We start from the raw sequence: 288,358 nt of genomic DNA on the forward strand, positions 1-288,358 counted from the left end.
CTAGAAAGGCCACTGAAGGCAGCCAAGTGACGGGGCCAGGCAGCCGGCCAGCTGCTCTGCAGGCTCGGGGCCGGGATGAGTCAAGAGCTCGGCCTTCAGCCTTCAGCGCTGAGCTGTAGAGGCTGTGACGCGGGCCTGGTGGTCCCTCTGGGCAGCGGCTCGCAGCAGAGACGCACGAACAGACGCACGGGAGCCCTGGGCTGAAGCGAGCTGGCCAGAAGGAGAGCAGGACGGTTATGTAAGAGACAGGAGACGGAGGGAGGCGGGGGTCTGAGGTTTGCTACACCGAGCCCTACTCCTGGGCTGCTTTTCTTCCTGCAACCCCAGAGGGTGTGATGAAAAGGAGGGGAAAAACCTTGCGGCTGAAACAGCTACATTCACTGAGCTTGGGAGACAAACTCTCACTTAGCTCAAGCGCCCCAGGCACTGAAAGGGACCCCAACTCCACCCAGCCGGGCTGACGGACCCTAACGCTGCTGAGTGTCCTTGGAGACGCCCTTCGCATGGGGTCGATCCCATCCCGGCCCCTCCTGCGCTGCCCTGTTTGCCAAGCCTGGTATCAATCATCCTTGCTAGTGTTTGGGGTCTGGGGATGGAGTTCCTAACTGCAGCCCCTCTCGGCTTCCTCCCCGCTGCTTCTCCCGTGGTCTCTATGCTTAGAAAGGGCCTCCCCTTGGCAATCAACTGTCCAGGGCTAGGAGAGCAGTCGTCAAAGTTGCCCCCCTGCCTGCTTGGCCCAGCATGGCTCCTCTGGGCCAGTCAAGGAGGCTCACTGCACCCCAAACTCACTCTTGAGCCCCGCTTAGGTGGTCTCTTTGTCCCCCTCTACCTGTGCGCACCAGGGCACAGTAAGGAAAAGGGTCCAGAGTAGGACTCTGAAGCCAGCCACCTGGGTCACAGTCCTGGCTCTGCGGCTTGTGAGTTCTCACCAGAGAACCTCCAGAAAGCGCCCTAGGTTCTGCGGGCCTTACTGTCCTCATCTGTAAATTGGGCGTAGTCACAGCTCCCACCACAAAGGCCCGTTGTGTGGATTCACTGGATGAGCAGTGAATCCTGGAACAACTCCTGGCACCGGCAACTGCTTGATAGATATTTATAATTATTATCAGCCCTGTCCTAAGCCCGCCTACCCTCCAGGGCCTAACTGGGTGTCTCAGGGGGTCTTTTTCTTCTCCAGACTCCTGCAGTACGTCTCATCTGAATCACTCAATATACAGCTTTATATCACATATCATCAATAGGTTTTGTTCAGGTTACTCATCCACATGGTTCTCTCTGCCCCTCTGGGAGATGGTGAGTGCCCAGCTCAGCGGAAGACCTCTTGTGGTTGCCGGTTACACCTAACATCTGCCCATGGTCTCCATGAACTTGGACATTATAGGGGGGGATGATTTCCTACAAACTGATTTTAAAACTCTCTTTACGTTTTTCATATTTAAGTTCAACGACCAAGGAACATTTTTCACACGTCTATGACATGTTAGGTACCATGGAGACCAAGAACTTCATCAACGCATCTGCCGGGTTTGAGCCACAAACTCTGAGTCAGTGACACCTCCCTCTGCCCGAGTCCTATCCAGGGCCATCACTCCATTCTGCGGCTTTCTCTGCCTTCACGCCCTCCTGCACCTCCTCACGGCATTGCCCTAATCTGGGCCCCTCTGTCTCTTGCCTAGTCTGCTGCAAAAACACCTTGCTAGTCTCCCTGCCTCCAAGCTCTACTCCTAAAACCCTAGAGGTATCTTACCCAAACACAGATGAGATCCTGTCACTGCAAGAGTCAAAAACTCTCAGGGAGGGCTTCCCTGGTGGCGCAGTGGTTGAGAGTCCACCTGACGATGCAGGGGACACGGGTTCGTGCCCCGGTCCGGGAAGATCCCACGTGCCGCAGAGCGGCTGGGCCCGTGAGCCACGGCTGCTGAGCCTGTGCGTCTGGAGCCTGTGCTCCGCAACGGGAGAGGCCACAACAGTGAGAGGCCCACGAACCGCAAAAAAAACACAAAAAAACCCCAAAAAACTCTCAGGGTTCCCTGTTGCCTAGGGAATACAAGTTCAAATTCCACACCAGGTGGTTACCAAGGCAGGTTACCTCCTTCACAGACTCAGCCCCCAACACCCGTGCTGCACACACTCCAGGCACCCCATACTCAACGTCTTGACAACACTCTTCCTTCTGCTGTGAAGAACTTCCTTCCCTGACTCTATGGGACACCAACACCACTGTTCCTTCAAGAACATGGGACACTGCTTCCCTGAACTTCCCCACAGTTTGTCCCTGGCTTTTTCTGTACCCGTAGCACTTGGTAAAATCCCGTTAGTAGAATGCTGTCACTGTTTGTGGCTGAGTTTCCTCTGCTGGGTGGTGGCTCCCAGGGAGAGGCGTGGCTCTAGCTTTGTTCATTTCAAACCCATCCCTAACATGTGGTAGATGATCAAGAAATATGGGATTGGCCTAATGCAAACAGCACCCTAAAGGGACTTACCTCCCATCGTTCTCCGGCCCTATTCAGTAATGTTGATTGGAAGAGGGGTTTATACTCACGTCTCCAGTTGTGCTCATCTGGTTCTCTCTTGAAGCCACTCCAACCAACCGCTTGCCTGCCCTACTTCTCATCAAAGGCCGCAGTGACCTCCATGCTTTTAAACCCAGGGGTCATATCTCTGTCCTCATCGTCACAGCTGGTCAACCCTCCATCTCACTGGTGGCTCCTTCTCAGAAGTCTGTGCTAATTCTTCCCGGCCCCTCTGATCTCTTCATGTTGGAGGGTCTTAGAGCTCGGTCCTGGGACCTCTTGTCTTTTCTATCTACTTTCTATCTTGCTTTCCGGGGTTCCTCGTCCAGAGTCATGTCTTTAAGCACCATCTCTGTGTCAATTACTCCCAAATGTATGACTCTTGCTTAACCTTCTCTCTGGAACATAAGGCTCTGAGATCCAACTGTGTACACCACATCGCCTCTTCACCATTCAGACTTGATAAACTGAAATCCTGATCTACCCACCCGCCCCCAACACCTTCTTCTCCTCCCCTCTTCCCCACCTCAGTGAACTGCAACTCCAGCCTTCTGGTTGCTCAGTCCAAACAGCTTAAGTCAACGTTGAGTTCTTTCTTCCTCACCCACCCCACCTCCAATCCATCACCACGGCCAGCTGCTCTGCCTTCAATGTACGTGCAGAATGTGACCACTTCTCACTACCCTGGCCAGTCTCACCTGGACTATTTCATGGATCCTTAACTGGTCTCCTTGCTTTGGTTTTTGTCCCCATCAATCTATTCTCCACAAGGTGACCTGATTGATCCCATGAAACCCTAAGCCAGATCATGTCACTCTTCCGTGCGAAACTCTCCATGGCTCCCATCTCACTTACAATGGCCTGCAAGGCTCCACGGGATCTGACTCTATGACCTTCCTGGCACCATCCCCCCCTCCTTGGTCACTTACTATTCCTTCAGCCTAGAAGGCTTCCCAGAGCATGCTTGGGTCACTCCTCCACCACCTTCAAGTCTTTTGAGATGTCCCTTTCCCAGTGAGGTCTTCCCTGGACACCTGTTACAATATTTGTAATTTACTTTAAAATTCAGTATAGTCAGTGGGGTATTATGTACGTGCCACTTCATTTCAGTTTTAATTCCAGAGACAGTTAACACGCCATCAGGAATGTGCAGTTCAGGGTGGGGGAGGGGCAAGATGGGGAAGGGGAGTCAAAGGTACAAACTACTGGGTATAAAATAAATAAGCTACAAGAGTGTAATGTACAGCACAGGGAATATAGACAATATTTTATAGTACTATGAAATGGAGAATAATCTATAAAAATCTCGAATCACTGTGTTGTATACCTAAAATGAATATAACATTGTAAATCAACTATCCTTCAACTAAAAAAAAAAAAAGAATGCACAGTCCAGGAATACTCAGCTGGTATTCTCCCAGCAAAGGCCATGCTCTAAGGATGCTGCTCCCAGAGTTTCTGTTACCCCCATCTCAAGCCACAACCAACACTCTGCTGATTAGCACACTAAATTCAAAAATAAGTCTTTGTCGGTGAAACTAGCAACAAGTGGAGAACCACAACAAAAGTGAAGGATTGCTTTCTTAGTAAAATTAAAATTTTTGGGGGGTGGGATTGGCTCCAGTAATTGGCTGCAATCATTTAGGGACTTAGGCACTCCCCATGCTTACCTAAAAGGGTAAGAATCCAACAAGGCTTGTAACCTGTACCCATCACGAGACACTTGATCCCTACTCTGTCCCATATCCAGATGTTGGTCTGGAGGGATTCATGGTACATGATCCTGGCTAGAGGCACAGAACCTGGGAAATATGAAAGGTCGATGGGAATTCAGAACAGGTTTTATGAACAATTTTAGGCCTGCTTTGCTAATAAGTATTTGGTTAATAAAAGTCATAAGCAGAATCTGGTTTGAGCTGTACTTTGATTATTTCCTGACAGTGACATTATGGGGGAGTGGCTAACACCCACCTACCTCTAACTTCTCAGCGGCTACCACCGTCTACCAAAAAAAAAAACCCTTAGAATTGAGCACATCCAAAATGGCTTAGGTCAAGTTTATAAGACCTCTTATTTAAAATTTTTACCATCCTCCAACGTTTTGTATCTCTATCCTTGTTTTATTTTTCTCCATGACTTACCAATGTCTAACATATTATATATGTTACTTTTGGGTGTTTATTGTCTTTATCTGTAGATGATGTAAGTTCCATGAGATCCTTGTCTGTTTTGTTCATTACCGTAACCCAGTGCAAATAACAGTGCCTGGTATAATAATAATGCCTGGGTGTCTGTTAAATGAAAGAATGAAAGAAGATAAGGGCATGCTTCACGAGAACAGACAAAATGCTGAAGGAGTTGGAAAGACAAGAGGATGACTTTTGGCTGGAAAATCAAAAAAACATTGACTAGGGTCTTATGATAGAACAAAGACAAGCAGGGTAGTCTAAATGTACAGACGTGAATTTATTGTTTGCCAGGCACGGAGCACCACATCCTTGAAGAGAGCTCAGTGAGTCTCCCTGAACTGAAAGTGAAAGGGACAGACATCATGTAGAAAAGTTTTGTCCAAATTTCCAATTGATTCAAAAGTGAAGTTCAAGGTCTCTCTTGAGATGTGTTATGACTCTGCTTTTGCGTCACTCAGGGGTGGGGCAATTCTCAAACAGGTCCAGGGTGGGTTGCCTAAGTCTCTGGTGGGAGTAGGGTGGGGACCAATCACACCCACAGCAGATTCGGGATGTTTGCGCCTAAAGATCAAAGGCCGGGTCTTAAAGTGTCTCAAGAGACCCAGGAGAAGGGCATTTGGGGTACAGGGAAGAGTGTGAACCAAAGCACTCAGGAAAGAAACAACAGAGCACGTCCAGGAATGACGGGGAGCAAAGGGGGATTCCAGCCAAAGGGTTGACATTGGGAAAGGAGGTGGAGGGTCCACTGCAGACTCCCTGAATGTGGTTGGCAATAGAGAATCATAAACATTTGTCATCAGGAAGTAAGATCAGAGCAGCAGTGTGTAGGGTTCACGGAAGCAGGGAGAGACGGGGCGGGGAGGGGTGGACAAGTTAGGAGGCCGGGGCAGCATCCCAGGCGAGAGGTGGTCAAAGTAGGAAGACTCGGAAACAGTGAGACAGCTGAGCAAGCTGCAGGGATGCGCTCCGAGAAGAGAGTGGGAGCAGTGCAGACGGCTCTGGGAGCGCCCACTGTTGATCTACACCCACTGCCCTGGACACCTCCCATGTGGACACTCTCCCAGACCCCAGGGCTTGTGGGCCCAGCCAGGAGGCACCCTTGCCACCACAGTGGCAGGCTGGTGGCCTGGAGGGATCAACCTGCTTTGGTTTCGCCGGCTGCTGGGTGTGGGAAGAGGGGAGGGCTGGAAACGCGGACCCCTGCGGTCAGCGGATGGTGGTCGGCTCCAACACGCCGCAGCTGTCGCTCGCGTGAAAAGGGGGGTCACTCTGGGGGTGCAGGTCCTTTCAGGAAGTAGGGGTTCAACGGCCAGCATCTAGCCCCACTTGGGAAAGGCCTGACCCGCAGGCCCAGCTAAGGGAAATGAGGATCGGGCAGCAAGACCCCAGGCCCAGGAGAGATGTGGAACAGAGATCAGGAAATCATGGTGAAAGGCCAGGCCCGGGCCACCCCACCAACCCCGGGGCTGCCAGCTGGCGGAGGAAGGGCTCTGGACGCACAGCCAGACTTGGCGGAGGGACAGTGGGGCTAAGAGACATCTGTTTCTTCGTGGATAAGTTGGGGGAGGCTGGGACCCTCTTCCCATCCAATATTTCCTTCTCCACCCGGACAAAACTTCAGGAAGATGCTCGGGCTGGGGAATGGCCAGCACTTGCTTAACCTTTGTCTATTTTCTGTTGCACTGGGCAGAAAGGGGGTGCCTCCAAGCACAAAATACCCACATAACCCTCACACAGCTCTCCCGCCAACAGACTTGCTTCCCTATGACCCCTTCCCCTCTATGCACTTTCTGGAGAAGATGGGAATTAGCAGCGCAGGGCAGGAAAAGGCAACAGGGAGACAGGAGAGAACGGGGCCCCCAGCGGGGCAGCTTGTCCCCATGCAAAGCCCTTCACAGGGCTGGCCTCTCCCCTCTCTCATCATTTCTCTGCCAGAGGGTGCTGCCCCCAGGACCCCCGCCTCAGCGGAGCCGCCTGGCAAGCATGGGAGCTGCACTTGGAAGGGATTGATACCAACTGCCCTGCGACGCTCCTTCTGGCTGAGAACCGTCTTCCCTGAATTCAGGGCCGTCCTCCACGTGCTGCCTTCTCTCCCAGCGAGCCTGGCCGCCTCCCCACCTTCTTCCTCTCCTCCACTGCCCTGAGTAGTACCTTCCGGCCCTCTGACAAGCCACAGGTCACCTTCCCCGGCCTGGGAAACGCTCATCACTGGAATCTAACAACGGGGGCTTTTGCTCTGGCCCCGGTCCAAGCCTGGAGCCTTCTGATTTCCGTCTGTGGCCACTCTGGCATCTACGCCCTGCCCCCTGCTTGTGTGGGACAAGCGCCCTTGGAGATGAGGCTCCCTAGCCCGTCCCTACCCCTGAACCCAGCCCAGGAGCACAGAGCAGGCTCAGGAAGAGATGAGGGTCCCGGGAGACAGAGAACCTTCCCTGGAGGTTCCAGGATGTACTGGGGTGGGCGTGGAGAGTGGCCCAGCTGGTAACTGCTGACCCGATCAGAAATAAACGCATCTGTCTGCTGTCTGGATGCGATGTCCTTAGCGACCTCAGACAAGGGAATGAGTCAAAAGGAAAGAAAGGTAGGGCATGTGGGTACTGAGTCAGATACCAAGTCAGGCTCTTCTACATCATCTCACTGAATCCATAGGCTTACCCTGAGGTGTGTGTATTTTGTCCCCGTTTCCCAGCAGAGGAAACCAGAGCTCAGAGATATTAAGTAACCCACCTAAGGTCACACAGCTGGAAAGGATCCAGCTGGGGTCCAAGTCCACCTTCGCCTGATTCCAGAGCCTACACGGAGCTACCTCCTGCGGAGACAGGGTCAGGAAGATCAAGTTGAGGGGTTCAGGCCTCTTCCTGGGAAGAGTTAACAACAGTTCTGTTACATCACCAAAATTCCTATGTTAACCGCCTAACTCCCAGTACCTCAGAATATGATACATTTGGAGATAAGGGCTTTAATGAGGTAATTAAGTTAAAATGAGGGCATTATAGCGGGTCCTATTCCAGTATGACTGGTGCCCTTATAAGAAGGGGAGATTAGGACACAGACACACAGAGGAAAGGCCATGTGAGGACACAGGGAGAAGGCTGCCATCTGCCCACCAGGGAGAGAGGCCTCAAAGGAAACCATCCCTGCCCACACCCTGATCTCGACTTCTGGCCTCCAGAACTGTGTGGAAATAAATATGCGTTGTTTAAGCCACTCAGTCTGTGGTCCTTTGTTACGGCAGCCCTAGCAGACTAAGATGGTCCCCAGGTACTGAGTGTTTGTTTCCTGGCCCCCACGCAGGGTATTTGACATTGAGTTCTCTTCAGAGTGGAGTCCCACCCAGGAGGTAGGCAGGGAGCTTGGGGAATTTCAGGTGTCCACAGGACTCCTTAGCTAATGGGGTACTTTGGCTACAAAACTCAGCACACGGCCGATGCCTCTGTCAACCATCTTTTCATTTTAATTATCCTGACAGCAGCTATCTCCTCTCAAAACAGGACTTGAAGGAGTACAGGAGGGAGGCAGACAGACAGACCCAAGCTGACCCTGAAGTGCTGGCTCGGGGCTGGGGGTGATGCCTGGCACTGATCCCGAGCCTAATGGGAGCAAACACTCTCCTCCTTTGCCAAGATGCCTGGCTCCTGGGCGCCCCCTGACCCTCTCCGTTCCAGCCTGTCAGTCAACACCCAGTGAGTGCAGCTGACCTTCCAAAGTGAAGAGCTGACTGAAGATGCATCGGCAAGTCAGAAAACCCAGACTGGGGGTGGAAGAAACTCGGTCTCTGAATTTTCTAAGCATTTAATTTGAATACATCCTGTCACGAGTGTATATGAGTGAACACGCACACAGAGGGGGAAGAAGAAAACCCTTTTGCATTGCAAGGGGCTGGGAAGGAAAATGAGGGGAAGGTTGGAAATGGATGTTTCAAGAGGAAAAAATAAATGTTATAAAACATGTGTATATGTATATGTATACAAGCATATATGTATGTGTGTATGTACACACACACACCTCACCTCTGCAGTGCAAGGTCTTAGGGAATTTAAAATGGGAAAAGACCTTTGCCAGGGTCGCCCTACAGGGAAAGTTCAAGCAAAATATTCTTCTTGATTCTTCAGTCAGTTGGAGAGATGGCACAGAAACAGGAAACCTCATAAGACAAAAAAGAACCTCTATTTTCAGCAGTCTGCAATTTGATAGACTTCAAACTTGATAACTTCTCAGTGGAAATCCTGATCATGTTTAGATAATTATTTAGATATTACATCACATTTAGATATTTCTGTGTTTTTCCCAACCCAAAGATTGAAGCTACTGTGAAAGGCACAGAGTCTAATCTCTCGCCTTTCCCTTTAAATCACCAACAAATACCCCAGAAAAGAAGTCTGCTCTAGAACTGCATCTACTGACATGTGTGTAAAATATTTAATGACATGCTTTGCTGACTCCCTTTTTTATTCACATGTATAGAGCAGAAGGAAAAGCCTCTGGCTGACGTAAAATATTCTAGAAGAGAATATGTTCTGACCACACTTCATTACAAGCATGAAAAATATCCCTTCTGAAAGGAAAAAATACATATGCGGTGTTTATGCCTGGGGCCAGGAAGTGCGTGTGTACCCTCCAGCCGGGGTTCTGCTCTGAACAGCCATCCACACACGTAAGCGCATTTCAGCGTGACTGGGTTTGTGAGCCTCGGTTGAGCAGAAGCAGCTCAACTGGTCAGAAGTTCCTGCAGAGAACGTGAGAGGATTAAATCTGCCTGTTCAGGGGAGGATTGGAAAGTGCCTGATGCTCTTGGGCTGTTGGCACCAAGGGGCCCCAGTGGCAGCTGGTTGGGTGGACCAGTCTGAGGCTGAGGGTCTGGATGGGTCTCTCCAGAGGAGCAAGCGACAGCCCTGGGAACCCCCTGGCAGCAAACATCAAAACCACATCAAAGGAGCAGGAAGTGGTGGCCAGAGAAGCCAGCCACAGTGACGGTGTGCAGAGCAGGTAAACCCTACAAAGTGTGTGAAAGAACGTAGAGGGCACAAGTGGCGCAGAGAGGGTGTGGGAGTGTGGAGCAGGGGGATGGAGGGCTCTTGGCTTTTTTCTGAGCTCAGTCATAGCAATCCATAAGTTAATAAATCTCTGGTCCAGGTATTCTGTGCATAGCTCTGACCTGAGGATTGTAGAAGTTTTGTCAAGGTCCATGATCAGGTCTGACCGTGTTGCTTGGCAGATAATACAGACAGGGGTTGTAATGTGAATCAGCTGCAATACCTAAGATGACTCAGTTCTGCTACAGAAAATGAGGAAAACTAAGTAGAGAAGTGTGCTGCGGACTGAATGTTTGTGTCCCCTCAAAATTCATAGGCTGGAGTCCTAACCCCCAAGGTGATGGTATGAGAAGTGGGGTCTTTAGGAGGTGATTGGCTCATGAGGGTGAAGCCCTCAGGAATGGGATTCGTGCCCTTATAAAAGAGACCTCAGGTAGCTCCCTTGTCCCTTGTGCCATGTGAGGTTACAATAAGTTACCAACAAGGAAACAGGTCCTCACCAGACAGCAGATCTGCTGGAACCTTGGTCTTGGACTTCCCAGCTTCCACAACTGTGAGAAAAAAATGTTTGTTGTTTAAGCTGCTTGGTCTATGGTAATTTGTTATAATAGCCCGAATGGACTAAGACAAAGCTTATGAGACATGTGAGCTACAGAAAAATAAATAGAGCATATATGAGTATTGAGCAGATAAAAAAGGATGAGCCTCAACGAGTTAAACAAAGAATTACCATATGATCTAGCGATTGCACTTGTAGGTATATACCTGAGAAAATTGAGAGCAGGGATTTAACAGACGCTGGTACACCAATGGGCACAGCAATAGCTAGAAATGACCCAGATGTCTGTCAGCAGATTATGGATAAAAAAAATGTGGTCTATACATACAATGGAATATTATTCAGTCTTAAAAACGAATGAAATTGTGATACAGGCTACAACATGGATGAGTCTTGAAAACGCTATGCTGAGTGAAATAAGCCAGACATAAAAGGACAACTATTGTATGATTCCACTTATATGGAGTATTCAGAATAGGCAAATTCATGGAGACATGAACAGAGGAAAGTAGAATAGAGGTTGCCAGTGGCTGGAGGGAGGTGGGCAATCAGGGGTTAACATTTAATGGATACAGAGTTTGGGTGGTGTGGAAGTTCTGGAGATGGACGGTGGTAATGGTTGCACAACATGGTGAATATACTTAATGCCACTGAACTGTGTGCTTGAAAATGGTTAAAATGGTAAGTTTTATGTATATTTGCCACATTAAAAAAAAAAGAATGAGACAAGGATGCTACTTATAGACAGAAAAGGATGGAAGGAACAAGTCGTAAGGTATGGATTATGCCACCTCTAGGGTGACAGCTATCATTCCTAAATCCACCACCATTGGTGACATCATTTTGGTCTCATTCTGGCTCCACATATGTTTTGCCTAGAAACATAGATAAAACCCATGGCTGTTCAGCAAGCTACTTATTGGCCAGGCACACTCGTCCCTTTCATCTCTCATAGAGCAAGTATGTGTTGGGTCAGACATTTTCCTCTGCTGAGCCTCCTTGTTCAAACTTCAACTCTGGGCTGCATAACCACACCATGAACAGGGAAGGCTGTTGTGGCAGAGAACACAGGACATGTGAACTCTGCATTAACTGAGGAAACAAGTAGCGTGGTCCTTTGACTCACTTGCACCCTAACCTGAGTGGGTTAACTTACCTCATCCTTTTTTTTTAAAATTAATTATTTTATTTTATTTATTTATTTTTGGCTGCGTTGGTTCTTCATTGCTGCGTGCGAGCTTTCTCTAGTTGTGGCAAGCGGGGGTTACTCTTCGTTGCGGTGCGTGGACTTCTCATTGCGGTGGCTTCTCTTGTTGCAGAGCACGGGCTCTAGGCACACAGGCTTCAGTAGTTGTGGCACCTGGGCTCAGTAGTTGTGGCTCACGGGCTTCGTTGCTCCGTGGCATGTGGGATCTTCCCAGACCAGCGCTTGAACCCGTGTCCCCTGCATTGGCAGGTGGATTCTTAACCACTGCACCACCAGGGAAGCCATAACCTACCTCATCTTTTCCTCCCTGTTTCTCACTGGGTGTTTTCAACTGATTCAGTAAACCGTGTGGTTCAAGCCTGAGAGTCTTTTTGTCCCAAGACCTCTGGGATTGCGTTATGGACTGAATGTGTCCCCACTAAATTCATATGTTGAAACCCTAAACCCCAATGGGATGTTATTTGGAGGTGGAGCCTTTGGAGGGGATAAGGTCATGAGGGTGGAGCCATTATGAATGGGATTAGTGCCTTTATAAGAAGAGAGAGCTTGCTTCCCCTCTCTCTCCCTCTGCTCTGTGCATGTAATGATGTAATGAAAAGATGGCCATTTACAAACCAGGACCAGATCTGCCAGCACCTTAACCTTGGATGGAATTCCCAACCTCCAGAACCGAGAGAAGTAAATGTCTGTTGTTTAAGCCACCCAGTCTATGGTACTTTTGTTATAGCACCTGATAGGACTAAGACAGATAGTTTGCCCAGTAGTGGAACTGGAAGCTACCATTGCATTGAGGAAATTTCTCACATAACGCTGGTGAAAAGACAAGCACTGTGCAGGAAACAGTAAGAGATAAATGACAGAAAGGCAGTAAGGACTGGAGAAAACTGGAAGCGGGAAGGATTGCCTTTCTCTATGAAGGGGTCACAGAAAGTTTCAGCGACACAGTGAGATTTGTGCTTGGATAAATGGAGGGAGGTATGGAGACACACCAAAGGGACTGGGAGGACGGGGGATGGAGCGGTCCAGGATAGTGGGAGCAGCAGAAAGGATCCAGGAGCCTTTCAAGTTATGCTGGCTGATAGGAAAACAACTGGGCAAACACCTGGGTTAACAGCTGGGCTCACTGAGCAGCCTGGCCTAAGGACACAAGACCCCACCTGTGCTTCCCTGTGTGCCTGGAGGTTTGCCAACAGCACCTCCATGGAGAGGATGATGTATTGTACAGTGATGTACAATGTAAATCAGAAATGCTGCCTCACAGACATCTCTTAGCTTCTTTAAAAAATATTCTTTAAGAGAAAGGGAGTAAGATTTTGTTGAATAACATTCCCAATAATTAGTCTGTGTGTTAGTAACATTCCCATTGAAAAGATGAGGAAACGGAAAATCAGGACTTACCTAAAGTTCCCCAGCCTCTAAATGGCCAAGCTAACATTGAAACCCACATTTGTCTGGCTCCAAAGCCTGCGTCTTTGGTCATTGCACCAAAAGAAACCTAGGACTAGAGAGGATACAGCTCAGACTCAAGGCAGAGGCAGCCAGATGGGCCTTGAAAAAGGGGCCTGGGTCACCTAGAAGAGAAGACAGACTCTTAGCTTGTTACCTGGTTCAGGACTGTGTTACACAGAGGACACTGGGAGTCTGGGGGGAAAGAGGAATTATACATTAGATTAAAAATGGAGCTGGCTGGGTGCTAATTAGTTAACCTCTAATAAATGGGATAAATAGCAGGATGTAATTAACCACTGCTTAAAGAGGACCCTGGTGTTTCCCTCAGTGAGTAAACCCCTGTGGATTGTTATGCTAATTCCAGCTGTAAAAGTAGAGTGAGAACAAAATTCTTATCTGGGAAAGAATGAAGCGCATTTAGCTGTATTCCTTTTGCATGTTGATTCTGGATAGCCCAAATAATTTTTTTTTAAAGACAAAAACTGGGGACTTCCCTGGTGGCACAGTGTTTTAAGAATCTGCCTGCCAATGCAGGGACACGGGTTCAATCCTTGGTCCCAGATGATCCCATAGCCGCAGAGCAACTAAGCCCGTGCGCCACAACTACTAAAGGCCGCGCACCTAGAGCCCGTGCTCCGCAACAAGAGAAGCCACTGCAATGAGAAGCCCGCGCACCGCAACAAAGAGTAGCCCCCGCTGGCCGCAACTAGAGAAAGCCTGCGCGCAGCAATGAAGACCCAATGCAGCCAAAAAAGAAATAAACGAAAAGAAAATAAGTAATAAATAAGTGAGTAATATAAAGACAAAAACTGGATAGCATAGACAAGGGATAGCATACAGAGGGAAATGTACACAATCTGAGGAGTGGCTTCATGGTGCAGGGTGATGGGGGCAGATGTGGGGATGGGGCCCCCTGACAGGAGGGGCTGTCGTTCTGCAGGAGTCATGGCAGCCCACTGAGAAGCGTGAGGTGGAGCCCTTTTGCTCCCCCTCTCCTCTGCTTCTCCTTTTGTTCCTTTGGAGGGCTGATAATCTGAGTATCCCATCCAGCTGGGAGAGTCTGTTCATACCCTGATTTCGGAAACCATTATTTCAACCGATGTGAATTGATCAATCTCATGAAGTATCAAAGGCATTTTTCTTTTTGCTAAAATAGTTCATTAAATGTGGACATTTTTCATTTCGGAATTGTTGGTTCTTGGCCCCTTCCATCTGCCTGAAAACTCAGAAGTAAGGACTTTAGTTTCTAAAGGACTACAGGGTTTCTAAAGCGACTGATGGACTGAATGGGACCCACTCATTATTCAAGGAAGGCTCAAGCTGAGACTCTGGCGCCTCTCTTTGCCCTGCCCAGCATTTGATCAAGCTTCAAGATGGTTATGAAGGGGATCAGAATATGCCACCCCCAACTATGCCACGTTGGCAGAAGGATTATTGTCAGTTAAAGGCAACTGAGAAACAGATGTGAAAAGAGCTCTCTGCCCCCCCCCCCCATCTGCCTAAAAGCAGGGCATAAATTTCCCCTGTGCAGGTGCCTCCTTCTCCCTTACCAGGAAGAGGAGAATGACCCTTATCACCAGGGGCAGAAATGGCACCCAGATGAGTCTGCACAAATAAGTCCTCACTAAATAACCCCTATCTACCATTAGTTTCCCCCATATATTTCCTAGTCACTTTCTCATCATTTATCAGCCCTAGACGCCCAAACCCCCTTTTCTTTGTCTAATTGCTTCTCTACAATTTATTGCTCTTTATTAAAATGGCATATAAGCCTCCAAGTCTATCCACTTCTTTGGGTTTCTCTTTTTTCTGTGAAGCCCCTGTACATGTAAAAAAAAAAAAGATATTAACATCAATTAAAATTGTATGCTTTTTCTCCTGTTAACCTGGCTTTGTCCGTTTAATTTTCAGGCCCCAACTAACAAACCTAAGAGGATAGAGGGAAGATTTTTGTCCTCTCCTGTACAGTTATGATGAGAATTAACCAACCATTACACAAAAAGACCTCGGTAAGGCCAAGATGTGGAAGCAAAGTATAGTTAAACCATCTGAAAGGCAGGACACACACTCTATATTATATTATTGGGCAGGAAGGACTGTGTCCAGGACCCTCTGCAGAATGTATACGGAGACATCAGGGATAAGATGACCTGGGGTTGTGGTATCAAACAGGCGGAATGACGGGGGTCTTCTATAACTTTGTTTCCTTTACTGTTTCACCAATGAAGAAATAATGCCACCAAGTCCCAGATTTCCTGTGATAGTCTTAATTTCTGGTTGTTTTATTGCTTTCTATAAAAAAAGATTTAGAAAATACATAAATAAATGTGATTTAATGTTTACTTCTAGGTAAGAATTTAAAAATTAAATATATTTATATGTAAATATAAATAATCTCACAATTCCCAAAATCTTTTCTGACCACTTATGCCAATGCTTGCTTTGGACAAGAATTTCACAGCAGGATCCTTGGAAAGGTGATTTAGGTATTTTGTTGTCCTGAGAAAAGAAAATAAGTACATTATTTTCCCTACTTTTTTTTTTTTTCTTTTGCGGTGCACGGGCCTCTCACTGTTGTGGCCTCTCCCGTTGCGGAGCACAGGCTCCAGACGCGCAGGCTCAGCGGCCATGGCTCACGGGCCCAGCCGCTCCGCTGCATGTGGGATCTTCCCGGACCGGGGCACGAACCCGCGTCCCCTGCATCGGCAGGCAGACTCTCAACCACTGCGCCACCAGGGAAGCCCTCCCTACTTTTACAGATGGTAAAATTAAGGTATAGAAAACTGATTTGATGAAGATGACAATGAAAGTTAGAGTCAGGCGCACACTTGGGTCATCTCACATCTAGGTCGGCTCACTGTCCACGGCATAGATTTTCTTTTTCTTTTTAAGATAGTATATTTTATTATGTTTATTTATTTATTTTATTTACTTTTGGCTGCGTCAGGTCTTAGTTGTGGCACGCGGGATCTTCTTTGAGGCATGTGGGATCTTTCGTTGCAGTTCACGGGCTTCTCTCTAGTTGTGGCGTGCAGGCTCCAGGGGCACGTGGGCTCTGTAGTTGTGGTGCGGGCTCTAGTTGAGGCGCGCACTCAGTAGCCCACGACACGTGGGATCCTAGTATCGTGACCAGGGACCAAAGCCGCGTCCCCTGCATTGCAAGGTGGATTCTTTACCACTGGACCACCAGGGAAGTCCCATTGCATAGATTTTCAACAGAGTCTTTGCATCATCTTGGCTCCCTTGCAGCTTCAGACCAAGTGCTCATCTATTTTTAGCAGGGAAACCCACTGGGGAAGAGTGAAGTTAACAAATGAAAGGAAAAGATACAAGGCACAAGGACAGAATGAATGTCAGAGGTGGGATGAAAGCTAAGAAAAAAAAAGGACCAAGAGAAATCAAGGATAACATTTAAGTAGATGAAATTCATCTTATTCACAATGGCCTTTTCCTTCCCTAAGGATCCCACAACGCATTTCAATCCCTTACTTGTCCGAATCCCCCCCCCCCCCCCCCCCCCGGGCATTTTGTTTGTTCTTCCCTAAAGACATTGATTAGACTCTGCCCTGCAGTAACCTACAGTGACAATCACGCCCTAACTAGACCAACCAGATTATACACTCTTTGAAGGCACAGTGTTTCAGACAAGTTTCCCCCAGAGTTTAACATGTTTGTTGAATATATGAATACGAAAATATTCACAGCTAGAATGACCCCCCCCCAAAAAAAAACTCTGAGCTGATTTTTATCTCCTATTTGGAGTATTTGTTTCCAAATTTTGATTTTAAAAACTTGAAGAAGTTTTGTCAAGAGGCTTGGGACATTAGTACTAGACTAGACATAAAGCTACGAACTCTGCTCTCCATGAGCAAAAGAGGGACAGAAAGGAAGCAGTGACTGTTCTGCACACATTGTGGCATCTCAGTGTGCCTAGCCTTGAGGAGGGAGGGGTGGTGGCTGTTTCAGGCTGGCAGAGACCTCTCCTGCTTAGAATCACACAGGGCTGGAAATGAACTAGATCTGACAAATCAACCTGCCCAAACTCTTCATTTTGCACGTGAAGAAACAGACCCAGGGAGACTGTCTTGCCCAGGATCACTAAGCTAGATGCTGGTATAGCCTAGACTGAATCGTTTTCAAAATAAAGTACTGAATGAAGCAACAAATTAAACCTTTCTGCAGAGTCCCTGGGTTAGAAACCTAGCACTTTAAATCATCAGCAAATACTACAGTATCGTGGATAGAAAAATAAATGGAGGCTATGGAACAAATCTATGGCAAAGTCAGGACTAAAAAAGCCTTCAGGTTATGTTTCTGAGGTTGGTTGGTGATGTTCATTCTCACCATTGAAAACTTTCCATTGCTTTTGAGTCCTGACTTGATGAGCAGCGGTGGGCAGGGAAGGACAGACGTTCCTCATTTCCATCTATACCTGTTGCCAAAACCACACAGTATATACAGACTTCTTACCTTGAGGAGCATGAGAGAGCCTCTCAGTTCTTTTAAGCATTCCCACTATGGGGGGAAGCTCCCCAATCAGCTGATCTAAGAAACCTAGCCAACAGCTCCATGCAAAAAGGACCATTCTTGTTCCAGTTGAGAGCAATAAGCAAGGTACCCTCTCTACTCAGGAAAGAGGAATCCACAGAACCTTTCTTTCCATCACCACCTCGATTAATTCATTAATGATTTTTCAGGCAAGTTTTATTCAGGCCCTTGGGAACAGGGCAGTGAGTCAGAGGTTGGCATCAAAACAAGAATAGAAGCCATAGTCCTCTCTGGGGATCCTTACTCTGGGCTTTAAATTCCCAGATCACACAACTTCCTAGTTGGAAATAAGTGTTCTTAAACAAGAACAAGGGTTTTGCCAGGCCTGACAGTGACTAATAAGATCTGTCTGAGGACCGTCTGATGAACAGAGAAGCTGGATTTGCATGTCACAGTGAATGTTTAAAGTAGGTTTCCTGCTGAATATAAATAAAATCTCTCTCCTTGGGCAATCCCATCTCAACTCCTGCAGCTATGCCTTCCTTAATTAAATTAACTTTGAAATAACATTCAATGTTTTCCTTCTAAATGCCTTTGTTTTCTCCAAGATCTACTTATTGACAAGCTGTTTCACGAGGTTCCTGTGTAAACTGATTAAGGTCCTTTCCCCCCCCACCCCCGCCCCGCTGCATACTCAATGGAGACAAGTTTTATCACCTCTATAGCCGTTATCGGGTAGCCCTCACATTGTATTCATTTAACTGTGTAGCAAATGGCCCCCATACTTACAATACCAAAAATTAAAATTAAAACAATTATCTAGGGTGCTTACAGAGGACCCGGATAAATACGAAATTTAAATCTCGTTGGCTGAAATTCACACAACTGAAAGCTAATTCCTAACTTGAAGGGGGAGGATTTTTTTTCCGCAGTCTTCTTCAAAAATGAGGCATTCGCGTTCGTAACGCAAGCGGCTCTCGGCTTAGCTACGTGAAGTGGGAGCTCCGGCTCCCCTCCAGAGAGCGGGAGCGCAGGCGCGGGCGCGCACACGTGGACACACGCTCACACGCGCCCGCCCACGCCCCCTTCCTTGTGCATTGCCTGAGGGATTTACGGGCTTCGACCGCGGATTACTGTCAGGTGCAGAAAGCAAGTCTTTGTTTGGTGGGCATTTTCCTCCCCCCCACCCCGGATTTGACTGTTATTTACGGGCCACGTGAGCGCCGGGCGGGGGTCAGGCGGGCGGGGAGGCGCCCCCAGCGCTGGGGAGACAAAAGGCTAGCAGAGCCCGGCGGGTGCGGCAGGGGGACGTCTCCCAGCTCCTGCGACACGTGCGCAGTTGGCCCGGACCTGTCTCTGACTGAGAGGCTCTTCCACGAGATGTCCAGTTCAAGCCCTTGGAAAGGCAACGGCGTTTTCCTGGAAGCGGGCCTGGCTGCCCAAGAGCGGCCCGGGAAAGCCGGGGACGGTCGGGGCGTGGGAGCCCCTTGGGAAGGGCGCGCTCCTGGTGTACCAGGGAGAGTGAGTCTTTACACGGAGCCTCAGGGCCACCTCAGCACGTGAGAAACCAGACAGAGGCCCCCATTGCCCTTGGAGGGAGTACAGACCCCTTCCCAGCGGAGAAGCCAAGCAGCGAGCCTTTGACCGCTGACCGCTCCTCCGCAGCGACCCGCGGCCTCGGTCTGTCCGCAGTGGTGGCCTCCTCCAGGCCCGGGGCTAGAGTGAGCACGCGCCTCGTGTGCAAAATGTCAGGGGGAGCCCGAAAGTCAGTGGTCAAAATAAATATCCTAATGTAGTACCTTAAACAAAGTTAGTGCCCCCCCCACGAAAAGAATCCACGATGAACAAAGTAGTAAATTTTAAACAGAGACGGGATCAGTGCATTGCAGAGCCATTTTGGAGCCCGAGGTAAAAAGGAGTATCCCCACGGGTGAGCGGCGCTCCTCGCGGCGCACTCAGCTTGGGCTGGGGGTCCGGGAGCGCGGGCGCAGCGGGAGGGGAGCGCGGGTCGTAGATTTCGGAAGTGGAGGCCGCCGCCGAGGCCGGGCTGGGGAGTGGAGGGGTGGCCCTGGAGGCCGGAGGTGACATCTCCGGAGAGCCGCTCCGCGGGGAACAAAGGCGGAGCGGAAGGCCGACTCAGGGGAGGGAGGGACCCCGCGGGTTGCGGCCCTTGTTGCCTCTGCAGAGCCAGAGTGGAAGACTCGACCCCGCTGCCACCAAGGCCCGGAGCGAGTCCTGTAATTCCCAGCTCGCTGGTTAATTCTCACTAACAAGACTTGGCAAGATGGGCGAATACTTTTTGGCTTCTGTCGTGACCCCACCGAGGCGCGCACACACCCCCTGGCAAAAGCGGCCTCTGGGAAACGAAATGCATAAGTAAAAACGGGGGCGGGAAAAAAAATGCGAATTGACCTGGAAAAAGCAAGGCAAAGAAACCTGAATCGGCCGTGGAGCGTATTAAATCCTTTACGCGTCAATTTCCGTGGTTCTAGCTTCGCACCAAGTGTGGACCCTAATTGTCATTTCCTGAGAAGACAATTCACACGAGTACAAGATGGGGTGAGGACTTTTCCAAAAGCCGAAAACGTCGGGTTTTTTTTTTCCCGCATCAGGGTTAAATAAACATCTTTAGGAAGCGTGGAAGGGAGTGGCACTCCCGCCTTCCTTCTTGGGAACAACATTCCGGATTCAATTAATGCCTCCCTCCGGGTCGTAAAGCAGCAGACTCCACACCTCACTCCTATTAACTGGGCTTTGGGGCGGGAGGGTTTTCTCTTTCATCGTCTGGGTTGGGGTTTGCCCACGTTCCTCGGGAAGCTATAAAGCTGATTTAACGGTTTAAGATGAAAATCGATCAGGCTAAGGCAGAAGCTCATGGCTGAGGAATCGCAAGAGAAAAAACGGCTGGCGGGCCGAACGCACTCCGTGAGCCTGGGGCGAGGAGGGCCGGGCCGGCTGGGATGCGGTGCAGGGTTCCCCAGTCCACTTGGGTACGTGGGGGACACCTGCGAGGCTGGTAAGGGGCAAGCACGGAGGTGAAGAGGAATGAAACCTCGAAACCGAGCCCAGGCCTCCGCTAGGCCGGCTTCTCGGCTGGCGACTTTGTTTTCCGCCCGTCGCCGCCGCCACCACCGCGGCGGGGTCCGATGGCTGCACGGCGACTCGGGTCGGGCTGGACGCGGGCCGCGGAGGCCGGGGAGAGGCGCCGCCAAGCTCCATTCACGAAGTCCGGGCGCTGCGGCTCGCCCGCGGGTCGGAGGCCTCCTCCCTCATCCTCTAGGTCTTGGTTTTATGAATGGGCCTGGCGGCGAGAGCCGCGCGCCCTGTTTACTCCGCTCTTTGTGACGTCGCGTCCCCGTGACTGGGCGCTAGCGGCCGGTACTCCATTCACGCGCCCGGGCGGGCGGAGGGGGTGGGACCAGCGGGGCGAGGGGAGTCGCGAGGGGGCGGGGAGCGAGCGCGGGGGGCGGAGCAGGGCTCGCGACCTAGAATGGAAAGAGGCGGGGCCTCGCGAGGTAGTAATGAATCTGCCCCCTCCCGGGGGAGAGCAGAGGAGCATTAATAAATCCATAAGCCGAGGAGAGGAAACTCTGGCTGGGGCAGACCGCGGAGCTCCGGCAGTTCGTGGGGAACGGCGGCCAGAGCAGCACAACGGGCAAAATACAATAGAGGCGACAACGGAAAGAAGCCCTTGGTCCTCTCCCGTAAACACACTCCCCTCACCGCCACCTCCCCCTTGGCACCGTGCTGCCTGGCGCCGAGGCCGCTCGGACTGCTATGTAACTGCGAGTCTCTGGGAGGAAGGGGACCGGGAGAAGAGGTTCGGCCGTGGGAGCCCCTAAGGGCCAAGTTTGCGGCCACTTCTGCCCGCGCTCTCCCTTAGCCCCCGCTCGCCCCTTCCTGCAGACTAGCTGGCCCGGGCGTCCTTCGCCTCCTCGCGTGCCCAGCAGCCGCGGTTCCTGGCGACCATGGTGACGGTGGAGGAGCTGCGGGAGATGGACTGCAGCGTGCTCAAAAGGCTGATGAACCGGGACGAGAACGGTGGCGGCGCGGGCGGCAGCGGCAGCGGCAGCCACGGCGCCCTGGGTCTGCTGAGCGGCGGCAAGTGCCTGCTACTGGACTGCCGACCGTTCCTGGCGCACAGCGCCGGCTACATTCGAGGCTCAGTCAACGTGCGCTGCAACACCATCGTGCGGCGGCGGGCCAAGGGCTCGGTGAGCCTGGAGCAGATCCTGCCCGCGGAGGAGGAGGTCCGCGCCCGCCTGCGCTCCGGCCTCTACTCAGCCGTCATCGTCTACGACGAGCGCAGCCCGCGCGCCGAGAGCCTCCGCGAGGACAGCACCGTGTCACTGGTGGTGCAGGCGCTGCGACGCAACGCCGAGCGCACCGACATCTGCCTGCTCAAAGGTAAACGCCGGCGCCGGGCGCGAGCTGGAGGGTCGGTGCGGCGGGGCTCCGCTGCCTGAGCCTTAGTGGGCAGGAGAAGAAGTGCCTGGAGGGACTCGTGGCTGCGGGATCCCCCCCGCGCACTCCTTTGTGCGTACTGGTGTGTGCGCGTGGTGTGCAAGGATTCTGTGTGTTTGTGTGCAAGCGCGAGGTCCTGAGGTCCTCAGAGACGGTGAGGGCTCCGTCACCTGAAATTCCGGACTCTTCCTGGCGATTCTGCGATTGTTTACAGCCACTAACGGTCTGGTCTTGCGGGCGAAGCGACTCAGCTGCGTTGCCCACCTTCGAGTCCAGGGAAGTGCTCCCAAGTGCCACGGTGCGGGAGGTGGGGGAGAGATTAGGCCTGTTGGTTTGGCGTGTCTGGGCCCCGCCCTGAGTCCGACCCAGAGATCCCGAGACATGGGGCAGGGGGTGAAGGAGGGTGAGCGCGGGGATGGGATGGGCCCTGCGGGTCCGGCTGGAAACCAGCCCTTCCTAAACGCAAAAACGAAGATCGGCTTGCGGGCCTGATGTGGAGCGATCTGTTCTCTCCTCCCCTGCTGCCCAACTCCGAGCTCCAGCTGGAGGGTCGCCAACCCCTCCCGCCATCCCCAGGCTCCGGAGCGGGAGGCGGGAGGTCCGAGTATCTGGGGAACGCAAGGCGGGACGGGGCCTCAAACTGCGACAAGTGCGACCTTTTGTTCAGACTCGACTCTCAGATGGCGGCGCGCGCTTAAGTGCGAAACTCTTGGGGAGGGGAGGTCTTGTCAAATGTGCAAGTCGGAAACTCCGAAAGGGCTGAGGGCTACCCAAGTACCTGGAGGGACGGGGGCGCCGACCGCACCTGCCGGGCGTCGGGCGGCGGGGAGCTGGCGGGTTGCTTGGGGCCCCTGCCGCGCAGTGCCCCTTCCTCCCGCGCCGCATTCCGCGAGTTCCTTCGCCCGCGGCGGGTCTTGGCCTCCGAAGTCCAGAGGCGTTTCGGACCCGGGCTATCAAAGAGCCGCCCCTTTCCCTGTCGGCGCCCCTGGCCCCCCTCCCTCCTGCCCTGCCCTCTCCAGACCCGCTCACTGGAGAGGAAGGGAGATGGGGCGGGAGGCGCGGCGGAAACCTCTCCCCGCCGCCCCTGCCAAAAAGCACAACACTGCCCAGTGCCGGCGGGCCAGGCTTGCCCCCGTGAACAGCGGGGGACTTTGTTCTCGGCAGTTGTTTCCTGGCCATTTGACCTGTCAGCTGCTGGGGAAATGCTGCTGTTGACCTTTGGTTGAACTACTAAGGCGATTTTGCTGATTTTTCTTTCTCTACGAGGGCGGCCTTTGGCACCTCAGATTAAACCAAACGCTCCTCCCTTCTCCTCCCAGCGCTTTAAGAGAAAGTGCCAGGAAGAGCCTTGCACCGGAAGGACCGCTAAGCCTGGCGAGCTGGGCGCAGGGGGCCCGGGGCCCCCGCCTGCCCTGGCGCCGAGCTGTGCCGGGAGCCACGCGGCCCCGGACCGGGTAGAGCGCCGGGCTGGGGTCCGGGCTGTTGACGCACGCCTCCTGCACTCCCTTGCATGATGCCGGCGTGCCGGCGCTCGTGGGGACGAGGAGAGAAACGTCTCTGGGACCAAAGTCCCTTCGAGTGGCAGGGGCTGGCCGGGGTGTTCTCCGTGCCGCGCTGACCTCGATCGCTCCTGATTTGGAGCCCGATCGCGCGCCTGCCTGCGCGGGCCCTGAACACAGGACCCTTCTCGAGGTAGGGCAGACGCACGTGGGGTCTGGGTTCGTTCTGTTTTGTTTTTCTTCCTGGAAGAAATCCGGAGAGGACCGCCCTAGGGTTTCCGGGCGCGCAGACACTTAGGCCCCGCTCCCGGGGAGAGAGACAGATTTTTAAGGCTTCCGCCTCGGGCTCGTGGCACCTCCCTGGTTCCCGCGAATCCCGCCGGGAGAGCCCGGAGCCAGACCTGTACCGAGAGCCGCCCTGCGGACCGGCCGCCCGGCGCAAGGCAGATGCTAATGTGAAGGCTGCGTTGGACGGGCAGCCTCTGGGTAAAACGACAGTCCCCTGGCGGTTGGCGAGGTGCCTGGCCCACGGAAAAGGCGTGTTTTAAGGGCTGTTTCCTCCCGAGGCCTGCACTGCCTCCTGTTGTCTGACCTGGTGCGGGCAGGGAGGACGGCCCGCTGCCTCTCAAAGTCCGCATCCTCTGAGCCGGAAAGTGTCTAGGCCTGGACCGAACTTCTCTCTCTCCAGGAATAGGCCCCCCGGGAGGAGCCAGGAGAGGTTCAGCTGGGTTTTTCTGAGCAAAGGGAGCCTGCCTTTGGAAGCAGCCGCCTAAAATTCACAGTTTGGGCTGGGGGGGGTGCTCCTTCCAGCTTGTTCTGCAGTGGTGGTAGAACATCTTTGAGGTTAACTGGGTCCTAGTCTATTCAACTTGCGTATTTTCATTTATGTGCTAAGCAGAGGCGCTCTCCACACAGGTCCTGTTTCTTCTTGACTTCTACTGGAAAGGCATCCCTAATGAGGGCAGAAGGAAATGGGCGTGGTCTGCTCCCCCAGCGCTGCGGGAACGTGCCTCTGGGGGAGGACAGCCATGCCTCCTGCACTCTCATTCCTTGGAGAAGTGGAATGGCAGGAAATGTGGGCTCATGGGCAGGGGGGAGCTGGGGACGGGGAACTAAAGGGAAACAGGGGGAGACAAGCCCCTTAGATTATCTTTAGTAAATGCCTTAATTGATTAGGGGTTGGGTAATTTTTTTCCCACCGGAGTTGTTCCTTTATTTTGCAGCCAATGGGCCTTCCTGGGAGTCTCATTTCATGTGCAGTGGTGGGTGTGGAATAAAAGTGGTCAGACATTAAGCCAGTGGAAGACTGATTGTTGGTGTCTGCCGTCCTGGAGGGAGAGTAAAAACAGCTGGGCATTTTCAGAAGCTCTATTACCCTTCCTGGCCACAGGCTATATAATTCTACCAATTAATTGCATTTTTAAAGGCCGATTTTCCCATTTCTGCCACTTTGAAGGGCAGGAAGTTGGCTACTCATTGCAGGCAGTTAATAACTAATACTACAGGCAAGAATTCATAGTTAAGAGTAAACTTTACTTTCTATCAATGAAATACTATCTGGCCTTTACATTTCCTAATATTACCCAAGGTTTGCTAAAAGCAGTAACCCAAATCACTACATTTTCTGGTCTTTTGGCTAGTAAAAGCTTCCCATTGGGGTAAACTTTTTTTTAAGCTCATTTTATTTAAAATCCTGTAAGACATTTTTAGGGACAGTTTAGAAAGTTTAGCTTTTCAGATTTTATTACAGTACACGTCTCCTTTGAAATCCCTTTCTCACTCCTCATAGATCCTTGGAATAGGGTTTTAGACAACCACTCCCACCCCATCCACCCTGGGTCAATAGAGAAAGACAAAAAGAGCATTTTGTTACCCTAACAGAAGTCTTCCTTTACCTCCCACAGTCTCCAAATAAATCAGTCTGTTTTGCAGAAGATGTCAGGTATAAAAACATTATCTTACTTTTCCTTCTATCTAAAATTCGTCTCAGCCCATGACCTTTGTCAGTCTTATTCAAGTTCTGATTTAAAAGCTGTCCTGGAGCTGTTTTGAGAAACTGGGAAGATCAACTAAATACTCCAACTTCTCCTTCCAGGTTGGAAGTCACCTACCCAGCAGTCCCCAGGCCTGATCATACAGACCTGACATTATGCTTCCTGTGAAAACAGCCACTAAGGCCCGTAATGAATGCTATGGGTGGGGTTCGGGTGACTGTCTTCTGTCTTTTCTTTCTCTGTGTCCATTTGCCCTGTCCATCCTCGTTTCCAGGAGGTCAGTGGCATCAAACAGCAGAGTCCTGGGGGACGCTAAGGTTGAACACCTCTTTCACCCAAAGGCAAAAGGACTGGCTTTTCTCCTTGCAAACAGGACACAATGCCCATGACAGCCAAGAATTGTTAGAATTACCAAAAAAAAAAAAAAAAAAATTAGGCCTTAAAGGTAATTCCTAACCCCTAGTCGAAAGCCTTAAAGAATTGTAAGGAATGAAGCAAACTCACTACTCTTTGCATCATTTGAACTGGATGTTTCCAACCAACAAAAGCAACTAAAGACAGGGTGTAGGTGTAAATTGAGAGTGGCAACCTGATTGTCCGTAAACCTATCGCAGCTCCCTTGGGCTTCTCCTGGATGCTTACAGGAAAGGTGGCTGTCCCCAACAAGGTGGCCTGCACAGAGAACTCAGGGAGGAGAAAGGGTGGCCTTTTTAAAGGGCCAAGAAATTCCTTGAAAAAAATCAGAACATCTGAAAGCAGATAGCTGGTTTTCTTGCTGGGAGGCAGTTCCCATCTAACAAAGAGGAAGTTTGAGAGGAAGAAATGTAGACTCTCAGCAGAAGGCGGCTTGCTGAACGGAGCAGATAGCACAGAAGGACTCTGGGAGGGGCTGCAAACAAGGTCCAGCCCGAGTGTGGCATCAGGTGTCAGCCCAGCTGGCCCGGGACTGAGGTCTTGACACCGAGCCCCAAGGTGAGAAGCCCATTTAGCTAAACTGGAAATGCTGCTCAGCATTTAGAGGGGCGCTTCCTAGGTCAACACCCGCATCAAGGGAAGTTCTCAAAGCCAAGGGACCTTCGAATGTCCCCAGACTTGCCTGCTGGGCAACATTTGCCTCGTATTGATAAGCTGTCCCAAGAGAGCGAGGCCATGAGCCCTGTCTGTGAACCGGTGATATTCTGAGCGTGGAGAGGGTCACAGGAAAAACCTGGCAGCCACGTTAAGATCCGTGACCATCGTCACCACCAAGAGACAGTCTTTCCCATCACAGACCCCATTAAGAGTCCTATTATGGTGAGACGACCAGCACTACGCCAGCCTGCCCTTTCCCAAGGACTTTCTCCCACATTCACTCCCACCCCTGCATAAGCAGGAGGCCAGCCAGTTTTCAAAGCTACAGTTTCTGTGAGAAGATGAAAGGAACACAGAATGGAACTTAGATGTAGTTATTCCTCAGGGGAATCAAGTGGAAAATTATAGTCCTGTTTCCCCCGAGCCCCCCAAGACTCTCAAATTTTAAAATGAAGTTGAGAAAATGAGAGCTTTAAGACTAGAAGGTATATTGTTAAATGAGAACATGAGAAAAACGGGTCAAAATTAGTCAGCATGTCTGTTACAGAATTACATGCAATAGGACGTAGGAGAAAACCAGGTGGGAATTCATTGGCGTTTGTGCTGTGAAAATGTGTTCAGAAGATGGAAATACAGGTCTTGACGCACCTGCTGTCAGTGTGTAGTTTGCAAATGAGTGGTTTGTGAACGTTCAGGATCACAGAATGTTGGAACTTACAGATGATATCGTCTGGAATCCTTACATTTGGAGGGTGGAAAACAGGACTTAGAGGGAATGTGTTAGCTGGGCTTCCACAGTCGGAGCTGGGATGCGTCCACACCTGTCTGCTGTGTCTACCCTGCACATCTGCAGGGGTCACGGGGTAGAGCGCTCCCCTCCGGGTCTACAGTGACAATAAGCTTTCCCTCTCATGAGTTTTGGATAAAACTTGGAGATCTAAATCTAGCACTTACTGGAAGGGCCGAGGCTCTGGTACCTGCACAGATGTGGGCTGGGAAGGGAGGCACGGAGGAGAGGGGGCTGGGGGCAGCCTTCTTCAATCCCACCCACCCTAAGAAATTCAGTTTCATTTCTGCCATGACCCAGTATAGAGCTACTCTATATTCTTCGGGATGATTTGAATTTTTTTTAAGTGAAATGATCCGTGTGCTTATTACATAATTTGAGCTCTTAAAATACATGTTTTCCCAAGAGATGTAAGACGTGAGTGGTACCCTCCAGTAAGCTCATCACCTGGCCAGGTGTCTGTAGCCCCACACCGACGGGGCTAATGCCACACTCGGGCTGGAGTCAAGGCGGTGTGTGGGGGAAGAAGAGCTAGCAAGTGGCTTTAGCTGAAGTCCCTGTGACGGGGACCGTCACCCTGAAAGCACAGTGCCATGAAATTACACGCTCTGTAAATGCAGCGCATTCAAGCAGCTTCTATTCTATTTCATTAAATAGAAAAACGCTGGTCACGACTCCTCCATGACTACCTGGAAAAGCACCGGAAAGAAGCAGTTTGGTGAAGTGTCAGCAGTGCTCTGTTCACATCCCTTCTGTTTCTGCGTGAAAACTCTTTCTTCGCGTGATGAAACCAGCAGGCAAGGCCCCTAGAGAAGGCCCACCGGGGAGGCAGCAGTGGGCAAGCAGCAGGGTGGGCTCCTGATGGCCAGCTTCAAAGGGGCTTTCAGGCCCCTTCTGTGGGCTGAATGCCGGTCCCGCCCTTACCTGCGGGCTGCCCTGCACCTCCGCTTCCTCTTCTGTAAAACTGGGGCTTGTCATGCCTTCCTCTAGGGCTACTGGTTGGATACCTGTGTGGGAAGAGCCTGACATATAATGAACACTTCCTTTTAAGAGGGTCTGTCATTTTTATGAACACGCATGGGATACCTGGAGGTGGCTTCCTGGCGTGTGGCCAGGGTGGGGTGTGGACTGAATGGCCCCTGACCTGCACTCCTGTGTCTGCACTGCCTCGCCTGCGAGCTCCAGGCCCACCAGGGCATGTTCAGCTCATCCGAGGGCCTGGCCTGAGTGCAGCACCTCGGCCCCAGAAGGAGATCCTTTGGTGATGCTCCTTGTAACTACCAGCCACAGACTGCCCCCAAAGCTAGCAACGGCTCAGGAGGGAAAACCTTTCCACTGCTGCCACCGAGGGACGCGGCCCTCACCTTGTTCCTGTCCCTTGAACAGATCTGCTTCTTCACTTGGTTCCTTTCTGCCTGTTCTCTGAAAACCCCCCAGAGGGAACAGACTCTTCAGTAATCGTGTTTCTCCACTTTGTTGTAATGGTGCCTTTCCTGACAGTTGCTATCTCTCTGTCCTGCTATGAGCAGCCTGGGGGTGACGACAGACAGCCCCCCTCAGGCCGGGTCTGGCCTCTGGGCCGCCTGCACCCTCCCCTGCACAGGTGCGATTGGCCTCGGAGCCCTCCGAGGGTTCTGCTGGGCCCTCCCCGCCCCGGATTGATTGACGGTTGACCCTGGGAGGTAGCAGATGTCCCTGACTGCGCAGGGCACTCAGGGCTCAGGAAGTGCCCAGCACCTGTTCTTTTGCTGTCTTAATTACCAGCTCTCAAGATGCCTACTGGAAAAAATAAGTAAAGCCCAGGAGGAGAAGGCTGTCCAGGGTCTGAGAAGTTGCCAGTAAAGCCGAAGTCACCTGTAGGTACCAAAAAAGAAAACCTTCATTGAGCTTCTCCCCGAGGCCCGGTGCAGTGCACTGGCCGTTCCAGTCAGTCCTCACAGGAGACTCCTGGCCTGGAAGCTTCATCACATTGTACAGATGAGGAAGAGGCTCAGAGAGGTTCAGTGACGGCCCCAAGGCTGCACAGCCGATGATTGAACCCAGACCTGTGAGTCCGACTGCAGAGGCGAGGCTCTTCAGGACTTCGGTCGGGTGCCCTGTCGTGTACCTTCTCAGCAGCGAGAACATTCTTCCCACCACTCTGAGCTTCCTTAGCTCCTGCTGCCCTCAGGCCTGCTCTTCCTCCGTGACCTTGGAGCCGGGCCCTGGCCCTCCTGTGACTGTTGGCCTGCCTGTCTAGCCGATGAGCTTTTGGAGGGCACCACTCATGCCTTGCATCTCTTTGAAAAAAATGTATTTTACTAGCTCAAAGTTTGTAATAAAGACACAGATCATCTTACTTAAAAAATTTCAAATCCTGGGCTTCCCTGGTAGCACAGTGGTTGAGAGTCTGCCTGCCGATGCAGGGGACACGGGTTCGTGTCCCGGTCCGGGAAGATCCCACATGCCGCGGAGCGGCTGGGCCCGTGAGCCATGGCCGCTGCGCCTGCGCGTCTGGAGCCTGTGCTCCGCAACGGGAGAGGCCGCGACAGTGAGAGGCCCGCGTACCGCAAAAAAAAAAAAAAAAAAAAAAAATTCAAATCCTGTAGAAGTCTCTAGAATAACAAGTGATGGCTTTTCATATAGATGATCAACCTCCGTTGGCTGAGTGACCCATTTCTCCTTCCGCTTTCTCCAAAGGGCAGCGTCTCCCGAAGTCTCCCATCCCAGGGCCTTCAGCTAGAGGCACTTGCTGGCTTTTCTTCCCACACACACCGCACTTGGGGCAGCGGTGTTTACAGCTTTATAGGGAAAGGGGACAGATGGGGGTGATAACGGGAGGGAGGCCGCTCCTGCGACGAGAAGTCCACTGAGGCCACCAGCACATCTGAAGCGGGCAGTACTGGCCCCTCAGCAGGTTTTCCCTCCAGGGAGGCTGGTCATTATGACTCAGCAGGAGCCAGGGCCTGGGACCAGAGAAATATCCATTTATAGCCTGAGGGAGGGAGTGGGGGAAACAGGAGGCCTCCAGTCAGAGAGGAAAAAATGTCTGCCCTGTTTCTGGAAGCCTTAATGACGTGGCGAACATAATTTTCTTTCCTCTCCAAAGCGGAAGTTTCTAGGGTTGGGATTCAGGGCAAGTAATTGACTAACCGTCACATGTTGGAAAATTGCTTTGCACAGTGGTGATCGGGAACAGTGGCACCCACCCTATCACTTAGTCATAAAGACGTAACGGGCTAGCTGCCTATGTGACCATCAGTTGAGTGGTTGTTCCAGAACCCGCAGACCCTACTGAATTCATTTATAATCCATTTTTGGTCCAACAGAAACTGCAAAAATAAAAATACAAGCAGGGCCAAACCTTGACAATAGATGGTAAGTGTCCCGCAAAGGGAAGTCCCAGAGATCACAAGAAAATCAGATATACAGGCTGAATGTCTCTCTTCTTGGTGTGTTTCACTGCCTGCGTCTGCCTGCATCTCTGCCCGCATCTCTGCCCACGTCCGCCCAGCCGGCCCTTTCCTGAATGGCACTGACACTATTGCAGAGAAGTTGGCCGTTTATCTCTTTTTACTTAAACGACCTTCCTTCCCCGGAAGACGACCCCACAGAGAACCATTCCAGGGCTTAGCAACTCTCAGGTCAGGAAATCCTCCCTTGCCCCAAACCTGTATGTAGCAAGAGGGATTTATTTAGATTTAAGCCCGTTTGCTCTCATTTTGGCCCCATGTCCATGGAACAGCTGTTCATGGGGCCGTGCGATTGGTATCTGTTCTGTTGCTGAGATCCGGAAGGGCCGGTGCCAGGGTAATAGTTTTTTATTCTCTCCCACATTGGAGAACCTCTCTAAAAGAAGGGCTGTAGTGGGGGGATGACAGACATTTTTGTAGGGCGCAGGGGCCAGCTGAAGTGCTCATGGAAACCCCCAGTGGCTATTCCCTCTTTCTTTGTCATCACTGTAAAGAAATTATCCCTTCTTCATCTCCCCTGCACATCCTCCTCTGTGTATCTGCATCCCAATCCGAAGTCTTGTCCCTAAAGCTTTCATTCCCGCTTTCGGGATGCAGTCTTGGCCGAATGTAATCTCTGCATCCCAGGGAAAAAGGTCTCCATAGCCATTATCTCTGGGCCCACAGTGCCACCCAGTGTCAAATGTAGGTACAACTAGCCCCAGCTTCCCACAGCTCTCCTCCATCAGGTAGGATTCAAGTTCTTTGTGGTTTCCTGCTGGCTCAGCGACCCCATTAACCTGAATATCTTTCTACTTTACAGGTGGCTATGAGAGGTTTTCCTCCGAGTACCCGGAATTCTGTTCTAAAACCAAGGCCCTGGCAGCCATCCCACCTGCTGTGCCCCCAAGCACGGCTGAGTCCTTGGACCTGGGCTGCAGCTCCTGTGGCACCCCACTGCACGACCAGGTGCGAAGAGGACTGCTTGTCAAAGGCTTTGGACGCAGTGCCTCAATGTGGGGAGAATGTGTTGAGTATCGGGGTGTGATGTTAGGTGGAGTCCACTATTCCTTGGAAGTCTTCCCCTTCCCTCTCTTATTACCCTCACCTAAGAAAAGAATATAAACACATACGTCCCTGACTTAGCCTCTAGAGTTATGTGCGGACAAGCAAGGAAGGAGGCCAGAAGCATGTGGACTGCCCGATTCAAAACAGTTCGGCTGTCCGCCCCCCATACAAGTTAATTGTAAATGCTAAATGGACATAAATGATCAACCAACCCTTCTCCCAAGAAAAGCAGCTTATGCCACTACGGTTCGTACAAGCCCACCTCTTCCAGCCCTTTCCTTTAGATGGAAATGGAGTAAATGTATGGGGTCCAGCAACTCTGCTCCCCAAATCCGAGATCACTTGTGTTGATCTGACTCAGAGGATTGTCGTTAGTGAAGCCAGCGTTACCTCATTTTGCCAGGATGCCTCCTCTTGTGTGTGAGGTGGACATGGCGTCTGCCTTTCATCTGCCAAGTGAAGGCGTATCCAGCCGAATAAGCGCCTAGGCCGCGTAGCTCAGCGGTAGCGGGTGTAAGCTCTTCGCGTCACAGTGGGGCACAGCCAGCTTCATCTGTCACGGGGGAAGTGGTCTGCCTGAACCAGCAGGTGGGGCCCATAGCAGAGCAGAGCAGAAAGGCCAGAGCCCATCGCTCCCTGCCGGGGCCCGAGCGGCACACGGGAAACCTGGAGGGGCCGGGTCCACGGGCAGTGTCCCCGGGGCCCATGAAAGCCCACCTGAGACTGGCTTCCCTCTCCCCGCCCCCACACGTCCCAGCCCCCTGCCCAGTTGCCTTTCACTTAACGACGTTTGCCGGTGGGGGGGTGGGGGGCGCTTTGTTTTCCCTCTCTGGTGCAGGGGGGTCCCGTGGAGATCCTTCCCTTCCTCTACCTCGGCAGCGCCTATCACGCAGCCCGGCGAGACATGCTGGACGCCCTGGGGATCACAGCCTTGCTAAACGTCTCCTCTGACTGCCCGAACCACTTTGAAGGACATTACCAGTACAAGTGCATCCCGGTGGAGGACAGCCACAAGGCCGACATCAGCTCCTGGTTCATGGTGGCCATCGAGTACATCGGTAGGCTGGCTCTGGCCAGGGTGCTGGGTCCTCCCAGGCCCGGGTGCTGGGCCCAGGTCTGGCGGAGGGAGGATGGGAGGGAAGAGGGAACCACGTGTAGCTGGTGTGTGGAAGGAGGGACTTAGGAAGGGCCATATCCGGGGGGGCTGCCTGTTTCCCCTCTTCCTCAGTAGGAAGGCTTGCCCGTGGGGTGTTGTGCAGGCCCTGGATGGTCTGACGGACCTAGGCAAACAGCAGGTGCTGTTAGCTTACAGAGCCAAGGACCTTTTCCTTGGACGTCCCCAGGTGCCGAGAGGATAAGACTCTGGGGATGGGGAGGGAGACAAAAGAAGGATTGGGTCATTGTTTTTGTTCCTGCAAATGAAAACCCTGCCGTGTGTGCGGGGATTGCGCCAGCTTCAGCTGGCGTATTTCCTAAGCGTAGTACATTTGTTTGCGTAGGTACATTTGTTTGCGTAATTCTCCGAAATACGCTAGCGGGGGTGGAACTCTAGAGGCCCTCCCCCCGTGGGTTCCTCCCTGCGCGGCCTCAGTCTGGGAGGCGCTGTTCCTTCAGGGGTTCAGCCGCAGGGCCCCCTCTTCTCCAGTCCTCCCCGCACCCTCGTCCCGGCTGAGGCCGCCTGCAGCCGCCTTCCGGGAAGGATGGGGACCTGGGCGCCGCTAACGGCGCGCCGCTCTCTGCCCCAGATGCGGTGAAGGACTGCCGCGGGCGCGTGCTGGTGCACTGCCAGGCCGGCATCTCGCGCTCGGCCACCATCTGCCTGGCCTACCTGATGATGAAGAAGCGCGTGAGGCTCGAGGAGGCCTTCGAGTTCGTGAAGCAGCGGCGGAGCATCATCTCGCCCAACTTCAGCTTCATGGGGCAGCTGCTGCAGTTCGAGTCGCAGGTGCTGGCCACGTCCTGCGCGGTGGAGGCCGCCAGCCCGTCGGGGCCGCTGCGCGAGCGGGGCAAGGCCACTCCCACCCCTACGTCGCAGTTCGTCTTCAGCTTCCCGGTCTCCGTCGGGGGGCACCCGGCGCCCAGCAGCCTGCCCTATCTGCACAGCCCCATCACCACCTCCCCCAGCTGTTAGAGCCTCTCGAATCCTCCCTCCCCTACACCTGTCGGCTCTCAGCCCGGGTTGGGTGGCGCCCTGTGCGGGCAGCAGGTCGGGACTGGCCCACAGGGGGCGACAGAGCTCCTTCCATCCATCTCTCTTTGGCCAACCGGGGGGCCAGCTAGAATGGCAATAAGGACTCCGAATACATATTTAACGCAAACAAACACAACACTCCAACTTAGAGCAATAATGTCTTCCTCGGCAGGCAGGGAAGACCTGGGTTTTGGTTTGTGCGTCAGTTTTACTTTTCAGATAGGAATTTCTTACCTCATTTTTTTCAGCAGTAAGGCTTGAAGTTAGGAAACCCGCAGATCCTGGCAAATGTGCCCACCCAGTTCTGTTGAGGGGGAGGGGAAGGGAGGGAGGGGAGGGAAAGGGACAAGATAAAAACAAGTTTGCCAGAAGTGCCTGGTTCTGTGTGCTCGGTCCTTTTGTTGTTGTTGTAGTTACAGGATTTTTTTTTTTTTAAAGAAATCTTTTAGGACATGGTTTTCCTTTCTAAGTCACCACCAACAGGTGAATAATTATGCTTAATAATAAATAAAAGTATTTATTAAGAATTTCCTCAGAGTATGTAAGTACAAAGAGTCTAGTGATGGTGAATTTAGAATATATTTATGTTAATGTGGATCAGCAGAGCACAACAGCATGCAGACGTCAAAGCAGTTAGGAAGTAAGTGGTGTGTTCAAGTTAGCATGATGATCAGCTTGCGTTTGTTACCGCTGAGAAGGGGGCAGGGTGGGGTGGGAGGAGGAAGAAAGGAAGGGACTACTTTTTCATTACAGCCTCCCTCGGTATCTGCCGGGGATTGGTTGCAGCACCTCTTCCCTCCATCGCAGATACCCAAATCCGTGGATGCGTAAATCCGCTGATTCTTGCATCCGCGGATACTGCGTCCGCGCATACTGCATCCGCGAATACGGAGCGTGGAGCGCACTTGGTTCTTGGGCACATGGGCCACTGAAGCGATTTGAAACCACAACAATACAACCGTTTCTGGTGATCAATAACTCACTGTGGCGGTGGAAGCATTTTTCTCATAGACCTGCCTGAGAACTTGTATATCATCTGTGATAAATGCCATATCATATAAGGTGCTCGTAAAAAAAATTGGGCGCAATTCAGCTTTTCCTGCAGTGAATCATTTGGCAAGGCCGTTGGGGAACCCAGCTAAGAGAGATAGACCCGAAATGGATCCTTTTGGAAGTGGAAGCACCATCTTTTTTCTCTCTTGCATAAATCAGAGTTTTTAATTTTAGGGGGTTTGCTTGGAATGAAGTACACCAACAAATTCTTGGGTTCTTAAAATTCGTGGTGTCGGTGAATATTTTTAAAGTGAATAGGTGAATAAAAAGAAGGGAGTGGACACCCCATTTCAGGTCCCTTGGAAGTCTAGGACAGCAAGAGAGAGTGAGTGAAGAGTCGGGCAGACTCTGTGGGGGGGCTGGCTGCTTGGTTTCTGTGACAGGCATCCAGGGCACTTGTGTGCCGTCTTAGAATCCTTTCTTGGGATACTGCCATTTTCAGGGCCCTTTCCAGATGGAGGAATGGCTTTTGGAGAAAGAAGGAGATGGGTTGGGCTTGGGGGGAGGGAGGACGGGACAAACCACGTGTTATTTAATTTGTAGTATTGTGGAACAGTGTTGTTACCCAGTACCAGGTTAGAGGTAATTCCAAACTTGTCTAGAAGCGAGAGCATGCTTTTTGGTTTTGTTTTTTGGGTTTTTTTAGCCTTCTGAGGATCTAAGTGATGCACATTCCTGCTCACCCATAAATAACGTCAAGCCTCAAGGTTGGAATAGTGTTGGAATGCTCCTTCTCAGCCCCACATCCCAGACAGGACCAGGTTCCTTACATTTCCTTCCATAAACATGAGCCTGTGTTGGCATCATTTGTCCTGCCTTTCCCAAGCCCTGTCTGAAAAAGTGTGGGTTCCCACAAGCAGATAGGCCCGCAGGAGGGACTGCTTGAGAGAGGAGGGAAGGTAGCTTTTTACAGAATGAGTGTACATTGGCCAAAACTTGTGTATCCTGCTTTCCCAGACTGGATGCCAACCACACGGTCGGAGCCCAGGACCTGCGCCAGACAGGTCTTTTCCCTGCTTTCCAATTCAAGTCTTCTGTCACAGCGTCAAACCACTATTTATAAAGCCATTTTCTTTGTACCCAATAGCAGCCCCAAAACTCTTAGAAATCAAATAGGAAATTGGCTTGATTGGAAACAGGGACTTGGGTCACTATTTCCCCATCAGAAGCCTCTTTGATGACTTGGAATAGCTGTAATGAAGACAGCACCGCAGGGTCTGTCCAAATGGCCAGTGGGTTTCAACAGGTGTCTCTCCCATGGAGTGATTTCTGGTGACGTGAAATATGTGTCATGGCTGGAAGGCATTGCCACTTACACCGAAGATCAACTGTGCTGTTGACAAAGGCAGTAGGCACTCTGGATCTTCCGTAGAGACTGGAGAATGCTGCCGGTTCCCTCCCGGCATCTCTGTGTGACCCAAGTGTGTTCGTGGAGCTTCCCCCGAGCAGTATTCGGCTGAAGCCGCCTGTGAGCCGGTGGCCGGGAGCTCCCAGCCTCAGTCGTGGCCTCCTGAGACCATTTTCCTCAGGTACCCATCCTAGCCCGATTCCAGAGAGTTACCCAAAAGGTTGGGAAGCCACGAGAAAAAACGTAGAATCCGCGGGAAGATGGGCAGAGGGAGGTGGGACGGGTGATTCAAATGTGAGGGGAAGGGGCTGTGAGATTGGAGGGGCTGCCAGGTCTCTAGTCGGTAAAGTGGTGGTTCGCCCTGGCTGCCCGTCAGCCTCAGCTGGGGAGCTTTGAAACCCTGCTACCAGGCGATCCCAGACCAAGTACAGCAGGATTTCTGGAGGAGGGACCCAGGCATCAGTAGGTTTCAAAGCTCCCCAGGTGCTCTCCGTGTGTAACCAAGTTTGGGAAGCTACTTTCTGGATGGCAAGGTGCTCTTGGAAGCTGGGTCTTGATAACACAGAGCTGGCTTGTCTGGCAGAAGCCACAGCCAGGGGTTTGTCACTAGTTCAGTGTGGTCTCATGGTCAGTCCCCTCAGCTCTGCTGAGGGACGAGATGGTTTCTGTCAGGAGCTCAGGGGCCACGTGACCTCCTGAATGAGGGGCCCTTTCAGGCCCCTTGAAAGCCAGCTGATCTGCGGAGCGTTGTTAGGAAACCGAATACAGTGTCTGGATGTCGATGTTCTTCCCTGAAAGTTTCCCTGTCTATCGAGAAGGATGGAGAGTGCCACCTCTTTGAAGAGGACCCTGCCCTTCCTTAGAGTTTATGAGTCATAGGAGAAAGAGGCTTCTTCAAGACAGAGCAATGCAATACTTGTAACTTCTGTAAATAGCCCCATGTTTCAGAGTGATGTCATTTCTACATTTGATATGCTTGTATTTCTGTAGGATGTATATAGTCTAGGGGATTTTTTGTTTGGTTTTGTTTTTTAGAAAAGTCAAACATGTCAGTTTTTATTTATTGCTTGAAAAAAAGATCATTTGAAGAGAAATAAATACATTTTCAACCACCTCTGGCTTGGTTTATCCTTTCCTGAAAAACTGCGCTGATATGACTTGGAAGATCTGGGTCATTTGATAATCTTGTGCACTGCGTACCATCTCCCGTGGAGACGGGCTGGTCAGATCTGTGAGCTCCCTAAACACCACTCAAGGAAGGTGACAGGAGAAGGCGGATAGGAATCTCAAGAACCTGATTTCTCTAGTCAGAGAGACAGGACGAAGTGAAGGATAAGAGACAGATGTCCTTCATCTGAGAGTCTCCTTTGTGCCAAGTACAAGATGGAGTGATAAGGATGGTTCCCAGGTGGGAGAAGTCAATCTTAAACAGCCTAAAGCACAAGTGACTAGGGCTGTAACCAAAGACTATACAAGGAGTTACCACACCCTTCCCCATCAGTAACGAGGGGGTCCATCCTGGCTCACAGAATCTTAGGAAGTTTTACGGACCTCATGTTCTCTCATATCCTGTAGCATGGAAATAGCAATATGCTTCCAGACAGAAAAAATAAACAGATGAAGATGATATGTCAGTGGTTCCCCAATGCTGATCTGGGCATTGCTTCTATCAGATTCCATTGGTACAAATTTCCCAAATTGTAAACCAAAATCATATTAGTAAACATGTATGTCCACTGTGTCGTTGTTATTTAACATTATTTTAGAAGCACTGACCACTGCAATTAGCAAGGGAAAGAAATGATGTATACAGTTTGGAAAGTGTGAGCCCAAATTATCTGCAGATGATAAGTATCTGAAAAACACCAGGGAATCAACTGAAAAACTATCAGAAATGAGAGAATTCAGCTAGTGGTTGATTGCAAAATGAACATGAAAAAATCAATAGCTTTCCTATATGAAAATATCAATTAAAAATAAAATAGAAGTAGTAGATCCCATTTACAATATCAGCTTAAAGACAAACTGCCTACAGTAAACTTTACCAGAGATGGGCAAGACCTGGCTGATGGACATGGTAAAGCGCTACCAAGGGACATAGAAGAACATCTGAAAAAATCTGAAAGACATACTGCGTTCTTGGCTGAAAAGACTCAGTATTGAAAAGATTTTATTTCTCCATAAATTAACCTATGCATTTAATATCATCTCAATCAAAACACCAACAGGATTTGGGAGGAACATGGCAAAATGATCCTGATTTCACCTGAAGAAACAAATATGCAGGAAAATTAGAAAAAAGAAAAGAGTCACAAGGTTGGGGGGTAAGATTTATATCCTTTTGTACTGGGCATCTATCACTATTGTGATAAAAATAGTTCTAATTTTTTTATAGGAGATTATTTTAAAAATAGAGATTCTTGGGCTCATCTAAGACATTGAGTCAGAGACTGCACAAACTCCCACCAAGAGATTCTGACTTACAGCTGGTTTCAGGACTGCCTGATACAGGCTTGGCCTCTAGCGTCTCCCTTCCCTTCAATCCCCTGCCGTTATAACAACCCGCAGCCCATAATTATTCTGATCACATCACTATTACTGTAGCAACTTACCCAAGGACTTAGTTGTGTATACCAACAACCATTTTCCTTTGCTCAGGAATTTGGAGATTAGAAAGCTGGGAAAGGCTCTGCTGGGTGGTTCTCACTGGGGTCTCTCCTGCGGCCACTGTTGGCTGGGCTGCTGTCATCTGGGGGTTCGGCCAGGCTGACCATCCAAACGGCTCATTCACAGGACTGGCAGCTGATCTGGCTGTCGACTCACAGACTCACAATTCAGTTGTGACTGTCTCTTTGAGCGCCTACATGCACCCTCTCCAGTCGAGCAGTCAGAGTCCATACAAGACGGATGAGAACTCCAGCGAGTATTCCAGCCACCAAGGTGGATGCTCCACCCCCTTCTAGGGTCTGGTTTCAGAAGTCACAGAGCATCACTTCCTCTCGACTCTTATCAGTTGTAGCAGTTTCAAGCCTGCTCAGGTTCAAGGGGAGGCGAGCCAAACCCTGCCTCTGGATGGAAGGAATGTCAAAAATTCATCGTAGTGGGCTTCCCTGGTGGCGCAGCGGTTGAGAGTCTGCCTGCTGATGCAGGGGACATGGGTTCGTGTCCCGGTCCGGGAAGATGCCACATGCCGCGGAGCGGCTGGGCCCGTGAGCCATGGCCGCTGAGCCTGCGCGTCCAGAGCCTGTGCTCCGCAACGGGAGAGGCCACAGCAGTGAGAGGCCCGCGTACAGCGGAAAAAAAAAAAAAAAAAAAATTCATGGCAGCCATTTTTCAAACCACCACACCAATAAACAGAGAGTTAACTAGGAAACCTGAAAATGCAAATTTCACCCCTAATCCAGAGACATTGGTCATCCAAGACCTCGTCCAAGGACCAAAACACAGCTTTTAACCACTATGCATACTGTCTGCTTATGCTGTGTTGGCCCCATGTGATCCAGAAAGCATCACAAGATAAACCTAACCTTAGGTAAAAAAATGCTGGAAAGTAGAAAGCTGAAAAAGCACATTCGGAGGAGGAAATAAAGGCAGGAGCATTTGACGTCACCACCGATTTCAACTCCCCGCCTCTCCCCATTAGCACTTACGTCAGGTTTGTTCAGGTCCACCTGAGGTGTCTTTCCTGCTGCACAGTGAGTGGCACAGGGACCAACTGAGCGCACAATATGAACAGTTAGAATTGGATCCTCCACGACCAGTGGACAGAGCTACTGAAACCCTGTGTCTGGCGGCCAGGCTGGGACAGGCAAAGGTCTTACCCAGGATCTCTGGGTAAGACAGACGCATCCCCACAAGCCCCTGCTAAGATTCTTTTCCCTGGATCTCTGGAGGCACATAGAGCTACAGGGCTGGGGAGGTTTAGACTGGGATTTTCATCCAAGGATGTTAGAAGCAAGTAACATCTGTCATGTGGGCACACGTCTGCTACCTCCCAACAGTGGGTCTTAGATAAGAGCTGAGTTTGACAAGCCAGCTTAGACCTTGTCACCCAATGAACACAAAAGAGCTCTGTCTACAGAGCAAGCCCCACACTGTTAGCTTCTTAGCTGCAGGTGAAGAGGGGAAGGTGCAGACTTTGTAGCAGGAGAAAGAATAAGATGAATGTGCTAATCTTGAGGTGTGAGGACCTTACCCAATGGGGAAAATGTAGTCCAGTGGGTGTCCTGAGATCTGACCAGTTCTCTTCCTGGAAGAGAGAGGCTGGATGGACAAGTTAAAAACAAGGTGAAAGGGACAGTTTCTCCAACACGTACTTTCCTTTAGAGAAAAGTCGTCTCTTACCCTAGAGATTGCGGATTTCATGACTTGTTCCGTAAAGATTTGGTCCAGCCCAAGGACCCAGCGGTTGAAGAAGTGTGCACTTCATTGTGCAGGAACTAGCAAAGAACCCATAGGAGTTCCAGGGAGCTCACTGCTGACAGCACAGACAGAAGAGGGAGCCCTGAAGATCTTCTGGAAATGGTGCTGAAGTCTCTTGTGAAAGCAGGGAATCTATTCTTAACCAGAGCAGTAGCTGAGGAAACTGGCTCCCCACTAGTTGCCATGGGGAAGTTCAGTGGAAAAGCTCTGGAACTTGACCTTGGAGTTCCAGGCGTCTCCATCATAGTGTTCCCAAGCTGACTCTGCATCACCACTTTGGGTGGTTGTACAACTCTTAAATTTAGTAAATTTACTAAACAAACAAACAAAACCTGACTTTTACACTTAAAATGGGTAAATTGTACACCAGTAAATTTGTTTAATGATAAATACACGAAAATACACGAATATGAATACATATGTTCACTGTCCCAAACTTCAAAGAACACAAATACATACAAGGAAAAATGGAAGTTCCTCCGTCTCCATATCCCTGCCCTACACCCCACTTTCCTTTACTTTTAGTAACCAAAATGAGCCATTTGGTGTAATTACTTCAAGACTTTTATTTATGCATTTTATAAATGTATGTGTTTGACAGTACAGGTAGCAAAGTTTGCCACCCCTAAATGTCTTTTTGCCATGCAGATTATTTCGAATTGGAAGTAATCAAGGAACAAAAGACTCAGGAAGAAACTTTGAGCTTCCCCTAAAGAATGCAGATAGAGGACCTGTTCCAGGAAGGGAGCATCACCATAGATAACCTAGTAGACAAAGAGGAACCCAGCAAAGTCTGCTTGTTAAAGTTCCTGGGTCCCACTGTCTCTGCAGGCCCAGCAAACGTTTATTTACCAAACATTTGCTTTTCCATCTCCACGTAAATTGCCTTCCTCCCCTCTGAAGTCCCAAATCAGTACCCCCAACATCCTCTTTTATCTTTAGCTGCAGATGGTCTTTAAGGTGAAGGTTTCAGCCATTTTGGGGAGTTACTCAGTTTTCCTGGGTCTCTCCCATGGATACGTGTCATTCAACGTTTGTGTGATTTTTCTCCTGTTAATCTATCTCATGTCAATTTAATTCTTAGACCAGCCAGAATAACGTAGAAAGGTAGAGGAAATTTTCTTCCTCCCTGATAACAGGATAATATTTGAGATGTTAGCTAAGTCAATTATTTTAAATGTTTCAAAGACATTCAAAAAGAATGTACAGTCTCTGCTTTTGGGTACAAAGTTCAAGTTAGTTAAATATGATATTCGACTCCCTGATATTTTCATTTTTATTTTGTGAGTTTCTTAGAGGAATGAATTAAAAATACGAGGAGGATTTGATGAAATCAGAATCATAGTGGAAGATTTTAACAGTTTGTGTTTTCTGTGTTCCGATGTTGCCTTGCATGCATGAAGTCGTGCTTGATACAGCATCTTGTGGCTTGTAGGTGATGTTTCTTATTTTCCAGGTAATGTTCCATCCCACTTTGTCTGGAATCAATAATACCATGTCTACATTCGTTTGGTTACCGCTTGTCTGGTATGTCTGTATATGTCTCCTTTTTATTTTAAGTAACAGTTGGGGATTTATCTTTCAATCATAGAGAACACCTGACCATTAAGTAATAGAAATGTGACGGTAGATTTATAGGTTGAATTCTGTAATTAGGCTGAATGCCGATTCTGGATATTTGTTTACAACAATGTAACCCCATTTAAAATATAATCCATGGGCTTCCCTAGTGGCGCAGTGGTTGAGAGTCCGCCTGCCGATGCAGGGTACCCGGGTTCGTGCCCCGGTCCGGGAGGATCCCACATGCCGCGGAGCGGCTGGGCCCGTGAGCCATGGCCGCTGAGCCTGCGCGTCCGGAGCCTGTGCTCCGCAACGGGAGAGGCCACAACAGTGAGAGGCCCGCGTACTGCAAAAAAAAAAAAAATTCAAACAATCTAAATATTAGAAAGCAAAAAATCTTCTGAAATCCTGTATCTCTGTTACAATCACCCTCAACGTTCCATGACCATCTTTCTATATATATGTGGGTGCATGTATATATACATAGGTACATACATACATATATACATACACATGCTTTCATGTTCTATACTTCTTTGTGGCTTGCAGGTGATGTTTCTTTCTTTGTTCTATGTTCTAGACAGAAAGACATAAAAAAATATATATATACGCACACAGACCCACACAGAGTTATTTCTTTCAAAAATGTCAGCCATATTGTTAAAGAATACTTTCTTTTTACTTAGCTCCCTCCCTCCCTCCACCAGATTCTGCAGACAACCACTGTTAACGATCACGTGTCCTTCCTTATCTTTCCACGCTCATAGAGTTGTATACAATATAATGTATTGTATTATATGGTATAAAGCACATATACCATGTATCTACATGTATAACTACATATAGGGATTTTATTTGGTATTGTTTGCTTTATAAAAACAAGATCCTACGATACACAATTTTCTGCATCTTGCTTCCCTCAATGTATTGTGGAAATCCCCTCAAGTCAAATGATAAATGATTTGACTCACTCCTAATTTCTTTATGAAGCTAATTTATTCACACAGATCAGACGTTTTAAAAATATAGACGTGTATATGATAAAACGCCTCCTTCTCAACTATCTCTCAACACCCAGGTTACCCGTGTTTACCAGTGTTACCAGATTTTGACATACTCACCCAGAAGATATTCTGGGAGAATCATTTATGAGTAAGCACATGAAGGTATAGTGTGTTTATATTTATGTAACTTCTCCCCCACCCACTGCTTTTTTACCCAAACACTCACCACCACTTTGTTATAAAAATTCCTGAGTTTTGTCAATCTGAGAGGTAACTTGTGTTAACTTCTTATTATTTTAACTTACATTTCTTTTATTATGAGATTGCACAATTTCTACATATTCAAGAACCATTTGTATTTTTTCTAGCAACCGTGTGTTCATAACTTTTACCTGATTTGTTTTATCTTACAGATTTTCAGGAACTCTTTCTCTATGAAAGAGATTAGCCCCCTTGTCTATAGTCTGAATTGCAAATATTTCCCCCAGTTTGTCATTTGTCTTTTGACTATTGCTTATAATAGTTTAAAACATATATATCTTTTTGAGTCCCTGCTTTCAATTCTTTTTGTAAACACTCTCCTGTCTTATTTTAAAGAATACTTAGATAGAGAACACAGTTGCTCACCTTGTAGCTTGGTCCCCAGTGCCAAGCAAGGGAACATCAGTTCTATTCCAATGTCATACACTGAGTGAGTGCCTGGGAGAAGATTTATCTGGCTAACTGTTCTCTTTTCCTCACGCTTCTCCAGGGTCTGAACTTTGGAGCACTGGTCTACAAAACCGGGTTCTGAGCTCAAAGTGGAGGAAACATAGAGAATATTTGCTTTTTCCCTCTGTCCTCCCCAGTTATGTATTTATTTATTCTTTATTTATTTATTTTTGGCTGCGTTGGGTCTTCGTTGCGGTGCGCGGGCTTCTCATTTGTGGTGGCTTCCCTTGTTGCGGAGCACAGGCTCTAGGCGTGCGGGCTTCAGTAGTTGTGGCACACAGGCTTAGTTGCTCCGCGGCATGTGGGATCTTCCCGGACCAGGGCTCGAACCTGTGTCCCCTGCATTGGCAGGCGGATTCTTAATCACTGCGCCACCAGGAAAGTCCCTCGCCCCAGTTTTAAACTAATTAGAAATACCAGGTTTCTTTAATATATGTTTACACTATTCACCTCCTTGAAGTCAAAGGAGGAATTAGGTCAAAATTAATTAACTATTTTTCTTTATTTAATATTTATTTCTTCATGTGCATCTCTATGTCTCCTCTCTCAACGAAAAGAGAAAGTATGTATGTATACACTTTGACTGTACATGTTTCTATCCTTCTCTCTCTTTACAAAATGGACTTAAATTTTTTAGAGCAGTTTTGGTTTCACAGTGGAATTGAGCAGAAAGTTCAGAGAGTTCTCATACACGCCTGCCCCACACGTGCACAGCCTCCCACTTAACCAGTATCCTCCACCAGAGTGGTCCATTTGTTAGAACTGATGGATCTATGCTGACACGTCACAATCACTCAAAGCCCACAGTTTACATTAGGGTTCACTCTTGGTGTAGTACATTCTGTTGGTTTTGATAACTGTCTAATGACGTGTATTCACTATTACAGTATCACCAAGGTATTTTCACTGCTCCGAAAACCCTCTGCGCTCACCTACTCATCTCTCTCCCTTCCAAACCCCTGGCAGCCACTTTTCTAATTGTCTCCATAGTTTTGCCTCTTCCAGAATGTCATACAGGTGGAATCATACAGACTGTAGCCTTTTCAGATTGGCTTCTTTCACTTAACTTTCAAGTTTCCTTCATGTCTTTTCATGGCTTGATAGCTCATTTCTTTTTAGCGATGAATAAATATTCCACTGTCTGGATATGCCACAGTTTATTTATCCATTCACCTACTGGAGGGCATTTGGTTGCTTTCAAGTTTTGGCAATTGTGAATTAAGCTGCCATAAACATCTGTGTGCAGGTTTCGGTATGGATATAAGTTTTCCACACCTTTGAGTAAATATCAAAGAGCACTTTTGCTGAAGCTTATGGTAAGAGTATGTTTAGTTTTGTAAGAAACAGCCTAACTGTCTTCGAAAGTGACTGTACCATCTTGTGTGCCCACCAGCAATGAATGAGCGTTCCTGTTGCTCTACATCCTCCCCAGCAATTGGTGTCATCAGTGTTGCAAATTCTGGCCATTCTGATAGGTGTGTAATGGTATGTCATTTTTAAAATTTGCATTTACCTAATGCCACAAGTTAAGCATCTTTTCATATGCTTATTTGTCATCTGTTTATCTTTTTTGGCGAGGTGTCTGTTCAGGTCTTCGGCCTATTTTTTACTCAGGTTGTTCATTTTCTTAATATTGAGTTTTACAAGTTCTTTGTATAGTTTGGATAGCAATGCTTTATCTTTTGCAAATATTTTCTCCCAGTCTGTGGCTTATCTTCTCATTTTCTACCCAGTATGTTTTGCAGAACAGTTTTTAATTTTAATAAAAATTTAGCGTATCAGTTTCCTTCTGTCATAGATCATGCCTTTAGCGTTATATTTTAAGAAGTCATGGTGGTCTGGGGGTCCCAGTTCTGATGTAAGGAGCTTGGAAGGTGCTACTCCTAACAACACATCAAAACCCAGGCTGAAAAACCCACTTTTCTAGGATACGTAAGAGTGGTAAGGACACAGGGGAAACTGCTGTCCCCAGGATTGGAGAATTTGACAGGCGAATACAGAGAATAACAATTTACTGGAGCAGAGACTCATGAGCAGAAACTTCTCTGGGAACCAGTACTGGAAGGAAAACAAGAACTGTAAGTGATGAATTGCTGGAGGCTGAATGTGGACAACTCTAAGTTCAAAACTCCAGGGGGGCACAGTCATCAGGGTCCACTACAATTGTGTGAGATTTATTTCCAGGAGCTCGAATAGTAAATATTGGAGAAAAATCTCCTTGTGCTTTGGGCAGTGGGAGAGAGAAAGGAACCATTTTGAAATACACCAGAGCATTCTGTTTTTAGAGAGAACTAGTTAACCACAACCTAAATCAGCAGCTGCTCATTGTGTGTCTTGGAGGTCCAGGTCTACTCTCTAGTACCTGGGTTCCAGTCCAGCAGAAAACACTATTTAATTCTTACAGCAACTCTCTGAACTAGTAGTAGGAGGAGACTCATTTTGAAGATGGGGAGACTGAGGCACCTTGGGAGCTTCCCAAGGTCACATGGTGTGTAAGTGGCAGAGCCAGGCCATGAACTTAGGCAGTCTGAGGGCAGAGGTGGTGTCTTCATCCTACACGGTCTTTCAGCAAACTTGTTGCACTAACAGACTACCTGGTCGCCTAAGCCTCTCATGGTTAAACTTGTTTTCTCCTAGGACCCCAAGAGCACTTGATTTGTGTTATCTTGTATATCTTCCAAATATTCCTATTAAATAACTATTTGGCAGAAAGTGTTCCTACTTGGTAGATAGAAAAGTAGAGAACCAGAGTCCCCATAGAATTTCCTGGGAGCTGTGAAGCACTTTAGTGGCCCAGGGCAGCCATGGCTTCTTGACAACTCTAGCCTCTTCATACGGCCGCAGATTTGCATCCATGGCGTGGTTATCTTTTTTTTTTTAAACCATTAAAAAAAAAAGTGAAATATAGTTAATTCACAATGTTGTGTTAGTTTCAGGTATACAGCAAAGTGATTCAGATATATATTCTTTTTCAGATTATTTTCCATTCTAGGTTATTACAAGATATTGAATATAGCTCCCTGTGCTACACAGTAGGTCCTTGTTTATCTATTTTATATATAGTAGTGTGTATCTGTTAATCCCAAACACCGAATTTATCTTATGCTTTGTACCACGTACTCCTGATTTGTGAGCAGAATTATGAAAGTGGAGATGAACAGACTTACTTTTCTAATCAGTCCTTGGCTACGTAAAGTATGCCAAGAATCGTACTAACAAAATGAACATGTCACCTACACATTATCTTACATAAAGACGTTTTACTAGCCCTATAGGGCAGGTGGGGATTGGTCAAATGAAGTCACACACCACCCCCTTCCACTTCTGCTCGTTCTAGGTCCAGGTCTTCGGAGTAGATGCCAAGCAGCACATCTGGCAGCCAGGTCCCAACAATGGGAACAGATGACCTCTTATTATTCCCAATATAATGCCAGGTCCTCCTTCAGCTTGGAGGCCCGCTGTAACTGTCTTATGATTATAAAGTAATAGGAAAGTGAACCGTGCCCAGTGATAAAGGTTTACAAGTGTTGTTAATAGGGTGTGCTGCCTCTAACCTGAGGCCCAGCAACCAAGGCAGTATCATCACAGGCAGGTAGTCCGCTCCCCGCCCCCTCCCCCAGTATAATAGGAGGAGGGGGGCAGGGATAGGAGTTTGCTGCCCCTCAAGCTGCCCTGGGAGTCGGTGTGATTCGTTGCGGAGATGTTTCTAAAAGGCAGCTGTGCTTCTCCTGCTAGCGCTGTATTTCAGTGACTCCCATGTGGGCTCAGAGGTGAGGTTAAGGCCCTTCACACAGGTCTCACTAGGAAGATGAGAGGGAGCTGTTATCCGTATTTTCCGACAGTTTTAGGTCAGTTGCGTTAAGGTTGGTCAGGTTGAAAGGAACAAACAGGCAAATGAAAACGCTTCAGAGCTAACTGCTACCCACATACAGTAAACTTTAAAAATGTTTTTATTGAATATTAAACAATTACAAGTACTGTAAGTTAGACATTTAGCCAAAGCACAATTACTGGTTAAATATAATCATAAAGATGCCTTAAATAGAAACCCACCATGCAGGCAGGTTGAATTCCTTGATGCCCTCTTTTGGAAAGTAGAGGGTGGGGGGAAAAGGTGCCATTCCACGTGAAAGATGGTGAAATCTAGAAGAATGTACGTGCTGAAAGCAATTTTCCACAACCAAATCGATAGGGTTGCCAGATTCAGTAAAACAAAACAAAGCAAAGCCAAAACCCCTAGGATGTTCAGTTAAGTTTCCATTTCAGATAAATAATATTTTTTTACAGTAAATATATGCCAAATAATGCATGAACCATACTTAAGAGACACAATTATTTGTTTGAAATTCAAATTTAACTGGGTGTCTTGTATTTTATCTGGCAATTCTACAAAAAGACAAATGCAAAAAGGAAAGGAAAGGGGCTTGGAACCCCCTGCCACTGGTGGGTCACACAGAGACTACAAATGAAAACAACACCAATGATGAACCAAAGAGTCACTACATTGGTTACGTACACAGACCAACATCACAATGAGAAAATACAGTTACTACTCCAAATGCTGTTGCCAGGAAACACTCTAGATTTCCTCAAAGCTGGTTTTGTAATGTGTTTGAGAAACCTTGTTGGTAAAAGTACCTTTTTAGTTTGTAGGTATCAGACAAATACTACTACCACATAGACAGGGTGAGCTTGACACAGTGAAAGCAGAGGCAGGTATTCTATGCACATGAAGAGTTTAAATATTCTGTGTAATGAATACACTGGTTATATAGTCAAGGTCATCTTCTAGGTCTAGGCTATTAGCCTTAAAGATTTTGGTTCTTTTCTAATTTTTACTGTTGCGTCCTCTAGCTTTTCATCCTGAACCTTGGGAGGGGCCTGGGAGTGTGGGAGAGACACCCCCCCACCAGGGTTTAACTACATTTCTCTGCAAATGCTAGGAATCAACAAGGGGCTTCAAGGGCTGCCTGCAACAAAGGGCAGACAGATGAAAAATAACCGAACACTCTGCATTCTAGAGCATGAGAAATCTGTTTGAAAAGATGGGTGGTGGGCTGCGTGTGGAGATGTGAAAGTGTAAATCGCAAAAGAAAACACGAAAGAATGAAGAGTCAAAATGCAATCATCTCTACTGTGTGAACGTTATTTCAAAGGAGCCACAACCCTCTGGCAGATGTTTAAAACTGGTCACATCGTGAGCACGTTTGGTCTTAGTATATAAAATCTTTAGTTTCCTACTGCTTTTCACTTATCACCGTGGTTTATATTTTAAAATGATTAAAAATCAGCTTGTGCAACACCCAAATTCTACATGGTATCACTTTATGAGTTGTTGCTAATCCCCACATGCACAAAACTTAATGGGTTTCAAAACCTTTCTAGCATTTCTCTGAACCAGAAGATTTGCTAGCTGAGGAAGTTCAGATGTAGAGAAACTGGGATGGATCAATTCTCTCAGCTCCTTTGCACGTACAGGAGGCTTACTTATGAAACAGACTCTCATTAAGTACGCTTACCAGGTGTGAGATACATGGAGATGCACCCAACTCGGTGACACCTTTCACACACTGAGAAATGGAATTACAACTCTGTATTTATTAGGATATAAAAGGTTAAAAAGTTTCTGCCATAGTTAAGGCTTTCTTAAGAAGAAAGAGTGTCTATTAATTTCAGAACTCACAAAGTATCTGAAGAAGCCTCAACTTTTTAGGGTGGTTTTTTTTTTTTTTAAATGCATTTCCTTTTCATGTGCTAGACGTGTCCAGCCAAAGCGCAAATATTATCTTCACAATCACTGTCTTTTCATTTCTCTGTCACTGATTTGACAACAAAGAAGTTTAGCTTCAGTCTTTAAGTAAATTTCTGACACATGAAACCCTATCTTTATGTCAGTTTTGAGTGTTGCCTGAATGACTAAAATCTATAGCTCTATGCAAGATAACTGCCCAACAGAAAACACAGAAAAAAGGCTGTTTATCACAGATTATCATACAAATGGGATCTGGACACACCGGGGGAAAGGTGCTTAAAAATACATACCATCTCTGTTTGAAAGCAATTACAGAAATCCAGAAGGTGCACACGTTTTAAAAGGGAGGGCAAGCTGGGATAAAGTGAGAGAGAGGCATGGACATATATACACTACCAAACGTAAAATAGATAGCTAGTGGGAAGCAGCCGCACAGCACAGGGAGATCAGCTCGGTGCTGTGTGACCACCTAGAGGGGTGGGATAGAGAGGGTGGGAGGGAGACGCAAGAGGGAGGGGATATGGGGATATATGTATATGTATAGCTGATTCACTTTGTTATAAAGCAGAAACTAATACAACATTGTAAAGCAATTATACTCCAATAAACATGTTAAAAAAAAAAAGGGAGGGTAAGCAGTGGCCAATAACCTTTGTGCAGGTGGGAGACTTACTGAAATAGAGAAAAACATAGACAACTCATTGTATTCTAATGCTGTCTTCCAGCATACACCAAAAGTTTATTTTTTTGTACAAAGGCTATAATAATAGAATATTCATCTATATTACTTAATTTGCCACATTCAGGCATTTCTCTGCATATATCAATGCACTTCGCTATTTTGAGAGCAAAGGGAAATTACTGTAGCCACTAACATCAAGTTCAAACGAGCACAAGGGTGCCATTTCACAAAAACATCCTAATACTGTTTATTCTACTTATGTTACCGAAAAGCTAGAGATTCCAAATTCCAAGAAGGAAAAGGTAAGGAAGAATCCTGGTTGTACTGCTATTATTTTGCATAGAATTAAAACTCTGGGTTCCATGCTGTCATTTGTTGACAAAGTGGCAGAATCTTCTGAGCAGAGCACATGAGGCTTAATACCCAGTTCTAGTTGCGAAGTGGATACAGAGGTACGGTCGCCATACGCAAGACTCAAGATGGAGAAAGGAGGAAAATGAGAGGGGTCAAAGGTAATTGCTGGAGCTAATTATAATTCCAGACTAGCAATCTGGGGAGAAGGGAAGGAGGCCAAGTACAAGGAGAAAGTGTCCAGTCCAGAGCACTTAACTGATGCCAATAGCTAGCAAACTGGGCCATCAGGTCTAGAAGCCCTTTGATGTCAGACCTGTGGTGGAACCGGTGGAGGCGTCTGGATTCTCTCTTCTATATGGTTTGGGAAACAGAGGGGCCACTCAGGGGAGGCCACACTGGAAGTCCTCACTTGCTAGTGTTTCTATACAGTGTGTATACAAGAAATTAAGTGCATTTTAGCCGAACTTAAAGCCATGCTTTTGAGTTCCAAAGGGTTTTTCACACTGCTACGGGTGGAAATTCCAAACGCAATCAACTTTTGCTAACTTGAATGCACGCATGATGACCTTTGGTTTTCAAGTTTTGAAAAAATGTATTTGGCTCCTGTGAGACATCAATGAACTCATTCTCTTCAGCAGATGAATAATATGTACACATTCTTTCAAGAACTACTATATACTTGAATCATTACGAGACAAGAAGTACAGCAAATGTCCTCCTCACACACAGTACCCTTACTTGGCACACGGGACATCAGAAGCGTAACACTGGCGGTTTAAATACTGAGCCACAGTTTACCTTCCCAAGTGTAGGGCCGAGGGAAAGCTGGTACATCCGTGAGTCTAGTTAGTAGGATGGAAATAACAATAACCACAGTTGGGTAGTGGCTTATCTTTTTAACGAAGCTATGAAGCTTTTGGGATCTATACCATATTAACCCTTTTATTTAACTAAAAATCACAGCTGTGTTTACCATTTTAAACTATATCTAATTGGGGAGGCAAGTAATATACACTTTCACAGCTACTGAAAACTACACAGATGCCAATTCCTTCAACCCACTGTTACACACAGCAAAAAAGAAGGAAGGGAGGAAAAAAGCCCTCAATGGGTATCAAACTTGAGAGCTTCATGTGGAATTCTAGTGCTATTAAACAAGTAGCCAAGACACAAACACCCAGCTTGGGTCACTAAAACTTCAATAGAAGCAACAACTGAGGCTAATTCTTGATTTAATTTTGAGGACCCATGCAAGATTCAGCTATAAAACTCAAGACTAGTTCCCGATGTCTAGTTCTAGCATTGGACTCAAGCCAAAAGGAAAGCAAAATGTATATTTTAAGAGCCTATTCTAGAATCTTTGCATGTAACCATTTTATTTTTCCTCAGGAGATTAAATGAGGTCACAGCTTAATCAGCCTGTATCAAAGAACAAACAAGCAAGTTAGTTTTCAGGACTTTAAGTTGAAATGGCAAGTTTGCGTCACACTGTTTTTCCTTTTTTCCATCACATTTATATTACTTTTGCTTCGAAGCTGAGTAGACGCATAGCATGTCAAAGTAAGTAAGTTAATGCACTTAATTCAATATTCAGTTAAGGTGAAAAGGGCAAGCGTGAGAACTGTAATGGATAATTTTTTACAAGTAACAATGTGCACTTGACAAATGTTGAGAAAAAAAGCAAAACAAAGTAGTGATTTCAGGAAGAAACAGTATGGTTATTTCTCCACTTCCATTTAAAAAATAACTGAAAGAGCTTTGGTTTCCATTTTTGTTCTCCTTGTCTACTAAGAAGTTTGAGAAAATGGTTCAAAAATTTAGTGCAGGGACCTACACAAACTATCGGAAGCACCTCACTCAAAATAAACCCCAAATCTGGAGTAAACAAAAAAGTTCTTGCATCTGTGCCTATCTAGTGACTACACAGGATTTGAATCCCATCTTTCTAAACTAGAGAAACAATAAAGTAATTGTTTTGAGACTCTAATGCAGCACAATAATTCCACTGAATTTGGAAATAAGGCAGCTAATTTTGGGGGCGACAATTCTGGTGGTGCGGGTTAAGTGGAGAGAAGTCGTGTTTTCTGTGACGAGCCCTCGTTGTCCTTTTCTGCGGTCCTATTATCGCACCACAGGCCCCTCATGTGTCGTAATGCTGCTTCTCCTGGATTCACGGGCCTCCCTGGCGGTCTCCCCTCTGAACGTCACAACAGCATCACTCAAGCCTCTCGCTGGCTGGGCTCTTCCTGGCCCTCCAGCACCGTCCTGAACACGTCGGAGGAAGGCCTGAGTTGGAAAGTGCGAGTGGCTCTCGTTGGCTTCGACTGCTCTGAACTTGGGAGCTCCTAAATCAGGTTGATGTTTGTGCCTTTCCCTTGTAAGACTGGCCAATCAATAAAAGGAAACTGAAACGTGGTGTTTTTCCTTTCCATCTCAGTTTACGTTGATAAGAAGTACAGATACAAGATAAATCAGTGGGGAAAAAAAAAAAAGTGGAAACTAAGCCTTGCTCAGCCAGAAGCTTGGGTTACATCACTAGTGATTTTAGTCAGTGTGACTTTGTGCAAAATATCCTCAAGAAGGCTCGGCTCATTTTCAAAGTAACAACAACAACGATAGCAACAAAAAGTGAATGATGAATGTTCAGAAAAAACGAAAAATGAACCTGTCGTATGTGTATATTTACTATATACATGTGCCATATATAGCGAAGCAAATGTAGTGTGTGAACTGTGAACATTTGGGAAAGTACTGGTTATGTTTTCTTTTTTTCCAAGTCTAGATTGAAGCAATCCTGTCTTAGCAATGGATAACTACAATGAAAATGAGCCTGAGATATGTTAAAAGGCCGCCCCTGTAAACATTTCCTCAAAGGGAACAGTAGCAGTTGAGTATGTATCAGTTACTCATACTATATTCATCACTATCGCAATGCTTTATAAAAGACAAACAGCTTATTTCTAGGCTGTCAGGGATTTATAGAATATTGATTTTGTTGAAAACAATCCACTGTCATCCAGTCCCAGGTTTAAATCCAATCTGGCCTTTACCAGTGGACATTCACTAGGTCTTCTGCTCTGCAGCTGCCGTGGTCTGTGAAGGAGCTTCCGGCTTCATGATCTGGTAGGTGATGAGATACTCTGGGTATGCCTGGAAAGGACAGGAAGCAAAACACGTCACCCTCTGGGCAGCTAAAATACTAAAGCCCGACTTAACGTGGAAGCCTCAGAGTCTGTTGATCATAACCCGTACTCTATGTACACCCAAGAGCCTACGAAGGTCAGCTAATACACAGGTGCCTGGACAGTTAGGAGGTCCGCCTCCATATCTGTATGTACACCTGTGTAAATCCTATAATCCTAGAATTGTTATAATGTTATTTCTACTTTTGGATACTGTAAAATGGTCACACTATATTTATCCCTCACTAGACAGCCACATGCCATAAACAGGAAAACTCAGGCAAGAAAAAAATCTCTTTCTCACAGCACCTAGCATAGTGCCGTCACATAGCATGTTTCAAGAAAAGTCTGTTACATGACAGAATAATTCACTGAACTGATTTCAAATTAATCATAGATGATGATGTAACCCACTGAGTGAGGAGGAAGAAAGGCAACGTGTGCTGAGTCACCAGTAACTCAGAGGCAACAGTTTGGAGGTGATTTTTACAAGTTGACTAGTTAAAGGCAATTTTTACAGGAAAGAAAATGACTCTGATGAAGAGCCTCCACCCCCTGTACTCCCTCGTCTTCTGTGTCTTCTTTCTTGTAGTAAAACTGAAGGCTCGGTGCTTACAGTGGGAAGAGCACTTTTTGGTGGGAAGACGAAGCCTGACCAGGAAGTGGTTACAAACCAGAAGTCCCTACAAAGGCAGCTGGAAGGGGGGCAGGGTGAAGCCATGTACACTACCTAGGAACCTGTCACCCCTAACTCTAACATAATGATAAGACTCGACTCAATATTTCAGAGTGGTCTGTGGGTGAAAAATAGTACTCTTTGGTGAGGTAAGTGTTTTGGGGCCCCCAAATAATTTGTTGAATGCTGACCTAGAGAGAGTAAGATAATGGAAAGAATGAAGGATTAAAAAAACTGGACTGTTTATTAGTTAAAATGCAGAAATGAACATGTGATAGATTTATTGAATTATTTCTTTATAATTTTACACCTCTGCAGAAACTGTTATATGTCAGGTGCCTCCGCTTTCCTCATTTATAAATGGGAACAGTAACGACACCAAGATTTTTGTGAGGATTAAACACAAAGATCCTAGAATAGGTTTGGCATAGTAAAAATCTAGTTTGTGTTAGTTATTACTATTAACATTATTATTCTCATTCATCAAAGACTAGTTCTTCTTGAAGAGGTTTCAGTAAGGATTAAAAAAACAAAAACTGTACATATGTTTTGAAAAGTTATAACTGTTTCTATTCATGTAAGGAACCATTATCACTCATAATATTCTTTTCCAAAATTCCAGTCTGTTTTGGTTTGACTTAAGAACAGCAACGGTTTCCATCTTTAGTACACGTAGTTGGAATAACTAAAACAGCAACGGTCTCCATATTTAGTACACGTAGTTGGAATAACTAAGACTGACAATCCTCATTACTCCTGACTTTCCAATCCGGAGCGCAATAACTAAATAGTTTGTAGTTTTATTTTATTATAATGTGAACACTGCTTAATTGTTGAAATGGTTTTAAACGGTATTTTAGTTTTTAGTTACAAGGTAGGTTAGCTATCTATTGCTAATTCTAGAGTTGGGTATAAAGAATCTAGGAAGGCTCAAAAACTGGTGGAAAAATGGAAAAAAACTGGTTAATCAACCAGATAGTTTAATGGTCAAGAAAATTATCTATTCATCACCAATACACATATATTGAGCATCTAGTGCATACAAAGCACTCTAGGGTAAGATATTGAACCTGCTGTCAAGAAGTTTCCCATTTGTTTGGGAAGATAAGCCAGACAGAAAAAGAAGAATTTAAAACTAACCCCAGTGAGCATGTGCTAAGTGTCAAAAATGAGTGTGGGGCTTCCCTGGTGGCACAGTGGTTGAGAGTCCGCCTGCCGATGCAGGGGACACGGGTTCGGGACACGGGTTCGGGACACGGGTTCGTGCCCCGGTCCGGGAAGATTCCACATGTCGCGGAGCAGCTGGGCCCGTGAGCCATGGCCGCTGAGCCTGCGCGTCCGGAGCCTGTGCTCCGCAACGGGAGAGGCCACAACAGTGAGAGGCCTGCGTACCACCAAAAAAAAAAAAAAAAAAAAAAAATGAGTGTGAAGCTCACTCCTACTTCCTTTTGTCCCAATGAAATTTAATATCTATGATACTTTGTATGATACATCCTTTTGCTTGCAGAAAAGTTGCTTAAGCAAAGGGATCGGTAATGCAAGCATGTGAATTTTGGTAGTACACTATCTTAGGAGATTCCTAACACATGTAAATTTTAGGCAGATTCTAAGATGCTAATGGTATGAATGACTTACAGGTCCTTATCTCTTGGTTCCTACTGATTAGGCTACTGAATTGCTTCTGTGTACAGACTGAGATAGGAATTAATCACATCAAAGTCCAGAGGGATTTAAGGCAAGGGAATTACTAAACTGCAGGACTAGAAGGGCCCAGGATAGACCAACAAACATGATTTCCTGTCAAGTCTTACTTTAAACCCATGCTGGTTATAAAAGCATAGAGCATATTTTTAAAGTACCTACAAGAAAAGATTCAACAGCCACTTTTAGTAACTGAATTTCAGAAAATTCTTCTTAACCCAAATCCTCAATGCTACAACTTAAACTCAAATGCTTTCAGTTAATTCTCCACAGAGGTGAAGAAACATGCTCCCTTGAATGATTTTGTGTATTTGAAAATCATCCTACAAATCACTGTGTAGTCTTCTATTCTCCAAGTTACGTAACTCTGCATTGTTCGTATCATTTCAGTAAAACTGGCCACATGTCTGAAGCGGCCAATGACCAGAGAATACCTCTTCTATTGTCTAATTTAATGTGAAGCTTATAGTACAACGCACAAAAAAATTCCTGATACTCTAAGTCCAGTCATACACTAAAATCAGAACTACTTTTCTTTCAAGCACAGTGTAGTTAATTTTCAACACATCTTTTCAATTCCAAAGAAACAAATAATCCCACCAATAATAAATAATACTCCTCGGGGCTTCCCTGGTGGCACAGTGGTTGAGAATCTGCCTGCCAATGCAGGCGACACCGGTTCGAGCCCTGTCCTGGGAAGATCCCACATGCCGCAGAGCAACTGGGCCCGTGAGCCACAACTACTGAGCCTGCGCATCTGGAGCTTACGCTCCACAACAAGAGAGGCCGCGACAGTGAGAGGCCCGCGCACCGTGATGAAGAGTGGCCCCTGCTCGCTGCAACTAGAGAAAGCCCACGCACAGAAACGAAGACCCAACACAACCAAAAATAAATAAATAATTTAAAAATAAATAAATAAATAAATAATACTCCTCGAACCAACCCTCTGAATTTACGTATTCTTGAAAGTGTTGATACTAAGGGTGAAAGATGATTTAAGGTATCACTAAGGGGAATGAAAGAAAAGTTACCAAAGGAAAAGTCCACCATAAATCAGGAGAAATTGCTCATAATTAGTAGACATTAGAGTAAACACTGTCCATGTGGGAAGCACCTGGATATGGAAGCACCTGGATATGGAAGCACAGGTATGCTCCCCTGAAACAAAACAGCTACTACACACATTTCAGTTTTCAAGGTACTTTTTTCTTTCAAATATGATTTGGACCACATCATTCTCTAAAATTCTTTTAGCAAGGGAATCTAAACAAGTTATCAAGTCAAACTACTTAGGAAATGGTTGAAAGATGAGCAAACACTACAAATGTAAACCTATTATTAGTATCCCTTATTATTTCTTTCCACCCAAACGTGAAAGAAATTCTATTTCCCATAGCTAACTTACAAAATCTTGAAAAGTATATGGTAGAGAAAACTGAAATCACCTATAATCTCAATACTCAGAGATAACTGCTCTTATGTTTTGGTTGATTCTGTGTTTAGCATATACCATGTAAATATACTTTTTAAATCACAGGCACATAAATATACTAACATTCATTTAAATCATTCTTTCTGTTGAATATTTAGGTTGTTTAAAATTTTCATTATGATAATCAACATAGCGATGAACCTTCTTGTAGGGTTTTTTTTGGGTGTGATCATCACTGATTATATCTAAAACAAATTTCTAAAAGTGGAATTACTGAGTCAAAGTGAAAGTGTTTTCTCTAGAAGTAGGGAGTTTCTGATTTAAACAGAAAAATTTGACAAATTTATTCTTCGGTAGTTTTTAAACTTTTATTTGGAAACAACTGCAAAACGTATTAAGTTGCAAAAATTAAGCTAGTACCTAAAATACCTGTATACCCTTTACCTACATCCAAATATTGTAAAGGTTTTACTTATCCCATTTGCTTTATCATGTGTACTTCTCCCACCTCTATATATACTAGGCAGACAGACAGACAGACAGACAGACAGATTCAGTTACGTTTTTCCCTGAGCCATTTGAGAGTAAGTAATATACCTCATCATGGTTCTTTATCCCTAAATATGCCAGTATTTACTTCCTAAGAATAGGGATATTCTCTTACATAAATTTTATACTGACATAATACTTTTATCTACCTACTGTTCATATTTCAATTTTATCAGTTGATCTAATAATGTCCTTTCTCTTCTAGTACCAGATCCAATTTGGGGGCAGAATCTGAAGTTAGTTGTCCTGTCTCTTGGGTTTCATTTAATCTGAAAGTTTGCAAAGCCTTTCTCTTTTATAACATTGACATATTTGAAGAATCCAGTCTTCCCCTCCATTTTTTTTAATAGAGCATTCTTCATTTTGATTAGACTGAGGTCATAATCTTGGCTGGAACACTGCGTAGATGATTTTGGCTCTTCTCAGAATATGACATCTGGAGGCACACTCTGTGTGTATCTGTCCCTCATTGGTGATGTTAATTCTGATCATCCGGGCAAGGTACTGCCCCCTTTCTCCAAAGTATAATTACTGTGGGTTTCTCCCCGTCCTTTGTAACTAATAAGAAGACCATGCACAATCCTCCTCTCCGTATCAAAATTATCCCCTACATTTAGCATCCATTGATCTAATCTTTACCATGATGGCTGCAAATCTAGTACTCCCTCCTTATCTACCACCTGCCCTTGGCTTTCTACTGTAAGCAAAGCCTTCCTTTCCCCTTCATTTATTTATTTATCTATCTGTTATCAGTATAGAAACATAAATTCGTATTCTTTCCAATGTTTTAAAATTTATTACTGTACTTATTCTGATGTTCAAACTATCCCAGATTTGGCCAGTGGGAGCCACTTCAAGCCAGCTCTGAGTCCTTGTGACATGCTCCCATCATTGCTTTTGAGCACTTCATTACTTTCTGTTATAACAAGATGTTGTTCTGGGCTCATCTTGTTCCTATTCTGCTCCAGCCCTGAAATTAGCTGTTTCTCCAAAGTTCCTTTTAGTGGGGGTTGGTATTGGAGACCAAGATCTGGGCTTTAGGTGTGCTTATTGCTACTGGGGTTTCTTTGCTTTCAGCAGACAGTGCTAAGAAATACATGCACATATATACTCATGCTTACATATATCTCTTATATACCTCTTACACATATACCTATACATACATATTATTTACATGTGTACAAACATACAAATACTAGAAAGCATCAGTTCATATCGATATGTCCAATTTCAGTCCGTCCCTAGCATCATTCTTACCTTCCCCCATTCCACATTTATATGTCTCTTCTTCCACAGTGAGAACCCAGCTCCCAAAATTAACACATCAACACATTTACTCATTTGCTCAATCCTAGAATACAGCTAAAAGAGTTTCAATGCTTTGCCCAAACCACCACAATCAACAGATCTACTAAATGAAACCCAGGATTTGTTTGCAATTCTTCCCCCTACTCCACACCTGACCCGGCCCAAGATTGTTGGCATATAAGAAAATCGTTTTCATAGTTTACTTGTATATAGTTAATTTCTTCTTTCTCCTTTTTTAGTTTTCTCTAACAGTGTAGTTAAAGTATCCATTTGAAATTTAATTAAGTTCAGACAAATTGGTTTTTGTTTCTAGACAAATTAGTAGGCATTTAGCAGTATTGTGAGAGTTAAGGCCTGGATTGAAAATGATAGAAAGTTTTCCTGTTTGTTGACAATTTTATCTTGGAGCCTCAAGCATTTGGCAGAATTCAATGTACTGTAGCTTTAAGACTCAGAAAGCTATTCTTCTGTGTAAGTGCCCTGATCAACTCATGTGACCAGCCTGTGGCAAGTACCTCACGAAGATCTTTGAATGGCAGCTACTCTTAGCTCTCCATGCCACGCGGAGGCATTAGTTCAGAACAGCAGGCCACAGGAGCTGCACGAGACGCCACACCTTTATTTCTCAGCCACCATCTTGTTTACACTGTATTACCTGGCTGACAGGTGAATGATGGGATCTACGTATAAAGATGATATCAAAGAATTTTGGTATGCTCATTTTGAACTGAATCAACTAATGCTATCAAACTATGTGGTGGATATTTCATTAAATGGCTTTCTTTAACTCTTACGTGGTCTCTGCATTCTGAATCAACTGTTTATGGTAGCTTGGTCATGCTTATTCCACGAGCACCATACCTGCTCTCCTCTGTAGATGACATATTCAGCATAGGCCAGCCCATTCACACTCGGCCTCCCAATGACAGAGTGATGGCCTGGGGGAGCGTGAGCCATTTTCATGGTGCTGAACTGCAGAAAGGACTTGCCAAGGGTCACTCTACAGAAAAGCATTTGTCTGAAGAAAAAAGGAAAGCAATCTTAGAATGACATAACTGTTAGCTTTACTGAGTTTTTCAAAAGCAGTTAATATAAGGCAAGCTAATGTAAATGTCACTTTTGATTTTATGAGTAGGAATAGGATAAGATTTGATATACTGATTTACTATAAGCTGTTAGCAGGCTCAATAGTTATACTTAACATTTAAAATTTTGGTGTGGTTTAAAAATCAATCATAGAAAACACTTGGCAAGTTTTTGACTAGTGGAAAAAGGACAAATACTAGCAAAAACTGTCTTCTGGAAGGATGCATGTGGCTGGATAGGAAGAAAGTGAAGAAAATAAGCAGATAGCAGCAGCATCTGAAATTAAGATTAGGCTTATTACTCATTATGAAGAAGCAAAAACTGGGATGAGATACATAATAATAAAAGGGGGTTATATATAAAAATACTTAGCTTAACTGTATGTCTGGAAATTATACTACCTGAGTGAAACATGAATTGGGGCAGCTGTTAAATATTATAGAGGAGAAGAAAGATTGATTGGAAAGAAAGTGTATTATATAAACTAGGGGTTGGCAAAGTATGGGCCAAAATCTAGTCTGCCACCTGCTTTTGTAAATAAAACTTTACTGGAACACATACTGCAACACATTCCCACACACTGCCACACATTCATTTACATGTCGACCATGGCTGCTTTTGTACTACAAGGGCAGAGCTGAGTCACTGTGACAGGGATCATACAGCCTGCAAAGCCTAAAAAACTTACTTTGTAGTTCTTTAAAATAAAAGTTTGCAAACCCTTAACAAACATTTTAATAAATATTTTAACTACGCTATAAGATTGGTCACACTGTTAACTGTAAATACCTGTTATTCAATCAAATAGTTTATTTTTAGTAATGGAGTATGATATTCGCATTGTGACTCATCAGATACTACTCTGAGTAAAACCTGTGCCAGACCCAGTTTCATTGAGTCCTGCCTGGGCTGGCTTTTTTAGTGTGATGCTACTGATGACCCTCTGGGATGCTGGCTTGGCAGCAACTGTATCCTCTTGTAGGTCCCATAGGAAAACATTTGGATCTGCATTAGAAGGAAGCTTTTTGAGCTCTATCTCCACACTGTGGTGGCGCTCAGTGTCACTGGACTCTGCCCGCTCAGCCCGCTGGGCCCACTGCCATGGCTACTCCCAGTGTCCATATGTCACTCAAAGCTTGACCTGACAGGCCCTCGCTTTCTGCCTTTTGCTTCCTGCCCCAGGGTGCCCCTGTTGCTGTGGAGACAAAAGAAGATGCAGGACCTGCCCGGCTGGCCCGCGAGGCTGGTACTAGCTCGCGTCCGCTCACCGGCTTGCCTTGTGCCTTGTGTGTGCATTCTGCAGATGCAGCGGCCCCAAGGGGGGACACCAACGCCCTGTGGGGCAAACGCTGACCAGCGCAAGACAGGCGCCAGCACATAGATTCAGCTCTCTTTCCCCATGATGTACTGCTCTGAGATGTAACAGTTCAGACCGTATGAGTCCAGGTCTCATGGACTGAGCAACCGACTGCACTGGTTATGAAACCGTGGCCAGCTCACCGGTGCACCTCCCGGTCTTTGCTCTGCCTCTTTCTCCGCCTCACTTCCTTGCCCTCACTCCTGCTTCCCTGAGGTTGCACTTGCCAGGAAAGTGCTAGTTCATAAGCTTTTGCTTCAGGCTCTGTTTTCTAGGAAATCCTGGCCAAGACATAAACATGTGTGTCTAATTTTAATAAGCAACTGTTAATCCACATCTACGTTCACTTTTACTGTTATTTAGGAGTTAGGTTTGAAGCAACAAAGGAAAATTTCTGCAATTATATATCCCTGGGAATTTTTATGTGTTATTAACCACAGCGACCTTAATAGAAAGAAGTTTTCTTCTGGACATAGTGCATCTGTCCTAGAACTGCTGATGGCTACAATTTTTTTCACAACGAAACAGAGAGAGAAGTTTTAAGATGAACAACTATAATGAATTTCATGGTTATATGGGTCTTTCTGAGGTTTCAACTGGATTACAAGGTATCTTACTAACTTGACTTTGCAAAAATAATGCAGCTGGTTAATCTAAAGAGAAATGCAATAAGTTGCAATCTTTGTACAGCACAATTCTTTTTGTACCTTTTCCAATGACAGGAAAGGGAATGGTATTTTTTTCACTGACTTCTGAGAGTTTATAACATTCTCTCAAATTTCTGAGTTTTAAAATCCCATTTAAAAAGCTAATATTCATTTGTTTACTATTAATTCCAAAGTTATATTCTGAGGTTGGACTTCTAACTAATTATATACCCTGCCTTAAAATATCACTAGCCAAGTCAGCAAATTAAAGGCTCTACTTGTTTATAGAAGTTATGTGCTTTAGTTCAAATGTGACTTTAGTTCAAATGTGACTGAAGTTAGAGGTTCTTTGTTCTCCAGAAATAATTCTCAACCTTGTTCTGAATCTGAAGCAAGGAAATTGGAACCCAGGGAGAAAGCCAAAATGGAGGGAGCTTCACTGTAACCTATGACTAGCTTTTGCCGCTGCTGTCAGCTCTGTTGTCACTACTCCTATTGGGGCAGGGGCTGATCAGCTATTCCTACCCAACCCCAAAACAGTCTGACTCATTAGGAGTAAGACTGAGGATGACCTGTGACTTCTGCAGAGCCTGAGAAACCAATCTGGTTCATGACTTGAGGACAGCAACCATTACACAGAAGGCAAGATGCTCACCTGTGACATATGTAACACGACCGGTCTTTGTGCGTAGGGCAGCCTGTTCCTCCCCCAATTCCGTAAACGTACTGGTTGCTTTTAGAAGAGTTTTCAGCAAAATAAATCCCGGCACCAAACATTCCTCCTATATATGCATGTCGCTCATCAAACCCTTTATGAATAATGGCATTAATGAAAGGAGAACCTAAAAATATAAAGACAGAAAGATCAGTTTCGAGCACTTTTCTAGAATCTCAATTAGCTGCATACTAGTTGCACTTGGCAGATTAATACTAATTAATAACGCCTAAATGAAAAGTTTATTTTGTAAGATGGTCTACTTACATAAATTATCATGTACTAGAATCTTATCAGGGACCCATAGCAAGGGTGTTATATGGATTTTGCAGACGGCATGAGATTTTAGATAGCAAGGTACAACGTGGCTTTGAAGATACAGATTATTTTACACCCAGTCCTACTTTAAGCAAAAACAGATAATCTAATAAACTAAAACAATTATGCTAAACTACAACAAAAAGAGTATTTCACTATCTAGATGGCTCAGTGTGCAATTTAAGTTCTGAGACAATTTCAGATAAATTATTTTCACTGTACATGCCTTGGAAAGCCTGTACTAACATGTAATGCATTAGAAAGCTGGTACCAACATGTAGTTAAAAAAAAAAATCAGAACAAACCATTTTTAACACAACACTAATATAGTCAGTAACACAGGCTTTTCACCCTACTGGAGTTTGCAAACGCCCAGAGAGATAATGACTGTCGGGACACTCACCGTGAAATAACATGCGCTCGTTATGGTGGTTGTGATTCTCCTCAGACACTTCCTTCTGTCTGTGACAGAATCGCTCTCTCAACTTCTTGTTGACAACTTTTTGAATCTTTAAGGACGAGGAAGAAAGAAGTGAATTAGTGAAATGTTTATTAATTGGTAGTTTATGATTTAAAATAAGAAGTATGTTTTCCTTTAGGGAGGTTCAACTTGTTTTATGTTTTGTTTGCTTAAAACATTATTTAAAAACGATAAAGTTGCCAGGCCAGTGTAATTCAGTTAATACTCTGGCTTTTAGTGACATAAGTTTCAGCTACAGTTTTTGTTTGTTATTCTGCACCATACCTAGCTATACCTCAAAATCAACTGAGGACTTATTGAATTTCAGGATACAGGGGCTTATAAATCTGTACTTTCAAAAAGCTCCCCAGGTAATTCTGATGTGCACTGGTGTAATTTCAATAGGTCCATTAACCCAAAGGGTTAACCCAGTTCTCAATTGATTTTATTCATCTTCATGACATCCCTCTGAAAAAAAGCATATGGCAGTCATTTATTCCATGTTATAAATAAGATACTGAGATTAAGAGATACATGCATACTGATATAAACACTGACTCAATTAAATTGATTGAAAATCCAGGCCTTTAATGCTACTTTGAAATAGTGATAACGGAAATTACTGTCAGCTATGGTCCAAATTAGTGGCTGAGCTGGGAGTCTTATCGCCATGTTTGCCTCACTAACGCCAGCTGCCCCAGCCTATGTTTGATATTCAGGCAAGCTGTGCAATCCAATTTTCACCCTGAAATTTTAAAAACTTACTCGAATGACATTGTATCTGTTGAAGATGCCACCAGCATTACCACCATCTCTGTGTTCGCGAATTGTACTTTGCATCTATAGAACAAAAGAGAGTAACTTTCTGAAAATACGCCAGTGTGTAATTCTGAAGACATTCCTCCTGTTGTTTTCAAAAGTTCAATTCTATTATATTGTGTCACTGATGAGTCTAAGACTCAGCACAGATTTCAGGAAAAGATAATTAAAAATTTTCATGTACAATTACCTCTTCTTCTACTGACTGATATTCTTTATCTTCTGGAGCAAGATCCAGCAAAATAGTTCCCTGATTAACACAGTGAAAAGTCAAATAAGGATTGGTGCCTGCAGGAGAGAAAAATTAGCATATTAAACAAAGGTCCACACTCTTCAGGCTCTATTTTGGGGAACACTTGTCATAAATAATAGATATTTTGGAACAAGTCTAATGTATGTGCAATTTGAACCTAATATATAAGGTTGTATTAAGCAAGTACACCCAAAGACAAGAGAAGAAATGGAGATGTGTTTGGTGATCAATTTGATCTGTTCTTACAGAGGTCCTTGTACATACACACAGCAGGCTCAACAATTATTTGTTGAACTGAACTCAATCATGAACATACATGATGCTGATACAAAAGAAAACACAGTGTGATTACAATGTAGTATGGTCTAAAATATAAGAATTATCCTCTAAAAGAATTATTATCTGTGAGATGACTTGAAATGGTCACTTATAATAAGTTTAAAATACATTGTTCTTGTTAATTTCATTACCCGTGTTGATTTAGTACAAATAAGCAAGACTCAAGCTCAACATCTGTTAACGTTTAGTTTCATGTCACTCTTGCAATTTTATTACCTCTGCAGACTAAATGACTAATTCAAGTTGTTTTCTTTCTCTCCCTTTGCTTTCCTATAGTGAAAGCATTTCTAACAAACAGAGAACAGGGAGGCACACAAAGGAGAAAGATAGGCGTGTAACAGCAAAGTACAATGGAAAAAGACCGAGCTGACAGTTGTGAGGGAGGGGAAAAGACACAAGATAAGGTAAGAGAGAAAGGTCAGATTATGAAAAGCCATGCTATGAACATCTGATTTTATCCTAAAAGCAACAGTGTTCTATTGAAGGGTTTTAAGCCCTGGAATGATATGATCATATAGTCATTTTGAAAAGTGTCTTCTGGTTACAGTGTAGGGAAGGTACCAGAGGGGTGGCAAAGGTGACTGTCAGAGATAAGCTGGAAGGTGGTTGTGAGAGTCCAGGAGAGAGATGACAGTGATAGGGATTAGGTGACAGCAGTGGGAAAGGACAGAAGCACAGATTCCAGAGATATTTAGGATAAGTGTTGGGAAAGAGGGAAGAGTGACTCTGATTTCTAGCTAAAGCAACTAGAGGGAGAGCGAGGTCAAGGATGGAGACGGGGAGGCAGGAGGTGCCACCCCAGCTGAGTGCACGAGCTCTGGGGTCAGGCCACCCAGCAAATGCCAGCCTGGACACTTACCTTGTACCACTAATTTCTGAAATCTATTTATTTTTTAATAGCTTACCTTGCTGTCCACCTAAGAGTCTTTCTACTCCCTTGATTAATTTATGGCGGTGTCCGTATGCATTGATGCCTATTTCTTTCAACTCTTCATGGCCCATATCGGCCAACACATCTAGTGTAATCTGAAAAACGAGTCAAAATTAATTGCTACATCTTTAACAGTTCCTCAGACGATGAAAACTTTTCCATTTGCTTCAATGCTATAGCATCCAGTCAAATTAAGAAAATTCTTCTGTTTCCTTTATAAGCATGAACTGATAATCTTCTTAAAGTTGCCCCCATAAACTTATCAGCTTTTTGCTCACTTGAAATACTCCCTAATTTGCTTTCAGTCAGTGGAGAATTAAGATGGGAGAAATAATGCTATAGAAGTAGAAAATGGTCATTGCTATTTTTCCTTTTGATTATTTAACTCTGCCACATTTTGCTTGCCTCAAGATATAAGAGGGAACAACCAGTAGCCTGAAAATGGGGAAATACCAGATCCCAACATTCAGAAGGTAGCAGAGGTGAATGGTAGGGAACGGGAGAGGTGTTCAGCATAATGAAACAGGAGAAGCTTTAGGGAAGTAGCATTTATATAAAAATAAGAAGGAACTTCCTAGTGCTAAGAAGTATCCGAGCATGGAAAAGGCTGCTTTAGAAAGTAGTAAGATTTATATCACAAGCATTTAGTTAGATTACAGACCATTTTATATAGAAACTATATAAAGAATTCCGATTTGGAGAAGAAAAAAGAGAGTAGATAGATGGTTTTTAAGGTCTCTTCTAAATTCTCAGATCTAACAATCCCTGAAGCCTAACATACATTCTATTTTTGTACAGAACAATGGTTTTAAATTTTTGGTTATTCGTCCCTGTAGATGGAGATGGTTAGCTGCCACGACTCAAAATTACCAGATTCCTTTGCTGACTAAAAGGAACTGTGACTCTAGCGTCACCCAGTGGCAGTGCTCTGAAGGCACAGGGTGAAGTCCTGGGCGGCCACATTTCTTGAGGGATGAACTGCAATTTTCAGCTCAGAAGAAGCTGGCCCCTCTGACAGCCCAAATACTACTCCACAAGATTAGCCATTGATTTTCTCTTTCCTCTGGAAATGGAGAAATCCTTTGAGAGACACTCTTTTTCCCACTCAAACAAGATATTTTTATCTATCCATAGCTCTCTCTACCTTTATCCTTGCACATAGCATTTAAAAAAACTAACATATTAGGCCTGGAGCTCTGATGGTTTTTATTGTCAAAATGAAATACTATATAATGAGTCCGATCTCCTCAGTGCAAAAAGCATACATCATTCATTCTTGGAAATAATTTACTTTATTGCTCCTAAGTGGCCATTTAAGAAATAATCGCTCCATTGCACAAAATGGGCAGTTCACTTCCAATCACCCAAAGGAAGTTTTCAGCAGAGCTTTTAAAAAGCAACAGTTTTGAAATATGCATCTTTGAGATGGAATAGATCACAACATAATAGGAGTCTTTACATTTTTAGCTAGATGTGATTTTAATATAATTTGGAAACCATGCACAAGGTTTACTACTTTACTGATATTCCATTCTTTTTTCCTTCTAAACTTCATATAAGGTCGACATAAAAACAGGATCTCATATCTATGTGGTAGCTTCAATTTAAAGAGTCCTTAGCTTTTCTGAATTGATACATATAGTGTATGTCTGAAAGAAGCAGAAACCAGGCCAGTAAAACATAGTATTAGCTTCTAGAGAAGAAATGGAGAACATTTGATACATTTGTTCATTATATATAGCTCCAATCGTGAATGAAATGAATACCTCATTTAATACTCACAATGACTCATGAAATACTATTACCGTCCTTATGAGAAAATTAGGGCACAGTGAAGCCATGAAAATACTACACAGAAGAGCTAAAATGTATTGCCATACTTGTCTTTCCTCTTACTTATTTTTCTTAAAAAGGATGACTAAAAAGCTAAAATAACTAAACATTAAATTTAGTTGCTTTGAGTTACGTGCTACCCTATTTGTCCTCATATTTATTGGAATTGGCAACTGGAAAACCTTAAATGACAAGCTAAAGAATTTAGATTTATGTTCACTAATCATTCATTCATACATAATATATTTAATGAGTACCTTCTGTATGCTAGATATTTCCAAAAAAGTAACTAATTAAACATTTCATTTAATTCTAAAACAACCCACTTCAGCTCAGAAAGGTAAATAACTGGTCCAAATTGGTAGTAAAAGAGTGGAGCCAGGGAACAAACAGAATCCTACCACTACAGATCATGCTATTTCCTCTACCAAGGAGATAAAAGGTAAACACAAATATTTGGTAAAGGTTGGTAAATGTTTTGGAGGAACCCCTATGGGAACTCTTGGGAAGATTACTTACTGGCTTGAGGCTACAAGTAGGGGAGGGAACAAAGAAAGGACTAGGAAGGGGATCAGGAAAGGTTCTTAGAAGAAAGTAATAATTCAGCTAAGGAAGAGGACTTAGGCAGAGGAAGAAGGGAAGGGTGTTTAAGACAAATGGAAGACCATGTGCAAAAGGAAAATCAAGTGAGAGACTACAGAACATTTGAGAGACTCTAGCAATAAAGTTCATAATGATTAGCGTATAATGTATATACAGGAATAAAAGAAGGGATGGACAGAGCAGCAGGCTAAAAGCAGATCTAATGGGCTTTACACACCAAGTTAAGACAGTGTCCAAAATGTCCAAGAACACCTTTTCAGCAGAGCAACACAAAGGTGTCTTTCAGGAGGATGGCAGTATGAAGGGCAGATCTGGAAGGGAAAGTGACTGTGAACAAGATGACGACAGGGTGGAGCGGACTGGAAGGGATGAATCGGAGAGCAATTTCAAAGGGACAGGTGACAGGGCCTGGTAAATAGAAACGGTTAGAGAAAAAAAAAAGAATGGGGGTAAAGATTATTCCAAAATTCTGAAGCTGAGTGAATATGAGATTATTGTGTTAATAAAAGAAATGGAAATAATTGGAAGTAAAACAGGCTAGTTGGATTTTAGGTATGTTTCTCCAAGATTCAAGGCTTTTATACTGCTAGAAATATTTTTCTGGAAATTATCTTTAAATTAACTCACTTTAAAAAAACACAAAACCTTAACTTAGTTACATCCAGGAAATTACAAGTTTGTTGGGCCAGTTATTTATAGTTAGCACACGTTAAAACCAAATTATAACCTTTAAAATAAATATTATCCATGTATCAGCTAAGTCATCTTGCACATAAAGCAAATGTCACTTCAAGAGTGTTACTTTAAGAAGGGCTGCCTCTTGTTTCTAAGATTTATTCATTTTCTCTGGGGTGGAGTGAGAAGAATTGGAGTTTTAATGAAAAAGGCCTTTCTTTTACTTGGGCTTAAAAGATTGCAGGCTAGAGTAACAGTAATTAGAACTAACTTTACAATCATGTTCATAATGAATTTCTTGAGTCCATTCCTTTGTCTTTAGATTCTGAAGTAAAAATTTATATGGTCACTTTTCATGAAAATATATATGTGGACCATAAATATGTTCACAAGGAATCTTCCAAGTCACGGCATTTATGTTTCAGGAATTGCAATGTAAATCAAATCAGTCTTTCCCACAGAAAAAGTATTCTAGTCAGGAAGCTATGTTATAGAGGAAGGGCCAAAGTGACACTGGTACTATACTTAACTAACTATAAAGGACATAGGTATATATTATTTAATATAGAACTAGCAAAGTATATACGACAAACAAGTCAAGTTAGTTAAGAGACTTCAGAGAGAATAACTGTGAAGGTAAGAGGTGAGGCTATGATGCTCTGAAGGAAGTTTCCCTGGAACCAGAAATAAAAGAACTATGTTCCCCACTCCACTGAGAGAGAAGAATCTATCAGTAGGAACAGAGGCAATAAGATATTACGTGTCAAAGCATCTCAGGAAAACAGGACGACTCTGCCTTCAGCTCAATAGACATGAACTAAATGGCTACAATACATACACCCTAACACTTTGCCTCACCTCACAAATACCTGGCCCTCATCATATATTACCGGACTGACATAGAATGTTAATGGCAGAAAATCCTCTGGGTAAGTTATGGAAAGGGTTACAGAAGGTATTACTCTATAACTAAAGGCTAGTCAAGTAACAATTGTAGTCAAAATAAAACTTTAACTGCTTGAAGACTGGGCCAAAAGACAGTCACACAGAGTTCAACACAATGAATGGTGATATCATTTGTCTGGAGGAAAGAGCTATGCTAGGTAATAGACATTAAATGGAAGAGTCAACATATTGATAAAAAAAAAGATACGGAAATTATTCTGGCAAAAGGAAGATCAATGGAACCATTTACTCAGAACAAAACTGAAGTGAAAAAGATAACAATGAAACTGATGAAACCAGGATAAGCTGTCAAAAGGACCAACTGTTAAGACTAAACTATTAAACTATTAAAATCAATAAAGTGAGATAACCAGGCCACAGGAAATCAGTTACTATAAAAGAGAATATATAAAGTAAAACAGAAAAAAGAAAACATAAAATTATGATGCGAACTGACTAAAACAGTAGAAACTGAACCCTTGAAAAACGGTTAACTGGAATTATTTGAATTAGCGTCTGTTTTTATTAAGCAAAGATATGTGAAATTTCACAGTTATTGTGGATATGATTTGGGAAGAAGGGAGATGGCTGGAATATGGCTTTAGCAGAGGATACTACTTCTAAAACAGCTTTAATACCTTCAAGGGAAGGATAAAGGAAAAAGAGTCTTACTGTTTAGGCTATTCTCATAAGAAATCTCCAAACCAGAGGGTGAATCAATGGCAGGTGCAGCTTAAAGGAAAAGGAAATTATTATAGCAGTTTATGAAGTCCTCCCCACCAGACAGAAGATACAACTGATGTTTCATTAAAGTATATTTTAAAAACTGGCACTGAAGCATCTGACTGGGAATTTTAACTATCTGGACTTTTGAAAGTATTATTATATTTTACAGGTAAGGCAAGTGATAGGTTAAATGCCTTAATCAGAATCAAGGTCTTCTTTTAGTCCAGTGCTATTTCTACCCAACTGTTTTGATCATCAAGAGCATTAAAGATCAACTACAATATATAATATGAAGAAATTCAGCTAAAAAAAAAAAGACATTAGAAAATCTTAACATCATAATTGATATGAAAAAGACCTGGAGCTTTTAATTAACTCTAAACTGACTATATGCCTAACAAAGAAATCAGATGGGGCAAAGAGGCCAGTGAAGAATTTGGACACTATATCCATATAAAGAATAACTGAAAAAGAAGGTGAATTTATGCTAAATTAGGAGAAACTCTGTAAGGGTGGGTGGGTGGTTGGTTGGAAGGGTAAATCCACGATAAGTTGACTAGGTCTTAGAAATATAAGAAGGGCTATATTATGTTGTAGTGAGCTGAATGGTGGCCCTCAAAAAGATATGTCCATGTTCTAATCCCCAGAACTTGCAAAGAATCTTTTTTGAAAAACTTTTTTTACATCTTTGCAAATGTAAATTCAGTTAAGGATCTTGAGATAAGGAGATCATCTAGGACTATATGGGGAGGCCTTAAACTCAATGCAAGTGTCCTTACAAAAGACACACAGAAGAGAAGACAGACACAGAGAAGGCACGGTGAAGATAGAAGCAGAGACTGGAAGGATGTGGCCAGAAGCCAAAGGGCCTAGAAGCTGGCAGAGGCATGGGGCAGATTCTCCCCTAGAGCCTCTGTAGGGAGTGCAGCCCTGCTGACACTTGATTTTGAACTTCAGGCCTCCAGAACTGTGAGGGAATAAATTTCTGTTGTTTAAGCCACAGATTTGTGGGAAATTGTTATGGCAGCCCTATGAAACTAATGCTGTCTAATATGTAGACCAGAGGTTAGATTTTTGTGCAAAATAGGGTAAAATGTAAACATAAGATTAATAGATTATACATGGGGCAGATTTGGGTGTACTTTAAATTACAAGCATTTTATCATACCTGCCCAAATTGTAACAAGTTATTGTCCCACATGGATATAAAAAGGGTAATTCCTACATCTGGGAGAATGACTTAGTGACCTCTAGAGATCTTCCCCACTCTAAGATGCTATGTGTATTAGTAATAGTCAAGTCAAACTCAGGAATTTATTATTTGATAGTTAATGGTAATAAAATCATACAGTGATAAGTTAAAAACTCATTATCCTGTATAAAAACAGAATGACAAACAGAAGGATCTTAATTCATAAACACCCTAATGATGACTTCATACTAAGACCTTCACAGCCATTTCAGATATATCTGAAAATAGGCTAAGTCTATAAGCATATGGCCAAGTTTCGGTTCAGCATTATTTTAGGCTCCAACTAGACAATGGAAACTTCATAAAGAAGCAATTTTTAAAACGTACACTTGCCCAAGAATTATTTTGCTATCCAGTAATGGATAACTGCTTCATGAAGATTTTGCTAAATAGTTAACATAAAAATTTCTCACTAGTTTTAAGTGGAGTCTAGTCACATTAGTAATAAAATGAGATGAATAATGGCTAACACTTTTTGGAAACAAAATAATGAGGAAAGATTTTGAAAACATTCTTTTGCAGGGGTTTCATGGCCTAAGTTTTGATATGTAATAAAACATATTGAGCCAGACTGCTTATAAAGATACAACAAAATAACAGACTCTAATCATCTGTTAGACAATTTTGGAAAGAAGCATAAAATACTAGATTCCTCTAGCTTTTTCAGAAATTTGTTTTGAGTTTTAAAAGAGCAGCGAAGAAGCAGAAAAAGAAAGAACAACTGGCAATTAATAACTCTTAATATTAAATTAAAAAGACTCAACTATATATGAGAGCTTACCTGTTCTGTTTCAAAGATGTCCCGAAGGTGTTCAAGACCAAGGCTTTTCAGGAATTGGCTAATATTCATGTCAAGACCAGCAACTAAAACAGACATACATTAAAGTTTTTCAGAAAGAAGTTTATCAATCTAAAGGAAGTTCCAGTATTTATTTAAAGCCGCGGCTCTTTGACACCCTTGGCTGTGCAGATGATTTTACTTCAAGTTATCTCTGAATTTGATGGGGAAATAAAAGCAGAGTTTATCTTATCAGTAGTACTTATATTAATATTATAAAGCATAATATAATGCTTTTAGTGAAATATTTAACAGTGGAATTAAAAAATCCAAATTTATCAGCTATTGTTTCAGCTTTCATTTATCAGCTATTGTTTCAGTTTTTATTTCTTACATAATTTCTCAGTATTTTTCTGATATAATTTCAGTAATAAGACTCAGTCAGTTCAATAAGATACTATGGTTGGAAAAGGATATACTGGGATATACATAAGTAAGAACAAAGTAGATGCCAAAGAATTTATTCTACGAAGACATATTTCTTATAAGCGGTTGTGTACATGAAAACTTACAGACAGGATGTCTTTAAGTGAGGTGTTCAATAATTACCAATAGAAAAGTGAATCTGTTCACTTAAAACCGCAAAACCAACATGCGTTCACAGGTGTACTTGCCTTCTCCTTCCTTCCTTTCTGTGCCTGCTGCGCCATCCCCAGCGTTAGACGCTCCTCCTACTGCCAATTCTGCTAAGGGGCCGGCGAGGTTGTCTATGCTGCTAGCAGCAGACAGGCAGGAGGGGGTGGATGCTGGTGAGATCAGAGAGGCACTCACTACAGTAGCCTGAGGTTTAAAACAGGTAGGTAAGGCCTCTGGGGGCATGGCGTCTATCAGCAAAGCTCTGATATCGTCAGCCTAAAAAAATAAATAAATAAAATAAAATAACACAAAAAAATTACGTTTTAAAACAATAAGTTTCTCACTAAGGACAAAATGCTTAGTGAATTCTTTCTTTAATGAATGCTCCATTATTCCCTATTGGTTTTTTTTTTTTTTTTTTTTGGTGGTACGCAGGCCTCTCACTGTTGTGGCCTCTCCCATTGCGGAGCAACAGGCTCCGGATGCACAGGCTCAGCGGCCACGGCTCACCGGCCCAGCCGCTCCGCGGCATGCGGGATCTTCCCGGACCGGGGCACGAACCCGTGTCCCCTGCATTGGCAGGCGGACTCTCAACCACTGCGCCACCAGGGAAGCCCCCCTATTGGGTTTTGATCATTCCTTCCTCCTTCCTTCTCTGATCCACAGCTCCAAAGAGTCCCAGTAGTTTCAATAGGTAGAATGGAGAAACTACACAATTTAAAAAAAATATTTCATCTTTTGAACATCTAATGTGCAGCTTGGTGACTATAGTTAATAAGTACTGTAAGTACTTATATAAGTACTGTACTATATTCTTGAAATTTGCTGAGAGTAGATCTTAAGTATTCTCACCACACACACAGAAAAAAGTTAACTGTGAAAAAAATCCAAGAATGTGAACTATGTTGACTCCTAGAAATACTTTTTAACACTAAATGAAAAGTGTGCACACAATTGTTCATACTTATTACACATGTATTCAAAGGACATGTAAATTAACAAAGATTTGAATAGAGTTAAAAAAATAAAATATTTCATCTTTCATCTAAAAAGGAGCACATTTTAGAATGCTGATTCTCAATCATCTCTTCTTTAGAAGGAGTTTCCATACATAGTATGTGTTGTTTATGCTTAACAACTACAATAATTTTTGTTCAGTTATTTAGTGCATACTTAATAATTTAATGTACAATCAAAATCTGGTGAAACTTTAAAGGGACAGCACTTATTTTGGCTAGCTTATTCACGAACTCTACAGTCTGCTAGGCACAACTGTTGTTAGAGTATGTGGGAGATTGTCCCCAAAGAGAGCCAGCTATCAATTCTTACTTCCATGTACATCTGTGCCCCTCCTTCCATCAGAGGTGGCACCTCCCTTCCCTGGAATCTGGGTTGCCTATGAGTTTCTGTGACCAATAGAATGTAGAGGAAGTGATGTTCTGAGGCTTTTGAGCCAGGCTTTAAAAGGATTGGCAGTTTCTACTTTTTTTCTCTTAGAAGTCATCCTCCCATGCTGTAAAGAAATTCGAACTAGACCACTGAGTGTGAAATACTACGCAGAGAGAGGTACTGTAGGATTTAAGGCCATCCGAGATGCTGCAGCCTCAGCTGAGCTCCCAGCTAAAGGGAGCTGGCAGAACAGCAGAACTGCCTAGCTGAGCCCAGTCAACCCAGAGGACTGTGAGGAATTATAACTGTGAGTGGCACTGTACTAGCCACTCACTTGGTTTTGGTTAAGTTACTAAGTGTTTTGAAAATTGTTACTCAGCAACAGATCTATAAAACAGAATGTGGCTTAGAAAGTTTTTTGGTTAAAAAATTCTAAATTATGTGACCATATAGTAACTCCCTGATTTCCAGAAAATTCAGGAAAGATGTTTCTTTACTGTGTTTAATTCTGTAGTTAAATATCATTTAACCACAAAAATTTAATTCTTGATTTTGAAACTATTTCTACAGTATATTAGTTTACTTTTCCATCTTCAGAAGAACGATATACTGCTTAGAAGATAATTTTTTCTTTGACTATCTCACCCCCCTCAGGTAAATTAGCATGAACATCAGATGCTCTAGAATAATAAGCCAAAGTAGAAGGTGCTAAGATACTTTACGAATACAATCTATATACAAGTTTTTCTATGATTCATGTTTTCCCTCCAAGTTAAGTATGGCAAAAAAAAAATTAACTTACTGCTTAGTTTGCCTTAATAGTTTTAAATTATATAAAAATGAGAACTTAAAAAAATTCATAAGGAAGGAAATTTGTTCTTCTTCCAAGAGATATATGCACCACTAGAGGTAAACCTGTTAAGCCCTGGAATTTACTGTCATTTCTGAAAGTATAACAAGCAAGTCTAAATATTTTGAAATGAGGACTTACCGTTGCCAGATCTAAAGGTGTCTGGCCTTCTTGGTTCTTCATAGTTGGATCTGCACCATGTGCCAGGAGTAGGGCACAGAGCTGTGTCCTGCCTTTTTGGGCTGCTTCGTGAAGAGGAGTAAATGCCCACTTGTCTGTTGCATTTACACATGTGTTGTATTTTATCAGTAATGCTGCAATGTCCACATGCTGAAGAAAAACAAAAGGATGCCAAGAGGTAAGAATGAGATTATTTGGTAAAGCTCCTTCAGGTACACTTGTTTTTATTTAACATTTCATTCCCTCTATATCTCTATTCTCATCCTTAACAGAAGTTTCTTCTATAAAAAAAGAATATTCATTGCACCCCTCCACCTGTATTTTGGACTTCATCTTTTCTTGCTTCCTCTAAAATATCAATTCCACAATTATTCTGTTACCCTGTAATTCTTCATGGGAAACTTAAAAAATTTTTTATTCAGCCTTATATTCAGATCTATCTTAAAAATAAACATATAAGATGAAACTATTACCTGACTCCAAGTTTCCTAATAATGGGCTAACCTGTCTGTCAAACTTTTCAAACCAGCAACCTATAACCATTGCTTCTCTTTATCTTCCCATTTCTCTTTCTAACCTATTGCAACCTGATCTATTTATTGAAAACACTCATCTCAAAGATTCTCAATGTTCTTTCTTCAGCCGTTGGGAAAGTAACATAACAAAACATTTTACAAAAATTAGTCTGTCGAGCCAAAATGACTTAGGGGGTGGAGGAAATGTCAGCTGCAGACGCATTAACTAATAACCTGGGCATGAGGTGATAAGATCCTCAACTGTGATGGTTAGAGAAGAACGGAAAAGAAGAGCTAAATTTGAGAAATTTTGAAGGCAAAAAAATCAGGTTTTAGAAAGACAAATTAACCACAGAGGAAGAAAGATGAAAAAAAAAGTTAAAGGTGACTGCCTTTTTTCTTTTTTAATTTGGTCTAGAAGATTAAGAAAAAAAAAAGGTAGATGGAAGCATTAACAGAAATTGAGTAGCAGAAGTTTAATTAGGAATGAAACTATAAGGAAGGTCCACTTGGGGTATGTGGTTTCTGAGGTACAATATCTAAGTAATGATGTCCTGTAAATGGTTTCACACAAAAGGTCAGAGCACAGATAAGGGGGTCATTGACTTATTCACTTACTCTCTCTTACCGACTCACCCACCAACCAAACATTTGCTGAATACCTATCTGAAGCTGAATTTCATGAGAATGGGAAGAGATGGGGAAAGTAAGGACAGAAGTATCCCAGGATAGAATTTAGGGCATGTTTCTTCAAATTTTCCTTTAAAATTCCTTAATATTTTCTTTGCTCTCTTGAAGACACTCACTTCAAAAAGAATAGGTACTTCTTCTGAGGTAGTATTAAAGTATTTTTTGGTGTTTTTTTTAATATAATACAAATACTTGTTAATTTTAGGAAAAGTGATTTCAGAAAAGAGAGGAAAATACAAATCAGACAACTTCTAAGAAAGCTTCCATATTTGCTCTGACAATATAAAGACAACAACAACAACAAAAAAGAGCATAACCAGACGAGGGCTTCTGAGAACAGGCCATGTTTTGTGATCTTTTGGGGATTATGAATGAGGTATATCATGATTATAAAATTGATTCTAACACAAATGATAAAAATAGGTAACATTTGTAGCACTATCAAAATCACTTAAAACAAAACAGACCCCAGTGATTTATCTCCCTTATTCAAAGGATATACGTTGAAAAGAATAGCTATTTTTGTTCAATTAACCCAAAAGCACGGAGTAATTTCAAGCTTCTCCCCAGTAAGGTTATGGGGTGTTTAAACTAGGTTCCTGATGATTAGTTTTATTCTACTCCATTTGTGTTGGCAGTATAATATAATTTGGTAGACTAATTTGTATAGGCTTCCAAAATTAGATAGTCCAAGGAAAATTATGTATGTGTGTATAAAATGAATCATATATATGGTATATATTATTAAACTTTCTTTATATTAAATTTATAGTTTATGCTTAGAGAAACCAATTACGTGCTTATTAAATTTGCTGACAAACATCTGAAACAGCAATAAACAGGAAATATGCTGCTACCCAAGTAGACTAAAAACACAATTCTTAAATCTTTTAAACAGCCACACCACTGGGGCAAAAAAAGTAACTGAAATTTAAGGGTGACAAATGCAATAAATAAGCTACAGCTCAGTCCTATACAATACATAAGAGCAAAGCATTGAACTAGAAGGTCTACAAAAGGAATTGAACTCTGCTGGAACGTTTCCAGGAGTCAACTTAATATGGTTTCAAAATTCAGCTGCAACACAAAATGCTTTAAATGACAAATGCAACATAAAAACACTGCAAGGGCCCTAATTTAATTTTAGAAAATTGGGAAGTAGGGAGAAGAGAAACGTGTTTGGGTTCCAGTTAGAGCAATTTAATTGTACGATAATGTCATGAAATCCCCCTAACATTATACATTTTAGAGAAAGCATTAAAAAATGAAAAATTTGAGAGAGAAAACTCAGCAAATTGATTTACTCTTATGAGATAATAGAAAACTACATGCTGTGTGGTAAATAAATATCAATGCTTTATATCTACTGAAGAGCAAAAAAATTAGTTGTCTTGTGTAAATGTATATTAAAAAATAATATAAGGCATTATAATACAAAAACACTAAACAGGATAATGCACATTACCATTACCACTCTCATGAAATCTGTAACTTTTATTTAAACTTCTTAAACTATGTCTTTGTTTCTCCTTTTGGAAAAACTGAAGTGGTAAGTTCTTTCTATATAAAAAGGCCCAAAGACACACAGAGAGCTGACTGAGCTCTCCAGAGGAAAAAACGTAAAATATGTATCAAAGAATGATGACCAATAAATAACAGCTTAAGTAACTTTATGTAATTTCAGATATCTCACACAATTATTTTATCTGCAGCTACCAGTCATTATCCATTACTGAAGTCAATTAATCTATTTAATACTGATATTGAGCTGGTCAAACATACAGCTAATTCCTAAGGCTGTGAGATATAAAAGTGACACACAGACCTTATGGCCCAGTATGAGGGCTGTGTGGACCGAGTTATCTCATAATAACTGTATTCCCTTGGATTTGGACAGAATGCACTTTCCACATGCATGGTCTTATCTAATTATCACAATAACCCTGTAAAGACGGTCTCAGCATCTAAGTTTTACTAGTGAGGACAGTGAAGATTAGAAAGATTAAGGCACTTGCTGAAGACTTGTGGGTTATGGAGGAAAAGAGTAAAGACTAGATCCCAGAGGTTCAGACTCCAAATTCAGGTCTCCATTTCGCCACATCTGCCTGCATGGTCTTGCTAGACTAAAACACAAGCGCCATTTCCTGACAGGTTGAAAATGGCAGAGAGTATGATGTCAGGGAAAAGCTATTTAAGCAGAGATCACTGGGTAACCCTACACCTAAAACTACTCTACCAATCGCCTTATCTTAAATATAGAAGCCTCTATTCCATACAAAGTGCCACCAAAATCTCCTTCACCAAACTATCACTTCAGGGCAGTACATCATACACACCACGCAGCCAGGCCGGTCCAAGCATCATTGATATTAATACTATGTAACCAGTGTTCTGCCACCCTAACAGAGCCCTATAATTTCATTAAAATATCCAGCCAAGGCTTATGTGCTGTATGAATAAAAAGGGGCTTTGGAAAGACATATGGATTTATATGTCTAGAGATAATGAAAATATAACTATATCTACCCCTTAGCTAAAGTAAGATAAAGTAGCTTAAACATTTTTTATATCATGGTTAACCTTGGTCCTTATTTTAAGTCTACTAATTGAGACTGAGATAAATACAGATTTGATGTGGTTACTGACAACAGGTTATATGATATACAAACTGCATTAGATAAAATTATTTCATAGAGCAGAGATTCTCAATGGAGGGAATGACCTTACCTACTGCCAACTGAAAATCACTATGAGATGTTACTGGGGGTGGGAGGGTGGGTATATGTTGTACATGGTAAAAACATGGTAACCAAAAAAAGTCAAGAAACCATCAAAGTAAAGGTTTTAGTGAATAAGAGTACATAGTCATTAGCTCACAGATATTTGATTTTTAAGTTTCCAAGTTTAATACAAGAAGGATTTTTAGAGTGAGTCAAAAAATCCACCCACACACTGAGGCAAAAGTACTTGCTACAAACATACTGTCTAGCTCATTAGCATTCTTTAGTAGAAGGATGGGAAGAACCAGGTTGACTGAAACCTCTACCAAATGCCCTCTACACAGCCTGGAGAACTTTCTCTTCATTTTTACCCCCATAAGCTACATTCATTTACAAAGAGCTCAGCAGTAGGGATGTGATAAAAAGCAGGATAACATAAAAAGAGAGAATGAAACTAAAAATGCTCATGATCTTTCTCACTTGGAGTTAGAAGAGGAGAGCAGGAGTTGTGGATAATGGTGAAATAAGTTTATGAAAACGGGACAGCGGGCCTCTGGTCAGGAGGCGGACTGCATTACACTCCCTCAGCTAACGGCAAGATAGCTGCAAGGGAATATGAACAAAGACAAGGCCGTCCTGCACTCTACCTTATTATATTTAGCCACAAAAGAGAACCACTATAAATTTTCTTTCTTTCACACTGGTCACAAATTGACACATATGTGTAATAAGTAGAATCTCAACACCTTTCCCATCAGAAGAATGGGAATTAAAAGGTAAAATACTTAAACCTTAAAAATTTAGTTTTACTTTCTTCATCCTCAGTGACAACTATGAAAGCTATGAAAGGAAAAGACTGACAGGACTGAACTTTTCCACATCCACAAAGTGTGGGATATACTGGAAACACAGTACATAGATCAACATAGTCTACACAGTTGACAGTATATGTTTTACTAGATCAAGTCAAGAAGTATAATTCTACTGCCTACACCTATCCTCACTCATTAGTAGATTTATACAGAAGTTAAAAGACACTGATCCCATCAGCTTTATAAACTCTTAACTGATAAACTTTTAACTGAGGCTTAGAGATATGGAGAGAAGGATCATGCTAAGAAAAATATTGGACATTATTCTCCAAATGATACATATTTATACTTATAACTCAAAGGTAAAAGGATTATACACACATGTATATGTAGTATATTAGCAGTAAATATTTAGCATGCCTGGTCTTCAGTAGAAATACATGTAGTACAGTGAAATTGAGAATTTTATATGAAAGAAGGCTAAAAGAAAATTCTAATGATTTTAATAAAGGATTAATTATCTTTGGAAAGATAACTTCAAATACAGAAGTTTCAAGAGGATTTCAGTACTAATAATATATTTATTAAATCTGATAACTTTCAATTAGCATATATCACACTTGGAAGTAAAATTTTCTTTCCTTTCTGTCCAACTTGAAACTAGATTGTTTGCTTTCCTTGATTATTCCCACTCAGACATGTCATCTCCCTGAAATACTGGTCTTTGAGAGGGGGCATGAGAAGATGCAGATATTCTCATTATGAAGGGCAAGGGAGAAGAGAGTAAGAGAATACGGAAATCATGGTGATTAGTTTTTACTTATAGTCTGTCAGGCTTCTGCAGATCTAGAAACTGTCCTCACCAATAATGATTCCATCTATGAGAGCCCCTAGTATGTACATTCTGGCACGTGTGCATCTTTACAGTCAAATAGGGATTCTGACAAGCACAAAGCATTCATCTTCTTCCTGTGTGATTCATCAGACCTAAAGTGGGCCTTGGTGACTTCCAGGCAGTCAGTCCAACAAATGTCAAGGCACTGGAATACAACCCTCTTCCTCTTTCAGCTGATGATTACAGACTACAGTTACAGGGCTTTGCAAGAATCAGTTGTGACTTTCACTGTGGGGTTTCAGCTAGTCATCTGAACTCTATGAAACCATATACACCAACAGCTCAACCATTTTCTTGAATCTTTCTAAGATGCTGAGGATAAAAATAAGCAAGCATAATTTCCATGCCTACAGAGGAACCTCCTGGCTTTCATAGTTTCTAAAATCTACTTAAGGTAGAGTTAAGATTTATTATCTACATCAATAAATATTAACTGAGCAGCCACTACATACCAATTATTGTGCTAGATAATGTGAAGAGACCAAAAAGCTATAAAAAGTATGGTCCTTGGCCAAAAGATGGTTATGCCTGAGAAGGCTAGAAACACTCTGAATAGTAAGATTAAAACTGTGCTAAATTACGCTGTTGGTTAGATATCTACTTATTGCATGCATGGTATGCATTTAACAAAGTAGTAAATATCAGTGAAGTTTTCTAGACTTTAACTTTAGCATGCTCACCCCATAGGATGCTGCATTGTGAAGAGGAATTAAACCGCCTTTGTCTTGGGCATTAACATCTGCTCCGTGCTCTAGAAGATATTCAGCTACTTCCAGGTTATTGTAGCCTGCTGTTAGAATGAGAAAAGGCAAATGTCAGCTTAAAAGAAAAAGGAAAATATGTATATAAATGATAAGGACCAGAAAACATTAATACTTTTTGCTTTACACTACTATCACATAATTAAGTATAAGACATTTACAATAAGAAATTTATATAATTTATAATAAGAAATTATTTAAAATAACATCAATCAAGCATTTTCTGAGTAGCACTCTTCATGCTCAGCATTTCTTTCATCTTCTGGCGAGCTGTATTAGGCATCTAAGAAAGCTCGTGAGCCTTGCAAGTGCTGGTGATGCGTACCTGCCAAGTGCAGAGGGGTTGAGTTCCTGCCTTGGGTGTCTCGGCAGTTGATATTCTCTGGGGTACAGAGCTTCTGCACTCTTGCCAGGCAGCCCTTCTTGGCAGCATCCAACAAAGCAGCGTCTCCTCTCAGTAAGTCCTGAATATCTGTGTCTCCTTCTTTTACCAAATCTAAAGGTGTATTTCCATCTCTGTTCTTTTTAGTTGGATCTGCTCCATGCTACAAAATAACCAAATGGGGTATGTGTTTTCTGTAGTATCTTTGTTTTGTTTCTTTATTTTTAACTTCACCTTCACTCATCCAAAGAAAGATTATCGATTCTATACACATTGTGAAAAACAGAGGCAATATTTGGTCTTTCTTGCAAAATTCCTACTTAGCAATATACTGAATCAGCTTTCTAACTATCAATACTTCCCAACCAAAGCCCCAAGCCTCAGGATCAACAGTGATGGTGAGTGGGAAAGGTGTCGAGTGTCTTTTACTTTTCGTATCATATACTTTCTCAGACTCCAAGCTGTCTTCAGAAACCACTTTTCCTTTTAATCATGGCCTGGATATTAATGTTGACCAGATTTCAATTATATAGAGATATTCAGTGTTGATGAAGTGAGAAGAGGAAGACACACAGGTGGAAAAAGTACTTAATTCCAAATGGAATCAATAAAAAGAAAGTTTGGTAATTTAAAAATATTTCCATTGTAAGTCTTAGAACCTATCATGAAATTAGGTAGAAATGTATTAACAGTTAATTTGATTTTAAAAGTTTAATCATCTATACCTATGAAATAAGGTCAATAAAAGTCAAGAATCTTTATTACAGGCCTGACACAGACTGCTATAGGCCCAATGGAGAAATCTTGAATAACCAACCTAGACAATGAATTCACATTGTCCTAGAAGTTATTTCTTACTAACCAGTGATAATAAAAATGAGTATCAAATACAGTGTTATTCTCAAAACTCATAAGAACATACTTGATCCCATGAAAGTTGCAGGAGAAGAATTTTATATTTAACCAGGACAAGTTTTTCTCTAGTTTAAAAAAAAAAAAAAAAAAAAAAGAAAATGACATAAATACATGTCCAGTCATTTTTCACATCTTTTAATTAATTTCACATCTTTTAATTTAACTTCATATCCTTTAATGTTTAAATAATGCTTAATAATTAGAAATGAGCTTGTTAACAATAATAAAATAGCTAGTAAGAAGAAAAATCAAACTTGATGGAAAAACTTGGTTCTTCTCGTACAAATGTTTTCTGATATTAATACTGTAAGTATCAGATAAGCAATGCAAACTAATTCAACTCTTTCCAAAACCTACCTTGTTGAACTGTGATGGACTCAACATAATCAAGTCAGTTCAGAAAGGCACTTCAGACATTACTCAAAGCTACGTGAATATCATGATATCACACTTAAACATCCCCCTAAAATAGAGAATGGAAGCAGTCTCTACAGCACTTACTGTACTGTATTATAGAATAATTTACTCTGATGTAATTTTATGTCCTAACCAAATAATAAATATAATTACTTTATAATTTTAAAAATTACATACTTTTAAAAGGAGCTTGCAGATTTCATATTTTCCTTTAGCTGCTGCTTCATGTAGAGGGGTAAATTTCCATAAGTCTGCCACATTGACAGAAGCCCCATGCCTTACCAAGAGCTCAGCTACTTCATAGTGTCCATATGAACAAGCATTATGAAGAGGCACCAAGCCACTAAACAAAAGAAAATTATTTTAAAGACGTACAACAAATCTTTGCATTAAAATGATATGTATAATAAAAATAATTCTCTATGGCATTGATTATACTGAATACTCACTTAAAAAAAAAAATTCTCCTCTGATCTTGAAGACAGCATCATCCATTTCCAAATAAGGATTACCAATTTCAAAAATTTCAAAAATGTCCCTTTCAATATAAGGACTTGCTTAGTTTCTTGGTGATGGCTATAAATTTCACAGCAATCTTTATTCTTAAAATATATATAGATATACCCATAAAAAAGGTTCTATTATAATACTTTTAATTCAGGTTTCATCCTGGCAATATAAAGAGCAACACTACAAAGTGATTTCAGGAATAACTAATTAATAATCTGGTTTTATCATCTCTCAGATTTTCTTCCATTTGGGTCTTCCTAGTGAAAACTGTATGCTTGCTTACTTATAAAATACACAATGCAATCTAACTTATTTACTTAGGCAAGTTCAACCTTTTGTTTTTGGCTTTTTTTTTTATTGTTAATAATCTGGTAGTGGTTTCTGTGCATAGATTTAAATATTTAGGTGCCAAGCAATGAAAACTCAAAATCCAAGTGATAGAGAAACTTCAGTATTCTGTAAAGAAAATAATGAAATCAACCATAAACTCTAGTCAGATGAGCAAACTATCCTGTGATGACTCTAAGTTCTGATTGGAAGGCAGCTGGCATTCTAAAAGGACAAAGATGTCCCCATAAAAAAGGGTGCATCAAAAGGATAAGTTTAAGTTGCACTTAGTACACAGCAAACACAAGGTATCAAGTTAGTACCTTTTTACTTAGAGAGATCAGGTTTTTCTGTTTTTGTTTTTAATGTTTTGAGACCAAAAATACTGACTGCTAAAATGGGGCAATAGAGGGACTTCCCTGGCGGTCCGGTGGTGACTCTGCACTTCCAATGCAGGGGGTGCAGATTCAATCCCTGGTCGGGGAACTAAGATCCCACGCGGCGTGGCCAAGAATAAAGTGGGGGGCGCTGATGGCAAAAAAACAAATGTTGGTTCCTCTCTAATGCACCATAATACTTTGAAAGAGCTAGTGATAATATTATTAAATATTCATGTCTGATGTATCCCTTTTAAAAGATAAATAAGCCCAAAATCGTTAACTGAGGTCTAAGTTGTGTGGTTTAATTCTACAGCAGTCTGGTATGTAATTACACAGAAAGGTGCTTATTTATATTTTGAGATGATATGAAATTAACTCAGGATATGGAAGCTCATTTCAGTTAAAACTTCCTTCTTGCTTTTCTAAATAGCTTCCACGGCTGCTTTAAACTCTGTCTAGATAAATTAAAACAGTTCAGTAAACTAATAAAAAATAGAGAATATCTGAATGAGTAAAAATAAAATTATGTTTCTATTAATATGACTTTGGGATGGGTGGCTTCTTTTAGGAGGAGATTAAACATTTTTAATAGCAAAAAAAGGGATGAACAATAAATTACAAACTATATAAACACATGTACATAATGCAGTAAAATACTATATATAGGCATTAAAAGGATGAAATGAACTATTAAGTACTGACATGGAAAGACATTCAGCATATACTACTGGGTGAAAAAGGCAAATTGCAAAGCAGACCGTGTGCAGTGACATCATCATTTACATTAAAAATAAGCTCCACCACAACAGCACACACACTGCAACAGGTCCTTCAAAACTCCAGACGGTTACAACAAAATTTTGATGCTGTAATCTCTAGGAGGTGGAGTGAGAGGGACTTTTCACTTTCTATACTATACATTTCCATAATGTTTTAATTTATGCTTTAAACTTAAAAAAAACATGCATTACTTTCTTAATAGGGAAAAAATACCTAAAACTTCAAAAATATAAAGAAAAGAAATTTTAAGTATCAAGAAAATGAATCCCAAACAGTGAAATTCTAATGCATACCCTTTGTCTTTGGCATGGACATCGGCACCATGGTGTAGGAGGTACTCTACGACAGACACACGGTTATAGCCTGCCGCAAAGTGTAGGGGTGTAGAATGCCGGCCCTCTAAATCTCTGCAATTCACATTCTGAGGGCTGCAGAGTTGCTTTTATGGCACACACACACAGACAAACACAAGAAGAACGTTAGTATTTATTCATAGAACTCGCTCCAAAATACTGCAGACATCTTGGATAAATTGTATTTTTCTAATGAATATTTCTTTCCAAAGATTAGATAATACAAGTGATGTTTTAAAATCAGCACGATGTTTGGCTTTACAGTGTCTATGTTTGCAGAGCTATTTAATCTTTTTCAACATTTCCTGGCCAAAATCTTAATCAAAAAGAAAAACCCATAATAAGGCAAGCATTTCCAAGGCAAATGGTGCCTTCCTTCTTCATAGTTATAAGGCTTTCCTCCCCGAGACTGCCTGTAACAGCCTGTATGCTTGTACCAGCACGCTCTTAGCCACTCTTTGCTCAAATACGACCAACCCTGGTTGACTGCAGAATTACCCAGAATTCTTGCCTCCTTTGACGTGGCAAGAAGGCGCTGGGAAAATTACATTAATTCTGTCTGGGCCATCCACTTGGCCCTTTGATCCATCTCAGCAAAGCCATGCAGTCAACAATGTTTTACTTGATCTTTGAGGGGATATTTGTCTAAGTCTACACGTCAGATTGATTCTGATCATATTGTAGTTTCTGGCCTTTTATCTCCTTCAGCTGTATCCTCCAAATCTCTTCTATTTCACCTATTCTCCTTTTGAATATTATCATTTCAGCACAAGCTCAACTGTTTGCTTACAAAGCAGTAGAAGCAAAGTTAGGCCAGAGCGGTTGCATCGCTGATGGTGACAGATGGACTACAATAAAAATATTTGAGGAACAATTTATAAAGAATTTCCTATTTTTCCGGTGAGAGGATTATTATCTATGTGTGAAAACAATCATCATCTCCATTTTACAGAAAAATAAACCAAGGCTCAGAGAAGTTAAGTGACATCCTTTTTCATACAGTGGGTAAGGGGTAGAATAAAAACTCAAACCCCACTTTCTTGATTCTTAATCTTTTGATCTTCTTGTTACATCATTGCTTACCTACTTAATTACCCAAACTCAGGGAAGTGATGAGAAAAGAGGTAATGAAAAGAAGGATTCTTAAGTTAAAAAAGCAGAGAAAAACGGTGACATTTTCTAGGCTACAGGTATGATGGCAAGGGCTTTCATATATAGCTCACTGTAATGAGCTATTATAATATAAAAACTCTGAACCTGGAAGATATCTATGGAGATACTGAGGAGGGGCTGGTAGGGTAAAAACAGGGCTTTTCAGGTGGTACAATTTTTATATGACAGAAGGAAGTCTGGGCATAAGGGAGAGACTAAAATCTGAAGAGCCATTGTCATCTGGCCAGGTTATATCTTTTCATGACAACTGAGTCTGTGGCAAATTTTATATATTTTATTAATATATAAATTATAGAATCAAAAAACAAAATTAAATAGAAATAAATAAATACATAAACTAGAAAGAAAGGCTACAAAAATTGACAATAAACACCTTCTATGGTGTCTTACATGACTGAAGCTGCTTCTTGCTGCTGCTTTTATTCTAGTTCTTTATATTCTAAGTTAGCTTGTTTTTTCTTTTGCAGAGAACAGTGGCAAAATGGGGATGTGGTAGGGAATGAAACCCAATTTATTTTATGTTTTTATTAACAAAAAGAAAGCCAATTCGGCTTATTAAATATTTGCTTTTTACTATTTGGAAGTTCTTTATCCTCTATTCTATTTCAATTTCTTTTTGAATGCCAAGGCAATTTTTATATCCTTCCTACCTGCTTCTCAAATACTTTACTCAGCAAACAGACTTTTTTTCTAATAACTAATTTTTAATGCTTTCTAAAGCCTCTAAGGAAGGAAAAGTTTACCATGCTTAATTCTCACTTAATTTGTGCTTTGTTTTCTTCTGCCATTTCTACTCTATTCATAAAAATATATTTGGCCTTTATTGTGAATGGATTGTTTAAGAAACATGGAAGCTGTGGCATGGTTTCTAATACATACAAGATGTAGGAATTAAAACCTACACATTAAAAAAATAATAAACTATTAATTTAATTATAATGGGCACATATAGCAATTCTAGCACTGGGGTTATCATGCTGTGATACAGAAAAGGAGTCCTAATCGCTTTTATATTTTAAGATTTTATTAGGATACATTTCAAATGATAAAAGTATTTTTAAGAAAAAATATATATAATTTCAGATCTAAGAGAAATTTAAAATTTCTCTCTAGGGGCTGTTATGACTGAAATTTACTATTTTCCTTTAAATAACTTAGAAGTTAATGTAAGATGGAAGAGAGGTTGGAAGTAGCCACATAATGCAACAAAAATAAAATTTCTAGGCAACAGAGTTTAGAAAGCATTTACTGTCATTTTCAACCAGTATACATCATTGAGAGTACGAAAATTTGTTTGCTAAAAATCACAAAAACCAAGTTTGCTTAATAAGAAACGACATAAGAAATGAGCAAGATTAGTTTGTAAAAAATAAGCTGGTAAGATTATCAATACCAAATTTGCAATTAGCCTTTCTTTAAAAAAAGGAATAAAAAATAAAACTACAAGACCAATCCCCAAACAAAAATAAAACTCATACCCCTTTCTGCTATCTTCTCCCACACATGAATGATTATAGAGGGGAAGTGTATGTGTTTTAAAAAGGTGTATTCAATACTAGAATATAATTTTATATTTGAAAAAATTCAATCTATAATCATTGTTTCTACACCACAAGTAAAGGTTGATACAATTTCCTTGGCAAGCAAGGACATAGAAAAGAAGACCCATCTTCTGCATATAATTAATTCCAAATGGTTGCAGGATCATAAGGATGCTCTCCTAGAGCAAATGTGAGAATCTCTTGGAAAAGGTCAAGAACATTGTTTCAAACTTTACTGTACTATTACCTGGGCTTGAACTAGCTTGGAAAGTTATGAAAGTGGGCAAAATAACATTTTAATTAATAAAAGTAGAAATAAAAAGAGCATTCATATAACCAGAAGTAAACTGACTAGAAAGTGGTTTAATGTATGGCACATACTAGGAAAACCTTCACAGTTAAAGATCTCTCCTGTTTATGGATCTATTCTGCTCATCCCTTTTATTGTTTGGATTTGAGTAGTTTCACTTACAAGCCTAAAATGAATTGGTAAGCAAAGGTTCCACAGAGCTACCCAAGACATTAAAGCGCTGCCTTACCTTCACAGTTTCCAAGTCTCCGGCTTTAGATGCTTCTAAGAGCCGATAGTCAACATCAGAAGTGCGTATAGGTGTACTTTCTACATGAAAGAAAGGAAAGAGTACTGTTGGTTTTTAAGGAATCACAGAGTAGCTAAGGAGGGAAAATTATTTGGTGAATGGAAAGAGAGAGGTTAAGGTGTCAGAAATTTCTAAGATCTAATTTAAGGTTTTGTGGTGTCTTACTTCAATCTATATCCACCTTATCATAAGCCAAATTCTAACAAATTTTAGGACACACAAATCCTCTCCATCCCAATTACTCTGTCTTTCAAATTTTATGGTCAAAACTTGGCAAAGGGGAATGGAGAAACATAGGACCATGAGATCACGGACATCTTTATGATACATTGGTCTTTCAAAGTGTTGGAGCGAAGCTTTGCAATAGATTCTGTTATGTAAACCGAGGGAAGCCACTCAACTTTCAGTACTTAATGTTTAGCCTTTCTTTTTGGTCTCAATTTCTACACTATGAAACAGAAGTAATACTCCTGAAATCAGTGACCTTAGAAAATATAATCAGTGTACAATAAAGGCCTACTAAATACAGAAATTTGTTTAATTCGCATTTATGGCTTCAGGGAAATGCAATTTAAAATGTCTTAAGAGGTGTGATACAAATGTTAAATAGAATATAATTAAAACAGGCTGTTAAGTCTAGAAGTTATGAGGCTAACAAATCAGTTATTCTGATTAATCCAATACTATAAACAAACCAAAAATTCATTATACATTGGCCCAAATAAAAAGATTTTTAAAGAAAACAATACTTATCACTCAAAGTATGATCATGGACATTAAGTGTGGCTTTTATAATGCACATGTGTACACACACTCAAGTAACACAAAAGAACTTAAGTCCAGAAAACCTGGATTTAGACTGGGCTCTATTGTGATGATGGACAAATCATTTGATAGCTTAGTTTTCGCACCTATAAAGTGAGCGTTGGTTGGTTTCCCAGAAATTCTCTTCCAGGCTTAAGATTTCAATATCTTGTGGCCAGAGACACCTTCCTTGAGCCCAGTGTCCAAACGGGAAGATCAAGTGATGCTATAATAAGGTTTCAGATTTCAGAAGAAATACTTCAGCTCTTTCTAAAGTACTTTATTCAGGAAAGTGAGTTTTACAGAGTAAGATAGGGCATTTAATAAAGATTTTTGGAAAGGTCTCTGTATAGTTAGGTCATAATATCTATGAATTTCATTTCTGGATAGTAAATGGATGCTATAAAATATTCATAATAAGAGGGTATGCTGCGTCTGATGAAGAAAAGAACTACTGCATTATACGTAGGGAAAGCAGCAGGCTTCTGATTCCTTGCCTGTAGTCTACTCCATTTTACTCTTTCAGTTTGTTAGGTCATTCTACAGCAGACATAATCCATGGAAAAAATTAAAAGAATGAGAAAGAAGAGTCAATTATATTAAATTTCTTTTGTAACTTCTTATTCATTTTTCAGTAGGCAGACCGTGTTATTTCCTCTGATTTGGGGGCTTTGGAAACTAGTATCTATTTTTGTAACAGTTTTATGTTTGATCGCCCTCAATAAAGGAGATACTTAAAGTATATAACACTGTACTAGGTAGGCACTGTAACACTCAGTAAGATTTTATAATTATATTTAAACCAGGAAAGACAAGATAATATCATAATAGTACAATGAAGTTAAGAATTACAGAAAGCAGAATATAACACATGTAAGAACAATTAATTATAAGATCATTACCATATGAACGATTTGTAATTTTCCCTATTTGATAGATTTCGGAGCAACCGTAATTCCACACTGTTTATAGGAGTTTTAAGTAACCTTTGATCATAACACCCATAAGTCAGGTTTCCAACTTAACACTAAAAAAATTAAAGAAAATGGTTGCCTCTCTTCATGACACCTACCTCAACCCCACCAAAATAGGCGGATGGGCAGAGCCACAGGCTAAACTGCAAGCAAGGAAAGGCAGGAAAAATATTCAGGCAAAGAAAATACTCCAAAGAGCCACTTAAAACAATGGGCACAAAGTTTGTCTGTGGAAAGAGTTTATCAGTGGACAGACATGGAAGAGGAAGAATAGAATGCAATGTCTATCTATTTGAACTTACCACTCAGAATCTGCTGCACTGCTTCGTTCCCCATCTGTGCTGCTGTAAAGCCTTGTAAAGAGATGATGGAGGGATCAGAGCCGTAACTCAGTAGCAGGCGGCAGGTCTGCAGGTGACCGGCAAGGGCAGCTCTATGCAAAGCAGTCTGACCAAGGGTGTCCAGTGCATTCATCTGAAAAATCATTGGGTGGGCACATGAGATGGAGCAGCTATTTTTGTTCCCTTTTACACCCTAGCGAATAAATTATGAGAAAAATCAACTGTCAAAGCTTTTTGAAAAATACCACAGACTATTCATTATTAATTCTCACTTACTGATTCTAAGAAATACCATCTTCTTAGTTGTCTTTCTCTGACCACCTTATTGAAAATTCTAACATACCCATCCTTTCCCTGAACGACTGTCTTCCTGTCCGTCCTCCACTCCCTGCCACTCTCCTCACAACTAGGGGTCTCTGTAAGGTCCCTGAGGGCTGGGACTCTTGCCCGATGTTCACTGCCTGCCACGTCGAAGATGCACAGTAAATACTTTTGGATGAATGAGTTCTACCAAACTTGTTCCCGGAATATAAAGACAACAGAGTAAGTAAGCAAAGATAGTCAAAGTAATTAATTACATTTCTTTTCTAATTTTAGTAAATGATTTTGATAGAATGCCCTAATTGAATTACACATTTAACCAAAAACCTGATTTGAAGATTCAAAGGTTCCATTTTTAAAACTTTGAAGAATTATAAAGGAAGAATAATTTTAAGACTGTTAAGACAATGTTAAACTTTGGAATCATGTTTATAATTTGATCAAAACTACCTAGTCCTAACCTGTTTTCTAGGATACCCCAGTAAAGACTCTATTCCACTCAGACCAAAGTCCATGTTCATTGTACATGTTGCTTCTTTCAGAGAAGCCCTTTGCTCTGCCTTTCTGGATTATGAGATCCAGTGCAAGTCTCACCTTTTCTAAGAAATCTTCCTTGATTACTTGAAGCCTTGCTGATTACTTCCTTTCTGAACACCTATGTCAATTCAGCACTATTTTATAAATTAGAACACAGGGATAATGTTTGTTTACCAAGTAAAACTAAGGTTACTGAAATATGGAAAGTATTGTATAGGTTTTCTGGGTCCTTTAGAAAGCTCCCGTTAATGGTACATAGTAAATTCTCAAATATATGCTGGTTGGTTATTCAAAACACTTGGGTACCCCCACCAAACACAAGATTAAGAAAAGAAAGGATTTAAGACAGTCTCCCTGTCTCCAGTTTTTCATTGTTGTAAGGCTGTGACACTTCAGGCAAGGGTTCGAATAATTGCTTTTTTTAAAAATTTTATTTATTTTTTTATACAGCAGGTTCTTATTAGTCATCAATTTTATACACATCAGTGTATACATGTCAATCACAATTGCCCAATTCATCACACCTCTCACCCCCCGCAGCTTTCCCGCCTTGGTGTCCATATGTTTGTTCTCTACATCTGTCTCAACTTCTGTCCTGCAAACCGGTTCATCTGTACCATTTTTCTAGGTTCCACATACATGCGTTAATATACGATATTTGTTTTTCTTTCTGACTTACTTCACTTTGTATGACAGTCTCTAGATGCATCCACGTCTCAACAAATGACACAATTTTGTTCCTTTTTATGGCTGAGTAATATTCCATTGTATATATGTACCACATCTTCTTTATCTATTCATCTGTCGATGGGCATTTAGGTTGATTCCATGACCTGGCTATTGTAAACAGTGCTGCAACGAACACTGGGGTGCATGTGTCTTTTTGAATTATGGTTTTCTCTGGGTATATGCCCAGTAGTGGGATTGCTAGATCATATGGTAATTCTATTTTTAGTTTTTTAAGGAACCTCCATACTGTTCTCCATAGTGGCTGTATCAATTTACATTCCCACCAACAGTGCAAGAGGGTTCCCTTTTCTCCACACCCTCTCCAGCATTTGTTGTTTGTAGATTTTCTGATGATGCCCGTTCTAACTGGTGTGAGGTGATACTCGTAGCTTTGATTTGCATTTCTCTAATAATTAGTGATATTGAGCAGCTTTTCATGTGCTTCATGGCCATCTGTATGTCTCCTTTGGAGAAATGTCTATTTAGGTCTTCTGCCCATTTTTGGATTGGGTTGTTTGTTTTTTTAATATTGAGCTGCATGAGCTGTTTATAAATTTTGGATATTAATCCTTTGTCTGTTGATTCATTTGCAAATATTTTCTCCCATTCTGAGGGTTGTCTTTTCGTCTTGTTTATGGTCTCCTTTGCAGTGCAAAAGCTTTCAAGTTTCATTAGGTCACATTTGTTTATTTTTGTTTTTATTTCCATTACTCTAGGAGGTGGATCAAAAAAGATCTTGCTGTGATTTATGTCAAAGAGCGTTCTTCCTATGTTTTCCTCTGAGAGTTTTATAGTGTCCAGTCTAACATTTAGGTCTCTAACCCATTTTGAGTTTATTTTTGTGTATGGTGTTAGGGAGTGTTCCAATTTCATTCTTTTACATGTAGCTGTCCAGTTTTCCCAGCACCACTTATTGAAGAGACTGCCTTTTCTCCATTGCATATCCTTGCCTCCTTTGTCATAGATTAGTTGACCATAGGTGTGTGGGTTTATCTCTGGGCTTTCTATCTTGTTCCATTGACCTACTTTTCTGTTTTTGTGCCAGTACCATACTGTCTTGATTACTATAGCTTTGTAGTATAGTCTGAATTCAGGGAGTCTGATTCCTCCAGCTCCGTTGTTTTCCCTCAAGACTGCTTTGGCTATTTGGGGTCTTTTGTGTCTCCATACAAATTTGAAGATTTTTTGTTCTAGTTCCGTAAAAAATGCCATTGGTAATTTGATAGGGATTGCATTGAATCTGTAGATTGCTTTGGGTAGTATAGTCATTTTCACAATATTGATTCTTCCAATCCAAGAACATGGTATATCTCTCCATCTGTTGGCATCATGTTTAACTTCTTTCAGCAGTGTCTTATAGTTTTCTGCATACACGTCTTTTGTCTCCCTAGGTAAGTTTATTCCTAGGTATTTTATTCTTTTTGTTGCAATGGTAAATGGGAGTGTTTCCTTAATTTCTCTTTCAGATTTTTCACCATTAGGAATGCAAGAGATTTCTGTGCATTAATTTTGTATCCTGCAACTTTACCAAATTCATTGAATGGCTCTAGTAGTTTTCTGGTGGCATCTTTAGGATTCTCTCTGTATAGTATCATGTCATCTGCAAACAGTGACAGATTTACTTCTTCTTTTCCAATATGTATTCCTTTTACTTCTTTTTCTTGATTTTCTTCTCTGATGGCTAGGGCTTCCAAAACTATGTTGAATAATATTGGTGAGAGTGGACATCCTTGTCTTGTTCCTGATCTTAGAGGAAATGCTTTCAGTTTTTCACAACTGAGAATGATGTTTGCTGTGGGTCTGTCATATATGGCCTTTATTATGTTGCGGTAGGTTCCCTCTATGGTCACTTTCTGGAGAGTTTTTATCATAAATGGGTGTTGAATTGTGTCAAAAGCTTTTTCTGCATCTATTGAGATGATCATATGGTTTTTATTCTTCAGTTTATTAATATGGTGTATCACATTGATTGATTTGCATATACTGAAGAATCTTTGCATCTCTGGGATAAATCCCACTTGATCATGGTGTATGATCCTTTTAATGTGTTGTTGGATTCTGTTTGCTAGTATTTTGTTGAGGATTTTTGCATCTATATTCATGAGTGATATTTGTCTGTAATTTTCTTTTTTTGTAGTATCTTCGTCTGGTTTTGGTATCAGGGTAATGGTGGCCTCACAGAATGAGTTTGGGAGTGTTCCTTCTAAGAGGCTTGTGCAGGTTTCCTGATGGGAGGGACTGGTGCTGGGTAGAGATGGCTGTTGCTCTGGTGGGCAGAGCTCAGTAAAACTTTAATCTGCTTGACTGCTGATGGGTGGGGCTGGCTTTCCCTCCCTGTTGGTTTTTGGCCTGAGGGAACCCAACACTGGAGCCTACCTGGGCTCTTTGGTGGGGCTAATGGTGGATTCTGGGAGAGCTCCTGTCAAGGAGTACTTCTCAGAACTTCTGCTGCCAGTGTCCTTGTCCCCACGGTGAGCCACAGCCACCCCCTACCTCTGTGGGAGACCCTCCAACAGCAGGTAGGTCTGGTTCAGTTTCCCCTGGGGTCACTGCTCCTTCCCCTGGGTCCCGATGCCCACACTACTTTGTGTGTGCCCTCCAAGAGTGGAGTCTCTGTTTCCCTCAGCCCTGTTGAAGTCCTGCAATCAAATCCCACTAGCCTTCAGAGTCTGATTCTCTAGGAATTCCTCCTCCTCTTGCCAGACCCCCAGGTTGGGAAGCCGGACATAGGGCTCAGAACCTTCACTCCAGTGGGTGGACTTCTGTGGTATAAGTGTTCTCCAGTCTGTGAGTCACCCACCCAGCAGTTACGGGATTTGATTTTACTGTGATTGTGCCCCTCCTACCGTCTCATTGTGGCTTCTCCTTTCTCTTTGTATTTGGGGTATCCTTTTTGGTGAGTTCCAGCATCTTCCTGTCAATGACTGTTCAGCAGCTAGTTGTGATTCTGGTGTTCTCACAAGAGAGAGCCAATAAATTCTTAATGGTGTGCACAAGATTCACCATGAAATGCTGACAAATTTAATTATATCACATTTGCCAGCAGAAAAATGACTGTTTATACATAAACAACATAAAAGCACAGCCATTAGCGTGTACTAATGGAAAACACAAGTGGTCAAACTAAACTTCTTGAATTTTTCTGTGAATATTTCTGTTATGTCCTCATCACAGGAGAAAAACTTTAAGAACATTCTAATCATTAACATTTTTCTGGAAATTGGATAAGACACCCACTAAATTATTCAATTATAGTGATGGAAATCCATAATCCAGCTCATTAAATCATGGGAACATGGTTTCAGAACTACTACTCTGAAATACAGATCTTACCAAGTTATTCCTCACCCCAAACTCAGTGACTCTTCAGTGCCTTCACATAAACTTGAATCTCTCAGCGTGTCATTGAAGACCATCTGTCATTTACTTTTACATCACCTCTCCTACCTCTCTTCCCACTATATTTTTTCTTCATAATCTGATAGGCCTGCTATGCTCCAGCTTTATTAGATTACCCTGGAGCCCCATTTTCTGAAGGTGTTAGTTTCTAAAGTCATCGTGAAAGGTAAAATTTGCCTTTGGTCAAGATTATCCTTAAAGATACCTCAGCAATGCGATGGTAGAGACAGATGTAAAGTTTCTCAGTAAATCCAACACCAGCCAGTTTCACTTCCAGTGTCTAAGCAGATCAACTGAACACCAGATAAAGTACAGACAGTATTTTTAAACATTAACAACACACTATGTGTAAGAAGCAGTTCTCTCTATTAATATGCATGGTGGAACTGAGCGCAATATAGAACACTGCAGATTCACTTCTTCCACCTCTTACTCATTCTGGGACATGCACTCATGGAGTGAAATACTGAGCATAAATCACTACTCACTAATATAAGGAAGGGATGCAACTACCATTTACTAAGCACTTGCTAATATTAGATGCTACATGTAAACTGTAAGCTATTTAAAAGCAGAGACTATGACTTAACCTTAAATGTAACTCTTCCCTCTACCCTAAAGTACAGGAGAGACCAGTGTAACACAAAATTCTTTGCTTTAGTAAATGTATATATTTTTCTTTATGAAATAATTCTTCCCTCAAATTCTAAATAGTTTCATAGCAACAAAAGAATATCCATGGAGTGCTTCATCAGACAACAAGGCTGAAGCACTACAAGAAGTCATAGAAAAGTATCAGCGAATAATGTAATAGAAGCACTCATTCCATGGAAATAAGTAGAATAAAGAAACTAGAGGGACTTCCCTGGGGGTCCAGCGGTTAAGACTTCGCCTTCCAATGCAGGGGGTGCAGGTTCAATCCCTGGTCAGGGAGCTAAGATCCCACATGCCTCGTGGCCAAAAAACCAAAACATAAAACAGAAGCAATACTGTAACAAATTCAATAAAGACTCTTAAAGAATGGTCCACATCAAAAAAAAAAAAAAAACTTAATAAAAAAAAGAAACTAGAAAAATTTGGTGAGACTTTGTATAACCCACTTAGAAAGAACGACAATCAATAATAGGGAAATATTAAACAGATATTCTATAGGGGTTTTTGTGAAGAAGAATTATTCCTCTCTAGAAGCAAATGTCAGAAATTTCTCCAATTCCCTGGTCTCAGGGCTCCGGGCTTTCCCGTCTCAGGTCAGAAGATGACTGCGGCAGCCGCACTCCACCAGTGCCAGGCAGTCTTACCCAAGGCCAAAAGGGAAGTTGCCGACATCTATTTTAAAAGAGAAGAAAGCTTTCTCAGCGAACCTCTCCTTATGGTTGGGGCCAGAGATGGTTTGTGGGCCCATGCCTTTACCAGGCACTAGTAAGGACGAGATGAGATCATCAGAGCTGCCTCAGACCCTCAAGCTTCTCTATCTGAACAAAACGGAGCTCTACGGAAGGACTTGGCAAGCTTTGATCTGCAGGCCAGCTCCAACCTACTGGTTTTGTGTGGCCTGTAAGCTAAGAATGGTTTTTACATTTTTAAATGGTTACATTTTAAACGGCTATATAAGTACCTACATAAAATCCTCTATTTTGTCTCTTGGCCCACAAAGCCTAAAATATTTACTATGTGGACTTTTAAGAACACATTTACTGAAAAATGATTACTGGATGGGAAATCGACTCTCTGCTTGAGTCATTACAGATCTTTAAATTGACTCAAAACTGACAAAAGAAAACTCAAGGTCCCTAACTCCCTCTCATATCTAACTTGATCAACATGCTTGAGGTTCTACCTTTATTTGTTTATCAGTCAGTCATGGGTTAGAATCAGGGCTCTCTATAAAGTGGGCAATCTAATTTTTTCCTCCAAATATTCTGAAGTGGTTCAAGGCACACAAGTACAAAATGTGTGCGATAAATTTATTCCTGGAGGGCAGCAGTAACTATGTGATATGACTAGAGATCAATCCCCGTCCCCCGATTTTTTAAATGAGTCACCTGGCAGGATTTGTGTTGCTGCTCTAGTTCAGTTTCACAGTGAAGAAGGGTGATATGTTGGAGCCAGTGTAATTTTATTTTGTTGTGATGCCAGAGAATTGTAGGGAACTCTCATTGTTTAAAGGGAGTTCTCCTAAGTTTGGATTTATTACTCTAATCTCCACCATTCTGTAAGTTACATAAATGGTAAATGACAATAATTCACTCTATTGGTGGAGAAATAACAGGAAAAGATTAAATGACCTGTGCAGGTCATCCATAAAATCAATGCTGGAAACACTGAAAAAAAAGGGCCAACTCAAGTACAGAATATAGTCCAGAAGCTAGAATATCTCTTGACACAACACTGTTCTTTGTCCTCTTGGCTTTGATGACTGTGACTCACACTGTGATAATTCTTCACTCAGGCAAAAAACTTAGGCTCAACAACATTCAAAATATTCTTTATATACGAGTCAAACTCTTAAAAAAACAGAGAGACAAAACAAATACACAGTCTAGTATTATACATATAATTAAGTGCCTAAATGGTCATTCAAACTGAGCTAACCAAATAAATGACATTGCCGCTCACAAGGAATCTTCTAGGAACTTTCAAGTTATACAGCTATATATATGCATTGCTGTCCATGAGTTTTGTTTTCAACCTAAAAAATTTATTTGACAGATTGATTTTATATACAGAAGCATGAATTTATTCTTCATATTTTAAATAAATACAACTTTCTTAATATATATGTATTATTTGGAATTACCAGCACACTTACTGAAGAAATTCAGGAATGTTGGGACTGATGAAGTCTTTTTTAAGACACAGTTTTATTTTCCTCTATCCCAATCTCTACCACAAGGATATGACAGAGGATGTCTTCAAAGACCCTTAGCATTCAGCACTAAAGAGATCTGTTTTCTCTAAAGTACAGAAACTGCCTCAAATAAGAAAAATGTTATATTTAATGTGTTACACCTCAACTGTGGTAATTAATGGTTAGAACTGGCTTAAGATACAAATTCAGAAGGTGTGAGAAGAATAACAGATGTCTGGCAGTTTTAAAGACAAACATTCTTTTTTTTTTGTATCTGGAGATAACAAGTTGAGGTATGTATCTTTATTTCTATTTGAATAGTAAGAATGACTTTCCTAAAGAGGATAATTTGATAAAATGATATAAAACCACAATGGTATGTGACCTGAAATGTATAGGACATAAAATTATGATTAAAAAAATGCCAAAAACAGTTTTGGAAACCAGCAAGCAGACCATAAGGAAATGGTTAAGGGGATTCTTTCAAAAATCAGTGTGAACAGCCTAGTCTCAACAGCTAACCATGAGGCTCAGTTCATCTCTCGCTTAAACTTCAGCTATCATTGTCCACATCACTCATTTAGTAATTCATCATCAATTGTTCTGTGACATTTCCGTACTTAGGCATGTAGACTCACATTATAATTTTACGTTAACTATGAACATGTGTACATCCCAAACTAAACCTGATTTCGAGTAATCTGAGAGTTGAAAACAGTCTCTATATTATTTTAGCTAGAGTGACAATTTTTTTTTCTGCCCAAATCAGGATACTTTGAAATTAAAAGCAAACAACAGTTAAAAAAAATTAACAGGCATTAATAAAATCTACAAAAGAGGGATAAAGACAGGAATCTGAAACAGGTCTATGCCCTGGTAGACAGAGACTACAACCTAGGGAACAGGTAGGTGGCAGGCATACTGTAATATTTTTAGCTTGAAGGTAAGAAACATTAACTCGACATCATCCCTTTTTATAAAAATCTTAAAAAGCTAACTTTGTTGAATACTGCTAAATGATTATGCCAACTGTTATACATATACCTTGAGTCTACATTTCTGTAATTGGTTTTCTAAGAGAAAGTAGTTTCCTAGGATGTTATCTATCTTCCTGAAGCTGGATTTGTTCATGCCATCTGCCTATTCAAAATTTCCAGTGGCTCTCCAAGTACCATGAGAACAAACCAAAGCTCTCCAGCTGAGACCAGCAAGATCTTGTTCCAGCATATCTTTTCAGATTTTCACCATCCCCCATGGACTACCTATTACTCCACCTACTGAACTAACTAATCATAACTTCTGACTAAAAAACTCCTTTGCTTTTCAGATTGAGTCATTATTTAAAATGTATTCTTTGTATTTTGTCTATTTCTATATATCTAATTCTTGGACATTCCTAGCTTAAATTCTATTTTCTTCATGGAATTTCTCCATTCTTTCCCCTAGCCTGCCACCACTAACAGAAGTAATTGGTCTCTCCTCTGAATAGCAATCTGTCTGTACTTTCCAACCCGTATAACAGATATTCAAGTAGACTGTGTTAGACAAGACTATTTTTAGATTTTAAGTCCCTTAAGATAAGAATCTTTATCAAATTCAAACTTCCTATATACCTCATAGTAACAAGTGCAATACCTTGTACACCGGTTGTTTGAAAATGGTTGGTAAATGGAGGGCTCAAAAGAATGACAAATTAGTAAATTCTTATGATAAAGAATATTGTTTTCAACATACTACTCTGTATACTGAACAAACATTAGAGACTATCAAACTATTCTCTAACCAAAAACCATGCATTTCTTCTTTCTCTAGAAATCTGGAGGGAAAAAAGTTAAATGCCTGTGTTGATAGAATTGTTTAATATTGAAAAAAACTGATTCACTTTATCTATAATAAAAGTATAATTTACGTTTTTACAGATATTTACAGGCCATTGTTATCCACAGTGGGATATACACAGTTAAAAGTATCTCCTGTGAGGAATGAAATAAATAAAATAAGCAAAAATTCAATTCTTAGCTAGAATTCTGCTACAGTAATCAATATTTTACTCTAATAGGTTTTTAATCCTTTAATGTGGTATGAACCCACCAGAGTATGGAATCTGTCTAAGAAGTTAAATTTTAATTTGAGAAAAGTTAAATTTGAGAAACATGAAACTAGATTAATGTTTACTAGCCAAACTTGAGTATTATTATTTGTAAACCTTCAATATTCACATGGAATTTTAAAAGGAACAATCAAGTTCTCTGAAAAGAGGTATATTATATTATAATGGTGCATACTTTCTTTGCTTTCTTAAAGGGGTACTTACCTTGCCCACATGCCCTAACTGTCAGAGAAATAAGTTGCAGAGAGCATAGCTGATTAGACTCGAGGTGCCAATCCCATGGTTGTGCTAAACAAACTGAAGTCTTATTCATACGCTCCCTTTCTCATCCCTGAGACTTGGGAGAGATGGCAGCTGCAGATGGTATATTTTTAAGCCAAAGGCTTATAAAGTAGGGGCTGAAAAGACCATATTTGGGCCACAGAGAAGTAAAACAGAAAAATACAGTCTATAAAAAGAAGAATGAAGCAGATGAACAAAGACCAGCAGAGAAAAGAAAGCCACACAATCTCAGAAAGAGAAAAAGAGACAGACACAGAGAGAGAATGGCAGCCAAGGTAACAGTTTCGAAACTTGTTCCAGCCTTTTGCGAATCTCAGCTAGAATTCCTGCAGATTATTTCTTTGGGATTAACCACATGGTTATCTCATAGAAGTAATAAGCAGGCATGTATATAAATAAGTATAAAACAGATTTCTACTTATGTCTAATCTAGATTCAGTCAATCTAACTGAACAGTAACTAAAATGTCTCTGAGACACTGGCCCCTTTGGACTTTATTTTGATATGATCAAACTTCAGATATTATTTGAACTATAAAAGCTACTTTGGATCTATATCTTTAAAAGCACTTTAACACCTTTGGCCTAATAGAATCTGCTTATCAATCCACCTCTAGAAGAGCATTAATAAAATCCTTAAAATAAGCTAACACATTTCTCCAAAGTGAGCAAAGGTCTTGATCACTCTCAATATGAGAAATAAGCCCATTTAATGCCAATGACTATTGACACAATTTCTTCTTACACACATTATAAATAAATCTGTCAAATTAAGACATACGAACATCAAAAAAAAAAGTTTTCATGTTTCACACATTTAACAGATGCTCACTAATGACAAAATAGCAGTGCTTTCATGTATGGAAAAAAAGCACTTCTGAATTAAACCTTTTGTATCTGCTGTATTAATAATACCGTATGCAATTGGGGCTTAGGTTGTACTTAATAATGATAGCAAACAAGGCAGTAGCAACAGAATGCAGAATGCCAGGGTACATTAACAATAATAAAGAAAAAAGGATAAAATCTTCATGTCTTTCCCATTTAGGCCTTACAGTAATCTTGCGAAGCAGGGGTTGGTAGAGATAATTATTAATTTTTTAAGATACAGAAGTTTGGGGCTTCCCTGGTGGCGCAGCGGTTGGGAGTCCGCCTGCCGATGCAGGGGACAAGGGTTCGTGTCCCGGTCCGGGAGGATCCCACATGCCGCGGAGCGGCTGGGGCCGTGGGCCGTGGCCGGTGAGCCTGCGCGTCCAGAGCCTGTGCTCCGCAACGGGAGAGGCCACAGCGGTGAGAGGCCCGTGTACCGCAAAAAACAAACAAACAACAAAAAAAAACAACAAAACAAACAAACAAACAAAAAAAAGATACAGAAGTTTACTCCTATAAAAGTGGATTTCTCAAATAAGTTGGTTAATAACCCCATTTTCTTATAACCATCCTTTCCTTAAGAGTCATTTGTTTTCTGTCCTTTTGCTAAATATTGCCTGCTTGCCTCCCTGGACCCACATCCACCCTCCACCCTGCTCTGTGTCCTGGGAAAATCACGTGTATGGATCACATCAATGGGCTCTTTTGGTCTTTAACTTTTCGCTGTATTTGGCCAGTGGGAAGTAATGACAAGGGGACTGGTGGGAAGGAGAAGAGTGAGGAGTATGGATTAGATATAGCCTTTATCAAAGGCTACAGATGCTGTCAGGTGGCCTGCTCTATATAGCTCCCCTGTTCCTTGCCCCTTCAGGCCCAGGATGATGATAGCTCCCACTTGCTGCTGGTACTACCTCATCCTTTGTTGATTTCCTAAACCTTGCCCACACCTTTGTATATAACTCCTTTATTAAACTTTCCTCAAATTACCCACTCTGAGTGTGCTATTTATTGCCAAGACCCTAACTAATACAATTTTCTACCTCTGTATCTTTGGAACACCTCCTTCAAAAGCTACCAAGGCCCTTATGTGAAAATTGCCAAGTTAAATGGATCATCTACCTTGGTTTCTCTCTGCAGCACTAATCACCTGTTCCTTCTTCACACTCCGTTGCACTCAACAGACACCATGATAAGCCTTTCAGTTCCTCTTCCCACTACTGTTCCACAAACATGAGTAATCCTCAAAGGTTATTCCTTGACTCTCAACTCATCTCTCCATATTCTCTTCAGGAACCTTCCTCATTCCCACAATGTATGATCACTATGTCAAGGGCTTCCCAATAGATCTTTCTAATCCTAAGCTCTCTTTCATACTCTAGTGCTGTATTTCCAACCACTAGTTTTATTTAATGTCCCTCTATCATATTAACTCCAAGTACAAAATCATTACCAAGACATAGGACACCAGTATTTCTTTCTAGCTTTCTTACTTCCTTAATTGTACCACCACTTTCTAAGTTTATTCCAGCACCAATTCATTTCCAACTACCACCATTTTCTAAGTCTATTCCAGCACCCAATTAGTCTTTCCAAATGGCTTTCGTCTTTCTCTTCCTTTTTCATTATTGATGCCACTAAATTGGTTCAGGATTAGCTTCAAGTTTGGTAACTGCTTTAACTTCCAAACTATTTCCCACAGTATCCAGCTCACAATCTTTATCATTTTACAACTCAATGTTGAGCTAGTGGATCAAAACAAATGATAAAGGGATTATATACATCTCTTAAATAAAATGTAGATAATTAAAGGAAATATATAGTATATAAGTTTGAAAAGACAAATATAGAAAAAAATACAATGCTCATACTTACTAGCAATCAAAGTATTGTTTGTGTGCCAGGTACTATACAACATACATATATATATAAGCTCATTCAATTTTTACCAAAAAAACAAACAAAAAAAACACCCTTGTAGGGGAGGTATTAATACCCACATATCACCAATGAGTCAACTGAGGTTCAGAGAAATTAAGTTCACGGTCATAAAACTAGAAAGTGGAAGATTCTAAACTGAAAACTGTATCTGTCTATGTTACATACACAATATGCTTAACTTGCAGAGTGAACCTGTACTTTGTATTTATTACCAAGTTTTACACAAAAGAATGCTTTGGCTTATATAAATATTACTAAGTTCTATTTGTCTAAGTAAGACAAGTTAGTTAATGGTATTAGATCTCCCTACCAAATTCTCTGCCTTTTCTGATTTAGTAGTCTTAGCTTGAGAACTAGGTTCATCATGAGGAGGGGAAGACAGCAGAATGGTAGAAGCAGCCTAAGAGGGCTGAATCCTAATTTGGGAGCGGGGCTACTTGTTCAGAAGGTGCTTTTAGAATCAAATGGAAACAATGAGTCATTCAAACATCAAATTGGAACCACAAGTTGCCCAGAAAGAACACTAGGCAAGCAAACATTAGGGCCCAACAGTAGCTAAGTTGGGTCTTTATAGTGAGCTTTTACTAATGCATTAGTCACCAGATAAACTAGCCCTGAGGGATAGCAGTTTGCCTTGGGACCAGGAAATGAGTGAAGGGGAGGATGGAAATTTGTATCTATTGGTTCCTAACCCTGATTAAATATGACTTTTTTTTCCCATTTAAAGTGCCTAGTCGCAGGAATTCTCAATTTTGTTGAAGTGAAGTGGAAGGACTAGGGATATACTAGTCTAAAAGGCATTCTACATCACTAGCAGGGTGGTTAAAATTATACATGACCCACTGATAAATTGTGACGTCATTGATGAGAATGTACTGTGAACATGAAGGGCAGAAAAAAGATTTAGAACCACAGACCTAGAGTAATGCTGACTAGGATAGGTTATATAAAATAATGTTATTCCTCACTGAACCTTCAGGAAATAAAATGACTCGTGGGAGACAACAAAGAGATACTTTCCCAAAATGAAGGGCATTATTAATGGTTATTCAAGAACATTATAAATGCCATAAGATATTTTTAAAAATAGGTAAATGATAAACATACCATGCTCTTAAGTGTAGCAGAAAGCCTACTTAGCTTATTATTTTGTTTGACAGAACAACAAGACATTATTTATGTAACAGTGCAGTAGTTGTACCCTGAAAATAGGTAATAAATCTGTAGAACTCTGTTCCTTTCATTCCAGCTCATCCTGTTTAATTAAAAACATCAACCGTCCTTTTAAAGCAAGGATCATGCACCTTAGGAATAAAAAAATGTTTTAAGAACCGTCTCAATATACATTTATGTACATTTGTAAATTATAACCAAGCAGGGCTAAACTAATACATAATAAATATATAAAAAATTTATACAAAAAAATTACAAAGGGTGGGAAAGAGGTGAAACAATTAAAAATTAAAAAAATTTTAAATTATTAGTCGTACAAAATATCATTTGGCTCAATTAAAAGAAACTTAAAAAAATCTTATAAAAATTATGTTGTAGATTTGAGGGTCTGATTCTAAGTTCATTTTCAATAGTTGGTCCCATTGGTTAGATTATCTAAAAAGATTTCACATAGATATGTAGTGCCACTGGAAAAAGTGCATTGTTAGCAAAGCCTTCTAAATCACAATGTTTATTTTTTAATGTAATTTACTAATTATGCTAAGGTTTTAACTGAATTCTGCTAGTAAAATTGCATTTTTCTTGATTCTTGCAAACTTATTATGAGGTGTTGCATTAAAATATTTTTAATAGGTTCAAAAACTACCTGAACACAAATTTTAAAACAAAACAAAAACTTTAAAACAGGTTAGAAAATCCTGTTGCCCAGTTTTTAAATTATATAGATATGACAGATGGGTGATAAATACACATCATTTTTTGGCAACAAAATCACAAAACAGTGGATATTTTCTAAAAATCTATTTTCAAAATGTCCTCTTCATTTGTTAAAGTTCCTTTTAAAGAGCAGTTACTTTCTCATTCACTCTAAAATATATAACTTTCACCTTTAAAGTTCTGATTATGTTTCTCTTTAAATAAAAAAGTACCTACATACAAGTAATAGTCATTTGTCACCATAGAACTATCAGCAAATTTTGAACTTCCTTATTTTCATTAAAAAAAAAAATAAAGGCACAACAACTAAGTATGTCAACCCGAAAATCCTGATTCATAAAATAGCCAGATAAACTTTTTATGCTATAAGATTGTCATGGTCATTCCCTCTGATTTTCAACAACGATATTTATCAAGATTCTACCATTTAGGATAATATCCATAAATCTACTCATGTAAAGTGCAATGTGTCACAAAGTGCTGAAAGTGAGCAGACGAGTGAGTGTACCACGGTCAATCCACACACACACAACTCGTGTTCTTCCTCACGAAACACCTTGGGCTCTGACATGACTCAGACAGGCTGACACATGGACATAATGAGAGTGCCAGCATCAATCTGTGTATGAAATATTAGTACAGTAAGTCCCCTACATATAAACCTTCAAGTTGCGAACTTTCAAAGATGCGAACGTGCGTTCCCATCTCCAATCATGTAAGTTAGTTCACATGTCTGGCATACATTTTTACATGAATGCATCCTCTACAAGTGGTTCTGCTTTTGTATACTTTACAGTACTGTATAGAGTACAGTGGTACAGTATCATTATTTCAAGCCCAGGATGTCTGGAAGCAAGCATAAAAAGCAGTGGTGATGTAGCTGGTACTGCTAAGAAGCGCCAGCTGCTGTGCTGCACTGCTGTACCTTTCAAGGTACTGTACTGTAAGATTAAAAACGTTTTATTTTTTATGTTTGTTTTTTATGTGTTACTTGTGTGAAAAGGATTATAAACCTATTACAGTACAGCACTATACAGCCGATTGTGTTAGTTGGGTACCTAGGCTAACTTTGTTAGACTTAAGAACAAATTAGACTTATGAACATGCTCTCGGAACAGAACTTGTTTGTATGTAGGGGACTTACTGTAGATCTTAACTTTTTCATTTGTAAATAAATTACTATTTTAATAAATCAAAATTCTAATATTTTTTTCCTACACCCAATGGCTCATCTTGTATGTTCCATAGAGTGTCTGCACCCTACTTTGGGGACTCCTGCTTTAAAGTATTCACTCTTAAGGATTTAAAAATCTGCAAGTTCAAGTACCTCCGAAAAACAACCAGTTTGCTTCCCTTCAAGCAAATTTTCCTCAAGCAATTTATGGAGTCATGGAGTTACAGATAATGTCACTCAGACAATGCCAATAAAAATGGTTATTAAAATTTTATTTCTTTATATTAAGGTTATTTGAGAAAATTATTATCATTACCAGTTTGAAGGAACAAATGTTCTTTAAAATAGGTAGCAATATTTTACCTATCATTTACATAAATTACTTTCTGATAAACTGTAATTGATGTTGACTACCAAAATACATCAATTCCAATATTAAGGTGAAACCATATAAAGTTGAAATGTATTTCAAATGATAAGACCATAGCCACCTTTATTGCTTTATAGAAGAATGATAGTAAAGTACAATATAAAACACAGGTAATTATCTCTATTAGTAACAAGATTTAAATCAGCTTTAAAGGAAAATCTATGAATTCAAATACATGCTAACAGTCCTTTATAAGATTAATTTCTTCGGGAGAATCAGAGAGAATAGGAATAGTCTTAAGTGCAGCTAGCTACTCAATGCCAAGGTTGGCACCTTATCTCAGGCATGAGCCTTACCTTTGCTCCATGTTTATGTAGAACTTCCATGACATCATTGTGGGCCCTTTCTGCTGCAACGTGCAGGGGCGTCATGAAACTATGGAGAGGAGGAAAGGAAAAGGTAATGTCCAAACTTGTGCCACACTTTCCCTTTAAGAACTGAGCAACTCCTTCTGCAACTGCACTTACTCTTTATTTTTTTCATTAACATTTGCTCCTTTTCTAAGTAACAATTCTGTCACTTGTTTGCGTTTGGGATGCAGGGAGGCCACAGCACAGTGCTGTAAAGTAAAGAAAACCAAGTTAATAAAATAAATTTCTATGTAAAAATAGATTTCTGAATTGAATAGCACCTGCTGACTATTTAAAACACTGTTATCTCAAAACATGTATTTTAACATTATGGAGATGATCAAAATTCCTCCTAAATACACTGGGAGTATAAAACATAAGCCTTTAAACCAAGGTGAAATTATGCTCTCAGTTGAGCAGTAAGAGACTTCATTTCTTTCCCTTCAGCCAATAAGTAATTATTCAGTATATATTTACTTGAAGGTATCAGAATACTGCCTCTCCAAAGCTACAGAAATCTATAACTGAATTACTCAATCCTTCAGTAGGCTGTCAGCCACATAAATCAATATTTCTCAAGCTCTTTCCCAGAGGTACTCCTAGCACTACAGGAGAATAAGTCCATATGCCCAGGGACAGGTAAGAAGGTAACAGACTTGAAGGAGCTTAGAGGGAGAAGTATTCTCAGAAATTTTATGTCTTACCCTCTATTTATACAACTTTTATATTCAACTTCATTTTATATTCATGTTTGTATTAAAACTGAAAAAGTAAGAAAACTACATACTAATGAACAGAGTGAATACTCTAAAAAAGCAGGTCAGGTTCATTCTGTGGCTTTGAGTGTCTCCTGGCAGAAATGTTGTGTAGCTTGAATGTATCTAAACCCCAGCATGAGAGCCATATTCTGAGTATATATACAGTTGGCCTATTTTGGTTTGGTAACTCTTATAATGTTGTTTTTAGCAGGTACTGCCTAGAGTTTGACCCTTTTGTGCCAGATATAAAGAATGTTAACTGAAGCATATTTAGAGGTCTGTGATAGAAGCATCACTTATGCTTAAATTCTGAATTCAGGTATAATCCAACCAGCCCTATACCTGAAACTTAATGTGGTCAATGACAAGGAAAATAGAACAATCTTTCTCAAAGTACAGTAGAAGAAAAAACATGAATAGTTTTAAAATTTTGTACAGTCTAGAACAAAAAAATTCCTAACCATACCATTTTTCTATAATGAATGTAACAATTCTTTGACTACAATTGCTCAAAATGATGATGCAAGTATCTTTGAAAATAATTTAATCGTTGATAGAAAGCAAATACAGTATTTATCTAGCAACCACAAGAAAAAGAAGATTCTATAGAGAAAAATCACATCTTGTATTTCATGAGAGCACTGGCCACAAAAGTACATTTGTTATAATATGGTTGGGTAAAGACAAAAGTAAAAATAATTTTCAGATTAAGGTTGAGCAAATGTCTATTCTCTCGTCCATGAAAGCAATTATCTCCCTAACCAAATTTAAAAATCAATGCAACCAATATTAAAATGCAAATTCCTGGCACTTCAGATACTAAAGTTACCTTAATGTTTCTGAAATGAAAATCGTATTCTGCATTTACACTACCATTACAGACCCAAGGAATGGATTAACAATAGGATCTTACCAGTGCAGTTTCATGAGACTGTGGTTGTTTGAAATTAATGATTTCCAAAGCAAGTGTTTTTTTAACTTTCGCTAGGTCTGCTTCTCTGGCTGCTTGTAGTAAAGAATGACCTTTAAATTCATCTGTTAATGAAATAATGGTTGACATATAAATATTTAAAATCTATAAAAATCATTAGCATGATTATAAATAAAGTAGATAAATTATTAATTTTACACATTCCTCTATTTTAGCAACAGCAACAAATGACAATATGATGATAAAGGTGCAAAGGATGAGGGTGTAGGTCAATGAAAAATTTTGAAATAAGACTATTTTCTACTCGGAGTTCATAAAGATACTCACTCCAGCAAAGTTTTAAAACAAGCAACCTAAATGTTCCACAAATAGAAACCAGTTAAATAATTTGTGAATACTTATACACTGGAATACTTTATAACTCTTAAACAAAAAGATAGATCTATGTATATACTGACGTGAAAGTATATATTATTAAATGAAAATTCAAGTAGCAAATGAGGAGGACAGGCTGACCCTTTTTTTTGGTACTGTTACTACTTCTACTGCCACCATAACTAAATATAACTAATGATATAAAAAAGACATTTAGAGAAATATTCACCAAAACGTTAATAGTGATTATGTCTTGACACAGAGAAGGGAAGAACTGAATTATGTGGGAAGTGCCAGAGTCTGAAAATTTTTCAAAGAACAGTTAATGTTTATTTATTATTTGTATAAGCAAGTAAGAGATTTTTAAAAAGGCATTTCTAAATTAATTGCATAAGTAAGAATCCACCACTCTTACTCATTAAAAGCAAATCACCTTATTTTCTATTTTACAAGGTTGGATTGTATTTTGATATGACTACTTATTAACAAAAAGCTGAACATTGTTCTAAAAAGATATAATGATATGTGACCTAATATGTTACATTAATTCCAGGCCTGCCTTTGCATCTGCCTGGTACTGAATTCTTTTTTTTTTTTTTTTAAAGTAAGATTTTTTTCTAGGTATTTGCCCATTTCATATAAATATTTGATATTATCAGGCATAAAGTATTGACAGTATCTCTCAGGTTTTTTTAACTTTTTATTTTATATTGGAGTATAGCTGATTAACAATGTTGTGACAGCTTCAGGTGCACAGCAAAGCTGAGTCACTTGGCTGAATTCTTTCTCTTTTCCTTTCTCCCTTTCCTTTGAGGGCCCCATGTCACTTTCTGCTCTTCAAAAGGCAGGAAGAGGGACTTCCCTGGTGGTCCAGTGGTTAAGAATCCACCTTCCAATGCAGAGGATGTGGGTTCGATCCCTGGTTGGGGAACTAAGATCCCACATGCTGCGGGGCAACTAAGCCCGCACACCACAACTACAGAGCCCACATGCTCTGGCGCCCACGTGCCACAACTGGAGAGAAGCCCGCATGCTGCAACAAAGAGCCCACCCACTGCAATGAAAGATCCCGCATGCCGCAACTAAGACCCGATGCAGCCTAAATAAATAAATTAATTAATTAATCAATTAATTAAAAGGAAGGCAATTTTAAATAGACAGAGAGACACACGGATTCACACGTGTGCACATACTCGCGTCTTATTAACTACTACTCGTCACTCAAGGTCTCAATTCAGATACTTGGATAAGCCTTCCTGTTGTTCCCCATTAGGATTCCTTCTTATGAAGTCCTTCGTACTTGCCTTTAGCTGTATATCACAGGACTTATCACACTGTCTTATCTGCTATGGTAGTCCCATCACCTAGCACAGTGCTTGGCATATAGTAGGTAGCCAATAAGTATTTATTGCATGAATGCTGAATATTTATAAAATAAGTCATGGCAGGTTTGGGGAAAAAACATCTTTATATAACCTCTTGTTTAGTGGTACTTTATCACTGCTAAATTCTTCAAAGTACAGGCCTATGAAACTTCAGAAATCCCAATTACCCTGAAAACTTAATATTTATAAAATGCCTTAAAATCTCTCTTTCTAAATGCATTTGGAAACAAGAATAAAAGCTACTTTTAGTATTTTCAGCTCCAGTGTGTGCAGAACCCACACTATTGTGTTCAATTGGCTTCATGAAAACAAAAATAAAAAAGTAAACAAGAAAGAGCAAAAAAAATGTGTGTAATGAAAATGCTGTAACCATGCGTATGATCAAAATACTGTTTTTGTTTCCTGTATAATTTTCTTAAAAAGAATTCTGTCATTGTGGTTGCCTAGTATAAAGCAGTGAGCATGAGGATGAAAACTGGTTAGAAAAGTTCCAACTTTGTTACATCCTTTCCTTCAGATAATTCCTTGGTAGAATCTTATTTAATAAAATAAAGGAGATACTGAGAAGGTCGCAAAGTACTCTAATCAGGGAACTTCTTCCTTTACAAAACTATACAAATTTAGGTTAAATCTTAATGTTTACAGTGGAATCAGGTAGACCAGTGAAATACAACATAAAAACCCATAACAGTACTCATAATTTACAAAATGACTCAAAGGAAAAAAGAAGTCAAATTGGTGACATGGGGATAACGCTGAGCCCAGGGTATAAAACTAAAAGAAGGAAATTAGAAAAAGATGTAAAAAATAAATTTTGAGTTAAGTTAAATTCAATTCAATAAACCTGCTGGGCACACAGCATGCACAAGGCACTGTGCTAAGTTGGGGGTAGGCAGATACAGACCCAAGCACAATTACCATCAAAACATTTTATTAGGTAACAAGGCATTGTATAGGTGCTAAGAAGACAGAATAATAAAACCAAAGGTCTTTCTAAGAATTTAAACTTCACTGGGGAGACAGAACAACACATAGAAAAATGCACTATATAATGCAAGATAACATATGGCAAGAGTCATATGAGTGGGAGAGAGAATAAATGCACTTCTACAAGGATTCATTGCTAAGACATCTGCCCAGTTATAATCTGGTTTGTGCTGGCCTGTAATCTAGTAGATGTCATCTGTTCTGGTACCAAAATAAGTTTAAATTTCCCTTTAAACAAGATCAAAACCGCAAGGAACTCTTCCTGTTTTAACATAAACTAATTTACAATCTGTTTAAACTTAAGTGTTTTCATTCTGACTATGCCTTTTTCTTAAATTATCATTTAAAGGTCTTCTCAGGTGTTTAAATCTAGTTATCTGATTCTTAGAATCCTAGATGTAAGAGAATATCAACCATGGGACAAATGAAAAATTAGGTAGGTAACACCTACTTTAATTTAAACCTGTAATGCCTACGTATAGAATTAAATATATCTCAGTATTCGATATGACAACTAAATGTAATGTGGTATCCTGAATGGGATCCTGGAACAGAAAAAGGACTTTCAGTAAAAAAATAAGGAAATCTGAATAGAGTACAGCCTTTAATTAATAATGTATCAGTATTGGTTCATTATTTTGACAAATGTACCATATTAATATGTTTATAGGGGAAACTGCATATAGGGTATAAAAGAACTCTCTGTACTATTTTTGTTAAGTTTTATGTAAATCTAAAACTATTCTAAAAGTTTATTTAAAAACATGCATATGTAAACATAGGTAATATGTATCAGTACCTGAGAAGATTACTTCCACCAAATCATAAAAATTATCTTATTTAAACTTGGGCAAGTGATTGCACTTGGGCTATAACACACATAAATAAAAACATGAATGTGCAACTTGCAGGGCTTGGGAAATAGTGAGTATTCCATAATGTTAGATATCATCTATTACTACCAATAGCACAAGAATATAACCTCTGTGAGCTTAGAGATTTTTTTCTGGTTTGTACACTGCTATATTTCAAGTTCCTGGAACATAGTAGGTATTCAATAGATGGTTATTGATGGACTCATCATCCTCTTTTATCTTTAAAATAAAAAAGGAGCCTTACTTAACACATGAATTAGAATTAGGCTTCAATAAACACAAAATAAACATAGTATATGTATGTGAGGTTCCTGTAGAATTCAAAAAGAAAAGTAATGATAAGAAAAGAGGATAATAAACTAGTGAACATGTAAGAATAGAAGTCTATTATCTAAGTTAGACAAAACAACAGCCCTAATAACAAAAATAAGATATTCTAGGGACTTCCCTGGTGGAATAGTAGTTAAGATGCCACACTCCCAATGCAGGGGGCCTGGGTTCAATCCCTGGTCGGGGAACTAGATCCCATACGCATGCCACAACTAAAGAGCCCACGTGCTGCAACTAAGGAACTGGTGAGTTGGAACTAAGATCTGACGCAACCAAATAAATTAATTAATATTAAAAAAAAGAAAGATATTACAATTTACAACAAGCAATGTTGACTTTAGGATATAAATACATACAAGTCAATCTTTCCCGGAGCTCAGGCGTTGGAGCCATATCCACGGCACTTTTGCCATGGCAGTTGACTAAAGTGGGATCGGCACCATGACTAAGTAACAAAGAGCAGACCTCTACACGATTCTTGGAAGCAGCCTCATGGAGTGGGGTAAACTGCCAGAGATCCATAGCATTAACACAAGCTCCATGCTGAATTGAGAAAAAAAAAAGTTATAGGTCACTAATCATTTCACTGGATCAAAAACAAACTTGCTTATTGGACTGTAAATTTCAGTTATAACTCTGAAATGTCAACAATTGTTTTAATTTCTTTAATTTCAGCTTTAAAAAAATAGTTTAAAATAAGCTGAATAATTAAAAAATTTTAAGGCAATGGTGAACCTTAAAAAAAACCCATTTTATTATCTTAAAAATCTTGGCAAAAAACCCGCATGAAAGCTCATGATGAGTTAAAAAAAAAAGCAAATAATATTCAATATTTTTAATTTCTCTTACCTTTAGTAGCAGTTCTGTGACTTCGTAATGCCCATATGAACATGCATTATGGAGAGGAACAAGTCCACTAAATGGAAAAAGGCCAATTAAAATACTGACATTTCAAAGAACTTAGAGTCATTTATCCAAGAAGTGCTAAGAAACAAAATCTAATAAATCCTAGTACAATTATGTTTAAAATATTTTGAAGTATTAAATAAGAGAATACAAAGCATAACTAATGCTCAACCTTTTGTATTTATCTTGTTTTATGTATGTCATCAAATATAATGATAAAAGCACCAATTAGAAAAGCATTTTGGTAAAAGGAAGAAGTGCATGTACTAATTGAAAATTGCATGCTTTATATAGTAAGTGTATATAGAAAATACATGTTAACTGATAGTGAATTGAAATATTCCTACCATTTTATTTCACTTTCATGGTAATTTCCAGCATAAGAATTCAATATCCAAACTATTACAATTTGCATATCCGAGTTATCATTCTGCATGAGTCAAAGACCCTCTTTTTTGTGGTGTACTTATCTTGAGGACTCACCTATTGTACACCATCTGCTTTCAGACATGCACAAAGGAAAAGAGATTTACAAGAGCATCAGGCATTTGTGCCCCTATACTATGGGAACACCATTCACATGTGGTACAGAACCTGGCGCAGGCAAGAGAGAAAGAGCACCAAAAAGAGCAGATTTTAAATGATGGACTCCTCTTCCGAGAACTGTCTCAAGTACTGAGCTCTTTCTTCTTGTCTGTGTTTCCTGACATGGAGAGGGGCAAAGTGAACAAAAGCCTGCTCCAGGGCTTCTTTTCTTTATGCTGCTCATCAGTGTAATATGAACACTACTTCATCTGGGCAGTCAGGTCAATTATCTTTTAGATATTAAAGTGGCATAAATGAGAAATGTTAGCCCATCACATAGGCTAGCAGACCCAATTCACATGTCCCTGGAGGTTAGCTAGGAAAGTGGTACAAAGGTTTCCAAAATGCACCTATTCATAAAATAAATGATATACTGCTTTCTTGGTTCCCAGATACCTCTCTCCCATATCAACCTTCATAAGGACCTTTTAGGTTTTCTCAGTTTAGATGGCCAAGATTTCACCAGGATAAAATCAGAATATTGTATACTTACATATACTTATGATTTTAGTTTATTAGTAAGAGATGGTCCTTTCATACCTGATATATAGGATAGTTATGTTACTGGATTATCAGAATTTTTTATTTATCTATCTTTCTACAGTGTAACTTAAGAGTTGAAAAATAGTAATTGCAATTGAGAGAAACAAATTTTAACTTCAAATAATAGAGTACAGTAAAATTAAACTAATTTAGGAAATTGTTATGAGAAGAATCCTTAATTAGTAGGAACATGAAAATGAAGTCAAATCACCGTGAACATTCTTAAAATGCTACACAAGCTGTAACGCAATGGGATATAAGACTTTGTCTAGTGCTCAAAAACTCTAGTGTATCAGATGTTGAAAACAAAGAGTAAATATCCATGAATGAAACCACTACAGGAAATACGCTGATACACGTACCCTTTGTCTTTTGCATGCACGTCAGCACCATGCTGGAGAAGAAGCTGAACGATCCGAACTCGGTTGTAGCCCGCTGCTAGATGTAAAGGAGTTGACTAGATAGAAAAGAGAAAGAAAAATGTATCCCCCTCTTCAGGTAAATAATTGTTGCTTTGGCATCTAATCTGTATTTATTTATTTAAAGACAATGAGTGTTAACATACACAGAAAATACTGAGGTGAAGTGCCAAAAATTCCTATTTCCTAACTGGATGAGAGACAATTCACTCATCTCAGGAGTAAATTCTAACTTCAGTGCCATTCACCTACTTCTCCTACTGGTTTTCCAAGGCCTTCAGTTATCAAGCCCTACCCTACCTATTCCACATTATTTCTTAATTTCTTTCCATCATGGACCATTCCTACTGTTCTGGGAAGACATGTCGGGGCTCATATTGCTCATAATTGGAAACATTCTTCTTTATGTTACTTGCATCCTGTCCACCTTTCAAATTCTAACTTTTCAATCCCAATTCTATCATAAAGAGCTAGCTGTCAAAATTTCTCTTTAATAGGAAAAGCTGAAAATCATCTCTGAAGAATATTTGAAGAAATTCTAGTGGAAACAAAAAAGACAATGGACCGTATTCATTCCATTAGGTTGCTAGTAATGGGTCAGAATTAATTTCCTATCTTGGATACGATGAAATATGCCAAGATAGTATATAATTCTTCTATTTTATGTACTGCATATGCAGTATAAATACAGGAGGAAAATAAAGTTTCTTCCCAACTAATTTCTGCCACATTTTAATTTGAACCAAGTTATTAAAAGGTGCTCTGCTCACATATAATATGATAATTAAAATAATCAAACGTGTCCTCACCTTTTAAAAAAAATCAGAAATAACATTACTTTAATTAAAAGTTTCTCTGCAACCATAGCAATTTTCCCATCTCTGCTCATTTATTTAAAGTTTCAGTACTGTAATGGCTTTTCACACAGGGTCTAATATACTTTAATGTACTACCATGTCTCATGTCTTCTATTTTGGGCCTTGGGATTTAATAAGATTTTCAATTTATTTTCTTCACATGTTTTGATACAATAGAATTACTTAATACTGTGCTATCTATTACTGCTTTCAAGGCACTCCATACATTTTATATGTTCTGACAGTCTCTAAGTTTAGGAACTATTTTTGAGCAATACACAGCTAATAATGAGGTCAGATAGTTTGGAAAAGAGTCCTGAATAGGAAGTCAGGAAACATGATCACAATCCTGGACTTGTGGAACTCTGAAAGTTATATTACCTACATAGCTCAGCTTCCTCACATGTAAAATGGAGATAAAACCACCCATCCTAGCTATTTCAAAAGTGCATGAAAAGTTTTCTCCCACATATACCCACACACCTTTAAAATGTAAAATGCCATATAAAAACAGATGACTAAAATTTCTGAATCATCAAACAAGCAGCCCATCCAAGTTTCTGCCTTCAGACACCTGTCAAATGTTACTGTAAATGATACCTCTAGGGACTACCAAATTATTTTCAGGGCTTATTTTCCCCATCCTTTAACATTTTAAAGATGTTGTTTCACTATCTTCTGGCTTGCATTGTTTCAGACTAGAAATCTGCCTACATGCTATCCTTACTCCTATGTACATGTGATTTTTGTTCTGGATACATTCATAATTTCTCTTTATCACAGACTTTAAGAAATTTGACTTGTGCTGTACCTTGGTACAGTTTTTTTTTTTTTTTCCTTCTTTTTTTGGTGTATGTGTGTGCTTGGGGCTGGCTGAGCTTCTTCGATCTATTATTTACAGTTTTCATCAAATTTGTAAAACTTTCAGCTATTATTTCCTCAAATATTTTTTCTGCCCTCTCTCTTACCATTCTCTCTTTTGGGGACTCCAATTGTACAGATGTTAGGTTGTTTTCAAAGCTTGTGTTTAAGCTTTGTAAGCAGGACCAGAGCAGCCTTTGTTCTAGGACTAATTTTCCCCTTCTACTGAAGCATTACCCTTTTGAGTACTCTATGATATCTAATGAATTATGAGGTTTGTCCCTTCTGGCTGGTGGCAACAGAAATGATTAAAGTCTCTGTGAGTTGCTAGGATTGTTACCTCTAATCCCTTTGGGCGGTTCCTTTATCAGCCTCAGGTAGTTTCCTCATATCTGTATCAATCAGTACTCAGCTGAAGATAGTAAGGGGATCCTTTGCAGCTCTCTGGAGCTCTCTTCTCTGTGCAGCTCTCCCTTCCCTGGTCCTCCACCTTGCTAACTCTTGCCACCTTGGTCTCCTCAATCTTCTAATTCCATCTTCTCAAGTCAGGGAAACCACTGGGTGCCTCCTGGATTTTCCCTCCCTGCATCAAGGCCTGGAAATTCTTTCTAGGCAGCAACCTGGAGCAATCACAGAACTCACCTTATTTGATTCCTATCACTCAAGGATCACTACTATGTACTGCCTGATGTTCAACTTCTGAAAACCAGTTTCATATATTTTATCCAGTTTTTTTTTTTTAATTGTTTCAGGAAGGAAGGTAAATCTAGTTCCTGTCACTCCTTCTTGGCCCACTTTCAGGGCTGAATTTGACTTTAAACTGCAGTTGGGAAGCTTCCTCAAGAGATAGTAACTGCTTTGGATGAATGGTCAATGTGTCAGTAAGCTCTCAAAGGACATAGCTGACATTTAATATTATAATGAAAAGGTGACAATTTCATTGCTGATGCACAAAAAGATTTTCTTTTTTCATATTAAGTATCTCTTACAAAATTTTATTTGTATATAGTTGGGTCAATAATAGTATTTATTTCTTATTCTTGAAAATAAACTAAGTCCCTAAATGAATGAATACATATACACACACACTAATTGTTCATATAGAAGGCCAAATCAAAAAATTATATCTAGTTTCTGGATTTTAAAAAATCATTATGAGACTAAAAATTATCTATAATGCTTTGAAAATGGTAATATAATTTTTAATCTGTATAATTTTAAAACTTATATAACTCAAATAAACTAGAAGGCTCTGTAATTGAAATAGTAGAAAGTGATAGAAGGCCTGAAAAAGAGCAGTTGTTAAAAAATGAAGTTGAGGAGTGAGTGTCAAAAACTATTAGGAAGGAGAATTGCTAGAATCTGATAATTGATAATAAGTAGTAAGGGATATAGCAGCTTCCAGTTTGGAAATGTCAGTGATAGAGGAAGGAAAAGAAGAAGGGAGGGAGGGAGAGAGGGAAGAAGAGAAGGGAAGGGAAGGGAAGGGAAGGAAAGGGAACCCAAAGGGAGAGAATGTGAGGTTTGGGTTTATTGTGTTTGAGTGCCTATACGATACCCTAGTGGTAATGGGACTAAGAATGGAGTTTTGGAAAGATCACTCTGGTTACTCAGTAGAGAATAAACTGGAGAGGGAGGATAAATCTAACGACAGGAAGACCTGAATAGAAGCCTGCAGGACTAATCTAGGAGGGAGATAATGACAGTGTCAGTTAGCAAAATGGTAGCAGCATCTAAGTAGAGGTAGTTGAGCTATGGGAGTGGATGAACTCACAGGGAGAGTGAGTACAGAACAAGCAGGATGAAACTTTCTGAGGAGTCATTCCAATGTGGATGCTAACTGTGCAAACTAAATAGTATCATTGGAAGGCACATAAAAATCTGTGAAATGCCTGCAATAAATTTGAGGAAATGGTATAAAGCAAAAAGAAAAAGTACAAATTGAGAACAAACAATGATTTGAACAAGCTTATACTACTAAGAGTCCAGGAGTTTTTTCTCTAGAAAAAAATTTATCACGAAACATTATATACTAAATGCTATCTTCTGATGCAAAGCAATTAAAATCATGTGATCTAGTGAATGGTTACCACATAGTGCCAACTTTATACCTCAACTACCAAATGGCATAGCAACGATAAGAGTAATTTTCTAAATGCTAGGATAATTAACAGAGTGTAATTTTGGTTTGGAAAAAAAAGGAAAGCAGGCCCATTTGTAAAATACTCACACATGTTACTCGATAATTTTGTGTTGGCTGTAAACTAGCAAACACAAGAATCAAACATTTAAGGCATCACTGTGCACAAGACAGCAGTCACTATCAGTTTATACACCTCATCTTTATTCTTAAAACAGATTTTTTGTTGGGAATACTTTAAAAGTCAAACATGTAGAGCGATAAAAAGAATAAAATAGGGGGTTTCCCTGGTGGCGCAGTGGGTGAGAATCTGCCTGCTACTGCAGGGGACACGGGTTCAAGCCCTGGTCTGGGAAGATCCCACATGCCGTGGAGCAACTAGGCCCGTGAGCCACAACTACTGAGCCTGCGCGTCTGGAGCCTGTGCTCCGCAACAAGAGAGGCTGCGATAGCGAGAGGCCAGCGCACTGCAATGAAGAGTGGCCCCCGCTTGCCACAACTAGAGAAAGCCCTCGCACAGAAACGAAGACCCAACACAGCAAAAATAAATAAATAAACTCCTACCCACAACATCTTCTTTAAAAAAAAAAAAAAAGAATAAAATAAAAAACATGTAGGGTGATAAAGTATGAAACAACTGCAAATATAAAAACTCTATCAAAAACCCATCTTAATATTATTCTGCTGTAAGAGAAATGTTATTACTAATATTTTCATATTGTAAAATGTTTACAGAAAAAAGAATCCTTACTTAACTAAATCTCATAATTCAAAGTTTTCTCCTTGGAATCAGGCCATAGGAAACAATAAACATATATATACATTTATCTTTGCTTTTTATGATATAGATTTGCAGCATACAATAATGCATTAACTTATCTTACACATACATGCATAGTTAAAATAGGAACAACTGACAACCTGTTATAAAACTGTGGATGCAACTTTAACAGAAGTGCAGGCACCACAATATAAGGAAGTGAGTAGAGGCTTTTAAGCCTTGGGTTTGCATTCCTCCTCTGCAAAATTTACAAGGTATATGGCTTTGGACTAACTTCTTAATGTCTCTGAGCCTTGGTTTCTAATATCTGTAAAATGAGAATTATAATTCCTACCATATAAGGCTATTTCATGCATTATAGATAACTATATAAAGCACCTAATACAGTATCACATAGAAAAAGCTCAACAAATGGTGGTTATTACTTATTATCACCTTATTAAGTATCTTAGAAGTTATTTCTTAACGGTCATTTATCAGTCCTCATCTTACTTTACCTATCAGCATCATCTGACATAGCTGAGCACTTCTTCCTTCTTGAAATGTTTTCCCCTTGGAAACCTAGGACACCTAGGTACCCACACTTCTTTTCTGGTTGCTCCTCACTTTCTTGACATTGGAGAACTCCAGGACTGTGTCCTTAGATCTCTTTTCCTCATTATCTACACTCACTCTTTTGGTGATCTCATGCAGTCTTGGGGCTCTAAACATTTATATGCTGACAACTCCTCAATTCTATCTCCAGTTCAGTCTTCTTTGCTGAACTCCAAACTCTCATAATCTAACGTGCTACTTGACATCACCTTACGGATATACAGGAGACACTGCATACTTATCATGTCCCAAACTGAGCTCTTAGTATTCCCTCCAAAAGCTACTCTGCAGAATTTCCTATTGCTGTTAATGGCAACTCCATCCTTTTAGTTACTCAGGTCAAAAACTTTGATAGTCTTTCTTGATTGTCATCTTTCTCTCACACACTATGCTCACTGCATCAGACTATTTCTGTTGGCTTTATCTCCAAAGTCTCTTGAGAATCCCATCACTTCTCACCACATCTACTGTCACTATCCTGGTCTAAGCACCATCCTCTCTCAGCTGATTGGTTGTAACAGCCTCCTTGCTTCCAGCATAATTCTCTGGGAGCCTACGAAACAGAGCAGCAGAGTGATCCTGTTAAAATGTTAGATGCTCCGGTCCTCAGCTCAAAATCTTCCAATGGCTCTTCATCTCACTCTAAGTAAAGCTGAAGTCTTTATAATGATCTAGAAGGCCACAGACAATCTCTCAGTACTACCTCCAACTTTCTGACCTCATCGTTCACTCTGGTTCACTCCAAACAGCTCAACTGCCACAATTATTAATTTGCTAAAAAAACTAAAGGCCTACAAATAACAAAATATTTTCCCACTTAAATTTAATTTCACACATGACTCCTTAACAAATCCGAACAATGGAAGACAAAGTATTCCTAAGGATTAAATATCAAAGCAAGAAAATCCTACAGATACACAATGCAGCCATCACCTTTGGAAGACCTATATTTTATTATGTGCCTAGAATATCAAAATTTAATTTCCAAATATTTTTTTCCTACTGAGCAAAGAAATCATGAAAACTACGTCTCAAGATTTAAATGTATTGTTACATATTCAATCCTAAGGGAATTTTAGCATTTAACACAAAACACACATGGCTATCTCACAAATGACTGCTGGGTACTGGGGAAAGGTTCCTCAGTTTGTTAGTACTGAGAAAGCTTTTGAAGTTAACACAGAGACAGAATATCCCAATCTTTACAGCACTTCTCATCTAAGAAACATAAAATATTATAAAAATTCTTAATTTCTTAAGACTATTATTATTGTTCTATTTTTATAAAGTACAGGCATACCTCAGAAATATTGTGGGTTTTGTTCCAGACCACTGCAATAAAGTGAATATCGCAATAAAGTGAGTCACAAATTTTTTGGTTTCCCAGTGCATACAAAAGTTATATTTACACTATGCTGTAGTCTGTTAAGTGTGTAATAGTGTTATGTCTAAAAAAATGTACATATCTTAGTTAAAAAATACATTATTAAAATGCTAACCATCATCTGAGCCTTCAGCAAGTCGTAGTAGTAACATCAAAGACCACTGATCACCATAACAAATAGAGTAATGAAAAAGTTTGAAATATTGTGAGAATCACCAAAATGTGACACAGAAACATGAAGTGAGCAAATGCTGCTGGAAAAATGGCGCCAATAAACTTGCTCAACGCAGAGTTGCCACAAATCTTCCATCTGTAAAAACACAGTGTCTGAGAAGTACACTAAAGCGAAGCGTAAAACGAGGTCTGCCTGTACAAAATTTGCGGCAATCCTTAAACAAGATTTTAAAATGAGATTCCAAAATACCAGTACTCCAGATAAATATCTCCTTTCCTCTTATTCTGTCTTTGGACACTACTTTTGCAACAAAAAGTGGTCACTAAAAAGATTGCCAAAGACAGTCTTAAAACTATTTGCCACAATCTTTTACTGTAACACTTGTCATGAAATCATATAGTTAAATACCTATGTGTCTGTCTCCTCTAATCCACTGTGAGCTCATTGAGAATGAACAGCATATCTTAATTTTACGTTAGAAGGCTTAACACAGTGCCTCATACTAGTAAAAAAAGAAATGAAAGTTATGGTTAGCTTTTGATTTACGTTAATAAAAGAGAACAGGGGATATGAATAATCCAGCTTGGTGAATTTGATTTTGAATTTGTGTGAAAGATTTACACCACATTTCAACACAGGCCTGTGTGATGTTTGAAGCGTTCCCTAGGAAAGAACAAAACCACAACTGAGAAGCCAGGATGTAAGTCATCAGAGAGCTGCCTAACTGCATGATGTGTAGTGTACTGAGGTTTTCTTTAAGATTTCCACTTTGACCTAGATCAAATCCTCCTGAATTTTTCAGATTAGGGTAACCAATTCATCCTGGTTTGCCCGAGACATTCTTAGTCTCAGGAAAGCCACGCATCCCAGGAAAACTGGGATGGTTGATCACCCTACTCTAGCTAGGCTTAATGCTGAATGAGTTTCTTGGTTTCCGGAGCTGTCCCAAGTCAGAAAGTAGCGTGTGTGTCTGTGTGTGTGTGCCCACCTGCAAGGGCACACATGCATTCAGAATAAGGCAAGACTTACTACTTTACCAAATCAGGAGAAGAATCATAAAACTTTATCATCTGCTCAGATCTTTCAGTGTTCACCTGAACATCCATGTACTCATCACCCAGATTCAACAATCACTTATTATTAAGACTTTGTTACACTGGCTTCTGTTTGTTACACTGGCTTCTGTTTGTTACACTGGCTTCTGTTATCTCTTTTATTTTCCCCACTGAAGTATTCTGGAGCAAATTCAAGACACTACATACTTCTGTAGGTGCCTCTAAAAATTATGGGCAATTTCTTAAAAAACCCCGATATTATTACATCTAATAAAATAGTGGTAAATCTTTGGTATCATCTAATGCCCATGTCAGTATTCAAATTTCCTGTCTGTCTCAAAAACTTTTAAAGGTTCATTTGCCGGATGTCAGGAAGAATACATTTGGTTATTGGGCCGTTATGTTTCCCCAAATCTACGACAGTCTTTGTCCCTCCTTTCTTTCTTTTTCTACAATACTGACAACTCTCCTTCTGCAATTTGCTTTTCTTCTCTTAAAATATTAGCACATAGAGGTCTATCTTATTCTCTGGATAGTATTTCCATCGTGTAGCTGCATCGTAATTATTTAACCATCACCTTATAAATGGACATTTACAAATGTTCCAGCTCTGCTCTGGTTATCTTAACAAAACACATCTCATTCAAACTTATCATTTGGTTAAGATAGATCAGTGTTCCCCTTCTACAAATAAAATACTGTATCAGCCTTTAATATAAAACTCCCAGGAAGATATAATAACTGCATAATCAGAGCTTATTAAATTTCTTTTAGGCACAGAGACATGATTAATCGGCTTGTGAGGTACAGCTAAGAAGTTCTTTGAGACAGTGATACTTAAATCAGAATCAAGCCAAATTAAAAGCTAGAGAATCAATACGGGCATGAGTCTATGGAAATAAATATATCTCATCACTGATGCCTGTCTTCTGAAGAGGTATTTTAAGTAGTACCATAATAAAGATTAGACAGTCTCCTTGAAGTTTCTCAACTCTTGGGCTATTCTAATAATAATTTAAAAGAGAAACTATCTGGAGAATGAAAATTGATGAACCAAAGTAGAAATAAAATTTTAAAAAGATACTTTATTCACACCTTCCCCCCAAACTATATCTCCTTTAACTTGTCTCTTCTACAGAATACACTTTACTAGATCCTCTAATAATAATGACTTCTTTCCCATTATGAGTCTTTTTTTCTGGTCCTGGGATTCTTGGTCAACAGTTCTCTAAAGCACAGTGCCTAGAGCTAAATACACCTAATAATAGATATGGTCCCATCACAGCAGATTAAATCAGGACTAGTTTCATAAATAGACATATTTCTCCTACAACCTAACAGTGTTTAACGTATTAATGTTTTGAAGTCACTATCTCTGTAATGGGAGGGAGTTGGGTAACAATAGTACTGGCTTCCTCACAGTGTTATTTTCTGGCTAAAATGAAATAAAACATATAAAAACATTTTGAAAATACCAAGTATTTTATTGAAATAACAGCTAAAATCTACTGTGTACTTTCTATGTATTAACTTGTTTACTTTACACAACTACTACCAGAACTAGAAACTATTATTACCTCCATATAACAAATGAGGAAACTGAGAAACAGGGGGGTTAATACAGCAAGTTAATAGCACAGTCAGAGATCATATGCAGGTAAGTCTGACTTCAGAACTCTCATTCTGCCTTCCTTCCTTTCCTTTGGCTGGGCACTCAGGTTCTAGATAGTATGTTCAGAAATGGATCAGTATGGCTGAGAGGCAGGAAGAATTACTCTTGGTAGGCAGGGATTACTTTGGTAGTTCTGACTCAACTCAGCACTCAGATCAAACCCTATCAATACTGAGAGTGTGACCATACTGTTGGATGAATGCCCCAGAAAGGTAGGACTTTTTTTTTTTTTAATTTGAAGTATAGTTGATTTACATTGTTGTGTTAATTTCAGGCATACAGCAAGGTGATTCACATATATATCCTTTTTCAGATTCTTTTCCATTATAGGTTATTACAAGATATTGAATATAGTTCCCTGTGCTATACTCTAGGTCCTTGTTGTTTATCTATTTTATATATAGTACTGTTAATCCCAAATTCCTAATTTATACCTCCCCTGCCTCTTCACTTTGGTAACCATAGTTTGTTTTCTATGTCTGTAAGTCTATTTCTGTTTTGTAATTAAGTTCATTTTAGATTCCACATACAATTTGTATCATATGATATTTGTCTTTCTCTGTCTTACTTCACTCTAGGTCCATCCATGTTGCTGCAAATAGCATTATTTCATCCATTTTTATGGCTGAGTAATATTCCATTGTATGTATGTATCTTCTTTATCCATTCATCTATCTGTTGATGGTCATTTAGGTTGCTTCCATGTCCTGGCTATTGTAAATAGTGCTGCTATGAACACTGGGGTGTATGTATCTTTTCGACTTAAAGTTTTCATCTTTTCTGGATATATGCCCAGGTGTGGGAATACTGGATCATATGTTAACTCTATTTTTAGTTTTTTAAGAAACCATACTGTTCTCCATAGTGGCTGCACCAACTTACATTTTCACCAACAGTGTAGGAGGGTTCCCTAGAAATGCAGGACTTCTTAACAAAAGAAGTTATTTAAAATAATAAGCATGAGGACTTCCATGGTAGCGCAGTGGTTAAGAATCTGCCTGCCAATGCAGGGGACACAGGTTCAAGCCCTGGTCCGGTAAGATTCCACATGCCGCAGAGCAACTAAGCCTGTGTGCCACAACTACTGAAGCCTGCACGCCTAGAGCCCGTGCTCCACAACAAAGAGAAGCCACCACAATGAGAAGCCCGCGCATTGCAACGAAGAGTAGTCCCTGCTTGCCGCAACTAGAGGAAGCCCAGGAGCAGCAACAGAGACCCAACGCAGCCAAAAAATAAAATAAAATAGGGCTTCCCTGGTGGCGCAGTGGTTGAGAGTCCGCCTGCCAATGCAGGGAACACGGGTTCGTGCCCCGGTCCGGGAGGATCCCACATGCCACGGAGCGGCTGGGCCCGTGAGCCATGGCCGCTGAGCCTGCGTGTCCGGAGCCTGTGCTCCGCAACGGGAGAGGCCACAACAGTGAGAGGCCCGCATACCGCAAATAATAATAATAATAATAATAAGCATCAGGGGACATGGAGGAATAACAGAATATTGAAACTGGAGAAGAAAATTTACCTGCTTCTTTCCTAGTGCTGGATTTTTCTATGTATCTCTAACAGTCATTTGGTCTTTTCTTGAACTAAATCCCTCCAATTGATTCAACTGCTTCTTCCAGAATAATTTCTTGACTACCTTCCTGGTCACCATCCCTCCTTAAATTGTGAAACCCTAAGTTTGGTGCTAAATCCAGATATGGTCTGGCTATGCATTCAAGCAGAGCCAGATGACAACCTGTCAGCATTACAGTAAAGCTTCCAGCATTGCACTGGGAGGTTGGACTAGTTGGCATTTAAGTCCTCTTCCAAATAAAGTTCTGTGAGGTAGAATAATGATTGATATTTTAGTCTCAAAGAGTATGCTTTTCCAAAGTAACATATGTAGTCATCTTTAGGAAGGAACCTAAGGCATTTGAAAATTTGTAGAATTTATGAAATATCTCATAAAACAAAATTTCTGTACTTCAATTGCCTTATATAGTAAAAGTTTATTTTTTAAAATGAGTCTATAAAGGACTATCCTTACTTTAAGTCTTATGTATGGGGAAGAGAAGGATGGGGAAAGGAAATGAACAGACAATAAAGAGCGGGTAATCCACAGGGTAATTTTGTGAGGGTAAAGCTCTGAATGCCAACTTAATTAAATTTTAACTCAACATTATCATTGTGGAAACTCCAAGGGGATTATTCAACAGCCAGAAATTTGTGTTTCTCTTTTTCAGCCTCAGAATCAGCTGAAGAATTGAAATGTATGCATGAAAATGAGTTTCTAGTGTCCTCTCATAGGGTTTATATGGGAAAGAAAAAAGAATGCTTAGCACTTTCAGAAGGTGCAACATTAATTTTGCATTGCTTAATGAGAAACAGCTGGCAGACTTTATGGACATCAAATTTCTTGGTCTGACAGTAACCTGATGTCTTATACTTTTCAAAAGAAAAGTTTTCACACTACTCAAACCTCACATGAATTCCTTTTTATAATTAATATTTACAATCTTAAGTTTTCAAATCTAAACATCAAAGATTCTAACTAACGTTCAATAGATAGATGACTTATTCTGGAAGTACAAGGAAACAAGTCCACCAATTGTCATTTAAAGATTATTTATGGGGAAATCATTCCACCTTAGATCCTTGGACAGTCATTTTAACCGTATAAACTAGAGAATGAGAAATTCTGTTATCTGATTGTAGTGTGCTTCAGAGCTCTAGGGCTTGGGAGACATGCTGTTACCTCAAAGTTCCTTCAGTGATCGAGTCCTGACATTTCTGAGTTTGCACATGTGAATTCAGCAGCCAAAGGCGGCCAGGAGCAGAGGTCTCTAGCTTTATTCCCTGCGGAAGCCTCCTTACCCAATTCTAATGGGTATTGAACCCTCTCAGACACTAGGAGATTACTTTAGGGGAATTTTTATGGTATTCAGAGTAGGGTATTACCATGTTACTACTGAAAAATTAAAGCATCTTTACAAAAGGAAAATCAACATATGAAGTATTTTATATTTAGTCTATTTCCAAATTTACTAATTTGACTACCCAATATGTATTTCAAATAATTATGCACGGTATTTATAGTGTTTTTAAAGTTTTACTATTGATGCCATTCTTAGCAGAGAAAGACATTTTCTTATTAGTCACTGAAAATAGCCTTCTTTTAAAAAGGATATTAAGATTCTTGATACTTTTAGAAATTTCCTTTTATAATTCTAAATTAATTAAGCAAGTGAGAGAATGGATGAATATGCTTCAGAGGTGGGGGAGGGGAGATTTCCTGAACAATTACTATACTTCTTTAAAAAAGAAAAAAAAAGTAGCATACAAAAATAACCAGGTGAGTGTGTCCGCCCTTCCAGTTTACATGTTGAAGACCTGACCCTCAACATGATGGGATTTGGAGACAGGGCCTTCAGGAGGTAATTAGGGCTAGATGAGGTCATGAGGGTAGAAGCCCTCATAATGGGATTAGTGCCCCTTACAAAGAAGAGAGAGCCAAGAGCTCTCTTTCTCTCTCAGCAAAAAGGCAGCCCTCCACAAGCCAGGAACCCAGTATGGTATGGCAGCCCGAGCTAACTGAGATACCAGGTAACTGGTACACAATGAATTAAGAAATTAATTGTTTATATTGTTTTCACATTATGGCCAAACAACTGTTTCTAATAATACCAATTCAAAGCTACAGATAATATCAGAGTTCTCAAATCCATAATGAACTCTCCACTTTTTGCTGCCTTTCCTTAGGCCAGAAGAGTTTCTGACATCAGACTTCTTTTTGTAACTAAGCAAGCCTTTTTCACATACTAAGGTTCACCCTTTACTAAAAGGATTTAAAAACTTTTTGCGGAATAATCTACTGTCAACTGACATTAACTAAACAGTTTAAGCCAGAGAGACCATAATCAAATCATAATCATTAGAGGCCTATTTTTTTTTTTTTTTTTTTTTGCGGTGAGCGGGCCTCTCACTGCCGTGCCCTCTCCTGTTGCGGAGCACAGGCTCCAGACGCGCAGGCTCAGCGGCCATGGCTCACGGGCCTAGCCACTCTGCGGCATGTGGGATCTTCCCGGACCGGGGCACGAACACGTGACCCCTGCATCGGCAGGTGGACTCTCAAGCACTGCGCCACCAGGGAAGCCCTAGAGGGCTATTTTAAAATACCTTTATTATGTAATAATTAATAAATAACTATATGTAAATAACACAATTCCACTCACTGAAGAACTAGGACATCAACAATAGCATAAAGTGACCTTCTGTGTTTCTACCTGATCTCCTATTCCCTTGCCACTCTGCCAGATGGATGTTTTTCAAGCTACTGCTGCAGCTGTAATCTAACCTACCCTATAAAGTCTGGTATACTTGGAGAGTCAGAAGAAGCACTTTAAACTTAGATGCTTACAATTTTAAAAGGATATACTGAAATATCACTTTTGTAATTTGGCTTCTAAATCAAATTTTAATAATGAATCATGTTCCCAGCAAAATGATTTAGTACTCGCTCCTTTTTTATCCCTCAACTAGTCTAATATTGAAAACTGCAGGAAACTTGTGGTTTTTGGATATGAGTATAGGAGAAACCGAAGTCCAGAGGAGGGCGGCTAAGCTGAGCTTGACTGAATTCCTAAGTTTTACCACCTGCTTTTTAACACAGGTCCCTTCCTACTAAAAACTCTTCTCTCAAAGAGAAAAACAGAACATAGTTGGCATGGGTACTAATTACCCTCACCAGGAGACATGTCATGCTCGACAAAATAGAGACTGTTTTAGTAGTAGTGATTCCCTAATGAAAAATAAAAAAGACATTTTCAGGCCTTATTGTTACACAATGAATATACACATGCATAAAGATTTTATACACTATATCCCAACGTAAGCAGGCAAGAAAACTTGCTCCAAGGGATTTCTGCATTACCGTTAAGACATGCACTGTTCAGCAAGATGTACTTTAAAGAAGTGATTTGATTAGATATATAATTAAACTTAAAGTACTTGAAGAGTTCCCTAATGCACACTTACTGCATTTTGACCTTCTTATAATCCCAAGTAACACCTAAACTATGAGCCAGAAAAGTTGGACACTAAAAAATGGTCTGACATTTTATCTACCAAGATGTGGCAAGAACAGAGAAGGATGATAAAGGCCACTAAAGGCCACAGGGAGCCACGCATGGGCCCTCAGGTAATGCTAACACTTTCTTAAAGGGGAAAAAGGCTGTATATAAACTTTATTCCAGATACCAGGAGTGTTTTATCTGCCGACTCTTACATAATCCAAGTCTGTATTACTTACTCTGATGAAAAATAAGTAACAAAATACATAACAATCTTAAAATGTTAGAGTTGAAAGGTAAATTGGAGCTCATGTGGCCCAAAGCCATTATTTTTTAGGCTAAAAGACTGAGAACTCAAGAGATATAATAAAACTTGCCATGATCACATAGCTAGTAATAATTTTAGCTTAAAACTTGGTCTTCTAGCTTCAACTTCCTGCTTTTTCCTACAACGCCATGACCCATGAAGATGTGCATAAAATTATTTTTTGTTTTCTGAGGGAAAAAAAATCTTAAATTGTAAGATATAAATACAAAGTAATTGAACATATCAAAAGAAATAAATATGTTTGGTGATTTGTTTAAAAATCTTCACTTATTCTTCCAAGCAGCTGTGAGGGAACCATTTTCAGTAATCTGCCTGAGAAATGACGCAAACTTTCTTGACCAATAGACAATATGCATTGAGTTATACTCAATACTTTCTTATAGCAGGGGTATTTCAGTTAGCTATTACTACATAACAAACCACCCTGGGTGGCTCTTCTGCTCTATGTGGTATGAGCTAGGTGTTAGGACAATTGGTGTCACCTGGAGGCTGGACTGGACACTCAGTTGAGGCTAAAAGTCTAGGACACGTGGAGAGTTAGTCATCTAGAGGCTTAACCAAGCTTGGTGGGTCTTTGGCTAGAGGCCTCAGTTCTTCCCCACATGAACTTCTCCATACAGCTGCTTGTGCTTCCTCATGGCATGGCAGCTGGGATCCAAGAAAGAGTATTCCAAAAGCAAGAAACTGCAGCTACCAGGCCAATTCCAAGGGCTAGTCCTAAACCTGGCATGGCATCACTTCTACTTCATTTTATTCATCAAAGCAGTCCCAGGCTTAGTTCACAGTCTGTGTGGGAGGGGACTAGACAAGAGCATAAATAATGAGAGGCCCGGTTCATCGAGGGGTTGTCAAAGTAACAACATGAGGACTGTTAAAATCCTGCTCCAGCAAAATATTTAGAGAAGACTTACACTGAAGGAGGGAGGTGTTAACCAAGAATACTGTATTAGAATATGACAAATTCACATAACCCTAAAATTTAAGTATAAATTGCAAAAACCATTGCATTAATCCTACATATTCTTTGTGCTACACTGGATGTGCTTTATGGAATTCAAATGAATGTTGTGGCATTATTTTCAGCTGGATATTAATTTTTAATAAATATATTCTTAAAAAATGGGTATATGTATCTTATGAACACACTTCTGAATTTATAAGCTGCAAAAATAAACAAATTTAATTTATTAAATGTGATGTGGGGTGGGGAGGAGACAAAGACCAAGTTCCAAGACAATTAATTCGATTGTATGCTTTGTAGATTACCTGGTAACCTACGTTTTATCCAAATGCCACCTGGGACTGAGCTTGGTAATAAAGATAATTTAAGTGGAGAAGTGGGGGATGCAGAAGTACTCAGAAGTATGTATGTGTCCATTCTAAATACGCTCAAAAGCAAAAAATGTAGCAGAGGAGTAGGGATCTAAGTTTCTGAAGTTCTGCTATGTGCTACATTTATCACATTATTTCATTTAATCCTCTCAAATGTCTTGTGGAATGGGTATCATTATCCCCATTTAGTAAAGGATACACTGAAAAGTGTAGAGCCATAGTCACACACTTAGAAAGTGGAAGAGCAGAGAACAGAATCCATCTGTTTGGCCTCAAAGCCTATTTGCTCGACTATATCACATAGTTTTTTATGGTATCTACAAGGGATGGTACTAAATTCTACTTTATTTCTGATTGATCTCTATTAAAAAATAGTTTTTAAACACTTTACTGTTCTCCATTTCCAGAGTCTTATTCATTATTAACTATTTTATGGAAGCAAACATTTACACAGTAGAAATCTGACATTTAGAGAAACTCTTCAGTTAATCTTTCTGAATTTAAATCATGCTCCTCCAGTTGCCTTTCATCTAAATTTGTGATTTCTTACAGAAGAGCATACATGTCTAAATACTAATGCTTTAAAAATAAAAGAGCAAGAAAAAAAATCTCACCTTAAATCTACACTTTGTATCACAGCAAAAGGAATCATAGTTTTTTAGGCACTGGCTTCAATGTCCTGGATTATGTCTTCATCATTCTAACAATTTTGAGCTCCTTGTGAACCAATACCATTAAACACACAGTTATCTCCCATGACACTTAGCACAGTGACCTATACATGGCATGTATTGAGTGCTGACTGAATGAACAAAAGGAGCAGAAAGAAACTACCATAACATTGAATATTTTATAATAAAAACAAAATTCCAACCAACCATTAGTTACTTTCAATATTTGGTGACATACAATTACAGCAGTAGTATGCATAGTAAATGCATGCAAAGATACATATTATTTCTATTTAGGAATATGTACAGTAATGCCAAACTCCAACCTATTCCTTGTTATAAGGAGGGCATAAATTTAGGACATTTATTTTGGAAGGGGATAAAGGCAGCCAGGAAAGGGACTTAAAAGAACTCTGAAGAGGGCTGAGTGTTGGAATCATCTGAGATGTATTCAAATACTTATTTTCATTCATTGTAAAAAGGTATCCTTATAAAAATTAATATTGCAAAACAAGAGACGACCACCATCTCAAATTTATATAGCAAACAAGACCAGAATATTCGGATAATTGCTAACAAGATGTCTGATCATGATAGAACATGCTGTAAAGAGAGATCAAAGGACAAGACATCTAAGTTTGAAAATATAGGAATTACAGAAAGGAAGCAATCTGTTTTAAGGAACTGGTCGCTGAAATTCAAAATAAGAAACTATGGAACGCTATGCCTAATCACAATGGGCAGGAGACAGAAGAACAATAAATTATATCTATGCCCCTATGTTTCTAAAGTGGCCAGCATTAGAACAGGTGTGTAATTGTATGAAAGTAGCATTTTAGAACAAAACATTACAAAAAATGTTTCTGCCTTTGCTTTTTAGGGAAAACAACAACACCTGGAAATTTCTAGAGCAGTCAAGCTCTGCTTTGATTTACATGTCAAATAAAAGCAAAATATAACCACGTAAGTTACTTAAAACCTTATTGGTACTTCACTATTTTCAGATTCTACAGGTTATAAAAACAAATGTCTGTGGGAAATAAAAATTTTAACCACTGAGATATTACCTAATGGGATAACCATCAGGTCACAGTACAGAATTAAGAGACTATTTAAATTTACAGTGTCACTGTACAAGCCCACGTACCACTTGGAAAAGGAATGCTGACGTCTAAACCCCCCACATATATCTAGGCAATTTCTCCACCCACTAGTTAGTGTATAAGGAACATTGCTTTTCTAAAAACATTACAAAATTGACACTTCCATGGGCTTTTAAAATGTACAAACCAGGAATCGTAGTAAAAACAGTGACAGGCAAGGATTCGGTTAAGCATTGATACAGTCATTTAAAAACCTGCTAAAAATGAATTTAATTCTGCACTGTGTTCTAAAATGCAAATTCAAGAAATAAAACTTCATATACCTGACTAATTTATTATACATGTAAAGTACCTGTATCCTCTTGTTTATATACAATCTGACTTCCTAATTCTAGATAAACACATGCTAATGGCCTGGAAAAATACTAAATATATAAGATTGACTTGTAATTCAGCAGGTAGATTTGCTTACACATCCTCTTGATATTAATAGCAAGAAAACAAAAGAGACTGTCATAACTAAAGAATCTTTTCCCAATCTCCATCAGCACCCACAATATCTACCACTTCACGGCTATACTGCAACTGGCATATCTAATAAGAATTGCTCTGTGCCATAAACAAGGGTAATATCTAAATATGAACATTATTCAATTTTAAACATGAAATTTTATTTGCATTCTGATGAACAATTTTGAATGATTTTTTATGTTATATGCATAGCACCAAAACCTAATAAACGCTTAAGTCTAATTTTCTTTTTCTATCTAATTTGAGAAAATTGATAATCTAAAAAAGTATAGGAGCATATTTTGGAAAATTATTACATTATTTATATGTTGTGAAACCTTCAGTATAATAGTAATATTTGAGACATGTACTTAAAAATGTTCTACACATTAAAATATATAATTCTCCCTTGTGGTACAATTACTCAAAAATAAATTGATAAAATAATACTAGTAATAATATATAATAACAGAAAATATACAATTCCCCATTCATATACTTCTGAGTTAATTTTCTAACTGGCAAAGAGCACAGATGATTTTTTTCACTCGAAGGATAAAATTATGTTCATCTGGGAGCATATTCGTAGCCTAAGTTTCTGCTACATGCAAAATGCCAGGCTTGGTCCGGTACAAAAGAGAGCTAATAGCCAAGTAGAAGAAAAAGATACGTATGAATAACCACAATTCAAGAACTCTGCGGTAAATGCCATAGAGTAATACAGAAAAGGAGCCATAGGAATTTGAATGAGGAATATGCTAGTTTCAGCTACAGGAATAAAGGAAGTGTATCCTCCTTTGGGGAGAAGGAAAAATAAAGAAGTTCTACATATTTGTGTAGGGACTGAAGCAAGGAGAAGAGGTAATTTGTTAATTATCAGTGTTCACACTCCTTAATTATTTTGATTTACTGAGCTAGGAATGGGGCTGTCAAGGTATAAGGGTAAGGATGGGAGAATGAGGCTGGGATGGAAACTGACTCCTGTTATAGTAATCTCACATAAATTTTGGAATATTAAAATGGCTGTGGAAAACTGAAGTAAGCTGGGCTCTCAAAGAGCTCTGTCTAAAGATATACCTGCATTTACAGATAAGAAGGGTTCTTTCTGCATAGTGATAAAAGTCGCCTTATCTACTAAAAGGATCCAAACAAAATCTGGAACTCAAAGTAACTCAAGGAAGTTAAAACTCCCAAAGCAACTTCAAAATTGAAGGGAAAATGAGCAGTAACCATTTAAAAACATCTCCCAAAAGTCATTAATAGTACCAAGTAAATCTTTGCTAATTTATAGCTTTATATATACATAATTTAACCTACCATGAAAGTACAAGTCTCTCTCCAAATTATCCAGAGAAACTAAACATTCATTAGGCTATGTGAAATAATATACAAGCCATCTTCAATAACAACATATATTTGGAAGGATTCAATTCAATGCCACTATTATATGTGTTTCATTAGTATAGGGAAAAAAGTGAAAGGAAAGCTGAATAATTTTAATCTATAAAATTATCACTCAGAGAAAAATGAGTTTTTAAAAGCAAAACAGTTCATTATTTCTAAGGGGTACCATCCATCCTGATACTTTCCATAGTATATTTTCGATATAAATAATTCCAAAGGAATTAATTCTTTAATTATTAGGTACAAGAAATTCCTCAATATCTGCAGTGTAACTTTAAAAATGTTTTAGGTTTTAAAAATATAAAAGCCATCCTTTAACATTAAAAAATTAACCAACATTTTAAAAAAGACTTTATAGTACAAAGTGTTTTGTTTTTCCATATCTATAAGGCAAATCACTGCAAAACTTTGCGGTCAGATACCAAAGGCTATAAAGGATTACATTTTCAGTCTCTATTCAGCAAGAATATGAAGCAGATAATGAAGATACCACTGCATATTTTATATATTACCTTACATTTATGACAACTGTATATTAATACAGAATATTTTTCTCTGCTTTAATACTTTCTTTCAATATATAACGATGAAAACTTAGCCAATAAAAAAAAAAGCAGGGCCGTTACAATAGACCTAAAAAAACATTAGCATTTTCTCAGCTTTAAATGGAAAAAGTGTTGGTTGCCTAGCAAACAAATTTTCCTCTGCCAAAAAGAAATAAAAATTATATCCTAACCAAGATGGGTAATTAGGATGTAAACAAATATCTCTAATTTCCATTATCATACACAGAAAATAATATATATTGTTATAATTTTAATCGCTAAAAAAGCTGCAGTTCCATTTAACAAATAACTTTCAGTGTCTGACATTTAAGAGAAAAGGCTTAAGATCCATGCTTCACCAGCTCTATGAACATGTCACAGCAGCATTTCATTTTACAGTTAAAAGGTACCAGTAAAATACAACCATATATATGTATGTATATATACGTGTGTGTGTATATATATGTATATACACATATATATGCCAACTTTAAAATTTTTAACTGTAAAGCAAAAAGAAATCACTGAAGGGGAATATTATATTTTAAATGACTTACCTTTCGCCCATCACTTGCATGGCAATTCACATTTAGAGGAGTCAGTAAAGCCATTAGTTTTTCTTCATTACCACTCCTACAGAAAGGTAGTAAGTCAATTCCTATAAAATTATAGCGCTTCTTATGAATGTTTAGGGATATTTTTTACAAGAGAGTAGAAAATGATATGGGCTTGCTTTGATTTCTTTAATATGGTTCTGAATGAATCTCTTTTGCTTTATTCAATTCAATCAATATATTCCTAATAATTCCTGTTAATCATCATCCAGTGGTATATCATAGATAAGGTAGCTTTCTACATTTTTATTTATCTGCATAAAGTCACCTTCTTAATTACAAACAAACTTTACTCTGATAAGTGATCTAAAACACTGGAGTTAAAAACACATATAAAATGCTGTAAAAAGCTAATCAATTAAATTATAAATGAACAAGAACAAAAGAAAATGGGTGAGAATTTTAACATTTACTTCATGCCCCTCATTCAAGCTTGGCTAGAAAAATTTCCAGAGAAAAATAAAGATATAGGTATTTAAATACTCCAAGAATATCATTCGAAAAGCTCGGCAACTCGGGTTTGCAGTTACCTTAAGAAATGTTCCAAATAAAATTAACCTTACAATCATCACCATATTGAAAGACAGTCTCATTTAATACACTAATCGTGCAAAATAAAGTATACAAAGATTTAGTATAAGGTCTTACCCGCATTATCGTATAAAATCCAAGCAAGACAATAACATGTTATAATTTTTACAGTCCTCCACCTGCCCTCCTCCTTTTCTCCCTTAAATGCATTATACTCACTTAAAATGAATGGAATCACTTACCTAGCAGCTTCTAGGAGTTCGTCTTTCTTGTATTCACCTAGATGATTGCAAAATATCATGCTGTTAGCATTTGGCAGAAGACAGATTAAGAAATGCAGTAGGCAGCAAATAGAGAATTAAATAGAAAAGAACAGAAAAAGAGAGTCCACACCCCGCTGGGTGATGGAGCCGTGACGTTAGCCAGCTTGTGAAGGCAGCATCACCAGTGCCTTGGAGACGGGCAGCAAATTGACGCAGCTTCTTGTCCAATCCTCAGATGAAATAGCTTTCTTCAGACGACCAATGAATGCTAAATCTCGTGTCCAGAAACACATTCCCTCTGATAACAGCATGCCAGTTGAAGACAATGTCCCCTCCCCCCTTTTCTATTCAGGCTGTCACAGTATACTTGTGAAGCATAATACATTCTGAGACAAAAGCAAAATGTGGCTCTTTAAAGGTACAAATTACTAGTCTTCAAAAAACCTCAGTTTTATTTGTAATGACATGGAAAGTTTTGTCAAAAAAAAAAAACACACATTAATTACCATTGCTGAGCTTTATAGCAGAAGAAAAAAAATATCAGGATCAAGAAGCCTTTGCCTCGATAGGGTAGGTCTGTAGACTAGAAATACGTGAACTACGTACCAAATGCTATGAACCCCTTGGAGGCAGTGCTCTAAAAACCAAAACAGTGAATACATTCCTAAATGACAATAATATTCTAACGTGCTGCAACCTACACTTTATACAAATTCAATACCAAAGTTTAACAACAATGAATCTTAAAAATATTTTTTAAAAGGAGACTGGGGTCTCTGAGAATAAGCAGACATCCAACTATTAAGATGTGAATAATTTTTCTCCATTCTATTTTTTAATATATCACAGACTGAAAATAGGTATATAATTTAGAATCTTCAATACAAATTTCTTAGGGCATTCAAGAACTAACAAACAAGTCTTTGCAAGCACAACTGAAGGAATTTTAGTATAGAGTTTGCTCACTGAATAAATAAAAGGAACAGCCAGGACCATGATTCAGCTATAATATGCTGACTCAGTTTGCTATATCAATAAAGAAATAATTATACAAAATGTCTAAGCAAGTAATTATGTGAAGGCAAATATTAAGTATACATACAAAAAATAAAATTTTAGATGAAAATGTTATAATTCTATTAAGAAATAAGCTTAAACTACTTTAACAAATCTTATCACTTATAAATATGGATTTCTTTGCATTTTGTTTATTTTGCTACAGAATGCAGAATATTGATGCAAATTTTTTTTCTTTTTTTTTTTTTGCGGTACGCGGGCCTCTCACTGTTGTGGCCTCTCCCGTTGCGGAGCACAGGCTCCGGACGCGTAGGCTCAGCGGCCATGGCTCACGGCCCCAGCTGCTCCGCGGCATGTGGGATCTTCCCGGACCAGGGCACGAACCCGTGTCCCCTGCATCGGCAGGCGGACTCTCAACCACTGAGCCACCAGGGAAGCCCTGATGCAAATATTTTAAGGACGTCTCAGGACCATCAAGCACATGTTTAAATTCTATAACCCTTCATTAGCAAATATTTCTTTAAACTTTTGTCTTGATTCTTAGATTAAGATTTTATTAAAATCTAGAAACTGTAAGCAGTTATTTTCAAATAAGGAAAAAATTGTTAAATATCTAGTCTCTCCTAAGGGAATTTTATATACCAGTAAAGTCACGGGCTCAACAATATACATGGATAAGCTAGAATGCATGCTTCATGATAAGAGTCGGTCTTTCTAATTTCCCATGTATTGTATTCCAGATTCTTTAACTGATTGATTTACATTATTCTAATCCCCCACAAATAAGGTTCTTGTCTTCCCCAAACCAAAGACCTACCTTTATTAAATATTTTAGGTGGCAATATGGAAGTGAATGAGTCAGTTTAAGAATCTCCTTCTGAGAAAATGGTATGACCCATACCCTCAAACGCCTTAAGAATCAAGAGCAAAATAAGTGAAATTATGGGATAATCTAGAAAAGTCATTCATTTAGTCAGTCAGCAAACAATTATTTGAAAGGCCTATAGGCCAGATTCAAAACCAAAAAAAGAAACTATCATCTCTAAACTCAAGGAATAATGGTCTATTAAACAAGACAAACAAGTAAACAAATGATGAGAGTAGGAAATGAGTCTTATGCTATGAAGAGTTTAAAGGCTAGTCTAAGTAGGATTAATAAGAGGCAGGATAATTGTAGTTCAAGGAAGGTTTCCTGGAAGAAGGAAAACTTGTGCAGAGTTTTTAAAGGAAGAACAGGTGATCCTCCAGTGAAGAAGGGTGAGGGAGAAGGAAGCAACCAAAGTAAAAGAAATGAGAGGGGCAATGGCTGCTCAGTAAACCTGAAACAAAGCACATTTGCAGGGGAATGGGTAAGAATGAGGCAGAGAAGAAACAGATCACATGAATGGCACTCTAAGAAGTTTGAACTTTATTTTGAAAACAATGAGGAAATACTGAAATATGTTAACAAGTAGAGTGCAAAGTATATTTAAAGATCTATACGCTTTGTGATTATTTAAAATATTCCCATATTCTACTCCAGTGAACTTTTCTTGGGGAGGAAAGTGGCCCAAACGGGGTAAAGGGAGGTGAAGACAATCAATTCTGACACAGTCTATATTTTGGTGTAAGTATACATTTCCTGATATACAGTAATCATACTGAAATTGAGATCTGAAAGCAGCTACTACTGAAATTGAAGTCATAGTGAAACATGACTTCAGTAAGCTAGGAAATAAAACTGCAAAGTATCTGGCATCTCCAAAGTTCACATCAGTCTACATACATAAGCTTCTCATCAAGTATAGCTTGATATTTTCTCCAAAGGGCACTTTTTGAAAAAAAAAAAAAAAGTTATTCCCTCATGGATAAACTGATAATAAACCAAAGCTTTCAAAAGGAAACATATAAGTGCACCCAACAGTGTCAGACGGAGGTATTACAAATGACTTTCTACTTTCACTGTTAGAGTTCCTCGTACTTATTCAGCTTTTCTGCAATACATTCCAACATCCACTATCTGGTGCCCGAGGACCACCATCCATAAACATTCAAAGCTATTTTTCAAATGCTACATCGCAGAAATAAGTAGCGTAATGAACTTAGAGTCCCTCACACACTCTGACAACAAATCCGAGCTGCTTACTTAACAGTGGAACCCCTAGTTCTATTTCATTTTAGCTGCGAATCTGAAAATATTCTGGCTGAGACTCCGGTGCTCTGCGGACCGTTTATATTCTTTAATAACATCCAGATAAAGGCTAGCAATAGATCAGCCAGAAGGGAAACTAGGCAATTATAGTCAAGATAATAGCAGCCAGAAACGGAGAAAACAGATGGCTTAAAATATTTTTCTTTGATTAGAATAAAATAAGTGGGGCTAAAAAAAAAATAAGCAAGCCACGAAGTTTACTTTCCAAAATCTGAACTGTTTTTATTAGTAAACTAAGTATTGATAGGATGCATGTAAAGATAAATACACACACACACACACACACACACACACACACACAGTCGGGGGGCAGAGATATGAGTTAATGTGTTAAAAAGTATCAATATGTTATCAGAAAGAAAGTTAAAAATGAAAGTTAAAAAATAAAGGTTAAAAATAAAGCTCCCCTTTGTATTTCTCTGAGGTAGTTAGAAACAACTTCTCTTTCACTTACTGTGAAGGCAAAATTACTTTTTGAATAAAAATGAAGAAAACCTGAATCAATAAATAGACGTCATAATTATTGACTTATCTCAATTTCAACATCTTAAGGGGCTTTCGTTCTTTTCTTTAGCAACTGACAGGATCAAAGCAGACTAAGTTTTCTAAAAATGAGTCATTTGGTTTTGTTGAGATGGAACAACATGGAAAAATTATGAACACAGAATCATAAATTCTTAAAGCAATAAAGGACTAAAAAAGAATTTTGACCTTTCTTTTCTCTACTTTGAAACCATGCATAATACATGCCTATCAGTAACATCTCTTGTTATATGCAGTGAGGGGGGGGTGTAACTTGAAAGTCACCTTTCTCCTGTCACCTCATCCCCAATTTCAGAATAGCTTGCCTAAGGGATCATCAACATATTATTTACAGTTAATGAAACTGACACCAAGACAATTAAATGAATTGCCTAAGGTTTCACTGAGTATTATTCACTATCTGTCAAGCCCTGAAAAAAGGCTAACGTGAGCAGAAACTAACCAAATCTGCGTTTTGGAAGAATCGATGTAAACAAAAGAGTAACACAACAATAATAGTAATAAAACAATTTTAAAAACAATGACAACAACTAGCTTTAAACAGGTTGAACATATTTATATAACATAAGCCAAGTATTTCCATCAAAACTACTTTAAAGCAGGGAACTTTCACATGAGCTTGTAAACATGGGCCAAAAAAAAAAAAAAAGTTTTACCTTCTAGTTTGTTTTAACATTTTGGACCAAGGGAATAGGTAGGAATGAAGACAATGTATTCCAGGTCTATTGAAATGACCAATACATTTTGTATTTCCCACAGCATGTGTTAATTCCTCATGCTTTAGGTATCTCAAGGTAAGAGCTACGTAGACTTCAATCAAGAATCTCAATTATCAAGTTTAGGGACCCTTTTGTTGCTGAGGGCTAAGTAGTACCATGAATTGCTAATTCTCATATAGATACTTTCTCATCAAGCTGCCAACAAATACAAGAGATGAACTGGTTCTTGTAACTAAACTGACAGCCAATATAGGGAATAAAATATTAATTTGGGTGACATAATCCATTGTGTTTTCACAAATAGATTTGATATTTTAGAAACAGCCACGTAGTTGTGGAAGGAATCTCACTGAAGCACCAGGAAGTAATCTAATCTCAAGATGTTAAGCTAGGTCTTCCACCAAAAACAATTTTCAGACAGGCTGGTATCTACTGTATGTACACATGGCCCCAGGAATGATCTGCATTCTCTCTCTGAAATTATTTTTTGAATTATTTGAATTATTTATTTCAATTGTCAATTGAATTATTATTTCGTTCTCTGAAATCTTTCATAAATATTTTCAGGACAATGTTGGGAAAAAATTACAAAGTATTAAGAGTCCTCTATGCCTTCTTCCAACTTCTGAATCCTATCAATCTTCCCACTCATTCTGATTCTGGCTTCAAAGTCCACAGCATTAGAGAAGTCTAGAATCACGATCAAACTAAACGCTCCACATCGATTCTAAACAAGGAATAATTGGGGGCTTTAAAATTTTAGGCTTGAATAGAGTATTTTCCTGGTGGAGATCCTTCCTGTCTTCTGCTCCCTACAACTCTGACCTTTCTAATTTGCTAACATTAAACCTGTGCTGCAGTACTAATGTAAACTCCAAGCTGGCTGTCCAGTACAGTGCAGCTTGAGAAGAATTTTCCAGTTCTTTAGAAAAATGGAGGTGTCCCACACATCCTGCCCTGCAGGGCAGCTGAAAATCAATTTTCGAAGATAAAAGGCCCCCAAATGCAACTATATTATCTTATAATATTTAAACGATAAAAATTATAATGTATTACATGTTAACAAAAAAACCTAAACCAAGGTCCTAAAACATTAAAAAACACAAAATTACACTCAGACATAACAAAGGCTCTGCAAAAAAACCATATAATGCAGTCAATAAATGATTGTTACCAACCAGTTTCTTTGTATGCAGTAGTATGTCTTCACTTAGCCCCAGTGACATCTTAGATAGGCATCCCATTTATGGACACTTAAGTGGGGTTTCAAATAATTTATACCTGCTTCTGACATTCTGTCAATTGTATTTGGAATGTAACTCAAGACTTTTCACGGATTTGTTTGTTTGTTTGTTAAAAACGGAAGTATTAAAATCTGGGACATAACTACAAACACACACTGGCCAAAAAAATGTTGTATTATAATATATATGCATTCTCTAAAGTTTGGTATTAAAAACCAGGAGAGGTATTCCTAATGCACATTGTTAACCAATGAGACATTCTGCAAACTGTGCCTGTACTTTAAAAGACCTTTTGATACGTCACAAAGAAAATAAGAAGGGAGGGAGGGAGGGAGGGAAGGTAGGAAGGAAGGAATGAGATCTCATTCTAAGCATGTCAGATTGTGATGCCATGTATGGTGTGGTATCTGGGTGCCTGGAATGCCCACCACTGCTTAAGCCATCAACTATCTGTGTAAATGGCTGGTCAGGGCTGAGAACTGGGATATTGATTCTTTACTATCACAATGTTTGCTGTCCAAAAATGGTCTGGTAAAGTAAAATCGTATTTGATCCAAAACAGGCCAATAGTTTTACATTCTTTGCTCTATATCAGGGATCCTTCTTCTATAGCAAGCAACCCACAATTTCTGATGTGCCAATTCAAAATTCTCAAAGCTCTAAAAATTCATTTGGCAGCAAAACTTGACTCACCTGGTATACATAGCTATCATATACATTAATGTTTGATTATAGGGTTAAGCCCAGACTCCTCTGGGATATTTTATGATATAGTACATGTGCTGTGTCTTTTAATATTTTATTTACTCACTGAAGTACAATTTACATACATTAAAATTCAACCTTTTCAAATGTACAGTTCTATGAATTTTGACAAACTTATACAGCTGTGTCACCACTATCTCAAAATTTGAACATCTCCATCACCCAAAATGTTCCCTCAGGGCCCTCTGTAATCAATCTATCCCAACCCAATAGCAACTGCTAATCTAATCTCTTTCTCTGTAGTTTAACTTTTTATAGGATGTCATATAAATGGAATCACAGGATATGTAGACTTTTAAGTATGGCTTCTTTTTCTTAGTATAAATGCTTTTGAGATTCATTCATGTTTTGGACTACCAATATTTGTTCTTTTTGATTATCAAGCAGTATTCCATTACATGAATGCACCTGAATTTGCTTATCCATTCACCAGCTGATCAACATGTGGGCTGTTTCCAGCTTTTGGTGATTATGAATAAAGCTACTGTAAAAATTCAGACAGGATTTTGTATGGACCTATGTCTTCATTTCCTTTGGGCAAATACTTAGGTGTGTGGGTGCTGGGATGTACAGTAAATGTATGTTTAACTTTATAAGAAACTGACAAATCACATCTTTTTTAAAATTTGAAAAATTCTTTATTCTGAAATATAATCATACCACCTACAGAAAGGAAAAAGAACAAAAGAGAAAAAGTTGACTAATGAGAAATATGACAGTACTGTACTGCTAGAAATCTCAACCTCACAGCTAGAAATCCCAATCTTGCCTCTTTTTGAGGGCAATTCACCTAAAAACTGAACTAATTTGCACAGCTTCTAGTTCTTCATTTCTCACTTGTTCTGTCTTTTGTACTTTTTTTGAAATAGGGAGAATATACAAATTTAATCTCTTCATTCAAGGAACTGTTTTGTATGTAGTACCTGCGATCTTAGAGCTACAAGAACACATGAACAAAGCATATTTTGATTTATAGGAACCATACTGTTATCTGTGAAAAGGAAATTACTTTCCTGCAGTCCTTGCTCTTATCAGGATGCTCAGCCCCTCAATGCATCAGCCTACTGAGGGCCAGAAGTTTGGTGAGACACCTATTTGGGATAGTCAGACCTCTGCCTTCTTACACCAAATATAAGGAATTAAGGAAACTAAGGCTAATGCAGAAGTACAAGTGACTACTTTTTGAATGATGTAAGAACTGTCTTTTCTTCACTGTAATTATTGTATATGATTGCATTTTATTCTTTGTATATTTTGTCCTGTTTACAAAGTCTCTGAAAGATGTAGTAACTTTGCAATTTTGGTCTTTTCAGGAAGCACCAATTATGATTTACTTCTTTAAGCTGCAAATGCTTATTTTTTTCTTATATTTCCCCCAAAGTATCACTAAATCTCTTATTCAGGGTTAGAGTTAATTAAACTTAGTGAAGTCTGAGTAATGGTATTTTAACCTGGGCATAATCTTTCTCATTCAAACTCTCTCTCTCTCTTTTAATGCCACTCATTTATTAGTTCTCCTTTGAATAACATCATTTATTTATTTAACAAATATATATTCACTATCTATAATATGCCAAGTATAACACAGCTACTACTACTGTATCATGTACTGAATCTTGAATTAGTAGGACAAAAGTGATGGACAGAGCTAGAACACGAGGAACGGTATCAAATCCATAGAATATATTATTCATTTAGCACGTTGCAATGCACAGCTGTCACTGACGGAAGTATATCACACGTGTAAACATTATCTGTCAGGTATGTTAAGGAAAAGATGTTGAGGACCACTTTCAGAAGATGACAGAGCTAAGCACTATGTTCTTAAAGCTTTGAGATATTCACCAGAGTGTGAGAGAGAGATTGAGGCATTGAGTGTGTGTATGTCTGTGTTAATAAAAGATTTAGATCAGGTAAATAATAGTTCCTAACTTTGGGGGGGGGTCACGAAGCACTTTAAGGAGCTAATGAAAGCAGCTTTAGACCCTCTCCGTAGGGAGAAAATTCTTTGCACATATGAAGATAAACTCAAATTTTTGCCTACAGTTTTAAGAGTTTTTACAGAATCTATGGAGTCTATGAAGTTATTACAGGTTAAGAACTGCTGTTAAAAAAAAAAGTACCTCTGACTTACACTCATTGATTCTAAATATAATCTTAAGGCAAGCTTGGCAAGATAAACTAGTTTGATATTCTTATTTTATACATGACTCAGTTAAGACCCAAAATAAGTAAATAACTTGCCTAAAATTTTAAAACTATACAGTAGCAAAGCTAGGACAAGAATCCATGTCCTTTGCCAGTATTTTTTTTTTTTTTTTTTTGCCGTACACGGGCCTCTCACTGCTGTGGCCTCTTCCGTTGCAGAGCACAGGCTCCGGACGTGCAGGCTCAGTGGCTATGGCTCACGGGCCCAGCCGCTCTGCAGCATGTGGGATCTTCCCGGACCGGGGCACGAACCCGTGTCCCCTGCATCAGCAGGCGGACTCTCAACCACTGCGTCACCAGGGAAGCCCAGGTTGTAGAGTTTAACATGATTTTGTAAGGTATAGGAACTCTTTGTTTACTTTTCTTTTCTTTCTTTTTGAGCAGGGGAGTAAACTAAGTAAAGCTGAACTTAACCTGGTAGCTCAATGAACTAAGACCTTGTTGACACTGGGGATTAGTTACAGGGCTATTGTAGCAAGATGGTGAGAAGAAAAGTACGTAAATGGTGGCAGTAAGAATGGAAAGAATGTCAAGTAGAGAGAAGGCATTGAATGCATCACAATGCAGCAGAGCTTATATTTGATGTGTTAGTTTTATGTGTCACCTGGGATATCATGCTATAAATGGTAAAATTTAAAATATTTACATCTCAATCTTAGATTAATACTTGACCCAATAATCTTTCTGAACATGCTCACAGTAGCAACACTTTGCTAATTCAGCTTCTGCTTAATGGATATATTACCACAGACTCAGACTTCATATACTGAGAATGTCCATTAAATTAGAATAATCTATTTAAATAATATAGCTAATTTATTTAATTATTAATTTAGATGTTGAAACTACAGTCTTTGATTCTTGCACAGCCAATTTCAAGACAGACATTGAGAGTTCATAGTTCACCTAGGAGGCGTTTCAGACATATTAAAGAAAATGTTCTCCAAGAGAAGTAGTTTTAGAAAAAATAAAAGACTATAAGAGAGGTACTAATGTATAATGTCTAGAAGTCCAGTTTGCTCCTTTCCTGAGCATAATATTAGCTTACAAAAAAATCCAATACAGATGAGCATTCACTTAATTTACTTAACTACTTTCTTATTATAAAGTTACTATAATGGGCTAGTGTACTAACATGATAACTACTGATTTTGACTTTCTTCTTAGACTTTTATCTTCTTTTCTTATTTTGTTCAACTGAGAAGGAGATATATAAGGAAGTTTATTATTTCAGAAAAATATGGAGGAAAGATTTTAAAGTTGAGGAAATGAAGAGGACGTATTTGCAATTTTGGGGGAAAAATTATTCCGTAGTATTTTGCTTTGGGAAATTGTTTCAAGTCTGTCTAAATGTAAATCAGGAAAAACATCTTTATTTGAAGTAGCAAACTGGAGAAACAGAAGTAGATGTTCAATTTCAGATAATCTTAAAATTACATATCTTACTGGGATATATTTTCCTATGTATAGAAGCAGGAAGCCACATGTCAACTGTACATTTTAATTTTCTTATCTGGAATATATTTAACCCCATCCCTTAGTATCAGTTTTATTGTCTAGTTCCATTTTTATTTTAAATACCTAGCAAAACAGGACAGCAACAATTCTATCAGAAACATGTATAATTGTATATCAATAATGAAATCCGTGTCAACAGATTTGACATGTGTCATGTCTTTTGTGTGTGCTAATATGAATTTCTTAGCAGAAATTAGATTTATATCAATGTTTGATATTATCTTTTCAGTAGATGGTTATTCAGAACTTCCTTGTTCCTCTTATATTTCAGAAAGCTGCTTGGATTAACCGTGATATATATCACTTCATGCATACAACCCTGCCACGTTGTTCAAAACATTAATCTGTTTTCCATGGTTAGGTTTTAGTTTTGTACTATCCATAACTTTATTGTAGAAATTGCCTATGAGAGACATTTACTACCATTTCTAAACAAGATGACCAAAGACAGAGATGGCAGGTACTACATATGAAAGTTCCTTGAATGAAGAGATGAAATCTGTATACTAATTTTAATAACAAACAACAAAAATTAATTTTTTGAAATAATTTTAATATAAATACTTCACATCAAACATTAAGAAACATTTCTGATGAAAAAAACTGGTTTTGAATATTTTGGTACTTTTACTCTTTGATGGGCTTATTTTTGCCCCCATAAATTTATCAACTACCTTCATATAAAAATTATCACTTAGCCTTATTTAAAAGCTGCAACCATAAAAATTAATTCTCTTGGAAAAGTCAAGGGCTAAATCACTCTAGATAGCCAAGTTTTCAACATACTACTAATTTAGCATTTTAATTCTCCTGCTCTTGAGGGAATTTCTTTCTGAAATACGTTAAACACTTCTATCTATTCAAAAATGGATTATTCAAAATATAATTTAACATTTCTTGACAAATCAGGGGCAATTATTTTGAACCTAGACCAGATTGTACAATAGTATAGCAAAGCTCTCTGGGCCTATTGAGATGTGCCGATCCAAAATGGCTCCGGAATGCTATGCATTTTATTATTTTTTTTCATGTGTAATTTATTTTTCTCTTTCAATTGTGCTAATGAATAATCTCTTTATTTATTTCCTTTTAGTTTAGAGTATCTAAAAATGCTGTCTAGTAGAAACATAATTCAAAGCACATATGTAATTAAAAATTTTCTATTAGACATGTTAAAAAAAGGTAAACGGAGGACACTAATTTTAATAAGATATTTTATTTCATCCAATATATCTAAAATATTATCATTTCAACATGTGGCACTAGGCCTGTTTCACATGTCCAATAGTCATCTGTGGCCAGTAGCTACTGTACTGGACAGTGCGCATCTAAAACTATCATGAGCTGGAAGATTACAAAACTTGGTAAACACTGTCACTATGGAGGAGCAAATTCCCTCTGAGTGATGTAAGGACTCTCCTAGGTATAAGGAACTCCCGATTCAGAGCATGACTTCTGGACATTTATTTGGTAGGGGTGTAGTGATGCATGGGAGAGAGAAGAAAAGGGAAAGGGAAGTGGAAGAATAAGAGAGAAGGAGAGCAGTAAAAACAGATATAAATGAGGTTGGGAGCGGGAAAGAATCCAATAATGAAGCAGGTGAGAAGACTGGAAACTCAGAGGTGAGTAATACCTAAGAAGTATTGAGCATTAATGACCAGAATAATGCAAAAATGAGGCTTTTCTTAGTAGGCAATCTAGGTCTTTCAAAGATGTATGCAATAATGATGAGAATGCATAGGTATTAAGGACTGAAGAAGCCTTGCAACATACTACAGTATCCAGAGAAAGGGACCAGTATGGTTAATGATGATTCATGGGTATAGCACAGCTTTTTATAAGGCTACCTCATTCAAATGTAAATGCAAAGAAGTGACTAAGAATATGCTTAGATAGTATATCAAATACACCACTAATCACTTTTACTGAATCTTGTAGAGATGAACAACTGTATCAAAAGAAATAGAGACCATTTCTAGTGACTCTGAAAGTCCTGGGCAAAAGACCAAAGGACTTGGTAAATTCATCATTTCTTCCTGCTGAATAACTTAAGAGAAACGGAAATTTGGAAAAAAAAAAAAAAAAAAAAAGAGCTGGCTATCTAGATAACACGGAGAAACAAAATCTGGTCTTGAGGAACCTGACCATCTTAAGATACAGAATGATGGCAACTGATGGCAAGCATTACAAGAAGAACATAAAGAATTAGGATAAATACAGTGTCCTGCTATTAGAGTAAAAACAAAACAAAAAGTCAACTGTTCAAATATGTAAGTCAAGAAAGACTAAAAACTGGCTTAAGATGAGCCCAGATTCAACTACTCTGTAGCTGGTCTGACAGGAAACTCAATGAATCAATGTGACAAATTTACAAAAAAACACATGGAAACTTATGCTGTATCAGCAGAATTAAAAAAAAAAAAAAAGGGTGGGCTTCCCTGGTGGCACAGTGTTTAAGAATCCGCCTGCCAATGCAGGAGGCATGTGTTCAAGCCCTGGTCCGGGAAGATCCCACATGCCACAGAGCAACTAGGCCTGTGCACCACAACTACTGAGACTGCGCTCTAGAGCCCAAGAGCCACAACTACTGAGCCCGTGGGCCGCAACTACTGAAGCCCACGCGCCTAGAGCCTGTGCTCTGCAACAAAAGAAGCCACCGCAATGAGAAGCCCGCGCACCACAACGAAGAGTAGCCCCTGTTCGCCGCAACTAGAGAAAGCCTGTACACAGCAACAAAGACCCAATGCAGCAAAAAATAAACAAATAAATTTTTTAAAAAACTGGGTGAGGGGGCTATTTGGCTTACAGTATAAAAGACTAAGGTGGTAGAGGTGATGGTTACAGTTATACAAAGGGTCCCGTCTACTCTTGTCTGTATTTCAGAGGAGGCTCTCCAAAAGAAAAATGCTTAGCCATATACAATGTAGTTCCAAAAAGAAGTTACTGTATTTGGCTTAATTAATGGGAGAAATATTTCTAACCATTTAAGTTATTCAACAATGCACTGATTATGGCTGAAAGTTCATAAGGAAAAGTGTATTAATGGCATGTTGGAATTAAAAAAAAAAAGACTGAACAGACTTAAAAGGAGAAGGTAAAATGCTCTAATTGAGTCTGGATGGTATATTACTGCTGTCTTTAATCTTTTTTCTTCCTCTAACTTCATGACTTTCATCACAAAGATCGGGGTGGTTTGTGCATATGTCCACCGGGGGCACCGACCTGGGCCTGGCTTGAGAATCACTGGTAAGTCATATCAAGGAGCATTACCATTTGTGCCAGAAATTTTGAATAAATCCTGGGTCAGCTACTATCTAGCCTCGTGAGTTTGACCAAATCATTTAACCTTCCTCTGAGCTTCTTGTTTCTCATTGTAAAATGAGAAAGATAAAGCTTATCTTATGGGTTGCTCTGAGGGTCAGGGATAATATAAATAAAACACACAACAATGCTTTCCTTACAGTAAACCTCCAAGACAAGATAATGATGATGACGATGATGGTAAGAATAATGCTTTTCAAATTTTAAAGCAATTGCTTTACTAAAAATTGTTTATTATTTCCCCCTGAAATCATCAGGGAGATAGGACCTCTTTTTCATTAGCATCAGTGAAAGAATTTTGATTGAAAACAACATTTAAGGGATCTGAGAGAACAGATTTCTCCATACCCCAGTAACTTTCTCTATAATGAAACGGCTTTAATATAATGAAAAGGGGGGGCATTTTATCTCACTGTCCTAAACACTTTGCTGGGTCCTTAGAAAGTTGTAATCACAACATGAGCAGAAAGCTATAAAAACTGATGTACAACATTAATCAAGTAGTGGAAAAAATAGAAGGTTTTAAATAATTTCCAAGAAAAAGTGAAAGCTATTCAGAGAAAGATAGTTAGAAAAACAATGCAGTGAATTCTCCCTTCTCTTCCATATCCCAAAGAGATAGAATCATACTGAGACTGATAGAACCTTACAAAGAGTAAATCTCATTTCCTCATTAGAGAGAAAACTTAATTCCAAAAGAAAGATGCATATTTCGGTAGTAAGCTCCTATCATACAGATATTTGATGTTCTGTAATAAACTAATTGGTAACTTACTGACTTCTAGAAGCAGGCTTCAAGTATATCCATGTGTCAATAATGATAAGCCATATTGAAAAATATGAATTTGTTACTATATTTCATACATGTTTTGTTTTTTGTTAATTTTTAACTTTAGATTTACTTTTTATTATATATAATGATTTCATAAAATACATATCAATTTTGACATATTTTTACCTATCTACCACAGAAATGTACCAACTCTGCAATGTAGCAATCCTTATGAAATGTGACTAAAGGTTAATATGCACATAGCATGAGGTTTGAGGTAAATTAAAGATAAAATCAATCTAACATTAGTACTATGTTAAATATTGAGGATGTGCAAGTCAGCCCTGCTGATAATGACTGTTTCCAACAGGACACGGACAAGGCCACATAAAACAATGTTTCTCTACAAGGCTGTACCACTGCTATAAAAATGATGGGCAATCCTTTCTTCTGAGTTACTGCTGGTTTCTTTTATTTTCTTTTATAAATTTATTTATTTATTTATTTATTTATCTTTGGCTGCGTTGAGTCTTCGTTGCAGTGCACAGGCTCTCTCCAGTTGCGGCGAGCGGGGGCCACTCCTCGCCACAGTGCGCAGGCTTCTCATTGCGGTGGCTTCTCTTGCTGCAGAGCATGGGCTCCAGGCACGCGGGCTTCAGCAGTTGTGGCACGTGGGCTCAGTAGTTGTGGCTCACGGGCTCTAGAGCGCAGGCTCAGTAGTTGTGGCGCATGGGACCAGCTGCTCTGCGGCATGTGGGATCTTCCCAGACCAGGGTTCGAACCTGTGTCCTCTGCATTTGCAGGCAGATTCTTAACCACTGCGCCACCAGGGAATCCCTACTGCTGGGTTCTTAATAATGACATCACCAACCTGAGCTCAGAATCAGTGCGGTTAGTTTATTGATTACCCATACCCGTGTGTGTGTGTGTGTGAGTGTGTGTGTGTGTGCGCGCACGTGCACGCGTAGGCGTATATGCCCCCAGTGTATCAGCTAAACACTAAATAAAGCTCAGAAATCTATGATTTGTGGATTGGAGATACACATTTCCTTTTCCTTTTTTCTTGCTTCTTTAGCAGCAAGATATTAATTAGTATCTTAGAAAAATTAAAGAAAGGGCACATTTGAAACTCAAATCAGCAACTACCTATTACCATCTTCAGGAGAAGGTTCCAAGGTTATACATGCTCTAACTTTAAAAAACAACTAGCAAACCAGTGTGTGCACACAGGCAAACTCACTTTTACCCTCATTCTAGACAGTAACTTACTGTGTTCAAGTTCTGAATAATGATTCTGATTCTGAATAATGATTCTTGATGCCTCCTGATGGATTCAGAAGAAAGTGCTATTGATTCGGTAGAATGATACTCTTCTTGCTGAGAACAAGCTAAAGAAGAATTGTATTTTTTTTTTCGTTTTGCTTAGTTTGCTTATTGCATTTATTTCCTGCCAAGCTTACAGATGACCCAGAAGTAACTGGGGAGTGAAACTGAATAAGATCATTTGGTTTTAGTCTAGGCCGTATTCCTTTGACACTACTGATCAAAAGTACAGAAAAACAAAATATTCTAAATGGAAAAATACATAGAAATGTTAGATAGAAAATACTAGGTCTCAGAAGTGGACAGAGAACAACCCAGGTGCAGTAAATGCTGAGTTCTTGGCTTTAGTAATTCCTGCAGAGAATCAACTGCACCTTCCTCTGTGCTCCATAACACTTTATATATTGTATGAAAAATAATTTGTGGGTCTGTCTTCCTTGCCTAACTTGAGCCCCTTGAAGTCAGGGACCATATTTTATACTCTTTCTCATATCTCTGTAAGTGCTCAATGTATTTTAAAAAAGAGGAACACCTAACCCACGTTCCCATCCCTGGAGATGCCTATGTTTCCTAAAAGGAATGTCTTATCCAGAGGAAGCTCCACTGCAACAGAGGAGTCTACTGTATCTAAGTTTAGAACTAAAAATGAAAGTATTATGAGGTTACATAGGAAACCCCTGAAAAAAACCAATAGAACAGGATTAGGATACAGATTTAGAAAATTGCATTATAAATAAATCAGAATGAGCAAACACAAAATCTGATGTGGCAACCTGAAATTGTTGAATGAAAATGTTATGCTTTTAATTCAGTCAAAAAAAATTATTATAAGCATATACATATAACAGTACTTTCCAGTAAAAGTTTGGCTGCCTATTACTTTTTAGCTTTTTTTCGAACATATCTTTTATTCCTGAAAGCAAGGCAAATAGTTTTGAGGAGACAGCTATTTGAATTAGTATAAGAAAATAAATAAATAGCAATAGTAAACTAATCAAGCATTTAGTCATTTATGTTACGCAAAGAACTTACTTTTCTCTCTCTAGGAGAATACTGGGCTTATGAATGGCAGGCCTTTATAAGGCTGAATAAAACTCCATTTTATGAATATACCATATTTAGTTTATCCACTCATTTCTTGATGGACACTTGAGTTGCCCCCACCTTTTGGCTATAATAATGCTACTATGAACATGAGTGTACAAATATTCCTTTGAGTCTCTGCTTCAGTTCTTTTGAATACATACCCAGAAGTTGAACTGTTGAATCATAGCCATTCTATTTTTATTTTTGAGGAAACTCCATACTGTTTTTCACAGTCACTGCATCATTTACTTCCCCACCAACAGTGCACAAGGGTTCCAATTTCTCCACATTCTCGTTAATATTTATTTTTTCTCTTTCATTTTAAAAAAAATAGTAGCTATCCTAATGGGTGTGAAGTGGTATTACCGTAAATTTCTTTTATGTTTCTTTTTCAAGACTATGTCTAATGCAAATATTTTTAAATAAAAACCGACTTCCCAAGATTCTGTAAATGACTTAAAAATATGGTAAAAAGCAAACCTATCGAAATTTCTCATATTAAATTATGCTTAATAAAGCTGATTTTGGTTTTTACTTGACCTGTGTTTTCATTTCACTGACTTAAAATTTATATAAAAATAAATTTGATAAAATATTCATTTTTTACTATTATGGGAGTATAGTATAATCAGCTGCTTTATGACAATAGGGTATAAAGAAGTATAGTAATTGTGTACTTCTAGCAGGCTGCTAGTGATAGTAGTCCTCCAAAAGAGGTAAAAACAATACATTTTCTGTATTTTGATTTGAGTTTACATACATTTTTATGAGACACTAAAGTATGTACATTTATTTAGTCGTATTTTCTTTACAGTTATAAACCAAGGTTTATATATGCTAGAAAGAGATAGCATGTTTTTACTAAAGGTACCATTATACATTTTAAATAGAGTTTAAAATATATCCAGAAATGAACTGATGAGAAATTAGAGCTAAAAAAAATGAAAGAAAAAAATGGTATTTAATATTCTAAACTAAAATAAACGGAGTCTTATTTCAAGGACAACATTAAAAAACTTTTTTATACATAAAGGGAACAAACAGTCTGACAAATTACAGCTACGATAGTTCATGACTAGTGGTGTTTATGAAAGTTGACATTATTCTGACCCACCCGCCACCATCTCAAATTACTTGTCCCCAGCCCAAATAGCATACAGACACAAATAAACCTTAAGTAATGTTTGTAGAAATCTTGGTGTGACAAAAGTAGATAATTACTTCAAATAACTTAACATTTCTAATTTGTGATTATGTAATAATACATCCATTTTGGAGAAAGCTATAGTTAAGGGTAACTAGCACCATTCATATATTGAAAGTGATTCTTCCCACATAAGCTCTCTGTGCTAGCAAAAAATACTATGCATTTTTGAGTAAATGTGGCTTAATTGATAGAACCAGCCATTTGTATAAAGGCTTCTGCAAACAATTACCCAAGAATCGTGACAAGGACTACCTAACAGTGAGTTAGTATAAAATTTCAGTAAGCTATTTTCAGCTTCTTGACAGCCTAATGTTTTCTCATCTTGATAATCTTAAAAGACTTAAGGCAAACATTTCTATATGCAGTTTGTAAAGAAATATCTGTAGCCATTTGGAAGTGTTAAAAATTTTAAATCCCAGCGGCCCACTGATTTGCCTTGGAATATAAGAAGACTTGGCAAGGTTATTTGTTGAAGAGTGAAACTAAGAAACACTTTAAGATTCATTCTCTAAGATTCATTCTCTTTGTGCGAGATGAAGATCTATAGTTTTCATGACATAGACTGAACTGAGAAACTTTCACATCTTACTGAAAATGACTTGTGGAGATAGATATATCCTGGGGCAGATGTTGGAACTAACAGTAATTCCAGAAGTTCTTTTAGGAAAGGCACATACTATATCATCATAACTGGCCATCAGGTGGTTCTGTGTAAATCATTATGACTGAGTTACAAAGTAAATGTCTCTCTCAGTCTCTCCCTGTCTCTTTTTCTCTGACACACACACACATACACACAAATGCATTCTCAGTAAGAGTTTATTTTATAAATTCTGTAGCACTAGAGTTCTTGTGAATAAGTTCCAAAAATTTAGCCCTTGTCAAGATATTAGGCAAAGGTAACCAGAATTCCATACCCTACATAAAGTTAACAAATTTTCAAGCATTTTCTTTTTCCTTCAGTTGAAACAAGGTAAAAAATGAGTATAATCTATAAAGGAAAGAGGTTTATAAATAAATCAGACTCACTGTTATTAACACGTGAAAATATAACAATGGCTCAGTTTGAAATTTCCTAGAGCGCAGAGACATTGTCTTATTTATCCTTATATACTTAACAGCTATCAAAATGTCTGAACATGTAAGTACTAACAAACACGCTGAATTGAATATATATACACAAAAAGTTAACAAAGCGTTCGACTTTTAAGTGTTAGGGGAATAATTTGTACCTTAAGAAATATCTTTAAGGAAAGTGTCGATGCCCTCCAGCCAAAGACCACTAGGAACACAGCTATCGTTGAACAAGTTGGGACGTTACTTGTAACAGTGAGGGAGAGAACACAGGCCATGGGGAACACAGGCACCTCAGTAAGACTATGTTAGAATCCATTATAGCTTTTGAGCTTAGTTAAGATATTTCAGGGGAGGATATAAGGAAGCAAAGGTTTGTTCTAGATTGTATGCCATTAGAAAATGGGGGCAATTCTATGGCTGGGTAAAAAAGCAACTGTCACTTATATTAGCCAGTTGAAGAAGATGTTTGCTATGTTGTGAGTTCACAATGACCTTGTTTTTGTCTGTGGCCTAGATGTGTCACAACAGTTCCCATTTATAAGGTGTTATTTTCTTTCTCAAAAAGAACATTTAATTGATAATGAAAAAATTATTTCTACTGATTATCTGAGCAAAATTTACAAGTGAAAAAAATAATAAACTTGTCTTTGGGAACTCTTCCTGTGCCAAATTTAATTGCCTATCATTGCCATCCATAAAGCCAATTGAATGTAATGGCGGCAGTGATTTAGTTCCTTTCCAATATTATAGTCTAACTAAAAATGTTCAAGGGGTGAACGATTCTCCAATAAATAATTCAAATAATATAGCCAGGTATTTAAGGATAAACCTAACCTTGGCATGATCAAGATGTAGGAATACCAAAATTACCAGAGAGATCTTTTGGTATATTCCCTGCATAAGTACTCTTCAGCTAAAGAATTCAGATGTAGTGGGAAAGATTTACAGAGGTCTACAGTGCTTTTCTGCAATTATCCTTTGTTGAATACATAAAGAGCACATCTCCCACTGCTCTTGATCTTTCCTAATTGTGTTGGGACATCAAGCTTTATAGAGTTTACTGGAAGACATATGTGTAAACAAGTGTCTTAAGGAAAATGAATGAAAAATTCTAAGTATAGGGACTGCAAGTACTCAAAGAAGTCCTTCTGCTTGTGCACCTTCTTCAATTCAAGCCCTTAAGCAGTAGACTCATAACACAAAGCAAAATTCCCTAATTATGACACTAAGAACTCACCATAGTTTCTGAGGAATAGCCACAGTGGTTAATTAAGCTCACTTAATTAAATTAGGTAAATACAAAAGTTATTGAACTTCATTAAACACATAAAACATAATAAATACACGTTATGTTATCCTACATCATTAAAAGATATAAGGTCTTTCATTGAAAAATACTTAGGAAAACCCAGATAGCCAAACAAATAAGGAATTAGTGAACAAGATTATACAGTAGAATGAAAAAAAAAATCTACTATGTAATAAATACATTGTAAAGTGATCATATATACTTTCATCATTTCAATTGAAAAAATACATTTCATTTCTTTTAGCCCACAGAGAAATGATTGGTCAAAATCAAAAGAAAGCTGCTCTCATATCCTACCAATAAAAACTTTTCATAAGCTGTTCTTCTTATGTTTAAACAACTTACAGTTTGTAAATGTTACTTGAAAGCTTAACTGATTTTCAGACCAATTAAAGATAGGTCTATTTTAAAAATAGACTAGTGTTCCTGAATTTTAACCTTAAAGAATCTATAAAGTAGCATTCTGATTTGCTTTAAATAACAACATTGAGAACATTTACACAATTATATCACACTACTGGACAATGCAAATCTACTGGCAAAGTGTGATGATAAAAGTTTAGCAATATTTTCCGACTCAGGTTCACAGGAAAAAAGTTAACAGAAGTGGGTAAGACAACCATTTGTTTTGACGGAAACTCTGTTGCAAGGCAGCCATTTTGTAAACCTGTCTTTCTGCAATCTCTGTAGCTTCTTAAGGACTTTACTCACTTTATTCTCTACGAGTAAAATTTTCAGGACATAGCTACCTCATTTCCATCCTTTAATAGGTTTATAGAAAGTTTGCAATCATTCATTCCTTTAAATGTTCTTTAGCTCTGTGATCTGGGCACCAATTTTACAATGTATGTACATTCACTTCCTATTTTTTCTATTCCAAAAAATATGCCATTCTCCTTTCTGCTCTTATAGCTTCTAACACATATAAAGAACTTTCTACTTCACATTTTCAAATACCTCTTAGGAAAGACTATCTTTACTTTCATTCTTTGGTCAAATCATGTTTAAAAAGAGCATCTCAACTTCTGTTAACCATTTTTCTCTGAAAAGCATCACATAAGGACCTAAAGAAAGTACGTTGAATAATGTCTGCCGTTTTCTTTTCTTTCAGAAACAAAATATATAAACTATCATTCAGTAACATTATTCTTCTGTTCTTAAAAAAAAAAGTAATCATGTAAAATGTATGTGTGTGTCTGTATGATCATGGCTATTTTCTTCTCCAGGAGATTAGAAGATCTTTAGGTCCAAAACCCGCAATAATTCAAAGTACTACCCACAACATTTAAGCATGATATTTGGCCCAAAGTATACTTTAAATAATGGAGACAGTAAGTAACATTGACACTGAGAGCCATGATTAAGGTAAACGTAGGGAAATATAAAAGGATCCAAGAACTTTCTATGAAGTCCTAGTCCTTTAAGTGTCAAATGTTCTCTGGTTAAGAATTAAAATATCAAGAAGAGTATGTATAAAAATATACCCTTAAGAGAAAGAAATGAGTAAAATCATAAACTTCTGGTATGATGGTACTAAGCATAAAGCATTTAAATATTGCTTCCATTCTTAATCGAATTTCTTTTCCTTCTACATTCTTGGCTAGCCTTTTCTTCTATAAACCATCATTAATATTACCATTTGGTAGGTTTTTCTTTCTGTTTTACAAAGAGTATAGGCAAGCAGTTATTTTATTTTTCCTTATTAGGTTTTAAAAATGAAAGAAGACTTATTCTGCAAACAAGTTCACAAAATCGGTCGCTCTTCTGGAGAATAGGATACTCTCCCATGTCTGTTATTGCCACTGGCATTCTAATAACTTCTTAAAAACAAGAGTCATTTTTATGTCTTGTCATAAGCAATATAACATTCATTTTGCATTCATTTCAGTGCAATGGAGGATAATAGAATAATGGAAAACAACATATGGGAAGATTAGAACATCAATAGAGAAAAAAGATTCTTCTTCACTCACCTGGGCCCTATTTCCAAACACTGAAGCCAAATACATATAACTAGAATTATAAGGAGCAATGAATTTTTCCCCACAAAGAAAAAAACATGAGGGAAAGGACATAAATAAAAACTCATACACAGAATGTTACTCCATCTCAGAAAGAAAAGAGATACAAACTGGAGATGAGGAGTTCTGATAATCCACAAATCAAAGGACAGCCTATTTGTAAAGCATTCCTTATCTAGTACTGTCTAATTAATCTCCTAATAACTACTTCTTTTAAAAGAAATTCCCACATATAAAAAACAGTACTCATTATTATTTCTGATTATATTTCCCCCTTTCATTCAGAAACACTTGAGCACATAATTCACTGTATTTCTCTCCATGCCCTGTCAGGCTATCAATTCAGATGACTTTCAATGTCCACATCAAAAGAAATCTAGCAATTCTAAAACTGTCAGAGGCTGATTATCAAACACATAATTTTAAGATACTCTAAGTTATTGACACTCTAAGTAAACCTGACCCTTTCCCTGAGAAAAGAAAATACTGTTCACCTACCTATCACAGTCAGAAGCACAAGAAGGCTAATCTGATTAAAAAGCTTCCTAGGAAATAGTTAGTACCCACCTTGTGCCCACTAAGGTCATGTATCCTCAAAGAACCAGAGTGAATATACTCTCACCCAAACAGGAACATTGAGTCTATTGTGGTCTTGCGGGGGGGGAGGGGAGGAGAAAGACAAAAGGGTACGGATATTTGTTTCAAAACAATCTCAACAAATTTAATGCCCAAGAGTTTCCTTCAGAACAAGACAGAAAACAAGGAAAGTTAACAATTCTAACAATGCCCATAAGATGGTGTTCTGACCTAAAACAAGGAAACTTTATCCACAGAAAAGAAACAAGCATTTAATTTTGATGCAGTAATAAACAGAAAAGGACACCAATGTAGCTAGAAGTAAAATGTAAAGAGGGGACTTCCCTGGTGGCCCAGTGGTTAAGAATCCACCTTCCAATGCAGGGGGTGCGGGTTTGATCCCCGGTTGGGTAACTAAGATCCCACATGCTGCGCAGTGCAGCCAAAAGATTTAAAAAAAAAAAAAAGTAAAATGTAAAGAAAAAAAAAAGATTCAGCTTTAGTAATTAGTAATTTAGCATTAGTAATTCAAAAAATGAGACTATATGAGGATGAAAAGTAGAAAAAAATAGTACAGGGTGACCATATAATTTATTAACCAAACTGTCACGGTTTTTTTTGCCCAGAGTGATAATTTTTAAAATCTTTTCATTTGAAATAATTTCCAACACAGGGAAAAACTGCAAAATGGGTACAGAGAATTCCTATATACTCTTTGCCCAGACTTACCAATTTTTAATATTTTGTCCATGTTCTTTATATCCTCTCTCTTTCCCCTCTATATCTCTATGTATGTATGTAGAAGCAATAAATAATTTTCTAAACCATTTCAGAAGGTTGCAATACATCATGTCTCTTTGCCTTTTATTACTTCAGTGTTTATTTCCTAAAAACGTGGATATTTTCTTACGTAAGCACTGTATAGTAAGTAAATTCAGGAAATTTAACATTAGTACAATACTTTTATCTAATAGAGTGTACATATTCCAATTTTGTTATTGTTCCAATAATATCCTTTATAGCATTTTCCCCCTCCAGTCCAGGATCATGTATTTTGCATTTAGTTGTCATGTCTCTTTAATCTCTTTTAATTTGAAATAATTCCTCAGCCTTTGTCTTTCATGACACTGACATTTTTGAAAAATACAGGCCAATTATTTTGTAGAATGCACCTAAATTTGTGTTTGTCTAATGTCTCCCGGTGAGATTTAGTTATGCATCCCTGGCTAGAATACAACATGAGAGATGTTGTGTCCTTCTCAGGTATTACATCTGACAGCATGCAAGGTTTATCTGACTCTCACTGATTATATTAATTTTGCTTCCCCAGTAAGGGTATTATCAGATTTCTCCACTGTACAGTTACTGTTTTCCCCAAGTAATAATCCATCTATCGACAGCCACACTCAGAACCACGCAAACATCCTGCTCCTCATCGGATCTGGTCCTTGAGATTTAGCATCCACTAAGGATTCTTGTCTTAGCCAGTCTACTGTGATGGTTGCAAATGGTGATTTTCCAATTTCAACAGTTCCTCCACATTTATCAATGTGCATTCCAACAGTGAGAAAGAACGCTCCCCACTCACTCATTTATTATCACTGTATGAACATATCTATTCCTGTTTTATCTAATGGGTTATAATCCATTACTCTCATTATTTATTTTGATGGTCAAACTGTCCTAGATTTGCTCAGTGTGAGCCCCTTTAAGATGTCCTTTTGACAAGCCCCTATGTCCTTTAGAAATGCCCCCGTTATTTTTTTGAGCACTTCCTTACTTTCTAGCATAATAAGATATTCCAGGCTCATCTAATACCTTCCCCAATCTAGTCCTGAAATCAGTTATTTTTTTTTAAATAACTCTTAACTCATTTACTCCCAACACATTTACTCAATCTTACAATACACCTAAAATAGGTTCAGAATTACTATACCATATTATTGCAAAACAACTTAATAGAAGGAAGTGAGGGTTTGTTTGAAATTGCCCTTTTTACCCCATTCTAGACTGAAGGTATAAAGTCAAAGAACTGCGCTCAAAAGTTACTTAGACTAGTTCTTCTTTATTTCCTTTAGTGTGGTTATTTATTTGAAATGCAGGTGGTTCATTAGTTTCTGTTTGCTCAATGCTTTAGAATGCAACTTTGAGGCAAAAAATGGGAGTTGAATTTGCATTAAACAGTATAAACTGTAAAAATTTCATTGTTATTTTAGTATGAAATCTGTCATCTTTCTACTTACCAAAGGTCTAATTACAAGTTTCAACTATTAATATCACTAAGTTCTCTCAGGTTATAAACAATAATAACACATAAAACTGTCACTAATGATCTAGTCAAAGCCTTTTCAAAGATTTTAATGTAGAATTTGATTACTTTTGAACATACAAGCCAATGCTGATCTCCCCTTTTCCATAAGATTTATAAAATGAGTCAACCATTGAAGCATGCATCATTGCCATTTCAGATGCCCTTTTATAATAACTACATCTGCATTCTACAGTTAGATTCATGTTGAAAATTCTTAAAAACTTGTCACCTTTTTCTTAAAAAAAAAAAAACACAACCAACAATGCTAGATTTTGTTTTAGTACTATTTTGGAAAAGTCTTTTGAAACTGAAGAAGTAAGATGAAAAATCAAAAACAGAAAAAGGAAAAAATTAAATAAGAACAAGCTTACCAATATAAAACTTAAAATTTTGTAGATTGGAATATATGAGAGATATTTTAAAGCAGAAGACAGATTTATCTTTTAATTTATTTATCCATAAAATATGGCTTTACCATAAAATAATTACCAATGGCTTCTTTCTCATCAGTCTATTTTATGACCCCTAAGCAAATAAGTGAAAATACACCCTCCAAAATCATATCACACTGGAGCAGGAGTGTTCTCAGTCTCGGATGGTTCTCAATCTAAAACACCCTAAAACACCCTAAAATGGCTCTTGACTGTGACAATGTCATGGCTGGGGGTGGGGACAGAGGTCAGCCGTGGAATATCCCTTTTGACACCCTTCAGAAGCACAAGAGGATTCTTGCTATATAAAAATTATAGGTGTTTAATAATGTTATGGAAACTGCTTTATGAACTAGCTAAGTGTTAAAATGAAACATCTGAAATCAACACATTGATAGATAGGAGGTTTCTAATACTCAGCAAAAACATCTAACACAATAATAGCCTCATAAGAATCAACAGAATCAAAAGCCGTTTTTGTTAAAAGATCAAATAATGGCCTCATATAACTGTATGGAAATTTAGAAAAGCTCATGAGTATGTATATACTGCTTCATGGAGGAGAAAAATAATAGTATTATGGTATCCTGGAAGGCACAAGGAGACTATGTCAAAAAGGAAATTATACTGAATCCTGCTGAGAGGCTGCACAAGGAAGTGACCACTGTGTGTGTGGGAGGAATATATATAGATGATGGAATTTACTGATAAACTTGGGGAGAAAAAAGAAAATATTTCAGTACAGTGGTTAGGAACAAAAAGTGGACCAGGTAAGTTTAGTTTAGAATAAGAAGTAAGAAAACAGACAGAACCCATGAGCAAACTCTTTATGCTCTGCAGGGAAAGCAGAAAAATGGGTGCCTAGAGAGTGATGCAGCGATCAAGAGAAAACAATTTTGTTTTACTTTATTTTTTAAAGTGGGAGCTATTAGAATCTGTCTATATGCAAATGGTATAAGCCAATAGGGAGAACATAATTGCAGGTCCTTGAGTAAGTGAGATGGGATAGGATCCAGAGCAAACTCAGAAGAGGGCTGACCTTAGCCAGAAGCAGTATGCTTCTTTCATTGTAGTGAGAAGGAATGCAGAGTATCTGAGTACAGATGCAGCTAGGCTGGTGGAACTGGTCATAGCACTAACTTCTTATTTGATGGCATCTATTTTTTCAATGAAATATAAGAAGCTCTTTCTAAACATACTCAAAACTATTTGAACTATCAGCTAGTCTATTGCAAATATCCTAAATAAATTTAAAAGTTAAGTACACATATACTGTTATTATGCTAGATCTGTGCTTTTCATGTATTTTGGACCCACCCCTTTTTCTTCCTTCTACTTCTTTCTCCTTCATTCTACTTCGCTTCATCCTCAGGCCTGAATTACCACAATTTGCTCCAGGGCAGTTTCCTTACTTCCCATCTTTCCTTATATTAATATATTTAATGAATGTATGTCTAATTCATTTTCCTGAATTAGAAACACAACAAACATCTTCTGTTCCACCAAACAGAATAACTATGCCCTCTTTTCTTCATCAAGCTAAATTAGACATGTGAAGACTTGGGGATGGGCAGTGGGAGAAGAGGGAGACAAGGGAATCAACACCTCTTAGAGGAGCAGAATTCTACCACACCCTCCTAATCATACTGATGCAGATCTATGGCTCATCTGGTCTTAATAACCTACTGCTAAAGGAAATTCCTCATGGAATTTGGGAAACTGGGAAACTGCGGCTTCGAAACGCAAAGTAACTTTCCAGTCTACACAACTGGTAGGCAGCAGAAGTGACATTCCAATGCAGATATTCTTGATTCCAAAAATTCGTGTAACTGTGCTATATAGCCAGTGTTGCAGTCTTGCAGTACGGCCACGAACCTGCTGCTAGTGATAGCTTTTCCTCCGTAAAGAGGGTAAAGGGTTAGAAAGAGCACAGTGCCTCCTAGGTCACCAACAACCATCCTAGTCCAAAGCTTTGAGAAACTGCTCCCTAAGCAAATGTGTATACACAGCTCATTCGCTTCTTCCTACCAGTTAGCACATGTTCCTCATTGATATCTGCTTAAACAGCACACTGGAAGGTAGGAAAATGTAGGTGTAAGGCAAGTTCTGCTAGAAAACACCAGGCACAAAAGTGGGTATCTGTTCAAAGAAGGTTTTTGTTTTAGGTCAACCTATATTTTTTTGCACCATCACACCCTGCTCCAGTTTCCTCAGCCTTATGAATGAGTAAGGTAAGGCAGGGACACTGACAAAGCTGGAGTACAGCAGGAAAAGATGGTATTCTGCAAAAATTCCATCAGTAAACTCTCCAACACTAAGTTAGTTACTTTAATTACAAAGCCTCTTTAATCCTAAATAATTACCAATTACTCCCTTTACTCCACTATTCAGGGACACCTCATTTTTTAAATAATAAAGCCTCATGCCATGTGTTTCAATGACTTTTTAAATTTTCAGAAAAATAATTCTCCTACGTTAGATAAACTAGGAAAATACTGGCTACTGGGCTATTCCAACCTTAGGGCTGAGCCAGAGTAAATGGAAATAATGAACAGCACAGAAAGAAGATCATGAAGGAGGGGACTATGGGCTTATCTACCAGTTACCAACTGATAAAGCAGCAAGCTGTTGATAACTTTTACTTTTAGTCAGAATTATTTCAGCTGTAAATGCTAAAATCGTAATTTTGCTTTTTATTCACCTATAAAAAGCTAATGCATTAAACAATTAAGTTCTCTGCAGCACTATGAATAGTACTGAGAGTCCAGTCATACCCCTCATAACTCACAGTTGCTTAAATATAGGTTTCTGATCAGCAGGTAGATTTAGAAAAATAAGCATGCCACCGAAATTCCTATTGTTCATGTAGTTACACTCAATGCTTAAATCCTCAGAGTACACATATGAGAAATGACTGATTCCAAATAGTAATAACTGATCAAAAGTAGTTTCAAGACTTCTACTTCTAGGAAACTGGAGTAGATGTACTTTTCTGTACTCTTCCCACTAAGTACACCTAAAAAAACCTAGATATCATATGTAAAATATATATAAGAAGACTCTCAATGGTGGACAGAAGAAGGCAGACCAGTTAAGGACCTTGGTACCCAAGGAATGACTCATGGTGGTGAGTTCTCAAGTCCTTTTTGCCCCATATATACAGACTTAAGAGCTGAAGAAGCTGACAACTCAGAAAATGCCAATAGGTGCAGACAAACAAAAGCCTGTTCTCTCAAGCCAAAGGGCCAGGAAAGGGAAAGTCTGGCATGACAGAAAACCTTTAGACAATAACTGCCTCTTCCAGTCAAATACTACAAAAAACAAAAACAACCCAGAAAAACGAAAACAAAAAAACTGTGGCTCTACCCCTACTCATGAAGCAAAGGCCTGTGATGAGTCTAAATTTGCAAGCTCACTAGGAAACAAGACTTTATCTCTGCCAGGTAACAATTAGCCCCTCCTCACCACAGTGTTGGTGGAGACCACAGACTGCCACAAACTTTCACTACAGCCCAATGGTAACGAAGTCACCCCTCTTCTCCTCCTGTGATGTCAGTCAAGGCCATGTGGGGAAAAGATCAGCAAGGATAGAGAAGAACGCAATAACACCATCAACGAACAGGATGGAAGAGACATTTATAGAACGCTCCATCCAACAACAGCCAAAACACATTCTTTTTATATGCCCATTTAACATATACCAACATAGACCACATTCTGGGCCATAAAACAAAAATTTTTTAATGAAAAGAACTGAAAACATAACAAGTGTTGTCTAACCACAATCAAATCAAACTAGAAGGTATATCAAAAAGGTAACAGAAAAACCTCCAAACACTTAGATTCTAAACAACATACATCTACTAAATATTTAACCATGGGTTAAAGAGAAAGTATTTAACCGTGGGTTAAAGAGAAAGTCTCGAGAATTAAAAAAGAATATATTGAACTGAATGAAAATAAAAATAGAATGTATCAAAATTTGTGGAATACAGCCAAAGTCGTACTTAGAGGGAAATTTATAGCACTAAATGCATATATCAGAAAAGAGGAAAAGTCTCAAATCAATTTTCTAAACTACCACTCCAAGAAAAAGAGTGAAATAAGCCCAAAGTAAGCAGAAGGAAATAATAAACATAAGAACAGAAATCAACATAACTGAAAAAAAAATCAATAAAACAATGACTTGGTTCTTTGAAAAGGGTCAATAAAACTGACAAACTTCTAGGAAACACTAGTAACACAGAAGAGAAAACACAAATTACCAGTTATCAGGAATGCAACAGAGGCTATCACTACAGATTCTGCAGACATTAAAAGGTATCTAACAAAAGAAAACTACAAACAACTCTACACACAGAAATCTGACAGCTTAGATCAAATTCCTTGAAAGACATAAGCTACCAAAACTCACACAAGGAAAAAATATATAACCTAATTAGCCCTGTACCTATTAGAGATATTGAATGAATAATAATCTTCCAAAAAAGAAAGTACCAGGCCCAGATGGTTTCACTGGTGAATTCTACCAAACATTTATAAACGAAATAATTTCTTCTAGAAAACAATCTCATCCAGAAAATAAAAGCAGATGGAACACTTCCTAATTCATTCTATGAAGCCAGCATTACCTTAATACCAAAATAAAGACATTACAAGTAGGGAAAACTACAGAATCGGTATTTCTGGTGATGGAAATGTTTTGTATCTTGAGTGCATCAATGTCAATATTCTGGTTGTGATACCATACTACAGTTTTGCAAGATGTTACCACGAAGGGAAAATAATAAAGAGGGTACTGGGAACCTCCCTGTATTATTTCTTACAACTGCATGTGAACCTACAATTATGTCAAAATGGAAGTTTAATGAAAATTTCATTAACCCTTACAATACTAAGGCATTAATGAATTCTAATGTCGCACATTCTACTTAAGAAAGCAAATGTTAACAGTGATTATTATAAGAAAAATTTAAAGAACCATTTAAAACAGTAACTTAGCTGTAGTTGAAGCTCTAATATAAATTGCAATGAAAATACTATAAGGTTGCTACAGTTTACTAGGGAAAATGACAGTTGCTCTCAGAGTACACACTAACAAGATATTATGCTTCACAAATATGTCATTTTTGATGAGTTAAATGATCATGCTGGTTTTAATGATCATTAAAGTAGGCCTGCTGGCTTTAATTACACAAAAGGTTGATGGGAAGAGGGTGAAATACTAGAATTCTGGGTTATCTAAACAGAAAATTTCTATTCTCTCCCATTCCATATATTTATGTCTAACTATCTGTAACTCATTTAAGGTGTACACACTTAAAACTATTTGAGCTGCCTCTTATTCATTATGAATTGAATAGTTCAAACATTTTGATTATTATATCTTTCCTTATAGCTTCTGATAAATGGAATATTTATAAATGGAATGGAATATTTATAAGTGGAATACTTCTTGCCATATCAATAAACAAAGGATGTCACAGTCATCAAGGATTGCAACCCTCCAACATGAGCCGGTGAGCCCTGAGGAAACTCAGAGATGAAAAGAATACCTGCCATCTAGCAGCCATCAGACTGCTGCCACTCCCTGCGGTGAGCCCTGAGGAAAATCGGTTTGTGAAAATACAGGATACTGGCCCCAGAAAGCTGAGGTGCATATCAAAGGAATGATTTCAGTGAGCCCAGACTCTTGCATCTTCCCATACATAGAAAAGCGCTACATTCCTTAACTTGAGATATCTGGTTTTCTTTAATTGAAGATAATCTTTTGACTACCCGTCCTTTTGTTGCAAAACTCTTATATATCCTGGCTCTTCCCCTCATTTCCTTGGAGCAGTTTCTCAGCGTCATCTGAGAGCTATCTCTCAGAGTTATCTCCCAGGCTGTAGTCCTCATTTTGCCCCAAATAAAAATTAACTCGCAACTCTCACATTATGCATTTTTTTAAGTCAACATGACACTTCTAAATACTGTTTTCTAAATATTTCAAATGAATGTTTTTCAAGCCTGCTGCCTAGAGAGCAAAGACTTAAGAACATAATTTATAAAGTTGGATAAATCAATTTATTATCCAAGTAAGTCATTTTCTTATAATAATACAATGATAAATCTTGTAGGTAATATTAATCAGGTAAATTTTCTTCTTTTTGAAAAGAACAATCTTTAAGCTAAGAAAGTAGAGAAACATTATATTAATGGATTGAATTTAAACCCTGAATTTATGGGTCAGTCCAATTTTTCAAACGTGTTTTATACCACATCCTTCTAAATGAATGAGTGGGTTAAAAAATCTGATTCTGCATATATAAGAATACTGAACTCTAGAGCCAAACTGCTTGAGTTCAGATCCCAAAAATTTCCCTTAAGGACTGTGAACTTGTAAAAGTAACCTAACTTCTGGTGTAACAAAAGGTACAGTGATAATATCTATCTCCTAGTGTTATGAGGATTCAATGCCCTTAGAACAGGTCTTGGCTTACAGAAGCATTCAGGAGTTGTCAGCTGCTATTATTATTACTGTATTTTACATAAAGCTAACTTCTAAAAATAACTTTGCCTTGCTGCAAGTAACCTAAAAGACAATTCAATAAAAACTACTAAATGAATTGAACAGGTGCTAAAAAGAAGAAATGAACTAGCTTCAGGTTAACCTTTGACCTGTTTGTTCAAGATGCAAATAACACTTTACAATTTAAATCATGGTGATCTATGTCAGATATGGTCATTTTAAAAAGGTACTACTTTTATATTCCTCTCCTAAGTCCTTTTCATATTTTTAAGGTTTCAAAAAAGTATTTCAATCACTTTTAATAACAAAATCTTAATTTTCCTGCTCATGTCCAAAATTATAGACAGATCAAACCATTAAAAAAATTTTCTTAACAATTAGTTAAGGGATTAACATTTTCAACACACCTTTAAAATGAGTATTCACACTGTTTTATTTCAATGACAATTTTTTTTTTTTTTTTTTTTGCGGTACGCGGGCCTCTCACTGCTGTGGCCTCTCCCGTTGCGGAGCACAGGCTCCGGACGCACAGGCTCAGCGGCCACGGCTCACGGGCCCAGCCGCTCCGCGGCATGTGGCATCCTCCCGGACCGGGGCACAAACCCGTGTCCCCTGCATCGGCAGGCGGACTCTCAACCACTGCGCCACCAGGGAAGCCCTCAATGACAATTTTTAACTTTCTTGCTCTAATACTAAAGGGAATTTTTTTTTAAAATCAGGAATTCATGTTAAACAATAATTTTCACCTAATAAAACTGAAGTGGATAAACATACAGCTTTTCTTTAAAAGTAAGGGATTTCCTTTCATGGTTTGTTTTCTAGGAGGTACACTGTACTATCAGACTTCCTAATAACTGATAAAAAATAATTACTTAAGTTCAAATTAAGGACATGAGAAATCTGTCTTCAGTCATGGAGGCTGATAGTAAAAATGTACTACACATGAAAGGCAATATGCTCCACTCTAGTACAGCTGATGTGCAAAACAGCCCATTAACAGAACAATAACCAAAAGAAGAGTAAAAATTAGGCCTTGGTTTGAAGTCTGATGTGACAGCTGCAGGAAGTTTGATCTTTCCAGAATTGGAATATTTTCAAGCAAAGGAACTAACCAAGAAATCTGTTGAAAAAAGGCTCAATAGATACCTTACCCATCACACCAATTAAAAAAAAGAAAAACTTTAATGCACTGTGTTTTAAGAGGTATACATGACTATAAGCAATTCAAAACCATTTTTAAGAAGCAGAAAATTTAATAAGACTCTTACAATATAGCATGAGAGTGAAACAATTAATAGCTATTGAGTACTTGTAGGACCTGGAAAATATGCTGCCCTCAGTGACCAGTAATCAGAGCCTAGATGTCCTTATTTATTCAATTGTTTCATGGACTCATCCAAGTTCTGGGCACAAGGAAGCGAGCAAGAGAGACAAAAGCCCAAATCCTTGTGAAGCTTGCATTCTATTGGGGCAAAATATTAACAACAACAAACTAATGCAATTTCATATATCCATAAAGAAAATAAAGTAATAAATCCATAAGGAAAATGAAGTAAGCTAATGGGATTGAGAACAAGAAGGCTTCTCTGAGGAGTAAACATTTGAGTGGAGATTTGACTGATGACCGATGTGAAGTTCTGGGGCACTGTCCCAGTTTTAGTAAAGAGCACGTGTTGGTCCAGACACAGAAAGGGGCTTCATCTGTGTGAGGAGCAGCAAGCATACAGCTGTAGCTGAAGCAAAGAGCTCACGGGAGAACACAGTACAGGACAAGATCAGAGATATGCAAGGCAGGGGCCCGATCATGGTCGGCTAGGGTTAAAGTCTGGATTTTATTCAGGGGTAATGAGAATATATTAATGAATTTTCTAATCACAGCACTGATTTATGCTTTAGAAAGACCACTCCAGCTATAGTGGAGGCAGAGAGACCCATTATGAAGCTACCGCTGTCATGAAAGAAAGACGAAAGGCATGTACAAGGGCTAGAGCAGTGAAGCTGCTAAGAAATGGTTGGACTGGGGATTTGAAAGTATGGTAGACCTAAATTACTGATAGGTTGCTTTCGAAACGTGAGAAGAAGAAAGGAATCCTAAATTTTGGCTTAAGCAAAACCTAGCAGTCAAACCTACCGAGGCAGGGTCCAGATCATTTAAGTCTTCGCTGATCATGCTGAAGGTTTTCGTTTTATCTGAAAAGCAGTTGGAAGCAGTAAAGAAGAAGAAGAACAACAAAAAAGAGATAGGATTCCAGATATATCTTGCTGATTTAACACACCAGGCTCAGCAAGCACATACCAGACCCCTCAACATTGCCTCTAGCCTGAGCCACAGCTGATTCCTTCTAGAAAGGGAGCCAGCCCATCAATCACAGATTAGCATTTCCTCAGAAGTGCAATGAATCCAGACAAAAGTTTATTCTTGAGAAACCCTGGAGCAAGTATATCCCTCTCCCTTATTCCCCTATCCCTAAATCTACTAGGAAACTGCTGGGATGAATTACCTTGGCAACCTCGTGACCATCTAAACTCACTCATTTTACATCCCTGTCATCCTCGGTTCTGCCAACGATAACTCTCCTTTGGCCATCTATCCTTTCCCAAACTCTCAGCCTCAATCTGCTGTCACCTCTTCTTATGACCCAACTTCCCACTGCACCCCACAGAATCCCCTTTACATGATTAACAAATACTCCTACATCCTTATCCTCTTCAATGAACACTCCCTTTGTCAACCACCTTTAATTTACATGTAGCTCTGGCAAAGTAATACCACATGCAGCGCAGCCCTTTAAAAAGGAAGCTCCTCATTCACCAAATCCTCACATACTTCATTCAGGAATAGAGAGATACATGTGTGTGGATGCTAAGTCTGAATATGGTAAAGAAGCATAATTCCAATGGAATTGATAAAATAACTCTAAATTCACAAGGAAGAATAAAGGATGAAAACACTGTACCTAAATGGTAAATACTAGAGGATTAGTTCAAAAAACTAAAATATATCCATAGAAGGATACCATGAAATTTATAAATTCATGTTGCAGAAGAATACTTAGCACCTTCTGGGAATATTCATACAACTAAATTTAAAAAAAAGATTATTAAGCAATATGTAATGTATAAGGCTGATTTGATTAAAGAGAAAGAAGAATGTGGGGTGTGTATACCTTAGTATAGTAAAGGTTATAGATAAAATATACCAGAATGTTCTCTGTAGGTGGTAGAATAATGAGTAATTTTTTCTTTTTTGTACTTTTCCTATTTTCCCTAATTTCTAAATGAATGTATTTTTTATACCTAGAAAAAAAGGTCAAAATAAGTAATTTTTTAAAAATCCATAATCATAACACACGGAAACTGCTCTTCAATGAAATTTACAAGGCTTGTTTAGGCTTTTCCTATCCTTGTTTCCTAAAAAACAAAACATAAACAAACAAAACCACCTCCAAGTCCTTCAGTTGACTGCCCAGAACTTCAGTCATTAACCAAAACCAAACAAAAAACCCTCAAGATCTCTTCTAAGCAAATCATTCACTTAATAATTCAACAAAGAGTTTAATGAGTCTTTCCAATTGATTATTCTCTTTAAAATACCTAAGTGCACTATTCAAAGCAGATGGCTATATGCTGGGCTCCCTTAGCTGTAAGACTAAGGGTACGTTGTTGTTTTATACAGCTCTGTAAAACCTCATGCATTCTTTATGCGGAAGAGGGTATTAGTCATTTATTTATTTTAAAATATTCGGTAAGAGAGATTTTCACTTTGTTAATTTCCTTTAAGGAATATACATATATCTATACATAATTTTAGCCAATGCACAAAAGCAGTAACATAAAAAATTTTGGAAGTCATCTTTGGCAATTAAATTCCCAAAGACGAAAAAAATAAAGAACAGAAACTTCACCCTCAAGGTTAAGTAATGCTACTACAACTACATCTGGCATAAAAATAATGACACATCATTTAGAATAATCTCTAATAACTCTAAATTAAGACTTTCAAAAGATTCTCTTTTTATCACTGCTCCATCTTTTAAATTTAACTTTGGAAATAATACTTCCACCATAATTCCATCAGAATGGAATTCTTTCCATCGGAAAGAACTGCTTAGAAGAGAACCTGCATGGGCAGAAAAACATTTTGGAATATATTTCACTGCATTATATAACACGAGTGTGTAAATATCATTAGCTTATATTTTCCACTAGAATGTTTTTCTTTTAAATCATATCTGAAAAGTTGTATGTCATTTCCAAGAGAGCATATTTGTGAAAAAAACAATTAATGAGCTCAGTACTATGGCCAAGAAGAATTTAATATCTTCCTATCTAAGCCAAATACAGTGCTAGATGCTTTTCCGGGGAAGTTTAACAGACATGGTATCTGTCCTCCAGGAAGATTTGGTCTCTATGAGTTTTTCTGCCAAATTTCTTTCCCAAACTAACAGCCAGTATAACCTCCCCTGAAATTCACTTCCACTTAGAAGATAGCTTCTTGCTGTTCATAACTTATATTCAAACTTTGTCTTTAAAAAAAGTGAAAGTGGATCTAAAGCAGTGCTGCATTAAATGAACAAATGGACAAATCTAACAAACGGACAAGGCAGGTGTTGAGGATTGAAGAGAAGGAAAGGTCAGATAGAGGACACAGATACAGAGACAGTCTTGGTCAGCATTTATAATATCCCTCTAGTACTATGAATTTTCTCCTTTGGTCAGAGACCACTCCAAGGCTGCAATCATTGCCCGGGGCTTTGCTAAAGGAAGAGACTGAAAGGCTGCAGAACCTAAACAGCAGCCCTGAGGCTACAGACTTTAATTTCATTATTTAAAACTTTATAATTATATTTAAATTTCTTCTTATCTACACTGGTTTAAAATAGCTTTATTCCTCTAGTGTATGTTATCATGATTCAGCAACCAAATCACCTAAACTCTTATTAATTTAGATAAATCAGATTACTCTGATTTAGCAGAGATTATGTTAATTTTAACACTGAGGGAAGTTGTCTTTCCATGCAGAGTAATTAAGCAAAATTCCACATATTTTCAAAGCTTTCTGTATATAGATATTTTCCATTCACCTCAGAATCTTTGTTAAAAATGGACTCAAAAGTGAATAAAAGATTTATTTTCTTCAAACCTGGACAAATTTAAAAGGAAGCTAAAAGTCATTTACTTTCATACAACCTAAAACAATACTGTGAGTACTGCAGTGACAGAGGCTCCAAATTATAAATGTCAGTTAAGTAAAAGAAGGCAAAGGCAGCAGAACTCAGATGCTGAGAATAAAAACAAAAATAGATCCAATGCAGCATTCTGCGAATGAAGATCAGTGAAAACGGTTGCTCAATATCACATCACTTATAGCATTATTTCCTATGTTGTTATCGAGAGAGCCTTTCTATTCCAGCATTTCCTTTGTTGGTTCCTGACATTTGCCTTAATAAAACCAATACTTAAGCCAAATTTTTTCACTATCTGAAGAAAGAAGGTAATCCACTGCCTCAGTTAAAAAGTACTTTGCTATCATGGTAAAAGGAGAAGATAATGATAAAAATATAAACAGAGTGGCAAGGGAGGAGCGGCATCATATTTTATTTAACCATTGATGTAAGCAATAAGGCAGCAGGTTGTCTTTCCGATCAAAACTACTTTTATAAAGTAATACAAATGCCCTTGCTTGCTCAATAGTGAAGGTCTTCAAAAGAATCAACTGAGAAGATGAGGTACAGGAAATTACAATCCAAACCATAAAAAAAAAAAAGTCCAAAGCATGAATAATTATGTTATCATCTAATGCTGTAATTCTCAGAAATTCTAAGTATAATAAGCAATCCTATTGCTTATGCTTATGCCAGTATAGCGATTAACGAAAACAGTTAATATAACAAATCAATAATAAAGTAGAGATAATGGCATATATATTTGTTGAGCTTTTATCAGTAAAAAATAAAATAAAATTCAGACCATAAAGATTTTATAAAAGCAAGCAAATAGATCCAATAGCTAGTAGATAAAATAACTGGGCAGCTCTGTTTTCTTACCTGTAAGGACAGCTTTTGCTGAAGGATCCGCCAGGTCCAGGGCTGATTTCCCATCAGTGTTCCGAATGTTTGGATCAGCTCCGTGCTGCAGCAGCACTGTGCAGGGAAAGCAGAAACAGTATCTTACCTCAGGGATACAAAGATTATTTACTGGTAAGTGCCGCCTCGGCATGGTGTAGGCATAAACATACATTGCACAATTTTTTCTCTTTCAAGAAAAAAAAAAGAAAGAAAGAAAAAGAAAAAAAAGCTCTGCAGCAAAGGATCCTCTCTAGAGTAAAGCGAAGTTGGCAACTTGTGGTACAGTATTATCACATGACTTAACATCATAAACACGAAACTAGAAAAATCCTGCAACAGACAGTTTGGGTTTGCCTCCTTCAGGCAGAAGGATGGGGAGCTGTATGCTCGCTGCCTCGCGCTGTGAAATCCTCTCACTATGAGCCTGCCCTGTCTTTACTACCACTGTGGCTGCTTGTTGCTGCTGCTGCTTCACTGCTGAATTTCCCACCGCTTCCTCGTCTTGGAACAGCTGTAATACTGTGCAAGCCTTTTAGTGCTCACTGCTTACATGTATGGAAACGCATCAGAACATACTGGCTTGCTTCCAAGAAGTTTACCAGACACAGTAACGCATGCAACTCTGGTTCCCTGCAGCCGAGCTGCAGAAAGGAACTGCCTTCCACAATAATTCTGGCCATCAAAAATTTTTAGAATCAGAAATTCAATCACTATGATATATGCTGAGGAATGAATATTACACATGCTATATTGCATAAAAAGTAGCTACAGAGAATTTTGAGATGTGTAGGCTTCCAAAAGAGAGAATCACTGTTTAAGTAAAATCCAGATATAATTTATTAATCTAAAACATTTCTCAACTACATCTGGTATGTGTGTGTACAGGGGTGGGGTGGGGATGGTGGAGAGGGGAGGGCGGGTGTTGCTATAACACTACCCAACCAATGGTTAAACTAATAAATATATTAAAAACTAGTCTAATAAGCAAAGTTCAATTACAAGTTATTCTAACAGTTCAAATCTAACACTTTGTGTACTCCTGGAGAGAACAGGAGTTGTTACCATTTACCAATATTCTATAGCATAAATTTAAAACAAAGCAGAAATATTAAATTCAAATAAATGGTTAAAGACATGTTATATATAATGACTGTTGATGTGTCCCAGATTTTCATTCATTAACAGTCCCATGCTAAAGTACATACATTCTTTAGGAATATTTGGAAGGCAAGCCTCATATATTACTAAGTATAGAGCTTTATAAAGCTCTTCTTCTCCCTTTAGTACATAAGCCATCTAATCGATGGCTTTATTATAAGGTACAAAGGAATAGCCTTATCTAGAATTGGGGCGCAGCTGCTGGGACAGCGTGCATCAGCATCTCTTGCACTAAATCCTGGATACTTTCAGACTTGGGATAACAAAAACTAGCCATGGCTTGAAAAGATGCAGTGAGATTTTGCTAAGACTTTCACTCCTGACTGTAAGCAATGAACATAATTCTTTTCCAGATGTTTATAAAGTGACAAAAGTAGCACAAAATAGCAAGTACCATAATGTGAAACTGTAGTTATTCTTTCATCATAATGAATAAGCTTTCACAACAATATATATATTTTTTATTCCAGGAAGAAATCCCAACATGAAGATTTGGCTTGTAAAGGGTCTTTATCATGAAGCAAGCTCATGTATCAAATGTAAAGATGACAGCTATCGCTATATCTTTATTTAGATGCTGAGTGATCACATGCAAAAAGTAGGAAAACAAAGAAATGACAGCTACCATGAAAAGCTGAGTTTTTTTATCGCATACTTCGAGAACTTCAGAACCTGCTTTAAACAAGAAGTATAAGAACGTAGTTTAACAATCCTTGATGAAAATATGGTGGGAGCTTTTACTTTGCAGCTTAATGCGTGGTAGAGGCAAAACATAGAAAGCCTTATTGTTCCTCCAAAAGTCACCTAAAGTCTCAGCCTTACCTATTATATCTTTGCTATTTTGCAACAGAAATCTGCCATTACAGCTTAGTTGCAGTTTTGCTTTGTTTTAGTTGACTTTGAAAGGAGTAATCTTTTCACTAGAAGTATCTGTTTTCTAAACATTTTTGAGTCATATGCATCTCATTCATTGGACCTGAACACACAGAAACATCACTGCAGAGTTATGTAGCAACAGAGAAGAAGAAGCTGAATTTTCCAAACCAGATGCTGATAACAAAATCCACATTAGAAAATAATCGAACCATTTTAATTCACCAGATATGGGTAAAAACCCACAAAACTCAGTAGAGTTAAGAGTTTTAGGAGCAATAAAGGTATCCATAACTAGACCACAAGGGATCTAAACTTATCTAACTTTTTATAAAAGGGCAGCACTGGGGAGATTAAATGGGAACAAAAAATAGCATCAAAAGTACTAAGCACAGAGCCTGACAATACATATCAGCTAATACTAATATTTAAAGCACATTTTAAAATGTATTTGTACTCTCAACTTTACCACTAACTACTAATTCATTGCTTTGTCCTAGAGCCAAACCTTCAGATCTTAACTTTTTCTGTAAAGGGCCAGAGAGAAAATACATTAGGCTTTGTAGACCATATGGTCTCTGTCTCAGCTATTCAGCCTTGCCTCAACCCCATCATTACAGAGGAAAAGCAGCCACAGACAATACTTAAAGGCATGTGTGTGACTCTGTTTCAATAAAACTTTATTAAAATTTGAATCCTGTATAATTCTCATATATAAGAAAATATTGTTATTATTGTGTATTTTAAAAATCATTTAAAATGTAAAAATTCTTAGCTTACAGGACATACAAAAAACAAGGGGTGAGCTGGATTTGGCCCATGGTCATAGTCTGCCAACCTTGACCTTGGGCAGGAATAGAAGAAGTGTGGGCAGTAATAGACAAAGTGTGGTCCATGGACTGTTCTAGTCCTCGAACTCTCTGTAATCCATCGACATTGAGATAACCACAGAAATTAAGAGGAAGCATTTAAAACTGTGTGTGTCATTTTAAAATTACTTTTTCCAGTACCTCATCTTTATTGTAGTTTACAGAGTTATTGGCCTGCCATGCACTGGGGAAGGAAAAAAACTGGTCCCTGACCACAGACAAGGTTGAGAAGCACTAAGCCAGTTCCCAGGTCTATAAAGTGAAGGACCTGGACTAGATAAATGATTTCTATGTATCTAGAATAGGCCTCAAATCCCTGATAATGCTTTAGAGTTACAGTCTAAGCATTAAGATCTAAAATCTTAAAAAAGAAAGATTTGCCTCAAGCAGACCCTTTCCCTTCCCTACGCTTTTAATCAAAATGGAAAAATAAAGATTTATTTATCCTAACACTTGATTTAACAAAAACAAAATTAATAGTTGAGTCCATGATCAAAGTTGTAGGGTACATACTAAAAAGTATCAAACTACTTCTTGAGCAATTCCTCAAGTCAAATTTGTTTCACACTATTCCCTATGAAGATCTGTGTGACACTATTTTCTAATACCAGAAGAACAGCACATACATAGGGCAAAGATAACAACCATGGCTTTCAAGACTGTCAGTCTGCACTTGAAGTAGTGACATGTAGGACTCTCAATGCTGGATGCTTCAAAAGTTGCTTTCAAAGTTCTGTGCTACCAAAAGGAATAATAAAATATGACTACAGATACATAATACAATTAGAAATTCATCTTGTAACAGATTCTTCTTCAAAAGTAGCACAAATGTCTGAAGCAAAGTTCCCAGAATATACAATCAATATACAAACTAAGGTTTGAAAGAGAAACAAGGAAACTAAAATCTGAGTAACATTCAGTAAGTAAATTCGAGACTACTGTGGACGGACATTCAAAATCTCCTTGTATTATCTTTAACCAATTAGGGCATTATCAAACCTCAAATCCCAAATGTCTAGGCTCTATATCTCAAACCCATTTATCTCCTTTGGAAGTTATAAGGGTGGAGAAAATATAGCAGCTAGCATAATAACAGAGAGTTAAACCCAAGGTAAGATCAGAATATTCAAAATGACATTTTCAAAAAAGCTATGGCAAGAAGGACATGTGATTTTCCTATTTCTGGTGCAAACATTCAGCTACAGCGAGCCAGATTCAAGGAGCATGCCTTCAGTCTGTGACCAATGCAGCAGAGACTGACATCGATTCATGTAATTCCTCAAAACTATTAAATTTAAGCATTCATATCATTTTAGAAAATATTTCTACACGTATGTGAAGCCTCATCTTATCGAATTCCTAGAAAAATATGAAATGCTATCATGATAAATTATATTTAAGTACAGGCACTAATAACTGATTTAAGAAGATAGAAGAAATAGAAACAATGTGAATTTTCCAAGCTAAAAATGTAGCAAGGCTTTTAGGTAAATTACGAAAAAGCATTTAAGTATAGTTTTCACTTTTAATGGCAGAAACCCTCCTATTAAGATATGGTAAATTCTTTGTTATGTGAATTTTAGAGCTACATTAAAGGTCTAAAACTGTTCCTCACAATGAACAGACATTCTATTTTAAAAGAAGTTATGTTTATGTTAAAATGTTTTGCAAGTATTTCATAGTCATCTACTCTTTTTTTTTTTTTTTTTTTTGCAGCACACGGGCCTCTCACTGTTGTGGCCTCTCCCGTTGCGGAGCATAGGCTCCGGACGCGCAGGCTCAGCGGCCATGGCTCAGGGGCCCAGCCGCTCCGCGGCATGTGGGATCCTCCCGGACCGGGGCATGAACCCGTGTCCCCTGCATCAGCAGGCGGACCCTCAACCACTGCGCCACCAGGGAAGCCTCATCTTACTCTTTTAATTAGAGTATAGAAATACTCATTTGACTGAGTTTCTAAAATTAAATCACACAAAGCACCAAGTTTAGCAAATAAAATTTTTAATTTTGGAGCAAAATACTAAGAGACCAAATTTTAGCTAGCTATAATCGTCAATGCATAAGACAAAAGATGTACAAACTTCTAATATACGAAAAGATGCTCAATATTATTATTCAAAAGAAAATGCAAATTTAAAAGATGGGCAATGACCCATCTTTTATTATTAATGGTATTCCATATTAATGAGAATGTACTAAACTGGAACTCTCATCATTGCTGGTGGGCCTGTAGAGTGGTATGTAACTACTCTGGAAATCAATTTGGCAATTATCATAAAGGTAAATATACACTACTGTATGTTCTAACATCCTACTTTTAGATATTTATCCAAGAGGAAAAGAAATATGTCCATACAAAACACCTGCACATGAAAATTTCATATGTTTATTTAGAAAAGCAAAAAAAATGAAAAACATCTCAATATTCATCAACAGGTAAAAGGATAAGCAAATTGTAGCATATCCATACAAAAGAATACTACTAAGCAATAAAATGAAATAAACTATTGACTCATACTAGAGGGATGAAATCTCTACAACATGCTGAGCAAAAGGAGCCATACAGGAAAGAACATATTTCTAGAACAGAAAACTAATCTACAGTGACAGAAAACAGATCAATTGTTCCCTGGGGATGGTGGAGGCGAAGAGAAAACTGACTGCAAATGGACACCAAAGAACTTTTTAGAGTGATAAAACTGCTCTATTAAATTGTGGTACTGGTTACATGGGTGAATACATTTGTCAAAACTCGTCAATATTATATACTTAAAATGGATGCATTTTATTTCATTATCTCAAACTAATTTTATGTTGTAATTCAATAAAGCTGATTTTTTAAAAGGTCAATAGAGGGGTTTAATCGCAGATTAGATAAATCTGAAGAGAAATTTATTGTCCTGGAAAACATGTCAACAGATCCAAGAACGCTGCAAGGAGCAATAATCATGGACAAAGGATGGAGTGAGAAGGTCTAATATGTTGTCATCAGTCTTAAAAGAAACACATACATATTTGAAGAGAGAATGCCTAAGATTTTCCCATAACTAATAAGAGACACAAATTTATACGTTCAAGAAGCTCAAACAGGATAAACTCAATGATACAGAAAAATATATTACACATATAAATTAGGAACTACTATAAAAAATAGTTGATAATTCAAAACAAAGCAATAAGTTTTAGAGTAATACGTCAGAGGTAAATAATTTGTGAACCTATCCTAACTATAGTGTATGTTATACTATATAGCAGATATTAAGCAATGATTTAACTATAAATCTGTTTCCATGTGTATTTGCAAAAAACGATATTTTTACAAGTGTAAAAACACCATATTCCTATTCTTGGGATAAATTTAATTTAGGTAACATCAATTAAATTATGTTATACCTTAAAAATTACTTTAAAATAAATGTTAATAGCATTAAATACATTCCTACAAACACTACTCTAGAACCAAGATATATAAGGTCTGACTAGGCAAATCAAAGAAAACTCTTTGATATAAATTTAATATTTATTTTCATCTGAAAAATTCTTTGTTTTAAAAATATTTTATTTCCTCTTTATATTTTTTAGAATTCTCTTCCTTTATTAAGATCCATCTTCTTACCAGCACTTTCCACCCCCAAATAAACTAACTATTTAAATCCTTCAAATTCTAACATTCATAGGAGATAAATACTGGTTCTACATAGCAAATTAAATTTGGGACTCAGAAAGAATGATCAGTTCTATTCCCTGTCAACACACTCAGGCTAATCAGTAAGTTTCTCTCAACATAAACTAGACCCATGTTGATTTTTTTTGATGCTCAGTGGTATCTTTCACTGAATGAGTAGTGACATTCACTGAGTGAAGTAGGCTTCTTTCATCTTAATTAATATCCTTTGGAAAAACCTCTGAGAACCTCATAATATAATGCCTAGCCTAATGTGACCCTACTTATAAAACTCTTCTGAAATGGAGATTTAAGAGCAGGTATTCTGGTATATAATGAACAGAGATCCAAGCAAGCTGGAGAAAAGTTCTGAAGTAATGGTTGTGTGGTCTTAGCTTGGCCTGGTTAGCCATAAATTAAGATGATTAAGTGATCTTCTAGTGCCTAGAGCTACACTGTCCAATATAGTAGCCACTATCCATATGTAAGTATTGAGTCTTTGAAATGTGGCTAGTGAGACTGATGATCTGAATTATTAATTATATTTTATTTTAATTATTTAATTTTAATTAATTTAAATATTAAGTTGATACATGATACACTGGTACATGATTCAGTTATTGGAAGATGTTTAATATGTTTTGAACACCTTAGATATGTGAATCTACTGTTTCAACTGTAAATTTTATTAAATCTAAATACAGATCAAGTATTACTGATGAAAAGTTTGCTTGAATTGAGATGTGCTTTAAGTAGAAGATATACGCTAGATTTCAGAAACCAGTTGAAAAAAATATAAAATTTTTCATTAATAATGTTTTTTAATGTTATATACCATTTTTAAAGGTTATTTCCCATTTACAGTCATTACAAAATATTGGCTCTATTCCCCAGGTTGTACAATACATCCTGGAGCCTATCTTACACCCAACAGTTTGCACCTCCCACTGCCCTAACCCTATATTGCCCCTCCCCTACCTCCCCACTGGTAACCACTATTACGTTCTCTATATCTGTGAGTCTGCCTCTTTTTTTGATATATTCACTAGTTTGTTGTATTTTTTATATTTCCATATATAAGTGATACAGTATTTGTCTTTCTCTGACTTATTTCACTTAGCATAATAATGTTCTATACTCATATGTTGAAATAATATTTTGTATATGCTGCTTTAAGTAATATATTATTAAATTAATATCACCTGTTTCTTTTTAATGTGGCTATTAGAAAAATTTAAATTACATTCATGTCTGGCATTATATACCTACCGAACAGCACTACTCTAGAGCAGAGTGAACTACTGACATTTTGGACCAGATAATTATTTACTGCAGGTGTAGGGTGATGGCTCCACCATGGTGCCCTGGAGACTCTGCAAGTATCCTCACATGCTAAGCAAAGACTTGAATCACAGTTCATCTGTGTCTTGGTGCAAATGCCTTGTGACCTCTGGAAATGAAGGATGAGAGACTTGCAAGGAGCTACTGTGAGGCCACCTTCCACTCACCTCTCTACCTTCCCTCATCACTTCCCACTTCTGATGAGGTAGGGTAGGGGGCTTTCTTCATCTCCCCTTCTATTGGCTCTTCAGCAACAGAGGATCCCGCAACCTGTGCTGCAGTCATTCAGCCCTTCTCCTCTCAGTGTCATCCTTTTTGCTGTATAGTACAAGGACCACAAGGAGCTGGCACTTGTGGCATCGTTTCTAGTCAAATTAGTCAGGCCCTGGCTTTGGCCTTGGCTTGTCTTGCAACGTGAACTTGCAACAGTAGGGAGTAGTCCTGGGCATTGAAAGATGATAACAGCACCCCTGACCTCTACCCAATTGATGTAAACAGCCCTCCCCCACTGTGACAACCAAAAATGTCTCTAGATATTGCTAAATATCTCCTCAATGGGCAAAACTGCTCCTGGCTAAAACCACACCTACTCCCCGCACTCACACTCACACACACACACGAACTTGTGAGGTGGAATACATGAAGGTCTATGCTTCTCCCCTCTCAACACTTTTACACATTGGGTTACTGCATTAGATTTCATTTGAAGGAAGATTTCTGTGGTTTAATAACATAATAGGAAATAAACAAATAGTAAATCAATAAAATACTAACTAGTGTTTTTAAAAACAGTAAATAATAGTAACAGGTAAATAATAAAAATGATTTCTAAGGATTCTTTTAATTTTAAGATGCTGTGACTTATCAATATATCTTTGAGTACTGACTTTATCAATTAGTACTGACTTTATCAATTAGAGGGCTTTTTTTTTTAATTACAAGGGAGAAAAAACTACTTTAACTGGCTTAAACAACACGAAAATTTATTGAAGAATAGAGGCATCTCATCAAAAGCAAAGGCAGAAACATGTCCCCAAATTTATCCTGCTGCTGCCTATCCCTGTCTCCCAGCTTTATTGCCATCACCCTCAGCTACAGACAATACATATACTTGTACTATCTGAACCTTAATTCCAAACTCTCATGAAAGAGAATTTGCTCCAGCTTGCCTCAAATCTGGTTCTGGACTTCAAAAGCTTGGCCAGAGAAGCTGGAAGAGGCAATAAAAACAATGGTGATGGGGAAAGAGGCGTTAGTTCTAGAGTACATGGGCGGACCTCAATGGGCATCTACAGCAGTAACAGATCTTAAATTTAAAGTATTATGTAGATATGGCTATACGTGGTAAATGAATCTTTACAAAAATGTCTCTATTTTACATATTTCTACAGTGTTTTAATGTTTATTACAAATATATATTATTTTTATAATGAGAGATATTTCTCCTCAGACAAAAATGATCTTTACACATGCTGTTTAAGTATGTTCGCCAAAACAATACTTCTCTTAAAGCTGCTCTTTAAAGTAATTAATTTGTAACCAATGGAGAAATAAGAATTGGGCAGTTCTTATCAAGCAAACAACATTAAATATGGTGTAGCATTAAATAAACAATTCCAATATAAAATAAATACATTAATTTAGAATCTGTGATAATGCTAAGACTGTAGAAATAAGTCTAAAGTAAAATAGTCAAGAAGTAATTTTCTATTGTGTAAAAGTCCAGGTTTTTAACTATACTTTTTTTAGTCTTTGCCTTTCATACAAAAGTCACCAAAAATTCAGAATTCTGTCAACAACTGGGACTAGCATACTTGTGATACATAATTTTACCTCAAGGAACTATCTGTCTTTATGTGCCTTTGAACTTAGGAAAAAAATGTATTCTTATTTTTTCCTGGTGAGGGACATGGAAAAAAGTTACAAATGGGTTTCCATCTAATGAGGCACATAAAGGCAGATAGTTCATTGAGCTAAAATAAGTTCAAAAAAATCAAATTCTCTCCTAAGTCTGCTGCACTTACTAATGGCAAAACACCACAGTTAACAGTTGGTCCTCTGGAACCAGACTGAATGGGTTAGAATCCCAGTTCCGCCACCTCCTAGTTCTGGGACCCCAGGAAGCGACATCACCTCTCTGTACTTCCATTTCCGCACCAGTAAATCAGGAGATAATAACAGTACCTACTCATGGGGTTATTAGGAGGACAAAACAAATAAATATTTAAGGAGCTCTTAGAACAGTGGCTAACATATAGTACACATGTGCATGTAAGAATTTTTTTAAAGACATTAGAAAATATTTAATTACTTACTCAAAAAAGCTAATCCAAGTAAATAAAATTTTACTGAATTTACATAAGACTAGTTCTTTATGATCAAACTTTGGCATGAAATGTTATAATAATAAAAGAATCCTCCAATTAAATTTTGCTCCCATTGTCAAGATTTCCTATAAACAGAGAAGGCCAAGAATTTTTGAAAAGGTCCGTTACATATGGAGTAACTTAGGTATAGATTATTCTGTATGTGTATATAGCAGATTCTTACATCCAATTCAATTATATCCTTTTTTCAATAAGGAGTTAAGGCAGGCCCCAATACATCTGGGAAATCAGCATTATCTGCTTACACAAACCACAATTTATTAGAAGATAAAGCAGGCAGTAGAACAAATATAAGAATGATTATAACAAAGCATATCTCCTTTCTACCTGGAAACCCTAGAGAATCAAGTCTAAAAGAAAGCCCTGTCTAGGAGTCAGACAAACCTGGGTTTGAGAATACTGCTCTCTACTTAGCAATTGTCTGGCCTGAGTCAAGTGACTTCACCTCTGTCAATTTCAATTTCCTCTTTCACTACCTTCCTCCAAGAATTGCGGTCATAATTGAGACAATATATATAAACCTAGCTTGGTTCTTAGCACACAATAGGAACTCAATAAACACCCTATCCCTTCAATCAGGACCTTTTCATCTGCCTTTCAAAAATAGAATCCCATGCACAGAGTGCTAAAAAAATACCAGTTGGATTAAAATAAAGGCAAACTGTTAACAGCCCTAGGAACAATGAATTCGTTTGTGCCCAATTATTGTTTTATACTTCCTTGTACTTAGGGGAAGATTACTTTTTCTAATACTTGACTAGAGTCATGTAAATAAAACACTAATAAGTAACGAAGTAGATATTATAGTCTGACCATGTAAGTTTATAACAGGATGACAGAATTTTTACAGTTCTAGGGACAGCAACCACATGCAAAAGGTGCTTCCCAATCTCTCTGAGAGAAGTTTCACCCGCCTTTCTGAGTCCACACCTAAATTGTTAAGAGCTGAGTAAGGCCTCAAGGACTTACTAGCATTTCCAGGCAAATTCCCCCACTATAAAATATTAAGACCAATTCAGTTTTAGTGCTACAGTTTTAGTGATACAAGGTTTAAAGTCACATGTTTGAAAACATTTTTCACAAGGAACATAGGGTTGAGCCAGTACCATAATATTCTGATTCTGCTTTGAATTTTAGTTTCTTAAGAAATAATATCACAACTATTATTTTCCTATGTCTCTAAGAATTCAAATGATTGGAACCTCAATATACTGTTGTACTTTCAACCTGAAGGAGGCAAAGAACATAACTGTTAAGTTTTCATTCTTTGGGAAATATATCAAATAATTTTTTTAATGTAGCTTGTTTTCGATAAATTATCCTATGAGTGATATTCTTAATGACAGTATTCAATCACGTTTCTCACATCCCACCTGAGCTCCTTTCCCCCACAGTGAAGAGGAAAAGAATGCCTTTTTCTTTTAACAGAGTTCCTCCTTTGCTCTTTCCCTTCTCTCATCCCTAGAGGGCTGCAATTTTCAGAAACAGCAATTATGATGCCCTCTAGCAACTTGAAGAACTATTTACTCATAATTAATTTGCCTTTAAAAACTTATCATTGTTCACATCTCTTTGCATTTGTCAAGCTTTCATACGCTTTTTACTTAGTCACAGCAAATCACTAGAACTTCATACTCCTGCTATTGAAGTATTTGTGGGGAAAATGTTTATGTTACGATAATTTTCCATTATCCTACCTGCAATGTCTCTGCTAAGTTAAAAGGCATAAACTGCCATTTTTTAAAAAGTTTCATGTCTTATCAAATCATAATTCAAGTTTACAAAGTAACAATGAATATGAAACAAAGGACATAAACTAATTCACATTGAAGGCAACAAAGAGCCACATATCTGTCATTACGTTTTTACCGAGTGTCAGAATACAGAAATGATCTGTGAGAACACCTTATGCTGCCACCCAAGGGAAAAGAGAGTGGAAGGAAACAAGCACTTGCTGAGGCTCTACCTGCTTTATTATTTCATTTAACTTTCCATAAGAACCTGATGCAGTAGGTCTGATGCCCACCTTATACGTGAGAAATTGAGGCTCAAAGCAACTAAATTATTTGTGGTAAAGGGGAATTCATACTTAATTCTAAAGCCAAGCATTTAATTTCTACCTTATCATTCTACACAAGTAGAAGCCAAGATCACACCAGAACTGTAACTCAAGCTTTCTTTCCTTCATGTGAATTCTAAAGGGCACATCTATGCATCTGTCCTAAATACCTTCCTCCAGCGACCAATGTCCTCTTCCTAACCCCATCCAACAACACCCTGTGGGAAAGCAGGCAACCAGACTCTGCAGTAACACCAAGGCAGCCAGGGTTCCATTTTAGGAGACCCACTAGAATACTTCCTTCTCTTGTTCCCTCCATCCTCATACTCAAGTACAAAAGGTTCTTTCAAAAGATCAACGCTCAAAATTGTGCCCCCCAAAGGCAAAATGAATTATATGCCCTCTATCTGTAACCATGATTATTTGTACCACAACAAATATAGAAATTTTCAGGCTTGACACAAAATAAATATATATTTGGACACACTGTGGGATTTCTTAATGTCTTATTTGTACTGTCATACCTGAGGGCAGAATATGAAACAACTCACAATAAGGTTACATTCTTAATCCTGGATTCTGTTTACAGATGAAAAGTCTAACACCCACCCCCATCTAAAAAAAGAGAATTAGCAGATTTAAATAACTGAAGAACTAAAACAACAAAAATACATAACATTTTTTTAAAGCCTGAAACTGCAATTATTATACTTAACAACTTTCTAGTTTGGTCAGCTGAAAATGGGGAGTGAGAAGGACTCCATGAGTCTTTATCTCCAATCTGGGCCTGCCTCTGAAATCTCAGTTACCAGGGAACTGTACAAAGCAAGGACACAGTTTTAATATACATGCGTTTCAGATAACACGATAACCATGTAAAGAGAACCCACTGGTTACATGAGCCATTTGCCTCAAATACCACTTTCATACAACACCAAACTTAAGCCATGCATCTCACTGAAATCCATAGACTGTTTTGGACAATCATGTTTAATCTAAAAGTAAGTGCAAACATATAATTAATTAATTTAACAGACAGTCTTGAGCAGTAAGCAAAGCATTACATCACTTTATAAAATGTATGAGGTGTTTTTTTGGTTGTTCTTTTGTTCTTGTTACTTGACCTTTTTCCCCCTAATTTAAGCATCTTTGATATATTTCTTAAGTGCTTAGGAGAATAAAGACATTCATTCTGGGAATTTTAATAAAATACAATGAACAAATATCAAACTCTCTATATAAACATATCAATATATATTTAACACCATTAACCAGAATGCCTACTAAAGTAATCCCAAATATATCAGGTAAATGCATAAACACTCTAACCAGGGATTATTTTAGAAGGGAAAAACTGCTATCATTTTTGGCTCTTCTCCTTTTTAAGGATACAAGTATGGAATTTTGCCATTTTCTTTTTTTAGTTTTTATGAAAATGCTACATTGAGACTTGTTTAAAAGATCCCAATTCAGTTTTTATATGGAAAAGTAATGTTAAAAATGCCAAAGGGAGGGCTTCCCTGGTGGCGCAGTGGTTGAGAGTCCGCCTGCCGATGCAGGGGACACGGGTTCGTGCCCCGGTCCGGGAAGATCCCACATGCTGCGGAGCGGCTGGGCCCGTGAGCCATGGCCGCTGAGCCTGTGCGTCCAGAGCCTGTGGGTCCGGAGCCTGTGGTCCGTAACGGGAGAGGCCACAACAGCGAGAGGCCCGCGTACCACAAAAGAAAAAAAAAAAATGCCAAAGGGAAGTATTCTTGCAGAAAAAGGGAAGACAGAGAAAAATGAAACAAAAGCAAGTGAAACAAATTCTCAAGACTTCACTGAATTTCCAATGAATTTTTACAAAGAGTAAGGAAGGTGTGGGAAATGAATTTTCTTAACCTAGCTCATTTATGGATGGCATATGGATAGATAATGTGACAGACTAAATCAAGAGCCCTAATAGAGTACTCCAGCAGCTACATTTCTTTGATTCTTATTAAGAAGCTCTAGCTTTCCAGTAGTTTATCCTAAAGTAATCAGGTTTTACATATGTAATTAATGAAAATGATAGTCTCTATAGTACTGTTTATAAAATAGTGAAAAATCAGAAATATTCTAAATGGCCTAATATAGGTGAATGATTTTAAAAGTGGTTATTTCTATATAATTCTTGACTGCCTTTAAAAATGAGATTAGAGGGCTTCCCTGGTGGCGCAGTGGTTGAGAGTCTGCCTGCCGATGCAGGGGACACGGGTTCGTGCCCCGGTCCAGGAAGATCCCACATGCTGCGGAAGAGCTGGGCCCGTGAGCCATGGCCGCTGAGCCTGCGCGTCCAGAGCCTGTGCTCCGCAATGGGAGAGGCCACAACAGTGAGAGGCCCGCATACCGCAAAAAAAAAAAAAATGAGATTAGACAAAAATATTCACTGATAATGAAATATGGTCATAACACAAAGTGAAAAAATAAGAAAACAGCATGCGTGGAATGATCTCATTTTTATGTAGAAAGGACTATGGACACAGGTACACTGACTATAACAGCCCTATCCAATAGAACTTTCTACAATGATGGCAATTTCAATATCTACACACTCTGATAAGGTAACCAATAGCCAGATATGGTAATTAAGCACTTGAAATGTGGCTAGTACAACTGAGGAATTAAATTTTAAATTTTTTACATTTTAACCGATTTTCATTTATTGGCTACATAAATCTAAATGGACAGAAAATGAGGTGTGACAATTATTATCAGTGTACTTGCTAATTTTTTTTAAATGAACATCTATTACTCTTAATATTACTGTTAAGACAAAACCCAGAAAGCTGTTAATCTTCAATGTATTATATTTGAAAAGACAAGAATGTACCAGAAGCAGTCCCACCCTTCTCTCCCCCCACCCTCAATCCCATGCCACTCCCAAGTTCCAGGACTTTTCATCAAAGGACCATGGAAGTGATCAGGTAATTTAGTAAAGGAGAAAGATTTATATGATCTAAAGAGAAACACGAGTGTGTAGATAAGGTAATTTAAAACAGAGTTTGAACAAGGAAAGTAAATATATCTTTCTAGATAAAAGATACATAAAATAGAGTTGCCTGGAAATTATGAGAGAGATACTACTTTAGGAGTGAGTTATAATAATAAAAACAGCTTAAGCTTTAGTAAATAGATTATCTTAAGATTTTGTTTTTGTTTTTGTTTTTAAAGCAAGGTAAAATTACCACTTTAAATTTGTTAAATATTAGATGATCTAAAAAGCTGAACTAAGAATAAAGAAGGATTTGTTTGGCACATTTAAAGAATGAAATTAGTTTTTTATTCTTAAAATACACTCAAATAAATCTCACTAAGCAGAGAGAACTTTCTGTTCTTAGTCAAGAAAACATTTCTTATTATAACAACTTTATATCAGCTCTACAGACTGTGGCAAAGTAACAGCTTTCTCCTTTCTTCACTAGTAAAATGGTAGGTAATTTGAATCATCTGCTTCATGCATAGGTTATAAATATTAGTGAAATTGTTTGGTTAGGTACTTTGGGCTGCCTCAAGGGAAAACACTGTATTATGTATCATGTAACCAAAGCAATTTTTGGTAAATGTACCAAAATCACCTTTTTCTTTCTTCTCCCTCCCTGTCTCAACTCTTCAGTTCATGACAGGAGAACTCATGGGTTTAATCTACAAGTAACAACAAAAAGTGTATGACTGCCCATTCCTTATAGAAAATCCATAACCAGAAGTCAATGCATGCTCGGAACCAATATTCAACAACCCATCCTTAATGAAGAATGACGATTTGACAAATGGTAGATTATCTACACATAATTTATATCTGACTATACGTTTTATATTTGTATATAAATAGAGTATTATCTGACATGCTGCAAATTCACATAACTTTAAAATAAAAGAATCTCAAAATACCACCTAATCAAGAAGAAGTAGAGGGCTTCCCTGGTGGCGCAGTGGTTGAGAGTCCGCCTGCCGATGCAGGGGACACGGGTTCATGCCCCGGTCTGGGAAGATCCCACATGCCACGGAGCGGCTAGGCCCGTGAGCCATGGCCGCTGAGCCTACGCGTCCAGAGCCTGTGCTCCGCAACGGGAGAGGCCACAACAGTGAGAGGCCCGCGTACCGCAAAAAAAAAAAAGGAGTAGAAAATTACTCAACTTCCTTATCCACGTTAACACAAAGTAATGCAAAAAAGCCAGAGAGAACCTAGTCATCTTCCTGTGAATTGCTCTGTCATTCCACACACATTTCTTGAGTATACAATTAGATACCAGCTACAGGCAACAAGAATACAAGAATAAATGAGACAATTATTGTTAGTTCCTTACCACAGAAGACTAACAATAGGATCAGCCAAGAAGAACCAAGTACAATCTCAGCAGAATACCAAAGGTGCACATAACAAGACACTGACTGATTGGAAGCATGCTCAAATTGACACCTTACCTGATTCAGTTTAAGAGACTGTCACTTGACCCTACAGCTGCATTGGAAAGCAAATATATTTTGATTACAACAATTTTAGTTTAATTCATCACTATGCACATACCACTTGTATATGCTAATTATTAAGTAGGAAAGCACTTTGAACTGTGTTTATGACCCTGATTCACTTGGGGATCAGCTCCAAGATATTTTTCTCTGTGATGGTAACCAAACAAGTCATTCTTTGTAACCATTTCTTTATTGTTTACTTAGGAATTCAATTTCATAAATAGAGTGTAGTCAGTCAGGGTAGTCTAGGTTATGGCCAGTAACAATGTTCTCCATAATCTCAAAGGCTTATTAGTAAAATAAGTTCATTCCTTGCTTCTGCTACAAGTTGGAAAGTGATAGCAGGGGAGTTCCCTCACTCATAGACCCAGGCTGAAGAGGACTCTATGTGAAAATGTAATCCCTAAATAACAAAGGTAGGAAAAAATAAAATATGGTAAATCGTACTCTGGTCCTTAAAACTTGTGCTCCAAAGTTTATATTTGGCTCCCAACTCACATTTTGTAGGAAAAAAAAAAAAGGAAAGGAAATATACTATTGAGTGGACAGATAGCTACTCTACTCCGAGATGCCAATGAGAACTAGAGGTTAAGACTACACCAGAACTATAAAGACTGTCTTTGAACTACTTAAACTGCTTATAATTCCTGTCTCAATGTTGTGGGAATATGAAAAACTATGACCAAAGCCAGTGACATGAAGAAACAGCTCAAAGAACATCTGTGTGTGTCTTTTGATCTCAGAAGAGCCAAGGGATAGCACAAACCAAAAAAAAAAAATGTTTAAGTATTACAAATTAATGTCTTCCTTCACAGAAAGATTTCATGCAACAAGTTATTAAAAATAACCTATTTCCCTAGATTCTAGAAATATACTTCCAAATAGTAGGGGCAAACAATGTTATCACAGAAATAACCATGCATATTTTGGATAATTATTTTTTAATTAAACAAGATCCACCTGACTTTTAAATCTTAAAAATGAGCCACATAATACATTCAATTTTTCATTATGGGGTAGCCAATTCTTTCATTTTAATTTTTAAAAGTGTATCCTAAGTTATCATAAGGCACTTCAAGCAGAGACCCTTAAACCAAAACCTGCTTTCCTGAATTTCTGCAATGTATTGATAATTAAAACTATAATCTTATTTCACTATAAACTGTGTTTATTAACCTAAGAATAATTGTCTATTAGATACCTCACCTTATTATTCCAGTGCTGGGAAGACACCAAATACTTTTTCTATTTTAACTGACAAATTGGACTTCAACCAAAATTGAAAACTTTTGCTTGCCTGAAGACACCATTAAGAAAATGAAAGGCAAGATTGGGAGAAAGGATTCACAATATATAAATCCAACACAGGTCTATATCCATAACACAAAAAAGAATTCTCAAAACTTGGGAATAATAAGGAAAAAAAGTCAAAAGATCTGAACAGAGACCTCACAAAAGAATACACATAAATGATCAATATGTACATAAAAATATGCTCAACACATTCAGCCATCAGGGAAATGCAGCTTCTTGTAAAATTCAGCACACACTTATCATTCCACCCAGCAATCCCACTCCTAGGCATGTTACTAATAAGTCTTATATCTTACTTGTTTTATCCTTCTGTGGAAACATCATTAATCATCCACTCAAACTTATTTCCTCTTCTTACTACTTAAAAAAATCCAATTTTATTTGGGAAGCAAGGTGCCCAGAGGTAGGGGATAAATCATGACTGGTACTAATTCTGATAATCTCATTCCTGTTTGCCAGTGGTTACTGCAGGGGGTGAACATGTAACCTACTTCCGAAAAATGGGCTCTTAAGAGGAAGTTTTCTGGGAAAGATTTTTCTTCTTAAAAAAAAATCTTAAGTAGAAAAAGCCCTTTTTTTACCTCCTCCTTTCCTGCTTTGGATGTTGATGTGAGACTATGATGCTTGGAGCTTGAAACCAAGAGGGAAAAGCTAACATGTTTGCCTATTTAGAGATTGTTGAAACTCCTGAGTCAATCCTAAAACCTCGTGCAGACTTTCTATCATGTGAGTCAATAAGATTTTATTGTTTAAGCGATTATTGTTGAGGTATTCTGTTATTTGCAACTAAAAGCATCCCAGATAATACACATCCTACTCCATTTCAAGAAAAAGGGCAAAAGACATGAAGAGGCATTTTACCAAAGAGGAGATACAGATGGCAATAAGCATGTGAAACATCACTAGCCATTAGGGAAGTGTAAATTAAAACGCTGTTGAGCTATTAGGACAGCTAAAATAAAAGATAGTGACAATACCAAATCCTGGCAAGGATGCAGAGAAACTAGATCTCTCATACATTGCTGTTAGGAATGAAAAATCATGGAACACACTGGAAAATACTATGACAGTTTCTTTAAAAAGCTAAACATATACTTACTGTATTACCCAGCAATCACACTCCAGAGCATTTATCTAGAGAAAAGAAAACTCATCTCCACATAAAAACCTGTAAACAAATGTTCACAGGAGCTTTATTTGTAATAGCCAAAAAGTAGAAACAACCAAAATGTTCTTCAATTGGTGAATGGCTAAACTATGGTACATCAACACCATGGCATAATAATCAGCAATTAAAAAAAAAATCTGGAAGGTCAAGTGAAAAAAAAAAAAAGCCAATCTCAAAAAATTATATACTGTATGATTCTATTTATATAAAATTCTCAAAATGGTAAAATTATACACATGAGAACATATTAGTGGTTGCCAGGGGTTAAGGATGTGGGATGGGGAGTAGGTCATTATAAAAGTAGGCTATAAATAAGTAGAATGAGGGGGATCTTTGGGGGAGTCTGATAACATGTTCTGTATCTTGACTGCAGTAGTAGTTACATGAATCTCAACGTGTGATTAATGGCATAGAACTATACACACTGTACCAACACTAGTGTCCTATTTCTGATACTGTATTATGATTCCATAAGATGTAACCACTGGGGAAAACTGGGTGAAGGATAGATACATGGATCTTCTTGTACTATTTTTGCAACTTCCTATGAATCTATATTTCAAAATAAATGTTAAAAATACATAATAGGGCTTCCCTGCTGGCGCAGTGGTTGAGAGTCCGCCTGCCGATGCAGGGGACACGGGTTCGTGCCCCGGTCCGGGAAGATCCCACCTGCCGCGGAGCGGCTGGGCCCGTGAGCCATGGCCGCTGAGCCCGCGCGTCCGGAGCCTGTGCTCCGCAACGGGAGAGGCCACAACAGTGAGAGGCCCGCGTACCGCAAAAAAACAAAAACAAAAACAAAACATAATAAATGCCTCTTATTATGTAAAGAGTTAAATATAATAAAGCAATATGATATTTTAAGATCTGTGTTTTACTGGGAAACACAGCAATCTAGCAAGGGCAACACAACAATCTAGCCAAGACAACATACAGGAGGCTTTCTTAGTTTTATTGACCCATTATGCAAAGATTTATAGATTCAGTTGTATGAGAAATAGATGAGAAATGTATTTTCTATTTAATTTAATAAATATTTTATAATTCTGTGAATATTCTGTATTATTTAGACCTTAGACTCTATAGTATACAATTGATGGTTTCCTAGACCATCCTAGCCTGGTTTCCTAGACCATCCTAGCCAATGTCAACTCATAAGAGGTTACGAGCTAAAAGCTTAACTTCAACTCCCACCCAAATATCAAACACATTTATGTCCTTATAATGAGTCCCACACAATCTTATTGATCATCATCAACAAAATGGTGACCAATTCTACTATGATCAGTGGAACTGAAGATAAAGCGTGATGTGCTAACTTATGACGTGTAAAGCCTTTTGAATCCACAACTGGATGAAACAAATCTACATCTCCAAAGCACACAACATCAGCAAAGACATGCTGCTTTGCAATTTTTAACGGATAAAGTAAGACATCAGTAGTTTTCAGTGGGAAAAAAAAGGGTTTGATCACTTCAAGAGGAGAATCTATAATATCAGAATCACAATCATCAATAAAAATATTCAAAAAACTTAAATTTTAATTAAATTTTAATTAATTTTAATTACTTAAAAGTTCTTTGGGCAATAAAGAATGCCTATGCTTGCCTGTGGGAGATTTAGGAAAACAAAGTATATAGTTTAGATACAAATATCACTGCACTCAGAATTAGAAAGGCCTCATTCAATTCTGCCCGTGCAAGAAAATGACCCAAAAGGAATATTTATAATATAGCTTTATATTAAGAGTTTGGTTTTATATTCTAATGTTTATAGAAGTATATATTTATATTTTTAGTTATGGAATGAATTTTAGTATTTTTATGGTAGGAAATGGGTTGTCTGAAACTGAACCTCAATTTATAACTGACACTCAAAAAACCAATAAATGAACTTAGATAAAAGGAGCATTTTCATTATATACTTTTGGGAAGTGGATTTAGGAGGAGGAGAGGAATATTAATTTCAATAAGGTATTAAAAACACTGAGAGAATGAAAAATTCAGAGAGGTACAGGTAGGAAAATAGAACACTGAAGCCTAAAAGGGATAATATTCCAAGAAGGTAAAAACTGTATAAAATTCTATAACTAATGACAGAAAAATCCAATGGATATGACAAAGTGAAGCAAGAAAGGATGAAAGTAGGGAAGTTGAAGGTCTAGAAGATTAGGTAAGAATACATGTCAAGTTCAATAATTGTTATCACTTAGTAACTTATCACAAGTAACTTAAGATGTTTAGTGGTCAGAGAATATGTGGTAAGTTCAAGCTTTTTGGGTTACTTTTATGAAATGACTTAGTCTAGGACATGGCTGTTTTAGTGAGAGACATAGGAGGAAATGGGTAAATCAAGTGAAAATGGAAGATGTCAAAGATCAAAAAGGATAAGGTGTCCAAAGGGTCACATCAATGGATGGTGAAGTGACAAAGGATAATGAGAGAGAATGGGATAAAGAAGTTTTGTCAGGCAATGCAATAATTTGAGGAACACTAAAAAATATATTTGAGGCTGGAAGAGATGGCTATGAAGAGGGAGAAAATCTTAATAATGGCACCACCTCTGTACCTTTAAAAATGACATATGTATTTGAGTTTTATCATAAAAATATCTGACTAAACAAATGGATGCCATTCAGGAAGACAACAATTATGTAAATCAACCTGCCACAGGCTAAACGAACATCCACCACCTTAAGTTTCAAGAAGGAGATGATACACTCAGGAGAAATTATGCTTGTTCTCTAGAAGCTTGTTTTAGATTCAAAATGAAAGAGTTTATAAAATATAGCAAAATCTAAAAATATATATACTTAGATACATATAAAATAGAAAGACATGCTGATTGAATACTATTTCATATAATCACAATACTTAAAATTGTTGAAAATTTCAATTTTGTTTGAAATTGCTTTTTCTCTAGACTATGGCACATGTTGAAAATATTAAGCCTTGAACTACTGTATTCAAACCACTCAGAGCTTTTCCAGTGCTAATAAAATAGCTGGTGTTCAATTTTAGTAACATAAAGAAAAAGGTTTTGCCTTAGTACTACATGACCTTCCCTGAATCAACCTAAAACCTCCAAATATGTCATCCAGTTCAGTTAGAACTTGTACTTTATAATGGTTCTCATTGATGCTAGGATGGAAAACTTGCAGTCTTTTAAAGAGACTGTAAATTAACTAAAGTTGATAACAGTAATCCATCAAAATTTAGTTCCACACCAGTGGACATTTGCCTCACATTTGGAGAGTTAATGTTGCGAAACTTGTTCTTAACCAACTTTAGATTTCCATCTCTCTACTTCCACTTGGTGGAAAAGAATTGTATCTAAGAATAAGTAATAAAGCCTTCTTTATTTATTCTCTGGGAACACTATTTCCACTGCAATAAAAAACAAGGAAGAAGTTACCCTTCTTCCTTGTGTAAACCTTCATTTAAAATGTTACACCTGTCAGGCTGATAGTACAATTTAGACATCAACAAATAATACTTACCAATACATACATCGATCTTGCCTTTAATAGCAGCTTCATGCAGAGGGGTATAGTTCCAGTTATCCCTGGCATTTGGATCAGCTCCTTGGCACAGTAACAGACTCACAACCTCAGCATGGCCAAAAGAACAGGCATTATGAAGCGGGATGAGACCGCCATCATCACGAGCATGGACATTAGCACCCATCTGCAGTAAGTGTTCTACGACATCCTTCCTTCCAAAACCTAAAACGGAAGAGGGAAAACATTTTATACGGTACGTCAATTTTGTAAAAAGAACCATTAGAATTCCTTTAACAATACCAACAAATGCAAACAACTGAAGTACTGTGTTCTATGGCAAAAAGGTAAAAAAAAAAAAAAAAGTTGCCATTCAAATGGATTCTCTCATCTCACAGAACTTAGAACTAAGAAAGCTCTTCCCTTAATTTGCTCAGTTCCTTCAAAAAACATTTCTTCAACATCTATTATGTGCTGGGCAACTGTGCTAGAAATGTAAAATGAATGAGGCAAGACTCCTGTCCAAGGCATTCACTTTCCCCTCATGCTTCACAAGACAAAATCATATGTATAAAATCCATCTCTACATTTTAATAAAGGTTATTTAAATACCAATGACAACCAAATCTAAGCCAAATCACAACACTCAACATTACACTAGGGCAACTGGAGAAGAACATATGGAAACCAGAAATATGCGGTGATAGTTTGGTTACAAGATATTTGAAAAGGAAGAAATAAAGATAATGCCATAACATCTATCTTGGGACTGGTAGCCAAACTAAATGAATGGGTGGTTAGGTGAAACAATTCAAGCTTGGATTTACTGAGTTGGAGGAAATTTTATGACAAACAAGTGAGAATGCAGGCATTTGGAAATACAGAGCCAGAACACTGGTGAAAAGTATCACAATTTTCAGACAGAAAAATGGCGGGGGGTTGTCGGAAGAGCTAGAAAAAAATCTAAAGCACTGTAAGGACTAGGCAAGCACTGAGAAAGGTAAGGAAAACCAAGAAAACACACCATTATGGAAGTCAAAGGGCAACAACACTATGCAAAGTCCAACATGATGAGCATTTAGTGAGGTCAATGGAGAATGGAAAAGAACAGTTATTTTGACAATTTGAAAGTCATTATAGTACTGTGATGAAGTTACAAGCTACATTGCAATGGGTTAAAAAAAAAAGGAAACTGCAAATATTAGTATTTTTATCTTTACAGCTTAATACTTTCATTTATGATCCTTTCTTTCCTACTTTAAATTTAACTAGAACTTAACTGGCTAGGTATCACTACCTCCATGCTATTACTTACCATGCAATGTTGTTAGAAAATGACATCTTAAATAAAACTGAAAAGCAATAAGGGTCCTATCTTCCTTTATTTTATGCATATATAAACTAAATAAATGAGAACTATGTGGAAAATAGAAGGAAAAAGAAAAAGGTTTCTTTCAACGTTATGTCCTCCACACTATCTTTAGAAATCCACTCATTCCAGGAAAGCAGGCTCTAAAAAAAGTCTTCAAAGTAAAAGATATGTTTCCACAGATATTTATCAGAATTAGGTTTCCACAGAAAATATCCTTCAAATTAAGTTGAAAATTTTGGGTGAAAAGAAGTCAATTTCATATTAGTAACTGGAACACCAAAAGTATAGGGTACATGCTAATGTAACTATCACCATCCTGCTGTTTCTTTATTATCTGCCGAACTTTACAGATATTACATTCTGTTTAATTCTCTGACTTCAATGTGCCTCCTGCCTCTACTGTCACAGCCCTACTCTCTCACTGGGCCATAGGTGCTTTCTTTACCCATGAAGATTTAGTGATTTTCCTGCTTTATAGATCTGAGTAAAGCCTGAGTGCAAACACACCCTCATCAGTGCATTAACAGTGTTTGAGAACTAATTTCCTTTCTTCACTAATAAATAAAGATAAAATAAGATACTTCTTAACGTATCAATTGGTACTTTAAAAAATATACGTTATAACTTTGAAGCAAAATAGCAAAGAGTGTGTTTACTTTTTACTAAAACTTTTAGATCTAAAATATAAAATAAAACAAAACAAAAATTCTTGGTATCAGCAAGGAAGTGGTGAAATGGAACTGTGCTCACATACTGAAAATGTGAATAAAAACTGGTATGACATTTTAGAAAAAATGTAGCATTATCATGAATAGGCTTAAACAAATATACTCTCTGACTCAACAATACCTCTTTTCAAACTTTATCATTTAAAAAAAGATTCATATATGAACAAATACTTTGCATCAAGAATATTTATAATAACATATTAGAGTGATGTGGCCACAAGCTAAGAAATGCTGGCATCCACCAGGAATAGTCAAGGAACAGATTCTCCTAGAGCCTGGTAGGGAGCACAGACCTGCCAACACGTAGATTTTGGCCCAGTGATACTGATTTTGGATTACAGCCTCCAGAACTGTGACAGAAAAGAATTTCTTTTAAAGCCATAGAGTTTGTGGTAATTTGATACAGCAGCCACAGGAAACTTATACAGGTAGTTTAGAACAAATTATTCCTAAAGTCTATTTTGTTTTAAGTGTTAGAATCATACAATTTGTTTTGTAAAGTGGAGAGAAAGTAAGGGATAAATATTTCCATGCAATAGTTTGGCTACCCCTATTGTATATTTTTTCTTTCTTTTAAAATAGAAGTGAAGGAAATTAAATATTACAAATCCAAAGTTATCTATGGGAGGGAACAAATAGTATTATATTAACTTATTTTGCAGAGAACTAAATTTTGCTGTGTTATTATAAGTAATTTTATGGCCAACTTCTTTTGTAGGTACTTGTAGACCATATTTAGCTACATCTAAACAAATTGGAAAATGGTGAGAATAAACACAAAGAGAGTCATCTTCAGAGTAGTTTTTGGAGTTCTATGCTCATTCCCTGAATCTTTGGTGGCAAGGAAATTCTTCATTTGGTGCTATGTTGGGGCCTGTGAATCCTTATGAAGTGGTCTTGTGGAGTCATGTGGAGGAATGTGAATGCATTTGGTCCCAGAGATAATTGTAGATAGAAGTCATACACCTGGATATGCCACTTTTAAGTTTCACTAGAATTTTGTGTTATGATAGGAACTTGCAGGCACATTAATGTTGGTGTACAAATGTAACATGTATTTTCCCCTCCTTTTAGATTTACTTGTATGTGTAATTCTGGGTCTAAAATTATTGTATTAAAACAGTATAAATTGAATGCCTACTAAAAAAATAAAAATAATATTTACCATAATATTTATAGAAAATCACGGAAATTAGATGCCCAACAATAAAGACTCTGTTAAGTGAATGATGAAGTGATGGTTTTTGATATAATACCATCCTGTATTAAAAGGATGCTAGAACACTGTGAATGTACTTAATGTCACTGAGTCATATACTTTAAAATGGCTAAAATGGTATTTTATTTTTAAATTGCTTAAAATAAACAAAATTTTAACATTTTAAAATTCATATATTTTACAATGAAAAAAATCACCAAAAAAGGTATAGACCATACACACACACACACAACAGGATATTACAGAAAATTCAACAACATAGATTTTTTTTTAGATCAGTCTTTTAGAGTAAAAATATATAAAACAAAATATAGGAGAAAATATATATATATATTTGATACATAGATGGGTAGAAAAAGAGACTAAATCACTAAGCAGTAGAAGTATGGAATATTTTTCTTTTTGATTATCTGTTTTCTTAATTATTATATAAAAACATAATTTTGTATAAAATATATGTGGGTGTACACATATAAGTTTATAAAAGAAGGTGGAGGTGAACAGTCAAAACCAGTAAAGATACATTTTATATGGCAATTATGACGTAAACTCTTCTAATTTGATTTTGTATTAAAATACATTATTAAATCAGAGGTTTTGTTATCTATGAAACAAATAAGTCCCCTATTTAAAGTACTGAATTTAGAAAACCATACATAAAAAGTTTATCAAAACATATACTCTACCTGTACTGTTAAGCACAAATCATAATTGGTCATTCGCCATTCTATCCATGTTGAATGCATATGCATTATTTTTCACACATAAAGAGAATTTGTTATCTCTGATGGTTATATAAGGCCTTTGTTTCATAACCAAGGTTTGTAGTCATAATTATCTCTATAATTTATTTGTTTATTTGGGTCTAAAGAACCAAAGTAAAAATAATAATTAGGGTCAGTTCAAAGAACTACATAGAATTTGAAGTAACGTATCAATAACTAATTCAAAGAAACAGTCCCTAAGTGAAAGCATTACAGACATACTGCAGACAAGATTTTCAGCGTCCCAGCTCGTCAAGCTAGCACACATTTAAAAAAGTTAAGTCACAGCTTTTAAAAGGAATGTTGCTACATACATATATATATATATATATATTTATGGTTCAGTATTATGAAGTACAAAAGGAAAACCAATGAACCATCTCCCTCCGATCCAAAGGTTGTTAAAAATTAAGACAGAGTAATACTCTGATTTTTACCAACAAAACAGTATGTGCTATAACATTTCCAATCTGAGAGTTGTACAACAGGTATAATTTAGCTTTTACAGAAAAATTCTTTTTGCTTAAAGTACATGCCCTGTTCTTGACAACAAAAAAAATAACAATAATAATGGTTAAGTAGCTAACATTTAGTAAGCTCTTATGTGTGTCAAGAAGTATGCCAAATGCTTGACAAACATTAGCTCCTGTGATAACACCCTGTGAGAGATACCATTACCCTCATTTTACTGTTGAAGAATTCTTCCCCTCAGTCCTGATATGTGTGAACTGTACTTCCAAACACACATCTCAAATCTGCCTACTCCCCAGTGCCACCAGCTTGGTTTCAAGTTCCACAATCTCTTGTCTAGACTTCAGCACATAACCTTCTGTTTGTCTCTCTACTGTCACAGCTGCTGCCCGACAACTCATACTTAACAGAGTAGACAGAGTGATCTTTTCAAGGCACATATCAGATTAGGTCACTTCCCTACTTAAAATCCTGCAATGGATTCCAATAACACACATAAAATATTACTAAAATCTCCTTATGACCTAACAAGGCTCTATGTGAGCTGGCCACTCTCACCTCTCCCATCTCATTGAGCTTTACTAACCCTGTCTTCCACTTTTTGTTCCCTGGATATGACAAACTTATTTCAGTCTAGAGGACTTTGTAATTGCTGTGTGCTCTGCCTGAAGACCTTGGACCCAGATCTTCACATGCCTAGCTCCTTCTGTCATCCAATTCTCAGCCAAAAGGTAACAACTAGGAGAGACTTTGACTGACTACTCAATTTCAATTCACCCACGAACGCACACACATTCTTCTGTCATTGTTTTCCACATTTTTTTTTTTTTTTTTTTTTTTTTTGCAGTACGCGGGCCTCTCACTGTTGTGGCCTCTCCCGCTGCGGAGCACAGGCTCCAGACGTGCAGGCTCAGTGGTCATGGCTTACAGGCCTAGCCGCTCCGCGGCATGTGGGATCTTCCCAAACTGGGGCACAAACCCGTGTCCCCTGCATCGGCAGGTGGATTCTCAACCACTACGCCACCAGGGAAGCCCCTCAACATGAGTTCTTTACATATTTTGGATATTAACCTCTTACCAGAAATATCATTTGCAAATATTTTCTTTCATTCAGTAGTTTGCCTTTTCATTTTGTTGATGGTTTCCTTTGCCATGAAGAGGCTTTTTAGTTTGATGTAGTCCCACTTGTTTATTTTTGCTTTTGTTGCTTTTGCTTTTGGTGTCAGAGTCAAAACATCATCACCAAGACTTATGTCAAGGAGATTACCACCTATGTTTTCTTCTAGGAGTTTTATGGTTTCAGGTCTTACATTCAGGTCTTTAATCCATTTTGAGTTAATTTTTGTGTATGGTGTAAGACAATGGTCCAGTTTCATTCTTTTCCATGTAGCTGTCCAATTTTCCCAATCTCATTTATTGAAGAGACTGTCCTTTCCTCGTTGTATATTATTGGCTCCTGTCATAAATTAATTGACCATATATGTATGGGTTTATTTCTGGGCTCTCTATTCTGTCCATTGATCTATGTGTCTGTTTTTATGCCAATACCATACTGTTTTAATTACTCTAGCTTTGTAATGTAGTTTGAAATCAGGGCATATGATGCCTTCAGCTTTGTTCTTCTTTCTCAAGACTGCTTTGGCTATTTGGAGTCTTTTGTGTGATTCCATACAAATTTGAGAATTGTTTGTTCTATTTCTGTGAAAAATACCATTGGAATTCTTATAGGGGTTGCATGGAATCTATATATTGCTTTGACAGTATAGACATTCTAACAACTTTAATTCTTTCAATCCATGAGCACAGACTACCTTTCCATTTATTTGTTTTCTTCAGTTTCTTTCATTAATGTCTTACAGTTTTCAATATACAGGTCTTTCACCTCCCTGGTTAAATTTATTCCTAGGTATTTTATTCTTTTTGATACAATTGTAAATCGGATTGTTTTCCTAATTTCTCTTTCTGATAGTTCATTATTAGTGCAAAGAAAGGCTACAGATTTTTATGTATTGATTTTATGCCCTGCAACTTTATTGAATTTTCTTATTCTAAAGCTTTTTGATGGAGCCTTTAGGATTTTCTATATATAATATGCCATCTGCAAATTGTGACAATTTTACTTCTTCCTTTTTAATTTGGATGACTTCTAGTTCTTTTTCTTGTCTAAGTGCTCTGGCTAGGACTTCTAATGTTATGTTGAATAAAAGTGGCAAGAGCGGACATCCTTGTATTGTCCCTGATCTTAAAGGAAAAGCTTTCATCTTTTCACCACTGAGTACGACGTTAGCTGTGGGCTTGTTATATATGGCCTCTATTATGTTGAGTTATGTTCCCTCTATACCCACTTTGTTGACTGTTTATCATAAATGGATTTGAATTTTGTCAAATGCTTTTTCTAATTATCCCCTTTTCTTGCTGGCAAACAGAAACTCTATTTTGCTCAGGAATTGGACAGCCAATATATGCTAAGAGAAGGCAATCCTTTCCCCAGTCCAGGGAGTGACTCCTGATTACTCTAAGCCGGAAAGGTGATTTCATTCCTCTCTGTCAGTGACTGGCAATGAGACAGAAGGGAAAATCTAGAAACTTCTGAAAAGATTTTTCTCCCCATTAAGAGAAGGTGTATGAAGGAAGAGGGTCCCTTTCTCTTTTCTCCTTTCCTCTCTATTTTTAGAAAATTTCTCATAAAAGGTGGTGACATCTGAAGCCACTGAAATGATAAGAAGGTCAAGGGAATTATGAAAATAATGGCATAGATCCTTCCTATGCTCATAAGGTACTGGACCAACTCTTGAACTTCCTACCTCTAGACTTGTCAAGCAGGAAATAAATGTCCTTAGGCTTTAAGTTTCTGTTAGTTGAGTTCTGGAATATCTATAGCTGAATCCATGCAAATTGATACAAACATCTGTTCATATATTTACTGACAATTTAAGTTTCATCTGTCAACTATCAGACAGATATCTTGGCCCAATTTTTCATTTGTCTTTTTTTTATTGTTTTGTAGGAGTTCTTTATATATTCTGAACACCAATCTTGTGTTGGTTATATGCATTATAAATATATTCTCTGTGTTTATGGCTTGTCTTTAAATGTTGTTTACATTGTGTTTGATTTCAGACAAGTTTTAAACTTAAACAATCTTTCCCTACATACATAGGAAGCATGGTTTGTGCTTCCTATGTGATCTTTAAAGTATCTTTCCTATTCACATACTTTCCTACATTTTCTTTTAGGTTAATTTTATAATCTTGCTTCTCACATTTAGATCTTGTAAGTATGGTGTGAGTTAAAGATCTAATTTTATTTTTTTCCGTATCTTTTCTTTTCCATCAGTTTGTTTGTTCAACAGTTTAACTTCAAAATAAGCCTAGATATTGAGTAGGGCAATGTCAATCCACTCTGCTCCTCTTAAAAAATTATATTGGCTATTACTGTTTTTTGATGTTCAATATAAATATCTTCAAGTTCCATGAAGAAGCCTGTTGGAAATTGTTTTCTTTAAAAGCTTACTGATTAGAATTAATTCTGGAAAGTTGAAAATTTTAAATACTGAGTCTTCTAATCCATATGTATGATATACCTCTCCTTAAATTGAGGTCTCTTATGTTCTTCTATTTTGTGTTTTTCTCCATTAATACCCTATGCATATCTGTCAAGGATTATTGGGTATTTTAAGGTTTTCATTGCTTTGGGGATGGAAGGGGCAGTGGTGCATTAGGAAAGGTCAGTAAAACCAGATCACGCAGAACCTCTGAGTCATAAGTAACAGAGTCTGAATTTCAGCAGGGCAAGCCAAGTAGCAATAAAAAGTTCACACTGATGAATTCTTCTTCCCCAACCAAACTAAGTAATAGGAACCTCTTGTAAATTTCAGCACATTCTTTCCCCTAAGCAGCAGGAGAAACAATTACATTATTTCACATACTCAAAGAAATTTTAAAATATACTATGTGGAAAGCATTGTGCTGGCACTGGAGGAAAACCTAAATTCATTACACATTACCTAAACCCAATATACGTACCAAGTTTCTTATTCTAACGTTAGAGTTTCAATTAAAACCATTCAAAAATGTTTCAATATCAAATGTAAGGTCATTGGTATCTATTCACTAGGTCTGAGTTCATAGAGACAGTAATTTGTTTCAGTTGTGTTCAGCATTTTAAACTGCCTAAACTTAAAGCTTCAAAGGAACAACCCTGGGCAATATTAAATCTTGTAAATAACAACAATGCATTCTAAAATTTAATAAAAGGAGAAAAACCTAAAGTGTTTGGAGTATTAAAAAGTGATGTTTTTATTTATAGTAGCAAAGTCATAGCTTAAAGACTCTTTCGACCTAATTGGACTGTCAGCAAAGCCACAAGCACTATATATCATTTGAACTGCTAAATTCATCAACTTATAAAACCAATGAAAAAATTTATACTGCATCTCTCACATATACTTATTTATAATTTTTTTCCTTAAGTGCAAAAAAATTATATTCAACAGACACTCAAAGTAACAATAAAATAAGTTTGGGACTGTCTAGCAAAATAACTCATGAACTTTATATATACATATATATATATATATATATATATATATATACACACATACATATATATATATATAAAATATCTATTTTCCTGACAGAAGAAATAACAGAAAGTAAGTTAGGAAAGATAAAAAGGTACTTGTTGACAGATGAGACGTGTTCACTGTTCTCTCAAAAAACATTAGGAAAAATTTGAACCTAAAATATCAGAATAGCCTGGTTACTTTCTTAAGCATACCAAACCACCTCCACCCCCATAAAAACATTAAAAAAAAATGACAATAAAATTACTTTCAATGAAACAAATTTCAGCCATGACACATTTATGCAATAGCTGTAAGGTTCCTAAAGTAACTTTTCTTTCCCAGCTAACAAAGTCATCATTCAGCAATTTAATACCAGTAGTACTAGATATCCGTGAGCATCTCTAAAGGTCCATTAAACACAGTAACTTATAATTGTACTGAATTAAAAATTAATAAATGATGTTGGGAAAACTGGACAGCTACATGCAAAAGAATCAAACTGAACTACTTTCTCACACTATATACAAAAATAAATTCAAAATTGATTAAACACTTGAATGTAAGACCTGAAACCATAAAGCTGCTAGAAGAAAACACAGGCAGTACGCTCTCTGACATCAGTCTTAGCAATAGGGATGTGTCTCCTCAGGGAAGAGAAAGAGAAGCAAAAGTAAACAAATGAGACTACATCAGACTACAAATTTTTGCACAATGAAGGGAACTATCAACAAAATGAAAAGGCCATCTACTGAATGGGAGAAGATATTTGCAAATGATGTATCTGATAAGGGGTTAAAATCTAAAATATACAAAAAACTCATACAACTCAACATTAAAAAAACAAACAACCCAATTTTAAAAATGGGCAGAGGACCTGAACAGACATTTTTCCAAAGAAGACATACAGATGGCCAAGAAACACATTAAAAGTTGTTCAACATCCCTATTCATCAGGAAAATGCAAATCAAAACTACTATGAGCTATTAGCTCACACCTGTTGGAATGGCTATTATCAAAAAGACAACAAATAACAAGTGTTAGTGAGGATGTGGAGAAAAGGGGACTGTTGTGTAGTGCTGGTAGGAATGTAAACTGGTGTAGCCAATATGGAAAACAGTATGGAGGTTCCTCAAAAAAACTACCATATGATCCAGCAATTCCACTTCTGGGTATTTTTCTGAAGAAAACAAAAACACTAAATCAAAAAGATATATGCACCACTATGTTCATTGCAGCATATTCACAATAGCCAAGACATGGAAGCAACCTAAGTGTCCATCAACAGATGAATGGATAAAGAAGGTATTATACACACACACACACACACACACACACAAACACACACACAGAGGAATATTACTGTGCCATAAGAAAAGAAAATCTTGCCATTTGTGACATGGATGGATGTAGAAAGTATTATGCTAAGTGAAATAAGTCAGACAGAGAAAGACAAATATCGTTATGATTTCACTTACGTGTAATGTAAAAAACAAAACAAATGAACAAATATAACAAAACAGAAACAGAGTCACAGATACAGAGAACAAACAGGTGGTGGCCAGAGGAGAAGGGAGTTGGGGGATGAGGGAAATTAAGAGATACAAATTTCCAGGTACAAAATAAATGAATCATAGGGATGAAACGTACAGCATAGGGAATACAGTCAATAACAATGTAATATCTTTGTATAGTGACAAATGATAAATGATTATTTTGTAATGTATAGAAATATCGAATCACTATGTTGTGTACCAGGCCTATCTTCTAGTCTTTTAAAGTTTTCAGTTTTACTACTTTTTATGAAGGAAATTATATGCCCCAGTATTATGCTCTAAGCTGGGAGTTGGGGAAAGTCTTGAAAGTCTTGTGATATATTCTTTAAAATGTCAAAGGTTTTCTATACACTGGGTTAAATTTATGCAGTCCAATATACACAGAACTGTAGGTACCTAATAATAGATTTCTGCTTACCTTATAAGAAATGTTCTATGACAAAGAAACATGCATTTTCTACTTAACATTAGTCATAATTGCTCCCTCTTCTAACTCTATTAGCCTTTAAATAAAGAACTATTTTACACTTCATTAGATCAGAAGTCATGGTTAAGACTTATAAGAGTATATTCCCTGTTATTTCTAAAATAACAGTTTAGAAAACAAACTACAAAATGACTTCTATAAAGCAATGACGTTGCATATATTTTTCAGTTGTCAAAGGTGGACTCTGACCAATTAATTTTTCCATTTTATAGAACCTGATTTAGAAAGGAAAACATTTATACTCAGATAAAAGAAGTATTTCATTAGCAAACACAGTTAAAAATGTGTGTTTTTTCCAAAAACATTGGGAAATCACCAGAAGCAAAAGGGTATGAGACAAATCCCAGATTCCAGCTTAAAAAAACAAAACAAACAAAAAAACACTGTAAGAAATCATTCCTCCTTGGGAAGAAAAAAAAAAACTGGTTGGGTGCCATTGTGGGAAGAAACATCAGCTTAACTGCAGAAGATCAGTTATCCTGGACAGAAGACAGGCCAGAGGAAAGTGATCTGTGTCCTTTTCACTCCTCAACATTATCACATTGTCCCCTGTGCTGTGGAATATGAAAGCAGTATCTACAGCACACCTCTAGCCAAAAGAGAAGGGGTAACATCAAGGTAAAATACTGGAACTTGGCTGAGGTGGGAAGCAAAGTACAGGTGGACTCCCAATTAGGCAATTACACCACGGTGATAGCACTCACCTCGTGTAATTGCTCAGTGAAATCCTCAACAACTATGATGTAACCACCATCCAGAGCCTCTCTACCCTGAGGCATGTCCCTATTTGCCTCAGACCATGTGGAGAACCAAAACCTAGAACACAGGTTTTTCACCAGTCCTAAACCGGACCCCCATCAAAACTCATCCTCCCAAACAAATGCAATATTGGCCCAAATAGTTGTTAGTTCCAAGGGAATATAAGCTCACAGCAGAAAATAATAAGATGTCTGAGGAGTGCAAGTACCATGAAAGAGCAAATAAAAGCAGAATTAACAGACCAAAAAAAACCATTTAAAATTGGCATATTAAATGTTGCTAGAGAAAAACTGGAGAATACTGAAAACATGAGAACAAAAATCTACCAAGTAAAACCAACTGGAAATATTATCATGAAAAATATAACAGGAGAAATAAAGAATACAATAAATTGACTGAATAATAATAGAAACAAAGGAGAAATTCCTGAGGAAAAACTGGTAGAAGAACTTCGCCAAAAAATTCTGAAAGGGATAAACAGAAGCAGAGAATGAGAAGAAACAGGTAAGACAGAGGATTGGAAGAGAGGAAAGATATACGTAGAAATAATGACAGGATGTCTCATAATTAAAGGAAAATGTAAAATTTCAGATTAATAAGGGTTCATGAAGTACCAAAGAGATGAACACAAAAATGCAAATTCCTAGACTACTCCAGACCAACTGAATGAGAAACTGGGGAGTGTGGCCTAGCAACCTGTTTTAACAAAGCCCTCCTGGTGACTCTGATGCAAAGTTTGGGAACCATAGCTCTAGTGCTTCTGGAAGTTTATAATCCTCTGAAAATTACATGTAACATTTGCTATTTAAGTATATCTTTCTGGGGAAAATGTCCATACCTAGTATCAGATTCTCAAAAGAATGTTAACAAAATTAATATCTATTTGTATTAGCTCCGCAGTTTTCAAAGTGTGGTCCATGGTCCCCTGGTGATCGCTGAGACACTTTCTGGGGGTCTGAGAATTCAAAACCATTTACAAAATAATATTAAGATGATTTTAGCTTTCTTACTGTCAAGACAGTTATAGTGCAAGATCTTATAACATCATGTGTTGGACATTTGGAAAATGTACTCATGGTGCTCATGATGGTGCAAAAGCAATGGTAGGTGAAACTGCTGGCATCTTGGCATGAACCAAAACAGTGGCAGCAAACTATACAGTCATTGTATTCTGTAGAGTTGACATATATGGACATATATTAGTCATTGAATTTTTCACCACCAGGCCCTCACAGTTTAAAAAAAAAAAAACGCCACCAGTTTCACTTAAGAATGTCCTTCATGAAAATGTAAATATTAATTTTATTAAATTCCAACCCCTGAGTATGTATCTTTTTTAATATTCTTGTGGCAAAATAAGAAATACACATTAAGCACTTCTGCTACACACCAAAGTATGGTTGTCTTGAGGAACAACCGTATGAGACCGTTTGAGCTCCGTCTGACCTGTGTATTTGGTAAACATTTTCTCAAGAATGAACAAAGTGAGCCTGTCACCTCAAGGAAAACAACAAACAGTATTTGCTCCCAATGATAAAATGTGAGCTTTCAAGCAAAAAATGAGAATTTTTTAAAACTTGTATCTGCCACCATGAGCTTAAAAGTTTCTCGATACTTAAATGTGTATAGCTATAAAATCCATTTATATAAGACAGATCAATGGATTTCATTTCATACATAACAGAGTATGAAAAATTTATTGATATGGCTTCAGATTCCACATTGCAACTAACCTTTAAGAAACTACTACTTGTCAAGTCTGGGTGTAGTATCAAACAAAAAAATCTAAGATTATCTGAAAATGCTATTAAAATATTCCTTCCTTTCCAACTACATATCTGTTTAAAGCAGGATTTTCTAAATATACTTCAATACACATAATAAAGCACAACAAATGGCATGCAGAAGCAGATGAGAATTTGCCTGTCTTCTATTAAGTCAGACATTGACTAGCAAAGTGTAAAGTAATGCCTCTCTTCTCATTAATCTGTTTTAGGAAATAGTTACTTTTTATTGAAAATGATTTACTCTAACATAGAACAGAATTTTTTATTTTCTCAGTTTTAATTCCTAATATAAATCTCCATCAATATAATATATATAAACAAAAACTCTTTCAATTATTTTTATGAGTGTAAAAGAGTCCTGAGATCAAAAGTTTGAGAACTACTGCATTTTGACTATAAATTTTTGCAAGGGCAGGAACTGATGCCATTCCATCATTTTGCTCCTTATAGCACTTACATTTATTGAGTTGTCATTGAACCATTATAAAACCTTAGGATTCATGCCAGATTCCTGAAAAAAGACCAAAGGAGGGAAACACACTATGAAATTGTCTCAATGACTGTTAATTAAACAAGCTGCATGAAGTTCTTTTGAATTTCCATAAACACCTCATGAATACTTAGTTTCATACTGCCAAAGAAGGACGACAGTGACTCTCAAAAATGTGAATTAACAAAAGAGATGAAAGGGTATCCTCAACGTAGCACTGCTAAATATGCTACTTTCCATATTTCATGTTGGTAATATTAAGAAATGAGTTCTCTCTAAGGACAATAGAGAGACCATAATGCACACTATGATAGACATCCATCCCCATTTTTAAAATTTTAATTGTGGTAAAATACCTTTAACATAAAATTTACCATCTTAACCATTTTAAACTATCAGTTCAGGGGCATTAAACTTTCAAATTGTTGTGACTCCCATATGCTTTATTTACTGTTCAAAATGGTTTTTTTCTTGACTGCTTCCATGAATCAAAGCATACAGCAGCTTATCTTTGAGATTTTTTAACAAATTTAAGTAGTTTTTTAAAGAAAGGAATTGCTAAGATATCCTTCTTCCATTAAACTACGAGGTTCTTTGAAGATTACTTCCAATCACACTTTTTATGTTTAATTAGCAACTGATCAAAAGATCAGAGTCCAATATTCTATTAATCACAAATGTTCCAACAGCCTACTTACTAAAAGCATGGTCTCGATCAAATCCTAGTCATGTTTTAAGAGAGCATCTATATGCAGTTTTGCTTTATTTTAAATGTCTAGGAAAAAAGCTAGGGGAAAAGATGCCAAAATGACTATTATTAGCTGCACTGGGGTAGTGAGATGATTAACTACTTTCTACTGAACTTTCCAAAATGTGTACAATTACTTATATTTTCAGAAAACAAATTTGAGAAGGCAATAACAAACTGTCAAATAATAAAATACTCAAAAGAGTTGATTTCTTACTGCTACCAACTTTCTATTTGAGTAGGATTACCCAAACAATTTTAGGACACTAAGATAGGGGTTTAAATCTGGCTCCATCACTTAACAGCTATGTGACCTTAGACAAGACATCTGAGTCTCGGTTTCTTCATCTGTAAAACAGAGTTAAAACCTATCTCGTGTGATTGCTGTAAGGATTAAATAACACAGGGAAAGTGCAAAATTCACTTGAAAGCTTTTTTGTTGTTATTTTTATTAGCTTTTACTATTATTTAGCAACAATATCAATACTAAATTTATTCGTTTATATGCCAACAGAGCAGTAAAAGCACTTTGATGACAAAGAACTAGACTAATATATCAGAATTACCATTTATACATTTAAGAAAGACAGACTATCAGAAATCAGAAGTGTTAACTTACAAAGTTCATCTGCTCAAATATTTATAGAGCACATACCATGAACATTTCACTAAACTAAACACTGAACTTCTCCTTTTACCTCAAATTTATCTGCTTTCATAAAATTCCAACAAGGTAACAGCTACACTTTACTAATGTTAAATTGTGTGGACCTTTTTTGGGGGGGGAAGGGCAACCAAGTTTTTGATAGCTTGCTAAAAGTTTTTTAATTAGTCCAAAAGGTTTTTTTGTTTCTTTCTTTCCAAAAGAGAACATTTTCCTGCAAAGACAAAAGCATAGCTTGGCATCTCTTCTCAAGATACTAGAAAAAAATAGCTAAAATGTAGCTATCAACTGTAATCCCATGTCACTTCTTTCTTAAAAACCCATTTTCCGTCGTCAACATGAGAACAACCTGAGTTTTGGAAATGGAGAACTGTATATCTTATTTATTAACAAGATGGATGAAAACATCAAAATGGTTTCTATGGTTGGTCGATATACCAGAATGAAGGCATCTGATCTTTATGGCTCATAATATACATACATATATCCTAGTTTTTCCAAAGCATTACAGCTGGGCATCAGGAGGTTTAGGTTATTTTTAAACCATACCTGATGATACAGGGACCTTGGCTTCAAAGATCTGGTCAATCAGTAAATTTAAAACAATTTTTTTTTCAGTTTGTAGTTAATAAAGATTGTCTGCTTCATGTTTTTTTAAATCTACCGCAATGAAAAAAGTTGCAAGTCCACACAAACAAACCAACAAACATCTGCCACCAACCATTAGTTTAGTGTTCTACTAAAAAGGCAAAAGGGAGAGGAACATTTACATCACTTTATTTCCCCTTTTTCTACAATTAAAACAAAAATGACAAATCTTAACTGAATAGGGAGCTGTTACATTCCCAAAAAAGTCTCAAAAAAAAAGGTTTACGCTCACACTACTTTAATTTTAATTTTATACACAGATTCCTGAACCAACAGGCAAAACAAGTTTCCACTTGACAAAGAACCCGGCAATTCACTGCAGGGCAAAGCAATCCTGAATATCTGATGAAGCCTTAAAGGGAAAACCCAGTAGGCACACAAAAGCAAAACACTCATAACTTTCCTCAATCACTCAAAATCAAATGATTTTTAGAAAATGAACCTCAAAGTTATCTTGAGCACCTAGGCTTTAGTATAAATCCCCAAAACACCGACACTACTCAGTTCTTATTATGAATCCACATTGATGATACAGGTATTAGGCCCCCCAAGATCAGAGCTACATCCCACGTTTCTGAGTGTTCCTGTCAGAAGAATAAACATAGACCAAAGTAACTTCAAGTACTCTGACATACAGGAAAAATAAGAATTTAAGAGGCTCTTGTGTCTTCAATCGTATCTCACACATATTTTACAATCAACTACCAGAAACATTTCTTTGTCCATAAAGCAAAAGCAGGCTATTAAATACATTTAAGAATAAGCTACTGGGCTTCCCTGGTGGCGCAGTAGTTGAAAGTCCACCTGCTGATGCAGGGGACATGGGTTCGTGCCCCGGTCCGGGAAGATCCCACATGCCGCGGAGTGGCTGGGCCCGTGAGCCATGGCCGCTGAGCCTGCGCGTCCGCGCTCTGCAATGGGAGAGGCCACAACAGTGAGAGGCCCGCGTACCGCAAAAAAAAAAAGAACAAGCTACCCTAGTGTTTTCAACTGCATTTCATCGCAAGACTCATGATGATGCTGATTCCTTCCTAAAACCTAACACTAAAATAAAATACATTTTCTTAGCACGATTTACATTCCTTGACCACTTTTCTTCTCCTGGGCTCTAAGCTTAAGATACCATTTTTTTAAAACATATTTACGCTCACAACTTGGTCCTTAAAGATATGTCTTCTATTCTCCAGATATATTTCTCTGGTCTTTTAACTGACAAAGAATCACATCTGGTTTGGAAGGAAGGCACACCTAGCCTGCGATCTATTCAGTTCCTTGGGAACAAAAGGGATGCCCCAGGGGAGGAAAAAAAAGGCAGGTGACTAAACTTCTTGTTATTAAAACTTCTATGTAAACAGACTATGAGGAAGACATCTTAACTATAAAACGCCCTTAGCACAATGTCTCTGGTAAAGGCTCTCTAGAAAGTGGCATGTAGGCTATATAAACTAAGATATAAAATGATGTTTCATAATTTAAATGCTACTACTGTAAAAGATGATCCTGCAAACCTTCCTGTGAGACTTCATCTATTCTAGGTCAGACCTGCATGTCCAACATGAGGAGGAAGGACAAGGGGAGTTACCCTCAACATCTCAGACCTCTATTTTTATCCTTGAAATTACTTAGCAATTAATTTCTGTAAAAATGAACGGTAGAAAAAAAATGAGGTCAAATCCCATGTAAAGTTCTTATAAGAAGAATTTGAGCAGAAAAGCATCCCTATAGACAATATACTAGAAGAAAATGCCCAAAAAAGACAAAATTATGCTCTACTATTTCAATAATAGCTAAAAGACAATGTGAAAATGATGTAAGATATGAAAAACTAGCATGTGTGAATTAGAAATAAGATGACAGAACTCAGAAAATAATTCAAAATAAAAGAAAAGGTTATTCCAGAAGTAAGACTAAACAAGAAGGAAAACAAAAATGAAAAAAAAAATACCACAGACAATGTCTTATGACAGGGATCAGCGAACTACAACACTTGTGCCAAATATGGCCACTACCTATTTTTATAAATAAAGTTTTATTGGAATATAACAATACCCATTCATTTATGTATTGTCTATGGATATTTTCATGGCACAAAAGCAGAGCTGACCAGTTGACACAGTTTAAAGAGAGACCACAGAGGGCATGAAGCCTAAAATATTTACTGTCTGGCCATATATAGAAAAACTTTCCTAACTCCTGCCTTATGAGAAATGAAAGGTAAAAGGGGAAGACCTAAATAGACATTTCTCCAAAGAAGATATACAGATTGCCAACAAACACATGAAAGAATGCTCAACATCACTAATCATTAGAGAAATGCAAATCAAAACTACAATGAGGTATCACCTCACACGGGTCAGAATGGGTATCATCAAAAAATCTACAAGCAGGGCTTCCCTGGTGGTGCAATGGTTGAGAGTCCATCTGCCGATGCAGGGGACACGGGTTCATGCCCCGGTCCAGGAAGATCCCACATGCTGCAGAGCAGCTAGGCCTGTGAGCCATGGCCGCTGAGCCTGCGCATCCGGAGCCTGTGCTCCGCAATGGGAGAGGCCACAACACTGAGAGGCCCGCATACCGCAAAAAAAAAAAAAAATCTACAAGCAATAAATGCTGGAGAGGGTGTGGAAAAAAAGGGAACCCTCTTGCACTGTTGGTGGGAATGTAAATTGATACAGCCACTATGCAGAACAGTATGGAGGTTCCTTACAAAACTAAAAATAGAACTACCATACAACCCAGCAATCCCACTACTGGGCATATACCCTGAGAAAACCACAATTCAAAAAGTCATGTACCACAACGTTCACTGCAGCTCTACTTACAATAGCCAGGACGTGGAAGCAACCTAAGTGTCCATCGACAGATGAATGGATAAAGAAAATGTGGCACATATATACAATGGAATATTACTCAGCCATAAAAAGAAACGAAATTGAGTTATTTGTAGTGAGGTGGATGGACCTAGCATCTGTCATACAGAGTGAAGTAAGTCAGAAAGAGAAAAACAAATATCATATGCTAACACATATATATGGAATCTAAAAAAAAAAAAAAAAAATGGTTCTGATGAACCTAGGGCCAGGACAGGAATAAAGACGCAGACGTAGAGAATGGGCGTGAGGACACAGGGAGGGGGATGGGTAAGCTGGGGCAAAGTGAGAGAGTAGCATTGATCTATATACACTACCAAATGTAAAACGGATAGTTACAGGGAAGCAGCTGCATAGCACAGGGAGATGAGCTCGGTGCTTTGTGACCACCTAGAGGGGTGGGATAGGGAGGGTGGGATAGGGAGAGTGGGAGGGAGAACACAAGAGAGAGGGGATATGGGGATATATGCATACGTACAGCTGATTCACTTTGTTATAAAGCAGAAACTAACACACTATTGTAAGGCAATTATACTCCAATAAAGATATTAAAAATAAAATAGTATAATCAAGGACCTTGCCAGACAATAGAAAGTATAGAAAGATTCCCATTCCAGGACTGAAGCATTCTGACTCATTGTTTTACCCACTGATGGGCAACAGTTTAGAGAACACAGTGTTTTTTTTTTTTTACTAGAAACTACATTTGTACAGTGAAGTGGGGGGAGGGACAAGCATGGACATGCTGAAAAAAATCAGGAGAAAAAGGAGTCAGGCAACCTCTACATAGTTAAATGTGTGTTGATGTAGAAACCACTCAAATCAAAAGAAAGCATAAAACTGCCCTACATATTTTGCTGGTTTTGATACTGAAGTACCTCATATTACATGTCCTAATTCAAGTCATATGTTAATTAATGTTAACCATTAAAGTTAACCAGGAAGCCTATTTCAAAATTTCTTCAATTTAAAGTAAATACCGTGAAATTTCAGAATTCAATGCTTCGTTAAACCTTTTTTTTAATAATGACGTCATCTGAACTTTTCTTTAAAAAGAGACGTCATCAGGGGGGATTCCCTGGTAGCGCAGTGGTTGGGAGTCCGCCTGCCAATGCAAGGGACACGGGTTCGTGCCCCGGTCCGGGAGGATCCCACATGCCGCGGAACGGCTGGGCCCGTGAGCCATGGCCGTTGAGCCTGCGCATCCGGAGCCTGTGCTCCGCAACGGGAGAGGCCACAACAGTGAGAGGCCCGCGTATAACAAAAATATGTCACTACTAGGAACTGAACTCAGGAGATATATCGTTCTAAATTAATGCTATTTCTAAAGCTTTGACTACTATCCTTTGAACAATAGAAAACCAGGGTCAAGAATCTTAATTGTAGAAGAAAAAGTCTTATATAAACTCGTCAACAATAAAAGACTGGATCATTTTGATATGGCTATCTTAAGAAGGTATTAGAAATAGTACTTTAAGAACCTGTATCAACAGTGGAAACTGTAGACTATGTTTCTAGTTGTGGATAGGGTGATTCCATTATTAATACTGTCTCTAAGCTACATTTTAAACTAATAATTATCACAATCCACAGTGAGATAGAAAGGATTCTTAATTCTGCTGCTGGAAAGAATTACGGTTAAAAAAAAAGCATAAGGATTTAAATATGAGTATGAGTTCATACCACTTCAGAGGGTCTTAAAAATGGTTTCATTTCACTCTATAGAACTATATTTATATTTAAATGGAAATAAAGGCATTAATTAACATTCTTCCTTCCCATCTTTGCTTGGCTAGCTTGGACTCATCCTTTAAATCCCTGTTTTAAACAATCTCTTTAGAAAGACGACTTCTTTAAATGATCTAAAATCAGGACAAGAGTCCTTACTGCCTGCTCCAAAAGAGTATAGTGTACTCTTCCTGTCACTCTAGGTTATACACTTCGTGGGGTTTTGTTGTTGTTGTTATTTAATTTCCCCCCCCCAGACTGAAGCTCCATAAGGGTAAGGACTACCTGCCACTTGAAAATTGTGTCAGTGTTTAACACCAACCTATGATAAGTAATAAAAGATTCGTGCAACAAAAGAACTACAACTTTTAAACCTTTCCATCCAAGGGACTGTACCAATTTCCTATCTTTAAAACAGCTCTTCCATGACATTCAGTGACTAGCATTCTAACCAACTAATAGTCAACTGAGAATTACTTTTAATTATCCAGGCTACACATGATGGAGAAGACTAGATTTAACAAAGCTTTAATGCTTTAATGCTAGGAACACAAACATGAAAGCATGGTAAATTGACTACAGGGTGTTGTGCATTTAGACCATGGAGAGTCTTACTGTTTTTGTTCTTTTTTCCACACTGAACTAAAAAAAATTATTTTTTTTCTCTAAAAAAGCCAGTTCAAGATTAGGTTCTCATAACTACAACATAATTACAGGGCTGTTTTACTGTTTGTCTTCTAGCTTATCTGGGTACACATAAAACTAAAACAGAATATAAAGTAACTATTGTGGCAAACAGAAGATGTGATTTGGGAGATAAGCACTATTTTATGTGTGACTAATCCTAAATCAGTACATTATTACCCAAATTAATATAACTAGCTATCACCTGTTAGTGATTACTTGTAATGCAATATTGTGAGAAATGACAAGATCTGTGAAACAATGTGTTAAAATAGTCAAATATGGAATAAAGTCTGCAAAAACAAAAGGTCTCGTTTCATTCATTATAGATCTATCATTTGGTCTAAAGAAAAAGAAATGATTTTTCATCTAAAATAAGCAACACCGTGAGCATGCATCTACTTAAATGGAAGCCTGTTTATGACTCAATTCACTCCATTCCTAACAGTAGTGGCTACATTTCAAGAATGGACCCAGCCATCTAATAATGATTTCCTGTAAGTGTTTCTCATATTGTTGATCATGACTCATTAATGGGATCACAAACAGCATTTGTAAGAAAAGAAATGGAATAGGATATAAAATATCAGAGTGCAACACATGTAGCAAGGGATAGAATTGTTTCCTGAAATTTTGACTCAGTTTGTGTGTGGGTGACAATATACTGCTAAGTATGGGCTGCAAAAAATAAAATGTGTGAACGCTATTCCTGGAGTATATGCCCCCAATTACTTCTTCCCCCCAAACACTGCCAAAGTAGAAACTCCATCAAAATTACTCACAAAAAAGAAAAGTGACCTTAAACTTGGTATGTTATAATTGTTTAAACTTGATATCACAAACTCTAAAATCAAAGTTTAAATCCAGGTTCCACTACTTCTAGTGAACATGGGCTTATTTAAGCAGTATGTGCTCCACTTGTGTCATCTATAAAATGAAGATAAAAATATTTTCCAAGTTGTGGTAAAAATAAATAATGTATTTAGTAAGTTTAACATATGCTTTACCATTAACAGAAAAAACTGAAGGAGAAACTTCGCAGAAGTAATCTTCAGGGTATTACCTCTGATGTTTGTGTGTGTGTGCCTGGTGCTTTTTCATTGTATATATTTCTATACTACATTAATTTTACAATGTACATACAACATATACATTTTTAATGTAGCGTTTCAAATGTATATAACATTACCTTTATTTTTTTTAATTTATAAAATTATTTATTTATTGGCTGAGTTTGGTCTTTGTTGCTGTGCGCGGGCTTCTTCTATTTGCAGAGAGAGGGCGCTACTCTTTGTTGCGGCGCGCGGGCTTCTCACTGCGGTGGCTTCTCTTGTTGAGGAGCACGGGCTCTAGGCGTGCGGGCTCAGTAGTTGTGGCCCGCAGGCTCTAGAGGGCAGTCGCATGGGCTTAGTTGCTCCACAGCTTGTGGAATCTTCCCAGACCAGGGCTCAAACCCGTGTCCCCTGCATTGGCAGGCAGATTCTTAACCACTGTGCCACCAGGGAAGCCCTACCTTTATTTTTAAAAATATCAATAGTAGGTATCTAGGCAGTGAGATTATAGTCCTTTTTGTTTTATATTTCTCTGTATTTTATAAAAATATGTGTTTTTAAAAGAAAATAGTCAACTACTTGCTCAAAAAAAAAAAAAAAGACAAAAGTGTGTAGTGCTCCAGTGTTTAGGAATTAGCATTCTGGGGGGAGAACTTATGCGCCAGATGCTTCTCACTAAATCCTCACACAACCTCAGTGTATCACTTTTGCCCAAGAGAAAATGGAGGCAATTGAGATAAGGTAAATTGTCTGCTACAAAACTAACAAACAGCAGTGTCCATAACTTCAAAGCCTATATTTCTTCCGTCACCACATAATGCATCCAAATAGTCTTCTCCAGTTGTTTCATACAGGCACCTTTCGATCTACCCAACTGGACTGTAAACTCCTTGCAAAAGGGGGGAAAGTTTCACTAACTTCATTTATGTCTCTCATTGGCCCACTAAGACTACGATAGCTACTTCTACACTTGTCGAGTTACATTAAACTTCTTTTGGTCTATACTGTCCTCCTGGGACCTACTCTTGCAAAAACGAAATAAACTAGCAAACAAACGGCAAAACTACTCTAAATCTGTTCAGATCTAACTTTATTCCTGCACACTCGTAACTGAAAAAGTTTAAGTATACCCATATCCTGAGTACCAGTAAAGGAGTTTGGGGATGAGTACAAGGATCACTGTGCAAACACTAAAAAGAATGGATTCACACGTTCCCCTACCACGCCCCCCGTCACCCAGGCACCACCTAAAGAAAGGAACCTCAAGTCTTCCCGAGAAGTGTTGAAGAACCATAACCACGCCCCCATTGTTCCATCATAATAACTTGTTTTCTTTCCCGACCCGGACCCCCGTCCCCAACACCAAAACCCTTAATAAGCAATTCAAAGTCTCTGACCTGCAGCGAAGTGCAGGGGAGAAGACTTCCGGCCGGCCATGTCCTTAGCATTCACGTTTGCCGCGTCCACCAGCCTCTTTACCCGGGACACGTCCCCATTGCGACAGGCCTCCAACAGTTCCCGGAGGGCCCCGCTCACTGCTGGGACCCCTGGCCCAGGTCCTGCTGCCCCAGGTCCCAATGTTGCTGTGGTGCTAACTCCGGCCGCCTCGGGGCTCTCCGACAAGCTCGATCCGGGGGAGGATGGAGAGGAAGATGAGGAAGAAGTCGGGGAAGAAGAGGACGACGGTGAATTGTTACTGACACCGCCGGCTGGGCTGGGAGCGACCCCGACGGCAGATGAGGCAGGAAGAGCCGGGACCACGGGAGCTGCGGCGACGGTACAGACTGTGCTCGTGGTACTGCAACAGTTGGTACTGTCAACCGGGTCCGGGGATCGGGGCCTGTCGGGCGGATCCCGACTGCCATCCCCCTCCGGCAGCGCTAGGCCGTGCCGCGGGGAGGCGAAGGGGGCCAGGCCACCCACCGTAGGGGAGGCTGGGGTGGTCCCCGGGGCCAGGCCGGGGCTGAGTGGGGGGGGAGGTGGCGGCGGCGGCGCCGAAGCCCCTGGGGCGGGCTGGAGCTGTTGTTGATGATGGTGGTGATGATGCTGAGAGCGACGCGACGCCGCCATCTTCGGACTCCCCCAGCACTGTCACTGCGGCAACGGCCCCACCGCCCGCCCTCACTTCCGACTGCTGGACCAATTAGCACCCAGCGCACAGGAAATGATGCTGGGAGCGGTGGGCGGGGTCAGAGAGTGGGCGGGAAGTATTGGGAGCTCCGAGAACCGCCGCGGAAGGGGGCGTCGCCCTGTAGCTGAGGGGCGGGCTTTGTGACTCCTTGGCGGGCTGGCCGGGGAGATTTGAAAGCTGGAGCCAGCCTAGGCTTAAACGGGAAGCTTTTCCTGCCTTTCTCACTTTTCAGCCTGCTTACCTTGCCCTGTTCCGTTCAGTTGCCAGGTCTTCTTCAGTCTTCCTTTTCTTGCTCCAGAGCCTGCTATTGAGGTGGAACTCTGTGCAAGGTATGTGTCGTTTATCAAATATCAAGTGCCCTTGTCTGAAAAATGGACTAGTATCTACCTCACAGAATTGTTAGCGGGATTAAATGAGCTAACATATACAGAGTGCTCCGTACGTTAATAAAACACAACTATAATTAGCCCATTGGTAAATTTTATTTGAAATGCAGACTTTTTCCCCTCCCCGTCCCCCCCAGTTAATCCCTTGGTCTCTCTATCCCTTCTGTATGAGAGTTCACTTTATGTATTGTACTTCGTTAATAGCCCATTTTAAAATAGTGGTTCGGATTGCCAGGATTGAAATTCAAGCTCTGTCGTGAACGAGCTGTGTAAATTTGGACAAGCTATTTAACCCCTCTGTGTCTCAGGTTCCCCTCTGCAAAATGGAATTAATAGTTCAATAAATGTTAACTATTAAAATTGTGGTTTTTTCCTATTCTATTATCTCTGTACTTTTATTTCTCACCTTAAGCTTGACCCAAATAATTACGAATATGTTCCTTTCTTTTGAATTCTTTTTAGCTGACCTTCTCATGTCTGTTCCTCTCATCCCTCCTCCCTCCCCCTCCCAAACTATGATAAAAACCTGACTGCTCTCCATCCATCACTCACCTTCAGAAGCCATTCTTCAGCAATTACTTTATCTCTTTTTCCTCTGCCTATACCTACTTTTTTTGTCTACCATCAAAAGAAATGTACCAATGAATGGGATAATCTCAGTAAGGTCTGCATTTCCTGCCTCCTGTTTAATAGTAAACTAGGCATTTTGGAAATTTAGACAAACAGCATTATTCCAAGAGAGTGGACACAAATGGAGCTTCTGTGTCTTAAGAAAAACCCAAGATTTAGATGGGTCAAGTAGAAATTTCGCTTCGCAAAATACCAAACTATGTGATAAATTTTTCTTTCACATGTTCATTATGAAATATAAGTGTGATGCTAATATTCCCATCCACATAAATAGGTAAGTTTCTTTAGGACTACCATCTAAATACAACAAGGTCAGGACCATAATATTATGAGTGACATTTATTGTCATCTAGTCTGGGGTTGCAGATTATAACTCTAACATTATCCATGTGTTTTATAAATTTGTGCTATTGTTCACATATTGACAAATGTGTGGCTGGATAGGAAGACTCCATCGGTGTAACTAAAATCTGTCCACAACACACATTCTCCTGGTTTTGAATCATAATGCACAACAGAGGGTGGCATTGAGGAGTGGGGGTGAATCAACATGATGCATTAGATGCCCATAACTCACCTTGTGCCCCCTTGACTATGACCTTCTCCCTGAATGGGAAACATAGGAATTATCTCACTGGGTACCCTGATGGCCAGTTACTCATAGATCACAAGAAGTAGTAATGTTCACCCGAATTCAAAATGCATCTAGCATGTCTGTTTATCAGTACAAAATAAATTTTAAAGTTTCTGCTGGTTGAGATAAAAAGGCTGAATTGCCTGAAACTATCCTACTGGTAAACTGTGTCTGAAAATGCATTCAATCAATTGGAAATTGCTTTTTTCCCCTCCGCTGGAAAGTAGTAAAAGTACTTAACATTAAGTATTTATAAGGTTTGGGTTTATATGGACTAACGTTGAGCTCTAAACATGAAAAAGCAGATACCATTACCCGATCTTTTATAGCTAAACAATTCCATGAGGGATGCACTGTACCCTCGTGAAAAGAGCAAAGCTTATAGTAAAACAAACCTGGGATTGAATCACATCTCTAATGATTACTAGTTGCCTAGTCTTGGTAGATATGCTTCAGCTCTGTCATTCTAAAATTCTGATTTTATTGTAGCATTGTCGTGAGGATTAAAAGTCCTGGGTGTTTTGTAAGCACACCTTGATTGTTAGTTTCATGCTCTAACGTGTCATACATAAAGTGTTAATAGCCACTATCGGTAGCTGTCTCCTCACAACTTCCTTTACGACAAAGATAATGACTAGAAATAAATAGCCACTATTTTACATGTAACAGGAATCTTAGGCAGAGAAAAATCAGGTTGAATTGTTTCTTCATCTGAAAATTCAAGATTTCATACGGGCCCTGACTGTTTCCAATAATTGTTGCAGATCAAATCTGTGTAGCATCTTACCATTTTCAAAAATGTTTTCAGAAAAATCATGTCCAAGTGGTATAAAAATGTGAGCACATAGCACTCTCTTAAGCCATGTTGTTGATACAAAGGAAAGAGCCACCAACTCAAAGGTCACTCACCTTCTGGACCGTGTTGTGATGTTTGTTTTTCCCCCAAAGGACACACTTTGTAAATTACACAATTGTGAACTTGTGCAGTCTCCATATTTCAATTAGACTTGGTGTGTTTATTCCATTCATATGCTTCCCAGTAATCTGCTCCACATTCACGTTCACTGGTAGTGGCTCCAGTCTCCTAAGTCCACTTATTGTTTGATGCTCTGTGCAATGCCTCTTCTGCAACCACAGCCCAAGCTAAAGCTATAGTTTGGCTGAGGCAGTGCCATTTCCTCACCTGGGCCTTCGAAAAAGATAATGTTATCCTTATGTCATTTAATGCCCATGGTGCCAAAGGGCCAGATATCTCTATGAAGATATTACTACTAAGCTAAGAGAATTTTTAGCTGAAGTTTCATCCAGAAACCCGGGAGAATCTTTTTTTGTAAAGCTATAGGTGGGCAATAATTCCAACAGCTGCAATCATGCCAACCACATTGTATCAGAGAAAATTTTATTTAAAAAGCAAAGCAACTATTACAAGGCAGGAAAATTACAGTAATTTAAAGATCCCCTATATATTAGTTTATTAGCATCCCCCCCCTTGGAAATTTTCAGTAGCTTTATATCTTTTACACAGCAGGGTCCTCTGCATGTTGCTCACAAGACATCCGTAGTCTGCCCTTTTGATAACTTGGCTTTTCTCCGAGTATGGTCTGTACACTTGGGAGGAGTATTGAGTTGAGCCAGGAGTGTTAGTTCCAGGCAGAGAGGCAATATAAATATAAGACAGTAGTTAAGAATGTGGATTCTGCATTTAGACTGCTTGGATATGAATCCTAGCTTTGTCACTGGCTAGCTGTGTGTGATTAAAGGATGGCCCACCCTATGTTCTAACAGGGATAAATAAAAACCTACTTGCTCTACTTTAAAAATGGTAAACTAGCTTTCCTGCCCAAAGCATTTCTTGTAAACATTTTTTCCACAAGTAATTAAAATCGTACATATATACCTCATTAAGGGTTAGCATGTGGCTTCCTCACTCAAAAAAGATAAATACCTGGTCATAAACAAGTTTAGAAAAGTTCCCAAAAGTTCTGGAATATATTGATGAGGAATGATATAACTAGCCAATAATGCATATGTAATGATGTAATATGAAATGATGGCTTACAAAACTTTGCATGTAGCCAATCAGAATAGGGCTGATGCCGCTGCTAACCAATAGATTGTGAGGCACACCTGGAGGGCTCAGCCTCCCCAGCCAGAACACAGGGCCAGCCAGCCAAGCCTTGTTGAGTGTTGATTCCTGCGACTGTCAGGGGTTGCAGGCTCCCACATAATGATGGTGAGCCGTCTCCTACCTCCAGTGGAGATTGGAGCAAAGAACTCTGGGAGCAGAGATCACCAGACCTACTGGCTGGAAATAAGTGGCAGCCGAGGGAGCGAGAGGCACTAGTCCATCCCAGAACAGGATTCCACCCGCTTCTCCAGGCGCTGACTCCTCTTGCCTGCTGGCATTGTTTGGCTTGTTGAAGGAAATAAATGAGTGAAACCTGTTTGAGTTAAATGGTGTGTGTGTGTGTGTGTGTGTGTGTGTGTGTGTGTGTGTGTGTGTGTGCGTGCGTGCAGTTTCTTTTGTTGCGCATTCCTTCATATCGTCTTTGTTTTGAAGATGTTGCTCAAAATAAAACATTGAATAATCCAGAAGTTATTCAACCTCTGTAAACGCATCTGCAAGGTGGGGATATTAAGAGTTGTGAGAAATAAATGAGTTAATATATGCCACGTGCTTAGAACAGCTTCTGGCACATGCTAAATGCTATGTAAATGTCAACCGTTATTATCAAAAACTGGAGAAGGCCTCTGGTATGGGACATTAAAGGCTACCTGGGAGACAGCACTGGTTTTGCCTGTCTAATAACAAACAGGTTCCTTTTCACCCAATAATGTTGATATGCAGCCTCTCGTACATACTTCTTTTTTCACAGTGTCTTAAAGGAAGGTCTAATAATCTTGGGAACCGGAAGGGGAAAGGCAGCTATTCCCTCCTGGCTGTAGTCATGATGTGTGTGCTGGGTGCAGTGGGGGGTGGAGACTCTGCAAAGAAGGGATGCTCAGCCTGGAACTTTGCGCATCTCTCCCTCAAAACATTCTGTCCACGGTACTGAGAAACCACAGTGGCTATAGTGTGGGAGTCCACCATAGCCCCCTCAAGGGAAACCAACACAGCCATGGTTCCTGAGGTCAGTGACACATGGATGTCTGCAGAAATCTCCCACGGAAGTTGAGCTTACCACCATAAGTCACCAAATACATGAGAGGGGCCTACAGCATGAGAGAGAAAATGCAAACCCAACAAATGAAAGGCCCTGTATCAGAGAAAACATAATAGACCAATCCAACATTCATTTTTACATCCAAATAATAGTGCCCCAACGATAGCCATGCCCTAATCCCTGGGATCTGTGAATATGTTACCTTACATGGCAAAGTGGATGCAAGGTTGCAGATAGAATTAAGACTGCTAATCAGCTGACCTTAAAATAGGGAGATTTTCTGAAAAGACAATCTAAGGAATGGGAGAAAATATTTGCAAAGGATGCGACTGACAAGGGATTAATTTCCAAAATATACGAACAGCTTATAAAGCTCAATATAAAAAAAAACAATCAAAAAATGGGCAGAAGATGTAAATAGACATTTCTCCAAAGAATACATATAGATGGGCAACAGGCACATGGAAAGATGCTCAACATTGCTAATTATTAGAGAAATGCAAATCAAAACTACAATGAGGTATCACCTCACACTGCTCAGAATGGCCATCATCAAAAAGTCTACAAATTATAAGTGCTGGCGAGGGTGTAGGGAAAAGGGAACCCTCCTTCATTATTGGTGGGAATGTAAACTGGTGCAGCCACTATGGAGAACAGTATGGAGGTTCCTTAAAAAACTAAAAATGGAATTACCATATGATCCAGCAGTCCCACTCCTGCACATATATCCAGGAAAGATGAAAACTCTAATTCAGAAAGATACATGCACCCAAATGTTCATAGCAGCACCATTTACAATAGCGAAGACATGGAAGCAACCTAAATGTCCATTGACAGAGGAGTGGATAAAGAAGATGTGGTACATACATGTAATGGAATATTACTCAGCCATAAAAAAGAAAGAAATAATGCCATTTGCAGCAACATGGATGGACCTAGAGATTATCATACTAAGTGAAGTAAGTCAGACAAAGACCAATATCATATGATATCACTTATATGTGGAATCTAAAAAAGTGATACAAATGAACTTATTTACAAAACAGAAATAGACTCACAGACATAGAAAAGAAGCTTATGGTTACCAAAGGGGAAAAGGGGGAGGGAAAAATTAGAAGTTTGGGATTAACAGTTACACACTACTATATATAAAATAGATAAATAGGGCTTCCCTGGTGGCGCAGTGGTTGAGAGTCAGCCTGCCGATGCAGGGGACACAGATTCGTGCCCCAGTCTGGGAAGATCCCACATGCCACGGAGCGGCTGGGCCCGTGAGCCATGGCCGCTGAGCCTGCGCGTCCGGAGCCTGTGCTCCGCAACGGGAGAGGCCACAACAGTGAGAGGCCCACGTACCGCAAAAAAAAAAAAAAAAAAAAAGATAAGGATTTACTATATAACATAGGGAACTATATTCAATATCTTGTAATAACCTATAATGGAAAATAATCCGAAAAATGTATATGTTATATAACTGAATCATTTTGCTGTACACCTGAAACATTATAAATCAGCTATATTTCAATTAAAAAATAAATAGGGAGATTTTCCTGGATTATGTGGACGGCCTAATATTATCACAGGAGTTCCTAAAAGTGCAAAAGGATGGCAGAGAAGGAGATTGCAGTGATGCAATGTGAGAAGGACTCAAGCAGCCATTGCTAGCTTTGAAGATGAAGGTAGGGAGCCACAAGCCAAGGAATGTGGGCAGCAGCTAGAAGGTGAAGGTGAGGAAACAAATTCTCCCTTAGAGCCTCCAGAAAACAGTGCAGCCCTGCCAACGCCTTGATTTGAGCCCAGTGGGACCCCTGCCAGATTTATGGCCTGCAGAACTATAAAATAATAAATTGGCGTCATTTTAAGCTACTAATATGTAATAATTTGTTACAGCAGCAATAGAAACTAGAGGGCATTGGAAAATCAGATGGTATGAAGCCCGCTGCCTATTTTTCCACATGACAATAGGCTGAAGTTGCATAGTTGCTGCTACTTGGTATCACCAGAGGGCAATTGTTCTCTACCATTCCTTTTGTTGATTTACATCTAGATGACTTTACTCAATAAAGACCTGGCCCCTATAGGCACGGGAGTGTTTTCTAAGTGCCAGGTGCTATACCAGGAAGTGTTACCAAAATGAATTAGACATGGCCCTCAACACTGAGTGTTTATGGTCTAGTGGGGGAGGTAACGTCAACACGATGTGAGTGCTCCAAGGCCAGTACATACAGGGTGCTCTGGAAACACAAAGCAGCCTGTAACCCAGCCGTGGGTGAGCACTCAAGGAGGGGATGGTGCCATGTCTCAAATAATAAGATCCTACCTTCAAATAGCAGCAGTATCACTGTCACTATACGGTACTCACTACATATCACATGTACATGACCTATAGTGCGTTATGTCTTAAGTGCCTTATCTTCATTAATTCATTTAATCTTCCCAGTAACTCTACTGTTATTAAATGCATTGCACAGATGATAAAAGTGAGGAGCTGAAAACTTAGGTTGCTTGCCCGAGGTCACAGGACACTTAATAGTGTGGAGTCACCATTTGAAGCAAGGTGTTTTGGCTCTGGTGCCCGGGCTTTTAACACCTACCCTCTACTACCTTCTATAATAACTCCAGGACTTTTGCTTGGATGCCAGGAGTGAAATTAATGCCTGTGCACACAGTGAGGCCCAAGTCTCTTCTGGAGCTTTATCTTGCCCTGATTTGCAGAGATACTAGTTCTCTTCAAAGGTAAAATAACTCCCTTTAGCCCCAGTGTTTTCACTGGAAAAGCTTCTAAGAAATGGCTGTGCTTTAAGGAGGCATAGGAAGTAGCCAGACAGGTAGATGAAGGAAGAACAAGGGAATCCTTGCCCTCTTCTTTTCTCTGTGTGTATGTACTTCCTGGGTAATTCCATCCATACCCACGATGCTAATAACACTCAACAGGTAGTCACTTTTTTTTTTTTTCCCCTACGGTACGCGGGCCTCTCACTGTTGTGGCCTCTCCCGCTGCGGAGCACAGGCTCCGGACGCGCAGGCTCAGCGGCCATGGCTCACGGGCCCAGCCGCTCCACGGCACGTGGGATCCTCCCGGACGGGAGCACGAACCTGCATCGACAGGCCGACTCTCAACCACTGCGCCACCAGGGAAGCCAGGTAGTCACTTTTTATTGAGACATTTAAGGTATCTTAGGTTAGTTTTAGCAATCATTAAGCTCAACCACAATGAATGAAGCAGATTTTATCAGGTTAACCAAATTCTTCAATGTCATCTATCCATCCATTTGGTCATTCATCAAATATTTTTGTGTGCATACCAAGTGCCAGGCACAGTTCTACATTCTGAGAATATAGCAGTGAACAAAACAAAACTTCTTGCTCTTGTGAAACTCATATATCCACCCAAGAGACATAGACAATCAGCAAATAGGTAAAACCTATAGCCTGTAGGATGGTGATAAACAATGCTACAGAAAAAATGAGAGCTGGGGAAAAGGGTGATGGAGGTAAGGGTTGTAATTTAAAGGAGCAAGCATGGGTATATCTGGGGGAAGTGCGTTCCAGGGGAAGGCAACAAAAAATACAAAGGCCCTGGGACAGGAGATAGTTGGCTTATTCAAGGAACACCAAGGAAGTTCATGTAGCTGGAGCAGAACGAATGAGAAGGTGAAAAGAAATAGAGTCAAAGAATAACAGAAGATCAGACTGTATTATAAAGTCATAGCAGAGCTGTATTGTAAGTGAGATGTTGGCCACTGAAGGGTTTTGAGCAGAAGAATGGCATTATCTGACCTCTATTTCTAAAAGCTTACTCTAACTGCTGTATTGAAGACAGATTATAGGGTGGAAGAGGCCATTAAAATGTAAGAGATGATGGTGACAAGAAAAGAAGTAAGAATGACTCCAAGGGTTTACCTGAGCATCTGGGAAAAAAAAAAGTTGCCATTTATTACCTGGGGAACAGTTAAGGGAGAAGATGAGGAGTTTGTTTTTGGACTTGTTAAGTTTAAACTTGTTATTAGGCATTCAAGTGTAGATAGTTGGGTATATGAGTCTGGAGTTCAGAGGAGAAGTCAGAATGAAGATATAAACAAGTGAGTCATCAGCATATAGACAATTTCTAAAACCATAAAACTAGATGAGATCACCAAATGAGTCACTATAGCTAGAGAAGAAGTCCAGGGACCGAGCCTTGAGGCATTCCAATTCCACTGCTGAGAGAAGCAGGCAACGGAATAAAACTAGTAGAATGCGATATTCTGGACATCAATGAAGGAAGTGATTCAAGGAGGAGAATAGTAGATCAAATTAGAGACCTCAGTTCTTCACCCCTTCCTGTGTCCATACTATTTGCCCTATGACTTTGTAAATACTCCCCTTAAAGATAGAGCATATTCACCAGCCCTTTGATTTTGGGCTCAAAGACATGATTTTTTTGGCCAACAGAATGATGGTGGAGGTGCCCATGCCAGTTCTGAGTCTGGACCTTAGAGGCATCCTGTGTTTGCACTTGCCCTCTTGCAGTCTATCATCAACAGGAGAGAAACGACCTAGTTAACACGCTGGTCCAAGAAAGATTAGAAACTTACGGAACAGATCAGAACCCATCCTGCCACTTGGAGCCCACCCAGCCCAGTTGAGCCAAGCCTACATCAAAAAACCCCTCGTGTGACCCACAGATGAATAAGCAAAAATGTCTTAAACTACTGAGTTTTGGGGTGGTCTTTTACAGAGCACTTTTATAGCAATAGTTGACTGATAACAAGGAAAACAAGGAGATCATAAAATGTCAAATACGACTGATAGGACAAGTAAAATCAGGACTGAGAACTGACCGTGAGATTTAACTACGTGGAAGTTACTGGCAACCCTGAAGAGCTGTTTTGTTGAAGCGTTGAGGTGATAGCTTGAATGGAGTAGGTTCAATAGCATGTGGGAAAAGAGGGATTGAAGAAAAATAGTAAAGGCAAATTTTAAAATAAACTTTAGTGCAAAGGGAAGGAGAGAAATAAAGTAGCAACTGGAGGGAGGAGTGATGTCAAGAGAGGGCTTTTTTTAATACAAAAAAAGAATGTATATATGTGTACAAGTGAGTCACTGTGCTGTACATAGAGACTGGCACAACATTGCAGATCAACTATACTTCAGTTAAAAAATTAATAATAAAAAAGAAAGGGCCTTTGTTTATAGATGTACTTTTATTTTCATATTTATTTTCTATTTTATCATGTTTTTATTAATGAATAAATACTATTTATATCATTTTATAGAATAAGTTTGCACATGTTTTCAGATATTCCATTAAAGTAGTTAAAATATCATTGTGACTTATTCTACCCAATTTCAAACATTTAGAATATCATATTTGCCAATATCCTCTTTTTTTAATAATAGCTCTATTGAGATACACTTCACATACATTCAATTCACCCATTTAAAGTGTACACACCGGGACTTCCCTGGTGGCACAGTGGTTAAGAATCCACCTGCCAATGCAGGGGACATGGGTTTGATCCCTGGTCTGGGAAGATCTCACATGCCGCAGAGCAACTAAGCCCGTGCACCACAACTACTGAACCCACATGCCACAGCTACTGAAGCCTGCACGCCTAGAGCCCGTGCTCCACAACAAGAGAAGCCACTGCACCGTAACGAAGAGTAGCCCCCACTCACTGCAACTAGAGAAGGCCCACATGCAGCAACGAAGACCCAGCGCAGCCAAAAATAAATTAAATAAATAAATAAATAAAAATACTGACAGAATTTTAAAAAAAAGTGTACATACCAATGGTTTTTAGTATATTCAGAGTTGTGTAACCATTGCCACAATCCCTTTTAGAACATTTCCAGCAACCCAAAAAGAAACCTCATACCCATTACCAGTCACTTAAAAGGGAAGTTTTTAAGATGGAAAAAATAAAAGCATATTTTCATGCTGATAAGAAGAATCTAGTAGAGAGGGGGTAATTCATGATGCAGTAGATAGAGGGGAGAATTTCTGGGGCAATATGTCCTCAAGTAGGTAAAAGGGATCAAATCTAGAGGACAATAACTTACAGCTCATCCTTAGTATCACAAAAAGGCAGAGTGTATGGGCACAGAAGCAATACATGGCTATACATGGTGGGGGATTGAGAAAGACTCTTGATCGCTTCTTCTTTCTTAGTGAAATAGAAAACAGAGAAGAAAGACTGTCTTTGTTTCTCCTTGCATCTCACTGGCCCCAGTTGGGTCACATGCCCATTTCTAAATTAATCCCTGTTGCCAGGAGAAATCCGTGCATTGATTGACTTGGGCTTGTGCTCCTGAACCAACCAACTCTAAGGAAGTTGGGCTTGAGCTAATCATGACCCCCTCCGGGGATCAGTTCACCAAATGGCATGGCTCATGTTGAATGGGAGAAGGTGGAATGGACACTGTGGAGTCACAAAAATGTCCTCCTCACTTTTCACAATCACAATTCATAGCACAGGCTGACCTCAAAGCCCTAGGCAGAGTGTACTAGTTTCCTTCGGCTGCTGTCATAAATTTCCACAAACCTAGTGGCTTAAAACAACACAAATTTATTCTCTTACGGTTCTGGGCTGAGACATTTGCAATCCGTGGCGCTGGGCTAAAGTCAAGGAGTCAACAATGCTGGTTTCTTCTGGGGACTCTGAGGACACAATGTTTATTTGAGTTTTTCAGCTTCTAGTAGCTGCCAATATTCTTTGAGAGACAGAAGGTGACGTCATGGTGGAAGCAGAAACTGGAGTGATGTGCTTTGGAGCTGAGGGGGTCACAAGTCAGTTTCGCTACGACTCCTCTTGCTTCACTCTTAGAAGGACCATTGTGATTACATCAGACCCACCCAGATAATCCAGGATAATCTCCCCATCACAAAATCCCTAATTTAATCATACATACAAAGTCTCTTTTGCCATATAAGGTCACATTCATGGGTTCTGGATTTAGGATGTGGGAATATCTGAGGAGCCATTATTCAGCCTACTACAATGAGAATGCCAAAGAGCCCCTCATCTGAAGAGGAGAGAGAGGCTGCCCTAAGGGGCAGATTTGGGTTAATTTACCACATGGAAGGAGCAGGAGAAGACAAAGCATCATATTTAGTCAGAGAACTGCGATGGAGTTAACACTGTCCTTCCTCAGGGGCATGTCAACTTCCTAGCTTCCTATGATAATTTTGTCCACAGAGATCTAGATTGCCTTTCTTTTCCGTGAGACATCACACTGGCCCATCACATTGAGGATAGTATTCTGATTGGACCTAGTGAGCAGGAGTTTGTAATGACTGTGGGCTTATTATTAAGACATTTGCCTGTCAGAGGATGGGAAATAAATCCGAAATTCAGGGGTCTTCTGCCTCTGAAGGGGCATGACAAGATATCCCTCCTAAGGTGAAGGATAAGTTGTTGCATCTGGCCCTCCTACAATCAGAAAAGAGGCACGACGCCTAGTGGGTCTCTTTGGATTTTGGAGGAGACATATTCCTCAGAGCGTATGACTCCAGCCTATTTACTGAGTGACCCCCAAAGCTGCTGGTTTGGTCCAACACAAGAGGACGCTCTACAACAAGTCCATGATCATGTGCAAACTGCTCTGCCACACAAGCCAGCGGATCTAATGGTGCTTGAAGTGGCAGTGGCAGATAAGGACACTGTTTGGAACCTTTGGTAGCCTCTATATGTGAATCCCAGCACAAACCCTTAGGATTTGGGAGCAAAGTCCTGCCATTCTTTGTGGATAATTATTCTCCTTTTGAGAGACTGGCTTGCTACTGGGTCTTAGAGAGACTGGCTGCTTATGCACGGCTCACCAATTTACCATGTGACCTGAACTGCCCATCGTGAACTGAATGTTGTCTGACCCACAGAGCCATAAAGTTGGGCCTGCACAGCACACTCCGTAATCGAATGGAGCTAGTATATAGGAGATCGGGCTTGAGCAGGCCCTGAAGGCACAAGTAAGTTACACGAGGAATTGGCCCAAGTGCCCATGGCTGCCACTCTTACATTATTTTCTCCCAGCCCGCATCTATGGCCTTGTGGGGAGTTCCCTAATGAAGAGAAAACGTGTGCCTGATTTACAGATGGTCCTGCACAATATTCAGGCACCACAATATGTAAGGGCACTGCAGCCCCTTTCTTAGTGGTAAAGGGAAATCCTTCTGTTAACTAAAACTTTGAGGAGCGCACCTGCTTGGCCATTTTGCTTGGAAAAAGAAATGGCCAGATGTGCAATTACATACCAATTCATGGACTGTGGCCAGTGGTTTGACTGGATAGGTAGGGACTTGGAAGGAGTATGATTGGAAAATTAGTGACAAAGAAGTCTTGAGAAGAGGTGGATACAGATAGACCTCTCTAAGTGGGTAAAAAACATGAAGATATTTGTGTCCCATGTCAATACTCACCAACTGGTGGGATTTTAATAATCACGAGGATGGGATGACACGTTCCGTGGATACCAGTCAGCCTTTCCCCCAGCCCCTCTTGTCATCATCCAATGGACCATGAACAAAGTGGCCATGATGGTAGTGATGGAGGTTATGCCTGGGCTCAGCAGCATAGACTTCCACTCTCCAGTGCTGACCAGGCTATAGTCACTGCTGAGGGCCCAGTCTGTCAACAGCAGACACCAAAACCAAGTCCCCAATGTGGCACCAACCTGACGTGATCAGCCAGCTACCTGGTGGCAGGTTGATTACACTGGATCACTTCCATCAGGAAATGGGTAATGTTTTGTTCCTACTGGAATAGATATGCTAGATATGAATTTGCCTTTCCTGCATGCAATGCTTCTGCCAAAACTGCCGTCTGTGGACTTACAGACTGCCTTATCCACTGTCACAGTATAAGCATTGCTTCTGATCAGGGAGCTCATTTCACACTAAATGAAGTGTGGTAATAGGCCCACGCTCATGGAATTCACTGGTCTTACCAGGTTTCCCATCGACCTAAAACAGGTGGCTTGGTAGAACTGTGGAATGGCCTTCTGAAGAGAGTCAGATATAAGCGCAAGTTAGGTGGCAATACTTGCAGTGTTGGGCAGTGTTCTCTGGGAGGATGTTTATGCTCTAATTCATCATCCAATATATGGTGCTGTTTCTCCGATAGTCAGGATTCATGAATCCAGGAACCAAGGGCTGACTGAATCACTTTCCTATACACCTGAAACTAACACAACATTGTTAATCAACTATACTCCAATATAAAATAATTTTCAAAAAAAGCAGTAGTAGGGCTGCAATGATTGTTGTTGACTGACATCTATCTGACAAGTTGGTGGCTGGGCCATATAGATTGTTAAATATTTTGAATATCACCCCTGCATATGGGTCCTCACACGCATTGGGTTGCACATATGTACAACTCTACTATGTTGAAAGCTTCATGGAATCACACCTTCAATAATAGTAGTTCTGTTATTTTGTACAAAACTGAAAATCTCACAGATATCCAACAAATACCAATCAGCCAGTTAGGTGCACTGTGTATTCATGAAATACCATCATTGATTACCAAGATCTTGTTATAAATGGTGAGTGGTATTATTGGCATTAAAATCATTGAAGAAGTTGCCCCCGGGCTTCCAGGGTCCCTGTGCTTCTAGAGGGAGATAGAATGCAGCATAGTTGGTTTCACTCTGTGAGCAGGGTGCCCAGAATCATATCACAATCTCCCTTGGGAGAGCTCCATGCCAACCCAAGGGCACCCGAGGAGAAGTTCTTACGAACACCAGTGATCTGTATCTTGATCAAGTGTCATCTCAGCACCTAACTTGGACAGAACATTTGATCATAGGCTGGCGGTTACAGCACTGCCATTTGGATTTATATCTCAAGCGCACATACACTTCATAAAGGGATCTATTCTATTATCACAAAAGTTTTTCTTGGATTCCATTTCTAGTTTTTTAGAAAAAAAGCAGAGAAAGAAAATGGATAAAATGTGACTAATGTGGGTAATTATCTTTACAATTCTCTCCAATACAGTACTCTCAAGTTCTTTTTATCGTTTTTCTTTCGGCCCTCTGAGAAACAAATCTCTCTGGCAATTTGAACTTATTGAAAATCTTTAGATGTCAGCCAACCCTTTCTAAAGAGCGAGAGAATCCTTACAGCTTTTCTCAAGCAAAATAAGAGGTGCTCAACTTTAATTATACAAAGCTTTTATTGATTTGGCTGACAATATCTTAAGCCTTGATTAACATTGGAAACTCATAATCATCACTATTCAGACTTGGAGAAGTGGAGGAGACCCAAAGAGGTCATCTACCAAGGGTGGTCATCATTAGGGGAGGGGGAGGTGCTCCAAAGTGACAGAGACATGGATTAAGATAGGGAACCCAGTGGCTCTTGGTCGCTGTTGAGAATACACAGGGTGCTTATTGGTCATGTGAAATCAAAGCAGATGTAAGTAATGAGAAGGTAAGAGTTTACTAAATGAACTTCTTTCACAGGGTCTACTGCCGTCATATAACAAGAATGATATCAATAGCATCCATTATCAAGTACCTGCTACATTGCTTCTCAAAGTGTTGCTAAGAAACGGAGCCTATGGAGCGCCCGTGGAACCCCCTTAGAATCCACTACCCTCAGCTGTCTGGCTTGAAAGTCTGTGTTCTTCTTATTTTATTTCCTATTTTACTTTCCTTGAATGCCTGGCTTCTCCATTGCCAGGGATATTAGGATATTACTGAATCAGCTACACAGACGCTTTCCCACTATGATTTATTACAATCAAGTACCACAGGAAACAAGTGTGTAAGAGGATAGTTGGAAAAAATACCTTTCAGACAACCACATCTCACTATTATTTCCCTTTTGTAACACAGACTTGGCCTTACCCATCTACAACAATAAAATATGGTCACATATTTATACCCATATTTATATCCTTTCACTTGCCAGATGATTAAGAAGTCCAGACTTTCCCTAGGTGTCTCCTCTCCAAATATTCTCTAGAACTCCCAGGGGTGCTTATGACTGTTAATGAGTCAGTTCTTCCTGCCTGCTGCTTCCTGCTGGGAGGGTGAGAACTCAGAAATGTTGTTAAGGTCAGACTTCACTGTCCTTTGATGCTAAGAAGGCCTGGTCTGTTTGTCTTGGATGTCTCCAGCTGTGGCTTTGCACCTTATATAAGTGGAATTGTACAGTCTTTGTCCTTTCATGGCTGGCTTATTTCATTTAGCATAATATGTTCAAGGTTCATGCATGTTGTAGCTTGTATCAGAATTTAATTCCTTTTTTTTTTTTTTGTGGTACGCGGGCCTCTCACTGTTGTGGCCTCTCCCGTCCAGAAGCGCAGGCTCAGCGGCCATGGCTCACAGTCCCAGCCGCTCCGCGGCATGCGGGATCTTCCCGGACCGGGGCACGAACCCGTGTCCCCTGCATCGGCAGGTGGACTCTCAACCACTGCGCCACCAGGGAAGCCCAGAATTTAATTTCTTTTTAAGGCTAAGTAATATTCCACTGTAGGTATAGAGCACATTTTATTTATTCATTCATCTGTTGATGGACATTTGGATCATTCCCACCTTTTGGCTACTGTGGATAATGCTGCTATGAACATTGAGGTACAAGTATCTGTTTGAGTTCCTGCTTTCAATTTCTTTGGATATATAACTAGAAGTGGAATTGCTGGATCATTTGGTAATTCTGTTTAACTTTTTGAGGAACTGCCATATCACTTTCCAGAGTGGCTACCCCATTTTATATTCCCACCAGCAACACGCAAGAGTTCCAACTTATCCACATCCTCACCAAATCTTGCTGTTTTTCCATTTTGTTTTTTTAAAAATAATTTCCATGTCCATTCTAATGGGTGGGAAGTGGTATTTCACTGTGGTTTTGATTTGCATTTCCCTAATGACTAATCTTCCATGGGTCCCAAGCCTACTTGGTTAGGAATGCCTGTGACACCCACTGGGCACACATTACTCCCAGCAACCTCCATAGACATTTCCTCACTGGGGTCCCTACTTATGACTGGGCCAGCTCTTACAGACATACTTCAGCAATAACCGTCAGAGAACGCTGAGGAACATACTTTTAACTCACAAGTCCTGGAGGATATACAGCACACCCAAGGGCCACAGTGAGGTCATGGATAGAGAGAGAGAGCTCAGACCTGGGGCTCTGCCTTTATTAGGGTCTGAGAGTGAGGTGTCTAGAGTTTCTTGGGCTCACTCTTTATTGGCTAATTGAAAGGATAAGAGCAGGAATCATAGCACAAGAAGGGAGAAGTGGGGTCCCCCAAGGGGATAACTCAATCAGTTATCTTGATTACCTTGGGCTTTCCAAAAGGGGACCTTCATGGGTGGGGACAGCCTAGTCCCTTATCTGGTTGGTTTGCTAGTTGCTGTGTTATACACCTGGCAATATGTTTATTCAGAATAGTTGTCTTTTGAAATGAACACCTCGGGAATTGAAAGTCAAACACTTACACTACAGCTAGTGATACTGAATATCTTTTCATGTGCTTATTGACCATTTGCATATACGTACTGTTTATCTGTCTACCTATCTATCTATCTATCTATCTACCTGTCTCTCTGTCTATCAGAAATGCCTATTCAAGTCCTTTGCCTATTTTTGAATTGGGTCCTTTGTTTTTGTTGTTGTTGAATAATTTGCATTCTTAACAAATTCCCAGGTGATGATGACCTGAGAATCACACTTTGAGAATTGTTTTAGATTATATATGTCAAGAGATGGAATGCCAGCCTCATTTGTGATACAGAAGACAGATAAAATTTGCTTGGTATATGGTTTTAATCACTTCTTATGTATCAGCCTTTTGATAATTCATCATCTGTGGCTTTCCTGGGATTCTGATATATTACCTTGTTCCCCATGTAGCCACGGTGGATGTCAGGGCAGCCCTGAAATTAAAAAATCCCATTACTATGTCACCCAACACCTTCAACCCCCTAGAGATCGTACCTGGGTGTGTTATAATGTCATGCGAATACGCATCTTACTAAAGCTGCACCTGAAAGGATGTTACTACTGACCTGAAGATTTAGGAAACTCTTGTTTATACATCATCATGAAGGCTCAAAACTCCTAATAAGTAGGAGTCATTTTATACATGTGGTTTTTTCTTTTTTTTTTTTAAAGACTAATTATCTTAAAGAACCCTTGCTTATTAGACCGAGTTAGAGGAATTATCATTGGCCATGTGAATATGTGTAATTACCATGATTTATTTTGTCAAGTACTGAACATAAGTAAATTTCCTACACTTTTATTGAATTTGAGAAGTTAATTAGTATGACTATTAAGCAAAACCCAGAGATCATTATACATGAAATATTTCCTTATAATTCTAATAAATTGATCTCAAAACCTATTAGGCTTGAAATTTCATTCAATTGTCCCTAAACATTTTTCCCTTTGGTTAATGGATCTCTGTACTTATCCTTCTCACTAAAAATATTCTAGATCTATTTAAAAGATTTATAATAGTTCTTGCTGGACATACATAATTAAGTTTGTTTTCTGTGAAAATCAGTGGAAATGTCCTTTGCAATTAGTGGAAAAGTATAATTTGCCTTATTATCGTTACTTAGCATTTTTGTAGCACTTCTTATTCCCCAAGTACTATATAATCACTAGTTCCTCTCGAGCTGTTTTTATGTTATTCATTATAATGTTCTTTTGATACACTATGTGATTTACTTGTGTTACGCCTTTCGATGTAGTTCAAGGGAGAAAGGGAATAAGATGGGCTCTTTTAATACCCTGGGTTGGGGGATCCCCAAGACCACCCCCAGGTTTAATGATTCACTAGGAAGACTCACAGAACTCAATATCTAGTCATACTCACAACTATGACTTATTACAGCAAAAGGATGCAAAGCCAAATCAGCAGAGGAAAAAGGAATATGGGATAAAGTCTGGGGGAAAGCAATCTTCCAAGGGTCCTCTCCCAGTGGAGGTGCACAGGATGTGCTTAATTCCCCCAACAACAAGTTGTGAAGACACTTGCAAGGAGAAAAGGGAACGCTCTTGCACTGTTGGTGGGAATGTAAATTGATACAGCCACTATGGAGAACAGTATGGAGGTTCCTTAAAAAACTAAAAATAGAATTACCACATGATCCAGCAATCCCACTACTGGGCAAATACCCAGAGAAAACCATAATTCAAAAAGACACCTGGGGCTTCCCTGGTGGCGCAGTGGTCGAGAGTCCGCCTGCCGATGCAGGGGACGTGGGTTCGTGCCCCGGTCCGGGAGGATCCCACATGCCGTGGAGCAGCTGGGCTGGTGAGCCATGGCTGCTGAGCCTGCGCGTCCGGAGCCTGTGCTCCACAACGGGAGAGGCCACAACAGTGAGAGGCCCACGTACAGAAAAAAAACAAAAAAGACACCTGCACCCCAATGTTCATTGCAGCACTATTTACAATAGCCAGGTCATGGAAGCAACCTAAATGCCCATCGACAGATGAATGGATAAAGAAGATGTGGTACGTATATACAATGGAATATTACTCAGCCATAAAAAGGAACAAAATTGAGTCATTTGTTGAGACGTGAATGGATCTAGAGACTGTCATACAGAATGAAGTAAGTCAGAAAGAGAAAAACAAATATCATGTATTTATGCATGTATGTGGAACCTAGAAAAATGGTACAGATGAACCTGTTTGCAGGGCAGAAGTTGAGACACAGATGTAGAGAACAAACATATGGACACCAAGGGGGGAAAACCACAGTGGGGTGGGGATGATGGTGTGCTGAATTGGGTGATTGGGATTGACATATATACACTGACGTGTATAAAATTGATGACTAATAAGAACCTGCAGTATAAAAAAACAAACAAACAAAAAAAAGACACTTGTGAAATGCTATCTACCAGGGGAGCTCATTAGAGACTCCATGCCCAAGGTTTTTATTGGAAGCTGGTCACAAACACAGCCTCTGCCTGGCATGTACCATATGTCCAGACTCCCAGAAGGAAAGCAGGTGTTCCGATTGTGATGGCTATCTCCCTGGGTGTCTAGCCTACTGGCCCACCCTGCAGATTTTTGACTTGCCAGCCTTTCCATAATCGTGTGAGCAAATTCCTTAAAATCTCTCTCTATATCTATCTCTATCTCTATGTATGTATCTATGTATCTATCTATACAGTAACAGGGAAAAAAGCATAGGGAATGCTGTAGCTTGTTTATGGTTTTAAATGTAATAAGAGTGTTCCTCCAGCCCTGTGGACCCCAGAAATACCCTTTCCCCCCAGTTTATGAACAAGGTATACATGCACAAAGGTCCATCAAAGAGACCAGAAAGCCTTTCCAATCTATCTTAAACCTCAGACTGCGTTACCCCAGTAAAGAAGTTAGTGTCAAAAAACACTGATCCACTTTTGTAGTCCTCAGATGTGTGCTGCTTGCAGTTTCTGTCCTGTGATTTTTCAGCAGATAACATAACTTTCTCTTTTAACTTCCCAGGAAATGCCATGCTTGAAAGTGCCTTGAGCTGTGAAGCATGATAAGAACTAGCACCCAAGAACTCGTCAGAATAAAAACGGTCTGACAGCAGCTACTCCGGGGAATCGCCCCTCTCCTGCAAGCCATCAACGTGAAGATGCTCCTGGGATGGAGAGACGACAACTTTCCAGGCATAACCAGTGTTTTCAGAATCTGTACTTGTTTACTCGGTAGGTCCAGATAAAGGGCAGACATGGATGGGCAGGGGGAAAACATACGTTTTACTTCTTCGCCATCTCAGGCTTTCATTTTTTTCCTCGTTATTTTGGCAGTGTCTTACCTAGTTTCCCTGGATCTTCTCTCCCCTCCCCATTTTCATTTTATTTCATATCTTGGTATAAGATTTGTTTCTATAAACGTGAATCTAGTCACATTGCGTCACTGAGTCCCGACTCACTCTCTGCATTCCGCTGAATAAACTCTCAAGTCCTTGGCATTGCATTGAGAGAACGTCACAGTGTGGCCTGAACTTATTCTCCCAGCCTCATTTCTAGCCACCTCCCTATCAAGGGTGAGTCAGTCATTCCCCTTTGACCCTTAAATCTAAGAATTTACCAGATTTTAAAGCTCTGTGGTTTTGTAAGATCCACTATCAGTAAGACGCATTTTTTTCAAGGAAACTTTGTATTGAAATATGCAAACAAATAAGTGCACAAACCTTAAGTGTATAGCTTGATTAATTTTCTAAACAAACATATACCATCGTTCAAATGAAGAGACAGACCATCACCAACACCCCTATTAGTCTCTTCAGACCCTCTCCCACTCACTCCCTGCCCACTACCTTCTATCACTTGTGATTCGTTTTTCCAGTCTTCAACTCTACGTAAATTATGTTCTCTTTTGTATCTAGCTTCTTTTGTTCAACATAGATTTATGAGGTTTATCTGTATTAGCATATGTAACAATAGCTGGTTTATTCTCATTGTTGTACTGTGTTCCGATTTATCCATTTTGTTTTGATGGACATGAGGTTCTTTTCATTTTGGGGCTATTAGGAATAGCGCTAATCTCGATATTCTTGTATATGTGTTTTGGTAGCTGCTTGTGTGTATTACAGTTGGATGTGAACCTCGGAGTAGGATTACTGGGCCATGAGGTATGTGTATCCTTAGCTTTAGTAGATACAGCAAACAGTTTACTGAGGTGGTTGTGCTAAGTTATATTCCCAGCAGCAAGAAATGAGTGTTCGCCCACAACCTCACCAATACTTGGTTATGCAGTCCTTTTTCACGTTAACCATTTTGGTGAATGGGTAGTGCTATCTCATTGTGGTTTTAATTTGTGTTCCCTGGTGACTGTTGATGTTGAGTAACTTTTTATATGTTTATTGGCCATTTTGATTTTTGTTTTTTATGAAGTGTATATTCAAATCCTTTGCTCACTTTTTTCCTATGCTCACTTTTTTCCTATTGATTTTAGGAGTTATTTATATATACCGAGTTTTACATCCTAGATACAAGAAATTTTATACACACACACATGTATATTTATCCCATTTTGTGTCTTGCCTTTTCACTTTCAATGTTATTTTTTGATGGGCACAAGTGCTTAATTTTGCTGAAGCCCAGTATGTTCATTTTTCTTTTCTTTATGGTCAGTGTTTTTTGTGTCCTGTTGAAAAATCTGCTTGCTCCATTTGTGAAGATATTCTCCCAGCTAGAAGCATTATTGTTTTGCCTTTTATATTTAAATCTGAAATCATCTAGACTTGATTTTTTTAATATGATGTGAGGCAGGAATATCAGTATGGTTTTCCATATGGAATCCAATTGAACCCATTTATTGAAAAATCCATCTTTTCCTCTATTGTACTGCAGTGTCACCTTCGTCATAAATCCTGTTGCTGTATTTGCTGTTTGTCGATTTTGAATTCTGTATTCACTTCCATCAGTCTATTTATCTATGCTTGGGCCAATACCTGTCTTAATTACTACAGCTTTATAGTGTCTTGGTATTTAGTAGTGTAAGTCCTCCAGCTTTGTTCTTCAAGGTTATCTTGGCTATTCCTTTATTCCTCTAAATTTTAGAGTCAATTTGTCAGTTTTCACAGAAATAAAACTTTTGGGATTTGATTGGTATTTCATTGAATCTATATATCTATTTGTGTGAGAATTTCTGTTTTTATAATATCAAATTTTTAAATTGGTGCATATGGTTTATTCATTTATTTGGGGCCACTTTAATTTTTGTACAAGAGCCTTACAGTTTTCTGTAAGAGGTCTTGGCTAGCATATTGTTTAGGATTTTAGAATCGATGCTCATGAGAGATATCATCCTGTAGTTTTTCTTTCTTGTGATGTCATTGTTAAGTTATGCTGGCCTCATAAAATGAGTTGGAAAGGGCTTCTGCCCTTACGTGCTATGAAAGATTTTGTTAAGACTGTTGTTACTCGATGCTTAAATACGTTTGGATGAACTTAACTAACAAGGCCATCTAGCCTAGCCTGGTGTTTTCCTTGTAAGAGAGCTTTAAACTGAGTATTCAATTTATTTAATAGATACACATTTAAAATTTTAAATTTATCTTTCTGTTATTAAATTGTGTTTTTCTTTGTACATTTTGTCTAAATTGTCAATTTGTTGATATGTTATTCACAATATCTTAGCAGTTTTTAGCATCTATTTAATCCATAGTAATGTCCCTTTTCTATTTGCAATATTCACAATTTGTGTCTTATCTCTCTTTTTCTTATCAGCTGTGCTCAATATCGATCACATTTAAATGTCTTTTCAAAGAACCAACTTTTGACGTTGTTGATTTTCTTTGTTTTATATTTTCTATTTCATTCATCTCCCCTTTCTGTTATTTCTTTTCTTCTACATTATTTGAATGTGATTTACTGTGTTCTAAAAAATTGCTTGTGATGGATACTAGGAAGACATGCATTTAAGACACTTTCTCTATAGTGGTGATAGGTTGCATTATACTATTTGCCTTTCTCCTCATTGTCTTTTGTGGAACCAAAAGCATGAGTTTTCAAATGAGGATCCCCGAAGAAACGAAGTATGAAAACCTTATTTTTTTAGAGGGCAGCTTCTATAATGTAGAGCTGTGGCCATAATTATAACTGTTAATGGAACAACTCAAAATGTTGCCCAATGGTCTGGATGGTAGAGTTCATCTCTCATGCAGCCAACTTACTATATAGTAGGAAGTGACTTATACAAAGAAGAATTAAATACTACTGGGCAGTGGCCTTGGACAGTATGTCATGTTTCATCTCCGTTCGAGATCAATCGATCAATAGAACTGCATTAGTTTCCTAGGCCTGCCTTGACAAAGTACTGCAAACTAGGTGACTTGGAAAAATAGACATTTATTGTCTCACAGTTCTGGAGGCTGGACGTCCTGAATCAAGACCTTGGCAGGATTGTGCGCCCTCTGAAACCTATAGGGATATGTTCCCTCCCTGTCTCTTCCTAGCCTCTGGGGGTTTGGTTTGCTGGCAATCGTTGGTGTGTCTTGCCTTGTAGATGCATCACTCCCAACTTCTGTCTTCACACGGCCTTCTTCCCTCTTTGCATGTTTGTCTCTGTATTCAAATTTCCCCTTTTTTTGTAAGGACACCAGTCATATTGGATTAGGGTCCACCCTAATCACCTCATTTTAACTTGATTACCATTACAAAGACCCTGTTTCCCAATGTCATAATCTGAGGGACTGGGGGTTAGGACTCCAACATAGCTTTTTTAAGTGACAGAATTCAGCCCACAGCAAGAACAATTTCAGTGCTGGTTGAGAAGCCTCCACAGGTGGACAAATGGAAAGCCAGGCAATGGAGAGGGAAAGGAAAAATATCCCATAGACAGGCAGGTCAAGCCCTCTCCTTGAATATCGTTCCAGTGATTGAAGTGCTGCTTTACAGGTTCATCAGCCTTCTTGGGCAATACTATTTCCAGCATTTGACCCTATTTGTTTTAGTCGTTGGAGTGAACATCTAATCACATGTAGCTCCCATAGGAACAAAACAAATTGGTCCCGGGACTCAGCTCTATCACTGATAGGAAACCTGGCTTAACATTGTGAGGCCAAATCGTATGAATTGCTTTCAAACCTATGCATGCTAAATTAAATCTGTATTTTCAAGATGGCAGTCACCTTAGGCGAAAAGGACGTTTTTAGAGAATGATCAGAAGGTTCGGAAGCTAGTGTGTGCCCTTCTAGACTACATTGAAGCTTCTCTCCGGCACCTCTTACCTTTCAGAAATGTAGTACCTACTCTGCTCCTGGGATTCTCTGTGGTTGTCCGCAATGTTTCTTTCTAAATTGCACTTCAGCTGTATCACCCTCTAGGCAGCATCAATAGATTTTTAAGAACAGAAGGCAGAGGAGCAAATGAACTACTAAGAATAGCTACATTCCTGGGTCAGTTAAATCCAACTCGACGTCCTTAGTGCTTCTGTAATGCGATAATACCGATGATCTACCTCACAGCGATGTTGTGAGAAATAACAAATTAATGACTGTAATGCACTCTGAAAATAGAAAGGGCCCAATAAAAGCTTGTAATTATTAACGCTAATCATTTGCAAGTGACCTAGAAATTACTGTTAAATTATTGCATACTTCTTGTCATCCATTCTTTTCTTGTAAGTTTTGGACTTCCGGCCCCAAATTCTGTGTTGAGAGAGATTATATGTTGCTACACTGCAGCCCTCAGGAGCCCTCTTAGCAGAAACTTAGAAGCAACACTATCCCTGCATCTCTTGTCTCTAAAATTTTCTCTTCCCTATTGTTGAAATTGGATATAAATTCTTTTTTTTTTTTTTTTTTTTTTTTTGCGGTACGTGGGCCTTTCACTGTTGTGGCCTCTCCCGTTGTGGAGCACAGGCTCCGGATGTGCAGGCTCAGCAGCCATGGCTCACGGGCCCAGCTGCTCCGCGACATGTGGGATCCTCCCGGACCGGGGCACGAACCCATGTCCCCTGTATCGACAGGCGGACTCTCCACCACCACACCACCAGGGAAGCCCTGGATATAAATTCTTGATATTTATTCATTCACTCATTCATTCATCCATCCATCCAACTGTTATTTATTGAGCATTGCAGGCACAGAACTGGATTCTGGGGATACAAAGATGAAAAAAATACACATGGTGCCTATTCCCTTGGAGTTTATAGTTTTAGAGACAGAAATAAAATAACCTGGCAATTGTAAAGAATGTACAGAGTGTACTAAGATGGAAATAGCAGAGGATGCTAGGAGGGGGCAAATGACCCCACATGGGAGCTGAAACATACAGCCAGGGACTGGATTGATAGGATATTGTTGAATTGCAACATCATGCCTCACCCTTAAAGGTCATCCTGTTTCCTTCCATCACACTTTCCTAAAAGAACTGTACTTATGGATGAACTTTCCCACCACCTTATTTCTCCAGGTAACAATTCATCAATGTCCTTTGTCCTTCCTCTCTTTAGAAAAATGAATGCAAGAGGCAAATCTTTTACCAAACCAAGGAGGACTTACCCTATCTCCCCAGCTACCCAGGGGGCAGAATGAATAACTCATAACCAACCACCAGAAAGACATGCAATAATCTGTTAGATTTCCATGTCTGCTGGACCTTGAACATTTTCTGTGAGGAGTACGGAGCCCCTCGTGCAGGTTCATCTTTATCCCAGGACTAACAATGACCCTGGTTAGGGGAATATCCTAGTCAGGGCTTGAGGTTTTAGTCCTGCTAACCTCAATACCTCCCTGCCCTGGTACCCTGATCTCTCCTCCTTCCTGTGTCTCGGTGGTTAAGGTCGTAATTAATTTTCCAGTTCCTTGGAGGCAGGATGTATCCCTCTTTCTCTCTACACTGGGGTTTCCATCTTGCACCTCAGCCCTTCTTTGTGACTGGAGAGTTCCACCACCCACCTCCCCAGTCACAGCCCCTTTTCTGATGATTGCTATCCCACAGCAATAGGAGCTCGACTATGGCTTTCTGTCCTTTCCCGACTCAGCCTTGGACGCCGGACTTGTTTTGAATGGTTTGTTAATGGTACTTGAATCTGTTCTGTTCACCCCTTCCTTACCTCCCCGCCTTCCACAAATATTTATTGAGTCCCTCCTCTGATCTCCACACAGTGCTTAACCCTGGGGACACAAATGTTTAAAGTAACATTCATCCCTCCACAACTTTTTTTTTTTTTTTTGGCTGCATTGGGTCTTCGTTGCTGTGCGCAGGCTTTCTCTAGTTGCGGCGAGAGGGGGCTACTGTTCGTTGCAGTCCGTAGACTTCTCTTGTTGCAGAGCATGGGCTCTAGGCACGCAGGCTTCAGTAGAGTTGTTGTGGCTCGCAGGCTGTAGAGCGCAGGCTCAGTAGTTGTGGCGCATGGGCTTAGTTGCTCCACGGCATGTGGGATCTTCCTGGACCAGGGCTTGAACCCATGTCCCCTGCATTGGCAGGTGGATTCTTAACCACTGCACCACCAAGGAAGTGCCACACAGCTTTCTTTAGAGTCACCAAATACTGGGAGGACCCTTGCAGCTTCTCAGCCTACTAGGGTGGAAGGCATTTAAAAATAAGTTCAACTAAGGCCAGGGTTTGAAGCTGTCACTTCAGAAAGTGACTGCTCCCTGGGTACTCACCAGACCAGCAGGCTGCTGACTCTGACCAGCTTGGATCTCTCTGTTCTGACTTTGGGCTCATTCAGTGTCCTCTCAACTTTGCTCAGCAATCGTCTTTCTCCTGTGAGTACAGTCTGACCCAATAAATGGCCATTCTTTCTGCTCCACACATCCTCTAATTCCTGTAATTGCTCCTGGACTCTATAATGGGCTTTGATTGTAACCATGAATCGTTTTTCTGTGTTTGGTTTTCCCAAAGCCCCAAGAAAAGTGCTTTACTCTGCGATTTCTTGGATTTGACCTGTTGGGCCAATGTTTTAGGAGCTCAGTCAAGTATGTGGATACCAGCACCCATGGATCCTCATCTTCCTGCCTGGACTCCTACCAGCTGGACCCATTCTCCTGCTCCCACTGGAGCGTGGTTTTAGCAGAGAGGGGAGAGTGCAATGATTTCTTGCTTGAGAGTTGCTTCACGTAGTGGGAAGCCCAGGCTTGGAGCCATCATGGCATCGACTGGATGTCTCAAATCTCCATAAGGTTCATTTTTGTTTACTTAAGGTTGCACCCTGTTATTATCATCATTAAATACACTTCTGAACTAGACGCAGGAAAAAAGACACAATGGGTTAAAATCAACCAAGATTAGCAAGTTCAAGGGAAGAGTATGGTTTTAGGTATTTTCTTTAATTCAGATCACTCAGAATAATGTACCCTAATCGTACTTTGTAAATATCTGTTTATTCTACAGATAAATATATATAACAAGTATACAATAGATACAAAGAATTGAATGCTCTGTGTCCTGTCTTGTATAATTTAGGAATCAACCTCTAGGTCTAGGTCGGCTGTGTCCCTCATTGCCTATTTTCTAAACTCCAGGATTTGGAGAGAATCACTATTTTTTTTTAAAGTGCTTGTTAAGGAAAGCTTGTAAGGCTATAGTTTAGTACAATTATGATGTTAGATTCTGGGACTGCTAACCTGGCAGTCCTATGACCCCAAAGGATAAATTAATTTAAAGTAGATAAAGAAGAACTACAATTATTACCTTTTGTAGGGCCAAGGAGTGCTTGTTAGGAACAAAGTGTGTGATCGAATGCTAATGATGGTTCTGCAGGCTGAGCATTTCTGAATACTTTTGGTACACAAATTGCTCTTGGTGGATGTAACTCTTTCTCGTGAAATTTGCTCCTTGGGGAAGTATAAAGAAAAGTATGTCTTTCTCAGGTCTGTTGTTCAGAGAAAAATGGCACTGCTTTTATATAATGAGGAATAAGGTAGGAGAGGGAGATGGCTATATCACATTATCTCCATTTTGTCATTCTGTGTTGGGGATGGCATAGAGCCAGTGCATCTAACCATTATTATAGAACATGGTCGCTATTTATCAAGTACATTGTAATGTTTTTTTCTTTAATTTTTAAAAATTTTATAAGTTTTTATTTTATATTAGAGTTCAGTCGATTAACAATGTTGTGTTAGTTTCAGGTGTGCAGCAAAGTGATTCAGTTATACATATACATGTATCTATTCTTTTCCCATTTAGGTTGTTACATAATATTGAGCAGAGTTCTCTGTGTTATACAGTGGGTCCTTGTTGGTTATCCATTTTAAATATAGCAGGGTGTACTTGTCATCCCAAGCTCCCTAACTATCCCTCCCCCCTTATTTTGGGGATATAAATCTTCAGATGACATAGCAAGAATATATCCTCTTCAATAGTCACCAAAGGAGGACAGAACCCCAGTTCCTCAACTGTTCTAGACAGAGCCGGGATTCTGTGCCTCTTTTTCAAGTACCCTGAGGTTAAGTTGGATGATGTTTCTTGGAAAAGCAAGTGATGAAATATTGTAATAAAACAATCATTATACTCTGGATTTGTGAAATTAAAAAAAATAGCTTTAGATGCTTTCATGTGTTTTTTTTCTTTTTAAAAAAACTTAGAAATATTTTCCATTTATGCCTCTATATGTTAGGATAAAAATTATATGATCCTACATTATGGGATTGTTCACTCTAAGGTACTGCTCTACTGAGAGAAACCAGCCTTTATGAATGCTTAACCCTGGGGCTGGAATCTGTATTTCATATGTTTTAGTAAATTCCTGGCCACTGCCTTGCTTCAGGTGGATGTAGACGAGTACTTTCACCTCCTTGGACTTTTATGGGTGTCTCCAAGAAGTGAGGGTTAATATAGAAAAAGTCATCCAATTGCTTGGCTAGCGCTGTTCCCTGTGCAATGTGGCATTCAGTGCCCCAAGAGTCCTACATGGACCTTCACCCAAGTTGTGAGGGAAGTTGGTGGTGAGGGAATGCAAAAGATGCTGGTGGATATAACCACCAAGAATCTGCCCATCTTTGCCTTCTGTACCTGCACATAGGGTACCCCAGCCTCCTCCACATGCCTCTAGCCTGAGATAGGAGTCGACATCTGGGGTTCTAGGTTACTTTGGTGGAAACGGCCACCAAAGTAGCCCCCCTCTAGACTCGGTCATGCATTAGATTGTTGTGCCCTGGGCACGTGCCCAGGTAATTCATTGGAATGGTTGCTTTGCCCTGTGATCTTTAACACACCAAGATTTGTGGTCATCTCTGAGACTGCATTGCAAAGTCAAGGCCATGTCCAGTCACTCTTGAGATCTCAGCTGTTTTTCCCAACCTCTTTTCTTCATCCTATTGTTTCATTCTTTATTCCTTTGAAAGTGAGGCTTCAACAAAATGCTCATCTCAAAAAGAAATCAATGAAAAGACCTAATAAATCCATAACTTCACACCTAAAAGGCTACACAATTGTGCATGTTTTTGAAAGCCAGGTCTTTATATTTGCCTGTGCTAAAAGAAACCTCTCAGACATACAGAATAAAATCCCCTATATTTCTTATTCTTTCTCAACTCCTTCTACCTTTTAGAATAACAAACTAAAGGATTTTAGGATAAAAGGAAATGTTCAGTATGCTGCCAAGAATGGACAACACCAGCTCACATCTTAAATACCATGAATTTTCTTCTCTACTCATATCTGTTCTTCGATTCACACTCACAGTATGTTAAGCTCTGAATTTCATCATAACGCACCACAGCATTACAGGTCTAATCCTCACCACTAAATCAGAGTCCTGAACTGATTCAACAAACTGAAGGGACTCAACATAGGTGGATTTGCTGCTGAATACCTTGCTTTGATCTCTCTAAGGATCTGAAGTTAGCATACTTGCCTTTGGGTGTCTGCCAGTCTTTTATTTGAAAAATCCAAACAAAGATATCTCCCCTCGACAGTGTATACCTTAGGGAGACTTCCAGACAACATCCCAAAAGACAGAGCTGCTGAGAGATAGCAAACAATGTTTAATAAATAAAACCTGTTTGGGTGAATGCCTTCCGGTGTTGTATGTTTTGGTGCATCAAACTTTCCCAGTCAGTTAATAATTGATGGACTGGGACTTCCCTGGTGGCGCAGTGGTTAAGAATCTGCCTGCCAATGCAGGGGACATGGGTTCAATCCCTGGTCCGGGAAGATGCCACGTGCCACAGAGCAACTAAGCCTGTACACCACAACTACTGAGCCTGCACTCTAGAGCCCGCGAACCACAACTACTGAGCCTGACAGCCACAACTACTGAAGCCTGCATGCTCTAGGGCCTGCGTGCCGCAGCTACTGAGCTCATGTGCTGCAACTAATGAAGCCTGTGCATGCCTAGAGCCTGTGCTCTGCAACAAGAGAAGCCACTGCAAGGAGAAGCCCGCGCACCGCAATAAAGAGTAGCTCCCGCTCACCACAACTAGAGAAAGCCCGCACGCAGCAACGAAGACCCAACACAGCCAAAAATAAATAAATAATAAAAAAAAATTGATGAACTATTTGAACATATTGAGGTACAAATATACAACTTTAATTGGAAAAACTCTTATTTATCCTTATTCTCCTTCCCTCCCCCATTATGGTATTCTAATGGTGTCCTTCAGAAGTAATTCCAGGGTTTAAGAAGGCATTTTTTTCTTTTTAAAAAGAAGGCATTAAAAAATAGTTTTTCCTGTCGTGATGGATCCTGCACACTCTCCAAGGAACTCCTCAGAGTTGATAATATCAGGTATTTTAAAGTTACTCTACTAAAAGAGGGTGGATGGAAACATTTTTAGAAAAATAATTATTTATAAAGCAATGTCTCTAATTGGACAGACAAGTGAGAGGATGAATGACTTGGCTGTTATTTTCTTGGCGGGTGGGGGGCTTTTTCCAGTGTTCTGGAAAGTTCAGCCCAAATCTCTCCTTATTCTAGGATGGGGCTGGCCACAGCTGTGGAAGCAACAGAGACTCCCTTTGTTCCTGAGACCGGACATTAGCTGTTAGAGCAGACAAGCCTCCACTGTTCCCATCAGGCGTGCAAAGGAAAAGCCTGGTGCAGAGCTGTGGGGATAAAAGCAGGAGAGCCAAGTTTTAATTAATCAACAAAGTCATCAGATAGGGTACAAGGTGGTTTGCAACAGTACCTAGCATACAACAATGCAGAAAATAAGCAAGGAAATCAAGAAGATTCGTGGGTGAAAGAGAAAGGAAATGAAGGGGAGGATTAAGATGAAACTAGACGGGAAGTTGGTACCCAAAACACAGCTATAAAGCCCAGGATGCATAAAGAGGGCAGGATGATCCGTTACACTTAAAACCAGAGCAAGCCTGGTCTCGTGGGCTGCAAAGCTCTCCTCCAACTTCTGACTACAAAGAAATTCCTCTAGCAGCTTTTATCTGAAATATCTGCAACCTCATTCCTGCATCAAACACAGTGATCACATTTTCTGTGGTTATTTGGTTTAATGCCGTCGGTGTAGACAGAAGAGAGATCACATTCTCTGAAGTCAAATTTGTGGGACAGAGCTTTCTGTCTGAGACTCAACAACAATCTACCTCTGTGTTCTTCTTCTCCTCTCCTGCCTCTCTCTTTAGCTCTCCACAGAAGAGGGAGGAAAAAGAAAAGGAAATAAATATTCAATTTTTCTTACTGTATATGTTAAGTGCTGGGTTAGGAGATCTGCATATGTTATTTCATGTAGTCCTCACAATAAACCTATAATGGAAGTACTATTTCTCGCATTTTATAGATGAGGAAAGAGGACCCCATACCAGAGGTTAAAAAATTTACCCGATGCTGGTACGTGTTAGAAGCGTGATTTGGACCCACAGCTGGACTCTGATGATAAATCAAATATAGCTATAATTTCTGCTCAAATCAATCAATCACCAAGATCTTTCCAAGATCTTCCTTGTGTCCAGCTCTGGAGATACTCTATAACTCCACCAAATTCCCCCATTTATTTGCTAACTCTCAGCCTGGGGAGAAAATATCTGTGGATTAAAGAGGAGTGAAAGAGGGGCTTCCCTGGTGGCGCGGTGGTTGAGAGTCCGCCTGCCGATGCAGGGGACGCGGGTGCGTGCCCCGGTCCGGGAAGATCCCGCATGCCGCGGAGCGGCTGGGCCCGTGAGCCATGGCCGCTGAGCCTGTGCGTCCAGAACCTGTGCTCCGTGACGGGAGAGGCCACAGCAGTGAGAGGCCCGCGTACCGCAAAAAAAAAAAAAAAAGAGGAGTGAAAGGGATTTGATTTTTTTTATATTCCAGTGATGTTTCATTTTTCTACTTTATTTTTTTTTTCTGATCATCCACCCTTAAGCAATATATCTTCCAGGATATTAAAAATGAGCAGAAAACTATTTTTTTTCAGCTACTCTTTATCTAAGCAAGGCATAGCTAGCTAGAGGTAATTTCAGTCCATTTTGGAGAACACGCTGCCTGCCTTGGCATGTTTTTATTCCTAATACTGTCAGGCTGTAGATGAATCCAGGACAAAGCGTCTTCATTGTATTATATGGGAGAGAAACAGTCAAAGTCATCTTAACTTTGTAATGAATAGCATTTGTCAGAGTGAATATTTGGCTCCTGGGAGCTTAAAGGAGAAATAGCACTAAAATGCTTTAATAGTCCAGAGACTAGCACAGTGAAATGAATTTATTGCCTTTAGGAGAGTCCCCCGTGGACAGCACATAATGAAACTCGTTATCTGATGAGGCCACCTTGGTGGAGGAGACCAGCCTTGGTGTAGGCAGGCAGAGCAGCATACTGAACACCGGCTCCCAGGAACCTGAGGTGACCCTCACACCTGCCCCAGAGGTGGTGGATTCCTCTGCTGTCCGGGTGAATTGATATGCAGAATAAATGTTGAAAGCTCTTAGTAGGGGTGGTGGGGTGTGGTCACGGGCCTATCACAACTGCTGCCCGAGACCATCCATTTTCAGGGTTGGCTGTCCAGATATTAGACAGATTGGACACCAGTAGGACAATAACAGCCCGACTGTACTCGGATTAGCTATAAAATGAATCACACCAATTTGTGACCAGCAGGGAGTGTTTTTAACAAAGCCAGAGGCCCAAGTAAGCTCTCCGGACACTGAATAACAAAGTAAATGAATTGGGCACCTCTGACCTCCAAGCACAAAGCCACTCATTGGACAGAGGAAAACTGACAGAGAAAGAAGGACCAACAACTATTGGAAGAGGTGGGAGTGGGAGGTTAATGCTTTTTGATGCTGAAGAAAAGTATTGTAGGAAGGGGCTTCCAGTTTTGCCAAAGAATAAAAGGTTAAAACATTTCCACAGCCTCTAAGGTGAAGAGGAACCCAAGAGACTCACATAGAACAATTTCAAAACTAAGAAAACAGGAGTGGAAGGAGAGAAATGCAAACATCTATCTAGATGTAACTCCAATGAGTAGCAATTGAGGGGGAGACAAATCCATTTATCACTTCTTCCTCATCACTAAAAGGCATATCTTAAAGATTTTATTTCATTCTTCACTCCATTTATGTATATGTAATATTAAATCATTTCATTATATTTTCCTATATTCCACTGGATTGAATGTTGTCTAAGAACAGAGACCATATTAATGTAGGGGAGAGGAGAGCAAATTGGTGCAATCAATTTGGAAAACAGTTTGATATTATCTCCTAAAGTCGAACCTTTTTATGCCCTAATACCTAGCAATTCTACTCATAGACAAATAGCCAAGATACATTCCTGCTCATATATAGCAGGGGATACATATAAGAATGTTCGTAACATTGAAACCTGGGACCGAAGGTCTATAACTGAAAGGAACAAATAAATGGCAGATTCACATAATGGAATATTATATAGTAATCAAACAAATGAACCACAGCAATTTTGCAACAGTATGGATAAATCTCTGCAAATAATATTAAGTGGGAAAAACGAAGACTGGCCAAAATGAATATACCCTTTTTACAAAGTTAAAAACAATTTAAAATATATTTTTAAAGGACTGTATGGATATACAAAGAACACATACACATATGAAAGCAGGGAATGATGGCCATGGAATTCAGGGTTGTGTGGAATGGGCTGGGGAGACCATGGAGTCGGATATGGGTTTTCAAGACTCTGGCTTTTATTTTGGGTGGTGGATTTACAGGTGTTTAATACAAATGACTAAATAATGAATAAACAGAAATGGGTCAACCATGGGCCAATAATGAGAGTGTGACCAAGGATTACGGAAAATCCAATTCTGGCCACCTGAGAGCCAAAGGGATGAAAGAGAAAAATAAGAATAAATTATGCTGATCCTAGAACACTTCATTTAGTACTTGCTGTTTAACGGAAGTTCATAACCATGATGATGGAATAAAAGATTTGAATCTAATTAGGCTCCTTGGTAATAGGGTTACTCATAATTAGTACTCCAAGCAGACTGATTCTCGTATGTTGGTCCAAGTCTTTGAGTCTTGACTCAAGCATTGGCATAATTCATATGAAGAAATTATTTTTTTCTAAATATTCCAACATTTATTTTTTCAACATTTTATGAAAATTTCAAATTTATAGCAACATTGCAAGAATTTTACAATGAACATCATATACCTACCACCTACATTCTACCATTAACATTTTACTCTACTTATTTTATCAGGTACCCATCTACCCTTCTATCCATCTATCAACCTATCTCAGTTTTTTGTTGCATTTCAAAGTAAATTGCAAATATCAGCATACTTCTCCACAAATACTTCAGCATTCATATCTTTAACTAGTTTCAACATTTATTTTCTTTTCTCATTTACAAGGGGCTATAGATTAAAAAAAAAATCAGGCATTTTGAGTGAGAAAGAAAAGTGAGTGTCAAGTAGATTTGAAACAGAAAGCAATAAAAAAGAATGTGGTCTTTAAAAATGCTCTTAAATAGGGCTTCCCTGGTGGCGCAGTGGTTGAGAGTCCACCTGCCGATGCAGGGGATGCGGGTTCGTGCCCCGGCCAAGAAGATCCCATATGCTGCGGAGTGGCTGGGCCCGTGAGCCATGGCCGCTGAGCCTGTGCGTCTGGAGCCTGTGCTCCGCAACGGGAGAGGCCACAGCAGTGAGAGCCCGCGTACTGCAAAAAAAAAAAAAAAAATGCTCTTAAATAAGTGAGCTCCAGCACCTCAGGAGCAGCGTGGCCAGGGAAAAGAACACTGTCCTGTCGGCAGAGGAGGACAAGTTGATCCTGAACGTGGCCCAAGGGAAACACAGTCCAGGGCCGGCCAGCACAAAGGTAAATACACCTGCAGAACTGTTGACAGGCTAAATCAAATCCTCACACTCTGAATGGTCCCACGTCATTTATGTGGCCTCTACAGTAGGAGCACTTACAGCCTCCCTGGAGCATTGAGTTCAGCTTTTGTTTCTGAGCTGAACTGGATGTGATCCTTCAAGTAGGAGAAGCCCGAACACAAAGACTCTTACAAGCAAACATGGCAGACTTTGGAAGGGCATTTTTTACCCCAACACACTATCACTATTATCTGATGAAGGAAGCAAGATCACTACAGCTATCACTGCCCCTGATCAGGGCCCTTCTGCCAGGTACTTCCAGGAGGTTGGAGGGACCTCTGTTCCATACTCTTTAAACTCCAGTTCAGAAGAGACTATTGATTGAGTTACTATCATCCCACTTTAGCCCATGGCATAGACCTGCCACCTTCCACCAAATAATTCCTCGCTTGGCTTGGTTCTACCAAAGCCATCTAGGAAGTCCAGTTCTTGGTTTTGGGGGCTGTTATCAGAGGGCTCCAATTAACACACACGTAACTTAACGAGCATAGACGTTAACTTGGATGGAAGAAAAACATTAGTACGCTTAGTCTGTAAGATTAGCAATCAATCATTTAGAAGGGGGCAATGCTTTAAGACATGAGTCAGAAAACTATGGTTGGCGTGTCAAATCCAGTCCTCAGCCTGCTTTTGTAAACAAAATTTTATTGGAACTCAGCCATGCTCATTATTTTTTACCTATTGTCTGTGGCTCTTTCATGGCCAAAAGCAGTGTGCAGTAGTTGCAACAGAGACCATATGACTTGCAAAGCCTAAAAATACTTACTCACCGGCCCTTTACAGAAAAAGTTTGCGGGCCCATGGGTTGAATGCAGTGGCTTTCAGGGAAGGTACATTTTGATGGAGTGGATAGAGACCCATGAAGGCTTTTAGACTCCTACGGAGTCCCCTATGGATGTGTGTTCCTTTCCACACTTACACTTCATCAACCAAAGAAATTCTGCTCCAATTTCCTTTACACTTTGGGTTTTGGTATAGTGTTCATTTGAACAGAGTTCTACAGCTTTCAAAAGCTTAAAAACAAAACAAAACACTGTCTACAGCAATGATTCTCAACTCTGGCTGTATGATAGCATTGTCTGGGGGCCTTAAAACAAATACCAGCAATCTGCTCTAGAATTGAAGTAAAAACAAACTCCCCAGGTGATTCTACTGTACATCCAGGTTGGAAAATCACTGGTATAGGGAACAAGGTCAATTCCAGGTGAGGTGCCCCTGCAGAGGCCTTGAACAGTGAACGGGGTGGATGAGAGCACTGAAAAACTGTCAGAGGGAGACCCAACGGGGTAAGAGAGACACAAAATATAGGAGTTGAATCCGGACTCTCATAGGTCAAAGTCTGTTAAAGTTGATGTGTAGCTAACAGTTGTATCTTAGTCTACGGTGCAAATTGGCTTATTATATTCCCTCCAGGCCACTTAAACCAGGATGGCTGCAGTTAAAAGGTGCAATTCAGGAACACATTTAAAGTTGGCCTGGATGTAAAGGCATAACCTAACCAGAATTTTAAAATATGCGATGCTACCACTCACTGTCCCGTACCTGGTCCTGTCCTCAGGGCCTTGTGAGAGGTCATTTCAGATATCGGAGTAGATGATAAAATGGCATCAAGGAAGAAAAATAGGACAAAAGATAATACCTTGGTAGGAACTTAGGCTACATTCTTATTCTCATGTGAGATTTTCTCTAGCATGTTCTCTAGTGATACTCTGGAATTTTTTCCAGGGTCTTTGGAGCTCAGAAAGTCAGATGCACACAAGGGAGGGGAGGAGTGTGGAGGGGCTGGGTTAGCATGTTCCTATGGGGCAGAGGTGGTGACTTCTAAAGGCTTCTCTGGTAAGAAGCATCTCTGATTCTACAAACAAGCAACCAGGAACAAGGCACTCAGGGATCTCATTCATAGTTGAGGGGAGAGATTTTTCCTTTCCTTCTGAGAATTGTGATGTAAGTGAACTGACCCCCTACAGAGTTCCTACCCCTGCCTACTGGGGCCCAAAGTTCCCAAATGCAGGGCAGGAAAGACAAACAAGACTCTGAAATACTTGTGAAGGCATTCCTTTTTTTTTTTTGAGATGTAATTGACATATAATATCATATTAGTTTCAGGGGTACAACATAATGAATTGATATTTGTATACATTGAGAAATGACCACCACAGTAAGTCTAGTGAACATCCATTACCATGCATAGATACTAAATTTTTTTTTCTTGTGATGAGAACTTTAAGATCTGTTCTCTTAGCAACTTTCAAATATGCAATACACCTATTGTTAACAACAGTCACCATACTGTACATTATCTCCCCAGGACTTGTTTATTTTATAACTGGAAGCTTGAACCTTTTGACCCCCTTCACCCACTTCAACCACCCCTCACTGGAAGAGATTCTTTTTGAAAGCCCACAGAGTGTGCTTGGAGAGGGGGGATGGGAAGGGGAGGGGAGGGGATTGGGTGGGTGTACACACAAGTAAGAAGGACAGCAACACAGCCCTAAAAGTGCATTCTTCACGGCCCTTCTAGACTTGAAATTTTTATTTTCAGAAGTTGTTTCTTGCCCTAGGATGCCTTCCATCCTCCTATACATGGAAAATTTTACCCATATTTCAAGACCCCTTTAAAAGTCATCTTCACTGTGAAATCTTCTCGAGTTGGCCCCGATGGAGTTGGCCACTCCCACTGTGCTGCTTTAGCACTGATTTATTTCTCTATTTCAGTATTGTGATGATGTGTCTTCAAGTCTGTTTCCCATTGAGCTGTGAGCCTCTAGGGATGTAGGCAGTGTCTCAGTTCTCTTTGCACCCTCTTTGCCCAGCCCAGAGGAGACATACAACATAGACCTAGGAAGCAAATCTATCCATCTTTTCTTAAATCAGTATCTTAAAACTAATGTTTAAATTGCCTGTTATAAAAAAAGAGGTAAATTATGACTTAGAAGGTATATTCAACTGTAAACATTCATTAAGAACCAACTCTGTGCCAGGCATGGTGGCCTGTGTTGGGAATGCAAAGTTAGATGTAATCAGTATGGTTTCTGGTGTCTAGCAGGTTATAGTTTAGTGGGGAGACAAATAGTTAGGGTGAAGTGTGCTGAGCTACTTCAGAAGCATGAGCAAGTTAGTGTAGGAGCAAAGAAGGACGTGTTTACCTCTTGTGGATAGCCCAAGAAAACCTGCCTAGAGAGAGTGTGAGAATTTTCCTAACAGTGAATCTTTGTGTGGGGTGGGTGTGGATGTGTGGATGAGGTAGAGACAGGGAAGGTAGGTATGCTTTGGGGGTGGGGGCTACGTTTTAGAGGGTTTGGGTCTAGAACCATGGTGGAAAAGAGTACAAAAATGTTCTCTCAGCTGATTCCTCGGAGGGGAACCGACTCTCTTTTCCTGGACAATGACAGTTCAGGAGATGACCATTCCTAAGAGAAAAAGGAAGAAAAGAACCACGAAAGAAAAGAACTCACTAGTTTGAAGAGAAAAAGGAAGAAAAGAACCAAGGAAGAAAAGAACTCACTAGTTTGACCAAAAAATTGGCAACCCCCATTGCAAGGGATCATAAGGTAGAGAAAGCTTTTTTTCCTGTAAAATTAGTTGGATTTTACACAACCCAGCAAGCAATAACAAGGCCTCCTACATCACTTTGTCAGAGAGAGGCCAGTAGTTTTCAGGTGAGAACCGATCCATTTACACAATAGTAGAATTTCCCTCGTGTACAAAGTGCTCCATAGCAACGTGTGGCCTCACAGAATGCCATTTATAGTTCCTGCAGGGGCAGGAAAATTAGGGGGCAGAGTGATTATTACTCTAATCGCAAAGCTGAAGGATGCCTTGGTCATACTGGTCTATTTCACCTTTCCTGCCAGCAAGGGGCTGCTCTACTTGGCTTTCAGCCTTGAAGAAGCAAAGTGAAAAGGGCCGATCAGTTCCCCTCTTAGATATTAGCTTTCAGCTTGAAGGTCTCCTCATCAGCCGCTAACTGTAACCTAGGGTCTGAAGTCATTACCCAAAATAATGCCCCATCTTCATTTAGAAAATATCTTTAATACGTCTTTAGGGAGTCAGCCGGGGCTCAGGAAGCTGGATTTCAATGAAAATGAGGTCCCCAAAGAAGCCCTGACTATATTGCATAAAAGCTGCCCCATCATCATCTCTAAGCAGTTCATTTAAATGTTGTATTTTATTCTTGCTAAATACCTGGATGGTTCCCAATGTGCACTTTGCAAGGCAGAAGTAAACATGATGGCCCAGTCCGGATTGTGTGGAGAGGTATTCGTAGCAGGATCTCCCTTTATGGTGCTCAGCTAATTGCTAATTATGTAGTGATGGATGTAAATTGCACAGTTGGCACTTTAGGCTCACAAGCTCACTATCCGTTTCTGCTACTTAAAGGACAATGGCTGAAATAGTAAGAGATTACCAACCATATCTCAATCCATGAAAATACAGTCTAAATGGGTGAAATAACACTTCAGAAGAGCAGAAGAGGTTTTAGGGAAGAGGATGCTAGAGGTAGGTCCCGCCCAGACTCTGCCCTGATATTACAGCTTAGGGTTATGAAGAAAATGTTCCGTGCGTCTCAGTTAACCTGGAAAGAAGAATAGATGCTCTTGTTTGCCGGAGGAGCAATACCACCAAACATTTTGTTCAGAGGAGAAGAAATGGCACTAACAGTGATACCAGGTCTTTGAAAGTCATGTTGAAATGTTAAGCCTTTCTCGCATATTACCTCCTTGAATCATCTAATAACAAGATTGTTGAGTGGGTCATACTGTTAATTCCATTTTGTACATGATGAAATAAAAAACCGGAGAAAAGCTGGTAATTCACTAAGCCACGCTGCTAGTTAATGGTAAGGTAGGCAGACCCTCACATCACATCTGTCATCAGTGTCATGCCGATGTGGCCGTGGCTAGGTGGCTGTCTCTCTTCGCGTCATATTTATGTGATTTGGAATTTTGGTTTGTAGGGTCATTTTGAGTAGGAAGCTTTTGATTTATGACTTATTTTTTCCTTGCTCTCTATCACACCCTTGATGTTGAGAAAGCAAAAGCTCAGACTAAGAAAGTAAATAAAATATCTGCCCTGCTACTCGTCACTCTGGGCTAACAGGTAACAGACAAAGCCAGCTGCAAAGTGAAGAGTAACCAATATTTCTCCCAAGGACACTCTGCCATTGTAAAAATTCACAACCACCCCCATTTTTTAAGGGGTGTTTCTTTTACTTATTCGCTGTGAAAACTTGTTTTCTAAAATCGCAGACTGTCTGAGATTTTGCAGTTTGAAATTATATCAGGAAGAATGAGCATTCCACTTTTGCCTGGAAGATCTAAGTCATTCTGCAACAGACAAGCAGCCTCAATGATCAACCCAGGCACCGAGGCTGAGATGAGGGGTTTCTGAACACAACATTTCACTTTAACTTAACTTTGCAGTTTCCAAGGAAATGAGACCCTGAGTCCACTTCACAGTCCTAGCCTGGTGTTGACCCTTTTATTCACAGGCCTGCTTAGTGTTGAGTCTATCAAAACAGCACTTCATTCCATAACGAGACACCACTTTCATACCTACTAGGATGCTTATAATCAAAACCATGGAAATAGCAAGTGTGGGTAAGGATGTGGAGCAATTGTAACCCTCATGCATTGCTGGTGGGAATGTAAAATGGGGCAGCTGCTGTGGAAGACAATTTGGTGGTTCTTCAAAAACCTAAACACAGAATTACCAGATGGCCCAGCAATTCCCACTTCTGGATATATGCCCCAAAGCTTTGGAAACAGGGACTCAAACAGATACTTGTACGTCAATGTTCATTGCAGAATTATTCCTGATAGCCAAAATATGGAAACAACCCAATACCCATCGATTGATGAATGGAAAAACAAAAGGTGGTCTATACATACAATGGAATATTATTCAGCCTCAAAAAGGAAGGAAATTCTGAAACATGATACAGTGCGGATAAACCTTGAGGACATTATGCTAAGTGAAACAAGGCAGTCACAAAAGGAGAGATATTGTATGGTTCCACTTACTTGAGGTACCTAAGTAGGCAAATTCATAGAGACAGAAAGTAGGAGTAACTGCCAGCGGTGGGGGGGGGGGAACACAAATGAGGAATTAATGGTTAATGGCTACAGAGTTTCAGTTGTGCAAAATGATAAGTGTTCTGTAGATGGAGGGTGGTGATGGTAGCACAACAATGTGAGTGTACTTAATGCCACTAAACTATACACTTCAAAATGGTTAGGATGGGGCTTCCCTGGTGGCGCAGTGGTTGAGAGTCCGCCTGCCGATGCAGGGAACGCGGGTTCGTGCCCCGGTCTGGGAAGATCCCACGTGCCGCGGAGCGGCTGGGCCCTTGAGCCATGGCCGCTGAGCTTGCGCATCCGGAGCCTGTGCTCCGCAACGGGAGAGGCCACAGCAGTGAGAGGCCCACGTACCACACAAAAAAACAGAAAACAAAAAACAAAATGGTTAGGATGGTTTAAATAAACACCCTCTTCATTTAAATTTCACCTAAACTCCATTCTTGTCCAAATCCTATGCTAACCCTATTTCCCCCTTTGGTGAGACACTCACAGTTTCTCTGGGGTGCTGTCTTGCTCGTAGCAATGAGTAAATAAACCTGGTTTTGTTGGACTATAGGTTTGTCCCTGGTGGGCTTCTGTTGATTGGACTAAGAAAGTGTTCACTATTCTCTAACAAACCAGATCTATCATAATGAAATTTGGGGAAGAGGGGCACACGGTGACCTTGGGGGTATTGAAGATCCTTCCACTGAGCCAAGAGGAAAACTTAAGTCTCCAGTTGAGGACTGCTTTGTTCTCCCTTCTCCCAGAGCCCTGAGTTTCCATAAAGTCATGGCTCCACGCAGATGGTGGCAGCATTTGTGTTCAGCATCTTTTCAAGAACAGAGGACCCCACTCTAGTCCCTGGGCTCTCCATCCATGTGGTCCATCTAGGGAGAAGCACTGTTTATCCTTGTCATTCTGAAGTTGTGACTCCTCAGGTGCCATTGCTGGCTTCCTGACCCAGATCCTAGTGGGGCTGGGGCTCCTGCCTCTTTCGCCGTTCTGAGGTCCTGTTCTGCTTCTGGTCCACAGAGATATTTATCTTGTTTTCTTACATTGACTATACCCATTTATTTGTCTATCATTGTTGATTTTGATGAGGGGTTGAGAGTGAGGCATAGGGAATGCAGCAAAGCATGAAGACACTGAGTCATCCTGACCAGAAGTTCTAGTTTAAATGCTTTAGTGGCATTGAGCTCTAAAAACGATTATGGAACCTTTCAGCCATGTGAATTTAAAATGAAACACCAAGCTATAAAATAGGTATAAAGCCATCTGACAATGTTCTGGCTTTCTTAAATGAAGTCTACTTTGATTTTTTAAAATATCAACTATCAAATTCTTTCCATTTTCCTTGCTGCCTCTGCTTTGCTAGTTTCCCAACCATTTCTATAGTGTGCCTACTAGGTAACCCAGCATCTCACTACCGCAAGGGAGTAAGTACATATAGACTTTGTATAATAACCTAGTCTTGCAAGTGGTGAGTGATCAAGTTGAGCAGTAGCAACTCTGGCCAGGAGAACAATAAATAGTGTTAATTTAGGGATTTTACCTTGTAGGGACTGTCAGCTAAGATCACCTACAACCAATAATATGATTAAACATTGTACACAGTGTCAACTTTTCCAACACCAAGCTTCAACTTTGGTCGGCTTTGAATTTGATGGGGGAAAAAAACAACCCCAAAGTCAGCTTTTTTTAAGGTAGTATGTCCATTTTATTTTATTTATTAATTTACTTATTGGCCATACCACACGGCTTGTGGAATTTTAGTTCCCCAACCAGGGACCAAAGGAAGCCATGCCCTCTGCAGTGGAAGCGCAGAGTCCTAGCAGCTGGACCACCAGGGAATTCCCAGACTCAATTGTTTTTATTTTTTTTAATTTATGTATTTATTTTTTAGCAGGCAACTTTTATACATTTTTTTTAAAATAAATTTGTTTTTTTAATTTTTGGCTGCATTGGGTCTTCGTTGCTGCGTGAGGGCTTTCTCTAGTTGTGGCGAGCAGGGGCTACTGTTCATCACAGTGGGCGGGACTTCTTGCGGTGGCTTCTCCTGTTGCACAGCATGGGCTCTAGGCACGTGGGCTCCAGTAGTTGTGGCATGCGGGCTCAGTAGTTGTGGCTCTTGGGCTCTAGAGCGCAGTCTCAGTAGTTGTGGTGCACAGGCCTAGTTGCTCTGTGGCATGTGGGATCTTCCCGGACCAGGTCCTGAACCAGTGTCTCCTGCATTGGCAGGCGGATTCTTAACCACTGCGCCACCAGGGCAGCCCTCAGTTGTTTTTAATAGAGCCTATCTAGGCAAAATTGTGAAGTTAGTGATGTTACTTTATGGTGCTTTCCCTTTTTCTTTCTGGGACACACCTACAATTCCTGTTTCTTGCCCTGGGTATCTCATGTCTCTCTGTTGTAGAGCCTTGGAAAGAAACAGGCACAGAGTAAGGAAAAGGTACTAGATTGGAAATTTAAAACATTAAGTTTTAGTTCCATTTCAGCCAACAGTTGGCTTCATGACCTTGGATAATATCTTTGAGTTTTTTACTCAAATTTACTCATCTTTACTCAAATTTACTCATCTCTAAATTCGGAGGAAAAGGAATAATTGCATTACTAAGCTCTCTTTTGTCTACAAATTTCAACAGTATTAGGATACATCATCTCCGATGATACATTAGCTGATGAAGAGTCAGTTTTCTCTGAGATTTAATAGGGAAATCTTGGAAACCAAAAGACGTTTAAATCCTTACATTTTTAACAATGATACTTTCATCATCATGACAGGTTGATGGAGAAATAGTTTTCTGTGGAAATCTTTCAAGAGACCTTAAATCGCACAAAAAAGTTGATTTACTTGTTTGTAAATCTGCAGTGGGGAAACGAATGGAATCACAATTTTTAATTTGCTGGTTTCATTACTTTAACCAGTTTGAAATTTGACGGTGTGTCAAGTACTAATGTGACAGTCCTGTGATCCCTTTCTCTTTTAATGGAACACATTTTGTGTAACTTCTTATTTTTCCTCCGTTTTTCTCTGGTGTTTATTATGACTTTCACGATATACATTGCTTGTGGTTAAATTTATGTTGCTAAATAATACTGTTGTAAATTAGGTACCGTGATTCCCTGGGCTTGTTTAGATCTCATCAGTGGAGCTCTGTTAACTCGGAGATATGTTCAGTCACAGATAGATTGCTCTGTTCAATTTGCATTTGAGTAATTTTCTGATTTAGACATGGAGTTGGTAATGGGCATAATAATTCAGGAAGGGTGAACGGAAGGGAGGAAATCTCCTGAAAGTCTTGCATCCTTAGCAAAATCCCCAAATAGTTACCATTTTCCACTATGCAGTATCTTCTTATATCTGAATAAATAAAAGTTGATTATCTTTATAAAGCAATGTTGGAAATGGTATCCGCTATTTTCTTCTCTTTGTATATCCTGCTGCCCATTTGAATTCAAATTGCTTTGGTAAGGAGTTTTGTCCCAGGGTCCACTTTAATGTAGCATTCTGATTTGTCATAATTTACTGGAGTACATGGATTATTAAAACTGTGATTTCAAAGGCCAACTGTTAGAAGAAAGCCATTGATTGCTGGTTATGTGGTTTGATTTCTGCTGTAGCCTCTCAAGGCTTCACTCTTCCATTAAATCTTTCCTGACTGTTTATATTGTGTTTATATTGTTTCCTTTGTGTTTATATCGTTCTTTCCACCTTTTCAAAGAGTATGAGCATCTTGAGGCAGAGACTTAGTTTGTTTACTTGTAGGACCTAATCCAGTGTTGCACAATTGTAGGTACAAGGCAGATAAAATAGACTTACCTATCTAAATCCCAAAATATAGTATTTGTCTAAAGAATAACACATAGACACACACACACACACACACACACACACACACACAAATGAGAAGCTGTTTATTGATTAGTTAGTTGCTTTCTCTTCAAAATGCCAAACAAATGGTCTGAATATTTTTCTATTATTGAATTTATGTATATGTACGTGGGGGATAGGGAATACTTAATCAACTATCCTGACAGGTTGTTTTCGCCATCTGAAAACAGTTTTAAACAAAAAAACTGGATCTGTTAACTGATATGAAATTGCTTTAACTCCACGCACTGCACGAAAGGTGATGTGGGTGTGCGCGTGCGCGTGTGAATAGATTCACACACAATATTGAAATTATAAAAGAGAAAAGAACTTGACCATTGTCTTTTAAGGTGCTTCTCTCTCCTTTGAAAAAAAAAGAAAATGTCATACATGTCATGAAAAGTAAACACTAGAGAAAAGAATATAACAATAACAAAATCTCCCTTTCTTCAACCTCCTGGAACTGCTCCCCAGAAACAATAACTGTTAACTGCTTCTTATATGTCCTTCCAGAGATGTTTAATGGACACACACACACACTTTACAGACTGCTTTGGGGCTGTGAGGAAGCTCTATGCTCAGGGGCAGCCGGGCAGTAGAGTAAGAAGTTGACAGCAGGGCCTTCCCTGTGCTCCAGCAGTTAAGACTCCACGCTTCCAACACAGGGGGTGCAGGTTACGTCCCTGGTCGGGGAACTAAGATCCCACATACCACGGGACTGAAAAAAAAAAGGAAGTTGATGGGAATGTTGAGAGAAGAAGTTCAGCATATAGGAGACCTGCTTTTGAGTGACAGCACAGTGGAACAGTTTTAGGAATTAGAGGTGTGCGGTCGGAAGAGGAATGTACGCCGAATGGGGATAAGGGTCCAAATAATGAGGGAAATCTGGGCTTCTTGAGGTGATTGATATGAACCAGGATAAAGGTCATGATGGAGACTAGTGCTGATGATCTCAAAGAGGTAAATGGGGGTGAGGCTACGAGGGTAGAGGTGAGGGGGCTGGGGAGCTGAAGGTGGGAGAAGAAGGAGCCTTGCCATGAGCATATAGGGTTTTAGGGAGGTTTTTAACACTTGCAGATAGAGGTATGGAGGCCGAGTGAGGGGTGGTCATATGTGTTGCAAATGCCTTTTTTCTCAGATTGCTGTTTGTTTCTTACTTTATCATAATAATATCTATAATGTTACTAATACATAAATATATTGACTTCATTAATGTACATTAACATAAATATATTATATTAATATTGACTTTATTAATATGTTTGCAGAGGTTTTTACTTTTTATATTGTCAAAATTATCAATCTTTTTCCTTTATGGTTTTTAGGTATATTGTCTACTTAGGAATGCCTTCCTTATTCCAAAATCATAACACATTTTTAAATGTTTTGTTTTAATATTTTTATTTCCCATCTGGAGTCTATTTTGGATTAATGAGTATGTAGGAATCTGGATTTTTGTTTTTCTACAGCTTAATGTCTGACACCATTCATCAAATATTATAGTTTGTTTGTTTTTTTCTATGCTTTGAAATACCCGAAGTTGCCCTTTGAATGTTTATTTATTATGTACTCACATCTTTCCCTGTCAGCTCTTAACCCAGTCCTGGACTAAAATTTTCAGTTCACAACCTTTAAAATAAATTTTGTACACTTAGCATTCTATCTCTCGGTTTATATAAAAATCTGAAAACAAATGTTTTCTACCTTTAAAATCCAGATGTATCCTTGGACATTAAGCATCTTGCAGAGTTTGGCTGCACCCAGTATTGGGACATTCTTGCTAATCTTACCATTTGTGTTTTGGGGGCCAAGTTGGTAAAATGACTCTTGAAGAGAACCCCTCTGTCGGTATTCTTTTTCCTAATGACCTGATTTTGACGAATGTACGTTCTCCAGAAGAATGTTAGAATGCGGAGCCTGGGAAAATGGGAATATGATATTCACAATCTGTTTACAGAATGGCAACTCCAGTAACTGTTTATACTTTAAAGGCTTATTGGGGGTATCCGTAGAGTAGGTCAGAAGGCCCTCCAGCTCAAGCACATCCCATGGCTGCACACCCCACAAAGCTACCCTTATTTTTGTTTGTTTCTTATAGCGTCCCCTCACTTCTCAAATTCTTAAGAACTGCCTTAAACCTATAAGACTTTCTGATTCTGAAAAAGAAGATGGAACACTAAACAGCTTTGCCCTAGAGAAATGAGGGACAGGCTTGCATCGCTGACACTTGTAATCCATCCCGTCAGATGGGAGCCCTGCCCTCCATCCCCTTCCCATGCTCTTGATCAACCTGTATGTTCTGGAGAGTCACTATGGTCTTCTTGCCTCCGGCTCTCTCCCTTCTAATCTGTGGTCCAGATGGCCTCCCCAGTTCTTTCTCCAGTATGCAAATGAGAACACGTGGCTCCCCTGCTTGGGAAGTTCTCACAGTTCTCCACTGCCTACAGCATGAACCCAAACCCTGGAGCCCAACATGTCAGATTCTTCCCAGTGACTCTAACCTACGACTTGAGCTGAATCTCCTGCCATCCCCCTCCATGCGCCCCATGATTGACCCCTATCTAGCATCCCCAGCCTTGTTTATAGCGTTCCCCACACCCGTGATACAGCCCCGTACAACTTCTCTCTGCCAAATCAGGGAAATTGAACAGATCCTGTAAGGCTCAGCTGAAATGTCATCCCCTCTGGGAGCCCCCTCTAGTCCCTCAGGCAGAATCCTTCACTTCCTCATTAGTATTCCTGTAGAACTTAGTTTATATCATTACTAAAAGAGTGCTCGCTGTTTCTTAGCGGGTTGATTATGACACTGGCTCTCCCACTGGACTGGGACTGCTTCATCAGTAGAAACACATTTAAATGTCCTGTACCAGCACAGTTGCACTGTCTTGAGCACGTCATGCTTTATTTCATTTCATCTACCAAACAATCCTCGGGGCAGGATTTTCAGATAAGAAAATCGAGCCTGGAAAAGATTAAGTAACAGATGTGCTCACAGATTGTACATTCACTCAGCGTATTCTGTGCCTGGGACTCAACCCCTCTGTGTGGCTTCTAAGCCCGTGAATGAATGAAAGAATTGTGTGCAGCTTAGTGACTTCTTGAGAAGTTTCCTTGTGTGGGAGCTCCATATGGCACTGAGAGCTTCTTCCAGTCTGTGTGACCTTGGGCAAGTTACTGACTGTCTCTGAGTCTGTGGGCTTACATCTGTAAAACCAAGATAATGAACTGCTTAACTACCTCACAGGGCTTTTGAGAGGATTAAATGAAATAATGTATGCAAAATACATAAAGGCTGGCAGAATAAGTTAGTAACGGATACTTTCTCTTCCCTTCTCCCTCACTGCCTATTCCATGAAGACAACACACCATCTGTCCTCAGATGCCTATCTTGTTGCCTTGACCAGAGAGGAAACCAAGCAGGGGCTAGAGAGATAAGTTACCAACAGGACGGCAGTTTTAGACAGAATTATCCACAGCGCATGTCACTTCCATGAGGATCTCAAATGAATAATGATCTTAAATATGCCATACCATTGCTTTTATCTCCCATATTCATTTTGGGGAAGAAATGGCCTCCTAGAGTACTACAGAAAGAAGGAAGTAACTGGAAATTTCTCTCACTTGTCCTAAAGGGACTGTCATTTCTTGCCACAGGATCTCAGTGTTCGGACACTGGCTTTCAAATTCAGGAGAAGAACAACCCCTTAGAGAGTCTTTTGATTTGCTTTTTTGGCACCACTAACACCATTATCAAATGACTTCAAAGTTCTGGGCTTCAGTGATAAGACTGCAGCTCTCATGGCTGGTGAAAAGATGGGGAAGAAAAAGTGTTTTAACACTTTGGGGGCATGGTTTTATAGAACTTGGTGTGTGTCTTTATTTCATTCAACTTTCTGAAATCAAGTGTATGTTTATAACACCTATGGCGTGTGAGGAATTAGAGTATAAGGGTGAGAACGGTCCCTGGACTTTTCTAAGCTCTTCTAGGTCTAGCGGCAGAGGCGAACAGGTAAAATATGGCAACTCATTTGGAGTGTTTGGTGATTTGAGATAGATACACACAAAGTGTCAGGGGAACACAAGAAGAGATGCCTGGCCCAGCTGGGAATCAGAGTGGGTTGGTAGTGGCCAGGAGCTGCCCAGAGAAGATATGCCAGGGTCAAAGTTTTGGAAGATGAGTAGGACTTAGCCAGACTAAGTGGGAAGAAATGGTCCTTCTTAGCCTAAGAGTCACACCTGCTATTGGATATGGGATCAAATCTTTAGTGAGTACTTAATCCTGTTATGAGTTTCCTAGACAGCATTTAATTTACTCTTCACACTAATCTTTTAGAAATGAGGAAACAGATTTTGAACAACCTCTCTAAAGTTTCCATTGCTAGTCAGTGGAGAGGTTGGAATTTGAATCCAGGTCAGCCTCTAAAATATTTGGATTTTTATTGTGCCAATCTAATTTTACAAAGTTCCCAGTAATATTTGCATTCACCACAGGACAATTATATTGATCACGGTGACATCATACAGTCTTAAAACTGGATTGAGATATAATATATATATGTATATTTGGGGGCTTATTTTAAAAGAACAAGAGAGAAATCTTTCTATGTGTGATTAAATGTGGTAGTGATATAAATAGAATTAATGAGAATATGATTATTTTGGCCAAAAGCATGTAAGAATTAGTTCTTTAAAATTAATGCAGGGGAATTCCCTGGTGGCGCAGTGGTTAAGAATCTGCCTGCCAATGCAGGGGACGTGGGTTCGAGCCCTGGTCCAGGAAGATCCCACATGCCGCGGAGCAACTAAACCCGTGTGCCTGTGCTCTAGAGCCCGCAAGCCACAACTACTGAGCCTGCGTACCACAACTACTGAAGCCCGCGCGCCACAACTACTGAAGCCCACATGCCTAGAGCCCATGCCCCGCAACAAGAGAAGCTACTGCAATGAGAAACCTGCGCACCGTAAGGAAGAGTAGCCCCTGCTTGCCGCAACTAGAGGAAGCCCGTGCACAGCAATGAAGACCCAATGCAGCCAAAAATAAAATAAATAAGTATATTTATTTTAAAAAATTAATGCAAAGCATATGCCATTATCAGAGTTGAGATTGTGTTATTCCAATTCTATACTCAATGCTATGAATCTGAAATAAGCATATTAGTAGGTGCACTTAAAGTTTCAATTAAGTATAAAAATTTGGATTAAGATCCATGTGAATCTCCTTTTTTCTGTCAAATCACTCAAATCTCATAATACCCCTGTGAATGAATCCCCTTGTTTCCTGTTGCTATGGCAGGTAGCATCTTCACTTGACAGATGAGGAAACCGTGTGGTTTTGCAGCTCATTCAAAGTCTTAGCTGAGGGTAGTGGCAAAGTTATCACAGAACACAAAACTTTTGGAAGCAAAAGGAAATTTATGTGCCCGGCACTGTGCTTGGAATTTTCACATAATTTATATTTAATTTCTATAATAACTCTATAATTATTCTAAAATAATTTCTATAATTACTATAATAATAAAAAACATAGGTGTTTCCCTCACTTTTAGAAATGAGAAAACTGAGGCTCAGAGTTGGAATATGACCAAGTTAAAGAGCTTTCAAGAGGCTGAGTTGGAATTTGAACCTGGTTTTCCAGAGCCACACATCTGTTGTAACATTTCTGTGAGCTATATATTTCAGCTGTATTCCAACACTGAGCATCATGCCTGTCACATTGTGGGTACTCTTGTGCCCACTTGTGTGGAATGACTAAGTGATAAATAGAATGTGTACTTTAGTGGCTAGCAAGGAGGCAAAAGAATACTGTATTTAGTGAAGGAAAGTATTTAGTGCTCATTTTAATGATAAAGGTAGAAGGCCTGGCCAAGGGAGTGAAATGCTACCAAATAAAAGTTTATTTGGCAAAAGGAAGTAGAGAAAGTATTGCTGAAAATATTTCTGAGTCCTTTGCTCAGAGTCCAAAAGCATGGAATTGTACAAAATGCTTCTCTGGACACCCAGATGCCTCATTTATGGAATTACTGACTTTGCCTTGGCCCCAAACACCTATATTCAACAACATTATTTTAGCCCTTTGTCTGACCCTGTAGGCAATGCAAAACCTCTTCAGTTAATGTTTGGTTGGAGCCCAAATGCAAAATACCTTTCCTTATTTATTTATTAAGGATGCCATGTTTCATAGATGGCCACCTCCTAATGAATAACATCGCCTTTGTTGATGGAATTAGATTCTCAGTTATTCAACAAATATTGATTAAATAGCTATTATGCACAAGAGAGGACATTATTAACTTTCTATTAGGTGACAAAAAAAGCCTGTGGTTGTGTAAAGTTCCCCCGACTCAGAGTTCTAGTCCTGGGTTCCAGTACTGCCTCTGCCGCCAATCAATATATAATCTGGGTTACTGAGCATCTTACTGTGGATATCTGTACATTTAAGACATTCTCTGGATATCAGTTTGTGGCTTAACTGTGTTCTTAAGGAATATCTGGGAATGGGTGCGAGTGTTTGGGGTCATCAGATTATTGAGGGATGCTCCCGGCATTTAGTGCCCAGAGACCAGGGATGATAAATTCCCTGCAATATGAGTGTCAGTCCCCCACCACAAGAATGCATGTTCTCCCCAAGATGGTAACCGTTTCTCAGTTGGAAAACACTGAAATCCTAAATCCTAAATCCCAGGTTTAGTGTTCTGTAAGACAGTGACTGAGAGGCAAATTAGAGTTCTGTTAACTTTGACAAAGTCAACAAGCGAGGATGTTAAATATAGGCAAGCTCCTGGCAAAATTCCTTCCAAGGAGCAGAAACAAACAAACAAACAAAAAAACGGGAGTGTTAAATACAAGTGCTCTTTGCAATGCATACTGGCAAAGAAGTTACTGAAATACCATTCATTATTGTAGCACATTTTCTATTAATTATCTTAAATAACTTGTAAAGCAATAGCTTGAATGCCAAACGGAAAGTTAATTTTGCTAATGAATTCAGTGACTCACCATAATTCTCACCGTAATCTTAGCTCCGTACCATCTTGGTTCGTATTAAAGAGCCCTAGGGCTTCCCTGGTGGCGCAGTGGTTGAGAGTCTGCCTGCCGATGCAGGGGACACGGGTTCGTGCCCCGGTCCGGGAAAATCCCACATGCCGCGGAGCGGCTGGGCCCGTGAGCCATGGCTGCTGAGCCTGCGCGTCCGGAGCCTGTGCTCCGCAAAGGGAGAGGCCACAGCAGTGAGAGGCCCACGTACCGCCAAAAAAAAAAAACCAAAAAAAAACATATTAAAGAGCCCTAGACTCAGTAAACTTGCCTTTGCACCACTGAATTCCTTTCATAACGGTAAAGGGAGTGCTATGTGCTCCAGAATTACTGTTGCTTAATTATTTCATTTTGCCATTAAAGTTAATTGTCAATAAGGATAATGAAAGTGACTCCCAGACATTTTGGTAATGTGAATCATCATAAGCCTCTTGGTAGCATGATGCTGCCTGGCGCTGCCATCCTAGACCAGTTCTATTGCTGTTCAGAATGCATCTCCTCTGGGACAGGCCCAAATGTAGCCTTCTGTGCCTTGTGAGATTATAGGGTTCCAAAACTTTTTTGCAGACAGTAAAATCTATTTTAAAAATATGGGCATACATAAAAATGTTCTTACTGACCAAATCAAAGTTTTAAAATCTTTCCCCTTTCCACTCAGTTCAAGAAAAGGTAAACCAACCTTCTCATCCCACATTTTGGAGTAGGGCTACCCGGCCTCATTTCCTCAATTTCTGTGGATTTGGGTATTCATTATCATCACCACATAATGTTTGATCATGAGGGGCCAACACTATTACCATAAACAAACATAGATTTTGTTTGGAGAAGCCATGAGTCCAGCCTCAGGTGACGGATTGTGCCTGATCATGATCAGTCATGACAAACCTGTGCCCCAATTTCCCCAATTTTTACCTTTCTTGCAAAGAAGAGCTGCCATGTTTAACTAGCTCTAGCTTATGAAATCTTGAGACCTAAGGGGAACTCTTTTGTAGGGATTTCTAGGAAAGATTCTTTTTATCTGGGAAAAAAAAAATCAAAAACAAACAAAAAGAGGCAGTTGGTGATGCTTTGTATTTCCACTTGAGTGTGGACATGATGCCTGGAGATGCAGCAGCCATCTTGTGACCAGTAGGCAGAGCAGAATGATGTAAATAGCCTGGTTCCTTGATGGTATCTTTCAGTGCCTGTCTAGACCTGCCTGCCCTACTCAGGATGTCTTGGAATGCAAAGAAAAAAACCAACCTCTATTTGCCTAAGTCATTGTAGTAAAATTTTCTGTTATTTGCAGTCAAATACAAACCTGACATATGTTTTATGCTCAGTTGAATATATAACTCTGCGGGTCTTGGAAATTTGGGCAGCAGTATAGTGTAGTGAATTTAACATTAATACTTTAAGGCTATGTTATGTGAAACATTCCTTCCTTCCCCAGCTGGTGGAGATTTAGGTACATCAAACATGTTTGGATAAAGTAGGTGCTGCCATTGCCCCAGAGGTGCTTCAGGAAGACAAACAAAGTGTCAGATAATAAGAACGTAAAAATGTCGGGACTGGACATCTCCAAGGTATCATTTCTATAAGAAAATGATGTACCTGGGAGAAGAAAAGAAAACAAATCTTTGCTGGATTTAATTGAATCGAATTGAACATACGGGAATATAGTTGTGAGTTGAAGTGTATGTATGTCTTATTATTCAAGTGACTGAAGAGGGTTATAATGGTGCTTCCCAATGGAAATAATTTACATTTTTATTACTGGATTTTAAAGTATACTGGGAAAAGCAATGGACCTTAGTCAACATTTCTGAATCCTATTTGTACTCCACAATTTTATTCAATCTCTCCCAGTTCCGTTTTCTCAACTATGAAATGGGGGTAATAACTCATGTCTTGTCTATACAGAATTGCTATAGAAATCAAATAAGATGAAATGTATAAAATTCCATTTTATACTATATTTCCTATGCAAATGAGAGATGCCATCACATCATCATAATCATATCATTCCACATTTTACAAAACAGATGTGATCATTATTGTCATTTTATCATTTTGACTTGAAGACAAATCCTTGGTTGATTTCCACTTAGGTAGCCTCTCCCAAGTGGATAATCTACCACATGATGGATGTTGATGCTTTGGGGTTTAAATATCTTGGGTTTCCATACACATGGCTGGTGGAGACAAACACTGGTATGTTTCTGCACTGTATCATATTAAGCAAAAACAATCCGTTACTATTCTCATTTCAACTCTATTAGTCAAGTTATTATGCTAGAGGACACCATTTAAGTAGAATGTATACTTTAAGGCAAGGTTTAAAGAAATATAAGCAAGAACATATATTTAACTCTTCCAAATGTTAAAATTTTACATGAGGAAATATTTTTATTCTTATTAAAGGAAAGTTAAAATCCCACTCATTCATAGTAACAACTCCTAAAGGTTTAATGGATGTACTGGAGGTCCAGGTGGCTGCCAGGCAGGTTCACCTTATCCTCTCAAGTCATGTGGTTACAGGCAGCCTCTACATAAGGGTGTTCATGCTTTGGGTCATCTGGTTATGCAGCCCTGATCATTGCTCATGGAGCCAGGCATCTGTGACTGTCCCAAAGGCAGCAATATGCAGATCGGATACCAGGAAGCCAGAGGTTTCTAAGATGATTTCTTTTTCTTTTTCTTTTTTTTGTTCTTTTCATTCATTTATTCCTTTATTTATTTATAATTCACTTATTTCTTTTTTAAAAATTTTTTATTGGAGTACAGTTGATTCACAATATTGTGATAGTCTAAGGTGATTTCTTGTCAGAACTTTGAGCCAAAAGGATGCCCTATACTGGATCATGAAGAACAAAACGAATCAGATCCTTCTTTTGGAGCTAGAAAAAACAAAACAAAACAGAGATGGATGTGGATGGTAGAGAAGCTAAGTGGTGAAGAAAAACAAGGAGGGAAAGAAGTGACCAGAAGCCAGGAGGCCGTAGGAGCAGTGGGTAAGCAGAAACTATGAGTGAGAGAAGGGAGCAAAGAGAGGTGTGGTTGCAGCAGTAGGCAGTGGCAGAAGTAAAGACAAGACAGAAGGGAACCGGCTCCTGTGAATAACAGAAAGAACAAAGCAGAGCTCTCTGAGGGGAATGACAAGGCAAGTTGCCACATGATTGTCACATGAGTTGTCACATCTCTTCCAGGTTTGCCAGATTGGAGCATAGAGTCACTGCTCTGTTACGAACAGTGATGAGGACCCTGCAGTTCCATAAGGACTAAATGAGCAGCATTAATAGTTTCCCTTTCGGGCTTCCCTGGTGGCGCAGTGGTTGAGAGTCCGCCTGCCGATGCAGGGGACACGGGTTCGTGCCCCGGTCCGGGAAGATCCCACGTGCCGCGCAGCGGCTGGGCCCGTGCGCCATGGCCGCTGAGCCTGCTCGTCCCAAGCCTGTGCTCCGCAACGGGAGAGGCCACAACAGTGAGAGGCCCGTGTACCGCAAAAAGTTTCCCTTTCATTTATCCTCTTGAATTTATTCTTATATGTCATTAGATGTAACCTAAACCTATGTCTTTTCCAATCAGCCCCAGAAACCTTAATATAGGTTCTACTTATATAGGTACGTGGGAGCGTATTTTGTTTGTCAGTATTTTATTTTATTTTGGGGGGCGCTGCGCCTCCTGCGGCATGTGGGATCTTAGTTCCCCGACCAGGGATCGAACCCGTGCCCCCTGCATTGGAAGCACGGAGTCTTAACCACTGGACCGCCAGGGAAGTCCCATGTTTGTCAGTATTTTAAATGAGAGTATCCATTTGTTCTGGTTGTTAACTTCTTTTCCCCTTACATATATCAAAATACCTTCCCATATTAATAAATATACTTTTATAATTTTTAATGATGGCTCCAATGTGCACAGAAAACTTTCCCTTCTGCACTAATATATACAGAGAAATATATATACAGAGAAATTATGGATAAAATAACAAAAGGATATTAAAACTGTATAGCTGTTTTTGAAAATAGGGGAATCATGGTGAAGAGCAACCGAGGGACCCCCAAGCATTCAGAGATGGATGAGGGAGTAAGTTGCAGTAAAGGGAGGCCAACACTTTGTGGTCCAGTGGGAGCTGCAAATATATACCACGTACCCAGGGAAGCCACTCCTAGAATGCTGTGTGAAGGTCATGCTTTATACTAGAGGATGGAGGATGTGACATAGCCTCCAGTTACAGCTTGCACTGGACCAGTTGCCAGAGGCCAGGAGAGGAAACGGATTCTCTCCCAAGATAGGAACCAGATCACGTGACTTTAGGTCTAGGGCTTGGCAATGTACCGTCTCTCAGGGGAGGGTCCAGAGGAGAGTCAGCTGCCTGACTGTTCAGCACTTACTCTTTGTAGGGCTGCAGGGGAGCCAATCCTGAAATTGAAAAGTTCTAACAGCAAGTGAAAATAAAGAACAAGGAGGGTTGGCAAGGAGCTTCTGACCAGGGATAAGATGTATTATAAAGCCATAGCAGGGTTTCCCTGGTGGCACAGTGGTTGGGAGTCCGCCTGCCGATGCGGGGGACACGGGTTCGTGCCCCGGTCCGGGAAGATCCCACATGCCGCGGAGCGGCTGGGTCCGTGAGCCGTGGCCGCTGAGCCTGCGCATCTGGAGCCTGTGCTCTGCAACGGGAGAGGCCACAACGGTGAGAGGCCCGCGTACTGCAAACAAAACAAAACAAAACAAAACAAAACAAAACAAAACAAAACAACAAAGAAAAAGCCATAGCAATTGAAACAATGTGGCATGGGGGTAAAAGATAGATCAAATAGATCAATGATAGAGAATAAAGAGCTCAGTAACACATCCCTGCACACCATGGAAACATGATTTAGGATAGAGGTGGCTTAACAAATTAGTGGAGGAGCAGATCCATTGTTTAATAAATGATATAGGGACAACTGGTTTTCAAAACTAAAAAAAAATAAAGTTTATACAAACCTCACAACACACACACACACACACAATTCCAGATGGAATAAAATTAAAACAAGAGAAAAATAATAAATTTAAGACAACTGGAATAAAATATAGAATACTGTTATAAAGATTAATACAAGGAATAATATTAAAAGCATAAGCCCTAAAGGGAACTTTAAAAATTTGACTACATCAATCAAAAATTTTATCTTGCATGATGGAAACTCTATGTTCATTGAGCAGTAACTCCCCATTTCCCTCTCTCCCAGCCCCTGGCAACTTCCATTCCACTTTCTGCTTCTGTGAGTTTGACTACTTTAGATAACTCATATAAATAGAATCATGCAGTGTTTGTCCTCCTGTAACTGGATTATTTCACTTAGCATAATGTCCTCACGATTCATCCATGCTGTAGTATGGCAGGACCTCCCTTTTTTAAAAGGCTGAATAACATTTAATTGAATGTATACACCACAGTTTGCTTCTATCAATGGACATTTAGGTTGTTCCCACATCTCAACTATTGTAAATAACTCTGCAATGAGCACTGGAGTAGAAATACCTATCTCTTTGAGATCTTGTTTTCAATTCTTTTGGATAAATACCCAGAGGTGGGATTGCTGGATTGACTGGAAGTTCTATACTTAATATTTTGAGGAACCTCCATATTGTTTTCCCTGGTGGCTGTAGCAATTTACATTCCCAGCAACAGTGCACAAGAGTTCCAATTTCCAAACACTTGTTATTTTATGGTTGGGTTTTTTGTTTGTTTGTTTGTTTTGGATAATGGACATCCTAACTGATATCTCATTGTGGTTTTGATTTACATTTCCTTGATGATAAGTGATATTAAACATCTTTTCACATACCTGTTGGTCATTTGTATATCTTCTTTGAAAAACTGTCTAATCAGGTCTTTTGCCCATTTTAAAATCAGGTCATTTGGGTTTTTTTGTTTTTTTACTATTGAGCTGAAGGAGTTCCTTTTATAGTTTGGCTGTTAACCTGTTATCAGATATATGGTTTGCAAGTATTTTTTCCCATTCTCTGGGTTGCCTTGCATTTTCACTCTGTCGATTTTTTCCTTTGCTGTGCAGAAGTTTTCAGTTTGATGTAGTCTCTCTCTCTCCTGGTTTTGTTGCTTGTGCTTTTGATGTCATAGCAAAGAAATCATTCCCAAGAACAATATTATGAAAATTTACCCCTATGTTTTCTTTTAGGAGTTTTATAGTTTCAGGTCTTATGTTTGTCTTTAATCCATTTTGAGTTGATTTTTGTGTATGGTATAAGATAAGGGTTCAATTTCATTCTTCTGCATGTGTATATTCAATTTTCTGAGCACCATTTGCTGAAGAGACTATCCTTTTCCTATGATATAGTCTCAGTATCCTTATTGAAGATCATTTGATCATATATGTTTATCTCTGGGCTCTCTATTCTGTTGCATTGGTCTATACATCTATTTTATGTTAATACCATATTGTTTTGATTACTGTAGCTTTGTAATATATTTTGAAGTCAGGAAGCATGAGGCCTCCAGCTTTGTCCTTCTTTTTTGAGATTGTTTTGGCTATTTGAGGTCTTTTGTGATTCCATATGAATTTTAGGATTGCTTTTTCTCTATATGTCTGTTAGGTTCATCAGGTATATAGTGTTGTTCTCTGTTTCCTTATTGATCTTCTGTATGAATGTTCTGTACATTATGGAAAGTGGGGTGTTGAAATCCCCTACTATTATTGTGTTTTTGTCTATTTCTCCCTTCAATTCCATCAATATTTGCTTCCTATATTTGATTGCTCTGATATAGGGTGAATATATATTTATAATTGTTATCTCTTCCTGGTGAATTGACCCTTTTATCATTATATAATGTCCTTCTTTGTCTCTTGTGACAGTTTCTGATGTAAAGTCTATTTTGTCTAAGTATGACTACCCCTGCTCTCTTTTGGTTAACATTTGTATGCAATAACTTTTTCCATCCTTTCACTTTCAGCCTACGTGTGTCCTTAAATCTAAAGTGCATCTCTTATAGACAGTATATAATTGGATCTTATTCTATGTTTGGGTGTTTTTTTTAATTCATTCAGACTCGGGTTTTTTGTACTAGGTTTTTGAAACCCAGCGTCTGTTTTACACTTACAGAATATCTCAATTCAGACTAACCACAGGTGTTCAACAGTCACATGTGATTAGTAGGTAGCGTAGTGGACAGCATAGACCTACAATATAGAAATTACTCCTATAAACAAGTTTAAAAAGAACCATAATAATAATTTAAGACTATTCAAAAAGGAGAAAATTTGAAGGACTATAAACATGTGAAAATACATTTTTCTATTATGGATGGAGAAATACATATTAGAAAAATAAGATACTATTTTTCATTTATTAGATTACCAAGGAGTTTAAGAGAAAAAAAATGTGGAACTCTTGCATGGTTCTTTTTGTGGCTGCCTTTTTCCAAATAGAAAGAAACATTCTTTTCTCCTTCTGCCTGATAATGAGCTAATTTGCATTTACGTCTTCATTTGAAAGTAATAAGACGGTCACACAAGTTTGTTCCTTGTACTTACAGATGAGCCTTTGATTTAGTCATTTGATTAATCAAATTCCATTAGAATCTAGCTTTTAGAAAACAAAAATATGGCTTAAATTATTGTATACAAAATTCTGTTTCAGCATAAGTTTTTATTATAACCCAAGGGTTTATTTACATTTCTGAGAGATTTTAATTTTTGATGGTTCTGACAGGTTGACTTTAAATTTCTTTTCAAATTAATTTTTCCTCTCCAGTGAATCTTCTACCAATCTTTAATTATAGTGAATGATCTGTAAGCAATTACCTACAGGAATCAATCTTGGGAGGATTCTTTTTGTAAAGAAGCTCTTACGTGCTTTCATAATCTGTTTGAAGGTTCAGGTTTCCGCAGAATGAGTATTTTTAGATGGGGGCTCACCTATAATGGGTAAAAGATTTCAGGCCACCAGCTTTAAGATCTGTCCACATATCTACCTGTGGTTAGCCTTAGTCCAGTAGAGCCATTGATGAGAACAGGAATTCCTTCCATGGTTGAAAACAAAAGGACTAGGGGAATTGCCCTTAAAATAAAGACAAAAAGAAAAAAGAAGGGCAATGTTTTATCTCCTGGGTACCGTCATTTGAGAAGAGACCAGAACACAATGAGGAAACCAAAGAATGGATGTCATTGAAACAAGAAATCTGGGCCAGACTGGCCTGGGGCACAGGAATTGCGGGGATCCAGTGCTTCTGAATGTCACTTGAAAGGGCTCCACCAGGTACACACACCTTAAATGATGTTCCTAATTGTTCTCCCCTTCCTTTTTTAGCTTTGGCAAATCACAAAGAAAAAGGGAAAAATTGCCCAGTGGGAAGAGCCAGCTGCTGGCCTGTTAGGAGCAGAAAGAGTGTGGATATGATGCTAATTTTGCTTCATTTTCTCACCCTCTACAAACGGCTGGCTGGTGGGTGAGCCCCCTGCCCAGAGAATCCGGGGAGTTTTGATCAGGAACAGCAGTCTGTCAGGGTGGCCATATTCTCTAAAACTCTCCACCAGCAAGGGTAGGAGAAAAGAAACAAAAGCCAATATGATTTGCATCAATTCTCCAGGCGATAGCTCGACAGTAGATTGGGGCAAAATAACAGGCTCTGCTCTCCTCAGCTGGAGACATTTAGCTTCTAGAACACCGGCACATTAAAAAGAAGCTGAAATGTGTACTGTGATGACTTCTGGGGAAGAAAACAGGCTTTGAGCTGTACTTGCATCAACATCCATAGCAAAGGAGGCCTTTGCCCAAGCTAAGGTACTTCTGTGTGTGTGTGTGTGTGTGTGTGTGTGTGTCTCTCTCTCTCTCTCTCTCTCTCTCTCACACACACACACACACACACACACACACACACACACAGCCAGAGGAGCAGGATCCATTGCTAAAACCACAGTGGTCCTGATTGCTCTTCATGCAACGCAAACGCCAAATGTTGGGGAAGAGCGAGGGAATGAGAATTCTTTGTTTAAAGCAAGAGGCAGAGCGTCCATTTTCCTGAGAGCCTCAGATCTCCCCGGGAAGACAGAAAGAACGGTTCACAGTTTTGTGTTTTTTCCAGGTAGGACTGTTCAGACCACATATCTGACCTAACTGGCTAGCTTTGGGGCCGGTTCTGTGTTTGACTGAAAACCATGCTAGGCGTGCCAATATTTCTTTCTCAGGTTTCAGAAAATTCACATGTGCCGCCACCACTTTTCAACTCAGACAACCACGTTCTCTCCAAGGGTTGAAAGTCGTGGTCCTGGGTCACTTCAGGCAGTTGGGCAGCTCACGTTCAACTGTGCACCTTAGCGCACTGGCCTTGCAATTTCTTCTCCCCAGGCGAATTCACTGGCCTGCTGAATGAAGAGGTTAGCCCTGCCTCTGCCAGCCCTAGCTGAGATCATTCACTCTCAGTCCTGCCCCCTGCACACGTCAGGCTTGAAGGGGGCAAAGAGTCCAATGCCAGAGTGTGCAGGTCAGCTGTGAGGTCCAGATTAGAAGTGCTGCTGTAAACCCAGAATCTCTGCTGTGAGCCATGGGCACCTGCATTCCTGTGGCGTTGAAGATGTCCCCAGATCCCAGAGGTGTTCCCGCTCCCCGCATCAGTGCCAGGTCCTAGGAAACTGCTCAGTCCTCGGTAGACCAGGAAGGTTGGTCCCCTTGTGCCCTAGAGTTACTGGGTTGGGTCTCCGGTAGACCGGGCAGAAACGCCCAGCTGGACTCCCAGTTGTGAGACAGGGGCTTAACTGGTGCCTGGGCTCAGGCGTACTTACTATCCTTCTGAGGTAGGAAGCTCAGACTGAGAGCGCCCCCTGACTGTGTTGGTTTAGGACACTCAGGTATGAAAAATATACTAGCACTTCCTGTTTGCAAGGCTGACACGGAGCAGAATTATACCGATTGCCTCACATTTTCTGTAACTTAATAGGGATCTGAGGAATCCCACACTTAATAGGGATCTGAGGAATTCCACAATATGGTGCTTCACGGATGCACTCAGAACTGGTGCCCTCCAGTCTGTCATGTCTTCTGATGTGCGTAAGAGCAAGAGCTATAAACATCAATTCTTTCCTGGGTCTGGAGATTTGTATGCAGATTACGGTTCAGGTGGAAAATGGCAGAAGGGCTTGCTTTTCTACTTCCCCAGAAGAAGAGGTTTTGGAGAGAGAAAATAAGGAGCTAGATTTTATAGAGCTGTAGAAATTACACATGTTGCCAAGGTAATTAATCAACATTCAAAGACAACCTAAAATCTCATCCTGTGCCGGCACATATATTCTTCTAACCCCAGTAGGCGTGAGTAATAATATCAAAATGAAGGAAATTACCTTAAGGAAATTGCCTGAATGGGGCTGTTATAAGAGGAGGGTAGGACTTACTTAATTAAAGCACAGTTTAATTATTGCTATAACTTAAGGAAACGGAGCGAGTGCCATGCAATCATATGGGAGTATGAGAAGTTTGGGTCTTGTTGGATAACAATTTCACATCATTGGGAAGGGCGCTGGGGAAGGCATGATTAAATACAGGAGCAGGCTGATAAATGAATCAATGGGAAGTGCATTTTTAACTAAATGGAAATGAGTCTAGGAAGAATGGGAAAAAATCATTATAATTATCATTGTATGGCCTTGTTAGGGAGAAGAGAGAGGATGGTGTCTGGGTGAGAATAAGAGCTGAAAGACTGAGCTCTGGGCTCTCCCTCTAACGGGACCCCTGGTGCTCTTGGGTACAGTCCAGGAAGTGGTAAATGCTGACTACATCAGGGCTGCTCATGAGGACCCGGGGCCTCCTCTAGCCTTGGGCTCACACCCTACTACAAGCCACCACTTAATTCCAGAGGTCTCCGGGGAGCCACCGAGTGTCCTAGTGCAAAATCCACATCGGGCTGCCCTCTCCCCTGCCTAATCCCTGGCAAGGATGTTCTCTTC

At 39.3% G+C, this 288,358-nt stretch overlaps 2 protein-coding genes across 5 annotated transcripts; one reads left to right on the forward strand and one right to left on the reverse strand.

Moving 5' to 3' along the window:
• The first annotated feature begins 20,985 nt into the window (after window positions 1-20,985).
• On the forward strand, window positions 20,986-37,456 carry DUSP4 (dual specificity phosphatase 4). Of its 2 annotated transcripts, XM_060136397.1 has the most exons (5): window positions 23,066-23,594; window positions 25,306-25,343; window positions 31,508-31,653; window positions 32,591-32,810; window positions 33,498-37,456. In XM_060136397.1, the coding sequence occupies exons 2-5, from the start codon at window positions 25,337-25,339 to the stop codon at window positions 33,881-33,883; spliced, it is 759 nt and encodes a 252-aa protein (XP_059992380.1). In that variant the 5' UTR covers window positions 23,066-23,594; window positions 25,306-25,336; the 3' UTR covers window positions 33,884-37,456. The 2 variants fall into 2 exon arrangements, with proteins under 2 accessions (XP_059992379.1, XP_059992380.1); XM_060136396.1 differs by lacking the exons at window positions 23,066-23,594; window positions 25,306-25,343 and adding an exon at window positions 20,986-21,845.
• A 3,680-nt stretch (window positions 37,457-41,136) lies between these two features.
• On the reverse strand, window positions 41,137-224,902 carry TNKS (tankyrase). 3 transcript variants are annotated; one of them, XM_060136739.1, is made up of 28 exons: window positions 224,222-224,902; window positions 200,233-200,457; window positions 177,392-177,487; window positions 139,174-139,210; window positions 138,344-138,419; window positions 117,273-117,367; window positions 115,726-115,792; window positions 115,233-115,419; window positions 110,907-111,028; window positions 109,353-109,444; window positions 109,182-109,260; window positions 92,320-92,491; window positions 90,180-90,259; window positions 86,867-87,012; window positions 84,754-84,919; window positions 83,188-83,407; window positions 82,782-82,891; window positions 76,431-76,619; window positions 74,089-74,326; window positions 73,418-73,500; window positions 66,577-66,697; window positions 65,270-65,367; window positions 65,026-65,100; window positions 64,204-64,309; window positions 63,423-63,609; window positions 60,539-60,695; window positions 42,838-42,902; window positions 41,137-42,672 (listed from the first exon to the last, which is right to left on the reverse strand). In XM_060136739.1, exons 1-27 carry the CDS (start codon window positions 224,892-224,894, stop codon window positions 42,846-42,848), a joined length of 3,954 nt encoding a protein of 1,317 aa, XP_059992722.1. In that variant the 5' UTR covers window positions 224,895-224,902; the 3' UTR covers window positions 41,137-42,672; window positions 42,838-42,845. The 3 variants fall into 3 exon arrangements, with proteins under 3 accessions (XP_059992722.1, XP_059992721.1, XP_059992723.1); XM_060136738.1 differs by lacking the exons at window positions 41,137-42,672; window positions 42,838-42,902 and adding an exon at window positions 53,246-53,979; XM_060136740.1 differs by lacking the exons at window positions 41,137-42,672; window positions 42,838-42,902 and adding an exon at window positions 59,590-60,357 and having other exon boundaries at window positions 60,472-60,695.
• Window positions 224,903-288,358: the final 63,456 nt, after the last annotated feature.

This window comes from Lagenorhynchus albirostris, chromosome 21, assembly GCF_949774975.1.
Source record: "Lagenorhynchus albirostris chromosome 21, mLagAlb1.1, whole genome shotgun sequence".
Lineage (NCBI taxonomy): Eukaryota > Metazoa > Chordata > Mammalia > Artiodactyla > Delphinidae > Lagenorhynchus > Lagenorhynchus albirostris.

Coding starts and splice junctions, on each gene's coding strand:
- DUSP4 (XM_060136396.1), top strand. CDS start 21,407: ATGGTGACGGTGGAGGAGCTGCGGGAGATGGACTGCAGCGTGCTCAAA. Junction 21,846..31,507: donor CGACATCTGCCTGCTCAAAG/GTAAACGCCGGC, acceptor TCTACTTTACAG/GTGGCTATGAGAGGTTTTCC. Junction 32,811..33,497: donor GGTGGCCATCGAGTACATCG/GTAGGCTGGCTC, acceptor TCTCTGCCCCAG/ATGCGGTGAAGGACTGCCGC.
- TNKS (XM_060136738.1), bottom strand. CDS start 224,894: ATGGCGGCGTCGCGTCGCTCTCAGCATCATCACCACCATCATCAACAA. Junction 200,458..224,221: donor TCCCCTGCACTTCGCTGCAG/GTCAGAGACTTT, acceptor CTTCCGTTTTAG/GTTTTGGAAGGAAGGATGTC. Junction 63,610..64,203: donor CGAGCGCATGTTATTTCACG/GTGAGTGTCCCG, acceptor TTATATTTTTAG/GTTCTCCTTTCATTAATGCC.